The sequence below is a fragment of the Rhipicephalus sanguineus genome, chromosome 5, assembly GCF_013339695.2.
Source record: "Rhipicephalus sanguineus isolate Rsan-2018 chromosome 5, BIME_Rsan_1.4, whole genome shotgun sequence".
NCBI classification, from domain to species: Eukaryota; Metazoa; Arthropoda; class Arachnida; order Ixodida; family Ixodidae; genus Rhipicephalus; species Rhipicephalus sanguineus.
In genome coordinates, this window is record NC_051180.1 from 148,084,816 (window position 1) to 148,349,143 (window position 264,328).

General features: G+C 47.2%; 1 protein-coding gene across 1 annotated transcript; it reads right to left on the bottom strand.

Annotated features, from left to right (window-relative positions):
* Positions 1-4,935: 4,935 nt before the first annotated feature.
* Positions 4,936-171,938, bottom strand: LOC119394339 (E3 ubiquitin-protein ligase TTC3). The gene is made up of 43 exons (XM_049416060.1): positions 171,749-171,938; positions 158,046-158,146; positions 155,667-155,694; positions 155,440-155,572; positions 150,698-150,788; positions 149,752-149,894; positions 145,999-146,069; positions 133,530-133,603; positions 130,587-130,687; positions 127,825-127,942; positions 120,625-120,775; positions 114,584-114,620; positions 113,617-113,656; positions 113,292-113,405; positions 107,584-107,700; positions 104,617-104,694; positions 104,428-104,537; positions 99,655-99,784; positions 98,877-99,089; positions 89,321-89,413; positions 89,055-89,107; positions 83,178-83,449; positions 82,625-82,665; positions 82,312-82,403; positions 68,747-68,845; positions 67,455-67,592; positions 64,828-65,083; positions 51,053-51,571; positions 49,444-49,629; positions 42,787-42,899; positions 40,071-40,130; positions 39,886-39,970; positions 35,799-35,899; positions 31,372-31,468; positions 31,204-31,299; positions 30,386-30,477; positions 27,494-27,714; positions 21,608-21,717; positions 17,370-17,452; positions 11,763-11,898; positions 11,280-11,333; positions 9,229-9,453; positions 4,936-5,150 (listed from the first exon to the last, which is right to left on the bottom strand). The coding sequence occupies exons 2-43, from the start codon at positions 158,127-158,129 to the stop codon at positions 5,061-5,063; spliced, it is 5,145 nt and encodes a 1,714-aa protein (XP_049272017.1). The 5' UTR covers positions 158,130-158,146; positions 171,749-171,938; the 3' UTR covers positions 4,936-5,060.
* Between the last annotated feature and the right edge of the window lie 92,390 nt (positions 171,939-264,328).

A 264,328-nucleotide genomic window follows, 5' to 3' on the forward strand; every position in this document is an offset into this window, starting at 1 on the left:
TCTCTGTTGACGCTGCGATTGGTTCTTCTGGTGCCACAGAGGCGAGCTCTCGCGCCTTGGACCGAGTCAGCGCTTGAACAGTTCCTTCTCCAAGTTTCTGACCCCGCTCGCGCAGTATCCTGTCTGACCGATTTGAAAATATATACGGGTACTGCAACGACAGAGATGTCGAGACCGCTGCCTCAGTCACAATTTCTCCAAACGGCCCAGTGATCGTTACTTTAGCCATAGGAAGGCAGACGCTGTTTTCCTCTACAACCTGTTTGATCCACGCCACTTCTCCCGTAAAGTCATCTACAGTAATGTACGATGGGTGGACAATGTCCATGGTGGCGCCGCTGTCCCTGAGCACTTTGCAAGGTTTGCCGTTAACCTCCAGGTCATGGAGATACGGGCGTAACAGCTCTATGTTCTCGTCACTTTCGTCCGCGTAGGAAAAAACCACCTTAGGACTTCTGCAGTTTGCCGCGATATGTCCGGTCTTCTGACAGTTATAACAGCGAATGGGTCTGAAAGCCTCGAACTCTTTTCTTTGGGAATGTCCACCACTCGCGCTTTCACCCTTGTTCTCTGGCGTACTTGTTTCTCCCCTCGGATTGTCTAGCTTTTTCGCCTGTGAGCCCTTTCTGAACGAAAACTCTTTCCGCGATCCCTTTCGCCCGTCCGGTCCTCCACCCTCGATGCTCAGTTTTCTACGCATTGCGTAATCTTCGGCTAACTCGGCCGCCCTTTCCACAGTGTTTACGTTATCTCTGTCTTGCACCCATAGCCTCACGTTCTGTGGAATGCTCCTGTAAAATTGCTCTAGACAGATGGTCTCGATGACCCTGTCTCTACTCTCGTAGGATTCCGCACTTTTCAACCACTCTATTAGGTTTCTCTTCATGCCGTAGGCAAAGTCCGGATATCCCTCACTATCCTTCTTTTCTGTGTTTCGAAACCTTTGACGAAATGCCTCGGCTGAAAGGCGGTACTTCTTTAATAAGGCAGCCTTAACCTTCGCGTAATCATCTGCCTCTTGCGCGCTGAGTCTGGTAATTACTTCAGCCGCTTCATACGGTAACAGCGAAAGCAACCGCTGCGACCATGTACTTGGAGCAAAGTTCATCCTCTCGCAAGTCCGTTCAAAACTCCCGAGGAATATTCCTATATCTTTCCCGACTTGAAAAGGGTTTAGATATTTGTCCATGCGGTATGAATCTATCTCGCTCACTCTCTCAGGAGCCCCTCCACTCGTTTGAGCCAAACGTCTGCTTTCATTCTCAAGTTCGATTCTCCGCAACTCTCTTTCCTTCTCCCGTTCCTCTCTTTCCTTCTCTTGTTTCTCTCTTTCTCTTTCCTCTCTTTTTCTTTCTTGCTCCTCAAACCTTTTGAAAGCGTTTAACGCGGTTTCAATCTCCTCCTTACTGGCACTTTCCATGATCAGCTTCACAATTTGAGACCTGCCCATTCCTTCCTCAACCTCAATGCTTAGATCCTCACATACAAACAAAAGTTCGTCTTTTAGCATTGTCTTTAACTCCATGACTGCTGTTTTGCTTTGGTCCTGCTCGCTAATAGTTAGGTGATCCCTATAACTCACTCAATACTCATAAAGAGGTGATCTACCTAACCCACACAAAAAACAATCTAGCTTCTACACTACTTAAGTGTACACACAAAATGAAGCCTGGAAAGTCATAGCAAAGACCAAGCACTCACCACAACGCAGCACCACGTCGCAAGGTCCATCTCACCGCTGCCAACCAGTTGTAAGGAGTGGGGTTCGGCGGGTCTCGTTACGGTAGCTGGCTCCCAGGGAAGAGACGCTTCTTTCAAGAAGGAACGTGTTTATTTACATGATGAAGTCAGGAGGTGAAAAGAAGAGAAATAACAGCAAAAGTCTTCGGCTTTTATAGCCCCGAGACTGTCACTGCATAAGCACTGGCAAACCGGTGTCAACGTCTCCCGCCAATCCGGTGACCTGTCGTCCTGGCGTCCGGCCTCCCGAAAGGAGGCAAAGAGTCACACAATACACTCGCCACGCCCCGAAGACTCGTAGGTGAGAAGGTCGGCGAGGAGTTTCAGTCCAAAGGGGAAAGGGCCGATGACCTCCGTTTCCACTGCCAGTAATACTTGGAAGAAGTGTTGAATGATGGCTGCCTCGGGTGAAGGCCCCACCTGGGTTGATGGGAGCGTCTTCAACGGCGCAGTCCCACGCTGACCAAAACGCACGACAAAGCGGGTGTGTCGAATTCCGGAAAACACGCAGACCGCTCCCTCTGGCGCAGGTTAATTTTCCCTGCTGCGGTAGCGTAGAAGGCAGATGTGGCTGGGTGAGAAACTCTCCTGCGGTGCTTTCTCACGCAGAGAACAACAAGCCAAAAGGGGGTCTCCGAATTCCGACGTCCTTTTTCTGGGAAATCCGACGACAGCGACATGTCCGCCCGCCCGGCAAAAGCTCCTACAGGAAGAATCGGCATTCCTGCCTCCGTCTAAGCGCCGATACGGGGGGAGAAGACAGCATTCCGGTAGACAGCTGTACGCTCAATGGCGTCGGCCTCGATGAATTTTTAGGCCAAACGTAACAGCACATAAACTTCAGGGAGCATGCAGTGGACGGGACTTCAGGATATTTTCCCTGGATCTTTGCATGCATGACGGAGAGAAGGTGGCGATGGCACTCAAGTCTTCTTCAAAGCTTGGCCTGAAGCTTATGTCTGTTGTGGGATACATAGAGAGTGCGAATAATTGGACCGCCGGACTCAGCACCCCAGCATCTGGAAACTTGGAGCAGCAGCAAATGACAAGCAACTTATCCTTTATGACAATAGTGACTTCTTCAGCATTTTTGCTGTTGCTAATTTCAGCTGCTTAAGGACTTACTTGGAGAAAGCACCTCTCTGATGTCCTTTCATCACGTCTGCCAACAGAATGTTCAGAGACCAATGAGCTGAAGCATGTGTGAATATGTCACCAGTTTTCTCGGAAATCCGAGCACAGTTTATAAAACAAGCACAAATTTGTAAATTTTATGGAAACTTCAGGAGGATTGACAGCTATGGCAAGAGCAAGACTCAATCTTGTAGCAACATCATGGGCAACTTGCTACCTGAAGCCAAGAAGGAAGTGCCATGCAACTTCAGCAAGTGCAGTTTCGAGAATCGGGAACGTGGGTTTAGGAGATGGTGAAAATCTACTACTATTATGTTTGCATGGCAGTATGGTCACTTCACTGCCACTTCCACTGCACCACTACTACGAGACGGAGCCAATGTTGAAAGGAATGTGCCGCTCTGCAAGTGATATATAAGTGATATTTGAACCCGAGCAGTTCGGGTGCAAATGCTCTCCACAATTCTGCTTTGAACAGCGAAGCTGTTAAGACTAGCCGCAATTTGCGTGGCCTACTCAAAAACTACCATCATAAACGGGCATGTGCCACAGAAATTGGGCAAATCCCACTACTCGCCACTGGTCCACTAAAAATGAAGAAAATGATCGTCATCAAACGGGTATGCGGAAAGAAGCCAAGCCAAAGAGAACTATAAGCTGCCGGTCCACTCTACTGACAACCTAGCTACAACCACGTTCCGCCTAGCTACAACTAGAATAAGCAGAGGTGCGAACGCTGGGTTCTAGTGCAAGGTTCTGTCTCTGGAGTTTGGACATCCGGGTCATGTCTGCGACTGTCTGTGGTTTAATTTGAACCCCTATGCGCCGAGGATCAACATAGAAACCAACCTAGTATCATTTAGCTAAAGCCTACCAACGACTGATAAGGAACCCAGAGACAGCCTGCATCACCTATCTAAGGCCTAGAAACAACCTAGAAGAAACCAGGTTAGTCTTCAGATTTCGTCCAGTTTTGCTGTTTCAAGCCTTGCGCGAGCGGCTTAGTGCAAGCTTCGCCAATTCTTTTTCCATTGTGTAGTTTACACATGTACAGATTAAAGGGTCCCTTTAATCTTAGTTCAGAATGAATGAAAAATCTAGTGTCTCTAATGTCACCACTACGTATAGGTTAAGAAACGGGGAAAATCATGTCAAAAGTATCACATTTAAATTTCCCACTGAAATCTCTGATGGTGGCGTCATGGATTTCGAAGTGTTTTTTTTTTCGTACTTTGGCCCACAGTGGCCCAACAAAATTTCCTAAAACTTGGTATGTTAGGTCTCTGGCTCCCTCAGAAGACAATGTAAGCATACATCGCTTACAATGCAAGTCGCTGGAGTCGCAAATATCCGCACTATAAGCAGTGCTGCACTGTAACCAAAACATTTATGAAAGGCTGCACATGTGCACATGACCAACAGGCAGCTGTGCGATTTTGACTATTGAGGCATGCAGTTTGGTGGTAAATTTGCAAATGTTGAAAGGTTAACGTCCACGGACCTGTGCTACTGACATAATGAATGCAGAAACAAAAACAATAGTGCAGTAGCGGAAAGCCGCTGAATAACCTTCCAGACCTTCTCGTTTATGCGGACTTTGTTGTGGTACCACACTGCGCAGAAACTATACGTCTAATGGCTATTAAAATTTCACACGCTTTCAATTTTCCAAACGCATGCACGATGTTGAAAACAGTGGCCACCAAGAACCACCACTCTAGTGTTCCACATGCACAACCTCGTTTTTGTTGAAGACTTGAGTAACCCCTTCTAATGCAACAACTGCAAAACGTTTCGTTGACTCAGCACCAACCCGCAACTTTGATCGTCCGAAGCCGCAGCAGCTGATGCGAGAACTTCCAAGGTGGCGTGTCACCACCCGCATTTTCCTTTTGCGACGCTTTGGAAGTGTCTTCTCGCAGCAAGCATGGTATTTTCGTTCGGCATCACGAAAAGTAATTTACTAACATGAGGAAAATTGTTCTTCTCTTTAGTGTCCCTTTAATAACAAAAGCCAGGGTGCAAGAGTTTATGGCGAAACAAAAAATGAGTTGCTTGTAATAAAAAAAAAAAGCCATTTATTGCAACTTGCAAAGGCCACAAATGTAATATTTATCGCCACTTATGTGCGATAAATGTACAAAAAAAAGTTCTGTAAAAAAAATAGTCTCCATTTGGGATGGTCATTATCCCAATGTGGGGAAGTCCTTGTCCGAGAGGGTATGAGCACGGCAGTTGGGGCAAGTGTGGTCCGTCTTGAACCATTCTTGCAGGCACTGCGAACAAGAACATTGAAGAAGAAGATGCAAGTCATTGCGTTCAGTAATTATTTGTAGTAGGCACTTTTCCTCTAGTAGTAAACACAATTGTTACGGCCAGCATTGCAAAAAAAAAAAAAAAAAGAAAAAAAAACACGTAGATGGTAGACACAGTGGAGTATGTAGCCACAATGCTACGGCAGCTATGCGACGGGCAATTGAAATTCAGACGGCCCCTTACGCATTCGCCTAAGACACTTGAAAGTCGAAAGCCTCCTTTTTCTTTTCAGTCAATTGTAGTTATCCATATCGAGAACTGGCTGTCACCCCAGAAATACAAACGTCTCATCTGCGGAAAGGGGAAAAAAATGTGGGGCTCCAACACAGAGCTATTGTTGTGCGCATTTTTGTCTATCTTTTCGTGCTTTGAGGCCAACTCTGGGGATTTTTTGACCGGGTCTAGCTAGTGGCAATTCTATGATCCTGAGGATGCTCCTCATAGTAGAAATCCTAGCAGATTTGAAAATAAGCTTAAATAAGCAAAAAAGGTGCAAAACTGTAACCAAAACCCAAATGAGCAGTACAGTCGATCCCGGGCATATCGAACTCGGATATATCGAATTATTGGCTATATCGAACAGTTGAGAAATCCCCTTGAATTTCCCATGCAAAAGTATAGGGCTGGTGCGCACGTATATCGAACTCCCGCACAGCTAAACATCCGCTATATTGAACGCTGCCCCACGCCGAAGCCCAGAAAGTGCATTTTTCCTAACAAATATTGATCATTTTTTGGCAGCGTTCTTATAAGTTCCAATCTCTCGTCACGCGCAGGTGACGAAATTGCGTTGCTCTAGTTCGTTGCACAGCGCTTGTCAGTTCATCGGTATATTTGACGCGCGATCCGCAGGTTTTAACGCATGGGCTAATTGCCGAGGGCATCAAAATGAGAATTCGAAGTGACTTGGCAGCCTTGTAAAGTTTGCATTCCCGTCCTCGCCTGTTCGCGCACGATGGCATGCGGGCCCGCAAAGCATGGCCTTCGAGATCCGCAACCTCGTGACGTATTTTTAATGTTTTCGGTTTTAAAATGGTGATCTCGGAGGCTACGCTTTTTTTCGCATTCCTCGCCAAAGTAGCGGCTGCCTTCTGCAAAGCCACAAGAGCCATCGGTATCACCAACATGTCGACAGTGGAGAAATTTCTTCGTGCAGCGTTGTCTCTTGCGGCATGTGGACTTGTGTACTTCTCGCTTCGTTCTTGATAAATCGTCAATCGGGAGTCGAACTAAACATTGTTCCGCTCGTAGCGATAAAAATGATGACCGGTGCTTGGAACGGCGTCAAATAAAGCACTGTCGTGCACTGTTTCCTTACGGGCCTTGGTGCCAGGTGACGACTTCGGGGGCGCGTCATGACCGCCGACTACGGCGTACGGTGCGTCAGTGAATTTTGCGACTTAGTGTTTCTGGGCGTCGTATCGGATGGGAGCACAGCGAGTGACTTCATTGGTGCAGATAACGACGTAGCTGTTTCTGATTGCATCGATACTGAGATCATAGCTGACGTTGCCGGTACTGCGGAAATGGACCCATGCGGTTTGAAGATGCCAGCCGCCGCTGCCACCGCTAAACCCTTTACCGCGCTACAGAGTTCGCATCAGCGTTCAGCGTCAATCACCGCTGTTGTGGCGGAAGGTGCTGAATTTACTTAATTGGAAAGCTTTGATGATAGTGACGATGACTTGATGAATTCACGGCGCGCAAGAAGCAAGGCAAGTTTACGTACTATTTGCATGCAAAATAAAGTGCGCTAACTTGCAAAAGAAGTTCTCGCATTGCTCTTTAGGATATGTGAGCGAATCGTCATGTTCGTGCATTTTACGATTTCAGAAAACTGTATCGACGCCTGCAGTGCTTTAAAATTACAGCCTTAAATACGCATATCTCGTATTTCGAATTATCGATATATTGAACTATTTCGCGGTCCCCTTCGAGTTCGATATATCCGGGATCGACTGTATATTATCCTTGCGTGACGTATTAAGGGGGCACTAGCCAGAAGTCGCGCAAGGCATGTCGGCCTGGCAAGCATAAAGGCGGAGGATGAAAGCTGCGAAAAGCAGACGCTCAGTGAAAACGTGACCACGGTGTACAGTTTGTGCCATGTCTGTGGTTGAAAAGGGTCTTTTAGCAGCGCAGATTTACCGTACGCGAACTCTCTCCCTAACATATCCCAGGTCTATCCTTTTACAGCAAGCTACGCATAGGGTGAAAGGTGGCTTGTACTTTGCTTGCATTAAACTTCAACCCACCACTGTGGTCTAGTGGTTGTGGTGCTCGAATGCTGACTCGAAGGTTGCGGGATCAAATCCTGGCCGCGGTGGTTGCATTTCAATCGAGGCAAAATGCTTGAGGCCCGTGTACTTAGATTTAAGTTTACATTAAAGAACACCAGATGGTCAAAATTTCTGAAGCCTTCCACTACGGCATCCCTCAATCATATCCTGGCTTTGGGATGTAAAACCCCAACAATTATTTGCATAATACTTCCATTATATCGCCCCAACATTAAATGCAGCTGTACCCAAACTTATGCATTCTTTTCATTACAATGTTAGAGTTTTAGCTAGTCCACAACTTCTTAGCGTTTAGCTTGATTACCGTAGCAACAAACTTGAGCGGCCATCTGACGGTAGAAAAATCGAACAGGGAAGCACATGACGCAAGCAAATATATTCTGCTTCATAGCTAGTGTAATTTTTTGGCAGTGGCATAACTCTGAATAAAACTTTTTAATGTCAAGGACACCAGCGAGGCACTCGCTAAAAAAACACAATAGTTAACTTCTTGACGCTGCATGCCCAAACACCTGTATCGGCACTTCCGTTGCTGTGCCCCGGCTGATGTCACACACTATGTGGCCAGTAATTGTGGGAAGCCAAGTGAGCGGTTTGAGGTAATCAATAAACTTCATTTGTAAGCAATCTGCGCCTCTCTCGAGCCTGCAATTTTGCGTAAATGATCGAAGTGTGCAAAGGAAGGAACGTACCCAGTGAATTTCACAGAGATTGACAGACATCGAAAAATCGCCGAAGGGCCCTGCAACAACTTTTGAACATGGTCAGAAAATGCTGCCGATCGGTCGTCAATGCTCCAGTGAGCATGTGAGCCAAACATAGTGCAGCATGTGGCAAGGAATTTACAATAAAATGTTCAAAGTCAGCTAGAAAGCACTCACTCTTCTCTCCACAAATGATGCCATATACCCAAATCAACTGCGTCACATACCAAAAAAGACACAGCCATTGGCTGATTTGAACATAGCGAGCTGTGTAGTTACTGTGGCTGCCGCTGTGTGCCGTGGCGTGTCGCGGTGTGGGTTAAGTGAGCTGCGCACAACATTTATACGTTGGCTGCACGCGTGTTTGAAGGAAAAAAAAAGTGATCCCTCTCACCCTCCCCTCTCCTCTGTGTAGCTTTCAGCTCGCTTGCTGGGACGAAAGGAGAGAGAAAGCTCTCAAGGGATATGACGAATCTCAAACTCCACTCGTACTAGATGGATTCTAAAAATTTTTGTGGCAGTCAATTCATGAGGCAATAAACTCTGATAGCGAGGTCATTTCATGATTACTTGGAAAAGTGCTGCAGGGCCCCTTTAAGAGCCCACCTTGCTTGGCTTCTCATGTTGATCTCCTGTCCTCACGATGTACTTTAGTGAAACCTTAAATGTAAACATTTCGACAGGAATTTGTCCGGCTGGGAGGAGGATTTAGGAGGTTGAAATGGCTCCAGCCAAGTTTATAGAGAGCCCGACGTTTCGGGACCGATTCGGTCCCTTCCTCAGGAGGCGATTAGGTTGGTCATGGAAGCATCTCCCCGTCTTGTTTCACCACGGCTCCGGATTTCCCTTTCCCTCAGTTTCAAAGACCGTGAACGTATGCTGAGGTCATTGTTCCTAGGGGCCGGTTCACATTTGCAGGTATGTTCTGAATGTGCCAAGACTCAAGCAAGAGCCTCCTTCCCAGATTCCTTTCTGTTTCTAGCCTCACATGTGCACACCCTATGCTCACTATGCACACCCTCCTATAAACACACCTTTTCGTGGAAGCAGTGGCCACAGGATGTGCGCATTTCCCGGGTGTGACCGTTGAGGTCCTCCAGGCAAATGCTACACTGAGTTGTGCGACCATTCCATGATTGCCGTGGCTCGTGGTGGCTGGTCCATGTCTTCTGCTGCGGTGGCGCAGGGGGTGGCGGCTGTGGCTGCGACATGGCCGATTGGCTTGGCCGCATCGCCTTGAGCACCAGCCGTGGTTTGGGCTGAAATGGAGGGTTAGGGGCTCGGGCACACAAACTAAAATCTTGTCTCTGCAGTTTAACCCTCAAGGGGACACTAAAGTGAAACAGTAAATTAGTTTAGACTGTTAAACTATACTCTGAAAACCCTACCATCGTTAATTTCACGACCATAGGATTATTAAAATGTGAGAAAATCAATGTTGCAAGTTTCACTTTCTAAATTTCTCACCGAAATCTCCAATGGTGATGTCACAGATTTTTAATGAAATTTCCTGAAACATGATATGTTAAGTATCTGGCTCCCTCAGAAGACAATGTACTTCATTTTTACCGATTAAGACCTACGTAGGCGCCAGTGTTAGCCGTCAAAATCTGACATCATGGCAACTGCTCCGGCAACTGCAAGGTGGTGTTGCCACCCGCATTTTCTTTCTGCGCGTTCTCACTTAAACACCCTCTCACAGCTAGCACGGCGATTTTGGTATTGTGAAAGAGTAATTTACTGATATCAGAAAAATCTTTTATCTCTGCAGTGTCCCTTTAAAGTTCATACACAATCTTTATGCATGTGAATCAGAAGAAGTAAACATATAATAATATAAGAAGTGAAGGCCATATGTAGGAAACCAATAAGATCCATCTAATTCAGTATCAGCTGGGCACTGGCCTTTCTCAAGAGCGACAAAGGCTGGTTCCCGGTTGAAATGTCAAATAAAATGTTTCTTTTGGTCTGCGCGCCTGCTCTTGTTATTGCTCATTAATCACCAGACAGTTAAAGCTCAACATAACAAAGGTGGTAAAATCACAATTTACTTCGTTATGTCAAAACTTCGTTAAACCGAAATTTGACCTTTTATGTTAAGTATAGTAACAAAGTTCTTTTTTTTTTTAGTCAAAGAGCTGCAAAATGGATCAAATAATATGGCACAATGTAAAAACTAATTCAACCAATGCAAAAAGATTTTGTTGGTGCTGAGATCTGGTGACCACGATGTGATGCCACACTGGTGAAGTCCTCTTCACAGTGGCGGTAGATCATGCATAATGCCGAAGCAAAACGCATGTATGACACACTATGGTAACATGGGAAAAGCAAAGCTATTGCATCTATTCTGTCACTGTAGCTTGTCATCAAAAGCTTTGGTGTTGCCTAGAGTGGCAAGATGCCAATGCTATCCAAATCAAACCATTTGCTCTATGCTCAATCTGATGAACACGCAACATTGAAAACCGTCGTACGCCACTAAAATAAAGAGGGGCGGTCTTTAATCACATGAAAGCAAGGCGCCAACCTGAGTTTCAGCACCTTCATATATAGTGGTGGCGGTTGTTTTGTAACAACACACGCCGAATTTTAACAGTCGAGCAAGACCTGTTATGGTTTTGCGAAGCGAAGCTATGCACTGGTTCAACAAAAGTCTTGCAAGTCTGCTTTAACAGGACATCCAAATAATTTTATAGAGTTAATAGAGGTGTGGCTGGTAAGTGCAAGCGGCTTCAAAAAATAATGGCCGGCCGCTTAAAACCTGTTGCAACTGCACCCTTACCGAAAAAGAAAAAGCCTTAATTTGCAGTAAAAGAGTCTGACCGCGTTCATTATGTGCTGTTTTTAACTCAAATTAATACATATTTACTTCATTATGTACCATAATTAGTTACAACAATCCTTTACATGCAAAAGTTTGACGGTATAAAACTTGGAACCTTTCTCCTCCCTTACACTGCCACCTTCACTATCTGCCCATTCCTGTACAGCAGCACTGGACCATGATGATTCGGCGATTACAGCGATAAGGTGTTTTCATTAGTTTTTTTCTTGTTGCCACTGTACATTTCACCACACTCACCTGTGGAACAGCAAACTGTGGCGCCCTGGCTGGCACCTTGTGCTCCTCTTCAGCCTAAAACGAGAATGCCCATCAGCAACCTGTACTCTCGATGTTTAACTAGCATGCATCATGAACATTGTCCATCGTGCTGCCCAACCTTCGTGGCACCACAGTGACCTCCATGTTAACGAAGGCCCATTGCCGTTAACTGGGACATCGTTATCAAGATCATTAAACTTCAAATCTGGTTTTACCTGCCAAAACAACATAATAATGAGGCCCGCCATGGTGATGAACTCTGAATTAAGTTTCACCGCCTGGGGTTTTACCACAGGTGTTTTTGCATGTCACTTAACTCAAAATGTGGCCACCATGGGCTAGAACTGAACCTGGGTCTGTGTTCAGCAAGCACCCTACCGCAGACACCAAGTCGCCACAGTGGATCCCATTAACGCTACTTGAACAACCATTTTCAAGTAGTAACAGTTTATGAATGCATACCTGGGTGTTTGCTGCCCGGGCATGAGGGAATGTCTTATCTAAAACATCTGATGTGTCCTTGATGATGTCGGCAATGGTCAAACCTTTGAAGCCCTTTGCCTCGTAAACACGCTTGAGCGCCGCCTTGATTTCCTCACTGCAAAGTGCGCGGAGAGGGAAAACTACGAGTTAACCGAGCCACAGAGTTCATAGCAACTGTCAAGAAAAAAAATATGTCAAGAGTATTCAGGGACTTTCAAGGCCCCAACGAAGATGTTTCAAGGACTTGAAACACTGTTCGAGATTGTAAAAAAAGACAAAAAGACAAAAAAGACAATCTTTTACAGCTTGGAAGCACATCTTTTTCTGCACACAAGCAAAAGCAGGTGCATCTTCCCCAATCAACAACTGAATAAAGAAGTTTTTACAGCACCTTTCCCAGCTCTTTTTTTTTTTTGTTTACTGCATTGTTCTGTTCTCTGCAGGTCATAACCTCCCTTTTGTCAGTTTACTTAAACTAATACAGCTCACAATCTAGACATAGAGCGCGTGGGTGCACACACACATAAAAAGGCCCATTTTCAAAAAGTGCTAATTCCCAAAGCTTTTCCTTCAACTCAGAATCCATTTCTTCAAGCTCCAGAGTCTTAACTTTACACTTTTGTCATTAGCAATTATGAAGGTGATGTCACTTGTGGCTTCTGCCCACTCAGCATAGCTGTCGGCACAGGCTGTCAGAGGGGATCCTCAACCACCCCTGGCGCTTGTTGAAAAAATGTATCGCAAAATGCAGACGCTACTGCAAACAGCTCCGCCAAATAATTGCAGCTGTGCCCGTCCAGGGAAGTTCACAAGCGAAGCACAAGGTTGCCACTTTCTTAAGTGCCCTCGTTTCATACAGAGGCCCATCCTCACTCCTTTTGGCTGCCAGTACCAGCTGTATGTCGTCATATGGCAGACTGCTGCTATCTGACATTGAATCAGGAGTAGCATTTGAACCAGATGCGCTTCTTGCCACGGAATGCCGCCAAATGCTGGTGCCATGCTTTATAGTGTGCTAAAACTACACAGTAGCAACACTACTGTGCTCCAGTATCACACCGGGAGTGAGCGAATGTGTTTCTAGACGCACGCTGATGTAGATTCTTTCCCCCATAGAGTTTCCTAAAATTAACTAGAGGGGACTCTGGCGCTGCGATCGTTCAGCTACCATGGGAATGATGGGTAGTACACAAATTTGCCTAGTCTTCGTGCTTGCGGCTTCAAACGTACTTGTGGCTTTGTTTATTGCTATGTTTTGGTTTTCTTACGGATAAAAGAATGGATCGTTGTGAACTTCGTGACCAGGTTTGAATCGCTGAGCCTAAAGAAGTTAAAGTGGCGAAGTGAAACTGCTGACTTTTGCTGAACTTCGTTTTGCGACAAAGCGGATGCAGCCGACGCGGAGCCAAACGGAGCCGAAAGTACGAAGTTTAGACAAATTTGTGTACTACCCATCATTCCCATGCTGGCTGAAGCGTCATGCGTTGCAGCCCCCATAGACACTAGCGCCAGAGTTCCCTCTAGTAAGTATTGTAGGAAACTCTATGCTTTCCCCTTTGTCATCCCTCCCTGTGTAGCTTCCACCGCACTCTTCGGGAGCAAAAAGAAAGAAAGCGTTTAATTTTGCAATTAAAAAAAATCCACATTTTTGGAGTGCATTTCACAAAAAAGTTCGATCCTCAAAGGGTTAAATTAGAGCTGTGCGAATAGCAAAATTTTGGGTGCGAAGCAAATTCGAGTATTGAGGTGTGAGTGCGAATCGAATCGAATATTTTTCGAATATTTCTAGAATATTTTTCGAATACTTTGAAGTGAAATTGCAGTTAGAGAGGATTCCTAATAGGGGTGTGCGAATATTCGAAATTTCAAATATTTTTCGAATAGTGTTTGCTATTCGATTCGATTCGCACTGAAATTTTACTATTCGAACTTCCCAAAGACAAATACAGTCAACGTCTGATTGAAAGTGACCCCTTCAGATTTTCAATATGCTTCACCTCAGTACACTCTCGCATTGCGGCAAAGCTGCCTTTCAAGCTCCATTATGGTTGAACACTGCCAAGACACAGTCAACGTCCGATTGGAAGTGGTCCCTAGATTTTCGATATGCTTCACCTCATCACACCCCGTTATCGCGGCAAAGCTGCCTTTCATGCTCTGCTACGGTCGCAAATGTATTAACTCAAGAAAACGCTGGTTCCAACATGGAGATGAAAGACGTGGCAGAGGTGGGCGCTCAATTACTGCAGTTTTGGACCTGAAACTTGGGCAGGAAGTCCGAAAAATCGGAAGCCGAAGGTTTTTAGCATCCAAAATTTCTTATGTTCTTATATATCGACGTCTACGAGGCAGGTTTGGAAATCCGGACTTGAAGGGAGCACACCCTTGTCCGCCACATCAGCTGGCCTTCCACAGAAGTTGAAAGAGAAGGAGAGGCTGAGGAAATGGCATCACTGCCTATCACGTGTAAAGTGTTGTCGACAACAATTTGGATGCACCATAAATACAATTCGGCCTCTACATTGCCTCATTCTTGATAAGACAACTATGAAACACCACCCCGCCAGTGCTTCATCAACCTAGCGAAAAGAAACACTCATGTTGCTATCTCATAAGAATATGCTTAGGAATCCTCTCTAACTGCAATTTCACTTCGAAGTATTCGAAAAATATTCTAGAAATAGAGAAATATTCGAAAAATAATCGATTCGCACTCACACTTCAATATTCGAATTCACTTCGCACCCAAAATTTTGCTATTCGCACAGCTCTAATTTCTAAGCATATTCTTATGAGATAGCAACATGAAAGTGTTTCTTTTCGCTAGGTTGATGAAGCACTGGAGGGGTGGTGTTTCATAGTTTTCTTATCAAGAATGAGGCAATGTAGAGGCCGAATTCTATTTATGTACATGATTTGGCACAACCAAAGTGTTGCCGACAACATTTTACACATGATAGGCAAAGATGCCATTTCCTCAGCCTCTCCTCCTCTCTCAACTTCTGTGGAAGCCCAACTGATGTGGCGGAGAAGGGTGTGCTCCCTTCAGTCCGGAGTTCCAAATCTGCCTCGTAGACGTCGATATATAAGAACATCTGAAATTTTGGATGCTAAAAAGCTTCGGCGTCCGATTTTTCGGACTTCCTGCCCAAATTTCAGGTCCAAAACAGCATTAACCGAGCCCCCAACTCTGCCACATCTTTCATCTCCATATTGGAACCAGCGTTTTCTTGAGTTAATACATTTGCGACCGTAGCGGAGCTTGAAAGGCAGCTTTGCCGCAATACGGGGGTGGGATGAGGTGAAGCATATTGAAAATCTAGGGACCACTTTCAATCAGACGACTGTTCTTGGCAAAGTTCGACCGTAAGGGAGCTAGAAAGGCAGCTTTGCTGCAATACGAGAGTGTAATGAGGTGAAGCATATTGAAAATCTGAAGGGGTCACTTTCAATCGGACATTGACTGCATTTGTTTTTGGGAAGTTCGACTGCATTTGTTTTTGGGAAGTTCGAATAGTTCGAATAGTAAAATTCCAGTGCGAATCGAATCGAATAGCAAGCACTATTCGAAAAATATTCGAAATTTCGAATATTTGCACACCCCTAAAAATCGGTAGCTGTCACTTCCAGCCTCGCCCTCTTCATTTTAATACAGTGCATCTCTTCTTTGACGCCTTTGTCCACTCGATCACTTGTTTTGTTTATCCTCCAAGGAGTTCTCCACAACGAATGCAGACTTAAGTTTTCATCAATGCTGCTGCTGTAACCATGCTACTGCATTGTGGCTTCAGAAACGAATTGGAGGCCTTGTTGGCTTGAGTACGCAGCTGCCAGTCATTCAAGTGCATAGGTGTAGCCAGAGAGGGGGGGTTGACTCAACCCCCTTAGTTATCTCGGGATTGTCATGGCCTGCCGTTACGTAGCAGTTTACAGGCTTGCTCTGTTCCTATCATGGCTGTGGCTGCTAAGCATGAGCGTATGCACAATAAATGAACGCAGGTCTCTTCTTTCTCCACCCCTCCCCGGTCCTTTCTTTTATCTAGGGGTGTGCGAATATTCGAAATTTCGAATATTTTTCGAATAGTGTTTGCTATTCGAACTTCCCAAATACAAATGCAGTCAACGTCCAGTTGAAAGTGACCCCTTCAGATTTTCAGTATGCTTCACCTCATTACACTCTCGTATTGCGGCAAAGCTGCCTTTCAAGCTCCGTTACGGTCGAACTTACCCAAGAGACAAAGTCCGGTTGGAAGTAATCCCTAGATTTTCAATATGCTTCACCTCATCACACCCCCGTGTTGCGGCAAAGCTGCCTTTCAGGCTCCGTTACGGTCGAACTGAGGCAAGAGACAGTCAACGTCTGATTGGAAGTGGTCCCTAGATTTTTAATATGCTTCACCTCCTCACACCCCCGTAATGCGGCAAAGCTGCCTTTCAAGGTCCGTTACGGTTGAACTTAGCCAAGAGAGAAAACGTCCGTTTGGAAGTGGTCCCTAGATTTTCAATATGCTTCACCTCATCCCACCCCCGTATTGCGGCAAAGCTGCCTTTCAAGCTCCGCTACGGTTGAACTTAGCCAAGAGAGAAAACGTCCGTTTGGAAGTGGTCCCTAGATTTTCAATATGCTTCACCTCATCCCACCCCCGTATTGCGGCAAAGCTGCCTTTCAAGCTCCGCTACGGTCGCAAATGTATTAACCCAAGAAAACGCTGGTTCTAACATGGAGACGAAAGATGTGGCAGAGGTGGGGGCCCAATTAATGCTGTTTTGGACCTGAAATTTGGGCAGGAAGTCCGAAACATCGGAAGCCGAAGATTTTTAGCATCCAAAGTTTCAGATGTTCTTATATATCGACGTCTACGAGGCAGATTTGGAACTCCGGACTTGAAGGGAGCACACCCCTGTCTGCCACATCAGTTGGCCTTCCACAGAAGTTGAAAGAGAAGGAGAGGCTGAGGAAATGGCATCACTGCCTATCACGTGTAAAGTGTTGTTGGCAGCACTTTGGTTGCACCAAATCATGTACATAAATACAATTCGGCCTCTACATTGCCTCATTCTTGATAAGACAACTAACTATGAAACACCACCTCGCCAGCACTTCATCAACCTAGTGAAAAGAAACACTTCCATGTTGCTATCTCATAAGAATATGCTTTGGAATCCTCTCTTTTTTTTCTGAAATTTCGCTTCGAAGTATTCGAAAAATGTTTGAGAAATATTCGAAAATTATTCGAAATTATTCGATTCGATTCGCACTCAATCTTCATTATTCGAATTCGCTTCGCACCCAAAATTTTGCTATTCGCACAGCTCTACTTTTATCTTTCTACGAGCAGGCGCATCCAACCCAGCCTTACTGCTACATGACACCAGCAAATTTTGCTCCTTGTCATTATGTGACGATCATCTCTACTACGCTGAATTGCAACAAGACAAAGTAATACTTGGTCCATACTTGAACACTGTGACCTTTCTGCGTGCAAATAGCGCTTGGCGAAACTTCTACGGCTTTGAAATTGTGTTGGTACTCTCGTAATGTAAATTATGCAAGTAATGAAAAAGACCAGCAAAAGCTGCACTCACCGTGAGCAACCGGGGTACCTTTCCATGAGTTTCTGCATCAGCTTCTCGCTTCGATGTGACTGGCCCGATGGCTCTTGCACCGCCTGAAAGCATGTTTATATGTGGTGCTTGTTACAGAAACTTTGGAACATAAAACTAGACGTGGCTATTTTGTCTATCCTGGGCTAACAGAACCAAAGTCACGAAATGCCTTTTAAAGTGTGCACTTAATTTAGCTTGGTAAGCAGGTGTGTGTACACACAGCAGACGCTTCATGTAATGCGAACAAAAATTTATTTTGCCAGTTGTTTTCAGTTAAAAATGAAACTTCTTCCGCTTGCTTTAAGGGGGGACGCGGCTTTCGTATCGTGAAAAATGGCAAAAAAATCGATTTTTTGAAAATCACATTTTCAGTTTCTATAGCCCTTTTTATATCCGATTCCAAAATATCTTCACCGAAAACCGCGTAGAAGTGCTATAAAAAAATTGTTGCGCCTGCCGAGGTAGCGAAAATTATTGGGGAAATCGCAAAAAAACACCGACTCAAAAAATCATAGCTCCGCAACGACGCCACCGGGCGCCGATATCTTGGGCTCATCGGAAAGCGCATTTCTCCGTCTTCAAATTCCCCGCCGCAGCTGGCTCCTCCCTTCGAAAACAAGCGCACAAAAAGCAAATGTTCGAAGGTCGTTTCGAGCCCTCCGATTGGCCGCGTCCGCCATGTTGCCCCAGCGCGCCTCGCCATTGGTCCGATGCTCGCTCCGGGAGATCGTCGTCTGCAGCTCGAGCCTCGTGCGTCTCGAGCTCACGGCTGTCGAAAGTCGCGCTACTTCGTTGCGTGTTCGCAATCGCTCTGTGTTCACGGCTCGACGATAACTTTGAACAAGAACTACGTTTTAGTTTGGAGCTACTAGCGGAAGCTCGGTGGGATTACGATGGCGCGCCGCACTCGTAGCGAACATCGCAAACGCGCTGTGATGATGTGGATTGTGTGGCCCGTGACGGGGCGAAGAGGAACGACAGTTCTGCTCTGCGTTACGCCTTGGAAGAGGAGACGAGGAAAAGGAAGCGCGAGCGGGGCGTGCGGTTCGAGCAGTTGGAGCGCGACACGGTTGGAACGGCAGCCGCTGGTCGGCGGTTCGGGTCGCGACATCGCGCAACCAGGCGTCCAGCAGCATTGCGGACCTGGTGAGCCTGGCTTCTTGCTTCGGGCTGCGTCACTCAACCAGGCGTCCGGCAGCCGTGTGGACCTGGTGAGCCTGATTCCCGCTCTGTGCCCGGTGCTGACACGGAGGCCGGCAGCCTAGCCTGTTCCTGGCCTGAGGTCTTGGGGCCCGAGTGGTGTCACGAGGTGGCCGCGGCTCATGTTGGCGACGGGCAGTTAACCTGCACTGCAGTGGCCTGGTGATCTACCGGCCTGCAGTGCCACCATCACCACCACCACCACCTCGCCACGGTCAAGGCAGCGTACCGGTGACGACCGACCTCGCCGCAGCGGCAACAGGCATAACGGCGAGTAGGACAGTTTGTGTGCCGAGGCGCGTAGGACGTTTAGAATGTACATAAGGAATGCTGTAGTGTGTTGTGTGTAAATCGTCAGTTATCGGTTGTGTTAAAGTCTGTGTTGTGTGTACAGAATCACCTGACTGCCGGTTGAATTATTTCGGATCCTGGGCCCACATTACACCATCACACGCGCGTCTCGGACCGACTATCTAGCGTTGACTCGTCGGATCCGTGGTTGGAGGTTCTGCTTATGCGCACTTCGGACGTCTTGACGAAGATGATCGCAGGACGACTCTTTATACTCGCGACCACGCATTACGTACTTTGAAACATCGGGCACCGCGGCCGGCGCGTCTACTGCTCGGAGTCGTCACTAGGCCTAACTCCGCTCACGGCGTCGGCACGCGAGACGAACCTCGAACTTTGCGGGCAAGAGCAACGCGTTAGCGGACTTGCGGCAGTGTGCTTCTTCGCAAGGAACGAAGCGCTTCCCCCGCCGGCTTCTCGGTACAGCGGATGGTCATGTTACGCATCGGCAGCGGACCCCGCGGCCAAGCTCGTCGCGCAGCGGGCGCGCGTCGGCGTCCCGCAATGCGAGGCCAAACACATTGCGCGCCTATTTTTCGTCGCCGCACCTAGGCATATTGCGCATCGTCACCGAATGCCGCCACCCAGCACATCGCGTGCCGACTTCCGGAGTGTGCGGCTGAGCACTTAGAGGTGAAATAAAGCACTGGTGATGCAATTTAGGTGCGCTTGGGGCCGTGCTTGGTATCGCCGTAAGCGCTCATGAATCATCTGAAAAAATAAAAGCCTCGCAGAAAACCGTGTCCGCGACCGGGTGAATGATGAAGCGCATCGCAGGCGAGGTTTACAAATTAGCTTGAGTGAAACAGGGAGATGAATTCATATCTGCCCAGTTCGCGTGTTGAATAAACTGCTAAGGAATTCCTATTCCACCAATGTCTTGGCCATAACTGCCTGTTATTTAGGAGGAAGGGATAGGTTGCCATGATGAGAGCCGCTCTTAGTATCCTATAAAAATGATTCAATGATCAATTGCAATCAAGACTGTTAATTATGTTAATGAGAGCATGAATACAAGAAAGCTGGCAAATCATCATAGTACATGACCTACTTGCATTACAATATCTTGTTTTTTGTCATGTCTATTTCACCACTTCATAACTTCGTTTAAAATTCATGCTACATGTTCTTTGTATAAAAAGATTTTAAGAAAAAAGAAAGAAAACAAAGGCACAACCGATGAAAGGCCACATGTGCAGGAGGTCCAACCTTATAAAACACCTTAAAGATCACAATCTTCTTGTGTTTTAGAGAAGCAAGGCACCTCAAACTAAAGACAGGGCACTCAAGAAAGTGCACATTACGAAGGACTCAAAAGATTACGACCCCAGTGCCTTTTGATGAAGTAATATCGTTGGTACAACTTTAAAAGCCGTTTTCTCAAAACGACTTTTCTTGCTTCCTGCTTCGCTTGTTCCGCTGATTTCTCACTGACCGCTGGGTCTATTTCAGTTCCGTTTTTTGTTCTATATTCCTTGAAGCACACTTCAGGGCGTGACATTCTTGCTTTTTCAGTATGGCGTTTTGATAATTAGCTATTTGACGAGTTGCACAAAGCCTCGATGCCTGTTGCACAGTCACCTCATGAAAAATGAAAACTAAAAAAAATTTTGTTGCAAATAAAAAAATCTAAGAATGTCATGCCCGCAATCAGACATCTTAGAATGCATAGCACTTTGAACGAGTTTCCTATCGCATTTTTTAAGCGAGTCAGACTCGGAACAAGAGCAGAAGGTGAAATATATTGTAAATCAAAAAGTTGTAAAGATATATTCATGAAATTTCTACAGTAGCATTAAAAAAACATTTCAAATAAGTGTGCCAATTTTCATCAAAATCCATGAAAAAATAAGAAAGTTGGTACAGAAAGCCACGTCCCCCCTTAAGTTCCAGGGCTATCGTGTGCTAAAAGCACAATCTTAATTTAAGGCAAGTCGTACTGGGGGAAATTCCACATTACTGTCAGCCAACAACATCAGCACATGGGCACTATATTTTCTTCGTTTCGTGAAGTTTTGTCACGCATCGCAACGTAAATATGAGGCAAGCTGTAATGAGTGATTTCCCACTCTGCCCCTGTTGAAATGTAGCTGCTATGGCCGGAATTTAATGCGCACCCTTCTTACAGCCCAACACCCGTACCACGAAGTCACTCCGCAAAGTTTTGCAATCTGTTGCCATCGAAGTACTACTGACAAAAAAATTTTTCATTAAATAAGTGAACATCAGTGAGCATGGCATGATGTAAGTCAACTTTGTACTCAGTAGTGCATTGCCACAGCCACTGAGGCCAATGTGTCTACTAGGCTAGGAAAGAGAGAAAAAGTCTTCTCAAACTGGCTCAACGCACAAGACACCTATTTACATTTTCAAATAGAAAGATGTATCATGCCTCGTTGCAGATGTTCACAACTTCAGAAGTACGTGAAGAAGGTTATTAGAAGATTCATCAATAGCTGCAGAGAGAAGCTTGAAAATCTGTGGGGCTGGTGTTTTGCTGAATAATTGCAGGTCAATGCTGTCTTTCTATCCTGCTTTCTAATTTTGTGAGAAAAACTTTAAGCTTGCTAGGGTCTGTGAACAGCAGAATGGTCTACAGTCCGAAATACACATTAGACGGGCAGGTAGATGGATGGGAAGATAAAATAGTAAACAGCTTTTGACACCTTTTCTGCAGGTCGACTGGCAGCACCAGGATACCCTGGAGGTGTGACTGCCGGTATGCCGACCCCCAGTGCAGTTTCGCCGTTAGCAGTGGGCATCGGAGCTGCAGATGCTGCACACACAATCACACAACATTAAGCTTATTTATAACCTGTTTAGTATAAAAGAACAGAATAGTGGCATGGTGTAACAGAAATTCCAATGTTCACCGAAACACCCATTGAAAAAATGAGGGGAGGGAGGGCACAGAATTTCTGTTTCCTACCATTTCCTTTTTTTCCCCATTTACTTTACTGGCCTCAAAAGTTGAATCTCACCACAGGTTGATTAGCTTCTTTTAATTCAATCTTGATGGGACTGGTAAAATCGATTGATCTGGAGAGCTGGATAAAAAGAAATAAGAATTTTATATGGACACATCACTGCTTCTTTAGCAGTACTTGCATAACGCAGTAAAGCTTCGATAATTTGAGCTGTTAAATGCTTAATTCAAAGAACTTATGCAGTCCTGTATTCCCCACTGAAAACCCAACTGGATAACTCGAAGTGGCAGCCCGCACCAGCCCAGTAAATTTGAAGCTATCAGGAAATTCCTGATGAAAGTTTAGCCACAAAACCGGGAAAATGATGACCCTTTGCAGCCACAAGGCAATATCACATGGCAATGTTGATTAATGATAGGTGGAGCAGCCCAGCCTGATTTGTCGCTGCCAGCACAGAAATGGTACATGGTACAGCTCTGAATGATTGCAGTAATGCTTTTAAACGTCCGCGATAGTACTGGTGTTTGTAATAACAGTGCACGCGTGTAATTATTACACATGCACGCAGGGCAAAATGAGCTATAACCCACGAAATCCAGTGGCCCCATCCCACACTTAACACATTTCACCGCATAACGTGGGACGGCGAAGCTAACTGGTGTGTGCTGCAGTGTGATGTAATTGCGAGCTCCCCGTCATGATAAAGATAACACACCGAATCGCAAATAACCGGGGCAACACACAAACACGGTGGCCTCCCCTTCGTCAGTGGGTAGAGGGGACAGTCTCACGGCAAGCTCTTAAGAGTTCCTCAAGGCAAGAAAACATTTAGAACAGCTGCCCCTTGTTATTTTCATTCCTGGTGGGTTAGGGCCGTTTATGGGAGACTTATAGCCGCATCTGTACAATCGGGAAGACTGGTCAGAAATTGTGAGTCTCGTGGGCAATCGGTAGAGCTGGCAGGTATGCAGTTGTTGCTTTGAGCTGTCACCAGCCCTCTTCCAAAAGAATGAAGCCAGAAGACAGGGCTACATATGGTCATCAGTATACAGATGTGCTAACCCAGCCCATTGGCTTGTTCAGCTAATGGCTATGCGGAAGCAGGCTGAATGCAAGTGTCGATTAAATTCATCATCACAGTTATCACTCTTTCACAGCTCCAAATGAGTGGTTCTATGATATGGAGTGGGGAGCAGCCAGAAATTGACAGCGCCTGTTAGCTCTGCCTCAGTCAATTTCATCCTCTGCGCTAGCTGGACCTTCTCAGCCTGAGAATCCAAACGTAACACATCGAATGTGTATCACTAGGTTGGGTTTCAGCTTCATTTTTTTGCATTTTATTGCTTATTCAAAACCATTTCCGAATTCACCAAGCAATTCTACTTTAAGATGCATGACAGAAGCATCTTGGGGACACAGAACTGCCACTGCCTTGACAGTAAGAAAAATGATCAAATTTGGGATACTGAACAAAAATGGGAAAAAAACATTGAAATTCCACTGGGAATACGCAACTGTTGTGACAAACAGAGTTTATTTCATATATTTTTGAACAGTTTGCTGTATTTTTTGGAGGATCGTAAGCGTGCCACAAGCTCTCCTGTCCTGCTACAGTAAAACCTCGTTAATTCGGATCTCAAGGGAGTGAAAAAAAATGTCCGAATTGTCTGAATGTCGAATTAACAAATGCATAACAAAAACACACCTTTTCAATTCCTTTATCGCATACCTTTATTTTGAGAAGTAGTCCGTGATGCTTGTTTGTTTTTTTTGTGGACAGCTAGGAGGCAAGGACTAGTTTGCGGGCATGTGACAAACCCTCTAGCGCAAGAGTATTGCCTGGGACATCGTAACAAAACTTCTCTAGAACGACGAGAGCGTCCGCGGTTTCTTTTGCGGTACGACGCACCGGGCGTAGTTCATCGCACGGGTCTTCGTCGGACGCCTCATCCGTCTCACCGATGCCTTGAAGGACTCTTAATTCGTAGAGCGTACCTCTCTGCTTGCGGGCATATAAGTGGTCCACTCAACGACAGCTTCGACTCGCGTGCAGTAACGATCCACTGCAACAGCGCTTTCTCCAGTTGTGGGTGGGCTGCGGTGCGCAATCGCTTTCGTCTCGCGTGAAATTTCTCGCCCTCAAATGCTTCCATTATTTGAGCCTCGTTTTTCAGGTACGTCGATAGTGTGCTTCTTTTTAAGTTGAACTGACGCATCACCTCTTCTCTGGAAGCGCCGTCTTTCAGCGCTTTTAGTATCTTCACTTTAGTTCCCGTGTCCTTCACCGCGTACTTTGCGCGTTTCGCCGGTTCCGACATCGCGGCAAGGTGATATATCACACCACCACTATGGCCCGATCACCACCTCGTGCACCAACACTTCCGATACGCCGAACAATGCACCGAAGAGGGGGAAAAAAAGCACGACTGACGTCTGCAAGTCTGCACGCTATCCGTCGGAGGCCTTGTTTCTTTGTTATCTGTTCTTCGCCGATGACATGCATGCTCCAAAATGCCACCTTGCGTCCCCTTTCATAAGTTTTCGAAAAAAAAAAAGCGGTTTTCCTTGGCCTCCGCAATCGGCATCAACAGCGCACTGTTGCTGCCGGAGCCCATCTCGGAGACCATATGTTTGCACATGTGTGTCAAAGAAAATGCAATGAGATAAATATTATGGCCTCCGAGACGCAGTTTCAGTTTCAGTTTCGCCGTCTTTGGCTTGCCTCCAGTCCGAATTAACCAGTGTGCTTCAATTTTACGTCGAGTTAGCGAATGTTTGTTGCCATAGGGCTATGGACATTTTTGAAGGGAGGGTGTGGGAATGACGAATTACCCGAATTAACGAGATTCTACTGTACTTGCCTTTCTCCACCTCTCCTTTACATCCCACGTGCCCCACACCACTTAGGGGCTTTACCCTATCCAGGGGCATTGTTCGCTGTTTGTGCAGTTCTTATTGGTTCTACGAACCGTAGCGGGAGCAGGACAGGTTGAAGGACGTGAGTGAGAGCTGGCATAGTTGGCATGCTCGTCTGGTTACGTTAAACGTCGCCTCCTCTAGTTCACGGCACGGCCACTAGACGCGGCAGTTTGTAAAAGAACCATTATTATCTTACACTAATTTCTGCCTGAAATGACGGTTGTCTCTACTAATTACAGCACCCAATCTTTCAACTTGGCTGAAAATCTCAACAGCAAAAACTGTTTCCAGTACAGTAAAAGCTCGTTAATTCGAATTCCACGGGAACGCTGAGCAATTTCGAATTAAACAAAATTTGAAATAATGAAAGTGAGCAAAAATGGGTGGATTTCGGGGGTGGGGGCACGAAAAATATTTATTGGCCAAAAAAAGTCGGTGATGACCATCTGCTTCTTTTCTCTGAATGCCACAGCTGCGGCTCTCTGTTCCAGCGCGCGGACGCGGCGCAGGGAATCCTCTTCACCCTCTTCAAAGCTGAAGAAGAGATGCGCCACATTAAGTGCCTCCATCACCGCAGAAGCTGACGGGCGCACAGGCGCTTCGTCATCTTCGTCTTCCTCACCTTCTGGCTCTTCAGCAACAGGCTGCGCACCGGCTACTTGAGCGATAATGTCCTCATCAGTCAGGGCACCACACACCGATGCACCGGTGTCAACTTCAACATAATCGGCAAAACGTACGCCTTGAAGAGTGTCGCGCAATGCCACTGGCATGAGCTCCTCAGCCCCGTCCACGTCGACGTCACAACTATCCTGCACACTTCCAGCTGCAAATCCACTGTGGCGGAAACAGTTTGCGATTGTGGTCGCGGTCATCTGTTCCCATGCGCGCACCAACATGTGCATGGCAGTGAGCAGCGTGATGCCGAAGTCCTTCCTGTCGCCCGCGCACAAAATCATTCTCTCCAGCATGTGACGCCTATAAAAGCACTTGATGTTCCTTATCACACCCTGGTCCATTGGCTGTAGGGCCGCAGTCGTATTTGCTGGAAGGAACACTAACTTTGTTGCTCTCAGCTCAACGTTGACTTTGTGCGCCGAACAGTTGTCGACGACAAGAAGAACGCGTCTGCCGCCCAGTTCCATTCGCCTGTCGAATTTCAGTAGCCACTTCCTGAATAGGTCACCTGTCATCCAGGCTTTTTTGTTTGCGGCGTACTCCGTCGGCAGTGACCGAATGTTTTTGAAGCACCGTGGCTTGAGTGCTTTGCCAATCACAAAAAGGGGGACCTTTTCCGTACCAGTCATATTTGCGGCGACCAGAACAGTGACACGCTCTTTGCTGCGCTTGCCGCCGGCACAGCTGTCTCCCTTGTAGGTGATCGTCTTGTCTGGCTGCAACTTGAAAAATAACGCTGTCTCGTCAGCGTTAAACACATCCCGTGGTGAGTAGCTCTCCAAGTACTGCTGCAGGGTGTCGCTTCTCCAAGTAGCGCATGTTTCGGCGTCCACTTCCTTTGCCTCGCCGGATACCGTGCGGAATACGAGATTGTGCCGCTCCCTGAAACGATGAAACCATCCCTCGGAGGCGACAAAGTCTTCAATGTCCAAGCGCAGGGCGAAATCGGCTGCCTTGGCCATGATGATAGGGCTGCTCAATGCGATACTCTGGGCTCTCATTTCTTTAACCCAGATAATCAAAGCCAACTCCAGTTCCGGGAACTTCGCTGTCCTTAGCCTTTTTCGACTGGCGCCAAAATCCTCGGCTTCATAGGTGTTTTCAATGGCCGTCCTGTTGCGTATGTAGGTTGACAACGTGCTCGGAGGTTTGCCGTGCTTCCTCGCAATTTCGTATTTGCTCGAGTTCCCTTGGTCAACCTCTCGCAAAATTTCCACCTTCTCCTTGACAGTCTTCGCGCAGTAGTTTCCCCGCGGCATCTTGCAACTTCGATGCGGAATAAGACGGCTTGACGGCGTGAACGAACAACGTGCTCGAGGAACAAAGTGACGCTGCCGGGTGCGGCCTAGGACTGCTAGGACTACTCCGCCGACTCCTCAGCGTCCCGCGGGTCCCGCGTATACAAGTGGCGCCAGGCGCTGAGATAGCGGGAGGGCTACGGGAAAAAAAAAAAAAATTGCTCCCTGGATTTCGGAGGCCATACTTTGCTCGCCCTTTGCTCGGAGGCCACTTGAAGCTCGAAAAAACCAGTCGTGCCACCTATCGTTCGGCCGTAAAAGCTTCCACTAGTGTTTGACGATGATGACGCTCGGTGGCGCGCGCTTCGAATTATCCGTAGAGGCGGCAATTTCTGTTAGAATTAACCAATCGTTTTACACATGGTCTCCTATGCACAGCGGACCGGACTGCGGCGACCATTTCGAATTATCCAAAATTTCGAATTAATGAGGTGTGAATTAACGAGCTTTCACTGTATACCTGCTATCGTGGTGAAAAGGCCTAATGAAGCAACGTAAAGTATATGGGACATTATTTGTAGTTTTTTAACTGTTAAGTAATTATGACACAAACTGAAAGGAATTTCTTGGAAGTTGTTTTTTTTTGTCCACTTTAATGTTGGCTTAGATAGTTTCCAACAACGAAAACGAGCCCCTCGATGCATTCCCCTTAATTCATCGTGACAGGATAAGCACGAGAACTTTCATTTAGTAAAATGGGCAAAATGTGATGGCAGAGTGAGCCGAGTACCGTGATAGTGTTGGCCAAGGCCGGGAGGAGGAGTTCCAGTGACACCAACGTGGACTGGCCTGGCTGTTGCAGCGCTGGACACAGCCCTGGGTCCTGTCGGAATCTCGACCATGGGAGGCACAGCCTTGGGCACTGGAGCAGCAGCAGCAGCAGGAGGCAGCATAATACCCGGGGGGTGAGAAAACAGGGGCGCTTGCGCTTGGAAGCTCGGCACCTTAGGTCTGTGGTAAGGAAGAATCAACGTGCACTTAGCTGTCAATTGCCGAACTGTCAAGTTAGCAATATCCCACTCTCCCGCAACCAATCAGAAGGGGAGCCAACACACACGCAAATGAGACATCTGCTGATCGCTCTTAAGATATGAGATACAGAGTGCGCTACTATGGGCTACCATGCCAGCTCCCCACCTACCAGGAGTGGGGGCTCCTATCTCGCACACAGAAATGACGCTCAGGGTGATGTTATCGATTTGAACTTTATACGGATCATCACAGCGGCAAAAATGCACCTGGAGCGCCCACATAATCACTACTGCAATATGAATGTTGCAACGCAGAGGTGCAATGCAGCAAGCATTAGGGGTGTGTGAATAGTGAAATTTCACCTCGAATCGAATTCAAATCGAATAGTGCTGAATAGTGGCCAAAAATATCGCATAGTATATACGAAATGTGTACCGGCAATTGCAGCAAGGCAAAGGAAAAATCAGGAACGCAACGGCGTGACGACAGTTTGATTACGCACTTGTTCGAGGGTGGCTTTTGTCTCAGTTTTTATGGGCGCGCAAGCATGTTGATAGAAGAGCCGCCATTCCAGTCGGGAGCTCCCCTCCAAACCTTAACGACCAACAGAGAGGGGTACGGTAGCTAGTTTTTCCCCCATGGTCGCGCAATACGGCTCATTTGACAACGCTAATGTTATGTGCTCCGGGCCCACATATCTTCGGGCGCCCGTTCACAGAAGTGTTTTAACTGCGTGCCGAAACGATGGAAGTTTCTGAACGAGTGGTTCGGTGCGACAGTGACGACTGCCCAGTGTGAACAAATTTTTGCAAGGAAAGCCAATGACCGAGGGTTTCGCAGGCCAAAGTCAGGACGTTTCACGGCGCTTGCGGCATACGCGACCGAACTACGCAAGAAGTCCGTGCCTTCGTTTCGGCAACGAAGTTGTGAAGGGCTTGACAGTTTGCTCATTTGTTTTTCTACAAGCCGAAATGACAACCTCCTTTAAGATCAGCATGCGCTCCCTTTTGAACCAGGATGTCAGTGAAAGTTTTAGCGAAAGGCCTACTGTAACGACGTTAGCAATAGTTTTTGCCACCCCACCCTAACCAAGTTTCACCATTGGCCTTTGTCGCGTTGTAGATATTCGTCCTGTCGAATTATTCGAAACTTCGAATACCAGCTATTCAAAAATCGAATCGAATTATTCGATTAGGTACTATTCGATTCGAATTCGAAACTCGAATATTCGCACACCCCTAGCAAGCATACTTACACGAGATCACACACACAAAAAAAAGCGTATCAATTTGCAATTTGACTGGAAAATTCAAGATGAATGAATGTTATTGTGAATGCTTGACATAAAATGTAGCGACATTCGTAGGTTTCAGGAATGTGCGATATCATTAGCACAACTGAAATACTAAAACTACAATGACATGTGGTGATGTTTTTCCGTACATAAAAACGCGATTGAGCTGTTTCTGCCTTCAGTACTGCAGAAGTATTGTCGTGAGGCGCATGGGAGAGTGCATAGGGCGAGTGCACTCAACCAAGCAGCCGAGGATGGAAGGATGCGAAATAAACTAGAGTATCGTTCATTGGATGCCATGTATTACTGCACAGACTGCTCTAGCTGCATGCGCATCCTTTGAAAAAGTTGATTATACATTTGAACCCCTCAATAACGAAAGCCCTCAAGAACGAAATTCCCATGGCAACGAAATCAGGCGTACCCGTGGAATTTCCATAGATGTTAATGCATTTGCCCCCTCTCGACAGTGATGAGATTTTAAAAGCACTCCCACATTAATTAAAGTTTCAGGTAGTGATCAGCAACATTTTTTTCAACCCATGAGCTAGTTAGGAACCCAGAAGTTCAAAAATTGCAGCACTGCTCATTTGACAAGTCGGGCACATACGTTTCCGCCAACAAGCATCGGTGCAATCATTGCCGTTTACATTCGGTCGGATGATGATGATGATGATAGCAACAAGACTTCTTTCTTTTCGCTGAGAACACTAATGGCTTTGTTGGCAACTACATTGGCACATGAAGTATCAAATGACACCTACGAAACTGACATCATGCAGACCAGCATTCTACAGACTGGCTTACTGCTGCACGCTATCGACGCTATCATCGAAAGTGTGCACCGAGAATATGAGTGACAAGGAGAGTGAGGAAAGCAATTAAACGCAGGAAAGGCAAGTAATTCTGAGCGAAGTTCTTGGTGCTTTTGACATCATTCGCACTTTCCTCGAGCCCATGACGACAAAGATTTGCAAGGTTTTTTCAAGCTATGAGGCTCAAGCCCTCAAGCTCTTTCAAAGCAACGTGAAACAGAGCAAGATCAGCGACTTCTTTAAATAAATTTTGGTTACACAAAGTAATTGGTGTGCGTATTTTTTTACAAAATTTTCACGAGAACGAACAAAAATCGCTTCCCGGGCGGATTTCTTATTGAGGGGTTCGGCTGTATTTCAAAACATTTTACATCCATATTTATTACCTTGAGATTTGACTGCATTTGCAGAGTGCTTGACCCCCATGCTTGCCACATGTCACTTTTTTATGCGCAAGGGAGCATGTGGTATAACATTCTGACAACTTCAAAAATGATAACTCTGTCTTGATTAGCATCCGTATCTTGCCAGGAACCCTTACCTGGCTGCCATGGCGACGTCCGGCACTGGTGCGAACGCTGGCCTTGGGGCCTGTGGTCTTGGAAGAGGGAGAAGCGATGGCTTCGGCAGTGCCTACGTGTTTGAAAAAGTTTATTGTGACATCGCCGGATACCTCCACGTTTTTCCTCTGGCTCCAAAAATGCAAACACTAACAAGGAATGGGGCTAGTTGGTACAGCATTCTGTTTACTGTGCTATACTGTTACATAAAAACAATTGTGCCCTAGTGAAATTACTGGCATTTAAAACTTGCAAGTAGACCTATGCCACTGCTAAAAGTGACTGTGGGCGTACTCTCGTAAAAGAAATAAAGGGAAAACAAAAATATGCACTATAGGGTAATACATGCTTTGGGTGTTGGTTGACAGAAACCACTGCATGGTTATGCAAGTGAATTTTTAGTGCATTTTTTTGCTTTGCAGCAAAGTGGTTACATGAATGTAGAAACATACAAATAAAAGATTAGTTTGGGGATTGACGTGTGCAGTTGCCATTGGTTCCATGTCGGACCAATTTTTGTTGATGACGATTATAGTAGTCATCGGTCATTTTGTTTCGAAATCTCATGACTATATCCATCAGGGAGCGAAGGGGTTAAGAGAATGCAAAAGTACAACATATACTGCATAAGAGAGCTGCAGAATGAAGTTTGGTGAAAAACAAGCCCCTCCTGTCGAATAAGAACATTCCATTCATATTCGAAATCTCATATTTGCACAACTCTAGTTAATATACAGCAAAGAAAAAGATCGGTTAGGACACAGCAAGCCAGAAAACGCAAAAAATTTCCCCAACTTACAATTTCAAAATCCGGCTTGGCAGGAAGGTCTATCACCTCGAGGTCAGCCAGGGCTTGGCCTCTCTCAACTTTTCCGATGTGGTCTTGGACTTTTCGCTGTTAAAGAAGTCGCAAAAGCTCGTGTTGTACAACGAGCAGAAATCCTGGGACATAAAGCGCCAAGCATACCTCAAACTGCTCGTATTCCTTGGTCCACTCTATGATGTACAGGTCAGCCAGCCTCTCTTTTCGCGCCAACTCGGCTAGGCTGTTGGGATCCAGAGAGCTGAACAAAAAACAGGCAATGAATGGGCTGTGCGGACATTGATCTTTTTATCCAGTATTTCCCAGTTAACTACAGTGGAACTTCAGTGATACAATCACGGCTCGTACAAATTTCAAGGTGTTACCAATTTTTCTGTGGTCCCAGCCAAGGCCCATCGCCTGCAATGTAACAGAGTATGGTTGTTGCAAACGGGTCTTAACACCGCGACGTACGAGCAGGTGCTGCCTGTGCTGTCGCGGAAGACATGGCAATCACATGCGCGGCGTGCTGCCAGTCTGCCAGAAGAGGCCATCAACAGCGCGTTCTATTCTCCAAAATTGTGCGTGCGAATCTGGGAGGCCCTAATGCGCTTTTGTGTGCCTTCGCATTTAGATTACAGATGGCGTTCACATCATGCCTTTTTTTTTTTTCAACACATCAATGCGTGCTGCTGTGCTCGAGGCAGTGTCATAGTACTGTGTTTACACGTGCCTGCCACGTCGATGCAAGCCATGTCCTCCTATAGGCGCCGTGCAGTGGAGTTTCCCGACGCGACTGCAGTGCCAGAGTGCACAGCCTAACGGACAGAAAAAGCACAAGTGAGCCATGGCCGGAGAAGATGCGAACGCGACATGCGTGTCACTCCCACTCAATAACTACCCCCCCCCCCCTCTCCCCTTACCATAAGTAGCCACACCATGGCCGAAACATAAGGGAGACACTGGCGCGCGTTTCACATTCTTCGCGCCCCTAGCGGCTAATGTCAGCGACACTGGGATGCCCAATGAGAGCTATGTAGTGCCCCCTGGTCAGTAGACGAGGACCAAAGAGGAAGCGGATGGTCTTGGCGCGAAGGAGCTAAGCCTCACAATGTGAACATGCACGATTGTTGGGGACGCACACACCTGGCAACTCTCCAATTTGCTTGGGGGACTCCGAATTTTGAACAAACCTCCCAATTGTGCGGGCACCGCCATAAATCTTCCAAAAAACATCCCCAACACCACCGCGATATGGAAATAACAAAAGACAGCGGTTCTATAATTTTCTGGCCTTCATCTATCTCGTGCAAAACACTAAAGTCACTTTCGCCACAGTACTCTGTTGTCATGCGGAAAAGCATACTAAGATTAGGAAGGGGCTACTAGCTGTCACAGGTCACAACACACCTGGTTCCTCGATTACACACGCATGCACGCACCATATATTTACAAGTACAGGTGTGATCACTGACATGTGACTACTTTAATGGCAATTATTCACAGCTGTTCACGACACTGCTGCGGCCCTGAGAAACAATAAATAAAAACGTACGCCAGCTTTCTTTTGTCACATGCTAATTTTCCATGTTTTCTGGTGATAAGATTTCGGATACGAATGTTTCTAATGACCCCGCGAGATTCGTATCACCGAGATTTTACTCTACAACAACAACAACAAAAAAACTACAGTGTTATCCCATGTTCCCTAATGTGGTGTAGCCATGGATAATAACATAACGATCGCCATTGTGAAGTCTTGGAAAGTAATTGCGTTAATGCAGCCCTCTATATCGCTAATGTATTTCACTAAAACATTGCAGAAGGTTCAGTGAGACTGCACACATATGTTAGTAAAGAAACCCCCGAAAATGAAATAAGAATTTGCGCTGGACTGTCTCTTGGCGTGATGGTTATGCTCAATGCACACTATGAAAACATGAAAGACAAAAACAACAATAATACATTAAACATGCAAACTTGTCTTCAGGAAGCAAAGCAGCACTTATTTGATGACAGCGAAGGAGAGAGTCCCTGGCATGTATCTTTATTATAAAGAAAAGCAGTAGTGTTTCACAGTCCCTAGGTGTGCAGCAATAATACTTTTTTACCTTAAATAGGGCAGTAATTCTATCCCAGGTGACGTGACACAACACAGTTGCAATTGTGAACGATCTCCCCTTCACCCTGGTATCTGAGCTCACCTATTTCAATAATGCTATGCCCAAAGATGCTTCATTCAGAACAGCTATGGTGCAGTTTTGACAGAAAACAATGTGCTTACCTGCCAAGTTTGGAGAAACGGAATCCGGGAGATGTACTAAACGGGGGGGGGGGGGGGGGGGGGGGGGTGCTGCGATAGCATTATATGGATACTGTCAGCGGGATTTTGCGGTCGCCGCTGATCTGTACAGAGTCCAAACCGATAACATCGCTTACGCATCGTCTGTTTCACGCGCGTGTAAATGCGCGCTAGCACTAGGGATGAACGCGGTTGTAGCAGAGATGAAACGACCCAGGTGTCACCGTCGCGCGAAGGGCACATGCGATAACATCGCTCCGCGTGTGAGGCCTGTCGTCGCACTTGCTTAGCAGTTATTTCGTCGGGCAAGGGACCATAAGGCGCGCCGCTGAGACAGGGACGGTCGCAAGCGCTGGCGAACACGCTATCTCGGCAGACATCGGTAACGGCTACCCTTTTAAGTGCTAGGCTCTCCACTTAAAGCAGTAGTGACACAAATTTTTGAAGGCGAGATAACTTGTGGGATAGATTTGTGTGTACACAAACGCATCATCTACGAAATATTAACGGCTGATATAACCTATAACACATTTAGGATCGATTTTTAAATTGTACGCGAAACGTCCCACCTCGCGTCACCGTGACGCACGGGGCGCGCAATGCACTGGACGTGCGGGGCTAAACTGGATTTCCAGGAGATTTTCCTGTGATCCATACAACCGGGAGAAACATTCAAAATCCGGGAGTCTCCCGGGTAATCCGGGAGACTTGGCAGGTATGAATGTGCTTAGACGCTGCAGCACTGCAGTTTTCAATCTTGCCTACAGGCAACCAGGCCTCTATTCCTCAGCTGTCCAGGTATCGTATTCCACAGCTGTATCAAAGTAGCCATCGCTTGGCATAGCGCAGCATGACGTAGCATAGCACCTCCTACACACAGCTGTCTTGCACGCTATGGCCCAGAGTTAAACTACATCTGGGGCAACCAGGACGTCTTTTATCCCTTAGCAATAACAGCTGTCACTGATGAAGAACACTTAGATATCACTCATCCGTACATGCGTACAGTACAGAAATAATCAAACTATGGCGTTTAATGTCTTTAAGTGATGCGTCATAGATGACAAATGAGCTTTTTGGATTATAGTTGGCTTCCTGAGGCTGAGGATAGAACCGGCCATCTTGTGCTCAGTGTTACGGCACCATAGCAGCTGATCCATCACGACAATCGCATGCTTACCCACACATCGTCCACATTCATATTATGGCTCTGAATATCAAGCGAGAACTATGGTATAAAGCTATGAAATGCATGTTTTGTTCATTTTTTAGATAGCTACTGGAAGACATACCAACAAGGACAAGAACCATCAGCCACACCAAACAGGAATTGTGCTACTGCACAGCTACAAGTAATACAGTAGAACCCCGCTGTTACGTTCCTCACTGCTGCGTTTTCCCGGCTGTTATGTCGTTTTCCGCCGGTCCCGGCATAGCTCCCATAGGATACAATGTATTGGGAACCCCGCTGTTACGTCGTAACTGTCGGACCGTTCCCGTATGATACGTCGCGAAGTGCGCTCGGAGCCGACCGAGTGACTACCAAAGAGAGCGGCCATGGTGCATTTTCACGCAGTTTGGCCTCGTTTGACCGTAATATTAGCCGCATGAGAGGCGCAAGCAACAGAATCTTTCAATTGATGCAAACAAAAGCATGGCCTTCGAGATTCAAATTGCAAAGATGGCGTCTATGACGTAACTGCTCGCGAAAGCAAGGCCTTCGAGATTGGCATTTACTATTGACAAAAGCATAGCCTCTGAGATTTGTATTGCACAAACATGGCGTGTATGACGTAATTGCTTGCGAAAGCAAGGCCTTCGAGATTGGCATTCACTTCTGCCATCGCGTTGGCGTAGACTCATCATCATCGTTATTTGTCGGAGAACGGGAGGAGTTCGAGCTGGTTGGAGCTCGCGTGGTCGTGCGTGCGGTTCGCGGTCGGACTCGCCGCGCCGATCGCGATTGCGTGTGCTTAGTTCTTTCATGCCTACAGCTGTTGGTGTTTAAAAAATCACATACGTTGATTACATTTCTGTGGATGAGGCCGTCCTAAGCTCCGCGTTTCTATCCATCGACTAGATCGCGGCTGAGCGCGCCAATTTTCGTGCTGCTTGTAAGAATTGAAATAAAATTCTGTACCACTAAATATTTTGCCGTTTTTCCTGTTTTTCGGCTCTTACGTTTCCCGTCTCTTACGTTTATTTCCTACGGTCCCTTCAAAAACGTATCAGCGGGGTTCTACTGTACAAGACTCATAGAAGCGAGCGAAGTTGCCACCAATCATCTTACGTTTTCAAGCCTTCCATCTCTTTCAAGACCTTTTGCACGTGCTTCTTGGATCGGTCAAACCTTTCCAGGCCCCACTTGTGAGCAGTCTCCAATATGCGTACCTGAATTACAACAGAGTTAGACAAAGTATTAAGTATTCAAAGCAACATTTTCAGTATTGATGTAGATGCAAGTCGTATTGAAGTAGTTGCATGTACATACTGACCCCTCAAATTTTTTTTCCTAGAACACCTTCACATCATGTGAATGTATTGCCTGCACTGTCGTCCACCACTTATACACATGCCACAGGAACGACTGCTAATAGCACTTATGTCACCAATAATCTCCAGGATGGATACACTAACAATTTCTTTCTTAAACACACATTTCCATTTTTTTTTAACAACACACCATTTGCAGCAGTGGATGCTGGTATTTATATACTAACCGTAAGGTGACATGTTTCGTAGAGTTCATTAATTTTTATGCGAAAGCATTAGATCTGCTGCAACAGCAACATCACAGCCAGTTAAAGAGCACCTAATAACCTACCGTAAAATGCTGAGCAAGTGCCCCCCCCCCCCCCTCCCCAACCCTCCTCCCCTGCGGCCACTTTTTTTTTCAAGACAAGCATCGCTTGTGTAAAAAGAACCACAAGAATGAGAGTACACTGAATGCGTGTCTAATGTGGTTTATGAAATTCCGTTGTCATGTGGCCGGTCGTATATTGGTCATCGTTCACTGGGTGTGGCATATCTAATGCACCAGGTGGTTCGGAGGATGGTGCGCTGCATGCCAGGCTCTCCGGTGTCTGCTATGTACCACTGCAGGTCTATGCAGGTCGAGTACGTGGACTTAACTTTTGCGTCCAACTCTTGAGGAGTCGTTTGACGAGTTTGATAGTGACGGGGGGGAATAAACACAATAAATAAATAAAGCATTTCATCAGAAACATGGATGGGCATTTTTTATTTTTAGCGGCTCTCCCGCTGCCACCTTGAATTTTGGTCCGGGACCGAGCAAGCGCTCCTCTCCCAAATCTGGTCACATTATCCTTCACCGTCGGGGGGGCGCTTACTTGGCATCTTACGGTATCCTTTGATTTACTTTGATGGCAAACTCAGCAGAACAATACAAACAAACCTCAATATAATGAAGTTGACAACACCTCCAATTCATTAAATCGAAACTTTGCCGTATTGAAATCTGACCTTGTATGCATACTGATTTCTTTTGACGTAGATAGGGCTGTACAAAAGATTGAACCAGAGAACCAGTGACCACGACCTGATGCCACGGCAGCAAATCCTTTTCAAAGTGTCTATACATCATGTGTAAAACCGAAAGAGGCAAAGAGGCACAGGCCCAATGTCTTGTGGAAGCGAAGCTAGAGTGACCACTCTGTCACTGTGGCTTGCCATCAAAAGATGTGCAAGCTAGAGTGGTGAGATGCTGACAGTATGCTCACTGAACCAAACCAATTACTCTTCTCAGCCTAATGAACACCACACCGAAAAGTGCCGCACGGAAAAAATCAAAAGAGCTTTGGTCTAAAATCATCTGAAAGGAAAGTGACAATCTCAATCATGGCACCTTAGTTCATAGTACAGTCAAATCCCGCTACAACGAAATTGACGGGACGCGCGAAAAAGTTCGTTGTCGCGGAATTTCGTTGCAGCGAAATTTCATCTATAAACCACAAAAGTTAGGAAGATCTGATGATCATGACTCGTCATTTGGTCCCAGCAAGCGCATGCATTGTCCTTTGCATTTAACTGTCGCTAACTCGGACGCACTTGGCTGCACACCGTGTGAATGTATTTTCTCGCGTATAATACGCACAAAATATACAGAAAAGTTGGCGCTAAACTTGGGGTGCGGGTTATACGCGAACTTCGTTGCGCAAGTTGGCTTCACGGCAACGCAATGAAGGCGGCTTTGCGTCAATAGGCGAGTTATACACGTGGGTTATACAAAGCGTGCCGAGTGCGTAGCGCCGCGAAGGAGCGTGCCAAAGTTCGGTAGAGGCCAAGTGAAAACGAAGTGCCGAAGCTCTGCACTACCACAGTCATAAGCGAGAGAAAGGAAAGTCGAAACGCTTCGTGCCGTTTTACGACTTTGTTGCCTTTAATCTTTCTTCCGGTGTGTTGGCTGCGTACTTCAGCATATTCGCTATCGATAATCGCGACGATAGCGACCGCGGTCTCTGCCGCGGTTTTCTGCGCAGCGCTTCCGGCAAACGGTAGCGACGATATTAGTTCCGTTTTCAATCTGTGCGCGCTGGCCGTGCGTGTGCCTTCAGAACTGCGTTGTTGCTATCTGTGATCGCGTCTACCGTGGTTTTGGCCACAGCATTGCATTGAGTCGGTGCGCGTACGTTCGATGGATGCGCGCGTACTTTCGTGGTCGCCCGTGATCACGTCGACACGACCGCATTTGTATTCACAGCGGTTGCGGCAAAATGCAGTTACACTTGGACTAGGTGCGCGCTGGCGGCGCGTGCGCTTTCAAAACGCCATGAATGTCATTCACGATCGCAGGGCTTGTGACGACGAGCAGCAGTTTTGTATTGAGTGCTACGTCAAAACAATGGCGGGAGTCATCAACGATTCTTCCGCGGCCCGCACACGCATCAAACCCGCCGGCAGCATCATGGCGGATGGACGATCTGTCGCCGAGCATCTCAATGGCAAAAAATTTACCGGGATGTGCGTGAGGTGGCAGAAAGCATGTCTCCGATGAAGACACGGGTCTTGCGATGCGGCCGCACGGCTCTGGCAACGAAAAATGGTCGAGTTTCTAGCGGAATTTCGCGGCAGTCCTAGGCAAGCTCCTTTTCCTTATGTGGTGGCACTTGCGAAAACTTCGTTCAAGCGGAAATATCCAGAAAAAGTATTCGTTGTGACGAGACATTTTTCGCATTGTTTTCTATGGGCGGCTGACGGGGAATCGAAAATTATTCGTTGTGGCGGAAATTTCGTTGTAGCGGTATTCGTTATAGTGGGATTCGACTGTAGCTGTGTTTACTGCATTGTGGCGAAGCGCACACATACCCAAAGAATCGAGCTAGACCAAGTATGGCATCATCAATTTGTTTGCTGCTATGCAGTGGTTCAACAGATGTCTTCAGTGTTTTAGCATGAAACACCCACATAATTTTATGGAGTTAGTAGAGGTGTGGCAGGTAATCGTGAGCAGCTCCAAAACAATTGGTGCTGCAATGCACTCATTAAAGAAAAAAAAAAGCTTTCATTTGCAGTCAAAGCACTTGTTCTGATCGTTTTACGCGAGAATTTGTCCTATTCATCAAAACAACCACAATACCTAAATTCGTCAAAGGGATTACGGACAGCAGGCTCTGATATTCTGAAACATGCGGCAATCTCCTTTTTCTTGCCAATCGAGATCACTTGCATAATAGCGAGAGGGCACTGAGTTTGGTGCTACAGCCTTGTACTAACCACTGCCGAAGAAGATGCCGCTCCACTTTGGTGGATGCTTTTATCCCAGCACTATTTTAAAAATGCATTTGCAAAAACAGCGTACGACTCAACCATATGACCACTGTCACGAAGAGAAGTTTCGATGCATTGCCTTAGTCATCCTCTGCGGCAACTACAAAACTTTCACAAGGGTTCTTAAGGTGGGCTAGTTGGTTCAGAGCATTGTGGCATAACAGCACAGAAAACGTGAACAGGACAGCGTTGTGTATTGCCTGTTCACTGTCCCCTTTTTTGTGCTGTTCTGCCACAATACAACGTTTTGTTATATTGAAATAGTTGATAAGCATGTTTCATTATATTGAGGTATAGAATTCATGGTGTTCCGTGAACATGATGTAAAACCTTAAATACTTGATTACATCGAGGTGTAAATATACCAAGAAGAAAATATACTATCATAAAAAGCAGACAACAATTAATGTTGGCTGCATGAAGGCTAAGGTGCATGTGATGGTACAAGAGGTTACCTTTCTAAGGTAAGGACGAAGTGCTGAAGCTGAAGCAGTCTCCCCTAATCAATGTCAGCCGGAAGTAGCGCAATTTTTTTTGTACTGGTTTACAAGAGAGAGAACTGAATTTTAGCAGTTACTACACAAACTTACCTCTGCACGCTTTGCCCTTTCCAAAGCATTGTCAGATGCCTCTTCAAGGACCCGGCACGTTTCTTCCAGGTCATCACTTCTAGACCTGAAAAGACAGTGACGGTCGGCAACAGTACGGAAAAGCACTTTCGCAAGTCTTCAAAGGACATTCAATTCAATGCAAGGAAGGTGCAGCTGCAACTTACTTCAACTTCGCAAACTCCGTGATAGTCTTGTCCAGTGTTTCTTTCATGTTGTCCTCATTCCTAAGGACAAGAAGTAATAAACTATTAGGATAATGTTACTAACCCACACACCATTAACTCAGATCTGTGCAGCGAAAATTTGTGCCACAAACTGCCAGTACTGCACCACACAATGCATTTTTCTCTAACTGAAATTTTCAATTTTCGTAATGTGCTTGAACTTCAGAACATTTTCGAACCATCTAATGAAGCACTGTATGATCAAAAATGTCTAATCCTGAGAGTGTTACACTACCAGGGGCACAAAATGATGCAAGATACAGTCGAACACGGATATATCGAACTCGAAGGGGATCGCGAATTAGTTCGATATATGAAAAATTCGATATAAAAAAATACAGGCAACAAGACCTGACCAGTGGTGGACGATCACCTACAATCGGCGCATTCGAGAATGACAATTCCACACACACGATTCAACAGAATGTTTTATTTGCGCGCAAAAAAAAAAAAAAAAATTGCTTATCTTGGCCTGCTTCTTAGTCTTCGAAATTAAGTTGAAGACGCTGGCCTTGATCTTATCGAGGCTGTCCAGGTGCGACAGCCCGGTTCACTCCATGTAGCCGCAAAAACGGCGAATCGAGCCGAACGCTGCCGCCACTTTAGCGGCGGAGTACGTGCGTGTAGCTGCCACTTCGTCCAGACGAACTTCGTCGCCACTTGAGCTGTCGGCCTGGGCATCCTGGGTCCCTGCGACAGCAGCTACAATGTACTCGTCAGCGAGGCTCGCAACAGCCTGAACATTGCAGTTCGCTTCCTCAAAATCGTCCGCAGACACTTCGGGTGGAACGGCAGCTGGGAAGGCGGACGACAACTCGTGAAATGCGTCCTCTATGCACTTGTCGTCGCCGTCTTCACTGGTTTCCGCAAGTTCCGCCGTCACGAAGCCTGCCTTCAGGAAGCAGTTGGCCACTGTGTCCGTCTTCACGTCTCGCCAGGCCCAGTCACCATTTGAATGGCACTAAGCAGGTCAACCTTCAGCCCACCTTGAAGGACTTGATGCCCTGGTCGAGCAGTTGCAGCTTCGCTGTTGTGTTGGCCAGCAGAAACTTCAGCTCAATGTTTTTGAGCTCGCAGGGGAGCACGCACGCAAAAGAGGAATGCGGTGGTATGCGACAACTCACGGAAGTGAACTCCGCCAACAAAGCGCTCGCGATCAGTCGCGATGGCGGCGATGGCTACACGGGCGCCCGGGCTACCTGCGAGGGCAGCAGTGTCACGAGGCTGTTAAATTAACAAGCTCTCGCGTAGGTTCGTATAAGCAAACCTGGATGACACAACCATCATCGAGGGAAGGAGAAACGAGACCATTTGCGCCCAGAAGAAAAAAACAACATTCAGTATATTTGAACAAACAGAAAAAGAGCGAAATTGATAGAAAAGGGAACAAAACATGCAAGAGATAGACAAGGTTAACAGTACTATGAAACGCTTAATGGTAATAGTGCCTAAATGTTTTAAGTTCGGAAGGAAAAGACTGTTCACCGTTCCATACACGTAGCCCCACAGAAGAGACGCAGTAGTGTAGTCGGCGATGCTGGAAGGTGCGGCTGGGACGCTCTCAGGCTGGGCTTTGATGAAGGCACCGCTCAGAGGGACAGTGGCGTCGGGCGAATCGCGGTCAGCAACTTTTCGGCGTTCATCCACCGACGCTTGGAGAGGGAGCAGGAGACGTAGGGGTGCCTGGCCAACGCCAGACGTTGAAGAACCTTGGGTTTGTGTCCAGGTGGGAGCCCGCAGCGGCCTCGACGCAGGAACCTGCCGGCCGCCACTCCCGCGCCCTGGCCACGTTCTTCTCATGGCCACGTCTCAGCCCCGTCTGCTCGCTCTTCCGTTTACACCCGTGGCTCTCTTCTTCTCACTAGCGTGGAAGATCCTCATTGGACAAATTGGTCTTGCGTAACTTCACGCGCCCTGTTTGCACGTCGTCGTCTTTGATTTGCCGCCCCGAGAACTCGCGTCCGCACATTCAGTCGTCGTCTGTTTTTTTTTTTTTTGCGCCGGTGCACTCGCGCACTTTTCAAGACGCGCACTTCACTCATAACAAGCAGCGATGTACGAAAGGCGCGAGGTGTGGTTGGCTGAGCAAATACGGAAGGGGTGAGCTGCGGTTGGCTGATCAAAACTCACAAACAGCAACAAAAAAAAGAGAAAGAAAATGCGAAACGAGCAGGCCGCCGCCTCCTTCGTTCCTGCTCTCCGAGCCGACGGTAACACTGAGAGCGTAGGAGAAAGAGTGATTTAAAAAAAAAAAAAAAAAAAAACGCCGTTCCACAAGTTGGAGAACGCGCCGAATAGGAGTACAGTCCGAGCCCTCTCACTCTCACGTTTCTCAAGCGTTTCGGGTGTCGGCTGAGGTGCGGTGCCGTGAAGGTCGCGGGGGCTCAGCGAGTGCCGAAATGCGCCTTCCAGCTCGCGTGTCGTTCGATATATCTGATGGCGGGTAAAAATACCGTTCGATATAGACGTGCGAATTTCTATACTTTTACAAAGGATTTTCAAGGGAATAATTTACGAGCTTGATATAGCCGAAAATTCGATATATGTGGGTTCGATATATCCGTGTTCGACTGTAGTAACTACCTGCTTGTGTACCACCTGATGAGCGCCCAGTATGAGGCAAAGAAAGCTTTCGAATCCCAGTGTAACGACATACCTGCTGGTCTTGAGAAGCTTGTTCTCCTCCTTGAGCTTCACTCGTTCCTGTTGCAACCTCTTGATCTCAGCGTCAGAATCCAGTTTACTCTTCTTCGCGTTCTGTCTCGAGGTCTAAAGTGAAACGGGCCAAAATAAAGTCAAGCTGAGTGCCATCATTCGTGCAGTTCCTTAAATGTGCCAATGGGAATGGCAAATTTGGTCAAAACGTTCAATTTTTCAATTTATTTTTTTGCAATCCTCAGACCATCTTTCGCACCATGGTGAAATATTAGAACAAAATAAGCAGTAGAAGTTGAGAAAAAAGCACTTTACTAGCGTGTTTTCATCAAAACCTATCAGAAAACTGGGCTTTAGAAAATGCAAATATCGCAGCTTTCCATTGGCACCGTACCACCATCTTAGCACCATCGTCAAGATTGAAGCGCAAAGAAGCCACAATGCTGCATTTCTCCAACGAAAGATAAAACCAGTTCCCTTCGAAGTTATATTTTCTTAGCTTTGAGCTCTATTTTCTTTGCACTCCGTTTTCTCACCTTTCATTTTTTGTGCGGTTACTGTCAGTCATCCCTGTGGCATTTCACAACCAAAAAAAGTAGGCTTGTGCGAATAGTACATTTTTAGGCTCGAAGCGAATTCAATAGTATATACCGTATTTACTCGATTCTACCGCGCCCTCGATTGTAACGCGCACCCGTTTTCCGCGACCAAAAAAAAAAGTAATACATAGATAGTAACGCGCACCCATTTTTCGTGAGAGAAAAGAACATAAGTCCGTAGGAGTCAAGCTTCGCACATTTAGAAGAACAAGTATTTGGGTTTTAAAGAACCGAAGTTTCAAAAAAGTAAAACACAAAGTCAAAAAGCGGGCCCTGCTGCTAAAACTGTCACCACTACGGCGGCGATACGAGTCGCGTAATGGATCAGTCCTCGTCGCTGTCGGACAGCTCCTTGTCGCTGTCAACACTCTTCGATTTCGGGAAACCGGCCCTGCTTTGGTCCACTGAAACCTTTTCATGAAGCTTTGCTGTAAAAAATCTTCTGCTTCTGTTTGCGCCAGTCTCGCACGCACGTTTCGGGAACTCCGAACTATATCCGAACGACCGGGATGCGGCCCGATTTCCGTCCGTCTCTCTGCACATGTAATAACTGTTCTTTTAAATGTGGCATCGTGGTACACTCGTCGAGTATTTGGAGTCGGCACTTCCATGCCGTCGATGCGAACGCAGAACGGGATGACAATCTCCTCGGCACACGTACGAACTGAAAAAATGGCAGAAATGGCCAAGGCGCGTAGGAGGCGGCCATTTTGAAATGTCGATGGCAATACGATAACAGAGTTTCTTTTTTTCTTTTCGGTACTCGATTCTAACGCTCATGCGATTTTTGGACTCGTTTTTTCGGAAAAAAGGTGTGCGTTAGATTCGAGTAAATACGGTATCACATATTATCAAGAAAAATGAGCATATTTGTCATGACCCAACTAACCTGCACAAAATTTTGTTTAAAGTGAAACAAGGCTAGTTAACTCGGTTTTTATTGCACAAAAGCAGCTGAGGCTATGCTGCACCTGTGACAAGGTGTTGAGTAATGAACAGTGAAATGACGCAAACAAGGCATGTGCAAATGTCATTCGTTTTGGTTCAAAGGAAGTGGAAGCGACTTTGAATAGTAGCATGATTTGGCTTTCGGTAGAATGCAAGTGATCGTGCATCAGTCCTTAAGTAGGGACTGATGCACGTTCTTCCACAAAGGAAGACCGAAGGAGACTTCGTACTCGGCGGGTAGGGGTTCCCTACATTCATCTGTTTACGCATCGCTTGAAGAAAGTGGGCAAGAAATGCGGTGCCGATGTGCACTGCACTGCACCGGGTAAGCTGATGCGGCTGTGCCCTGCTGTGAATGAGAATAGAAGGCAAGGATGCGCAAAAAACCACACTGCCAGGTTCGTTTCCTGTGTTGAAGGCGTCATCTACAGTATCCCTTTGTGTTGCAAAAAATGTTACATGGGACAGACTGGGTGCTGTTTGAATGACCGGCTAAGAGAGCATTAAACAGCGGTTTCATCGCATGCCGCAGGGGGGCCACTTCGCTGATCACTGTAAGCGGTGTGGGTGCGCCCCAGCATTTGGTGCAACTCGGGTGTTGGGAAGGGGTCATGACCACATACGACGCGAGATCTGTGAGCCCATGTATATACACAGGGAGGCAGATAGGTGTGTAAGTGTGCCCTCAATTGCCCCAACGAAAAAGGAGATTGGCCTCTTGGAAGGGAGCGTGTGCAACGCGTAGCTCGGCAAGTGCAGCTTGCTTTGACGGCCGAATGGTGATGTTACTATAGGTTTAGATGTTTTTTCACTTTATGTGTCACGTGCCCAAAGTAAAATTTTCAGTTTAAGTCCAGCGGTCGTCCTGTGTGCTTTCTCTGTCCTTGTTTTGTTCCGCTCTATTATGTATTTAAGTCAAGACCAACTAGCCCAAATTTCAGCTTTGACTGTTACACGGATTTGTCTAAACTTCATTCTTTCAGCTCAGTTTGGCTCCGCGTCGCCTGCATCTGCTTTGTCACAAAACGAAGCTCAGCAAAAGTCGGCAGTTCCACTCCACCACTTTAGCCTCTTCAGTAATGCTACCGAGGACTTCTGATTTGGAGCAATTTTTGGAGCAGCAAAATTTCCGTTTTGGAGCACTTTGGAGCAGCAAAATTTTCATCTTGGAGCACTTTGGAGCAGATAATTTTGCATGTGGGAGCACTTTGGAGCAGCGAATTTTACATCCTGCAGTGCAATACAGAAGCATACTGCATTAACATTCAAGCACCTGAGTATTACTATGGGGCTCTTATGAAGGCTAGAAATATTTAGAGTCATTGCAAATTTCATGGAAAAAATCATCTCAGGAGAACAGGCGTGCGCACAGGGAGGGGGGGGGGGGGGGCAGGGGGGGCGGCCGCACCCCCCCTAATCACCTAAGAGGGGGGGGGGCGCAAAATCTGCCCCGTACATTGACCCTTGCGATAGCAATTATATGGACACTCTCGGCGGATTTTTGCCCCGTCGCCGTTGCCATAATTTTCCGTATAAAGTCCAAATTAATAACATCACCACCCTTATTCTAGCCGCGGGTAAAAGCTCGCGAGCGCTGGCGATGAACGCGGCTGAAGCGGAGATTAAACTAGCCGGCCGTCTGTCTCCGCCGCACGGACAGCGCATGAGATAACATCTTCCCACGTGTAACATGGCGTAGCCGCTTCACTGTGGGCCGTTAGCGACGGGCCGGCTACTGACAGCTGCGCATTTGCGGCTGCTCCGACCAGGAGATATGATTTTACTAATGAGATGACATTTTAAAAAAAGCAAGCAAAAAATTCGAATTGGAACCCTAGCGCCTGAGCTCGAAAGGGCAGGACCTTTTAAGGGGGTATTTACCGCAGAGTGATTACAAACTCGGACGTGCTGGCGGAAGGAATTACGAAAAAGCTGTTCTGGATGAAGATCCATGGATAAAGTATATCTGAGGAAAAGTGTCAACGCGTTTCCACCGTTCGCGTGCTCTTCCATAAACGCGAAGCAAGGAAAATTCGATATTGTCCCATATATCTACTGCGAGCGATCACAGATTTCATTCCGCGATGTCCAGAAACAGAAGTGACAGACATTTTAGCGGCACTCATGTATTTATTACTGAACATTGCTTTCCTTACGTGCCGTGCGACGCTTGAAACGAGCTATCAGCAGCGTTTCTGTAACAGACGACGTCCGCCGATGAATCGCCGTCGCACTTTCTCGCTACCGTAGGCCTAGACGTCACGAGCCTCTGCGGAGAGCGCGTTTTGCTGTCGAGCCTACTTGCAGAACAGAAGCTGCGTCGGCACCGTGCATGGCATCGTGGCTTACTCGGAACGCACGCGCTAGCGCTAATTATTCAGCGGAATAATTCTTGGTCCATGATTGCGACTTTATTGGCAGCCCCAAGATCGAGCTGCACATGTTCTGACGCGCCGGCGGTGCGATTGCTGGTGATAGACGCCCCCAAACCCGAGACTTTGGCGCAGTTTGGCGCAAATTTCGTCGATATTATCAGGATGGCGCAGGAGTGGAATCACTGCCTCTTTAGGCTCACCAATTCAAATCTGGTCACGAAGTTCACAACGGTCTATTCTTTTATCCGAAACAAACGCCACCAAAACACAGCAATAAACAAAGCCACAAGTGTGTTCGAAGCCGTAAGCACAAAGATTAGTAGAGCTGTGCGAATAGCAAAATTTTGAGTGCGAAGCGAATTCGAATAATAAAATGTGAGTGCGAATCGAATCGAATATTTCTAGGATATTTCTCGAATACTTCGAAGCAAAACTGAAGAAAAACAGTTGGAGAAGATTCCTAAGCATATTCTTATGAGATAGCAACATGAAATTGCTTCTTTTTGCTAGGGGATGCGCTGGCAAGGTGGTGTTTCAAAGTTGTCTTATCAAGAATGAGGCGGTGCAGAGGCTGAATTGTATTTATTGACATGATTTGGTGCAACCAAAATGTTGCCGACAACACTTTACACGTGATAGGCAAAGATGTCATTTCCTCAGCCTCTCCTCCTCTCTCAACTTCTGTGGAAGCCCAACTGATGTGGCGGACAAGGCTCTGCCCCCTTCAAGTCCGGAGTTACAAATTTGCCTCATCGATATATAAGAACATCTGAAATTTTGGATGCTAGAAAGCTTCGGCTTCCGATTTTTCGGACTTCCTGCCCAAATTTCAGGTCCAAAAAGAGCATTAACTGAGCCCCCACCTCTGCTGCATCTTTCATGTTGGAACCAGCATTTTCTTGAGTAATACATTTGTGACCATAGCTGAGCTAGAAAGGCAGCTTTGCCGCAATACGGGGGTGTGATGAGGTGAAGCATACTGAAAATCTAGGGACCACTTCCAATTAGACGTTGACTATGTCTTTGCCAAGTTCGACCGCAACGGAGCTTGAAAGGCAGCTTTGCCGCAATACGAGTGTAATGAAGTGAAGCATATTGAAAATCTTAAGGGGTTACTTTCAATCGGAGGTTGACTGTATTTGTTTTTGGGAAGTTCGAATAGTAAAATTCCAGTGCAAATCGAATCGAATAGCAAAAACACTATTCGAAAAATATTCGAAATTTCGAATATTGGCACACCCCTAAAGATTAGGCAAATCCGTGTACTACCCCTCATTCCCATGGTGGCTGAACAATCACAGCACCAGAGTTCCCGCTAGGTAATTGTAGGAAACTATGCACGTGACATCCCAATATGTGACGCCATGATGACATCACTAGTTATGACGATCTATGACGTGATGATGACGCTATCACATGATTATTTTTTGCATCAGTCGATTGACGCCGCTGACGGTCAATTCTCAAATTGATGAAGCATCTAAGGCTTTCGCATTAATATTGCGTATTGAACGTTAACAACCTGGCCTTAGTTACCAAACTGTCCTCCACCATGTCACCTCTGTGCCGTGCGCAAAACGGCTTCGCTTATCATCCACTTCCCAGAGTGGAAGGGTCCTCAAATTTAAAAAGAATTGTTTATTGTGATAGCAATTATACGGACACTCTCGACGGGTTTTGCAGTCGCCATAATTTTCCATATAAAGTCCGAATTGGGAACGTCATCACGCGCATTCTAGCCGTAGGTAAAAGGTTGCACAGTTTGGAGCAAATGTCGTTGATATTATCAGGATGGCGCAGTAAATACAATTTGGTGCATTTTGGCGCAGTCGTGGAATCACCACAAGTATAACACACAAAATATCCAGAAAATCTGGGGCTAAACTCGAAGTGTGGGTCAACCGCGATTTGGGTGCGCAAGTTGGCTTCACGGCATGCCTTCATGGTAATGCAAGGAAGGCGGCTTTGCGTCAGTACGCGGGTATCTTTTTTCTTTCGCCAGCGGTTTGTAGTGGGGGATGCCAGTCATATGCAGAAAATATGATATTCAGACTACCTTTGGTGCAGACAGTGCTGCGAACGAGCGTGCCTAAGTTTTGCCAGAGGCCAACTGAAAACCAAGTGCCGAAGCACCGCACTACCATAGTCGCAAGCGAACAACAGGAAAGCCAAAATACTTAGTGCCGTTTTACGACCTTATTCCGCTGCATTAGCTGCATACCTTTGGAGCTTCTTCGCTATCAATCGCAGGCAAACAGTAGTTCCGTTCTCAGTCTGCGCGCTGGCCGTGCGCGTGCCTTCAGAACTATGTTGTTCCTATCAGTGATCGCATCTATTGCAGTTTTGTCTGCAGCATTTGTGCTGTGACCATCTGGCTGGACGGTCGCATCATGTTTCCCGTTCTGGTGACTTTAGCCGCGCTCCGCGGATTGTCCGAATTAACCAGGTTGCGGCCAAATGTGACTGCACTGGAGTTCGATGCCATTAAACAATGCATACGCTGGCCGGGACCAACTAGGGAGCACGTCCGAATTCGTTGTTTTCTTGACACTTTTGATAATTTGGCATTTGGTTGATTTGGATATTTTTTCTGGTCCCCTGAAATCTGAAATAACAAGCTTTTACTGTGCCAAGCAAATACTTCTATAACAAACTGCTACTGACACACACTATTGTTAGCATTCGAAAGGCTGATCCTTTGAAGAAAGGAAAACTGGAAATGTTTTTCAGACTTGCCTGCAGTTCCTTGTTCAGGTCCTCTATTTTTTCCTTGTACTTGCTGGTTTCGAGGGTGTGCTTGCTGGCCATCTGCACGTTGTAATCCAGAGCACTCTCCAGCTGCTCCTTGATCCGAGCATTCTCGCATGCGAGCTGCTCGCATTTTTCGAGCAGGGAATCCCGTTCCTCCAAGTACTCTATGGACTGCAATGTGAAAACACAGAGATGCCACGCAAAGCACACATATGCAGATGCCGGCAATGTTACAATTATAGCGATGTTGATGGTAGAACTGTATACCTTTGTCACACAGAAAATGAAATCTCGTTTTCCCCGCGAGATGTCATTCGAAAATGATAACTGTGACCCTACTCTTCTGTGACAAGACTTCGAAGGGGAAAAACACTAACAAAGCCAGCATTGGGGCAGCACTGCCCTTAAATTTTTCTTCTAAAATTGATAGATTTTAATGAAATTTGCTGGGCTTACGAATATTTGCGTGCCAATTTCAAACATGCAATTATTTTTCTGGTACAAGATGTACTTTTTTTTAAACATTGCACATTTTTATGTGCTCTTTGGGAGTGAGATTTTTCCTAGCCTGAGGAAGTTACAAAGTAAAAACCAGCATATCACGGTAATGTGAAATGAGAACTGTATGCAATAAAAAAAAAAGAACGAATGTTCCAAACCAATTTGAACTAAAAGTTATGGTATCCTGAACACTCCCACACAAGCTAAGAGATGTCAAGCTGGGTTTTCGCTCTCGTGCATGAGACACCATGCTTGTTATTACAGTAAAATCCTGAGCAAGCGCCCCCTTCCCCTATTCGGGAAACTTGAAATATGTGCCAATTACCAAGCAAGCCCCCCGGTCCCCCTAATCCTGGCATTTTTTTTTTTGAGCCAGTTCTCTCAACAGATTCCTGCAGCAGCGGTTCCCAGGAACTACAGTTCTGAGAGTCTATAGATATGTGCATAATTTCTTAGTACTTCTACAGTGTTGTGCCTCTGGGCTGCATTCTGAGTTGTCAGAAACTGTCAGGTATTTAAAGAATGTCTTTCCTCCCTTGTCACAACACAAACTTTCACGCGAGGATTCACCCTGCTTCAGTAAAAACAGTAAATGGATGCTTAGAATAACAGAGAGCTGAGCTAGTTGGTAAGTATTCATTCTAAAAAGACAGGGCGTGCCAACACGGACACAAGAAAGAAGTCGGGACACCACTTGTGGTGTCCCGACTTCTTTCCTGTGTCTGTGTTAGCACGCCCTGTCTTTTTAGAATAAATGGATGCGTATTCAATAAAGCATTTCATTGGAAGCACTTCTTAGTGATTCTTCCGTCCCCATCTTGAATTTTGGTCTGTGACTGAGCAAGGGCCCCCCCTCAGATTGCCTTTCACCGTGGGAAGGTGGGGGGGTGGGGGGGGTGGCTTGCTTGGGATTTTACGGCAAATTTATTAGCCAACACATGCTTATCGCAACATTAAGGGCCAATCAATACAAGAAGCTTACTGTTTGTACTTATCTCATGCAAATACCATCACTATCAACGCTTCGCATTTCATGTGAAACAGACTTTTTTTTTTGCTGTTGAAGAGAAAAACAAACAGCTAATCCACACACCTGTTGGACTTGGACGCCAATGTCCTGCACTCCAGTCTTGTTGCACAGCTTGCAATGCTCCAGGCTGCAGTTTATCATAGCCAATGTCCTTGGGGACAGTGGACCGTGGAAGGAATTCACAGCCAGAACGAGAGACTCGGCCCGCTGCTTTGGCGGCAGCGCAACCAGAAGTTTCTGGACCACCACCTCGCGGCCTGTGTCGGTGCGCGTTGCTGGTGCGGATGCCACTTTTTTTTCAACCATAGAACTCGGCGGTTGCGCATCGCCACTCTGTGAACCTGTGGCCAGGGCATCAAGGGGCAGTTCGAAGGCTTTGGCATTGGGATTGAGGTTGCACGTGGCAATGGCTTTCATTAACAATGCACTGGGGTTGGGTGTAGTGTCGCCGCTAGCAACGCTCGCTGAAGGGGTAGAAGCGGCTTGGCCCATTGTTTCAATGTACCTAGACGAGTCATATTCGTTGGAGTCTTCCTCATCGCATTCATCCTCCTCATCGCTCTCCTCACACTCGTCTTCTTCCTGAAAAATACCAGTCGTGTTAAGAGGCTGAACACCACGTGCTGCACCTATTCACAGGCTTCTGTAAACCAAATGTAATGAACGGTAATTTCTAGACAGTGAGTTAGACGGTGATATAAAGATTTTTTTTCTCTTTGTATACATAAAACATGTCTCATTAATACGAACTTTGAGAAATTTTCTAGAAGCTTGCATGCCAATAGTGTCAGACAAATGTTTTACATAAAATTATCACAGAACCTAGAGGACACAAGCTTCGCCTGTAAGAGTGCAATATTGCCACGGCAAACCACCATCGCTCAGCACAACGCAGGCGTTGCAAACCAAGCGAAACGCTCAAGGCATCGTTACGACAGATGAAGCCAGCCGCAGTCCGCCGGCCGGTCCTGCATACGCACGAGCTCCGAGCGAGTGGCCAACGCGCGTGTGGAAAAGAAAGACGACGATCGAAGAGGTGGCTCGCGAGAACTATGGACTCTCGGTTCTTTTTACTGAACTGCTGTGATTCTTTTTGCTTTGGGCACAAGTTCGCCCTTAATAAATAGTGTAAATAGCAAGGCCTTGTATTGAGCTTTGTTACATTTCTGGTGGAGGTGCTGGGTAGATGATTCCGAGCCCCACACTAGCAAGAGAGCGCAGCCCAAGCCCTGACCAACCAGAAGCCGTGGAGCTTACACTGGTGCACCAACGGGCCAGCCGCCGTGTTCGACGTGATTCCCCAGAATTCGGACCTCTTACCTTTGCGTCAAGGGTACCGGCAACGGCAACAAGCAAAACTGCCACCATGACCAGCCAGGTTACACCGGCACAGCTCATCGTAAGCCAACCTGTCGTACCAAAGGTATTCCACGGCGACTCGTTCGAGGACGCCGAAGCCTGGTTGGACCATTTCGAGAGAGTGGCTAATATAAACCAATGGAACGAAGAACGCAAGCTGCGCAACGTCTACATTGCTTTAGAAGACTCTGCGCGAGTGTGGTACGCAAACCACGAGGCATCCCTAACGTCCTGGGAAGAGTTTCGGCGGCAGCTGTTGTGTACGTTCGGTAACAGCGATCGCCGGGAAAAGGCAGAAGCAGCTCTTCGTACACGGAATCAACGCACAAACGAGAGTGTTGCGATGTACATAGAAGACATGTGCCGCCTGTTCAAGCGAGCTGATCCCAGCATGACGGAAGACAAGAAGGTGCGCCATCTCATGCATGGGGTAAAGCAAGAACTGTTCGCGGGACTCGTCCGCAATCCGCCGCGCACTGTTGCAGAGTTTCGGTCGGAAGCAACAACCATCGAAACGACACTGCAGCAAAGAGCCCGGCAGTACAATCGCGACGTAGCCTGTACATCGGCAGGTGTCTACTTGGCAGGCGTTGCGGATAATCTAGATACCCTGCGGGAGCTCGTCCGGTCTGTAGTCAGGGAGGAACTACGGAAGCTGCAGTCACCCGATGTCTCACCGGAGCTGTCTATTGCTGATGTAGTCCAAGAAGAAATTAGGCAGGTGATGCGCGAGCCGCAGAGTGATGCACCACCGACACGACGCGCGGTAACGTACTCTGAAGTGCTCAGGCGACCTGCTGTCCACTGTGCGCCGATCGAGACGCCAAGTACCTACGTCCAGACAACACACAGTTTGCCCCATATGGTAGAAGCCCCACGCAGTGCACCCCGTGTGGCGGTGACAAGGCCTCGGAAAAGCGACGTATGGCAAGATGCGGAACGTAGGCCCCTGTGCTTCCACTGTGGAGAGGCTGGTCACCTGTACCGATTTTGCCGATACCGTCAAGCTGGTCTCAGGGGATTCGCCATCAACGCACCGTGTCCGCGAAACGGCGAAAGACCGCCCGACATCGAAGAGTATCTATGCTCGCGTCAGCACTTTGATCTGCCCCGTCATCAACCTCGCTCACCATCTCCTATGCGCCACCGCTCGCCCAGCCCACGTCCCTTCCCAAGCGCGCCTGGGCATCGTTCGCCTAGCCCAAACCCGGGAAACTGAAGAGAGCGACCTGTGGAGGCGAGGCCGCTGGCGATCAGAGATGTCAAGATCCTCCATTGCGACACCAGCATGACGACGACGACTGTTTCCAGGTAAAAGAGTGCTGTAGCGAGAAAATAACTTCCGACTTGCCGTTGGTTATTGACGGACTAGAGCTCAATGCTCTAATCGATACAGGTGCGGATTACCGTATTTACTCGATTCTACCGCGCCCTCGATTGTAACGCGCACCCGTTTTCCGCGACCAAAAAAAAAAAAAGTAATACATCGATTGTAACGCGCACCCATTTTTGTGAGAGAAAAGAACAAAAAAAGTCCGTAGGAGTCAAACTTCGCACATTCGGAAGAACAAGGATTTGGGTTTTAAAGAACTAAAGTTTCAAAAAAGTAAAACACAGTCAAAAAGCGGGCCTTGCCGCTAAAACTGTCACCACTACGGCGGCGATACGAGTCGCGTAATGGATCAGTCCTCGTCGCTGTCGGACAACTCCTTGTCGCTGTCAACGCTCCTCGATTTCGGGAAACCGGCCCTGCTTTGGTCCACTGAAACCTTTTCGTGAAGCTTTGCTGTAAAAAATCTGCTTCTGTTTGCGCCAGTCTCGCACGCACGTTTCGGGAACTCCCCGAACTATATCCGAAAGACCGCGATGCGGCCCGATTTCCGTTCGTCTCTCTGCACATGTAATAGCTATTCTTTTAAATGCGGCATCGTGGTACACTCGTCGAGCATTTGGAGTCGGCACTTCCATGCCGTCGATGCGAATGCAGAACGGGATGACAATCTCCTCAGCACAGTGCACACGTACGAACTGAAAAAAATGGCAGAAATCATAGGAGGCGGCCATTTTGAAATGTCGATGGCAATACGATAACCGAATTTTTTTTTTCGGTACTCGATTCTAACGCGCATGCGATTTTTGGACTAGTTTTTCCGGAAAAAAGGTGCGCGTTAGATTCGAGTAAATACGGTACTCTGTGATAAGTTACGACTTAGCGAAGAAACTAAGGAAGGTTTTGACCGAATGGATTGGGCCCCAAGTACGTACGGCAGGCGGTCACCTTATAACACCTCTCAGCAGATGTACCGCAAGAGTTGGGATACGGGGTTTCACTTACGTCGGGGACTTCGTCGTCCTACCCGTGTGTTCGAGGGAGGTTATACTGGGCATGGATTTCCTACAAGCTAATGGTGCCATTATCAACTTACAGAGGTCAAGCGTGTCATTTTCGACGGAACAGGCTATAAAGGTAGCAGAAGCAGTAGAGCGATACGCCACTCCATTGCGCGTCGTTGATGAGGATGTGACTGTACCGCCACGGAGCAGTGTAATGGTCCTCGTGAGGAATGATGCATTTAACGACTACGAAGGTGTGGCTGACAACAACGCGGATGTTTTCCTGAAAAGAGGAGTTTGTGTGGCACGAGCAATCGTTCAGCTGCGAAACGGGTACGCAGATATCCTCCTGACAAATTTCGGCAATGAAATTCAGCATATCGCGAAGGGAACAACCATAGCCTTCCTCAATGAGTTCTGTGCAGAGACAGAAATATGCAGTCTCGAAATAACGTCAATGGACGTGAAACCAACACCCGACGTCTGCGACGTAATATCTGTCAATCCCAACCTTTCAGAGATTCAACGGCGACAGTTGTACGACCTCGTACGGGAATTCGCCAACTGCTTTTCCAATAGCTCAAAGGTACGGCGCACGAGCACTGCAAAACACAGGATCATAACGGACGAGACAACCAGGCCAGTATGCCAGCATCCATATCGTGTTTCGCCAAAGGAAAGGGAGGTAATCAAGAATCAGGTACGGGAGATGCTTGAAGATGACATTATCCAGCATTCTAACAGTCCGTGGGCATCTCCCGTGGTGCTCGTCAAGAAAAAGGACAACACGCTGCGGTTTTGTGTCGACTACCGGAAACTGAATGCTGTGACTAAACGGGATGTATACCCCCTTCCGCACATTGACGACACGTTAGATCGGCTTCGGTGTGCAAAGTTTTTCTCCTCACTAGATCTGAAAAGCGGATACTGGCAAATTGAAATTGATGAACGCGATCGCGAGAAGACTGCTTTTGTTACCCCGGACGGACTCTATGAATTTAAGGCTCTCCCATTTGGTCTCTGTTGTGCGCCGGCAACGTTCCAGCGCATGACGGACACTGCACTTTCCGGATTGAAGTGGCAGTGTTGTTTAGTGTACCTAGACGACGTGGTCATCTTCGCCGCTACATTCGAGGAGCACATGAAGCGTCTGCGGTCAGTGTTAGAGGCAATCTGTTCGGCAGATTTGACAATCAAGCCAGAGAAGTGCCAATTCGGTTTCGAAGAACTTCGATTCCTCGGGCACGTCGTCAGCGCACAGGGTGTTCGCCCTGATCCCGATAAGACAGCCGCCGTCGCAAGGTTTCCGGTGCCAACAGACAAAAAGTCAGTACGGAGATTTCTTGGTCTATGTGCCTATTATAGACGATTTGTCAGAAATTTCTCGAAGATCGCAGAACCCTTAACGAAACTTACGAGAGACGATGTGCCCTTCCAGTGGGAAAAAGAGCAAGAAAGCGCCTTCCACGAATTGAAAAAACGACTGGAAAAGCCCCCAATCCTTGCCCATTTTGACGAGACAGCTGACACAGAAATACACACAGACGCCAGCAACATCGGCCTTGGATCGATTCTAATACAGTGGCAGAATGGCGAAGAAAAGGTGATAGCTTACGCCAGCCGGACTCTATCGAAAGCGGAGACCAACTATTCAGCCACAGAAAAAGAATGCCTTGCCGTCATCTGGGCCATCAGTAAATTTCGGCCGTACCTATACGGCAGACCTTTCAAGGCCGTCAGCGATCATCATGCCCTGTGCTGGCTGGCGAACCTCAAAGACCCATCTGGACGACTAGCAAGGTGGAGCCTCAAACTGCAAGAATATGACATAACCGTGGTATACCGATCCGGGAGGAAGCACACCGATGCCGACTCTTTGTCACGGGCGCCTGCTGACACAGCACTATCAGAGGAAGAGGACTTTCCGTTCGTAGGCATTGTCGAGACTGCTCAAATAGCCGAATGTCAACGCGCAGACGAAGAATTGCTCCCGCTCATTAAGCACCTGGAAGGAGTCAACGTACGAATACCCCGCATATTTTGTCGAAGCCTCACATCGTTCTGCCTCCGAGGAAATGTTCTCTACAAGAGAAACTTTAAGCCGACTCGTGAAAAGTTCTTGCCTGTCGTTCCTACAACTATGCGGCAAGAAATACTACGAGCGTGCTACGACGAGCCCACATCTGGACATTTGGGCGTGACTCGAACGCTTGCTAGAAGCAGTCTGCATTATTATTGGCCCAAACTGTTAGCGTCATTACAGCACTACGTCAAGACATGCCGCGACTGCCAAAGACGAAAAACACCAAGTACTAAACCAGCGGGCCTTCTGAAACCTATAGATCCACCGACAGCGCCGTTCCAACAAGTAGGAATGGATCTCCTTGGACCCTTCCCAACCTCTTCGGTAGGCAAGAAATGGATCATTGTGGCAACAGATTACTTAACCAGATACGCTGAAACAGACTCCCTGCACCGAGGCACGGCGGCTGAAGTTGCCAAGTTCTTTGTACACAGCATAGTTCTCAGACATGGCGCTCCAACTGTTGTAATCACTGATCGTGGAACGGCCTTCACGGCGGAACTTATGCAGTGCCTATTGACTATGACTCATACTGTCCACAGAAAAACCACCGCCTACCATCCTCAAAGCAATGGCCTCACCGAACGGCTGAACAGAACTCTAGCCAACATGATGTCTATGTATGTCGATGTTGAGCATAGGAAGTGGGACGAAATTTTACCATACGTCACATTCGCATATAACACCGCCGTACAAGAGACTACCAAGGCTACCCCGTTTCAACTAGTTTACGGTCGTACAGTTACCACAACACTGGACGCCATGTTACCGATAGACGGAGATGACTACCCCCCTGATCTTGACGATTTTCTACAAAGAGCGGAAGAAGCCCGGCAGTTAGCAAGGTACCGAATATGTCGCCAACAACGGATCGACGCCGACCGCTACAACCGGCAAAGACGTGAAACGCGGTATGACGTTGGGGACACAGTCTGGATATGGACCCCAGTGCGACGACGCGGCCTATCTGAAAAGCTCATTTGCCGATATTTTGGCCCCTATGAATTAGTACAGCAACTGAGTGACCTGGTTTATGAAGTCAAGTCTGCTGGACAAGTGCATTCACGACGACGCAATCCCACGGAGCGCGTACACATTGTACGCATGAAGCCATACTACAACAGATACGAGGACTAGCCACCCAAATCGCCCGCTATACTACCACCTCGTTCCTCCAAGCCCGTCCGCAAAACGAAGTCCACATGCGGCCTCTTCGTACGCATCGGGGCGATGCGCCTTGAGAGGAGGGATAATGCCACGGCAAACCACCATCGCTCAGCACAACGCAGGCGTTGCAAACCAAGCGAAACGCTCAAGGCATCGTTACGACAGATGAAGCCAGCCGCAGTCCGCCGGCCGGTCCTGCATACGCACGAGCTCCAAGCGAGTGGCCAACGCGCGTGTGGAAAAGAAAGACGACGATCGAAGAGGTGGCTCGCGAGAACTACAGACTCTCGGTTCTTTTTACTGAACTGCTGTGATTCTTTTTGCTTTGGGCACAAGTTCGCCCTTAAGGGGGGACACGGGTCTTGGCGACGAAAAAACGCCAAAAAAATCGATTTTTCAGTTTGGTGATTTTCGTTTTCTTCATATCATCCCGCACCTGCCAGCAAAAAATGAACTCGAAATGACGCGTCGTTGAGCCAAAAAATGTCGTGTTTATTCATCCCAGCACTTGGTTTCGCTTACGAAAACGCCGAAAACAGCCCCCTTTTGCGTTGCTCGGATCGCGCTAACCACTCATTGGACCGCGGCCATCTTAGTCTCGTTTGAAAGAGCTTCTGTTGAGCTCGCTTTCCCGCCAGGAACGAACCTTCAATGCTGCAGCCAGTCTGCGCTACCAGGCAAAAACAAGCGACAAAACCGTGCCGTATCATTGGTCCATAGCAGTCACGTGAGTGAACAGCGGCTTGTGATTGGAGCGCGGGGACTGACAACACTGGTAGATCACGCGCGCGGCCGCAAACACGCGCGTTGTCACCGCCATTTCGGAAGTTTTGTAGTTTTGCAATCGAAATCGAGATGCCGAACCGTGCTCGAAAGTTCCGCACACTGCACAAATTCGGCAAGCGACGGAAAAAATGTGCTGTGCATCCCAAGGAGTCATCGCAGCCAGCGGCGGCTGCGTCGGCAGAGCCGAGCGGGACAGGAGACCGGCAGACGCCGCGATGCAGCAGCCCGACACAAAGGCAGCCTTCGATCGCTACAACTTCTACCAGTGGCGACACGCGCTCAGAGTGCCATAAATCATAGCGACTGCCGACGAAGATATCTGCAGATCTCGGCGGAAGAGCGCAACCGATTCCGCGACGAAGCGGCGCTGCAACACAAGCGATCGCGACGGCGACCACGGTGCCGTCGGAATCAGCTGATTGCGGTGATATTTCAACAAGGCGCCAGGAAACAACGCCGCTGCTTGTGATTACGACAGCAGAGAATGCTGCTGCAGCAGATCTCGCAGCCGGAGAAAGCATGGCGGCGACTGCGACCGCTGCCTGCAGTACTTCAAGTATGCGCGATCGAGCTGCGAGGATAGACGCGACATTTTTGACATCGGCTGACCGGGAACTCATCGAGCGTCGCGCACAGCAAAAAGCAGCGGAACTTTCCTCGGTCTCGGCAACCGATCGCAAAATGAGTGTTCTCGCGAGTCAGCGCGGCACCGAAAGTTCGTCGGCCCCGACGTATACCATGGTTGACCTCGACATGGTGAACAGTTTACTAAACGAACGTTCTGCTTGCCGAGTGTGCCGTGGTCAGTTGACCATCGAACGCGACGCGCATGAGTACGGCGTAGCCGTTAAGCTGAAGCTTCACTGCAGCAACTGCGGAGAAGTTGGTTCGAAATGGAGCTCGCGACGGGTTGGTGGCAGTAGTAACTGCAACCCGTTTGAAATCAACGTTCGCACGGCGCGTGCGGTTCAGAGCACTGGGAATGGTCAGGCAGCTCTGAATGACATCTTTGCCGCTATCGGTGTTTCACATCGGGGCCTTCACACGAAAACGTACCAAGAGTACTTGAAAATGAAGCTTCAGCCAGCAGCAACGAGAGCTTGTGCCGAACATTTGACTAAGTGTGCCACAGTGGTAAAGAGCCTCTACAAGGACCTCAATTTCGGCAACCCCGGAAATATTGCCGTCTCTTTTGATGGAAGCTGGCACACAAGAGGACACACCTCTCACATTGGAATAGCCACTGTGATAGAAGTTTTTTCAGGTTATGTGCTAGACTATGTTGTGCTTTCCAATTTTTGCCTCGGCTGTGAATGTGGTCCAAAACCCGAGAGCCCAGAATACTCTGAATGGAAAGCCAAACATTCATGCCAGAAAAATACCTCATGCAAGGCTGGCCAAATGGAAGTAGAGGCAGCAATGATTTATTTCAGCGCTCCCTTTCGCTTCATGGCCTCAGGTACACCACCATGCTTTGTGATGGTGACAGCCGGTCGTACAGTGCTGTCAAAGAAGCTAAGGTGTACGGCTTCATAAATGTTGAAAAAGAAGACTGCTCGAACCATGTGCAGAAGCGCATGGGGACTGCGCTTCGGAACCTCGTGCAGAAGCACAAAGGGGACAGCAGCGAGCGCATCAGTGGCAAGGGCCGCCTCACGGGTGACCTCATCACAAAATTGACGAGTTATTACGGCTGGGCTCTCAAATCCCATTCTGGGAATGTGGATGAGATGCACAAGGCTGTGTGGGCTACGTATTATCATGTGACATCCACTGACGAGAAATCTAACCACAGCTTCTGTCCACACGGCCCCGAGTCTTGGTGCAAGCATAATGCAGCCATGGCAAGGAATGAGCCCATCCCAAAAAGCAAGTACAATTTGCCAGAGGCTGTGAGCAATGCACTGCGTCCTGTTTATGAACGCTTGTCCGACAAGGAGCTCCTGCAGAGATGCACCAGAGGGAAGACGCAGAATGCGAATGAGGCCTTGCATTCGGTCATTTGGAGCCTCTCACCGAAGGACAAGAACGCGTCATTGTTTGCCGTTGAGACTGCCGTGGCAGATGCTGTTATGCGTTTCAACTTAGGGAACAAGGAATCTAGTTCGCTTATTTTGCGTGAACTGCAGCTAGATCAAACATGCACAGGTAACCAGCGGGCGGTTGAGAAAGACTATCGCCGTGCCGTCGGCTCAGAGAGGAAACGTGCATCTTCAGCGGCGTTCCAGGCAGCCGCAAAGAAGAAGCACAAGCAAAAGCCTGCTTCAGACTACTCCACAGGGGCTTTCTGAGTGATTGTGAACACAAGTGCTGTGGCTTTCATGCATGAAATTTTCATTTTCACAACTTTCTCAGTTTTTTGCGTTTTTCTCAAATACAGATTTTTGCATGTTTTGAATTTTGGGATGAGCACTGTGTCGCTAATACTGATTCGATTTTCTTGATTTTTTTTTTGTTTGAATGCTAGGGAATTGGAGTGTGCAAGAAAACCTTGATAGAATGTTTAAGGACATTGTAAAATTTTGAAATTTTCCAGAAATCACCAGTGAAAATTCAGAGCTAAGAGACTGCGACATAAAAACTTCATAACTTTGGGTAAAATTTAGATACTAGCATTAAATTGCATATTTGCACTATTTGAATATTCAGCAACATAAAGGTTCAATTTTAGCTCTTTTGATGCATTACTTTTTATGCAAGTCACATCCCAAATTCATAAAATAAGAATAGTTGTAACTTTTTTTTGGATTGATGTAAAGAAAATGTAATTACATATTTTTAATCAGTGTACAAAGCTGAATATTACCTGAAAAAATCATGTCTCTAGGCCTAATACTAATATATTTCACTATCGGGTCCCATGTCCCCCCTTAATAAATAGTGTAAATAGCAAGGCCTTGTATTGAGCTTTGTTACAATATGATAGAGTTACCAGGTGCCTTTGCCTTCTCATTCACTTGCAATGCTTCGTTTCTAGGATGCTGATGAAGTTGACATTGCAAAACTTTGCAAGAACTAGGGCACTGTTAAGGGGAGATGCTACTCGAAGACACTTTTTCTTTAATATTCACCCTAGAGCAATGAAACTTGAGCTGCTTATAGAACTTTTTATGCTGATTTCAAATATATAATTAGTTTTCTTGCAAGTTGCATACTTTTAGTTCTGCAACATGACAAAGTGAAAAACTTAAGGGGGGAAGAGGGTTTTTAAAAATCATCAAGATTCCCTTTACCAAATTTAATGAAACTGCACAGTCTTGTTTAGTTTTCTTTGCTGATTCCAAATATGCAATTATTCTTCAAATATGTCCATTAGTTCCAAAGTTAATTAAAATTAATTAGCATTGTTTGCAGGAACAATGGAGCAAGAACTACTCATCGAAATCTTGCTTTAGGCACATAGCCAGATACTAGGAAACATAAGCTTCAAAAGGGTAGGAATACTTTTTTGATGTGCAAACTATTAAAAATTATACAGCATATCAAAGCTTTCTGTTCAACTAGGGTGGCGATGCGGGCTTGTTGGTTCATCATACTTGAGAAAGAGGTAGCGCCCTTAATTCTTAATAGTTTGCACATCAAAAAAGTATTCCTACCCTTTTGAAGCTTATGTTTCCTAGTATCTGGCTATGTGCCTAAAGCAAGATTTCGATGAGTAGTTCTTGCTCCATTGTTCCTGCAAACAATGCTAATTAATTTTAATTAACTTTGGAACTAATGGACATATTTGAAGAATAATTGCATATTTGGAATCAGCAAAGAAAACTAAACAAGACTGTGCAGTTTCATTAAATTTGGTAAAGGGAATCTTGATGATTTTTAAAAACCCTCTTCCCCCCTTAAGCCTTTTGCCCCCCCTCTTTTCAGACCTAAACTTCAATAACTTTTTACAATTGATAGTTCATAATGTTTCAAATAAAGTGTGGAATGCAAATAACTAATTAGGAAGTCCATACAAAATATGTACTAGACGTGAAAAATTTTAACGTGGGAAGTTCATATTTCTCCTACCCTAGTAAAAGTTTACATAATCTTTTTTTTATTATATAATAAGAATATTGAAACTTAAACAAGATAATTGCATTTCTCGTACATTGGAAAAAATCTGGGAAAAATTTCATGCAGATCTGAGCACCAGAAGTACCCGAAAAAGGAGGGGCACATTGACAAAAATGGCAAAATTTGTGTTTTGAGAAAAACGAGTTTTAAAGTCAAAATTGCATGTTTATTTATCAAAGATGTCATTGAATGCGACAAAATTTGTACACAAGAAAGAACAATCCTCCTTGTAGTGGCCACTGCCATTAAAATGCGCCGGCACCATAGGTTTGGCCCTCACGGCTCTTTCGAGATGACTCCTCGACAAGAGATTTTTTCTTCAGCGCACACCGACGAGCCCTTGCTTCTCCTGTTAGTTTTTGAGACATTTTTTTCTGGCGTGTGCTGTCCCGTGATGTGCCAAGAGCAACCAGATCATGAGACGGGAGCACGCCAAGCTCTTCCAGAACACGTTCAAAACTGGAGTGCCCTTGAATAAACCTACATGTTCAGTGCTGTCATATCAGCAATCAATGAAGACTCGTCGCTCTGATTTTTCTTCGTCTTCGAAGAGTCCGATCTTTTTCTGGGAGGCACTCACATATTCGAATGCTGCGGCAAACTCGTCGGACGCATCGGCGTCACTGCCACTACGCCTTGCGGCAGCAGACGATCTTTTCGTGGTTTGAGTGTTCGGCTTTGATTTGCGCCGGCGTCCTCGAAATTTGTGTGCCGCGTGAAACTTCACAGGCCGGTGACCGCGCTTCCTACGGCTTTCTTCATCCATAACGGATAAGCACTCGAGAAAAGCGTTGTTCAGCTGCGCTGCTCAACGAGACATGGATCCTGCAAGTAGGCTTCACAGCACACACAGGCGCGCAGCGGCCAATGGCGGCTCCCAATCCGTACCACGTGATTTAAAGCCAGTCGCGGCGCTCGAAAAAGGCGGCAAAAGCGTGCTTCTCTTTATTATTTCTTGTGCTGCAGCAGCGCGGGAAACCGTCGTTATTTGAAGAGTGAGGCTCGGCTCTTCGCCTCATGCGGTCAACAATGGCGAGCGGCGGCGCATTATCAGCGGCAAGGTGCTCGAAGATGACACACTTTCGGCCTTTTGACAGCCACCTTGTGCTCTTTAGACGCAATTTTAAAGCATTTCCAGTTGAGTCTCGACATTGATTTTTTTTTTCAGAACAGTAGAGGTACTAATCTTAACAAAACAGGTGAAAACAAAAAATCGATAATTTTTTAGAAAACTCGCGTTTTTCGACCCGCATCTCCCCTTAATGAGTTACAGAGCAAGAACAATGAGGAGGAATCAGAACATGATGAAACTTCAGAAACTTTGGAGTCGGTGCCTTTGAGGAACACAGAGGAACTCGGGTAGCTCGTCTATGCCAAGGGCCTCGGCGAAGCGCACACTAGTGCTTCAACTAAACTGCAGACCACCCTCATCAAATCTGCACTGCACAAACAGACAAGCATCACGGACTTTTTCGCAGAAAAATAAATTTTGTATTTTCACTAGCAACTCTTTTTGCTATGGTCCATTTACTATGAACTTCGGGATATAACGAACGAATGCTGCGCGACGCTCAAGCCCATTACAAACAGGCTCGACTGTACACCGACTCATAGACAGGCAATCCAATGCAAGTAGGAGCATTTTAATGTTGTCCAATGAAGGATTTTATCAGTTTAAGCTTGAGTACAATGTGTTAATCAGGGATTTCTTACTTGGAAATTCTTAATTAAATATACCTATTACATGAGGGTTTCCAGTCAAACACACTAAGATAGACACAGGAAGAAAGGATGACACACTGCTGATGAAACACCCATACTCCTCCAAGAATGCCAGCGTTCAACAGACTTTGATGCCAAGGCTAAATGCTAGCAAACACACAAACACGCCTATGTGGTTGCCACTGAACACATACATTAAACCAAATTTAGAGTCGAACATTAATGCTTTGGTGCAGGTTAGCACAGACTGAAAATTTGTGCACAAGACGGCACAACTGGTGCAGCACTTCCGTTCCTGCATTTTGCAAGTAAATTCTCAAGCTCGCACCTCGTAATCGGAGCCATCGTCGAGCATCGATATCTCGTCCGGCTTGTACAAGCTGGGACCCCGGGGTCTCATGCGTGCGGTGTAGACCATGTCTCCGTCGAAAGTGAAGCGCAGCGACCGAAGCAGGAAGCTCTGCAGGCCACCCGCCCGCGCAACTGTCTGCTGGGCAGGCTCGGGGAAGTTCATCACCTCGCTCGCCAGCAGTTTGTCGTGAATCGAAATTGGGCCCTTGCTCTCAATCAAGTCCTCGAACAGCCTGCGTTTCAGAGAAACATTCAAGAGCCCTTCGCACAAGCAGGCTGCGGTCTTCAATGTTTCTTTGGTATTCCCCCTTTTTTTTGTGTCACACCTGTTACACCATTTCTGGGCAAAAAATGGGAGACGCCGCGTGTCAGAAAAGTGAAACAGACAAACAAAATGGCAAAGGCAGTGTTTGTACTGCAAACCCAAAGTTTGTTTCATGTGCACTGCCCTAGCTTCAGTGCGCGAGTGCTATCCCTCCGACAACTGGATCTCCATGGTGTCTAGAGCAAGCTTCCTGACAGCTTGTCAACCCACAGGCTAGGCCTAACGAGCACTTGCTGCCTTGTCCGCAATGACTGTGGGCAGTCAAAGCTGAGGTTCGGTACCGAGTCAACAAACTCTTTGCAGTGGCTGAATTTGGGAAAAGTGATAACCACATCGTCAAAAAAACCGAGGGGGTGGATGGCATGTGAAACACTTGAACAGCGGTTCACAGTGGCATATGTTCAACATTATGTGCCCACCCAAGGTATCAAATTTCGGTCAGTGCTGGACATACTTGCAGTGCAGCGTGGTTCCATGGTGAAATCGGCATAATCGAGGAGGTCTCAAAAATCAATGAGCGACTTTCCATGATACCACTCTTGTCGGCTTTCTTTTCCTACTGCGGTCATTTTGTCAGCAATACAGGTCCTAGAACTTGAACCTTTCGCCATTAAGAAATTTGAATGGATGCAAACACCCTGCTCGCATGCCTTAAAGGAGTCCTGACACAAAAACTTTGGCCCCGCGTTTTTTTGCTGCAATATGTTTCTGGGGGCCTGTTAATCATAACACGGCACATCGTTTGCTGCAGCGCGCGACAGATAATTAATTACAAGCTCCTCATTACCGACACAGCCTCAGTTTCGGTTTGACAGAGCTCCAAAAACGACAAGCCGCCGGGTGCAACTATCACCACCTAGCGAGTGAAACGCTCGGTCACGTGAGCACACACAACAGTGACGCATTTCCGCGCGGTCTGTCGTCGCCGGGCTCATCGTCGTCTGATGGCGACGATTTTCTTGCGGCGGGGATCGAAGGAATTTTCGACGTGGCGAATCACTTCAGGTTTGACCCGCTGGCGAGGAGCGATTCGTCGGGAAGCGCGTCAAAACAGAAATGGCGGCTATGACGTCATCGTAACTTGTACCGGCTGCAACGGTTACGTAGGGGAAGTAGGGGGGTCACCTCGGGTCACCTCCGAGGGTGTCAATGCACTAGGTGCGGCCTATAATGCTGGATCGCGCTCGCGAACTTGAAAATTCATATAAAATACCTTCAAAGCTTTATTCGCTGTCGATATTTTGCAGGTGGTACACGCACGTACACGGGAATCGATCCAGCAGGCTATCTCGGCCGCGAAATTTTGTGTCTGTACCCCTTTAATTCTCAAAAAACATGCTTTGCACGTGTGCAGCCTTTGAAAAAGGTTGTTTTGGTTACACAGTCAAACCCACTTTTAACTATACCGGTTTTAACAATTTATTGGTTACAACAATGAGAAGCTGCTGCACCATTAACTTTTGTATGTTTTCTATGGTGAAGTAACCCGCTTACAGCAATGGCCGCATGCCTCATTATCGGTTATAACAATGAATTCTGGCTGTTGGGTGTCCGTGATGAAAGGTAATGGAACACAAAATCATTGAAAAGAAAAAAGAAAACAAGAAATTCAAGCCGCTGAACCCCACAACCCCAGCGCCCCTTCGGATTCACGGTGTGCACCGCATAGCACTAAGGCATTGCGGCAAAGCCAACTTTTGAAATGCGCTACGGTGCGGGAGCGGCGGTGGCTTCTTTTAATGCACTTCGAAGAGTTTCAGCGTCTGAAACTTCAGACGTTGTTATACATAGGCTCCATGGGGCTTGTGGCGATCCTGTGAAAGCATCCGAATTTTTAAGCACGTCCGAAAAATCGGCAGCTTTGTCATTCCTATCATTGATGTCTGTTGGCATATCCCATCCGATATTATAGTTTTCTCACCACAGCCTGCTGTCCCCCTACTTTCATTTTTTTGTGCAACCCATTTATAGAAATTATCGCTTATAACAATGAAATTTCATGGCACTTGAGTATTCTTATAAGTGGGTTTGACTGTAGTGTGGACATTTGCAACTTCGGCGACTCACGGTATGAGCTGTCTATATTGTAAGGAGACTTAAGATGCTATCTTTTGCCACACAATGAACTGGCATTCTCTTGCATTAGCAACACTGTTGTGGCCGAGCCTCTCCCATAGCGCAGCGTGCTTACAAGATTGCACACATTGATAGGCTTAACTTCTGCTACAATCCATTCTTGAAAACCCCAAGAAAGATGCAGTGAAGAGATGTGTGCTTACTGGTAAATGGTCTCATTGACGTCACTACTCTCCTCGGTGTAACTGCTGCCGTGTTGAAGGACTGCCTCCAGGGCGGCCTCGTTGTGCCGAAGTCCTTCAGGAATGTAGAACGGATTCTCGGGATCAAGCTCTGGAATCCTGCGTACAAAAGTGTCGAGGCACACCTTGTTCATCTGTATGCAATGCCTGCACATGTTTTTGTTCGGACAAAACACCAGCTACACTGATGTTCAAAATAGTACGGCTAGCATAATTTCCCTAAAGGGCCCTCTCGGTGAATTGCAATTCAACACACACACACACACACACACACACACACACACACACACACACACACACACACACACACAAAGCACTAATTGACTGGTGTCTATTATCATTGCCCATCTGAACAGCATAATGGAAACTGTACGACACTCCGTCGGCATTGTGAAAAAAAGCCAAGCATCTAATAATTAGTGGGGTTTTACATGTCAAAACCACGATATGGTCATGAGGCAGGCTATAGTGGAGGGCTCCAGAAATTTCGACCACCTGGGGTTCTTTAATGAGCACATAAATCTAAGTACATAGGCCTCTAGCAATTCGGCTCCATCGAAATGCAGCCACTGTGGCTGTGATCAAGCCTGCATCAGCTGCCAAGCACAGTAAACACTGTGCCAGCACAGCAGCACCTATGAGCATCTGAACACACGCTTGCTTGCACGTGGGGCATTCTTAGTTCAAATATTGCAGCCGGAACAGCTTTAACATTTGCGCTGTTAAGTCCCTCATTGTGCAATAGCACAAAAAACTGCATTGTTCACTTATCCAGAACCAGTAGTGCTAGATAAAGAAATGCTGTTTGCATTTAATAAAGCTGCGTTACCACAAGAAGCACACTGGCAAGTAGGAAAAGGCTTGGGAATGAAAAGCCAAGTTTTCGGACAAGCTTACCTCGAAGTCACCAGTTTCAATGGCATTTGCTCTGGCCTAGTTACTTTTTTTTGTTTTCATTCATTGTCTTCAAAGGAGCCAAAGATGTAAGTCATTAAATCGTAAACATATCTGCTGCTTCAACACAAGACAAAACACTAAAATATGGCAGCGCACTGACATCTTGGTGCCTAATTTAAAGAACTGGAGTTAATCAATTTCATCTCCCAGTCAACCACACGTTACCGTGAAAGTGACAGAAATAGAGGTTTAAAAAATACTTTGTCGATCTAAATTGGTCTAGCGTTCCTCGTTAGCATCTCCAACAATCAATGCATGCGGCAGTGGTCAACAAACATCAATATCGCAGAGCTCACATTTCTTTCTGCCTCTGGCAGAAGGTCCTCCAGTAACCGTGCTCTTCAACGAGGTTCTTGTACTCGGCCAGCCTCCGGATTCTTTCCTGATATTCTGAACTGAGAGTAAGAAAAGAAAGATAGAAAATTTAAGCAGACATCTTTCCATTCCTAAATGGTCATACCAGTAAGCCACAAAGCAAAATAATAACTTCTTTTGTGTGGCACTACATCCAAGAAACAACGCTGCTTTCAGATTATGCACCACTGTGAACAATACCCCAAAATATGCAGGCAGTGAAAAGAGGTGCGCTATCTGTCCTGGTTTTGTCTCAAGGCTGTAGCTTTAGGCCTCACCATAAGAGCTCTCCGGATGTCAAAAGAATGCCATGCATGAGAAGATGCTTACACACACTGTGGAATGTGTCAGCGTTAGCTTTGTACAAATATGGACCTATGAGGAAGGTCTCTCCGGCAACTCTGAAAAAAAGTCTACAGAAAGGGTTTCTAAAATTTCAGGCCTTCAGGGACCCCGCTAGCTTCTACTGTAGTGCTGCAAATATTACCACTAACATGTGAGCAGGAATTTAGTTGGTTGCCTCTCCCATGTTCCACACGGCCACTACTGGTCCACAGGTCACACAGCAATCTTTTGTGCACCCCTGCTGGGTGGCTAAAGAAATCACATTGTTAATTTAAAATGCAAAGCATTTTTTTGCTTTCTACATTAGTAAAATTGTGGAAATGAGTGGGCAGATAGGAAGGTGTCCTATTTGTTCTGACCACTCGCACAAACGTGTCATTTGCAGAACCCCTACGTTCTGCAGAACTTGTTTGAAAAACCCAGTTCTGCACATGCGTTCTCGTGAGACATCAAGGCTCTAGCACCATCAGATCAGTGCGCGAGATCGTATGCGTGGCTGCCATGACGATGCGAGTGAGCCTTGTGGGAAATAAGGGAAGTCGGCCATTTCTCCCCTGTGAAGCGCGTCAGTGGCGGGAGGGATCAATGATTGGCAGCACCTGAAATCAGACGCACATGGCTCATAGAGGAGCGAAGAGATTGGGACAGCAGTGAAAATGGAACAGAAGCTATAAGCAGCGACTGCGAGTCCAAGGTAAAATACTCTAGCTCCGACTGCTGCTTATGCATATCTTGCTCCCTGCTCCATCTGCCGAAGAGGCACCAAGACCTACCTTCCCAGGGTGAACGTCAATGTTTCAGGAAAGTTGAATAAACGTTGCTTGTTTTGCTATTACTGTGTATCTGTGCACTGGGAAGCTAGTCAGTGTCATTATCTAAATAGGAGCAAGGCTGGGTAGTACCCATTTACAGCCTTAATTAACAGGTGGATAACCAGTTTTTTGCTGCAACACCACTTGATTGCCTCTGGTGTTCATGGTAAAACTTGAGTAGCAATACCATGATTTGATGATGCTGTAGTGGGGCATTCTGGATTTTGACAATCCAGACTTTTATCTAACGAGCACCTAACCTTAAGTGCATAATCATTTTTTTCATTAGGCCCTGGTCATTATGACTGAAAGCGAACCTGTAACATTTGTGTTCAGTGGTGTAAATTAATGTTGTGACCAGCGGGCTTTTGCGGCGAGCGAAAGAACACCTAATCACAGACACGGCACTATCACTTCCTGGTTTTCCATTCCCTGTTTCAGCAGAACTCACCTTTGTGAATTACTAGCTCAATCAAACTGGTACATTACATAAGGAAAGACCAAACCACAGCAAACAATGATGAGACACAGTGCATGCTATTTTTACAAAGATATGCGTTGCATGACGGATGATTGGGATAGCAAACGTAGCCACAAGCATGGATGCAATGAAATGTGCACGCAGTGTGCAACTACACCCGGCAGCAGAAGTTTGAGGGATGTGGGCTACATTTCAAATGAGTATATCTGCTCTGTTACTGCGTGACGCTTCTAATTTAACGGGTAAATGTATAGGCCGCAAGAACTACTATACTGGCTGGAACATTTCGTTGGAGTTTATGTTCTTCAACAAAGCTGGTATATATAGCTTTCTCAAAAATATTGTGTCGTGCAAATGTTTGCTGGAGGATGCACATGACAATTACGATGTTGCACATCATGGGGTCTTTTATCCGCAGTTGCAAACAAGCTTTTGTAGCAAGCACATGCACAGCATATCTGTCAACAAGGACCCATCACATGCTTCAGAGAGGCACAGCCAGCCATGCGTCTGTCTGCATACAGTTAGACACCTGTACAGCAAAACATACTACACTGCGAAAATGCTTTGTTGTCTGTGTTCATTTAATCTGTCATTACACATGCTACCTGTCATAACGTATACTAAATCAAAACGAATCATTATGCATGGGTAACTTGATACCATTAGGTAGTGGAGTAGTCTTCCATTACTCGGCTTTTCAGTTACATCTTGGGCCTACAGCTCCGGTCGATAACCATACATACCTAGTGACCAAGACTCGTCAGCTCGGTTAAGAAATTGGCCCTCACAAAATAATCTGAACACGACTAGACAGTACGTATTTGGCTGACTCCAATGACATCAATGTTAGTCTCGGTGCTAAAAGCGGACAGCTAATGCGACGAAAGACGTGTCGCCTTCTCTCAGAAGTGTCCTTTTTTCAGGAAACTTCACACAAAAATGCCAGCCCAAAGTGACAAACAATTCCTATACCCAGGAAGACTGGTTTGAAAAATGGCTATGCATTACAGTTTGCCACAAAACCAAAACTGTGTTAGCAGCATTGGCAACAGTGTACCGTCAGAGCCAGTACCATTGCCACTGAGATCACAATTTATCAATTTTGTGGTGACGAAAACATGCCACTTTCATGCCTTATTTACAAAAGCTCGTTCAAGAATCAAAAGAAGTTTACTTCATGTAACGAGCTAGCAGCATGGAGCTGCTTGACGCTTTTGGTGTACTTGATGCTTTTGATTCCCCTCTTGCATAGATTCACAATTGGAACCTTCTCAAAGGTTCTAGGACCAATCAGCTTAACTTCCACTAACAGAACTTCGAGAGTTCGAAATCTGTAAATTTTAAGACTTAAAAACCGCCCAATGGCTTTTCGAACGAAATTTCCTGCATCTATGGTGTGCACATGGCGAACAGCCATTTCAGCCTACCTAGCTTTCGTACCCGCTGCAGATTACCTACAAGATAAGGAGCGATGGCCCCATGCATGTCATCCGCTACTACCGTCACTGCACGGGACATGCAAGCAGGGCTGAGCCGACTCCCCTCTCCCACTCCACTACAGCACACCTAGACACACAAATATCCCTTCTCTCCTAATTTTTTAACCTCCCGTTCCTTTCCTAGCTTTGAGCTCTGGGGCCGTATTCTCAAACTATCGCAAAAGTATCGCCTTTGGTGCGCGCTGATCGGCCATTGAGCAAAACCGGAAAAGTGAGGGCGACAGCTAGTATTTCCGTCGATGTGACGGCGCTTCTGACATGCCCGGAATTGCCAGTTATTGACATGCCAGTTATTGAATGCATCAGATTCTACGTCACCAAACGCGATACTATTGCCTTTCGCGATCGTTTGAGAATACAGGCCCTGCTGTTTTGTAGTCCTCAGAATATGGCTATTCCAGTGATGTGATTGACTGAAGCTGTTTTGGAGCAGGTTTTTGGAGCAGCAAAAAGTGCGTTTTGGAGCAGGTAAAAGGGCTTTTGGAGCAGCCAAAAACGCGTTTGGGAGCAGGGAAAACAGCTTTTGGATCAGCTAAAAGCTCACTGCCAAGGGGAAAAATGAACCGTGTCAAGCGAAACAGTCAAATAAGGAGGAACTGTTTTGAAATAAAAAGTTCTGTCCAATAATGGCTCTTTCCATAACACCATTGGATCACCTAACAGCCCCGTAAGCGTAAACATTGGACAAGGGTGTCAATGCAGGCTGCCATTGGCGTCGCGGTCTTATAATGGCTTAGAGTGGCCAAACTAAAAATGCAGGTAGGGTTTCCCAACTAAGTAGAATCTCGGTGATACGAATCTGGAGGGGGAAGGACAATATTCGTATCGCCCAAAATTTGGTATCATCAAAATACTAGCAATACCTGTTTTCAAACCACGATATACGCACAAAACATTCATTTCTGTCAAAAGAACTCGCGTATGCCTTTCTGGGACACACGTGAATGGACAAATAAGGGACTGCGTAGCTGGCTGCCGCAAAAGCGCGCGTCAAAGCTTCGCATGAGGCCAACTGAAAACTAAGTGAAGTCCGCTCCACCATAGTGACAAGCGAAGATCGACACTGAAGCCGAAAGGCTTCGTGCTAGGAGCGTAGGCAGAATTTTATTTTTTTATTTTTTTTTTTGGGGGGGGGGGGGGGGGGGAGGTCGGCACCTCCTTGATTTGAAGTGGGGGCCGGGCAGGCAGATGTGGTCAAGTGTCATTTTGGGCTCTGTATGCCATAGCAAAAAAAAAAAAAAAAAAAAAAAAAAATTCGGGGAGGGGGGGGGGGGCTCCGCTCCTGGCTACACCACTGTTTCGTGCCTTTTTCTACGACTATATAGCCTTAATTTACCGCTGCGTTAGCCGCGTACCTTCGGAGCTCGTAGTCGCTATCGATGATCGCGTTGATAGCGACCGTGGTTTCGTGCGCGGCGGTTGCGGCAAACGGTAGTTCCGTTTTCAATCCGCCTGCGCTGGCTGCGCACGTGCCTTCAAAACTACGTTCTGCGTCGCCTGTATTGCTATCTATAATCGCATCTGCCGCTGTTTTGTCCGTGGCATTTGCGGGAAGCAGCGCTACTTGGACTGGGTGGGCGTTGGACGCACGTGCACTTTCGGAGTCCCGTCAGTTTCGTCGTCGCCATACATGATAGTGTCAAGAGCGACTGCGGTTTCGCCCACAGCGGTTATGGCAAACGATAACCACAGTTCTGACAGTGTGCGCGCTGGCCGCGCGCGTACTTCCGAAGCTAACAGCATTCTGCTCCCGGCCGTCGCTCGACGGATTCAGCACCAAAGTTCGTATCACCCGCCGCGACGCGGAAAAGTGTTCGGAACATCCAATTTTCGGCCCATTCGACACAGTGGAATTCGGCTGGGAAATTTCACGAATTCGTATCAGCCGGTTACGTTTTCATCAACGCCTCCTAAATTGGTTTACTTGGGTTCGCAAAGAGCCTGGATCGGATTGGGTTGCAATTTTTGTCATGTCCAATGCCATATGTCATATGCAGGTTTTTGGAGATTTCAGTACACCTGCTGAATTCCGATGCGTCTTCGTGGCCTCAATGTGCCTCTTGTGTAGCATGTCGCTTTATCGCTGCAAAACCATGTTGTTATTTCTGCTGTGTAGCTACCCCTAACCGTGGTCAGCTTAACCACGGTTAAGGTTGTCCGTGTGACAGGGGTATAAAACTCGTTCTAGTAGCGGAACTTAAAAAAGGGTGCAAAAATAAGACAGGCGTGGACATCGCTGTACTAACAACTGAAATTTTACTTCTATGTTGCTGCGGCGGTGCGGTCCTTCCAAGGTGCATTTTTTGGGGGGTCACGCCAATTTGCAGCAGTCTGGAGAGGGTTATGTCGGTTATGGTTATGTCCCCAGAAAGCGCCGAGCAGCGTGCCGAGAAAAATGATGCACGAACATTCCTCTCGCGGCACGAAAATTTTGCCACGCGGCAGCTTTGGAGTGTCGCGTATTGCCGCCGGCGGCGCGCTGCGCACGTTTTTCCTAGTTTTTCCGTTAGTGTGCTTATAGTTTGGCGCAGTTTTGGCGCAAAACAGCGGAGATGTAGCAGGATGTAGCAGCTTTGACGTCTTGGCGCAGCTTGGCGCAAGTGGCGCAGCTATCACATCACTGCTATTCACTCCCCTTACGGCCTGCAAAACGGAGGGCATGCGCACACACTCCCCCCTTCAATGCGTGCACTCACCCTGACTCAACAACACCCCTCCCCCCTCCCTTTCTCAAGAAATGCATGTGCGTGTTATTCGTCCCCTTTCTGCATGTGCGGGCAGTACCAGTCCAAGAGCATGGCTGATGTGACTGGGTTGGTTACCGGTACCCTTAGAACTTGAATTACCCATGTTCCACTGTATTTCGCACAACTTGATGCAACACAATAAAATGATGTGTCATAATTCATAGACAACTGAAAACTGCACAGCTCGCAGCCATGGGCCATAGCGGTTGCAGCAGAGCAGCTCAAGAAATATAGACAGCACTGTACGGAGGGTGAAATGTTTTGCCTCAAAGACAGTGACAAAGGGCCGTCTGAAATGGATGACAATGAGCATGAGGCGCACATAAATGTCCATGCTACGAAGGTAGACTGAAAATTTTCTCCCAATTTTCTACAAAAATAGTGCGTACTAAATTTGAGTGTGTGCTACTTTCTACAGAGAAATAGGAAAACCAGAGATGTGCACAAGGATTCGGTGAAGGTCGTCAAATGAGGCAGTGGCATGTTTTCAGCCTGGTCTCGTTAATTGCCAAATCACACTATCTATTCAGACAGTGCCAGGAAGGCCGAATTAACAAAAACAGACTGCACCACGTCTTCATACAGATGAACGTGAAAGCTGCAAACCTGTTCACTGCCAGTGGAGCTAGAGCATGTGCAAGGCGATAGCAATGGTCCTGCTTGATAAGCATACCCACAGCATATCTCCACACCACCGAAGCCCACTCCCGACTGCAGACAAGACAAACCAGCGCAATGTTTTGCATGTGCAACTTAAAACAGAAAATTTACGCAGATCCAATGCACATGTTCAAATCTGCTTGAAAGCTTAGGCTTTCACGAAGCAGCTCAACTAGTGAGTACGAGAAGCATCACGTGCCATGCAGTAATTGTGTTTGCGCGTAACACCAATCACAAGCAATGGCAAAACACAAACATGCAAAGGTGCACTTCGTGGGACATCACTGGACATCACTGCAGTGCCGTCATGAACACGTGGTAAGCATGGTATGTGGTTATACATGACATGAGAAGTACTGTTAAAAACTTGATATAATGAAGTCGGCACAGCCATCATTTACTTCATTATTTCAAAGCCTCTGTTATATAGATATTTGGCCCTTTGTGCAAATATACCGTATTTACCCGCATAATTTGCGCCCTCGCATAATTTGCGCACCCCTAATATTTAGCCAGCTTTGCTAAAAAAAATATTTACTCGCATATTTTGCGCTCCCCGTCCCGCTCGAGCCAGCTCGCCGGCGCGCGCGCACGGGGCGAACTTTGGACGGCCGCGCCGCCGCGCCCCGCGGCCTGCACCGAGCAGGCGAGCGCAGTCATACACAAGACAGGCTGCGAGTGCGAAGTCCCTTCTTCCGATTACTTCGTCCTATTCTCTGGAAACCGCCGAGACCGTACCAACAACTGTTCGAGCGTTCTCCCGCCGTGAGAATGCATGCACGCGGCACGGCACGGACTACTTTCTGCATCGGAGGCATGCGAGGGCCAGTCGCGCCAACGTTTCCCCTCGCTGACTCTCCTCCTCTGCGTCCGCGCTGCGACGCAGCCTTCGTTGATTTCGGAAGTTTAGGTTTCGCGATCAGCCAGTTGCGTTTTCACTGTTCTCTTGCGCTGAGCTACAATAACTATTCGGCAAAATTCAAGCTCACTGTTATAGAATTTGCCTAAGGAAACGGGAACCGTGCCGCAGAAGAGTTCGCTTTTTAATACAAGACCGGGAAGGAGACCGTTCCGAGGACCGAAGCATGGAAAGTTTCCTGCCGTTGAAGAATACCTTTTCAAATATGTGCGAGAGCTTAGGCGCACCGGTATCGCCGTGCCGTGGCACCTCGTTACTCCCAGCATTGTCGCGAAGAGCTTCAAGAAGACGCCTCAACGCACTCGACGGAACGAAGGACGACGAGCTTTGGGAAAGCGGTGACAGCGGCCGCGGCGATGATTCTCAGTCGGACTTCTCAACCAGTGATTCTGACTAGACCGCGCATGACCGAATCTGGCTGGTTAAAGTACGTGCTAATTCTGTTAAAAACCCTTCGTTTGCGCTATAATTTATTTTCTTCTTTAATGTATTATATCGCGCGTGTTAGGACTATATATTGTGCGTTATTTCAGATGTGCTCGCGAAATCTCCGCGTAATTTGCGCACCCCCTTTTCGGAGCTCCAAATTCGCGAAAAAAAGTGCGCAAATTATGCGAGTAAATACGGTAGTTAACGTAATATGGCCGCAAGAAAAATAGGCTTTGTTGAAGCTGAGAGCCGATGGTCAAATTTACACTTTGATGCCATTTCGACAAAATCCTCATTGAAAGAATGTGTAGTGCACAGAAAGCCGAAGTGAATCCAGATTCAATGCAAGGGCAATCAGTCCAAGCAAAGCTATCTCACACATTCCACTGTTGCGGCTTGCCATTAAAGCCTTAGGTACTGCCCAGAACAGTATGACATTGCTCTTCAGTCAGTCTGATGAACACACTGTGTCAAAACCTGTTGCACACCCACCACAACAGCAGAAGAGCTTCAGTTCAAAAGTGCACGGAAGCAAGGTGACAAACTGAATTATGTTGTCATGTTTGCTCATGGTGGCTGCTGTTGTCTATTGGTTCAACAGAAGTCGTTCAAGTTGGATTTACTGCAGAACAGCCACAAAATTTTATGGAGTTTGTAGCGGTGCAGCAGATAATTGAGAAAGAAAAAAAAAACTAACAATGATTACAATCCTCCTCAACGCTAAGTTCAAGTGCAGTTGTTCACGTGCTTTCTTTTCGTAGGTCCCTTGGCAGCGGCAGCGATGAGCTTCTCTTTACGGCAGTGTGATTGTGTCAGTCATTATTCAGAAAGAACTGGTGTAAATCTTACCTATGGGTGAGGTGCGCTGGCTTTAGTAATTGCGTGGCTTCTGGAAAATACCACAGAATTTACTACACACAGACAGATTACAAATTCTATGGCACCATTTGAGTGGCAGCAGCAGCGATGAGCTTCTCTTTCTGTGGTGCTAACTGCAAGGCCTCCCTCAGCACTCTCCTGTGCTCCTCTTTCGCCATCCCCACCATGCTCTGTGCTCTTAGTCACGTGCACTCCTCCCCCTTTCGTCACCCACACTGCGCTTCCCGTTCACTATCTTTCGCAATGCTCATTCTATTGGTTACAAGCTACAAGGTATGCCGACGCTCAACACAGGAACGAGAATCTAACAGCTGCAGTCTAAGAGAAAAGGCGCTAGCTACTTAACATGGTGCAACAGTGTACTCACTGAGAAAGCTTTTATCTGCAGTAAAGGCACCTGTTAGTTCCCATAGGTCAAGCTGGCATCTACAGTGCAGACCACTTATTACGTAACCGCATATAGTGCAGGACCGGTTATAATGCGGTCTTTTTCGACTCCCGTTTACCCTCCCATAGAACCGCATGTATACGCATACCGCTTATTGTGCAGTCCCCCAAGATGAAATACCGCTTATAATGCGGTAGCGAGTGCGGTTCTCAAAGGAGGTACGCCGCTGGGGAGGGAGCGACGAGGTCGTTACGAAGGGCGAGGGCACGCACAGTAAACGAACGAGGGGCGGAGGGAGGAAAAAGACCGCGGCAGCGCTGTGCGGGCTCGCCGAGTGGGGAAGGATGGTGGTTGCCTAGGCGACGGAGTAGCCTTTGCACCGGCGGCGGCAAGGCTCCGCGGCCGCTTGCCGGCAGTGCGTTCCGCGTGGAACGCACGATCGCGTCCTCATCAAGTGCGCTTTAAAGTAAGTTTCCTGTCGGGAAAAGCGCCGTCGTTATCACACTTGCTACAGATATCGCGTTTGCTACCTCGTCCGCAAATTGAAAAGTTTTGCGGCTTCATGACGCGAGCTTTCGCCTTTTCTGCCAGTGCGCGGACTTAAACGAGCTTGGCGGGCTTTTGTCGCCGTTGATCTCCCGGCCGCGAACACGAAACTTCGTATCGCGCGCTGTTCTTGGGTTAGTACTTGAGTGCGAGCTTTTCGACGTCCGATCTTCATGTTGTCTTGGACAAACTTCCCGCGACAATATGCTGAACCGCCGGCTAGGCCTAATCAGCGTTGGTTGCTTTTCGGTAGCGGTCGCGGGCGATAAAAGTTGCGGTTTGGTGCGGAATCAACGAAACTTTTTGCGATGGCTGCACTTGAAGGGCAGGGAATCATATCGTTAATGAAAACGAGGGCATGGTCGGCACATGCAACTCTCGAATGGTGGTTCCGGATTCGATTGCAATGTCTTGGACATCGCGTGCGCGCCCGTGAAATCGAACGATCGGTACCGCTCAGCACGTGAAATTTCGGTCGCGATTCGACATGGTTTCTGTGTAATGCGCATACCTCGAGGTGGCCTGAAACGTAGTCGGCGAATTTCCGCGATGGCACTTTGTTTTGTTTGCTTTTTTCCCCCGTGTTCATTTCGTTGGCAATGCGGGTCTTTGGCGGTTAATTTTTGAATATTCGGAGATTTAAGTGGTTGTAAGCGCCCCAAATCGCATATGTCGATTATCGGACACGCGAGGCGACATGCTCAACACGTTTTGCGCAAGTGCAGCCTTTGGAGAAGGTTGTTTTGGTTATAGATTTAAGTGGTTGTAAGCGCCCCAAATCGCATATGTCGATTATCGGACACGCGAGGCGACATGCTCAACACGTTTTGCGCAAGTGCAGCCTTTGGAGAAGGTTGTTTTGGTTATAGTGCGGTACCGCTTATAGTGCGGATATTCGCGACTCCGGCGACTTACGTTATAAGCGGTCTATACTGTATCCGTTTCAGCCAGTCCAGGATAGCTTCTTCGACTTTGACATCATGGAGAGCAAGCGCCATGATAACTGTTACACATGGCGACACCTTTCTGTAGCGTTAGCTACACTTGCCTAGCCGGAGCCGATTTCGTGTGGATCGTCATGAGCCGTGCTGCGCATGCACGAGGATCAGTGATGTCACACAGCTGGCTCACCGGAGCCGGCATCTCACGTGCTCTCCGCCACTACAGCGCGCGGCTCGCCGCTGCTTGTCTGCGCGTTCGGGAGGAGTGGCGTCGTAGCCTTGGCAGAGGTGTTGGCGCCAGCGCGCGCGCAGCTATTCGCCTTCGCTGTGCAGTCGCCGTCTGACACTGTGCTGGAGCCACTGGATAGCGCCTTTGACTGGCGTTTGCAGGTGGGTAACTACATGGTTAAACTGAATGACATTTGACTTGATGATGTCGATCGCAGCATCTTCTGTAGTGAGCAATTGTTGAGTAGTAATAAAAAAATAAACATGCGTTTACAAGCTTCCTATACCTCCGAGAATAATTAAATGTAGAAATAAGCATATTACGCTGCCGTAAGCTTTGGTTCATTGCTTTGTTTCGTGACGTTGCAGCTGACCGTAGCAACATAAGCCAACGCTAGTCAGATCCACAGTGTAAAAAGAAAATGGCAACTGTCGCAACCAAAATACAGCGTTTGAAGTGCTTGTTTAAGTGATTAGTGTAAATAAAAGACGTGAAAACTTTACTTTCAGCCAAATAGGATGTCGTTTTATATAATTTAGGTATATCGCACTTCGGCAGCTGTGCCGTCGAGAGTATACATTTCTCAGTTGAATGAGTTCTGGCGATGGCAGTAGGTGACGAATGGGATTTGGGCGAATGCCATTTCGTTCGTCCGTGTGGCACCGCGCGAGTGGCATTAAATCTGAAGGCATTAGGAGGCAAATGCCATTTTCTGTGCCCATGTGGCACGGGTATTACTCATGTTTGTCACTTAGCCCACGGCGACAACAAAAACACCTACAGCAGGCGCTGACACAAGCTAGTCGCGCCCAATATGAGTTGCAACATGTTGACCATGCTCAAAGTGGAGCCAACACTGCAACGCGGCGCCAACACAGCAAAAATTACAGAAGTAGCCAGTGTTTCAGTTGCTGGTATTCTCTAAACCATTTTAACTAGGGGTGTGCGAATATTCGAAATTTCGAATATTTTTCGAATAGTGTTTGCTATTCGATTCGATTCGCACTGGAATTTTACTATTCGAACTTCCCAAAAACAAATACAGTCAACGTCCGATTGAAAGTGACCCCTTCAAATTTTCAATATGCTTCACCTCATTACACTCTCGTATTGCGGCAAAGCTGCCTTTCAAGCTCCGTTACGGTTGAACTTTGCCAAGAGACAGTCAACGTCCAATCGGAAGTATTCCCTAGATTTTCCATAAGCTTCACCTCATCACACCCCGGTATTGCGGCAAAGCTGCCTTTCAAGCTCCCTTACGGTCTAACTTTGCCAAGACACAATGTCCGATTGGAAGTGGTTCCTAGATTTTCAATATGCTTCACCTCATCACATCCCGTAGCTGCCTTTCAAGCTCTGCTACGGTCGCAAATGTACTAACTCAAGAAAACGCTGGTCCCAACATGGAGATGAAAGATGTGGCAGAGGTGGGGGCTCAATTATCCTTTTTGGACTTGAAATTTGGGCAGGAAGTCCGAAAAATCGGAAGCCGAAGCTTTTTAGCATCCAAAATTTCAGATGTTCTTATATATCGACGTCTATGAGGCAGAGTTGGAACTCCAGACTTGAAGGGAGCACACCCTTGTCCGCCACATCAGTTGAGCTTCCACAGAAGTTGAAAGAGGAGGAGAGGCTGAGGAAATGGCATCTTTGCCTATCACCTGTAAAGTGTTGCCGGCAACACTTTCGTTGCACCAAATCATGTACATAAATGGAATTCGGCCTCTACATTGCCTCATTCTTGATAAGACAACTATGAAACACCACCCCACCCCGCCAGTGCTTCATCAACCTAGCAAAAAGAAACACTTTCATGTTGCTATCTCATAAGAATATTCTTAGGAATCCGCTCTTTTTCTTCTGCAATTTCGCTTCGAAATATTCGAAAAATATTCGAGAAATATTCGAAAAATATTCGATTCGATTCGTACTCACACTTCATTATTCGAATTCGCTTCACAGCCAAAATTTTGCTATTCGCACAGCTCTAATTTTAATGTTTGTCAGGGTAACCGTTCAGGCAAAGGGTTCCTTCAACCACGGCCACCGTTTGCAACTTATATTGAGCGTGAATGTACATATGAAGCCGAGTACAGAACTATGCCCTTGCGTAGATCACAGGATACCAGTGATATGCTGCACACTAGGGTGCTCTCTTTCTCTGCTGCAGCCTCCCTCCCCCCACCACTGCCACAAAAAATGCTGCTCTGCTTAGGTGGCCGTGCTGTCTAGCGCACAGTTTGAATGCATTTGCGAAAACAATGTGTAACTGAAATATTTTGATCATTGGTATGTAAGCACGAGTTTCAATTTATTGCCTTGGTCCTACGTTTACAGCAGAAACAAAACTTCACTGCATAGAAAATTGCACAATAAACAGTGGATAAGAGTTTTACTATATTGAGATTTAACCGTGGAATGCAAAATACCACAGGAAGGCCAACTACTATATGCCAGCTTCACTTATAGACTCAACCCAAATTGAACTAGCTTGCGCACATGGTACATGTCATGACAAACACAATTCAACGAGGAAGGAGCTGTCGAAACTACCACAGTCTGAAAGCATCTGTGAAGCAACCTTTGATTACTTTAAAAAAAAATAAAGATTGAGAAAGTTCAGGCTTACTAAAGGTAGTCACTAGGTTCCAGCTCCAAGACTCGCACGGGTTTGTTCCTTTTCCTCTTCCACTTCTTGGCTCTCCCATCCACCTGCATGTCCTAAGAGTCGATGAAAGCACGCGAAGGCATGAGACAATTCAATTCGCATCTTTAAAAAAAAATCTTTCAAACATATCAAAACTAATGTCCAATGTCCCAATTCAGTTAAGCCTTGATTATGAGCAGAGTGACTGTTCCACTGTGCACAGTCAAGGTGCCAAGCAAGAAAGAAGAGAGAGACAGGAAAACAAAAAAGGAACTAGACAGAGGGAGATACACACCTCATCGATGCCTTCATCTTTTTTCAGTACATACTGGGCATCTGTAAAATATTGAAATTGAACTGGGTTCAGTGAGTGCAAAAGATTGCAAATCAGCTCTGCGGAAACCCGCAAGGTGGTGGAAGGGATAAGAAAGGGAAGTAAAAACCACCCGATTATAGCACAAAGCTACAAAAAGAAAGCTTCTTAGTTGCCAAAAAATTCGTCCTAGTCTGGGGATTGAACCCAGGAGCAACGGCTTTCCGGAGCGGTTGCTCTACCAAGTGAGCTAACTAGGAAGCTAGCAATTGGCAGCGCAAAGGCGAATTTATAGACAACTAGACGCACATGGACACGTATAACTGCAAATCAGTTCTGCGGAAACCTGCAAGGTGGTGGGAGGGATAAAGGAAACTAACAACCACCCGACTGTAGCACCCCTTGAGGCTTCGTGCTATAATGGGGTGGTTGTCAATTTCACTTTCGCAGTGCAAATGATATGCGATAACATGTCTATTCTGGGTTTGTGCCTCGTAAAAAAAATAGTGTGATGAAAACCAGGCTGGTCACATACCGCGGTGCAGCGGAGGAGCAACTTCTGCTCTCTCAGAAGTGGGAGGCACGGCTGGTTCAGAGGGCGCCTTCGGTTGTGCCTTGGGTGGCTTGGCCCGTTCGACCGAAGGTTCTTTTGGCACATCTTCAACGGCACTACCGGTTGATTCACAGACACTGCTCTGCATCAAAGCTGCGTCCTCGTCTTTGTCATTCGTTGGCTGCTTGGCACCGGGCTCACCGGCACGGCGCTGCTGTTTCTTCTGTTCTCGTTGTTCCAGTTTCTTCTCCTTCCTGAAACGACATTTAAAAGCCTGAAGCTTTGAATACGAGCACTCGGAAAAACATTGATGCACTCCTTGATGGAAAGCGTACCAATCGATCGATCAATTTACAAGGTTCGCTCACAACGGTAGCAAGTAACACAGTCATAACCAATCATTATAGAAGCCACAATCGAGACAAAAATACCTTCACTGTATCCAATATTCATTATACACTGATGGTGGCTTCAATTAATGCCACTTTCCACCTGTAACTGTGATGCAACGGCCAAAAATTCGATGGCTAAATGTTCCAGTGTCCACAATTTCGGACGTTTTTAGACATCCCTAGCAAAAATGCCAATAGGATTTCCTATTGGTCCAATAGGAAATCACTATTGGTTCTATAGGACATCTATTGGAGCTGTATTGGTTGTATAAGACTTCTATGGGTACCAATAGACACCAACAGCCACCACCTATTGGTGTCTTATTAGACCAATAGAAGTTGTATTGGTCAAATAGGGGCTGCCTTTTGGTGTCTTATTGGACCAATAGGAGTTGTATTGGTCAAATCGGTGCTGCCTATCGGTGACTTATTGGGCCAATAGGAGTTGTATTGGTCAAATAAGTACTCCTATTGGTTTCTTAATGTACTAACAGAAGATGTATAAGGCCAACAGGAGTTTTATTGTTCAAACAGCTACCGCCTATTGGTAGCTGTTTATAACATCTTATGACTGATTGAGCGCGTCGGACCCGATCCCGATCAAATTTCTTGATCATGATTGGCTATACGCAAGCTGCAGACGGGATCAATTCACTTTTGATAAGTCTGATCCCGATTGAGCTTAATCGTACACCGTGAGACACCGTGTGCAGTTAGCAACTCACGCGACTATAAGAAAAGGCTGCGTGTCGACCACGGCGGTACGGTGTCTCCGTACATGCCGTGCGGTAAACGGGCACTATAGTAAAACACGCTAAAGAAGAACTTGCGAAGGAATCGACAACACAGACACCACAGAATAATAATAAGAAACCGCCATGAGATCACAGCCGGCATAGAACCAGCCAGTTGACGAACAAAAAAAAAAAAAGTGAGACGGTGCGCGGCGTGGCGACGCTGCATGTGTGAACATTTTTTTTACACGTTCCTTGGTTAAGCAGGCTAAGCAATGTGCTAAGCTTTAAGATAAGCTTTGGATAATATGTAATGTTTATAACTATTTATGCTAAGCAATATAAGTAGTGCTGTAAAGATACAGGAGAAAGAATTGTGGATCTGCAAACGCGACCGACCGTGCGTTTGGCGCGCCATCCGCGCTCGGCCGATACGAAGACAAGCCCAGCCTGCGGCCAAGCTAAGCCAAAACGTTGTGTCTGTCGCCATAGCGCGCGCTTTGTGTGATCTCGATGCTTCACGTAAGCCTGCTTACACGATGTTTGCTTTAGTGTGCTTCCGCGACGATAACGTGAAGGCTGTGTTCAGCGTGCACCAGATGGAGACGTTCTGAGCCATAAATGTCTTGGATTTCGACCGATTTCGACCGATTTCGACTCAACAAGTGGCACCAAGAATAATGGCAAGACGAGCAACAAGGCCCATGTGCTCCGATTGTTTGGTGAGTTGAGTGGGCATGGTAGTTACTCCTATTTGGTATTTATTTGATATCACCTTTTTTTGTATTCAAACTTGGGACGAAGCTGAAAGGTCGGGGAAAGAAGTCCCTCGTCCTTTGTCTCCGGTATTTGATGACAGCGAGACCAGCAACGCCTCGATTGCAAGTCCACACGCTCTCAGAAGTTGAATGATTGAGCGCATATATTATTGCAGTTTGTTTTTGTGTTTGTCAGTATGCACGAAAAAACGTAGCATAGATTAGAGGTAAAGGACAGGCGCCCTGCTCGTGAGTGTAGTTGGAGTCTCGCAAGCCCTTTGTAAGTATTTACAACGTGCGTGTTAAGCCGAAAACGCGTTTATCGCCTCATAGTAAAACGCTCTAGTCGATGCTGTTTGTCTGTTGTAGTGCGCGCCAATCGGCTTATCATACTTGTTCGACATAATGTCACAAGAACCACAGAAGGCCACATGATAATTCATTATACAAATGTGCATAGCATATGTACTGCACTGGTGCGATTTTTTATTTCATATTTTTTTATTTTTTACATACTGCAGCCCAATTAAGGCTATCGCAGGAGTGGGTTTATTAATGTTGTTGGCTTAATTGCATAAGCACGTAACATGCAGCACGTGTGTTATATCAGCTCATTGCAGCCTGACTGCTGTGTTGGGCTTGCAACGATATGGAATCTAGGCTGCCTTTACTACTGTCTTACATATTACCGTTGCCTCATCGTGAATCTACCCTAGCTTAATTTATTTCATGCCATCTTTAAGTTGAGATTTAGTGGCATGCTCTAGTATGATAGTCGCACCACCATCGTGAAAAAGAGCACGTCACAGATAGTAAGTGATTATTGAGTTTGCTGTAATTAAGGACGAGTTTGCAGTTCATTCTTGGGTACAGCTCAAAAAACACAGGACGCAAGCGTGTAAACGGGATAAGGTGCTGCTTAATTTTAAAAAAAATTTTGCCCCTTTCTTTTCCTTCCTTTTTTGCCGCAAAATTTTGCCGATATACTGTTTTCTTTCCACGCAATAAGCCACAGTTGGGTGTGTAATATTTCACTCAGTTTTTTGCTATAGTTCAGCTCCCAACATTGTGAACATGTGCAGTGAATTAAGGTCTAGATAATTTCTCACTGTGCCGTCTACTTTCTATACATTGCTTTGAAGGTAAACTTTAATAAACATGTGTTACTGTTTTCTGATTTCATGGCTCTGTTTATTTACAGAATCTTTCAGGCACTTCCTCGAGTGCGGATGAGGCCCGCAAGATCGCCAACATCATCAAGGGCCAGAAGAAGCACTTGTAGTTTTGATTATGAGAATATATTTGAACATATGTCTCATTCATCCACTGTGATTATCATTGCAGGGGCGCTGCCACAGTGTGGGCCTTCTGCATGACGACAAGACACCCATAAAACACTTGCGCAAGACTAATTCTAATGGGGCTGAGAAGTGGGCAAATACAAAGCTAATACAATGCCAGCAGGCAAATACAGAACCAATAGGCCAATATAATTCCAATTGGCTAATAGAGAACCAATACACCAATATAGGTCCAGTAGGCTGATATAGAACCAATAGACCAATAGCCAAATACAGTTCCAATAGACCTATAGAACCAATAGACCAATAGGTGTCAATAACCCAATAGGCTATTGGTTTTTTATTGGGAATTTTTGCTAGGGATTGGCTCTATGGAATACATGACAATGCCACAATGGCTTTCAAATGATTAAGCACGTCTTGAAAATCTGTTGCTGACTGCATCTTGCTATAACACAGCGTTGCCTCTACAGTAAACTCTGGGCTGTAGAGGCAAAGCGGTGTGCGTGATTGCGGAATACTTATGTGTTGGGCTTCGTTTTACATGTTGCAGTTGCTCAATTAGGTTCTTGCATTTCTTTTAGACTTTTAAGGGGGGACACGGCTTTCATATTGCGGAAAATCACAAAAAATAATTTTTTTTTTTAAATCACATTTTCAGTTTCTGTAGCCCATTTTCTATCTGATCCCAAAATATTTTCACGAGAAACAGCATAGAAGTCCCTAGGCCTAACTCTGCTCACGGTGCCGACATGCGAGATGAGCCTCGAACTTTGCGGCAAATAACAACGCGCTAGCGGACCCTCAGCAATGTGCTCCTTTGCAAGCAGCAAAGCACATCACCCGCCGGCCCCCCGGAACCGTGGATAATCATTTTACGCTCGTCGCGCTGCGGCCGTGCATCGGCGTCCTGAAATGCGAGACCAAATGCACTGCGCGCCGATTTTTTGTCGCCGCGCCTAGGCATACTGCGCATCGTCACCGAATGCCGCCACCCAGCACATCGCATGCCGACTTCCCGGATTCCGTGGCCGAGCACTTCGAGGTGAAATAAAGTACTGATGATGCAATTTAGGCGCACTTGGAGTCGTGCTTAGTATCGCCACAAGCTCTCATGAATCATCTGAAATAATAAAAGCCTTGCAGATAGCCGTGTCCGCGAGCGGGTGAATGATGAAGCGCATCAAAGGCGAGGTTTACAAATTAGCTTCAGTGAATCAGGGAGATGAACATATATCTGCCCAATTCGAGTCTTGAATGAACTACTAAGGAGTTCCTATTCCACCAATGCCTTGCCCATAACTGCCTGTTATTTAAGAGGTTGGGATAGGCTATGGTGAGAGCCACTTTTGGTATCTATAAAAATGATTCAATGATCCATTGCAATCAAGACTTAATTATGTTAGTGATAGCATCGCGGTATATGGCCTAATCACATCACAATATCTTGTTTTCTGTAATTTTTATCACACCACTTCATACAGACAACTTCGTTTAAAATCCATGCAACATATTGTTTGTAGATCAGAAAAGGATTTTGAGAAAAAATAAAGGGAACAACTTTGAAAGCCACTTTCTGAAAACGATTTTTCTTGCTTCCTGCTTCGCTTGTCCTGTTGATTTCTTAGCAACCGCTGGGTCTATTTCAGTTCCGCCTTTTGTTCTATATTCCTTGAAGTACAGTACAGGGCATGACAATCTTGTTTTTTCAGTCTGGTCTTTTGATAATTAGTTATTTGACGAGTTGCACAAAGCCTCGGTGCCTGTTGCGCGGTCACGTCATAAAAACTGAGCACTAAAAAAAATTTTGTCGCAAAATAAAAAATTCTATGAATGTCATGCCCTCAATCAGACATCTTAGAATGCATAGCACTTTGAACAAGTTTCCTATCATATTTTTTTAAGTGAGTCAGACTCGGGACAAGACCAGAAGGAGAAATATATTGTACATCAAAACGTTGTAAAGATATATTCATGAAATTTTTACAGTAGCATTTAACGGTCTAGCGGTTACGGTGCTCGGCTGCTGACCCAAGGGCCGTGGGTTCGATCTCGGCCGCGGCGGTCGCATTTCGAGTGAGGCGAAATGCTAAAGGCTCGTGTAATGTGCGACGTTAAAAACCAGGTGGTCAAAATTTCCGGAGCCTTCCACTACAGCATTCCTCATAATCATATCGTGGTTTTGGAATGTAAAACACCAGATATTATTATGCTCTGCTAGCATGCCTGGATAGCCAAGCGGTTAGGACACTTGCTTTCGGACTGAGTACGCGGGTTCAAATCCCGCCTCGTGAAGAATTTTTTTTGGCAAGAATTTCGTTTTCTTTTTTCTTTTATATCTTTCTTTACATCTTGCTGTTTCTCTCTTTCTTTCTCTCTCTCTACTCGTTCTCAGGTAGCCACACAGTGGCACATCCCTGTTAAGATGATAGTTTTCTGCAATCGACTCACAAAAAACGATTTGCTAAACGGCTTCGCTGTCTAAAACGTTATCCCTCTTTGTTTTAACGTTTCGTTCCTTTGAGGTTTTTGCATCGCTACTTATTATTCAAAAAGTATTAAAAAAATTACTTGGTGTTTCTAACATGCACTATTCAATTTGTAATTCGAAATTTTCAAATAATCATTACACAAATATTAGGAAAAGAAAGCGCGAGGGAGATGTTAGACTCACTTTGTTTTCTTCTGCTTCGGCGCAGTCTCAACAAGCAGTTGAGTGTGGACAAACTAAATGGAGAGAGAAAAAGTTTTCAGTTAAAAGCATGTTAAAATAATGAGCGGAGCATATGTAGAAACAGCATTTTCTTTTAACACACACACATACACCAGGCAATAAAGTACAGTAGACGTAGACAGCCTCTGTTCCCGACTAGCTAATGTGGTTTGAACTTTGTAGCAATACCCCTATACTTCGGTTAAGATTTTTAATAAGGTACTTGCCTGCTTGCCAACAGTGCCGTCTTTCTCGATGGCTTCGACTTTTACGACGACACCGCAGCAATCTGGAGTTGGGCATGCCTCACCTAGGAAGCCCTAAAGAAACATCCACAACACATTACTTTGCTGTACATGTCACTGAAGCATTGAACAGACACAGAAGATGCAAAATCCAATGAATCATTGCCTCTGCTGCTCAGTGACTCCCACGCTTCTGTCTCTGCCTGCGCCATTTCAAGTTTTCCAATCCCATATTCCGCGTGTCCCCACTCAACGCTAGAGGTGTCTGCTCAGTGCATCATGTCGGTTGCTATGTTACCGCTCCAATTGCAATGAAGAATCAAAATAAGAATTCGGGGTACGGAGGTGTTATTCAAGTGACAAAGAAGTTAAATAACCGTCGTTTATGCTGAAGAGCTTGGCACTGTGAAGTTCGATGTAATAAAATATTGTTACGTTGAAGTTGTGAGCAGTCAGTACACAAAAAGAAAGCTAATGCGGCATTCGTAGAATGCAGTTTCACACTATGAGACAATTATAAAGACTTTAGTAATGCTGGGCTCTCCCCCCAGTCAAAGTCACAGCCTTCAGCAATGATGCTGCTCGAACGACCAGGAAACGGTTCTGTCTGAAGATTTCTCTTCCACCAGTATTCCTCATCTATGCCACTATCTTCAAAGCACTGCTGCTAGCCTAAACACAAGGGGAAGGCATGAAACGCCATTTTTTCGAGACTTCTACCACACTCCAGTGTTAAAAATTGAAGCCAAGGCCAATAGGGAAAATTCAAAATGTACAGCGCCATCTTTCAACAATACCATAGGCTCAATCCGCCATGTTTTGTTGGGCGCAAAAATGAAACCAGTCGAATATTGCAGCCTTTGAGGTGCTACCTACTGGTTTTTCATCTTCGTTGTGCGATGACTTTCGAATGTTTCATGTACTGTTCAGGCAACGAGGGAGCCCTGACGATGCCGGGAACAAGGTAACAATATTTTTAATCAAATTTATCAGTTACCTGAACGAAGAAAAAGAATGTACTGACGCGAACTTGTTTCGTCAACAAGATCGGCACTGTGCTATGGTTCGGAAATGATTGACGTGCGCAAAAGCGCTCTTGAACCTCAGTTCTTATTTCTCCGTGCCATTTAGTTGCTCGCCTGCAACATAAGCTGGACTCGCAGAACAATATATTACGATATATGCGTTTTAAAAGAGACAGCCGACATCACACACACACGCGAGAGAGAATGATTGATCAACAGTAGCTTGTCTGTGTTGCAGATCGACAAAAGCAATGATTTACGTATATAATCGCGTGTAGGCAGTGCCGCAGATGCTGCTGCGCGCATCCGTGGTAAATCAGTGCCACCACACGAGACTCGATTAGCACAAAGATTCCAACAGGCATCTATGTGCAAGCTTCGCAAGGCAGTGTGCGCCAAAGCACATAGTAGTCCGCATGCCACGTCTGCCCTTCGCTTTACACCCATTTTTTCCCTCGCCTTTAATTTTTCTTTTGCTTTATTCAGTCAGCATGCGCTGCGAACACGTAGCAAAGAGTTACAGGGCCGTACAGTAGATGTAGCAGTTTGTTCGGTAGAACATATCGCACTCATCTTTCCGCTGATTGCGGGCCCTCACATGCTGTTTGCAATGATGCGTGGTTACGCACGCCCCTGTGCCATGCAAAAGCAAAGGGTGTAATATTTTAAAGATATATGTCAATGAATGCACCCGTACAGAGTTCAAGAAAACCAGAACAACAACAGTAAATCCACGGGATAGATTGTGACCACAAAATATGATAAACAACCAGTGTGCAGTAAAAGAGCATTACTCGGGTTGCTCTCTTTATCCAGTAAAAGCTCGTTAATTCGGATTTCTAGGGACCGGAAAAAAAGTCCGAATTAACCAAATGTCCGAATTATCAAATGGTCGAAATAAACACAATAAATGCAAGTTTTTTTCAACATACCTTTACTTTACAAAGTAATCGCAGATGCGTGTTTGTTTCGAGCAGAAATTCGCGCAGACACAATTTTTCTGAGCCCTTCAAGGTGCTCAGCAGCTCGCATGCTGTCTCCAGTGCCAAAACAAACTTCTTCAAGGACGTGAGGGCCTCCGCGGCTTCCTTCACAGTACGAGGGGGCCTGTGTGGCTGCTCCTCTTCAGGCTCTTCGTTCTCGGATTCGTCACCATGCATCACTTCCTTGACGATTTGTTCATCAGTCAGAGAGCCGGCAGTGCCAACACCATTAATGCCGATATAATCGTAGAGTATCACTGCATCAGGCATAACTTCCAAAATCCTGCCCGTCATCCAGCGACACTTCGGCCACTGCGGCATCACTGGAGTCGGGTACAACAATGCCACTGTGTCTGAAACAGTTGGCAATGGCGTGCACAGGCGTGTTCTGCCACACATAGGCAAGAATGCTAACTTTGCTCAGGAGACTCAAGTCATATTGTATTGGTTGCCGACATCATGGCACAGGAGCAACTTCTTTTTGGGAAAGCCCATTTTTCAGAGCATGCAAAATTTCTACTTTGGTGGTCAAGTCCTTGGCCTCGTACTTGGGCTGCTTCGCCGGCATTGCCAACGGCGAAGAGTGCGTTCACACGAGAAGTCAGCACAAAAACACCAGCAACGATCAAGCTAAAAGAGCCATACTGAATCATTCCTCAATAAAATGGCGTTCAACGATGCAGCACACCAACGGGAACAAAGCAAAAAAATGGCACCGCCAAACCCACACGTGAAGAAAAGGCGTTCAACCAGTCTCAAGTCAAGCCAAGTCGATAACTGATGTTTATGGCGATGCTGCGTTTGAGCTTCACTTTTGTTCCGGATTGTTCTTTTTTCGTTTTCGAGCCACGCCAGCAGCCCGAAAGTCGTCGAATTATCTGATTTGCGGTCAAATCTGTCCGAAATAACGAGCGCCCGGTCTCAAAGTGATGCGTATATTTACAGGGACCAGATGACGTGTCCGAATTAACCGATTTTCCGAATTAACGAGAGTCGAATTAACGAGATTTTAATGTATATACAGTTGAAACGTGCGATCAGTATTTTTGTTTAGTTTCTGGCGCACCGCTCATGCACATGTCTTGTTTATTTCGAAAAGCTACGACAAACGCTATTGCAAAGGGTGTAGAGATACCTGTGGCTAAAGAAATGAGACAAGGAAAGCAGCACAGCATTGCACAGGTCGTGCAGAAACAACATGGTGTCGATACCCGACGTGTGTTTATGACGCATGCATAAAACCGCAGTGGGAAATACGATGATGTATTTCAGTGCAAGGTCATCTTAGAAGTTTGACAGTCACACCTCCTCTGCAGCGAACACTTTTCTTGAACACCTACCCAGATCGGAAGCACACTCCACTAGAGAACAACACTGGAGGGAACACAGCGCAAAGGAAGATGGGTACAAGGAAGCACACACAGCCCGATCCGTATTCCCTCTAATGTTTCACCAACAAGCCCAAGCTTCGACGCTAAGAGAACAACAGCTTGGCTTTGCAAAGCGATGCGCCTCTTGGAGCTGCCTTCTGGATGAGCTTTAAAGCGTGCAAAGCTCCAATTTTGAGTTCTCGTCGATTTCTGGCAGCACAGTGAGTGTCACGTGTTATCTCGGGGGTGCTTGCAAAAACGGATCGGGAGAGAGTGAGATGGGCACAGGAGACCGTGGTAGGATGGGCAAAAACAACAAAGTTTATAATGAGCAAAAAGGTGAATGAAAAAGAATTACAGGACACTGAATAATCCAAACAAAGGCCTATTTACATTTTCCAATAATCTCAGTTCGTATCTAGAACTGCAACTTCCTAAACCATGCGTTCTAGCTAGGCTTAGCTAAAGTTCCAACTCAGTCTGGTCACTATGGGCCTTGCGACAATCGAATGTTCTTACAGCTCGTCGCGACGACTCGAAGTTCCCGTTGCGTCAATCTCTCGACGAGACCGTCGTCGACATCCTCAGTAGGCCTCCGAGTTCATCGTCGGTTGCCTTCGTCCAGCCCGCTGCTTGCTCTCGTCGCGAGCGTCCCCAGTAGTCTTCTCCGTCCTCGGTCCGTCGAGGTTAGGCCTAACTGGGCCTTGGTCCCTTGCTTCGGGACTCCACAGGTGACGGGCGTCTCGTTGACTGCACTGTGGTCTGCAGCCGTCCTGCCGAGAAGAGAAGGGCTGCTGGCGATCCCGGAACTGCTGTGTTGAGGGGCGACGTGTCCGGGCAGCCTCGCTTGGAGCCTTCCAAGGTCGACGGCCACTCCCCGGGCCTTGCGTTCCACCACCTCCAGAACCGAGTACCAGCCGCTTTCGCCGCGGGTGCGACGCTTGTTCCTTCCTCGATCTTCTCCGTCCGGCGCCCCACAGCACAGTGCCACGATCATCCTTCGTCGTTCACCATCACGGCTCGGGTCGCATGCCACGAGCCCCTAACTGGCCAATCCTCTGCGTCGACGTTGCTGGTGCGCGTGCCATCGGGTGACTTTGCTTCTTGCGCACCGCCGCCGCGCTTCCACGTTCGGCACGCGCCTCGTGCCCCTCCTTTACTTATCACATTGGGCCCCTTTTAAAAGTTTTTTTCCCAAAAAACTGCTTCTGTCCCCCTCGGGGTTAAGGCCCTCTGCTCTTCAGATGTTGTCTTAATGACGTGCATCCTCTTCTCTTCTGTTGACATCTACCTTCACTGCACGCTTGTCCTCACCACGCACTTTCACGAACACGTCACAACACTACACTGCACTGAACCCATTACAATGTCCAGCAGTTCATAGTGCGAAAAACTATATAGCTACACACACAGTGATAACTACCTACAATACACCACACTCACTCATCGAAAATATTCACAAATTCAATTACAATACATCTGTACTCAAAATAGTCCTCAGTCTGTTTAAGGCTGATTCCACTGCTCAAAAATCTATTTTCTCCTAGAGCAGTCACTAATCCAATGCCACTTGCTTAATCTGCGTTTCTTCACCCTATAAATCGGTACTTCCTCCTCATTCGCCTCAGCAATTGCCATGCACACAGTAGCACTCTTTGTTTTCTGCTTTTTCATCCTCCTTCCTATCCTGCTTTTTAACCACTGTTCTTTGGCATATGCCGCATGATTTGACATATCTTCTCACATCGCTCCACACTCCAATCCAAAAAAATTCTTCAGTGATCTTGTCGAAAGTGTTTTTCACTCCCTGGCGACTGACTCTTATACTATCATGCCCCAGTTTTAGCACCGTATCCTTTAATTCCTCTGGCACCATCAGCTGCATGACTTCTCTACCCGAGCTAAATAAACACTTGCGATACATCAGCCCATTCTGCTTCACAAATTGTGCTACCGCTTTACTCTTCTTCCTTTTTATAATCTCTCCTAATTTCGCCTCGCACGCTCGAATGGATGTATCCTTCTCCTGCAATTCCTTGAACTTGTCCACTGATACATCCAACCGGTTAATGGCTGTGACATGCAGGGGTTTCAGAGTCTTATCTCTCTCATTGGCTGCCCTGGTTTCTACCACTGCTGCTCTTTCGGCACCTTCTTGCGCCCCTTCTGCTAGCACAGAGTCCTTTCTCTCACCTAGGCCTTTCCCAGCCTTTCTCCACAATGGATCAGGGTTGTCCGCCCTTCTCACACCAGGTACATTTCCCACTACCAAGTCGTATAGCGGATCCTCAACACACTTCGCTGTCACTAGCCCTGTATAAAAAGGTGTAGATATTCGTATCCTTGCTTCAGGCATATATTTAATCGTCCTATCTACAAACATCACCGGCTTCACCTGTCCTGTCATGTTCTCGGGTGCCACTAAACTACTTCTTACTAATATCGTATTAGCGCCCGTATCCCTCAACACCGTGACCCTACGCCCTTGTACCTCTCCTTCAACTACCGGCATGTCTTCTTCGATCAGTCCTTCTCTGGCACTCATTACACAGGCAATCTTTTCAGCTGAATTCATCTTACAATCTTCTGCTCTGTGTCCTCCTTTTTTGACATTTGGAGCACTTCACTGTCTTTTGATTGTGGCTAATCTCTGCACGACAATTGATGGCAATATGTCCCGACCGATTGCACAAGAAACATCGCTGTTATGCTCTGAAGTTGCTCATTGGGACCTGTTCTCTAGCCTCTTCCTCCGCTACCATAGTACCTTCACCGACCCCCTTTCCAAGGTTTCTGATACCTTGCGCCTCCATGAACTGGTCGGCCTGCCTTGCCATTTCCTCTACCGTGCCCACCTTTCTTTCTTTCAAGAATACGGCCAACTTGCCACTGCACCGGTTGAGGAATTGCTCTCCAACTACCTAGTCGCGGACGCCTTCGTAAGTCTTTGCTGTCTCTGACAATTCCATCCATCGATCAAAGTAGTTCGACAGTCGACAGACAAACTGCTTGCCAGTCTCGGAATTCTCCGGCTTGCACGACCGGAATTTTTCACGAAACCCTTCGGCGGTCAGCCGGAATCTTTCCAATAAAGTTTTCTTCACCAAATCGTAGTCTAATGACTCTGTTGCTGGCATGCGGCCATACACGCTCAGTGCTTCTCCCGCAAGACAAAGGCTCAGGGCATTGGCCCACTCACCCCTCTCCCAGCCCTGCCCTATCGCGATCCTCTCAAAGCGATGCAAATAAGCATCCAAGTTGTCCCTTCGCTCATCAAAGGGTGCCATTAGTTTACGAGGGCAGACAGGCTTTCGTCCGGGAGCTGGCGAATTGGCCGACGCTGTTGATGGGCCACTACCTACACTTGCATTGTCTCGCGATGCTTCATTCGCTAGTGCCAAACGCACCTTAAGTTCCAGAATTTCTTTTTCTATCTTTTGCTCCGCGAGCGTACGTTCATGTTGCTCGCGCGCTCGTTCACGGTCCTTGCGCGCTCTCTCCTGCTCAACTCGCTCCGCGTTCTCAAAGAACTTCCGCGTCTCCTCCTTGCTCATGCCCATGTCCTTGGCCACGGCCGCCAATTTCTCCCAATCCATCTTCGCATCACTCGAGAATCAGTGACTGGGAAGGATTGAATCCTGGCAGGCTCGCCAATTATTTGTCACGTGTTATCTGGGGGGTGCTTGCAAAAACGGATCGGGAGAGAGTGAGATGGGCACAGGAGACCGTGGTAGGATGGGCAAAAACAACAAAGTTTATAATGAGCAAAAAGGTGAATGAAAAAGCATTACAGGACACTGAATAATCCAAACAAAAGCCTATTTACATTTTCCAATAATCTCAGTTCATATCTAGAACTGCAACTTCCTAAACCATGCGTTCTAGCTAGGCTTAGCTAAAGTTCCAACTCAGTCTGGCCACTATGGGCCTTGCGACAATCGAACGTTCTTACAGCTCGTCGCGATGACTCGAAGTTCCCGTTGCGTCAATCTCTCGTCGAGACCGTCGTCGACGTCCTCAGTAGGCCTCCGAGTTCATCGTCGGTTGCCTTCGTCCAGCCCGCTGCTTGCTCTCGTTGCGAGCGTCCCCAGTAGTCTTCTCCGTCCTTGGTCCGTCGAGGTTAGGCCTAACTGGGCCTTGGTCCCTTGCTTCGGGACTCCACAGGTGACGGGCGTCTCGTTGACTGCACTGTGGTCTGCAGCCGTCCTGCCGAGAAGAGAAGGGCTGCTGGTGATCCCGGAACTGCTGTGTTGAGGGGCGACGTGTCCGGGCAGCCTCGCTTGGAGCCTTCCAAGGTCGACGGCCACTCCCCGGGCCTTGCGTTCCACCACCTCCAGAACCGAGTACCAGCCGCTTTCGCCACGGGTGCGACGCTTGTTCCTTCCTCGATCTTCTCCGTCCGGCGCCCCACAGCACAGTGCCACGATCATCCTTCGTCGTTCACCATCACGGCTCGGGTCGCATGCCACGAGCCCCTAACTGGCCAATCCTCTGCGTCGACGTTGCTGGTGCACGTGCCATCGGGTGACTTTGCTTCTCGCGCACCGCCGCCGCGCTTCCACGTTCGGCACGCGCCTCGTGCCCCTCCTTTACTCATCACAGTGAGGTCCGCCGACCATTCAACGCTGGATGACGAAAGAAACAGCCGCGTTTTCTTGGTCCGAAAGCTTCGCCAATGACTGCGGCCGTGCCTCTCCTTATGGTGATGCTAGCAGACGATTCCGCGACAGCGCCCAATAAAAAATGGCGGACGCGCAAAGTGTTGTCGGAGCACTGATCATTATGAATATCCCCTATTACCAATTGTGACTCGTCTTTTGTACCAAGACAAGCACAAATAGGGCTGAACAAATGAGACTTGTCCCTGGTGATGCAGTAGACCCGCTATGCTATATTTTCAACATATTTAAAGTCACTTTAATTAAGATCACTCCCTTGCATAAATTCATTTATTTCATACTTTTTGCTTCGTGCTGGAGAATATCTGCTGCCTTTGTTGCTTTTAGCAAAACATTTGAGTTTTTCTGTCATAAAAGCCCCAAATAAAGCCCATTTTCTGCCTACAAAGCACCTAAACTAGCCAAAACCGCACACCCCAACAATCGCGTGTAGGTTGAGGAAGAAAGGGGGGAAAAATGCACAAATAAAAGAAATGAGATGGTCTGGCCTTGGTCTATCACATGTGGAATGCGCAAGTCACTTTCGCTGTTGTACAGTGGTGTCATGCAGAGACATTAAGATTTGGAAGGGGCTTCTAGCTGTCTGTCACGAAGCATGGCACATTTTGTTCCTGAATACACACACACATGTACCATATAATTACGAGTACCAGTATGACCACTGATATCTAAAAACTTTACTGGCACTCATTCATAGCTGTCTATGAAACAAACTAAACTGAATGACGCTGATGAGGCCCCAAATTACAAGGTCCCCAGGATGGCAGGTATGGATATGTGAATGCTGCATTAGAATAGAACTTGGTACATTGCCCCAAGTCATATCTATGAGAACTTCTGATAATTCAAACAAAATCCTGACGTTCCCTTGAGTTTGAATTATCGAAAGCCTACTGCATTGGTACACCCTGCAATGGCAAGTACAGCTCAGGCCTGGAGGCTAAAGAGTTATCACACCATAGTGTAGGGTACAACACAGTTTTCGTTATCACCCAAACATGCCTTTCAACCACGGTGTAAGAATATGCTTAGGTGCTGACACTCTTCCCCCAACGCATGGAAAACCGCAATCCACGTGCGGCCAGATAATGTTCGGGTTCTTATCAGTTGACTTGCAGTTTCATCGGCGCCTTCTTTGAGGGCGCTACGAAAAGCGGGGCAATCGTCTCCATAGCAACACGCATGCTGCTGATAACGTGCATTTTTCTGTGTCTTTTGCGGGATAATGTGCGTCCGCCAAGCAGCGTCAAGGGGCGAAATCGAGAGAGAAACAGGAGAGGGCACGGCGAGCGCGGCGGCGATGACGCAGCACCACCGCGGATCGGCTACTCGCAGGCGCACTCCGCCTCGAGCCATTAGATGGCGCTAGGCTGAACGGACCTATGACCGAACATTATCTGGCTGCTTAGACGCACGCAGTGTCACGACCTGTATAATCTTACACCGTGCTTTCAACTGAGCACAGGTCACAGGGAACCCACCTTCTCGGTTAGATTACGGGACTCCCGATACTCCCTCCAGCAGGCAGGGTGGTACTGGACAAGGCACTTGGATGCACAGTGCACCTGCTGGAAGCCCTTGAAGTCGGGATCACTGTAGTAGATTGTTTTCTGCAGCGGGCACGCCTCGTAGCAACACATGGCGTCCCACTTTGGCGGTGCCCGACACAGTGCCTGCATCTCCTCCATCGCTTTCTGCGGGTCAAAACGCGGGCAGACGATATTGCAGCAAAATGCACAATTCTACCGAGCTGCACCCTAGCTATGAATTCTCTACGTTTCAGGATTCCTTAAATTCAAACATCTAGGCAGTCGTTGCCGAGATTTAATTACTGGTTGGCACTTGTATATAGACAGATGGCACAGTGACATGGACAAGGCTGCACTTGTGATGCTTAGCGAATTTTCCATGCCTGCCAATCACCGTGTAGTAGCTGCACAATTGGTCATGTATAGCTATTCAGGTGCTGATCTGTGGCTTTACCTGAATGTGGTCTGTCAAGTGGTCGTTGAGACCAAAGTCCGGCATTCTTCATTTATGACTATGCAGCCAAGTGGAGTTATCTCTTTTTTATCTTAGCGTTTTCTGTCATGCCAATGTACAAACTAGCCCAGTTTCACACAGCTGATTGCACATGGCACAGAATGATCTTGCATTTACTCTTTTGCCCCGTGTCTCTACACGTGCCGACTAATATACTAAACGGAGGGGAGACAGCAGCAAGATTTGATTTCACAGGAACCAAAACTCTGAACAAACCTGAAGTTGTGGCCTCTTCGCATTGTCGACCTTAGTTTTCGTCTCGGGCCACAGTAGGGTCTCGCTGAACTGTATGCCTTTTTGAAGGATACTCAAACATTTTTCAATGTGTGGCAGGGCGTCCGAGAACCTGGATTCAGAGAGTAGCAGAGGCGACCATTACCAGCGTGATAAACGCTTCACACTTGTAGTGCTTGGTCATTCCGAATACCATCACTTGCGTATCTGCATAGCTTAATAATGTAGCTGACTGGGCTAGTTGGTTATTCATACTGAAGATCAATAGCGCAAAAAACACGGCCAACAAAAAGCAAACACACAGGACAAGCTCTCCTGTGTGTTTGCTTTTCACTGGCCATGCTTTTTCACGCTGCTGATCTTCACTGCATAGCTTTTACAACTTATTTCCTCACATGGCCCTAAATTAAGGAAACATATCAAGAAGCACAAAGGCAAATGTGAAGCCAACGACAGTAACAAAAATGGCCGCCATCCCGCCCTGCAAACATGTATGTCCAGCGAGGCTTATCAAAAGCCACACATGCTAATGTGAAGGGGGGGGGGGGTATGTTATTACTTTAGAGCAGAGCTGGCAGAGATACTCGGAAAAGTATTCCGGAATACAGATATCGAAATACATGGACTGGAAGCCTAAAATACAGGTACTGAGATACATTTGCCTTTAGTGTAACGAGATATTTCGGAGATACTTTCGCAATTGGACGAAAAAAGTATTCCGGAATACAGATACAGCAATACAGATACTGGAATACTTTTTTTTTATTTCAAGGATGCTCATACTCCGCAAAGACATTTGTAAGAGCACCATAATGTTGTAATTAAAGTTGCAGGCATTGATACATTGATACTTTTAGTTCATTTATTTATTTATTACAGCACCCTCAGCGCCATTAAGACATTACAGACGGAGCGGGGGGTTACAAAGTACATAATTAGTAATAATTACATAATTGCACGTATCAATTGCAATAAAAAAGTCAGCTATTTCACAGCAAGAGTAACAAGCATTGAACACCGAAATCGACATACTTGGTGACAACAAAATGAGCTATGCTTGAAATAGCACAGTTTAAGCAAATCACTCGAATCACTAATGAACACCAGTGAACTGAGAAAAAGTATACATTTATTTTGCACATAAATTCTGCTTTGCTGAGAAGGTTGCCGTGAGCATCTCAAATAGGCTGTCTTCTAGACAGCGTCGGTTTGGCCTCAGCACAAGACTCGCGACAGAAGAAAAGTCTCTCTACCGCTGCAGACGATCACAAGTTCGCGTTATAGTGAATAAATACCGCCCTCATAGCCGGATAGCCCTGCAGCGTGGCGATATCTCTTCTCGGGTCATCTAGATAGCGAAACACTTCCGCCCTCACGTGAGTTGTCCTGACTGTTCAGTAGCCGAAGTCGGTCCTTATCTTCGGAATCCTCAGCCGTCTGGCCCGGTCGGCACCGGGTCAGACGGCTGAGGATTCTACTGCCCACATAGGCCGGCCATAATTACCTATGTGCAATGGAACCGAACGCGTCAAAACTGCAGAATTCATACATTGACTTCCTAAAATCACGTTGTTTGGGGGTGAGATGCTTTAACCCTTTGCGGTCCAAAACCTTTACCCACTTTCCGGCTCTAGCGGTCCGAAACTATTTCGCCAGTTTCTGGCGCCGCGAATAAAAACACAAGCTGTGGAAGAGAAACGCACAGGATATTTATTTTTGCTCCTGCATTCTGCAGGCAACTCTTTTAGTGATATTTGGGCAACGTATGATACCGCTCAAAGCATTCCCCTGTGTGCAGGCCAGGGTTATTACTGCAGGTTTCCACCGCCGCCGTCGTCGTCTTCGTCACTCACTTCTGTCGAATCACTGTCATCACTGTCTGGTGGAGGCACGTAATTCTCTTCCTCACTAAAGTCATCCTCGCTTTCGCTAAAAGCACCGCCGTAAAACGCACGCGGTGAAAACGTGGCCATGCTTCTCAGCGAACCGCGCGCGCGAGTGGGTACGCTCTAGGCCCCGTGCTGATCATAGTGCTGCACCCTAGTGTCAAAAAAGTAAAACCTCAACAAACAAAGCTCACTTATTCCTCAAGAGATGGCCCTTCATGTATACAAAAAATGCGCGCGACTCGCGGTGAGAAAACAGCAAAATTTAAACCACGAACACCCTTGTCGGGCGGGGCCCGACAGCGGACCGCTACGGCCGTGTTGCGTTGTCGGGCAGCGCCCGACAACGGACCGCAAAGGGTTAAGCCCTCCCAAGTCGCTCCTGCCAGCTCTCTAAACAGACGTGGAAACAGGGACAGCTGCTCAGAGCGCCCCATCAGAAACTCGGCAAGCACTCGTCGCCTAGGCCGAAAGGGTCACTCTTCAATAAAGCTATCACCACCACCGATGCTACCAGCACCCATTTCAGCAAGCTGCAACAGGCGAAGTCTGCTCCGACGGTGGGGGAGCCTGGTACCACAAATGACCGTTTCACGTTTGTGATCAATTAGGAACGCACCCCGACACGCTGGAGCGGTGGCTGAAAGCGCGACAAAGATAGCCATCTTCTAATCACTTCGTTTCAGAACTGAACGCATGCGAAGCATTGCAAATGCTCTGTTCCAAGGCGGTATCCACGCGGGGGGGTCACGAAGTAATGGCTTGCCACCCGAAAAAAAGTAGGCGTGCTGCACTGGCCTTGACAGACCGCGACTTTCGTCGGCAGAGGCCGACAGCCTGCCGTGTGTGGCGTCGCTCGCTTTACCACATGGGCCATTCTGCGCATGAGGGGAAACCATCGCCGCCCTTTCTGTCGGCGACCGGCGGCACGCCTTTGCTTATCTTGGCACAAAAAAAAAAAAAAAAAACGTCATTCCTCCCTTAGAAACACGCCTCAACTCATTCCCGACAAAAAAATGTAACGGGATACTCGTGCATATTATCGCGATACAAACAATACATCGTAAAAGTATTTCACTACTGAGATACAAATACATTTTCCAAATGTATCCCGATACAGAAATACAGATACTCAAAAGTATCTCTGAAATACTATCGCGATACTCTTGTATCGCGATACTGCCCAGCCCTGCTTTAGAGTAATGGTAGTGATAATCGCTTTGCGATTGCTGTGGTAGACCGTGATTGGTTCCGCGACCATTTCCAGCAAGATGAATTTGTTCCTTTCGTCGAGCATTGTATTCACGCTGTTCTTCTGGTGTCTTTAATTTCCGTAGTCTACCCATGGCAGTCTTAGAATGAACTGCATGAGTTGCTAGATGGGTCTCCCTTTTATATCTGAAAGCAGGAAACACACACGGGGAGAAGGAGGGGCCGTTTGACGTCATTCGAAGCCCTCGTGGGAAGTGCAAAGCATCTTTACCGGGAACGCGTGGAAGGCTGTTCCCATTGTTCACAGGTGCCCATCCAGCGTGCAGTTTTGATGTTTGTTTCGTGGTTTTCTTTGCTGAAACAAATACTGAGCTCTATGCTGCATGCCTGATTGCAAATAAAGATGTGCCGTTTGCCTGCAATTGTTAAAGGGCCCCAAACCACCCAGAGGTCGAAATTTAGTTGTGGCGTTGCAGCTGTGCCCGAGTCTACAGCGAATGCGCCTCGGCTTGTCTGTCCACCTATCCGAATGCCCTTCCTCAGCGTCAGAGGTTAAAATACAAGGAACGTGAGCATCTGCTAGCAAAGGAGCACGCAAGTGCAAGGTTCTGTTGGTGGTTTAGGGGCCTGCTATGTCCGTTTCTAGCCCTCGGAGACGAAACCGTTCCGGGGTAGAGGTATACATCTTTGCTTTAAAATGCCACTACAGAAACCTTGTGGTACTTGTTTCGTGTGAAGGAAAAAGTTGCACAGAAAGTCGCAACTCAAGGGCCTGCATTCTTTTCAGGTAATTCAAATGCATACACAGTGCTCAGCAATCCGCCTCTTTTACGATGCCCCGACACATGCGCCCTTCCCTTAACAGAAAAGTTACGAAACGCCCCTTCATCTCGGAGGCTTTGCTTCTGCCAACCTAACCAAAACGTCAGAGGGCAGCTCAGGAAAATGAAAAAGGCGGACAAACACTATAGCCGGCCTGCACGACTGCTAGTGCCTTTCTGAGCCATCCGTGAATGCTGTGTTTCCACCCTGGACTTAAATGCTGTCAAAATGCAAGGCTCCTTGCGCTGTGTTCCAGCCTCCGCAGCGCCGAGACACTCCCATGGCACTTCGTAGCAGTACTTTCTTACACTGCTCCTTACACCACCCATGTCAAGAATGAGGACAAACGTGGGACAGAGTGCATGCAACTCATCCAGATGAAGAAACCCGCTTGTGTTCTTGAAGGTGGTCAGCGCAAATGTTGAGGAGTCGCAGGTTTGATTCCCAGTCGGTAGACTCAACCAGCCTTTTCTCTTTTCCCAAATTTCTTTTGTGACCAACCCGCATGTAACATCAGTTATAGCGAGTCAATTATTGGTGGACCCCAGTACAAAACACTCAATGTGTTAAAAACTTTCTCAATACGCACCCGGTTACGATATGAATAACTACTGTCCTGATGACACACAAGCATAGAGGTTTACGATACGAAATTCATAAAATAAAAGCTGAAGGTTTCATCTTTTACGCTTTTATTGCACAGCACCCACATTTAAATGCTACCGATGCAGTCGTCAATCAAACCCGTGACATGGTGCTTCGAGCCACTACCTAAGGTGCTACACTACAATGAGAGACAAAGACTAGCTTGCTCATGCCGACAGGAAACACTCACCTGTTCATTTTGATCAGGGCCTTTGAGACGCCATAGTATGCCAGAGGAAAGACAACATCCTTGTGGTTGCTGACAATGCCGAGAAAATATTCGACAGAGTTTTTCAAATCCTAGAGGGCAACGGCACCAATCAGTGTGAGGGCTGCAGCGGCCTGCTGGACAAAAACCGCAGCTATGTCCAGTACCCACCTCTAGGGATCCCATTCCAAGCAATGCACAGCCAGCAGCGTATTCCACGAGCACCACATCCAGCTCGGTTAGATTTGGCTGAAGAAGCGAGGCAGAAACCAAGTACGGATTAAAAAGCTGCTGAGTTTTAAAACGTCAGTTGCTAGCACTACGCTCATGGAAAACTTATAAAAGAAACAGGAGAGAAATTTGAGTGAGAAATTTTCATACTTTCATTCTTGGCAAAAACAGCAAAAAGGACAAAGGAAGGTAGGTTCAGTCCCCATTGCCAACTCAACATGAGTTCAATTGTGGGGGAAAAAAAAAAACATTGTTGATCCCTCAGTCATAGGAATCTGTATAACACGAAAGTGAAACGTGTCCTCGCAGAAGTAGTTGAATGTTTATTATACATCGATATACGAGAGCTTGCACAATGTCTAGTGGTGATTCACCCAGCTATAGGAACGCTCGCTATGGAAACACCCGGCTGATGCCTGGTGGTACATCTCCATCCAGAGGACTAATGTCCATGACCATGATTAAACCTTTGTGGTAGCTGTAGTAGTTAACATACAGCTGGGCACAGCATATGTTGAATCCCGCACAAAGATGGCTTGAACATGCACATAAACACTAACTTGACATACTCTTTTAAAGCGTCGTCATTTGAGAGAAACGGGAAGGTGTACGCTCCCTAGTAAACGGTGCCAGTGCACTCGAAGCAATAGGCAGCGGAGAAACATTGTTAGTCCATTTGGAAGCGTCCCAACACTGGCGAGGAGGCGTCACACGCTGATGCGAAAGGCGCATCGCGTAACTGTGTCGTTACCGAATCGAATCACTGTGGACGCCGCATTTAACCGACCACAGAGTTTTCTACAATACTACAGCGAAAGCATTCGCCGCGCTGAGACTACCGAAATGCTCGCAGTCAGTGCTCATTAGTGTCATGGCGCATTCATTACTCGTAGCCTCAAAGATTGGCTCCCGCAACGCACCATTGCTCAGGCAGTTCCAACCGCACGGGGAGAGCGTAATCAAGAAAGCGGTGTGACAGCCAGAAGAGCGTCGGTTATTGGACGCTGAGCTTCTTTACTGAGCTTTGACTAATACCACTGTAACACAGGACATTCTGACGTCATTCGAATGGAATGACATTCGCATCTAATGACATTATGTGGCTGCTTCACAGCAATATTTAACGTCATTAGAATTGAATGACTTAAGCAAGTTGAACGAGATCGAAAAACACATTCGCTGTCACTGTCGAACTGAATGCATACTCTCTACCCCAGAGACTACTTAAAATGCTGCATTCAGCATTCTCAATTTGACACGAGTTCATACAAACATGCTATTAATGTTACTTTTTTAAGGCATTTGCTATTTTAACGAGAGCAGGTGTACGGAATGCTGTGTCAAAATGTTTTTACTCTCCACCTCAGTGGCATCTGGACGCCGGCGCTGTCGGCCATAATGTAAACAGACACCTGTGTGCACGTGCATCTGACGCGGTGGCATCAGCTCCACGAGCGCACTGCACCCAGGCAGAGATGTCTGCTCTCATAAGGCTTTGGGACAACAATTGTGCGCAGTTCTGTTGCAAGCTGTTTTCCCGCATGGAAGCGTGCCAGACCGAGTTTTGAAAGCGAACAAACGCGGAATGCACTGGATTTTTGTGTGTGTTGTCGCAACACAGACTGCCTTGTGTGCACCTGTCACTTCGCGTTCTAGAAAACTTCAATAGACGTGGCACTTTCTTTTTTTTTCGGCACGCCACGCATGTCTTAAGCGAACGCACACCGCCTTGTTTTACATGCAGACTCAACAGGCTGTGTCTTGATTCTTCTTCTGTCTCACGATCAAGTCTCTTCTTCTGGCTTATGCGCATTCCTCGCAACGCCAAGTACAAAGGAACTAAGCGCTTTACTTGCTGCAGCGTTGTTCAGCCACACTGCCATGTCGGCCATGTTGCTTGTGTTCATTCTATCGACTGTGGCTACTGGCTTAAGCGCCGTCTTGGCTTGTGGTGGCCAGATAGTCTGTGACAAAATTTTTATGCGTGTGTATTGAGCGAAGCGACTTCCCACGTGTCTTTTAAAATAAATAACTTCACTTTTCAACCACTCTAAATTCCTCAACATTATTGGTAATTTTTTTCTGAATTATCGACATTGATAACATGAATGAATGACATTAGTTTTTCTGATGTAGCACCAGCACGCATCGAATGGAATTTGTTGCACCGAATGACATTAACACCTCCAGTGTGACAGGGGTGTAAGGTCGCCATTTCGCTGAATGTTAAAGAGTTAACAGAAAGATCCCACCAGGGCCAGGCTCAAAACGCGATGGGCAATGCAACGACGCGCGTTGCGTCACCTCTAGTCTGACAGTGATTTTCTCACGATTCGAGCGGGGCAACGCAGTGTGACAGCCAGGCGAGTGTTGCAGAGCTATTTTTAATATGAATGGATGCTATGACGGAGGCTTGGCCCAAAGCAGCCACCTCACAGTGCAAGGTGCTGACAAAATTACGCTGAATGGGATGGCTGTAGCAACGGCGTGTTGCTGGAGCTAATCGTGATCATGCATTACTTCACTCTACCACTCCCAGATGGCGACACCACCCCGCTAACCAAGAGCACCTTGAGAGGAAAGTTTAAGAGATAAAAGGCGCGTTCGTGAAGCTTGCGGCATGTATGACCATGGTATTTCCATGGTATGACCATGGAGCATGGCAGGTGTGACCATGCTGACGTATTTCCGACGAATATACGCTATGAAAGTCTTGGTGGACACCGGCATAAAAAACTTTCGTTGTTAAAAAGAACAATTAATCGTTGATATAACAATTTCCTTCACTTTTTATAACTTCATGTCCACAGAACACCATGTGTTCTTAATTTTGGTAACAAAATGTGCTTACCCCAAATTCCAAAATAAAATATTAGAAAGGTGCGGCAACAGCCAAGCTTAACTCACCTTCTGGGCCAACACTTTCTTGAAACCTTGTAGCGCTACCTTATACAGGCCAACAACTAGGTCCTCACACGATTTTTTTAAGATGTCCTTCATTTCCTTGTCGGTATCGGATGACGCCTGCAAATTGCAAAATAGAAATGTGCACGCCAACACAAATTATCAGCACTGTTCAGATGAACTAACACGCAATTGTGATTCAGGCTGCCATTGAACCCTTGAGGTTCGAATTTTTTCGTGAAATGCAGTCCAAAAATGTGTAATATTTTTATTGCTGAAATAAATTCTTCGGACAATTCTATTTACAGTGATGCTACCGAGGACTTCTGTTTTGGAGCAATTTTTGGAGCAGCAAGATTTCTGTTTTGGAGCACTTTGGAGCAGCAAAATTTTCATCTTGAAGCACTTTGGAGCAGATAATTTTGCATCTGGGAGCACTTTGGAGCAGCGAATTTTACATCCTGGAGTGCAATACAGAAGCATGTTGCATTAACATTCAAGTACCTCAGTATTATTATAGGGCTCTTATGGAGGCTAGAAATATTTCGATTCATTGCAAATCTCATGAAAAAATCATCCCAGGAGCATAGGCGTGCACACAGGGGGGGGCGGCCGCTTCCCCCCTAATCACCTAAGAGGGGGGGGGGGCGAAATCTGCCCCGTACATTGACCCTTGCGATAGCAATTATATGGACACTCTCGGCGGATTTTTGCCGTAAGTGTTGCGGTAATTTTCCGTATAAAGTCCAAATTAATAACATCACCACGCGCATTCTAGCCGCGGGTAAAAGCTCGCGAGCGCTGGCGACGAACGCGGCTGAAGCGGAGATTAAACTAGCCGGCCGTCTGTCTCCGCCGCACGGACAGCGCAGCCCCGCCACGGTGGTCTAGTGGTTATGGCGCTCGACTGCTGACCCGAAGGTCGCGGGATCGAATCCCGGCCGCGGCGGCTGCATTTTCGATGGAGGCGGAAATGTTTGAGGCCCGTGTATTTAGATTTAGGTGCACGTTAAAGAACCCCAGGTGGTCGAAATTTCCGGAGCCCTCCACTACGGCGTCTCTCAATCATATCGTGGTTTTGGGACGTTAAACCCCAGATATTATTATTACGGACAGCGCATGCGATAACATCTTCCCGCGTGCGGGCCTGCCGTCGAGTGCTCATCAAACAGAGAGGAAACGCCCCGCCCGTCTTTCGTAAGGAGCATGAAGGCACGCCAGGGGAGCGGAAGGGAGGGGGGGGCCGTATCGTTCGAAGGGCGCAGTCGCTTGCGCGCGCGCTATCTCGAGGCATCAGGAGACGGCTCGTAAACTTGCTGTGCTCTCAACGCTTACTTCGCGTTTAGAGCTCAGAGCAAGGAAACACTTTGGTTCCTGGAGGGGCCATATTCCCTTAAACCAGCGTTTTGTTGAGTTACGAGAGATCGGATCCAAAAGAGTTAGCTGCTAGTCTTACTTCGTTTCACAATACAATTTTTTGGTATCGCATTCATTGCTTCACTCTTAAGCGAAACTGAGTTTTTTTAACCGTTAGCTATTGACCCCCGAAAGCGAGGGGCGGACGTGTAACATGGCGTAGCCGCTTCACTGGGCAGTCAGCGAGGGGCCCGCTACTGACAGCTGCACATTTGCAGCTGCTCCGACCAGGAGATATGATTTTACTAATGAGATGACATTTTTAAAAAAGCAAGCAAAAAAATCGAATTGGAACCCTAGCACGTGAGCTCAAAACGGCAGGGCCTTTTAGGGGGTATTTACCACAGAGTGATTACAAACTCGGACGTGCTGGCGGAAGGAATTACGAAAAAGCTGTTCTGGATGAAGATCCATCGATAAAGTATATATGAGGAAAAGTGTGAACGCGTTTCCACCGTTCGCGTGCTCTTCCATAAACGCGAAGCAAGGAAAATTCGATATTGTCCCATATATCTACTGCGAGCGATCCCAGATTTCATTCCGCGATGTCCGGAAACAGAAGTGACAGACATTTTAGCGGCACTCATGTAGTCATTACTGAACATTGCTTTCCTTACGTGCCATGCGACGCTTGAAACGAGCTATCAGCAGCGTTTCTGGAACAGACGACGTCCGCCGATGAATCACCGTCACACTGCACTTTCTCGCTACCGATAGGCCTAGACGTCACGAGCCTCTGCGGAGAGCGCGTTTTGCTGTCGAGTCGACTTGCAGAACAGAAGCTACGTCGGCACTGTGCATAGCATCGTGGCTTACTCGGAACGCACGCGCGAGCGCTATTTCTTCAGCGGAATAATTCTTGGCCCATGATTGCGACTTTATTGGCAGCAAGATCGAGCTGCACATGTTCTGACGAGCCGGCGGTGCGATTGCCGGTGATAGACGCCCCCAAACACAAGACTTTGGCGCAGTTTGGCGCAAATTTCGTCGATATTATCAGGATGGCGCAGTAAATACAATTTGGCGCAGTTGGCGCAGGAGTGGAATCACTGTATTTACGAAAAAAATTGTCTAACATTTTTTTCGTCACCGTTAAACGACAAAAAAATCATTTTACTTGTTACACACGCATGGTTTATTAACATCAAGCAAAATCCTAAAAAACAACAACACTTATGTGATTTTTTATAAATAAAAATAATGCGTTGTTTTAAACATAGCTCACAGACATACAAAAATACACTTGGGGAATAGTCCACATCGGAATAATTGCTGCTCGACTTCCTAGCAGCAGAGCGACCGGCGATCACTTCCATAGCGTAAGCGAACTGCGTGAGTGAGTGCACGGAAGAAAACTGTATGGTTGTGTAGCCGTCCAGAAAGCAAAACGAGTGAAAAAGCTATACTAATCCTTCGTCCTATCGCCAACGAGACGGAGTTTTCCGAGTTCCCAAAAAAGGAAACGCAACCACGACGGCGGGTGTTTGTGTAATTAAGTGCCGCACGGATACAGATGCATCGCACCTCGAGGAGCAATAAACGAGAGAGTCACAAGCGGTCACCCTTTGAGAGATTAGAAACCAGACGGCCATCAGCTTTACAGGAGCGAGAAGCGATAACCATCTGAAGGACGAAACCGAAACCAGACGCACCCCGTGCATGCCTTCTGATGCGCAAGCGATAGCCAGCGTGGTGCTTTGTGAAGCAAAAAACAATGGAGAGACATCGGCACATGAAAAGAGTTCCACATTTTTTTTCCTGAAGTGTGGCAGCACATGCCAAGCAAGAGACATGATTGAAAATAGCGCGCGTTTCAAACACACAGGCTATGCCGTATATGTACGGCGAAAACCTTAAAAGGGTTAAGGAAGCCAGAATACTGCACAGACAATAAGAGAAATATTCCATACAGAAGACACTACAGTAAGCTTGAAGTAAGCATACCTGCCAAGTTCAAGGAATATGAATCCGGGAGATTTCCGAAACGGGATGGGGCGATAGTCCTGAACGTAAGCATAAAGATCGGCGCTTCGGTCTTATAATGGCTTAGAGTGCCAAACAAGCAACGCAGCAACAAGCAACGCTCAACTACAGTAGAATCTCGAGGGGGAGCGAAAATATTTGTATCGCCCGAAATTTCGTATTATAAAAAAACTAGCAAAATCGGTTTTCAAACTACGATATACGTGCAAAACATTAATTTCCACCGAAAGAACTCGTCTATGTCTTTCTGGGGCACACGTGAATGGACCAATAAGTGATGGCGCCGCTCGCTGCCTCGTAAGTGCACGTCAACACTTCGCTTGAGGCGAACTGAACACCAAGTGCTTAAGTCCACTCCACCACAGTCATAAACAAAGATCGACAGGAACATCGAAACGATTAAAGACTTTGTTGCCCTTAATCTACCGCTGCATTATCTTCGGAGCTCGAAGTCTCTATACATCGCGTTGCGACCGTGGTTTCGTGCATGCGTTTGCGGCAAATGGTAGTTTCATTATCAATATGCTTGCGCTGGCCGAGCACATCTTCAAAACTACATCGTTTGTTGCCATCTATGATTGCTCCACAGTGTTCGCGAAAAGCAGCGTCGCTTTGACTGGGTGAGCGCTGGACGTGTGTGCGCTTACGGAGTTCAGTCTGTTTGGTCGTTGCCATACATGATCATGTCAAGAGCGGCCGTGGTTTCATCTACAGTGGTCATGGCAAATGATAGCCACTGTTCTGACAGTGGCGCTGGCCGCGCACGTACCGTATTTACTCGAATCTAACGCGCACCTTTTTTCCGGAAAAATGAGTCCAAAAATCGCATGCGCGTTAGAATCGAGTACCGAAAAAAAAAAAAAAAAAACTCGGTTATCATATTGCCATCGACATTTCAAAATGGCCGCCTCCTACGATTTCTGCCATTTTTTCAGTTCGTACGTGTGCTGAGGAGATTGTCATCCCGTTCTGCGTTCGCATCCACGGCATGGAAGTGCCAACTACAAATACTCGACGAGTGTACCACGATGCCGCATTTCAAAGAATAGTTATTACATGTGCAGAGAGACGGACGGAAATCGGGCCGCATCGCGGTCGTTCGGATATAGTTCGGAGTTCCCGAAACGTGCGTGCGAGACTGGCGCAAACAGAAGCAGATTTTTTACAGCAAAGCTTCACGAAAAGGTTTCAGTGGACCAAAGCAGGGCCGGTTTCCCGAAATCGAAGAGCGTTGACAGCGACAAGGAGTTGTCCGACAGCGACGAGGACTGATCCATTACGCGACTCGTATCACCGCCGTAGCGGTGACAGTTTTAGCGGCAAGGCCCGCTTTTTGTGTGTTTTACTTTTTTGAAACTTTAGTTCTTTAAAACCCAAATGCTTGTTCTTCTGAATGTGCGAAGTGTGACTCCTACGGACTTTTTTTGTTCTTTTCTCTCACTAAAAATGGGTGCGCGTTACAATCGATGTATTACTTTTTTTTTTTTTTGGTCGCGGAAAACGGGTGCGCGTTACAATTGAGGGCGTGGTAGAATCGAGTAAATACGGTACTTCCGAAGCTTCATGAACATTGCTCTTGGCTGTCGCTTGGCAGTTTCAATACCAAAGTTCTTATCACCCGCCACTACTTGGAAAAATGTTTGGAACATCCAAATTTTGGCCCATCGGGCACAGTGGATTTTCGGCTGGGGAATTTTACAAATTCTTATCAGCCGGTTTCGCATCACCAAGATACTGTACGTACATTTACATCAACCGAGATTCTACTGAATGTTTACATCAACGCCTCCTGAATTGGTTTACATAATGCTATATGTGATGGGTTTGCAAAAAGCCTGGATAGCATTGGGTTGGATTTTTATCAATATGGCCAGATCACGCACTGAAATTTCGATTTCTGGGAGATTTCTTGCCAACCGTACAAGCGTAAGAAATGGTCAAATTCCAGGAGTCTCCTGGAAAGTTCGGGAGGCTTGGCAGGTATGAGTAAGTGCTTGGCCCTGGCTCTAACCAACCCTCAATTTGTGTTAATTAGACCCTGCAAGAACAGTTGAGAAATTGGTTGATTGAAGGGGCAAAAAAAAGAGTGTCATAATAGACCACTGAATCGTTTAGAAGTATCTGTGCAGATACTTCTGCACACATGTGAAACTTGCAACAAGAGGAAACTAACGTCTATTATCGAATTATAAAAACCTTCCATGTCTGACGTGGACTGCCTGAGCACCGCACACTGAAGTTTGCTTGAACTTATTTTGTGACAAAAACATAGCATGCCGCACTCTCGAGCATCATTTATGTATTGCATGCACTATAAAAATACACATAAAAAAATCTGAGAAACTTGCCTGTTGAGTAGAGGGTTTGGATTGTTTCGGAGGTGGAGTCGCTTCATCAGAATCCGAGTCGGAAACCAAATCCGGAACCTTCAAAGCATCAGAAGAAAAAGAACAGCTGTCAAAATCCACTTCACGACGCAAATCGAACGTTCGAGACCTGTATTCCGGTATGTGCGATTGCTTTTCCGTGTATCAGGTTACAAGATCGTGCCACATAGCAAAATTTAGTTTTGTAGCCAAGCAAACTCTCCAAATATATATTTCTCATTCATCAAGCAAACAGAACAAATTAACTTACAGCAGGTTTTGCCTTTGGCTTGTTAGTTGCTGATTGATTGCTAGGATAAAAGAGAAAAAAACAAAAGGCATTACACTCAAGTTGGACATGGTTGGTCATTCTACCTGGAAATAAAACAGTCACAGTTGCAATCATGAGAATTATGACCGAGTGGCATGTTGCCTCCTCTACATCAGCCATGACTAAATTATGGCTGTCAACATGGCTCAGCGCATAAACGGTCCATGTGCAATGTCCGGCAGGTAATCTGTGGTGTGTACGAAAACTAAGCAGAAAAGGCTGGCAGCTTCACGTTTATCATCTTCCCATGTACTGAGTAACTAAAAGTTGTGCAATTTTAAATTTTGGAGCAGCACTGAAGCGTGGAGCTGCACAGTGATGATGACGTCAGCTACCAAGACGTACACTATGGCCGCTTCTGCGTCACTAATGGAGTGGAGCAGCAGTGGGAATGGTATGCCTTGCATGAGCATGTGACAAGAAGCCGACACCGTGTCGGGACTTCAGGTTACAGTAGGAACCGATACTAGCTTTTAAATACATTACAATTAATTTTTCAGGGTGCACTGATGCTTGCCAGTATATTTTCTAGTGTGGTGAGGGCTTAACCTTTCAATTCATGAAAAAAAAAATTACGTCGATTTCAAGGAGTTTTGAACCACTTTTCCAAATAATCATCAAATGACCACAGTCTCACGAATCAATTGCTGCAAAAATGTCTCAAATCGATCAAGAACGAGCGAAGTTAAGAGATATGTCGCACGCTTCAGGCGATTTCTCTCCTCTCCTGCCAATGAGAGCTGGAAGCTCCATAGGGAAGGATGGCACGGGGGAAAGAAGTTACATCAGCGCGTGTCATGACCTTGAGTGCGTGATGAAATGCGATCGCTCTCTCCCGCTATTTTTGTGCACAAGTGTGGGTCGCAGCAATGCATGGCCGCACATAAAGTAGGAAGGACGCACTTACTTCTTGGTATCTGCTTTTCCATTTTTGGCCTTTTCTCCTGAAGATGCAAAAAGAAAGAAAAAGGGGGAAACAGGCACTTGATTCACATACCCAACACATATAGCTGAAGCTGGACAAACTCCACTCACCACAAGAACACCAAAACAGATGACACAGAGAGGAGGAGAATGTCATTTCTTTAACCTGCTGTTTGTTACTATGATGTCGCCACACACCACACAGAAAGCAAAACTGGCTGATCTGAACCAACAAGGCCAGTTATGACAACGTAGCTTATTGAAGAATGAGCAACTTCTGTGCCCATTTCATCTAGCTGTGCTTGAACACACCTGAACAATTTGTGTATTCTTAGTACAGTCTACGCTCGTTATAACGGACCCGCATACAACGGACCATTATTCAGCCTAAGTTTGGTTTGTGTATTAAATTAATGGAGCGAAGTTCGGTTTTAACGGACCACGATACAACGGACTATCGGCTACAGTGGACGAAATTAGCGGCACTTTTTGTCGAAATTGGGCGCATAAAGCGGACTTTTGCCGTGTTGACGCGGGCTGATAACAGACTTCACCACGCCGTTCTCTGCGAGCTAAAGCCACGGTAATTTTAAATAACAGCTGGCAACATTGGTGGCTTCCGGCCAAGCCAAGCCTCCAGCCAAGCCAGTCTGTCTGAAAGCACGTTGACGACGTTTGGTCTAGTTGACGCCATTGTGTCATGTTCCCGTGCTTGACTGTTCTGTCTGTTCACAAATTTCGAGGCAATGGTCTCCAGAAAGCGGAAGCAAATTTCGATGAGCGACAAGCTCAAGATAGTGAACGCGGTCGTTCACGGTGAGAAGCAGGCGGACATCGCAAAAGCAATGGGGCTGTCCAAGCAGACCGTGAGTTCAATTGTGAACAACAAAAGTATCACTGGCAAGCAAGTTGCGGGGGAAATAAATCCCAAGCGCTTCAGACTCCGCGAGGCGACGTATCCGGACGTTGAGTCCGCACTTTTAATGTGGCTGCGTGATGCCCCATCTCGTAATATTCCGGTCAACGGACTATTGCTGAGGAAGCGGGCCGAGCAGCTAGCTGTGGTCCTCGGACACGACGACGGCGTCACTTTCAGCGACGGATGGCTGGAGCGTTTCAAGGCAAGGCACGATGTCACATTCATGCAAGTTTGCGGTGAACGCAACAGCGCGAGTGTCGACGCGGTCACCGAATGGCAGACCAATGAGCTACCAGCGCTTCTTGCAAGGTACGACGAGAAGGACGTATTTAATGCCGACGAAAGTGGCTTATTTTATAAGGCCAAGCCGAATAGGACGTACACGGTTTCCGGCAGCCAGTGTCATGGTGCTCCAAGGAGCGTTTGTCCGTGTTATTTTGTTGCAACATGAGCGGCACCGAGAAACAAAAACTGTTGGTGATTGGGAAAGCCAAACAGCCTCGCGCCTTGCGGCACGTAAAGAACATGCCAGTCGAATGGACTGTGAATACAAAGGCATGGATGACGAAGGAAATCTTCAATGCCTGGTTATTGCAGTTCGACCGGGAGATGATAAAGCAGAAGAGGAAGGTGCTACTCTTCCTGGATAACTGCTCCAGCCACATGAAGCCTCCCCAGCTCGCAGCAATTGAGCTGGCATACTTTCCGCCAAATGCGACCTCGGTACTGCAGCCGATTGACAAAGGAGTCGTGCATTCCGTGAAGGCTGCCTACCGTACTCGCCTTGTCGAACGCCTGCTCTTCGACATGCAAAATAATCGGGCGTCAAATATAGACGTCAGATTTCCTGTCGAAGTGTTGGCGAGCGTTTGGCAGCAAGTGAAAGGGGAAGTAATTAAAAATTGCTTCAGGAAAGCTGGTTTTCAGCAAAATGATGGCAGTTCCGACGAAGAGTCGTCCGTCCCAGATGACGAAACATCAGACCCGTCTGTGTGGCCTCAAGTCAGGGAGGCTTTCGGGGCAGACAGCTTCTCCGACTTTGTCACATTTGACAACGCAGTGATGTGATTGACTGAAACTGTTTTGGAGCAGGTTTTTGGAGCAGCAAAAAATGCGTTTTGGAGCAGGAAAAGGGGCTTTTGGAGCAGCTAAAAACACGTTTTTGAGCAGGGAAAACAACTTTTGGAGCAGCTAAATGCTCAATGCCAAGTGGAAAAATTGACCGTTTGAAGCAAAAAACAGTCAAATAGGGAACTCTGTTGAAATAAAAAGTTCTGTCCAATAATGGGTGTTGCATAACACTACTGAATCACCGAGCAGCCCCGTAAGCGCGAACGTTGGCGTTGCGGTCTTATAATGGCATAGAGTGGCCAAACAAACAACACAGGTAGGGTGTTTCCCAGCTACAGTAGAACCTCGGTGATACGAATCTGAAGGGGGAGCGACAATATTCGCATCGCCCGAAATTTCGTAAAATAAAAAAACTAGCAAAATCTGTTTTCAAACCACGATATACGCACAAAACATTTATTTCTGTCAAAAATACTCGCGTATGCCTTTCTGCGCGTATGCCGTTCAGGTGTGTCCCACGTGGACGGGCCAATAACGGGCGAGACAGACGGTACAATTTTCCATGCGATGCGACGTCCGACACGGCGGTGGGGAACCGGAATGGTGACCTTTCATAGCATCGGACAGCCACCATTCCCTCTCCCCCACCGCCGTGTCGGCCGGCACATCGCATGGAAAATCGTACCGTCTGTCTCGCGCTTAAGGGACGGCGCAGCTGGCCGCCGCGAAAGCGCGCGTCAAAGCTTCGCTTGAAGCCAACTGAAAACTATGTGCCAAAGTCCCCTCCACCATAGTGACAAGCGAAGATCGACACGAACGCCGAAAAGCTTCGTGCCTTTTTTTACGACTATATTGCTTTTAATCTACCACTGTGTTTACCGCGTACCTTCAGAGCTCGTAATCGCTATCAATTATCCTGTTGATAGCGACTGTGGTTTCGTGCGCGGCGGTTGCGGCAAACAGTAGTTCCGTTTTCAATCAGCGTGCGCTGGCAGCGCACGTGCCTTCAAAACTACGTTGTTTGTCGCTATCTATAATCGCATCTGCCACGGTTTTGTCCGCAGCGCTTGCGGATAGCAGCGTCACTTTGACTGGGTGGGCATAGGACGCGCGTGCACTTTCCGAGTTCCGTCAGTTTCGTCGTCGCCATACATGCTCGTGTCAAGAGCGTCAAGAACGACTGCGGTTTCTTCCACAGCGGTTGTGGCAAACAATAACCACAGTTCTGACCAACGTCTAGTTCTGACAGTTGTGACCAACCTAGTCCTGTAACGCGCTGTCCGCGCGCGTACTTCGGAAGCTTCCAGCATTCTGCTCTCGGCCGCTGCTCAACGGATTCGGTACCAAAGTTCGTATCACCCGGCGTGACGCGGAAAAGTGTTCGGAACATTCGAATTTCGGCCCATTCGACACAGTAGAATTCGGCTGGGGAATTTCACGAATTCGTATCAGCCGGTTAAGTTTACATCAACGCCTCCTAAATTGGTTTACTTAAATGATATATGTGATGGGCTCGCAAAAAGCCTGGATCAGATTGGGTTGGATTTTTGCCAATGTGGCTAGATCACGCACAGAAATTTTGATTTCCGCGAGATTTTCCTGACAACCGTACAAACGTAAGAAATGGTCAAAATCCGGCGCCCAAAAGCCCAAGCAAGCCAAATCAGCCCTGAACGAGCCTCGCCATCAGCATCCGATCAGGTAAAGGTCCCTAGGTTTTTCCCAAGAAGAGGGAAAAATCTAGTGACAGGTCAGGTCGAAGCGCCAGGAGGCGTGCCGCGAAAGATGATACACGAACCCATTCCTCTCGATCGTGGCATGAAAGTCCTGCCGCGCGGCAGCTTTGAAGTGTCGCGTTTTGTCGGCGGCGGCGCGCTGCGCACGTTTTCCCGCTAGTGTGCTTATAGTCTGGCGCACTTTTGGCGCAGAACAGCGGAGATGTAGCAGGATGTAGCAGGTTTCACGTCTTGGCGCAGTTTGGCGCAATTGGCGCAGCTATCACATCACTGACAACGGCGTCGTCGATAATGAGGAGCTGACTGACGAAGAGGTGAGAGCTACGATCGAAGGCCGTTCTGAGCTGTCATGAGACAACGACAGCGAGCACGAAGACGAGTTCCCTGTAGTCAGGCTGACTTCGTAACAGGTGATTGACCGCATTGATGAAGTCAAGCAATACTTCCAGCTGCAGCAAGACGACTGCAGTGTTGAAGTGTTGCAGCTGAGTGAAATGCGGCGCAAAGTGATAACAGCATCGTTCAAGGGTGCTCACCAATCGCTGATCACTAATTTCTTTTCAAAGTAACTGTAAATAAAAAGTTTGTGTTTTGTATTAGATGTTCATCACTCATTGCAGTAACGTTGTTAGACATCGCGACCCAAGTTTTGAAAGCAAGACGTTCCGGTGCTCCGAGCAGGTGAGTTCTGCTGTCAAATTATAATATTAATGCGAGAGGTGCCTTGGTGCTGCTCAGTTCAGAACTCTCTGACGAACTTGGGGCCGTCCGGCGATCCTTGGAGTAGGGGGGGGGGGCTGCGCTTCCGGCAATAGGCGGCCCCACTTCCGCAGATATGCCTTCCCGTCCTCACAAATAAGAATTTATTCGAAGCCAATAACAAGAGCGTATGAAAAAGCCCACTAGAAACGTTTTATTATCGGGCTAAGCTTTGTTGCTGTGCAGGAGCCACATGGTGTCCCTGCATCTACTGTAACAGCACTGCACTGCAATTTTGTTAATAACCGCTGCTAGTGATTAAGTCTTTTGTGAACATGCTGGCGAATGCATTCAGCGATCACCAGCAGAACTAGCCTGCCCCACACTGCTGAGCGAAATTGGAACGATCGTCACACGGCAACGCAATCGACCCCCCCCCCCCCCGCGAAGTCTGGATATTACGGACTTCGGATAAAACTGACTCATTTTGCCGGATTATGATGGTCCGTTGTAACGAGAGTAGACTGTATTACGCAGGTAAGTAGTATGAGCAGGGTTAATGCTACAACTCAAATTTTGTAAATGCGACATTGCAATCATGCAACGTTTCCTTGTTGAGAAACTATAGCAACACCTTGCTGTGGCGAAAAAATCTTTCTGGTTTCAATTTTTCACAGCAAAAGCTGTTATGAAATCACAACAACAGCCAATTTTCGCGCCGTGGTTGTCCACTGCCGTCAGTGTCTGTAACTGCTATTGCGCAAAATAAGAAAAAATGAGATGAGAAAAAAATTTCTAGGATCAAATGGGACTTGAACCTGGGCCCTCTGCATGGCAGAGTATTCTATCAGAGCCACACCGGTGCTTGCAACTCCTTCGCAAAGCTATCCTATACCGGCGTCATGTCACGCAAGGAATCACATTGACATATGTAACGTGGTAGAAGAGTAAAATAACCAGGGGTCAAACAACATAAATTGCGCAGCGAGTGGGTCACTGAATGCTTCCAGCCCATTACAAATGGTTCAGCCCTAATTCTTCATCATCATCAGCTACAGCACAAACAAAGTGTGCATAATGCCTTACAGATGTGTAGCGAGTACCAGGCTTCTCCACAGAATGACAAATAATGGCAGAGTGGAGGCTTCCCTACTTCATAAAGACTACGATGATTTATAGCGTAGTGGGTACCTTGCATCTGTACTGCAGTAGTTGCCCTAAGGAGGCTACAACGGGCTCTACAAAAGCCACTCTTCCAGCTTTCACTGTGACTGTGCTGCGTGTTCTGCGCAGGCCTGGCAATGATTAGTAAGGTTAAAATGAATTTGAATATTGCAGTTTGGCACCGTAAAATCCTTTCCTTCCATTTCTTTCTAAAAGCATTGTTGGTACTTAACTTGCAGCACTCATTTCGCTCTCTGTATACAAAGCAAATGCTTACTTTTTTTCTCCACAATGGCAGGCAGACGCATCAATGCACTAGCATTAAGATTCCCACTATTCTGTACGACGCTGACACACCCAGTGCATCTGAAGACGGGCGCTGTACGTATGCCACATTCTTGATTGTCCAACGAAACATCTGCTGTCAACACTCGCCTGCTTCTGTCAGCCTCTTGTGAAGATCCTGGATCTCGCGACTGAAGTCTAGTGACATGAAGCTGCATCGCTTGGTGTAGTACTCTAAAACTTTCTTCGCGCGACTAATCTGCTTCAGACTTTCGTAGACTTGCGCCATCTTGAAGTAACCCTGCATAAAAAGGAGACAGTGGCATATTTCAAGATCCTGTTCCATGTGAGCCATCAACAGAAACCTGACCGTCTGCATCTTTACGGTAAAATTAATGTGCAGTGAGTAGTTTTGGACCACTAGAGCTCCCACTGAATTGCAAGTTAAGATAGGATACAGAAAAGCTTGTCTGCAATACAGCAAGCTTCATCAAGGCACAGGTATCGTCCTATGCAATCAGTGAAATCACACAAGCACAGTCTAACCTGCCATACTCGACAATAGAAAAATTAATAGTTACTGCCAAGAACGGAAAACACATTTCATTACTCAAGATGTTGACAGTTCATTTTTAAAATTTAAGATTTTGTTTCGTAGGAACAATACGAGCAGGCTTTATGCTCTATCACAATGTCAATAACGATCTACACTGCGTAACATACACGCTCAAAAATGCCTGTTTACGAAGCATTTAATCGTGTACGTTTGTTTATATGAATTTTTTTTTGTGGTAGCAAGTTGCTAGACGAGTCGAAGTTCATAAGCCTGTTCACTCCTCACAGATTGACACATGACATCAATTTTTTTTAGTATAATGACTGCTACGAGCGATTGCTCGACATAACTGCATCGTGTTGCTATGAATCTGGCTAGCCACTCAAGGTAATATTGGCCCTGGCATAAGTGTACCAGTCGAAATTATTGACATGAACTGAAGATGGTGGAAACGAAAGTATATGCATTGCTTAGCCCTAAATTTTCGCGCTTCAATCCGTTGAGTACTGTACCTGCCTGCTGGCAGGAAGAGCATAGCGTTGCCGTCTTACAGGATAAATATTACGTTGCACAACTCACTATACCTTGACAAAGCACAAACAACAGTTTGTGGTCACGTGATATGGTCACGCATCACACATGTATGCAATGGAAAAAGCAAGCAGTAGTGACTCAATACACAATGACAGTAGTGACTACCAATAGTGAGGATGAAATTAACAAAGCCCATGTTACTATTTACTTGCCTGTAAGCAACCTCTAAATCTGGCCTGAATGCAAACCCTCAGCGGTTTCGCTCTTAGTATTTCTTAGTATTTTGGAGCAGCTTGTTGTGTCGTGCGACCCCTGGTGCCATGCTGAGACACCAGTGCTGTTGTGCTTTCTATTCATGCTACTGGGGGGAGCTGGGTCTCTGCCATGCCTCTGTGCTACCACCAATCCGGCGTGGCCATGCCGGTCATGTGACCCGTGCCTCGCGGACCAATAGCCTTTCTTCTCGCTCCTTAAAACCGCCTGCAATAAACGCGGGAGAGCAGTCTCTCGTCAGTCTCGCCAAAGCTTGGTCTCTGCGTCGTCACTACGCACGCCCTCCCGTCGTTCGGCCTCTCCGTCGGCCCGCCGCGGGTTACGCCGCGCTCCTGCCCTACACAACACATGGCGACGAGTTACTGAACCCGGTTCAACAGGCGACGCCAGGAAGAGCACGACGTAAGTGACACTTACCTCGAGTCGCATTTCTCCTGCACGTCGGTGCTTTGTCCTTCCTGCTTGCTACATTGGCGTCGACCTGACTTTTCTTTGTTCCCGCTCCGGCCCCCTCTACGACGCCAATTTCCTGCTTGAGCCTTCTGCCTACCTCCTGCACACATGGCGGCCCTTTTTGCCAACCTTCCTCCATTCCTCGACATGCCCGGCACGCCTCCTATTCCGTGGCATAAATGGAAAAAAATTTTCCAGGTACACCTGAAGGCGGCCGGCGGAAGCGGCTGGGAGGACGAAAGACGCGCGTCAGCACTTCTCAGCGCGCTCGGTGTCGAGGGCCAGCGGAAATACTTCGCCGCGCAGGAGCAGCTCGAAGCTCAAGGCGTCCAAAATGCTCCACACACAGCCAGCACGCCGGCGGCGTTGGGCACAGGTGCGGTGTCGACGACGGAAGCGGCGGCGGCGACGGAGTACGACACGTTGCTACAATTCCTAGACGGGCTCTTTGCCGAGACGACTAACGTGCTAGCCGAGCGGCACCTATTCACGAGCCGCGAACAACTGCCCGGCGAAACCTTCCTCGAATTCGTCGCAGCTCTCAAGGAGAAAGCCCTCTCGTGCAAGTTTGGCGCCACTTACGACGACAGAGTGCGGGACCTAAGTAATTCACGGAGTCGCCAACGCACATGTACGGGCCAAGCTACTGTCGTACGGGGAAGCCCTTACGCTGCAGAAAGCCGAAGAAGTTGGACGCGACTTGGAAGCGCTCAACAAAGCCAACGCGGCATTCGGAGAGAATGAACGGCTACTCGGCTCGCTCGCCGGGGACGGCGGTAGCGTCCAGCGCGTCGCACGTGGACTACGCAGCAGCATCACAAAATGGCGGGTCGGCTTCCTCGGCGGCCCCGCATGTGACTCAACATGGCGGCGGCTTCCCCCCCAACTCGGGTGGCCGCGTCCAAGATGGCTACGCGGGCTCGTCAGCGCGCCTCCAGGACGGCGTTCGCGGCCAAGACGGTCAGCCTGCTTCCAAGCCTCTAGTTGGCCCTTGTTTTCGCTGCGGCAAGTCAGGGCATTTGGCCAATTCCAGAAATTGTCCGGCAAAAAACAAAACTTGCCAATTTTGCCGCATCAAGGGGCATTTCGCGGCAGTCTGCCGTAGACGGCAAGCGTCGGTGCAAGAAGTTGCCCCCGTCCAAGACGCTGACTCCGGCACTGCCACAGTCCTGTCCGTGCAAGCTGCGCCGACTAGCCCAAGAGACTTGCGCATCCCTGTTATCGTCGGCGGACATAGCCACATGTCATTGCTGGTGGACACCGGAGCCACTGCATCATTAATGACCAAGAAGGACTTCGACATGCTTTTCGCTTCGAAGCACCGACTGCTCCAAACGTCCATCCAACTGCAGAATTTTTCGAAGCACCGCATACCGGTCCTAGGGTATTTCCGCACAGACTTGCAGCACCATGGCAAGCGGGCCTTTGTCACCTTCTACGTGACCGCACACGGCACTTCACTGCTGGGGCTCGACGCCATCCAGCAGTTGGGACTCCTGATCGACGGCGCAACGCTAACGTGTCCGTCTGGCTTCACCCGTTTCCTCGCAGCTTCCTGCAGGTGTGCCTCCGGGGTTCGAGCACCTGTTCGACGGGGAGCTGGGACTTGTCAGGGACTACGTCCACCGGGTCAAGAGGCGGCCGGACATCGTACCAGTGTCCGCCAAGCTACGTCGCCTGCCTCTGGCGCTCCGGCAACAAGTCGCCAGCGAGCTGCGTCGACTCGAGGACAACGACGTCATCGAGCGGGTGTCGGCATCCGAATGGGTGTCGCCACTCGTGGTCGTCCGTAAGAAGGACGGGGACATCCGCCTATGCGTCGATCTGAGAGAACCGAACAAGGCCATCGTCGTCGACGGGTTCCCACTGCCCCATGTGGATGAACTGCTTCAAATGTTGAATGGTGCGTCATACTTTTCAAAATTGGACTTAGCATCAGCATACCACCAACTGCTCCTAGAGGAATCTAGTAGAGATTTAACTACGTTCATTACACATGAAGGATTGTTTCGTTTTAAAAGAGTATGCTTTGGTCTAGCCTCCGCACCTGCGGTATTTCAAAGAATGATGTCTAGTATCTTGCAAGGCTGTAACAATGTTGCGTGTTACTTGGACGACATACTAGTATGGGGAAGCTCAAAGTCTGAGCATGATGCGAATTTGAAGAAAGTGTTAACCTGCATTGCGCAGAGTGGCATGAAACTGAACCAGAAATGCATTTTTGCGGTGAAGGAGTTAACGTTCCTGGGGCATAAAATTTCTGCAGAGGGTATATCGCCCATGGAAAGCAAAGTTCGGGCAATCCTTAATGCTCCTCCTCCTACGTGCCTGAAAACCCTTCAGTCCTTCCTTGGCCTTACAGGGTATTACGCAAAATTCCTTCACCACTACGCAGACCTCGTTGAGCCACTCCGCAACATGCTCAGACAGGGCCAACAATTTTCTTGGTCAGAAGATGCGCAACGCAGCTTTGAACAAGTGAAAGCTCGCCTTGCATGTGCTCCTGTCGTAAAAATGTTTGATCCTTCATTACCGGTGGTTGTTACGACAGATGCTTCTGATGTTGGTCTGGGTGCAGTGTTACAGCAACTTGTCGGTTCTCAGTTACACACCATCGCCTTTGCATCTAGGACCTTAACTCCTGCAGAACGAAAGTACTCTGTGGGCGAGAGAGAAGCATTAGCATGTCTATTTGCATGTGAGAGGTGGCACATCTATCTGTGGGGAAGGCGTTTCACGCTCAGGACGGATCACCAGGCAGTAGTTGCCCTGCTAGCGGCAGGTAACTCGGGCAGACGTCCTCTCCGTATCTCCAGGTGGTCGGCCAGGCTAATGTATTACAACTTCCACATAGAGTACTGCAAAGGGTCTGAGAACCGTGTGGCTGATGCATTGTCGAGGCTTCCATTACAAAATGATAGTTCTACTGTTCAGGACGAGGAGATTGTCTCCCTTGTAACCACTGTAGTCGACAAGCAGACTGTTCAGGCAGCTACTGCGTCTGATGAAGCATTGCAACGGGTCATTCACTACGTAACTCGAGGATGGCCCCAAAAAAAAACTCTAGACACAGCACTGATGTCCTACTTCCACGTACAGGAAGAGCTTTCTTTCGTTGACGGACTCCTGATGCGGGGCGAACGTGTAGTTATTCCAAATGTCCTAATACAGACTTTCTTGCAGTTAGCCCATGAGTCGCATCAGGGTATTGTTCGCACTAAGCAGCTGCTACGTGAGCGCTATTGGTGGCCTCACATGGATAGGTGTGTGGAAGAGTTTGTAAGGCAATGTCACATCTGCCAGCTCGCTGATAAGTCAGCTAAAACTACAGTACCTCCATTTCAGCCAGTACAGTGGCCTGAGCAGCCATGGCAGCAGTTAGGTATGGACATCATAGGTCCTCTGCGTACAGCTCCTAACCCTACATATGCTATCACCTTAATGGATTATTATTCTAAGTGGCCTGAAGTCCTTTTTACCAATTCAATCACGACGCAAGACGTCATTAAGCTGCTCAATGCTGCTTTCAGCCGTGAAGGTCTCCCTGAAACCTTAGTTACAGATAATGGACCCCAGTTTACGTCCAGAGAATTTCACGATTTCTTAAAGGAAAGAGGCATTGTCCATCACTTCTCATCCAACTATTACCCGCAGGCAAACGGGCTAATAGAGAGATTTAACCGTGTTCTCAAGGAACACATTCAGGTAGCTAAACTGCAACAGAAAGATGTCATTCAGAGCACTACAGAGTTCTTAGGGTCTTACAGGATCACTCCTCATTCTACTACTGGTTGTTCACCAGCTGTTCTGCTTCACGGTCGCCAACCGCGATCAACCTTAGACATCAGTAAACATAAGCTTCCGGGTTTGCCACAAACCTCTCCTGCAGCACTTCGTGAAAAGGTTCAGCAAAAGCAGCAGAATACTAAGTCCTATGTAGATGTGCGCAAGGGCGCCAAACAAACTCTGATTAAAGTAGGCGACAAGGTAAAGGTTAAGCTACATACGAAAGGTCCATTCAGGTTCAGCAAACCCCTTACAGTCCTACAACAAGTCAATCCGTCCACATTCCTCCTCAGCGATGGCAGGAAGTGGAATGCTTCAAAGTTAACGCTCGTTCCACATGTAGCTACAGCATCCCTTCCGTTAATGCCTCATTCTGAGCCCATCACTGATGCAGATCTCCTGTCTTGTTACGATGACTTGGGTAATCTTCCCTCTACTTCCAATACAGAGCTGTTGCCTCGGCAATCCATTCCTAGTGCCCCGGCTGTCCAGTGCGACGGCGCACCAGCTGAAGTGCACACTCCGATGCCTGCGACCCAGGATCAACCATTGGGACTTCAGGAGGAAAGTCCTGGGTGTTCCTCCTCACCTACAGTAAATGCACCAAATTCCAACACGGGGGAGGGAAGAGATGGGAATGGGTCTTCAAAGTCGGCTCAAGACAGCCGCAGCCCACAAAGTTTTTTGCCTGGGAGTGATGGGAATGGGTCTTCAGAGTTGGCTCATGGCAGCCACAATCCGCCAAGTTCTTCTGGGAGAGATGGGGACGGGTCTTCAAAGTCGGCTCCCGACAGCCGCAACTCTCAAAGTCTTCCTGCAGGGCCTGGGTCACGTCGCCCACAGCGGACGCGCAAGCCCCCAGCCCACTTGAAGGACTACATCACAGACTAAAGTAGTCCGCATCTTCTGGGGCTATACTGCCTTAGAGGCCCGCAGTATAGCCGCAGAGGTCTAGTGTGTTTGTCTGAACTTTTCGTGCATAGTGCAAGCTGGCACTTGTGTTGGCGTGGTGAAGTGACTTTTTTTTGTGTGTGTGTAACATAGGTTGTAATATGTACATCTAGGACTGAACTTCTGCGTATTGCAGGTGCCATCTTTAGGGGAACTTGAATGTGATTTTTTTTTAGTGGTTCCTGCTGTACCACAGTTACAATTGTATAAGGATGCAATTCTTCCCAGGGCGGGACGATGTTGTGTCGTGCGACCCCTGGTGCCATGCTGAGACACCAGTGCTGTTGTGCTTTCTATTCATGCTACTGGGGGGAGCTGGGTCTCTGCCATGCCTCTGTGCTACCACCAATCCGGCGTGGCCATGCCGGTCATGTGACCCGTGCCTCGCGGACCAATAGCCTTTCTTCTCGCTCCTTAAAACCGCCTGCAATAAACGCGGGAGAGCAGTCTCTCGTCAGTCTCGCCAAAGCTTGGTCTCTGCGTCGTCACTACGCGCGCCCTCCCGTCGTTCGGCCTCTCCGTCGGCCCGCCGCGGGTTACGCCGCGCTCCTGCCCTACACAACACAGCTCAACTGCTACATGAGGCGTTTCGACGACTTCTGGTGCACCAAGATGCGAATGTGGCAGTTTGGCACAGCCGTAACATCTCTGCAACGACTGTGTTCCTACATTCATGCGTAACTTTAATGTTCTTGTTCACGGGACAAACAAAGAACTACCGCACGAGTGGCAATACACGAAATTATTATGCTGACGAAAAAAAAACAAAGAACAGCAGACATTGAAACTGTGTTTACCTTCTCGAAATTTGGGTGAAGGATTACAACACGGCGAGCGTCCAGTTCCACCTCCTTGTACTTCTGTAGTTGAAGGGCACTCAGTGCCCGATTGCTGTACAAGAAGTGGTTGTAGCGCCTGTCCACGGAAAAAGGCATGTCATGCAAATGGCAAAAGGACAAGCTTCTTTTGCATACCATATTTTCTCGCGTATAACCTGCAGCTGCATATAAACAACACCGTGAACAACCCGAGCGTAAAAAAATTGACCGACGATTACAATTCTGTCTTGAGTGCAGCTTCATGTTGGGGCAAGGTCAACTGTATTTGAAGTTTTGGCTTTCCGCAAGGTATCGACTACGCCATAAATCATAATTTTTGTGAAGTAGGACAGCACCCGCTACACATCTAAGGTATTATGTGCACTTTGTTGATGCTGCATGTGGCTGACGACGATGAAGAACTATGGCTGAGCACTTTGCAGTGGTAGGGAAGCATCAAACCCTGCACATGTTGCGCAATTAGCATCGTGTGATGACTGGTTGCTATTTTAATCTTAATTCGCGGGGTTTAACATCCCAAAACCACACTATGATTATGAGAGACGCTGTAGTGGAGGGCTCCAGAAATTCCAACCACATGGGGTTAGGATCGAATGCGATTTGAACCCATGGCAGTTGAGTATTCTACCAAAGCCACGCTGGTGCTTGAAACTCATTTGCAAAAAGACCCTATACAGGCGTGATGTCGGGCAAGGAATCACATTAACCTATGTAATATAGCCTGACAGAAGGTTATTTTAATCTTCTGCCGGGCTACCGTATTTACTCGAATGTAACACGACTTTTTTCCAGATGTTTGCTACTAAAGTCGACCCTCACGTTACAATCGTGGTCGCATTACGATCGAGTAAATACGGCATATTACATAGGTTAACTCAATTCCTTGCACAACGCGACACCTGTATAGGGTCTTTTTGCAAACAAGTTTCAAGCACCAGCGTGGCTCTGTGGTAGAATACTCGAATGCCATGCAAAGGGCCCGGGTTCAAATCCCATTCAATCCTGGGGATTTTTTCTCATTTTATCGTTTAGTTTTGCATGTCTACTGGTTAAACCACCAACGCGACGCCGCTCAACACAGAAACGGGCAACCAAAAGCTGCGCTCAAAAAAAAAAAAAGAAACTTGCTTGTACTCTTGTACTGCTTCGAAGCCACCTTCCACACCGAATATCATGTGTAACCTGCACCCCGACTTTAGCTCTAAAATTTCTGTACATTTTGTGCGGGTTATGTGTGAAACATACAGGCAATGTTTCTGTTTAGGCTTGTGCGAATATACGAGCACTTCGAATATTAATTTTAGTATTCAAATTTGCTTCGATTCGAATTTAATTTATTAGAAATTTCGAAGTATTCGAAATGAACGAATAGCATGTAACCCCTCTGTAAAGGTGGTTTCTCTGCAGTGGAGGGGTGCTATGCCGTGAATACCCCTTTCCAAGGAAAATCCGCACTGCCGCGAAGCCCCACTTCAAGGTTAAATGAACAAACATCCATTCATCATTCTTGAAGTTTAAAAGCTTGTTATACCGGCTTATATGCTCGAAGTACCGTAAATTTTAAAGCGCAATGTATTTTAAAGGTTATCGTTAAAATTCTACCGAAAGCAAAATCCTGCTACTATTCAAAGTTGCTGAATGACGTTGGCACATGCCTTGTCTCAATTAAAAGAAATATTGTGCAGGTTAGTTGGGTCATGAAAAATATGTTCATTTTTCTCTCTAATATGTGATATAAACTATTCGAATTCGATGCAAAATTATTCAACCAAACCACTATTCGCTTCAAATTCGCTTCAAACCTAAAATTTACTATTCGCACAAGCCTATTTTTGTTGCTGCTGCTACTGTTGAAGTTCTGTTGTAGGCCTTAACCATTCCAAGCCCCACTACACTATCTGTACAGGTAGCCACGTTTGCTAGGTACTTACTGCCCAGTCGTTTATTGTTACATTGTAGGGCAGACAAAAAATTGAAAACAATGTTAGCATAAAAACATGGGCAGCTCCTGGCTCCAACAGGGTCAATCCCTGCCATGAGCTCAAGCACACTAGGTATCTTGAGGACCGAGATCACTATCAAGATTTGCTTATTACGGTGCAAAAAACACATCATAAACCCATTTTCAAGATATTAGTTCTGCTGTCATTATGGATCAAAACGAATGAACAATAGTCCGCCAATCGTCTGCTGCTATCGTACTGCACAACACAAATGCACGAGAGTGCAATTACAAATTTTAATTTAAGAAAAATGCATACATTAATATTTCAATATTACAGCATACGATTGCTTATAAAAAGCTTTTTTTAAGGTGGTTTCATTGAAACATTTGCTTTTTTTTAGTTTTATGCAGACATAAACATATTAATTTCGCAATCAAGAAGCCCTGTCATGATTGTCTTGACCAGGCCCGATCGCTGACCACGTCGCAGCACTTGATCAAAGTGCAATTCCGGTGGGGCCCAATCGTGCAAATAACATTCTGAAAACTTTAGTTAAAGCGATGACTATTTCAGCTTGCACTCGCAAGATACATGCAATGTTCACGAAGAAAAACAGACAATACAAACCCCGATGGACGCCTGAAAAATAAAAACAACACGAGAGAAAAGAAAAAGCAACCTGACAACTTATTCGCAACTTCACAAAGCACAGAACAACACACAAACTATGTTTGTTTGTTTGTTTTTCCAAATCTTTTTCTGTCAGCTGCTTACATTTCTGCAATTGCCTTCGTGTAGTATTCGCATGCCTCCTGATACGCCTTGTCCTTGAATTTTTGATTCCCGCATTTCTTGAGCTCGTCAGCACGACTCCCCTGAAAACCAGAAAAACACTTAGGAGGACATGTTCCTGGAATTGCTGGTGAATACTTGATGAAGCGATCATAATGCAAAATAAGACAAACACAAACAAGGAACATGGCACCAGGCACCACTGGTGCTACATTACTTGACTGCATCGTTCAGCACACAGGAGGCCTAAAGAAACAATCGCTATGAGAAGACCAGAGAACTTAAATGTTTACTTTTATTGCGATAGCAATTATATTGACACCAGGGGTGAGACGGCTGAAATCGATTTGGGAGCAGTTTTGGGAGCAGCAAAATTTCAATTTAGGAGCAGGAGAACCTTGTTTGGGAGCAGTTAGCGGCATTTATTATGTCATTTTTGGAGCTTGAAAAAACAAATTTGTAGTAACTTGGAGGAACAAGCACATATTTTAATCGGCTTAGAATACACATAACATTCAAAGAGCTTTTGGAGAAAGCTTTTTTTAACAGATTATTGCCAAGTATGAACTACACTACCTTTTTACAAACCACGCAATTTATATAACCCTGGTAACAACATATGAAATAGATTAAAAAAGTTTTTCCAGGTAGGTTCACTTTACATTTGAAAATAAGAAAAGAAAAAACATCACACTTCTCAAATAATAAAAAAAAGTCACAGTTTCACCGCAAGGGCGAAGCAATGAATGCGATAGCAACAAATTGTAGTGTTACACGAAGTAAGGCTGGCAGCTAACTGTTTTGTATCCGATCTCGCGTAACTATAAAACGATGGTGTAAGAAAATACGGCCGCTCCAGGGAGCCATGTTCTCCGCATAGTCACTTCGCTTTGAGAGCGCAGCACGTAGAAGCGTATACGAGCCGCCCGCCCCGCTGTGATGGCTTTCGAGATAGCGCGCGCGCGCGCGCCAGTGATCGCGACCGCGCAAAGTTCAAAGTTGCTCCTCGCGCGACACTCCCCCCCCCCCCCCCCCCTCGCGTCCTCGTGTCTTTTAAGGCTTGTTAAAAACGGGCGGGGTGATGTTATCGCATGCAGCCTCCGAGCGATGACAATGGGCCGGCTCGTTTGCTTCGGCCGCGTACGTCGCCTCTGCTCGCGTGCTTTTACCCGCTGTAGAACATACAATTCGCGGGGGATCTTATCAATTTGGACTTCATATCGGAAGGACATGACGGCGACGGCAAGAACCCGTCGAGACTGTCCATATAATTGCTATCGCAATAAAAACTGATTGCATAGCAGTACGTCTTTGAACGGTCAATGAATGATTCCGACTAGCACGCGATTGCGGCGACGCCTTCGCGCGTAATATCGGGAAAGAACAAAAGCGGTATGGCCACCGACGAACGCGCCAGTATGACCACCCCCATAGGCGTGCGCACGAAGGGGGGGGGGGGGGTGGTGGCAAAGTCGATACCGCCCATACTTTGACTTAATCGGAAGGAGGGGCGCTGCGATTAATATTTGCCCTCCCTGAAGGGCGAACCCTCAGGAAGCTTTCGAATAGCGTACGCAAAGCTTTGCGTTGGCTTTTCGCACAACTGCGCATACGTCGTACGCTAACCGCTTGCGGGCTCCCGTTAAGTGACGGAAATAGCGGGCCGCAAACGCTAACGCTAACTCAGCGTACGCTATTCGAAAACTGCCTAAAATAAAGCGCCTTCAGCTATCTGCTCGGCTGTGCGGGTGGCGTAACGTCAAGTGTACCGCATGCTTTTAATAGGTGATAACAAAAGCACGCTGCGCCACCGTTCGCTGCCACCTCGTGAGGGACCGCCTTCAAAAATTCGTCGCGAGCGCCGAGAAACCTTACCCCTCGGACACTACACATATTTACAACCGCTCAGAGGCGATTATCATAGCACTATGGAAGCCTCTATTACAAAGGCGCGTAGAAGGACACGCTTGGGCGCGTTAACGTGTTCTGCGAACATATCCCTGGCGCTGCTTCTAAAGTTACGTTTTCCCACGCTGAAAGTGACGCGGGCTTGAAAATTCTTGATTGTGGGGCCGTTTCGGCGCAGTTCGGCGCAATTTTTGCAATTTTTATGCTTTTGGAGCAGCTTGGCGCAGGAAAACGGAATCGTATCAAAAATGCGCAATATGCGCAGCTGTCTCACCCCTGTGACACTCTCGGCAGGTCTTAGCCGTCGCCGTCATTTTCTGTATAAAGACCAAATCGATAACATTCCGACTTGATCAAGGTGACTGCAAACATTATGTTGGTGCTGTTCAGCTACATGGCACTCGCATATTTTTATATTTGAACAAAACTTGCACGGGGTATGTGGTATAGAGTACTATTGAAGAAAAACATTAATTCTGGGGTTTTATGCGCCAGAACAAACCATGATGAGGCACATGGTAGTAGGGAGCTCTGGGTTAGGGGCACTTTAGTGTGCGCCTAAAATCCAAGCTTGCAGGTGTTTTCACTTTTTGTCCCCATTGAAATGCGGCCAGCAATAGAACCTGTGCTTTGAGCTTAGAAGTGTGATACCTTACCTGCTAAGCAAGAAATCTAGGCCCACTTGCACACCCAGTAAATGCCTAATTTTCTTACTACAGCCTCCAAACAGCAGATAAGCAGACAATACATGCACCAGGTGTTTAGAAAGCACAGCATGTGTTCCAGCATGCCACCTAAGACATTTTACCGCATGCTGCGCACACTATGTATGTTCAAAGTCTGGATGATTCAGAACGCTCAGAGTTGTGTCTCAGTGTAAGAAACCCATACTGGGATTCAAACTCGCAACCTCCTCACGAGCAGTAGGACCAGACAACACTGGCACTATGTCAGTAAATAGTATTAAAAATTAAACACCTCATTAGTTTATACTTATGAGCACACGAGAAGTATTACCTCTCCGTTCTGTTCGCAGTCCCGCCTAATGTACGTCAACATGGTGTCCAGGGCCCCGTTGCAATGAGCAAGTGCTGTCGTGGAAAAAAAAAAGACAAAAAGGTTTTGCTCTGAAGAATATTGAGCACAGGGGGTGCAAATGAAACCCGCACACCCACTCTATTATGAAGTTTACTCACGGCAAATACGCAAACGAAATAATGTACAAATGAAATCCGCACACCCACTCTATTATAAAGTTTACTCACGGCAAATACGGCACTAGCGTCTATGGAACCATGCACGTTCGCCAAGCCTTAGTTGGTTGCCTTCACGAGTGTATAACATGGGATTTCTTGGAAATTAAGATGAAGTACGAGTGACGTCACAAGGAAGTGATGACGCTGGCACACAAAGACTATATCATACCAGCCAACCTAGGGACTTCTAAAATTGGGAGACTCGCCACTGAGAAGAGGGGGCAGAAAAAAAATTTTCTGGTGACACCTGTGATCGGTCAACAAAATTGTCCAGCATACGGTCCCCGCGCTCATGAGTTTGAAACATTCAAAGCGGACCTGCAGTCTGAATAAAACACTTACTGCATACTGCCGATTATAAGTCGACCCCCCAACTTGCAAGCCCTTCTAGGGGAAAAAAAAGTTGACTCTGAATACAGCCTCATACTGCGGCCATAGCTCACTAATAAGTTTTTCAGAAGAGGGAGCAATGCAAAGAAACATTTATTTGCCCGTGAAACATTGCTTACGACTCGTCGTTGCTTGAGAAAAGGACGCAGTCACAGTCATTGCCATCGTGTGAGCCACTGTTGCTGCTCGCCGTCGAAACGGGTGCCGGTGGTCGTGAACCCAATTTCGAACTGCCTCCTCAACTGCAGGGTATCGTCCAGACTTTGGTTCGCAAAAGGAACGGAATGTAGCAGCGCACGCAAAGATCTTGGTCCTTTGTTTTCCCCATTCCCTCACGCACTTTTCCGACACATCAAACTTGCACCCTGCTTCAATGTTGCTTTCTGACTCTGCATAGAGGATCGCCTGCCTCTTGAAAGCAGCGCTGCACTTATACGCCTTGTGCACCGCCTATAGAGGCGCCACTGATAGCCACCTAGCGGGCGCCGCCGACAGTACGTGCGGGAAGCCGAGCAGACGACAGCGCTTTGCACAGCTTTGCTGTGAGGAGATAAATGAAGTTCGCGGCTACTATTTCCCCTTCGTGCGGGTGCCAGACAACTAATTCTGCACTGGCAGTTGCAGGAAAGGCGCGGGCCTCTACGAAAGTGGACTTGTGCACGATGTTTGTCACGAACAAGCGCTTAACTAAGCGCACGTCGCCGATTTCGAACGACGGCATGGAAGCCTGGCGCCGACGGTTCGTGCGCGACAGAGCGCGCGCATCGAAAAAACAAATATAAAAAGGCGCCGGGAGCGCGCCCGCGCGCCTCTTACCCTCTCCGCAGAAGACGCCACCGACACAGCCAACGAACGCGAAAGATCGGGATATTTGAGAAAGCAAAGCCGAGCCAGCGGCGCCGTCTGATTCCGCAGACGAGTCGGTGAGAGGATCTCGCCCTTTCCCTAGCTTTCGCTATGCTACGCACAGACGAATCATACGCACTTTACTGAACCCAGGCGCGAGCCGATACAGGCAATGCAAGCGCAGCAAGCGCGCGGGGGCTGAGTCAGTCAGCGAGGAGTTAGTCGGCGTAGAAGTTATGTCGTTCTAGTGATAGCATCGTTCGCTCGATCGCAGAAGACGTGTTGTTTGATGATCTAGTGATGTGAGTTAGTATCAAGAGATGACAGTGACAAGTTTTGAAGAGGGTCGCCGAGAAGACATGTGATGACCGACTGCGGAGGAGGACGAACGTCCGCGTGGAGTGAATCGTCATGCCGGTGAATATCAAAGGTGCGTCGCGCAGGCCAGCGTAACAAGATCCAGCTATGAGGTGCAGCTCGTGGTGAACATCCGCTTTGTTTTGTTTACAAAGGTGACGTCTCAATCACTTCTTGTTCTTTCTGAAGTCAACCATTGCTGCATTTCTGTGTCTGTAAATAATAAATATAGAACTTAGCTTGTAATAGTGCGGTACATGTACCGCGCTAGTGGAAGCTAAGTTCATGGATGACCAAATCGCCTGAACTACAACACTTCTGAAATACAGTAGAACCCCGCTGTTACGTTCCTCACTGCTGCGTTTTCCCGGCTGTTACGTCGTTTTCCGCCGGTCCCGGCATAGCTCCCATAGGATACAATGTATTGGGAACCCCGCTGTTACGTCGTAACTGTCGGACCGTTCCCGTATGATACGTCGCGAAGTGCGCCCAAAGCCGACCGAGTGACTACCAAAGAGAGCGGCCATGGTGCATTTTCACGCAGCTTGGCCTCGTTTGACCGTAATATTAGCCGCATGAGAGGCGCAAGCAACAGAATCTTTCAATTGATGCAAACAAAAGCATGGCCTTCGAGATTCAAATTGCAAAGATGGCGTCTATGACGTAACTGCTCGCGAAAGCAAGGCCTTCGAGATTGGCATTTACTATTGACAAAAGCATAGCCTCTGAGATTTGCATTGCACAAACATGGCGTGTATGACGTAATTGCTTGCGAAAGCAAGGCCTTCGAGATTGGCATTCACTTCTGCCATCGCGTTGGCGTAGACTCATCATCATCGTTATTTGTCGGAGAACGGGAGGAGTTCGAGCTGGTTGGAGCTCGCATGGTCGTGCGTGCGGTTCGCGGTCGGACTCGCCGCGCCGGTCGTGATTGCGTGTGCTTAGTTCTTTCATGCCTACAGCTGTTGGTGTTAAAAAAATCACATACGTTGATTACATTTCTGTGGATAAGGCCGTCCTAAGCTCCGCGTTTCTATCCATCGACTAGATCGCGGCTGAGCGCGCCAATTTTCGTGCTGCTCGTAAGAATTGAAATAAAATTCTGTACCACTAAATATTTTGCCGTTTTTCCTGTTTTTCGGCTCTTACGTTTCCCGTCTCTTACGTTTATTTCCTACGATCCCTTCAAAAACGTATCAGCGGGGTTCTACTGTATAGAACGTTTGAGCGAAGTTCTCTGCACGGTGGTCGAACCGAACCAACGCATGCTCAGGCTGATAACTTTGGTCGTCTACCAGTGTCAACATGATCGAGTGCATCCAGCGAGCACCGATATGGCAGAACGAAAGCATTAGAACAAGAAGCGACGTGTTAACCCGCACAATGACGAAGCGGCTCGTCTTCGCCAACGAACAGCGGCAATCCATTGCTTCCGTCGCTCTTGCTCAGGAGGGCTTGTGGTAAGTGAATAAAACCGTGTTCCGGGCGCGTTTTTGTAGGTGTTTGAGCAACTCCACTCCACAGCAATTGTTATTCGACATCCCTTGAAGTTTCGGCTACCACACATACGATGAACGTTGCTTATTTCACTACGGAAACGTGAACAACGCGAAAACACACGTACAACGACGTAGGAAACCACGGCGGCCGTGTGCTTGCTTTCCCGAGAGCAATGATTGAGTTCGCCACCTATGGCGCTTCCGTCGGAGCGCACTAGGCGTATAGTGAACTAGAATACACTCTAGTGGCACGACCGGCAGGACGGCGGTACGAAATGCCACGGACCGCAGCTAGGATTTCTCGTAGCACCACTGCGCCTTTTCCTAGGCCAGGCGGAGCGGCCGCGCGGAGCGTGTCACTCAGCGCAGTAGTTCACTACAGCGCGACTGCCCATATCTCGCAAATCACTTCGTCGGCGGCTACAATTTGATTACAGGTACCGGAGTGTTCTGTTGCACTTTCTTGCACGGACCATGGTGGAGCAGCTGTCTGTAGCTTGTCAGGTATCCCGCTCAAACAAAAACACCACCTCACGTTAAATATTCGAAACTGCGAATCGGTTTCGTTGGAATTTTATATAATCTAACTTTCTCAACATCGATAACAGAAATTTCATGTTTGGTTGCCTTTACCGATCACTTTCTTCCTCAGGTTCAGATTGTTATGTTTCTCGCGAATAAATAATGGCAACGTTATCCTCAGATAAATAAAAATATATAAGCATGGGTTATATACAAGAATTAATGGACTCATCTCTGTACAGTGTGAGTTATTCATCTTGTTTTCATGGTTTTAGTTACGAATGTCTTATCAATATCTGTCACAAACGAGCGCATTCTTAAAGCGCGAGCGGCCGCTTTTAAACGGCAGCGGAATAGAACAGCGAGAGCCGCTCGGCCAAGAAGCGCGAACGACGAAAAAACAAGTATCAAAAGACGCCGACGCGCCGCATCCTCCTCACCCACTCGAGCCAGACGCAGACAACCCGATCAAACGACTGGCAAAGCCTAGATGTTTCTAGAGAGAGGGGGTGACGCATTGCCGATGACGCCGCCACGATTCGAACATACGAGAAAGCTCTCGCCCTTTCCCCAGCCTTAGCCGTACTACGCGCCGGAGAACGCTCCCGACGCTTCTAGAAACCGGGAGAGAGGGGATAAAAGCGTGCCGCGACGACCAGACAGTCAGTGAAGGAAGGACAGGAGTGAGTCAGTCGGCCTGGTAATGGTGAAGTTATGCTAAGTGTGGCTCCGTTAGCCAAAGAAGACGTGTTTATGATGGTGTGCAGTCAGTCGATTGTTGACCTGGAAGAATTGGATTACAACGCCGTGTGAGCCGTGACAAGTTACGACGATGGTTGAGCTACGACTATCAACCCTGGAGCTGGCATGAGTGTTTCCTAGAAGAGAAGCATTCGATTACCGTCCAAGAATTGTGGACTGGATACGCCGTTGTACGTTCAGGACTTTAACTGTCCTTGAATAGTTGTAATGCATGCGATTGCATTTGTAGCGTGTGATCTGTTTGTTTAGCTCCCGTTGTGTAAACACCATCTGAGTTATATTGTGAAGTTGTAACTGGTACCAACCGAGTGTGCATGTGGTTGTGATATTTGTATTGCCTTAACAGAGAATATATTTCGTTTTTGCTTGTGTTATCGACTCTCGGCTCTGACTCTGTCTTTGGACCACAACCGGCGTTCGCTGGCGCACCAAAGGACCAACTCTAAATTGTCCAAGCTTTCGTGGTGCGTTTTCGGAGGGCCAAGACGCCAGCCCTTAGAATCCGCCCGGCGATTGCCATCCCCATTAACGGGATTAGTGACAATATCCCTGCTTGCTCAGTTCTTGGCGGCTCCAGCACTGTAAACGATTATGCACTGTCTAATCATTTGTTGTCAATCTCACGTAGGAGTCTTTACAAATTGACATTACTGACCACTTCCCCGTCATTGCGCGCACTACATATCTGCCCACTATTCTTATTCCAGCGCAGTGGTTTCTATAACAAATCATTGTTAGAAGCTGTATCTAATGCTGACTAGTTTGCTGTTCTCAGTGATGCTACCGAGGACTTCTGATTTGGAGCAATTTTTGGAGCAGCAAGATTTCCGTTTTGGAGCACTTTGGAGCAGCAAAATTTTCATCTTGGAGCACTTTGGAGCAGATAATTTTGCATCTGGGAGCACTTTGGAGCAGCGAATTTTACATCCTGGAGTGCAATACAGAAGCATATTGCATTAAAGGGGTCATGAACCACTTTTCCAAGTAATGATCTAATGACGTTAGTATAAGAGTTTACTGCCTCCCGAATCGATTGCCGCAAAAATTTCTCGAATCCGTCAAGAATCAGCGGAGTTACGGGGGTTTGGCGCACGCGCTCAGCGCTTTCTCTCTTTTCTCGTGCCGACGAGCGCACTGGAAGCTAGACAGGGAGGGATGGCACGGGGGTAAGAAGTCACGTCAGCGCGCGTCATGAAACGCGATCGCTCTCCCGCTGTGATTCGCATGCGCGAGTGCGGCTACCGTGTAAAAATAGCAGACTGAGAAGTAAGCGCGCGGGCAAGTGGCGGCACCCCGTGGCAAGAAGCGCATCTCATCCGGCTATCGGCCAATAAGCATGCTATGTCTCCGCGACGTACGCATGCAGACGCCCCGCCCACCGACGAGAGTGAGAACAGGCCTCTGTTTGAAAAGAGGGCGCCTGAGGAAACGGCAAATTCGCGCTCCGCTTGTGGGGTTTACGCGACGCGCACGACTGTAATATTTTGCAGAGCAGTTCATAGCCGTGTCAGCTTTCCGCAGGTTGTGTTTTTTCAACAAGCCCAAGAGGTGCTTCATGACCCCTTTAACATTCAAGCACCTGAGTATTATTATGGGGCTCTTATGAAGGCTAGAAATATTTCGATTCATTGCAAATCTCATAGAAAAAATGATCTCAGGAGCATAGGCGTGCGCACAGGGGGGGGGGGGGGAGCCCCCCCCCCCCCAAATCACCTAAGAGGGTGATTAGGGGGGGGGGGGGCTTAACCGCGCTCCCCTTAACCCTCCCCTTGTGATTTCTTTGCGCGAAATTTCCACATCCGTGGCCTCTGAAAGAACCTAAGAGGGGGGGGGCGCAAAATCTGCCCCGTACATTGACCCTTGCGACAGCAATTATATGGACACTCTCGGCGGATTTTTGCCGTCGCCGTTGCTGTAATTTTCCGTATAAAGTCTAAATTATTAACATCACCACGCGCATTCTAGCCGCGGGTAAAAGCTCGTGAGCGCTGGCGACGAACGCGGCTGAAGCGCAGATTAAACTAGCCGGCCGGCACGGACAACGCATGAGATAACATCTTCCCGCGTGCGGGCCTGCCGTCGATTGCTCATCAAACAAAGAGGAAACGCCCCACCCGTCTTTCGTAAGGAGCATGAAGGGACGCCAGCGGAGCGGAAGGGGGGGGGGGGGCATCGTTCAAAGGGCGCAGTCGCTTGCGCGCGTGCTATCTCGAGTCATCAGGAGACGGCTCGTAAACTTGCTGTGCCTTCAACGCTTACTTCGCGTTTAGAGAACTCAGAGTAAGAAAACGCTTCGGTTCCTGGAGGGGCCATATTCGCTTAAACCAGCGTTTTGTTGAGTTACGCGAGATCGGATCCAAAAGAGTTAGCTGCTAGTCTTACTTCGTTTCACAATACAATTTTTTGGTATCGCATTGATTGCTTCGCTCATAAGCGAAACTGGGTTTTTTTAACCGTTAGCTATTGACCCCCAAAAGCGAGGGGCGGACGTGTAACATGGCGTAGCCGCTTCACTGTGGGCCGTCAGCGACGGGCCCGCTACTGACAGCTGCGCATTTGCGGCTGCTCCGACCAGGAGATATGATTTTACTAATGAGATGACATTTTTAAAAAAGCAAGCAAAAAATTCGTATTGGAACCCTAGCACGTGAGCTCGAAAGGGCAGGGCCTTTTAGGGGGTATTTACCGCAGAGTGATTACAAACTCGGACGTGCTGGCGGAAGGAATTACGAAAAAGCTGTTCTGGATGAAGATCCATAGATAAAGTATATCTGAGGAAAAGTGTCAACGCGTTTCCACCGTTCACGTACTCTTCCATAAACGCGAAGCAAGGAAAATTCGATATTGTCCCATATATCTACTGCAAGCGATCCCAGATTTCATTCCGCGATGTCCGGAAACAGAAGTGACAGACATTTTAGCGGCACTCATGTAGTTATTACTGAACATTGCTTTCCTTACGTGCCATGCGACGCTTGAAACGAGCTATCAGCAGCATTTCTGGAACAGACGACGTCCGCCGATGAATCGCCGTCGCACTTTCTCGCTACCGATAGGCCTAGACGTCACGAGCCTCTGCGGAGAGCGCGTTTTGCTGTCGAGCCGACTTGCAGAACAGAAGCTGCGTCGGCACCGTGCATGGCATCGTGGCTTACTCGGAACGCACGCGCGAGCGCTATTTATTCAGCGGAATAATTCTTGGTCCATGATTGCGACTTTATTGGCAGCCCCAAGATCGAGCTGCACATGTTCTGACGCGCCGGCGGTGCAATTGCCGGTGATAGACGCCCCCAAACCCAAGACTTTGGCGCAGCTTGGCGCAAATTTCGTCGATATTATCAGGATGGCGCAGTAATTGCAATTTGGCGCACTTTGGCGCAGTTGGCGCAGGAGTGGAATCACTGTGTTCTTGACACCAATGATCTGAAGGTACCTTTTTCGCGAGTTCTAATAAAGTTGCTATCGTATTATTACTCCTGGTTGCATCCGCCCATTTCTCATCTCATTTCTCTTCAGCGCTCCCATTTCTCACTTGTCGCTTTCTGGAACACATTTCATGTAGACATCAAAACACTTATAATTCACAAATTCAAGAAACGCCTAAAAGCACAGACCTCGGAAGGGTTTCGTCCTGAGGGGTGCAAACCCGTGTTGCATCTGGGTGGGGGAGGGTGCAGGTGCCCCTTTTGCACCCCACTGCCGATGCCATTGGCTAAAATATTTTTATTTTGTCCAATACTAATGTGTAGCCCATATAGTCATCACTATATACTTGCAGTGTGCTATCATTTATTCTAGTCTGATTTAGCCTGTTTGTTTTGTAACACTTAATAATGTTGTTTACAATCCCTGTCATGGAAATGTCTTTTCCAGTATATGTATGCCACATTATTTATACTGTTACTTTGTGTCATGCATATGTATTGCCAAATTATCCTTTGTACTTCATGTCATTTGCACTGTTTATAAATCTTCATTATCGCGCAACGCTTCCTGTATCTATTATTTCCACATTTTATGCCTTAATTATATTCTTCATGCTAAAAACCAGCTATTGTTCTTTGTACTCTGCGTATGTAAACTGTAGCATAGTTTTCATGTATAGTTTGAAAATAATGGCCCATTTCAGTCTTTGACTCCGCGACCTCCTCCTGCATATATCCTAGCTGTAATCTTTTAGTCATCTTTAAATCATTACAATTAATAAATAGGTGTCCGTTTTTATTTTCTATCTGAGCACTGTGTCCTCTACCATGAACTCTTATAAAAATAAGCCTGCACCACAACTATAATGAAATAGGGCCGTATGCACATAATGAGCGATCGATGTGTAGCGAATGTTCTGAGCGCATGCGGTAAATATGAAAAAAAATGTGTACTTGGCCAAAATAAAGCCGTTGAGCCACACAGTGATCAAACTGGCTGTTTGATGTTTGCAAGAACCAGAAAGCAAACACACGCGTTAGAATTAACCGCAGCTGCAACTCTGAAGGGGCCCGCGACGGCCCGACAACGCAGCCAAAGCTGCTAGGAAATGTAGCAGTGGCGCCATCTCGCGGCATACATGTAAAAAGCGGACGCGGGAGCCCGGCCCATCGTGCCACTAGAGTGTATTCTATACTCACGGACAACTTTTCTTGGCAATGAAGGGAAAGCTATGGGGCGGAGCGTCTGCAAATATACTGCTACGCGAAGTAGTTCGGCTTGGCGCGCATCTTGTAACGCCGTGGAAAGTGATGGCTAGCGTTGCATTTCAACGCAAATGCTGCTTAGCGTCTAAGGTTTGGGTAAAAGGCGCGACTTTTTCACGCACGCAATAACGCAAAGTGACAACGTATAAAGTAAAAGAAATACATCTATCTCGCTTGTGAGCGCTGCGTTCCGTCTCAAAAACCTACATGTAGAAAATGAAGGAGTATTTTATATATCTCACGCAGAAAATACGGACGTAATTGTGGGACTACATTCATTAGCGGTAAGATACGTGCATTGTGGCTCTGTAGCCTTCGCTTCATTGCCAAGAAAAGTTGTTCGCGAGTATAGTTCACTACAGCTGTACTGTTGCCAGCGTAGCGGTGGCATCTTGGCATCCATTTGGCAGCGTCGCAAATTGCGCACACCACTGCTCGCAAGCGAAGCGAAATGCAGAAATGGCGAACAGGCGTGAGTGCAAAAAGATGCGAATACGCTTGTGGACGCATGTGACTGGTCATGTGGTTTAGTTCCCCGCGAAGTGTTGCCAGCCCACACGGACACCGATGGTTTGTCAACGAATCGTTTCTATTGTATGAAAACAAAACTGCAGGGCACATCGCAAGGTAAATTCCTCTTTATTCATAGAGCATCATTCACCCTCTATCAAAGGTTTGAAATGCTGCTTTCGAGATAGTGTTTCCCAAGCAGTTCGAACTAATGCCGCACAGCGGTGATTTTTAAACGAGCTCCGTAGTTTTGCCTCGCGTGGTTTCGCTATAGTTTCGCGATCGTCGTGGCAGATCGCAAAAATGTCCGGCTCCAGAAGCGGCGCGAGCGCATTGGGAGATAGCTGTTGCCGCAACTCCGCTGCCTCTGTGGCTGATGTTATCGATGCGTCGAATGGCAGGAAATCCGAGGACGACAACCTTTCGTCGGACCCCACAGATAAGTCGACTTTACGATTCCGCATATAGGTCGACTCCGATTATAGGTCAACCCCCGAACTTTGGAAGGTCATTTTATGAAAAAAAAAAACAACTTATAATCGGCAATATATGGTACTATAGAAGCATTTTAGCCTCTACTGTTACTGTGCCCTTTCCGAACTGGGCCATAAAACGGAGGATGTGCCCACAAGTGTCAGTGGCTGGGGTGTGTGTATGTTTGTGTGTTTCTGGTGAAAGGAGAAGAGTGCGACAGGAAACAGCAGTGGCCAGCGAACTTTTTGAGCTGCGCGGACGTTCCCTTTTCTTTGATGTGTTATATGAAGAAGTTGGTGTTGTTACAATCACCTGTTTTTGTTTTATTGTAGCTTCTTTTTTCATAATTGGGATGAGGAAGTTTATCGGGAGGTTTATGGCCGCGATACAATCGGGAAGATAGGTCTGAAATCGGGAGGGTTGGCAGGTATGCTAAACGAACCAACACACTACCCCTTCCCTTTCCACAGTTAGTGAACAAACAAAGTAACTTCTTTAGGAAACATTATGCAAGAGACAACAGTGACGAACCATGCCTTCTCAGGAAACACACAATTTCTTCAGCATATACAAACGCGTTGCAAGGTGAAAGGTTAATCAGCACTTCTAGTCAAGATCAGGTAATGTGCAGCTGAGAACTACCGTATTTACCCGCATAATTTGCGCCCTCGCATAATTTGCGCACCCCTAATATTTAGTCAGCTTTGCTAAAAAAAAATATTTACTCGCATATTTTGCGCTCCCCGCCCCGCTCGAGCCAGCTCGCCTGCGCTCGCGCACGGGGCGAACTTTGGACGGCCGCGCCGCCGCGCCCCGCGGCCCTCACCGAGCAGGCGAGCGCAGTCATACACAAGACAGGCTGCGAGTGCGAAGTCCCTTCTTCCGATTACTTCGTTCTATTCTCTGGAAACCGCCGAGACCGTACCAACCGTTAATCTGTTCACCGGTTGTCGCAACTGTTCGAGCTTTCTCCCGCCGTGAGAATGCATGCACGCGACACGGCACGGACTACTTTCTGCATCGGAGGCGTGCGAGGGCCAGTCGCGCCAACATTTTCCCGCGCTGACCCTCCTCCTCTGCGTCCGCGCTGCGACGCAGCCTTCGTTGATTTCGGAAGTTTAGGTTTCGCGATCAGCCAGTTGCGTTTTCACTGTTCTCTTGCGCTGAGCTACAATAACTATTCGGCAAAATTCAAGCTCACTGTTATAGAATTTGCCTAAGGAAACGGGAACCGTGCCGCAGAAGAGTTCGCTTTTTAATACAAGACCGGGAAGGAGACCGTTCCAAGGACCGAAGCATGGAAAGTATCTTGCCGTTGAAGAATACCTTTTCAAATATGTGCGAGAGCTTAGGCCCACCGGTATCGCCGTGCCGTGGCACCTCGTTACTCCCAGCATTGTCGCGAAGACCTTCAAGAAGACGCCTCAACGCACTCGACGGAACCAAGGACGACGCGCTTTGGGAAAGCGGTGACAGCGGCCGCGGCGATGATTCTCAGTCGGACTTCTCAACCAGTGATTCTGACTAGACCACGCATGACCGAATCTGGCTGGTTAAAGTACGTGCTAATTCTCTTAAAAACCCTTCGTTTGCGCTATAATTTATTTTCTTTAATGTATTATATCGCGCGTGTTAGGACTATATATTGTGCGTTATTTCAGATGTGCTCGCGAAATCTCCGCGTAATTTGCGCACCCCCTTTTCGGAGCTCCAAATTCGCGAAAAAAAGTGCGCAAATTATGCGAGTAAATACGGTATTTTTCTTACAACAAGGTCTACAATTATAGCGAACCTCTTTACCAGGCTCACTTGCATTGCAATATCCCTTCAGCTTGAGCACAGTAGGCAACACAAAGTGAACATTTGAAAGCTAGTTTGAAAACTTGACCGTTAGGTCTAAAGGATTCAACCAATTACACAGATATGCCAGCATTTTCAATGAGATAGAGAAAGGGAAGGGGGGGGGGGGTGACATCGCAACGGACAGATCAGTAACATTATGCTTGCGAAAATTTAAGGTTACCGAGAAACTTGTCAGATTTAGTCCTAGTGGGTACACACTATGGTCCATCCATTGCCAGAGCTCAAATCAAGAGAGCAGCCCTCCACAACATGCATCACATCCAGACATATTGTCATCGTCAAACGCAAGGCAACGTAGTAACAAATTATTACTTACACACTTTCAGGGCAATCATGAAACAGCCCAGAATCTGCTCTTCCCGGAGTGACGTAACGGTCAACTTCTTCCTATTAAAGGAAAAAAAGAAAAAAACATGGCTGATCCCTCTGTCATAGGAATCGGCATAACACGAAAGTGAAACGTGTCTTCACAGACGTAGTTGAGCATTTGTTGTGCATTCTTTCGCCCAAAGCGCAAACGAATGAATGCTACAGCATCAAATTGTAATGTTACGCGAAGAACGGCAAGCCGCTCGAAACTTACAATGCGCTGCTCAAGCCGGAAGGACGCGCTGAACGAACATACACAGGATGAGGGCGAACTGTCACAGTTGTAACTTGTTTCTGTGTGAGCAGCGAGCTCCTTTCGCAAAAGCGCCCGCTGCAGTGAGCGAGGTGACCTTCGTGCTCTCAACGGAAACTTGCAGGCAGAGCGCAAGACGTAAAACCACCGCGATCACGAGATAAGCACCCGCACGAGCGACCACGCCCTGTCGAGGCGCGCGCTTCTTCCGCGTGGGGGACGACTTTTAAAGCACGCTCTTCAAGCACTTCGCGCCATCTCGCTAGTGATAACAAAAACACGCTGTACCGCCGATCTCCGAGTACCGCCACCGGCGAATGGTGTACATAAATAGCTTGCCGTTAGCATAACAGAGAACATGCCGTCTGTGGCGGAGTCGTTTCGCGCTGCGCGCTGGCGATCGAGAGGTCGTAAGTTCGACTCCCGGTGACGGAACTTTTTCTTATAGTTTTTTTCTTTGCCATATGTTAGTCTTTATATTTTACAACGTCATATCCGTGACGGAAATGCGTCAGCGGAGCCGTGGTGGACCCCGGCATAAAACACTTTCGTGCTAAAAAAAGGGGGGGGGGTGTTGAGGGTGTTTACTCAATATGCAAGGAAAGCTTACAAGGTGTAACATCAAGCGGAGAATCGAAAAAGAGGCACAGTCATGTATAATAGTAACAGAATGCTATGCATTTACATGACAAGTCAGCCTCTTGTGTAAACGCACATATAATTTCTGCATTCAGAAAAATGACCACAAAAATGTCAGGTGCAGCCTTTGCTTTGAATAAAAAGATTACTGTCCGACTGTGTATGCAGACTATTTTTTCTTCCCTGCACTGTGAGTGCTTTGCATGTGCACTGTTCATGCAAGCCTGGCAAAGCTTTCTGCACAGTTTTGTGCTTTTAAAACAGGCGGAATTTTCCACCAGAGCAAGCGAAAAACACGAATCATATGGTGTGCACACGCATGCAGGTGGGTTAACCCGCACATGAACATTTCGAAAGCCACAGTGAAGGCACAAGAAAGCAAACTTTCAACAAAAGCCACAGGTGGTTGTGCGGCATTCCCAATCATTGGGAGAAATTATAAAATAACAAAAAAAAGTATAAGTGCCACCTAAGCACTGAAATAAAATTATGTACAGTTTACCACTACAGTCGAGCCCGACTATATCGAACCCGTTTATATCAAATTATCCCGTATATCGAACAATTTCTAAACACGGTACATTTACATTGAGAATATATAGCAAAAGTTACTGTTACATCGAACGAAAATAGCAACGACAACCGATATATCAAACTCCATGTGCCTCAAATGTGCCCCAGCAAGTTGGCTTTCCCTCGCGGTGGCGGGGAAAACTGCCGGCGCCACCCTAGAAAAAGTGGTTTAGACACGGTTGTGCACAGGCGAACACCCCCCTGCAAGAAATGATCCTGGCCCGCTCACAGCACTTACAGCCAATCAGAGGCCGTCGTGCCTTCTCCGAGGCACGGAGGTGGTAGAAGTGAGCGCCATTTTTTCTTTCTTTATGCTAGTGTGCCTGCTGCTGCCCGTTTTCCTCGAGTCCTCATTCAGCGTGGTCCGTGCTGGTGGTGTTGCCTGTTGGTGCTCTGTGAACTTTACTGGCACGCTGTCGTCATGGCTTGTGCAAAGAGGCAGAATTTGCCATTCGCCGCGAAACTCGAAATCATAAAGAGGGTCGAGCGCGGTGAAAAGAAGTCCAACGTCGCCGCCGCGTACAAAATTCCAAGGAGCACCTTGAGTACTACCCTGAAGAACAAGGCAGACATCAGGGCCAAGTCGGACAAAAGGCCAGGTGCCCGTGGCGCCCGACGTGTGCGCACTGCTGTGTACGAAGATGTTGAAGCAGCCGTTTACAAATGGTTTGTGGACGTTCGGTCGTGAAACATCCCGGTGTCCGGCCCTATGATCGAGCAGAAAGCCAAGGACCTTGCTTTCCTGCTTGGCAGGAACGATTTCCAAGGCGGTTCAGGCTGGCTCCAACAGTTCAAAGAACGGCACGACATCGTTGGCAAAGCTGTTACAGGTGAAAGCAGAGCGGCGGACCTGGACAGCGTAGACAAATGGCTCGAGGAAAACTGGCGAGATATCGCAGCAAGATATCAAGCCCAAGACATCTTCAATGCGGATGAAACCGCTCTATTTTGGCAAATGTTGCCAAACAAGACACTTGCGTGTCGTGGCGACAAGACTTGCGGCGGCAAGGCAAACAAAGCTCGTGTGTCCGTGCTATTGGCAGCTAATTTAGACGGATCGAAAAAGCTTCGACCTCTGGTTATCGGGAAAAGCACGGCACCGCGGTGTTTTCGAAATGCGCTGTCGCTTCCAGTTACCTACCGAGTAAACTAAAAGCGTGGATGACCGGGGAGCTTTTCGGCAGGTGGCTGTCGTCGTGGAATGATGATTTGGTAGGCGAAAATCGCAAGGTGTGCCTGCTCGTGGACAATTGTTCATCGCACCACTGCAGTACGACCTTCAGCAACATCGAGCTGCGTTTTTTGCCCCCAAACACTACGTCTGTACTGCAACCACTGGATCAAGGCGTTATATGCGCACTGAAAGCCGGCTATCGGAAGCGCCTGGTGGAAAGGCTGCTGCAGAACCTTCGTGTCGGCAGGGACCTTAAGATCGACTTGCTCGGAGCTCTTTCTATGTTGAGTAGATCGTGGGCAGATGTCACGAAGGAGACGATCCAGAACTGCTTTAGGCATGCCGGCTTCCGCATGCCTGGTGATGACACCCCAAATTCCGATGACAGCACTGAAGACACCACAGGTGTTTCCGCCGAAGTTTGGAGCGAGCTGGCAGAGTTCCCGGGAGCTATCGACGGATCGACATTCGACGAGTTCGTCAGTGCGGACGATGATGTCGCCATCATGGGTGAGCTACAAGATGAGGACTACGCTGCAGACGTCGTGCCGACCACGAGCCAAAGCGACAGCAATAAGGAAATTGACGATGGCCCATTGCCTACATCCTCCGAAGTGATTAGTGCACTTGCGTTGGTCCGGCGCTATTGCGTGAATGTGGTAGGTTGCGCCCTCAGCTGCTCCGACTCGTTGGACAACGTGGAGGCGTGCGTGCTGTCGCAGGCAGCGAAGTCGTTGACACAGAAGAAAATCCAGGACTATATTGTTCCAAAGGGGCACGCAAGTAAGCCACCATATTAATAAAGTACTTTTCTCATTGTTATGTGCCTTTGTGTCAAAATCCTATAGCGGGCCTATATCGAATTATGCCATATATCGATCTAATAAACGTTTTATGGCGAGTTCGATATACCCGGGTTCGACTGTACTTAAATTTTCTTTTCAAATTTTCCATGTTTCTCAACTCTATGATTTCCTGGCTCACACTCCCCACCCCTCCCCATAAAAATCTTATCAGAGGGGTTCAAGAAGGCAGGACAAATGGTGCCAAGTCTAGCTCACCGAAATAGCCGAAAGAAGTCCGACGATTCCACCATTGTCCGAACGCTGGAGTAAATTGTCTCCTTGTCAAAGTCCGTGAGAAATCCCCTGTGCTTTTCAGCCATGTGTATCGTCGTGGCAGGCCCATACTCATGCAGATTGCACTGGTGGAAACAAGCAGCAAAGCAAGCATTCAAGTAGCCAGCAATACACAATGTACATCGCCAAAGGATTCGCTCGCGTGCTAATTGCTACACTATCTTCGGTACCAGGCCAGCCAGCTTAGACAACACCCATCTATGTCTTTTGCGCATTTCGTGTCCCATTTTTCACACTGTAAACCTTGTACTGAAGATCATGTAAATCACAGCCACACATAATTTACCACACATATTTGTCTTTAACCACCAAGCATCATAGAGTACTCATGACAGTGTTATCCTGAGGAGCTGCTACATCTTTGGGCAATACAGTTTGAATCACACTTCTCCAGCGCAGTTGAGCACGCAACTGTGGACACTGGCTTAGCTACAAGCTTCAGTTCATGCTTTAATTAAAGCACGACTATGTCTAGTATCATTACAGCGTTGGCCTCTGCATAATTTTATGCGCATACGCACAGACAAAAAACAGAGGCTGTGGCCAACTGACCCCTTTAGACAAGTGTAATTCAGACTGTACTTGATAGTCCCATTGTAGCCACATTACCTTCATTTGTCGATTGGTAAAGCAATGCTGTCACTAATATACACGTTTTAGAGATGCTGAAGCATTGGTCTGCCACTGTAACCGAGATTGTCATTTGCCTTTCGTAGTAAGCACACACACGACTGCCCTTGATGTCACAGCATTGTAATTTTACTGGCTACAGACACAGACTGTTAAGAAATTTAACATTTTTCTCAGAACCCACAGCTCATGAGCTTGCTGCAATGACTGCCACATCCAAGACTCGAGAGTTACTTACGATGACAAGGACAAATGACACATGGTATGCCAACGTGTCGAGGACCAGGATTGCTTCACGAATTTCAGCACTGATGTTACTATCCACGAGCCTGAAAAAAACAAAAAAAAACATACACTTCAGAACCGGCTGAGCAGTGTTGAGGAGGAAACATGTAAAGACAAGCCTGCATCAGTGGTATTGATATAATATTCGGACAAAAACAGGGATGATGAAAATATAGAGAAAAGCGCAGTCTGTCAACTGAAGGTTTATTATTAACGGATAATATATATACTATATGATGAAAACATAGAGAAAGAGCGAAAAAATACAAACCAAGCAAGTTAGTGGCGATAAACAAAAAATCTTGAAGAAGCGCACAAGGCAATTGAGATTTCTCACTGATATCTCCCGTGCATGACATTTGTCAGAAAATGGAGCTCTTTGTCCAAAAGAGCAATGGACGGTTTAGTGACGCACGTGTCCGGTTCCCATGCTACTTTCTCTGCTTCGATAATTTGTCTGGTGCGATCATCGAGCCAGTAATCAGTCAAGCCAGTAAACTACTGATTGCTCTCCGAGACAAAGAGCTTAATTTCTTGGCAAACGGCACGCACGAGAGGCACCAGTGAGTACAGTGGAACCTCGATTATGCGACCCCCGGCTTCGCGACGAGCCGCATTTTACGACAAATCGGTTTCGTCCCGGCAAAACCCCTTATAAAAATGTATTAAGAACCTCGATAACGCATTGAAATTTTATGCCGACCCCGCATCGTACGACGACTCTCCAACACCACCCGAGAAAAAAAAAAAATCACCCTTTTTACTCTAATCCAACTCCCACCAAATATTTGCGAGCGCTAAAGAAAAACTTGGGTGCCCCTAGGCTGACGAATAAAAAAAGAAAGAGTGAGAAAGGTACAGTACACCTTCTCAGAATGGCACACTTATTCTCCTGGCAGTTCATTTCCTTCTGTGATCCAGTTTTCCTGGCTTCAAGATCATTTCTAAACACGCCTTGATCGCAGGCGTACACCAGGGCCGTTATCTAAACAAGCTCGAGTAGCTTCAGCTAGTCGACAACATCATCTCCGAGATCTGGATACAGTAAAACCTCGATAATTCGAAGGCCGCCGGACCGCGAAAATTCTTCGAATTAAGCGGATTTTCAAATTAACCGAAATGAAGGAAAAAAAGCAAACAAGCGCTACAAGATGAAATCACATTTATTTTCTTTGCGAGAAAAAGGTTATTGGAAATAATCGGTGATATTGGACTGCTTATTGCGGTAGTTCACCGCCCCAAGTGCCATGTTCTCAAACCTGCTCACAATACTCAGCATTTCACTGTCACCACCGCTGCACTCGACAAAGCTGCGGAAGGTGTTCACGGAATCGACAACTGAGGCCAAAGCGGGCGCGCGGGCGGGCTCGTTATCGTCACCATCATCGCCGTCTAGCCCAGTGTCGACAACGTCCTCGAGTACATCAGCGTACGGTGTTTGGACCCCCGCCTCAACACTGGAATACTCCACGAAGCCTAGTCCCTCGCCGTCGCCGGAGTCGGTGATCCGGGCGCACATCGAGTCTCCCTCGTCGTCTAGGCCGGACGAGCTGCAATCTTCATCAAGATCTTCGCCACCTTGTTTGCGGAACCCGGCATGTTCAAAACAGCGCCTGATCACCTTTGACTCCAACTCCTTCCAGGCAAAGGCAATTAAACAGATCGCACCAAGCAGATCGATGTGATATTGCTTTCCACTGTCGTAGCAAAGCAGAACCCGCTTCAACAGGTGGTGGCGGTAAAGCTTCCTCGTTTGCAGGATCACCCCTTGGTCCATCGGCTGCGATATGGCCGTAGTATTCGCAGGGAGGAAGACGATCTTGACGGCTTCCAGGTTTCTGATGTCCCCGTGGGCCGGGCAATTATCGATAACAAAAAGCACTTTCCGCCCTTTGGCGGCAAACTTCCGGTCAAGGAACCGCACGTATTCCTCGAATATCGCCGCCGTCATCCAGGCCTTCTTGTTGTGTCTGTACATGACGACATCTCTCGGAGGAAGGCGCGCGTTCTTAAAGCACCTAGGCTTACCCGCTCGGCCGATTACGAGCAGTGGAAGCTTGTCGTTCCCGGACATGTTCGCGCCGAACAAAATGGATATTCTCTCCTTGGGCTGCTTTCTCCCCGAGACAGTGGTGTCCTTGGCAGCAAATGTTTTCGTGGGAAGCATCTTGTAGAACAAGGCTGCCTCATCCAAGTTGTAGACGTCGTCCTCTCCAAACTCCTGAAGCAGCGGTGCCAGCGTACGCATCTGCCAGTCGTCAACGACAATCGTGTCGGCGCTACCGCTTTCCCCGCACACGCTCAAGTATGTAAGGTTATTTCGCTCTTTAAACCGGGCGAACCAACCATTACTGCACTTAAAGCCTTCGTGGCCAAGGCGCAGTGCCAGGTCATCGGCCTTCTCCCGAAGGATGGTGCCGTTCACGGGAAGATGAGCTGCGTTTGCGTGCTGCAGCCACTTCATCAAAGCGACCTCAACGTCCGGGTACGTTGGGAAGCGAATCCTTGATCGCTTTGACGAATGCGTTTTCCCATATGCCTCGAGCAACTTTTCTTTGTTCTTCAAGATGGTCGAGAGCGTCGACAAGGGCATCTTGTGCTTTTCGGCGAGTTGGGTCTTAGTGCACGTCGACTTCTCAGCCTCCTCGATTAAGGACACCTTCTCCCGCAGCGTCAGCGTCTTGTACTTCGGCATCGTGAGTCCAACAAGCGGTCAGGACTTCGCACGCGGCAAATGCAGGCGTAGGCGGCGAAGTAAACAAGACTAATGCAAGACGGCGAATGGTCCAAGCACGCGAGCTACGTGAGAAACGCGAAACGGAATGCGTGAAAAACGGGAAAACGCGAACGTGGAAAACACGAAACGGAAAACTCATTTTAACCCATTTCCGGTACTCCAACTACTATGACCTCCAAGATAAGCGTCGCCGGAAGGCTGTTTCACGTCCGTTGCTGCCGGCGGGAATTACGAATTATCCGGATGAAACCCCGCGGGCTGTTCAAATAATCCGGTAAAATTTGCATTGAAAAACACGGGACTGCGGAAGTTCTTCGAATTAACCGAAATTTCCAATTATCCGAGTTCGAATTAGCGAGGTTTTACTGTATTTTCACGTTTTTGGCCAGTGGAAGCTTTCCCTGGTCATCATGCAGCTGAAGATCTCCCTTTATTTGGCCACACTCGCAATCACAGGCCTCGAGCATGCAAAGGGACGCGACACAGCTATCTTCAGCATGCAAAATAACTTTTCTTGATATGAGCGTTCATAATAACAGTGGCACTTCACCAATCGCACTTCACAAGGGAACAAATGCGACGCGTACAGATTAGCTGCACACAAAAGCATCCTACTCGAACTTGCAACAAAATGTACTCGGTCACCATTACGTGATGGTGATACGACACTGTATCAGACTCTTCTGACGGGAGGCTGTAGCCAATGCAGTTACAGTTTTATTTTAAATGCAGGCGCGTGATACTCATTAAAGTTGAGAATAAAGATTTGCTCACACCTCCTGCAGTTAAATGCTTTGCTGTCATTTTTAAATACTGTAATCTACCTTTCTTAGAGAAGTGCAAGATTGTTCTGCAGGCTTATTCCAGCAGTCTGTACCCGTTATTTTGGGCAAGACAGAGCGCGTCACTGCCCATATTCACAGTTTTCCGATTATACGTCGCGCGGATTATACGACGGTTCTGTGTGGTCCCCTCAAAGTCGTATAATTGGGGTTGCACTGCAATCTTGATTGCCTCGTCAACTTGTGCAAGATTTTCTGTTTATCGCCAATAACTTGCTTGGTTTGCATTTTCTTCACTCTTTCCATTATCGCCATGTATATATATGATCTGCTCATAACAAACCTTCAGTTGATAGCCTGCGCTTGCCTCTGTCTTTTCACTGTCCCTGTTTTTGTCCACGCAGTATAACAAGATCATAAATCACCAACTTGCCCTACCATCAGTGGTTCTTATAGGTTCTCGCGGTTTCACTGATCTGTACACAGTCCCTCCACTACGCTTTTGCTAGAAGTGTGCACACAATAACAGCTGTGAAGCTAGTGACAAACATCCCACATGCCTAGCCAAGCTTAAGTGTGTACGAGCTCAAAGGGCCCCCATCCTCCAGGTTTGGCATAGAGTGCAAAGCGTGTATCGCTCTGTGCAATCATGCCTTTAACCTTTTGAGTTCGAATGATGTAAACATATGGAGCGGTGAAAGTCCCCAAAGGTCAATATTGTTCATTAGTGGTGCCACAGGGATGTTTAAAAAATGTGCCAATTTTCGAACTCTTCTTTTCTTCCCCAGCGAGTGCTCTTACCCTGCTGTGATGCAAGAAATGTTTCCTTGCACCATGGACCTTGTGTTTCTATTCCAAGGCCGGCACGTCAACATAGGCCAGAAATGAACCTTACGTAATTTACCATTTTTAATAATTCATGAATAAAAATATTTTTCTTGAAATAGGTCACCCTGCAGATTTTGAATTTGCAACAATAAAGTTAATTCTGCACATTTGACGGAAACATTTGAACCCTCCAAGGATAAACAAAATGGAATTGACCTTTGCTGACAGTGGCACAAACAGTGAAGCATACGCAATGATTCGCAATTAGGAATTACAAGGTTCAGGTTCCGCAAGCTGCACTCAAAGCCTCTCAGATACAGCAGAAGAGAGAAAAATGCAAACACTGACTTTGATGGGTGGTAGTATATTCCTGAACTCCTGGCCCATATTTCGCAATCCTTGCTGAAGAACGTCGAACCGAAAAGGTAGGGGCCAAGACAGGCTACCCGGACAAGGTGACTGTTTCCGTCATCGGGAGTTCCTGGATTGAGAATGGTGCCCCCCACATAACTCGGCATGGAAACGACTCGTTTGGAAGGGCAAAAAAAGGAGAAGGAAACGTGCTCGGCACTCACCTAATGTAAATAGCCGGCTTTTGGCATCCTGCGGACAAACAAAGCGGTCAGGCGCAAGTGGTTTATGAACGGTGCAGAACATTCACTCATCATTTCTCAGATAAATATGAACGAAAGAACAGGAGTTTAAAGGCTCGTTTTTATTTGTTAGACAACTCTAACAAAAACCAACGTTTTATTAAGATTGTCTAACAAACGGAAATGAGCCCTTAAACTCCCCTTCTTTCTGGAATAATTTCAGTGCGCACAGAACAGACAAAGACGAAAGGAAGTAGATAAGCAAGCGCTGTTTGTCTACTTCCTTTCATCTTTGTTCTGTGCGTGCTGTAATCATCACAATGAATTCCTACCAACTTGCCCAGTTTTCATTACTTCCCATTCTTTCGTTCATTCATAGCGAGAGTCCCGTTGCAACAGACTTGAATCCTTCAGGTGGTACGCGAGGGCTTAGTGGTCATTGTGGCAGAACAGGGCAGAAAACAGGACGAAGAACACACAGGACACAGCGCTGTATTCTTCGTCAAGTTTTCTGTGCTCTTCTGCCACAATGTTCATGAACCAACTAGCCCGCCTAAGAAACCTTGCATTTATTGTTCAGCTGCCAGCTCGTGAAAAGATCCCATGGTAAACAACGCAACAAAAAAAGTGTTCCAGACTCGCTGTAATTGTTACGACAGCGCTGACCAACACTCCAAGGTTTACATGCATAGAAATTTCCAATAAAGTGGACAAGAGGACGACTGCAGCTGTAGCTCAATTGGTCGAGCATCGGACACGCTATCCAAAGGTCGCAGGTTCAGTCTCTGTGCGCGGCAAGTTGTCTTTTTGTCCAATTTAATTTCTTTATACTTATATCGTAATTACTACAATACAGTTAAAACTACAAATAACATCCTTTGTACTTTCCTTTGTTTCATTGTCGAACGGTTTTCATTAAGGCTCTGGTATTACAGTATAAACGGAAATTTCCTAAACGGAATTGCTGCTTAAATGGAACAGCTGCCTCTAGTGTGATTGGTTTCATACTTGAATTCTGCATCCCTGTTCACCTCTCAGTTAACGGGAGTCCTGTTAAATGGAACATCTTTTCCTGGTCCCTTCAGGATCTGTTTAACGAGTCTACTGTATACAGTACGGTCCGCTGTTCGAGGAGTACTTGTGTAGAAAGTGCAGCCCTTGACATCAATACCTTATAATACATACTGGCAATACCCCAGGATGCCCTAAATAGCTTCCCATACAGTCCAACCTTGATGTGATAAAATGCACAAGGTAATGTACTATTTTCATTTTCCAATTTTAGCTCCACTGAAAACTACCATATTTACTCTAACGTAACGCGAGTTTTTTTCCCCAGATTTTTGTTACCGTAAGTCGACCCTCACGTCACAATCCAAAACCGAAATGATGCACCCAATTCTAGACTGAATTTTTGGCCATTTCACAATTTATGTTGGCACCATGCACCAGCCGAATGCCGTTTGGATCCACAACAAGCCATAACCGGTCTCTTTGTTTCTGTTCTGTGATGCCGTGCACTTTGCATTTGTTCTTGTGTCGTCATGTGTGACAATCTCGGCGACTTCGGTTGCCCTCAGGTGTTTCGACCACCCTTCGGCTCCCCTTGCAATGGGAACGTGTCGTGTTAAGTCAGAAGTTAATTGGTTATATTGGCTTCATTATTAGCAAAATGTCCTTTAAACGACAGACAAGAAAATCCCGTGCACGATTATTTGCTGTTATTATGTAGCTGCAGATTTCTTAATAAAAGTGCAATGTTTGCATTCCTTAATACAACACTTTGGTCATCTAGCTGAAAAGTGCATGCACTTGGCAAATGCAACTGAAGTTTGGTTACAGCAACAACATTGTGTGCTACATGAGCACACTTAGTTCAATATGTTATACCTTTGCAAGCAACACAAAAGCAAGAAAACAAGAACCTTGTTAGAATACACCGTTTTAAGGGCACAGTGACATTTTCAGGGACTCCAGAGCTGCCTGTTTCACGTGTACGTGAAACTTCTTTGAAGCAGCTGCTCCAGTGAAACACCGCAGCTTAGCTCGCTACAGAAGAGAGCAGCATTGTTAAATATGCCTTAGTTTTTCCTCAGTAATCTGCCCCCTCGCCTTTAAACATCTCATTCTCCACGACACTCATCATTGCAGCATTTGTGAAAGTGCAAAACAAGCACAAAGTCATAAACTTATGGAAAATTTGGGAGTTGCCAAACATGTCTCAAGAGATACAGCTTCATCATAGCAGAGCTCCACGTAACAGTACAGCTAGGGAAGAGAAGCTATACAATTGCACAAGAATTCCTCTGTTTCAACACGGCTGGAGCACCGACGACAAAGACCGAGAACGACTGAGCGCACCTCCAGTACGGGGCCATTTTGTGACGACGCGACCAGGAAGCGTAAGGACTCCTGTGGCAGCTGGCTCCAGTCCCCACACCACATGGCTGGGCTGTGGCCTCCTGAGAAGATACGCAAGGAGAAACATAAGCAATTTTACTGGCACAGAAACTATCCCACTTACTCCACATTTAATGGACATAGCAAGACGACATAAAACGAAGTCTTGATCAAGCGTTGCACGTTCAGTATCCTATCATCTGGTGCTGCTGCTGGCTTTGCTTACTCTTGAAATGCACTAATTGCAAGTGAAAGAGAAAGCTGCATTATGCTATGTCATTTACGCATGCCTGACATATCATGCACAATAAATCGCAATGCCCTCCGTTTGGGTAGTAAACAGTGGCAATGGCGTATGCAACCTCCCAACTTCTCGCTCAAGGACAGGTGATGTGTGTTAAATTAGAGGTAGGTAAGGTGGACCGTTCAAATGAGATTTTGGAGGCTTGAAGAGAAGTTCAAGGAACGTCACTGGGGCCAGCGTTTCGACAAGGGTACCTGTCTTTGTCAGGGCCATTTTCTGAACTTCCACAAAGCCAGCCCAGTAAGGTTTCTGAAATGGTATTTAACAGCCCACATCGACTTAATATTTGCTTTTAGTGTCCCTTTCATGTGTACTTGGAAATCTAAGCACGGCACGAGCGTTTTCGCACTTTGGCCCCGTAACCCGTAGAAGCACAGCCATCGCTGATGGAATCGAATCAACGACCTTCAGCTTAGCAAAAAGTCACCACAGCTTCTGGGCTAACACCCACGGAGCACATGGGAAAACTTGTTTTGAAGACTGGGAAAGTTCTTTTCTGTATACCTAGTCGAAAAGGCAAGTGCATTTTCATAACATGTAATAAACGAGCAAACAGACAGAATGTGTTCAGAAAATAGCGTTACACTGCCACCAACCAACCGCACCGACTGTGCTTGCCTGGTCTTTACCAGACAATGCCAGTTTCACTTTTCACCAGGTCTGTTACCAGCGTATGCCCTGCACGCACCATTTGCCAAGACTCTCAAAGAAGCACTCCCTAATACCATGAGAAAAAAAAACTTATCATCAGAAAAACTGCCATTAAGGTGACCCTGGGAAAGCAATGCAAGTGTGCAGAACATTGGAATGTGTACCTCCCGATTTTACCATCGCAGATATCTTGCAGACACAAGTCTAGAATTGGAAGCGGAGGGGAATAGAACACATTTTTTGGGCATATATACGTCCATTATCAATAACCTAGTTTCAGACATCACACACAAGCAGCACTTAACACAAACTGCACTTAACTGACCAGCAACGAGCTCTTATATTGCAAAAAATTTCTGGCCAATATTTTTGTTGCCAATCCCACGCAGTTCTACAACCCGTCTGAATCAACTTACTCTAAGGAGGTACACCTATAGCGTCCTTTCTCAATCGCAATAATTTAAAGGGTACGATCAAATTTTGACATGTATGACTAACTTTGCATTTAATACAACTACTAGCACTCAAAAAATTAATAGAACAAGCTCAGCGACTAACTTTACCGCATGTGATGGCGCGAGCGTAACGAGGTGCAGATTAAATAAAATGTGTGTGTGGAATGCAATAAAAGATCACTTCATGCTTACAAACTTTCGGTGGATTTCTTCGTATTTTTTTTTAGTTACGTTGCGGTTAAATGAACCTGCGGAAGGAAAGAAAGAGGCAAGAAGTTAAATGGCAGACAGTGATCTTAATGAGGACGAGCAACTTAATAAGCTATATGCTCCACAGACTGTGCTAGAGTACTAAAAAAAACAGTTGTGATAGGCACACTTAGAAAACTACTTTTCACAATGATGCAGGACAGGTCTGGGCACGAAAATCACCTCAAAATACAGCTGCACAACTTCAGCAGACTAAGAATAGCTTATCGGTTGTTTGTGAAGAGCCCCAAGTAAAATCTGCCCTAAGTAAAGTACTGACCTACGCCACAGTGTTAAACCGCTATGAAGAAGTGGATTATAAACGTGTTGCTATTGTCTTGTTCACAGCTCTAGTTATGCAGAGTTTTCATTTAAATATTGCATCAGGGTATAACTGGCAACTTGGCAGGCATTGGCACAGATAGGGCGAACTCGAACAGAGAAGGAAAAAGAAACTGAAACAGGCACCTGTCCCTTTATTTTCTTTTCACACTGTTTCTCATGATCCTCCTGTACAATAGACTGCCAATATTTTCATAGTGCAGTTTTCACAGCCTCCACATATATTCGTTAGTGAATTGCAAAACTTGACATTTTTGCAAACATTGTAGTGATCATGCGATTAGTATGCACTGCCCATTTTAACGCAAGGGTGAGCCAAACACTGGGACACCGAACACTGGGAAGAAAGAATGTTTAAGAGCCTGTTTCGCAGAAATTTTGGTGTTGGAGCCGTTGTCCAGGAGTGAAAAGAATGAAAATCGGGGGTTCAAGCTGGAACTGAACCCAAGCATTCTGCACTGAAATGTTCTACTACAGAGACACACCAGTTCCGGAAACTGCTGTGGGGAAAAAGCCCTATACAAGTGTCACATAGGGTAAGGAGTCACATTAACAGATACAACGTTGCATGGCAGAAGCGTAACAATACACCAGGTGTCACGCCATGTGAATTGTGTAATAAGTGGGTGGTTAAAAGGCCTAGCCATTATGAAGTGCTCAGCCATAATTAATCACCATCAACAGCCACAGTATTAACACTTTCGTGACCGCGCCTATTCCCATCGATAGTATGTTATCGATGACTTCAAGATCAAGTTTTGGCCCTCTCTGAGTGGTTCTGGACAGCTAACGCAATACAAAGCATAAAATAACATGTCTTTAATCACTTTTGTTTGCGAGTTTGTTTTTTCCACCAGGGGAAGATTTTTAAAGCTCGTTTGCAGTCGGGTAGGTGAGCGCTCGTTGTTTCGGACTTCGCGTCGACGCCGCTCGCGAGTGCTCCACAGAAACGGCGAATTTCGACGGATCCCGTTTAATATGAGCGGGAATCTCTGGATGATGGTAGCACCACAGACACAGAAGACGACTTCCATTCGCCAGGCTTCAGTATGGACGGCGAAAGTGCGTCAAACCTCCCCGGAACATCAGCAGCTATCCGCCGGTATGTTTCGTCTTCTCCTCGGGTCGTTTTATCGCTGCCGCGCGTCGATGTAAACGTATCCGGTGTGTTCTAAAAATAACAGCTCTTATCTTCGTTCGGGCGGGAGCATTTGGCGCTGGCTGCAGAAATAGCGCAGTTCTCTTCGCGAAGACGGCGCAGAGCGCACTTTGACCCAACGCTCCGGTGTGCTGCGCGGCGGCGTCTTCGTGTTGTTTTTTACCGCAGAAGTCATCAGAGAGATATGCAACCACACAGATAGGTATGCATGGATGCATACTTTCGAAAAGCCAACATACAGTGAGAGGGACGGATCCATGGAGGGAGGTTACTGAAGAGAAGATGAGCAAGTTCGTCTCACTCCATGTGTACATGGTAATCGTTGAAGTCCCGCGCTTGCATTGGTGTTGGTGTCGACGACACATATTTCCAGGCCTTCGTCCACCGTCAGTGATGCCACGGAAAAGATTCAAGGCTTCTTGAGTGTCTCTGATCTGAAGAAGACGACCATCGCATCCCACGAGAATCTTCACCCCGTGTCTTCTCTATAGCAACACATGAACGATTTTTCTACGCTATCTTTTAACCCCGTCTGAACCTTTCAGTGGATGAGAAAATGGTGAAATGTGAAGGTCGATATGGTATTCGGCAGTATATGAGCGAGAAAGAGGTCAAATGAGGGTACAGTTATGGATTTTTGCAGATTTGGAACAGGCTGCACTGTTCATTTCAACAAATACACAAGAAAATTGAAAAATACCAGAACTGCAAACTATGCTAGGAAAGTTGAACAGAAAAAATTTTTTTTTTCCCCGGAACATGCGCAGCCAGCCTTTGTTTCACCGCGTCGAGAACCTGCATCGCGCGGTGGCATGATGGGCACTAGTGCCTATATTCTTGTAATTATGTAAATAATCTTTGCACTTACAGAGCTTATATTCCCACTATTATTGTACGAGGGCTTTGCATTCAGAACGTATATTTCGATTTTTTTTAATGTTTAACCATTGCGGAGTAGCACTGATGTTTTTATGAATCTTTCCTTCTTTTTGATGCATTTTTCTTTGATCATTTTTTTACTGAATTCGAAATAAATCCGTTGTTTGGAATTATTACTGTTGGAAAGACCAATTCTTCCTCTATCATTTGATACTCTACACGTTAGCATCAGTTATATTCTGTGGCAGGAAAAAAATATTTCCTGGACTAGCCAAAAACAACAGATTTTTCCGCGGTCACGAAAGTGTTAAAGCGTGCAGCTGTGCAGGTGCACGTATTGCCTTATGGATGTGTAGTGGGTACTTCACAATTATACTTGCAGCAGGCGCCCTAGGAGTGATTACAATGGCCAGTGTCATGCGCACAGACATTCATTTCCTCACGGCACAGTTAAAGGGTCCACTGAGAAGTTGTCACAAATTAGCGCTTAATAAAGCACGCACGCGGCCGCTTTCAAATGGCTGCGCGACAGAACGGTGCGAGTTGCGCAACCAAGAAGCGCGGACGATGAAAAAACAAGCGTCAAAAGACGCCGGCGCGCCACATCCTCCTCACCCACTCGAGCCAGACGCAGACAACGCAATCAAACGCCCAGCAATGCCTGGAAACATCTGGAAGAGAAGGGTGACGCATCGCCGATGACGCCGCCGCGATTCGAACCTACGAGAAAGCTCTCGCCCTTTCCCCCAGGCTTAGCTGTACTACGCGCCGGAGAACACTCCCAACGCTTCTAGAAACCGGGGGAGAAGGGATAAAAGCGAGGTCAGTGAAGAAGTCAAAAAGTCAGTGAAGGAGTGGCCCGGTGATGGTGAAGTTATGCTAAGTGTGGCTCCGTTAGCCAAAGAAGACGTGTTTATGATGGTGTGCGGTCAGTCGATCATCGATCTGGAAGAATTTGATGACGACACCGTGTGAGCCGTGACAAGTCACGACGACGGTTGAGCTACGACGATCAACGCTGGAGCTGGCGTGAGTGTTTCCTTGAAGAGAAGCATTCGATTACCGTCCAAGTATTGTGGACTGGATACGCAATTGCATATTCTGGACTTTAACTGTCCTTGAATAGTTGTAATGCATGCGATTGCATTTGTAGCGTGTGATCTGTTTGTTTAGCTCCCGTTGTGTAAACACCATCTGTATTATACTGTGAAGCTGTAACTGGTACCAGCCGAGTGTGCATGTGTTTGTGTTATTTGTATTGCCTTAACTGAGAATATATTTCGTTTTCGTTTGTGTTATCGACTCTCGGCTCTGACTCGGTCTTTGGACCACAACCGGCGTTCGCTGGCGCACCAAAGGACCAACTCTAAATTGTCCACGCTTTCGTGGTGCATTTCGGGGGGCCGATACGTACACCCTTGGAATCCACCCGGCAATTGCCATCCCCATTAACGGGATCAGTGACAGAAGTGAAGCACGGCAAGCCAATGAGAAGGCGATGTGAATAGGACATCATGATGTTATCGCATAGCACTCTTAAAAGTGAAGTTCAAGTGTCGTACAAGCTTTTTCAACTTTCTCATGTGTTTCAAAAATGTCCGCTGTTAGAGTTACGTCATTAAGCCACCTTATAATTAGAACGTTACATATGACATGTTAAAAGAATTTTTAGAACCACAGAATTAGTATAACAATGAACAACAATGAACATGCAACACTGGCAAAGCAAAAACTTTTGCTCTTTGTACACCAGCAACTGCCAACGCCCTAACCCTGGCTACAATGGCTTTGAAGGCACAAAATCTGCCACCTGGTATGCTTCCATGAGTTGCAGGAGCCTTCCATATTTGTATTGTTGGAGACGGGAACTAGGGTGAAGAGGCTTTTCACGACCCTGCCCTAGACATTTTGTAAATAAGATGCAAACAACAGTTCAGCACAAGGTGTTTAACTAACACTAATTCACCAGCCAAAGGGTTATCAACAGTAACCCAGCTTACTGAAGTTGTACACGATCTTGCCCTTTGTATAAATAACCGTTCCCAAACAGATATAATACTGCTTGATTTATCGAAAGCGTTCGATCGTGTCTGTCATACCAAACTGATTTCAAAACTAGAAAACACAATAGGGGGTGGAGAGATTACGAATTGGGTAAAAGATTTCATTAGCGACCGCCAACAGTTTGTGGTTTACGAAGGCGCATTATCAGGGACGGCTCCTGTAAAGTCGGGTGTGCCCCAAGGCTCCGTCCTTGGGCCATTATTATTTCTTATCTATATAAATGACATTACAGCCGACATAGACTGCAAAATTAAGCTCTTCGCTGACGACTGCGTTATTTACAGGGAAATTAAAGACAGCGATGACCACAAGGCACTAAATAGTTCATTGGAAAAAATTGCTCACTGGTGTGAAGAATGGCAAATGTCGATAAACTTAACAAAAACGGTCTGTATGACGGTGACCAGAAAAAAGGCACCCTCTGAGTTTACTTACACAATAAACAACACACCTTTACAAAGAGTCACGCTGCAGAAATATCTCGGTGTTACATTAACTTCCGATCTGAGATGGGAGGCACACATAAATAACGTCACAGCTGCCGCTTTGCGCAAGCTGATTTTCTTAAGAAGGCGTCTCCCACTTGCACCGACACAAACTAGGCTCTTAACCTACACAACATTCGTTCGTCCAATTTTAGAGTACGCCAACACTGTTTGGTTCCCTCAATATGCCACTCATATCGCAAGGTTAGAACGGGTACAAAGGAAGGCCGTAAGGTTTATCTACAACAAGTATAAACGCACCGACTCGCCCACTAACCTCTTAGAAACTTGCGGTCTTCCTACGCTAGCGACAAGAGCAAAACTGGCACGATTAAAATTTCTACACAACCTGCTTCATAACCGCAGCCGCATCGATGCATCAAAATACATCTCCCTAGCAGAATCCAGAGAACTAAGACACAAACATGCGTTCACTATTACAGAATACACCTTGTACAACGATTGCTTCAAGCATTCATTCTTTCCCCTGTCAATAAGAGAATGGAATAGTCTAGATTCCTCGATTACCAGTATACAATCATTGTCAGAGTTCACCTCAAAAATCGAGGACATGTTCTGCAAATAATTTTCCAGTTATCTTTTTCTCTTTTGATGAGCCGTATTATCGTTTTTTCTAGCGGTTATTTTTGCGGAATAAATGTTCGCGTTCAATTGCGCGTAAACAATTTTGTTTTGCTGGGTGCAGTAACTGGTTCAAAGATACCTAAGTGTGTATTTTTCTGGTGTATTGTTTCCAGCGCTCTTGTGTTTGTGTACAACTAGTGTTGTATTGTCATTTTACTAGCAGTTTTTTTTTTTGTGGAATAAATGTTCGAGTCCAATTGCGCGTAAACGAATTTGTTTGCTGGATGCAGGAACTGGTTCAAAGTTACCTAAGTGTGTATTTTTCTGGTGTATTGTTCCCAGTGCTCTTGTGTTTGTGTACAACTAGAGTTGTATTGTCTACTAGATAAGAGCTGTCTTCTATGCCGTCTTTAAGTATGTACCGATTGCTCAGTGTTTGTATACAATTAACGCCATTTTTTCAGAATGTACTTATTGAATTTTGCCTCGAGACCCCTACAGGCATTTCTGCCTCCAACCATTCTTACACGTTCTGACAAATATGCCGCTGTATAAACGTGAAACTGAAAACTGTATTGTGTATCCAAGAACTGATGCCCTTCTGCTTTGGTCTCGTATGAGACTGGCAGTATCGAAAATAAATAAATAAATAAATAAATAAATATGTCACTAGCATCAAATGGTGGATGCTAACGCTTTGACAAGGGTATGCTGGTCCACTTCAAGGCTCTTGTTTACATACTTTTGATCAGAGATGAGAGCATTTTACACGTTACCCAATTACATTAGACACAGATGGATGAGACCACATGGCAGTAACCTGACAGATGCAAAAGCCCTCGGTGTCTGTGACACACCCTAGAAGGTTTTTTTTTTTCAATTAACCCTTTACCTCTTCTACATGACCTCAGCGCATCCCTACATTTCACATGCCCATAACCGGGAAATAGCAGTGTTTGTCCACAGTGAAATGTCCTGGTTTATCACACCACAGATAATCTTGAGCAAGTCCATACATCCGAGTTTTCATGCCCAAGTGGTGCTACAACGGTACACCATAGCATGGCTTGCCACTAGATCACAAGCCATGATGCAGTAAAGCCAACTTTTGCCTATGACACCTATTTTTCTGTTTTTCAATAAAGAAATACTGTTTTTGACTGCATTTCTTCTGTAATTAAAATGCCAATACCTTAGGGCAAAGACAAAAACTGTAGGTCGGGAATGTTTCTTAAAAAAACTCTTAAAAAATAATTTCGGAGGTAAAGGGTTAAACTTTGAGGCTTGATTTATGAAAAACCTGCCATTTGATTATGAAGCAGCCTGTAGTAGGGGATTGCCGATGACATTTGAGCACACGGTGCACCTAAATTGGAACGGATGCCGAGGTCGGAATCTTATCTGTGTTGTAGAGCTCGGCAGTGTTACGAATGCAACAGCCACCGTGATAACCACACAGCTATGCTTCAATCCAGATAGCAAAGTTCAATCTTGTCGACAAAGTAGGCACACAAACAGCTGCACACTTCACTTAGCATCTTTTTTAATGCGTTGGCAAAGTAAATGAATCTGGTTGTTTTTTAAAAATATTTTCGAGTGTAAATTTCTTTAGCTTATGAGATTTAATTGTTCGTTTCGTGAGTTGAATGAGTCCGTATAGTCCCTTCGATTGTCAAGAGCAAAAGAAAGCGAGAAGCGGGTACTCGTATGCACTGCTTGTGAAACGCTAACGCAGTCCAGTAGGCACAACACACCCATCTGAACAAAAGGTGAAAAGATAACATGGGTATGAAAATATATATACATATAAAAAAAGAGATATGAAATGAGAACTTAAGAATTTAAAAAAACAACCCAAACAACTTCTGAGAACATACTGTGGTGGGCTTAAGACGCAATAAGTTATACTTCAAGCTGCAGAATTGTGTTCGTGCATCCGTATGCACATGCACAAAGTTGCGAGAAGGCATGAAAACTACTTCCACGCTAACACCATCTCCCCAATGACAGCTCACTACAGTAAACGCCTTCGTAAATTACGAATTGTGAGAGTAAACACCTGCAAGATACACTAACCCTCCCACACTTCCCCTTGCACTAATTACCAAATAGGAAACTGACACCCCTCAAACCCACTGACGCACATTCGCTTGCACAACGTCCTAACTGAACTGAAGCTAAATTGCAAGACTATGTGCCAAAACACAAATATGATTATGAGGCAGGCTGTCTCTGAGCATATTTTGACTACGCAAGTTTATCTGGAATGCACCTCAATCATGGATGTTTTTGCATTTTGCCCAATCGAAGCGTGGCCGAGAATGAAAACACGTGTCCTTGAGCTAGCAGTGTCAACACTAATTGCTACGCTACTAACAGTGGGTGTCCGCACTGAATTTGAAATCAAACGGAGTGCCCAGGTAAAACTCTCATATCATTTAGAAGCAGTGTTTCAAGAATACGTGCACAGGATTTTGCAAACAAAATTTTCTAAAGATCTGGCGAGCATGACAGCGTGTAGGATCCCTTTACGGCCCAGCCCGCATAAACGTGTGGGTAAGCAAAAGCAGTCACTGAACGGTACCTACTTCAAGTTTCGGTTTCAGAGACCTCTGTCAGCAGTGTCAATGTCCCGGAGAATATCTCATTTTCAATGGTTCATAAATTTGACCACCAGAGGGTGAGGAATTTCTCGAAGGAATATGGCGGCTCAGCATGTAGGTCCACGCCGGCCGCCTCCGAAACGTAAGTCAGCATTTCTTCCTGATATTCGTATTTTTTCCAAAAAACTTTCATGGAATAGCAATTTTGAGACGTCGGGAAACACGTAGCACTAAAATATTTCCCCGTTTTCATCGCGGGCGTTTTGTGGTCACGCGTGAAAAAGCCACACGCACGTTTGTGCGGGCTGGGCGTTTGTTGTAAAATGCGTTGTGGTACAGTGCAAGTTGGCGCACTCGTGCGCTGTTGTGACAGCGCGGTATATCTTTTCATTCCGAAAAATTTTTTGCGAGTCGTATTGGTGGCTTCCCTGTAGGTGTTTTATGATGTTTATTTATGCGTCAAGTTAGCGACACAATGTGGCGTTTCGTGAAATATGACTACCATTAGTGGACAAATGATTGATACCATGATTGCATGAAAGAACAGCTGTATCTGAAACCGTGAGGATAACATTTTATTCGTTTATTACTTTTCATGAATCACAGTGAGGATCAAAATCGTTTGGTCAGGTTTTTAGTGCAATATTTCAACGCCATAGCTGTCAGTAAACTTCGGCAACGAGCTTTTTGTTGTGGTGATGGATAAAGGTTGCACTGTTTTCACCTGCAGGAATTTTCGATCCAGAGGACGGAAATGATATGGAAGAAATTTTGAAGCTCCTGGATTCCTCTGACATAGAATTCAGTAGCGAAGATGACGACAAGCTGGCAGATACCTGTGATCAACTAGTTGAATATTACAGAGTAGCAGTGAAAACTAAAAAGTGGACCTTGAAGGTCAGTTTGCACATGGTGGATCTTGCAATTGCCAACTGCTGGTTAGAATACAGGGACGCCTGTCGAAAAGATGCGGTGCTCAGACGGAACACAATCAGCCTCTTGGACTTTCGTCTTGCTGTCCCTGAGGCACATTGTGCGTCACTCAAACGCAAGAGACTCGAAAGCAACAACGAAAACGTGCAACCGGATCATTCTACCGAGAGATCCCCTGGAGCTGCGAAGATGCCTGGCGTGGACAAACGTTTGGATTCATATGACCACAGGCTATCAGTGGACAGCTTGTCGTCTGCACGTTGCTACAGGCTTCCTGGCTGCACTTCTCGCACTCGAACGCGTTGTGAGAAATGCAGTGTCTACTTGTGCCTTTCAAGTGACAAGAACTGTTTTAAAGTGTTCCACACACAGCGCTAACAACGTACTTTCTGCTGTAAGTAAAGCAGTTTTATGTGCATTTCTTGCTGCACGGTTCACATGAATAAAAGCCCAGCCCACACATATGTGCGGGTATGCGTTCTATGTCAAATATGCCGATTGTTGTCTTCTCAATTTTCAAAACGCTATTAGTATGCAGCACTTAGTAATATTAATCGATAAAATTACCGATTAGTCGTTTATATTTTTGTCGGGCTGGAAAGGGTTAGATCTAACACACACAAGCAGCAGCGAGCTAACAAGTTACTGACAAACAACAGTGGTTCAGCGCTCGTCTTCGTTGCTGTCTGTCTCGTGTCTTACTCTGTGCTGTGATCACAATTAGAAATGGATTACCAACTAGCTCGTACCCAGACCTTGGTTCACTTGGCACCCTGAGCTGCTACAGGAGGGTGGCCTCGGTATATCACAACTTCGTGCACACATTCTTTTAACTTTGCATCCTCAATCACATCCTCTGAGAACTTTATAAACAAAATTCATTTTTTATAAAACACGATGCAACATTTGCAAAATTGTAGGGGCCCAAATTCACAAACATGAAAATTTTGGAAGAGCTGCCAAGTAAGGAAATGTTGGCAGCCAGCTGCGCCATTTCAGCGAGGTGCCAAGCACCAAGTGCACACATAGCAACAGGAAGCACAATTACACATACAGGCAACAAGTTTAACGAAACCGGCATTAGGGGAAAGTAGGACTAGCTTCACCTCAAGGAACACTGCATAAGTACAAAGAAAAACAGGTCAGAAGCGATAATATAACAATATGAATGCAATAAGTTTAACCTGTCAGGTTAACCTGTCAATAAGAACCTGTAAAATGGACGACACAATGCACTTGTGTCGCCCGTTTCTTCCTTTGTCTATGTTTTTCGCTCAGTTTTCCACATAATGCATTACCAACACACCCAACAGTCTGTTCTTCTGTCAAGTTTATGCCCTTTGCACATCACAATAAGTCAGATCATGTGAATGAGGAGTGACTGCCAGATCACTGCACCCAAAATTTTAACACATGAAACACTAAATATCAGATAACAGTCGATGTTATGGAAATTTAGTAAGGATAAAAATAAATCAGCAAAATTCCACGAAGTTTTCTGCACCATAGTTTGCAGCTATGTTGTGCAGCATTACAGTGTTCCGGACAAAGCTGTAAATGCCTGTTTCGATTTGAAGGGTTCCAGTAGTTGTTCCAAACTAGAGAATGTGTGAATCATTAGCATGTTGCGCACTCGCCACTACATGCGTGTAGAAACTTTTCTTTTCTCAAAAAAATGTTTTTTAACATCGTAGCCTTACTCCAAATTTAAAGGTGGTAGTCAAATCGGCAACCGGCTGACCACTTTTGTCATGCTCAGGAAAATTGAGCATTACGGCAAAGTTTCGTCATCGCAACGGCAGCGATCGGAATAGCACACAATTGCGCGTGAAAAATGTCAGGCCACCATTACAGGTGATACCAAAAAAAATTTTGAGTTAAACGCCGGACATTGACGCTCTGGCGCGTCCCGTTCGGGCCAGCATTAAACTTATCAAGTCTAAAATGGCATAAAACGCACAGTAGAAATCGTGGACGTACGAGAAAGTAGCCAAATTGCGCAAGGACAAGTCGTTAAAGCTTACCGAAAGGCGTTCTTAAAAACAGGGTTGCGTCCTGCGAGAACGATTGTTGACAACAGTCGGATGGCTCCTTAAATCGGAAAGCTTTGTGCAAGCACGGCAAGCATACCGAACAGAATCGCACCCGAAAGCTCACTGTTACTTCACACGAGCGCGTTGCATCAACTGATAACGGCCAACTGACACAAAGTGACCACGTTGGCGACTAGATGCTACCAGTCACGAGAGCTGCCAAATATGTTCACGCTTTTAAAGTAGAAGGTAATTAATCACTCGAAAAAGTAACGGCAACGTCTCTTTCTTTGACGTTACGCAGCGACACTCCCAACAGGTTGCTACGCGGTCGGCAGAATAGGTGGAGACGCGAAGGCTTCGAAAACGCGGGAAACGGATTTTCACTCCAAACGGCCCGCAACCTTTATCACTAAACTCACGAGTGCGTTTGAAACAGACACAAATTCGCGTTTCACAAGCCAGACTATGAAAGATGCCTACGCTCGATTAAGCAGCGGTGCGCAGTTTCACGAACGCCGCAAGTTCTACGGGTACGGGAAACGCAGCCTCCTCACGTTGGGCCCGCGTTCGAGCGGTCCCCAAAACCGTGCAATTTTTGAACACATACGTCTTATTCAGAAGTTCCGAAGTCGGCAAGGGACATATATGCACGGATACACATATGCCACGGTGTAAAGGTTACTGTCAGCCGACTCACCTTCGCGGTTCGTACGTAGACAGAAAATGCAAATAAAAACGAAACCACGCAATTGCTTCTCGACACGCAACAACAAATGCGACACCTCTGGCTCCTCGAATAGGTGTCAAAGCTAGACAGCATTAGCAATGCCACGAAAACCGCATAATTCTACACGAACAATTCCAAAACGCCCGCTAACGAACAATACCATGCCACTTCAGCATTACCTTTTGTACTCACCCCCGCTTATCAACGCTCTTCAGTAGACTGCCTTGTTGCGGAGCTCTGATTTAAACAACTAAAACTTAATTAGGCGATGAACAAGCGAATTGCTATCTTAACTGTCACTGACACTACACACGCGCCTTAATGTGCAGTTTGGAACGTTTCCCGGCGAAAAAACAAAAAAACACAGAAACACAACATCAGCAAGGAACAATAGAACAATAAACGTCAAGAAACTGGAATTGTTTGGTGTCGATGACTATTGTATCCCGCCCTGCAAAACCGCCCCCTAGCGCACTTACGAATATCTGCTTCATACTTAGCTACACATCTGCCAAATTATTAGCTCGACTGAAGGATCTACTAAACTAAATAAGTATGACTGTGTAAGTCAGGGTCAGGAGAGTTTAAGAAAAACTTTTTGAGAGGAAAGAGGAATAGAACAAGCGCTTCTGCGGTGACACAGGATGGCGCCATCTTAACAAAGACTAACAGAGAACGTCCAAAACGTACAGCTAGCGCCGTACAGTTAGCGCCAAAAGTTTAGAGACCTCTAGGTCTTCGAAAGCTTTGAATATCCCAGCAATCTGCGTCTGCATTCGGTCGAACTGCACAGTACACGCTAGCCCGTTTTAGAACGGGCCGGAAATCTACATTGGAGGCTGCTTGCCGAAGCAGCAGGTGTTTTGAGTGAGTTGAGCCTCGTGATCCCTAAACTTTTGACGCTGTCACGGTGACTGTACATGGTCTCGTTCCGTTGTCATACAGAACAATTCCGATTACAATCGAGATTGATCTGTATCGGATTTCACGATGGTTACCAGCCCCTTTCCGCAGCTTTCGTGAATTAGCCATTCGCGAGCGGGAAATTCGATCGCATTGTCCGTGTGTCACCCGAAGGAGGTTAAATCCTTGGACACCCATACTATTTATTTTTTTTTAAATACCTTGCAGACCGGCATCCGCGCGCGAAGCATTGCATGCCTAAAAGGAGTTCTTTAACCTGCACCAAAATCTCTAAATATATCCAATCGAAATGCGACCGTCGTGTCCAGGAACCGAACACGCGTCCACAAACTTGGCGACGCGACGCTGTGCCAGCTCGCCACGGTGGATTATATCGCGTGCATTGCATGTATGCATGGAGACCGATACAAACATAACATGACATACAGATTACAGAATTAGACAACCTGCAATCTGCGTACCTAAATCTGTTTTTCAAGTCCTATCAGGAAAGGAAATCCCTAATCTAATCGCTCGTATCAATGGCGATAAATCAATCATTGCATATAGATACGAGTAAAACTTAAGTCATTACCAAGCTGTCGTGATTTGCAACATAGACATTCAAAATTTCATTAATGTACTGATGGAGCAAGGACATGCGGGAGTGCAAAGTCACAAGAGCGAAAAGCGAAAGGTCAAGTTTTATCCGATTTATTCTTGACTGGAGGCTCTAATAGCGTAAAGTGAATCCAGTAGCTCGATTTTGAGTGGCTTCCAAGATAAGACCACATATCGGGGCTGCGAATTCAGCTTCAGGGGACGCTAATTATCTTCGAATGTTAGACCACGATCTATAGTGTATACCCTATACGATAGGTGTCTCAAGAAATGTGTTCGAAAATCCTCAAAAATAAGGAAAATGGAATATTTCCTCGCTGCCTTCATAATTAGTTTTTCTGTGGCGGCATCCACTTTAGCATGACTAGACTGTCGTAATTGAAGAAATGAAATCGATGAACTTTCTATTTAATGGAGAGAGGTGGTCTTATATGCAGGTCGTCCCAAATATCCCGCCACTAGATAAAAAAAAAAAAAAAGAGGAACGCCGTTACGCGAAGCACACCTAGTACATATTGTTAATGAAGTTTGGTTAATTAGACATGTAATTATGTTTAAAACTCGACAAATACTCACCCAATCATTAAAATGTCAATGAGGCGTATATATGCATGTTCAAATGACATCTAACTGCGATATTCTCAGCAACGTACTAATTACGTGCTCATTTTTTCCGGCTGATAAAGAAAGCACGCGAAATATGAAAAGTAACACGTGACTACGCTCCCACCCGCAAAAGGTGTGAGCGCAGTCTGCTACCTCACAGGGATCCTGTTTGAGGTCGCCGCTTCCTGATGCGCGCTAGGGAGCCTACATGATCGGCCGGTCATGTAGGCTCCCTAATGCGCGCTGCAGTCTAGTCGCGTGTCATTTTTAATATTTCGCGGGCTGTCTTTATTAGCAAAAAAAAAAAAAATCGAGCACGAAATTAGTACGTTGCTGAAAATAGCGCAGTTAGATGTCAACTGAATATGCCTACATATGCTTCATTGATATTTTAATGATTAGGTGAGTATTTGTTGAGTTATAAACACAATTAGGAATAATTAACTAAACCTCATTAACTGAAAAAATAGTCGTGGATACTACAGTATATAGTGGGAACAATATGCACTATACAGGAGTGCTTCGCGTAGCGACGTTCCTTTTTTTAAATCGTGCTGCGTGATATTTGCGACACCCTGTATATGTATATACATACACGACCGCCTGTCTACACTAATTAGAAAGTTTATTTAACCCTTTCAGGGTCGAATTTTTTCGCGAAATCCGGTCCAAAAATGTGTAATTTTTTTATTGCTGAAATAAATTCTTCAGACGATTCTATTTCAGAAAAAGATTGTCTAAAATTTTTTTTCGTGACCGTAAAGTGACAAAAAAATCATTTTTGTTGTTACATACACATTGTTTATTCGTAGTAAAATCAAGCAAAATCCTAAAAAAAAACTTTAACAGTTTTTTATATATAAAAATTATGCATTGGATTAAACATAGCTCATAGACATAAAAAATAAGCGCACCAGAGTACTTTTCCGGTTAAAAATGTTCGTGCTCTAACACTAAAAACTTTTCAGCGTGTGATAATCTTTGAAGCATGCATGGCTCGCCGCGCACGCTTTTCAGATATCGCTCCTTGATCGTCGTCGGAGTCTGAACTCGTCATAAAATCCTCGTCTGACAAACTGAAATCCAATGAATCGGATTCTGATTCGGCACTTTGGGAATAGTCCGCATCGGAAGAATCACTGCTCGACTCACCGGCAGCAGAGCAACCGGCGCGCGCTTCCATAGCGTAAGCGAACTGCGTCAGTGAGCGCACGGAAGAAAACTCTTATGGTTGTGCGCCCATCCGGAAAGCAAAACGAGTGACAAAGCTACAGTAATCCTTCGTCTTATCGCCCACAAGACGTAGTTTGTTTTTCCGAGGCCCTAAAACAGGAAACGCAACCACGGCGGCGTCGTTCGTGTAATTTAGCGCCGCACGGAAACAGATGTAATCGCGGCCCGGGGAGCAATAAACGAGAGAGTAACAAGCGGTCACCCTTTGAGACATTAGAAACCAAACAGCCATCAGCTTTGCGGGGCGAAAATCACCCGAAGGACGAAACCGGAACCAGCCGGACCGCGTGCGCGCGTTCTGATACGCAATTGAAAGCCGCCGCGCCCCTTTGAAAGCAAAAAAGAAAAAAAAAAAAGACGGAGAGACATCGGCGCACGGAGGTGCATCGGCGTATTAAAATATTCCATGTATTCCCGAAGCGTAGCAGCACATTCCAAGCAAGAGAAATGTAGTCGGCGCGCCGTTTTGGGAAGCAAAAAAAAAAAAACAACAACGGAGAGACATCGGCGCATGAAAGAAATTCCACATATTCCCGAAGTGTGGCAGCACAGGCCAAGCAAGAGAAATGATCGAAAAAGGCGCGCGTTTTTAATATAAATTCTATGCCGTACATGTACGACGAAAACCCTTTGGTACCAGGAAGCTTCTGCCGTACATGTACGGCGAAAACCCTCAAAGGGTTAATTTGTGTGTGTTTGTGACTTTTTGGAGGACAGGGTCCACGCCTGCGGCAGCTGGAAATCGCAGAAAAAAACGCCAGGCCTGCACTGAAACCGCAGCACAGTCACAGCGAAAGCTGGAAGAGCGGCGTTTCTAGAGCCCGTTAGGCTCTCTTGGGGCTACAATACAAGTACACTAGAACGGTACCCACTACGCATTAAATCACAATTTTTGTGAAGTTGGGAAGCACCTACTAAGCCATTATTCGTCATTCTCCGGAGAAGCGAGGCACCAGCTACACGTCTGTAAGGCATTATGTGCACTTTGTTGACGCGACGACTGATGACGATGAAGAATTATGGCTCAGCCCTTTTTAATGGGTTGGAAGCTTTAAACGGCCCACCAGTTATGTAATTTGCATTGGGTGACGCCCGGCCGGTATTTCCCTCTCCCATCATGTTGTGTAACATACGTTGACGTGGGAGAGAGACGGGGGGGGGGCGAAGAACTTTACTGAGACCCCAAGTAAATGGATCATGCGCTTATGGGCTTCTTTGGCAACCAATACAAGTGCACTTGCGAGGAACCTACTACGCTATAAATCATTGTAATTTTACTGAGACCCCGAGGAAATGGATCATACGCTTGTGGGCTTCCTTGGCAACCAATACAAGTGCACTTGCGAGGAACCCACTGCGCTATAAATCATTGTAATTTTTGAGAATTAGGGCAGCAGACACTGTGCCATTTTTCGTCATTCTACGGAGAGCCGTGGTACCTGCTAAACGCATGTAAGGCATTATGCGCACTTTGTTGATGCTGTGCCTGATGACGATGAAGAATTATGGCAGAGCCTTTTGTAATGGGTTGGAAGCATTCAACAACCTACTCGTTGCGCAATTAGCATTCTGTGACGCCTGGTTACAGAATTCGCGTTGTGCGACGCTTGGTGCTTATTTTACTTTTCTACCACGTTATATTGCATATGCTAATGTGGTTCCTTCCCGACATGAAGCCTGTATAGGACCTTTTTGCAAGAGGTTCAGAGGTTGAATACTGGGCTCCCACGCAGAGGGCCCAGGTTCGAACCTAGTTCCATCATGGAATTTTTTTCTTATTTCGTTTTTTTCTTATTTCGAGCGACACTGGTTACGGACACCGGCGGCGGCGGCGGCGGACAACTACGGCGCCAAAAACGGCCGGTGAAATGATCTCATAACAGCTTTCGCTGTAAAATCGCAGCACGTAAAACCAAACCCGCCCATTGGGGTCTAGGTTATGGTGCTCGACTGCTGACCCGAAGGTCGCGGGATCGAATCCCGGTCGCGGCAGCCGCATTTTCGATGGAGGCGAAAATGCTTCAGACCCTGGTACTTGGTTTTAGGTGCACGTTAAAGAACCCTGTGGTCGAAATTTCCAGAGCCCTTCACTGCAGCGTCTCTCATAATCATATCGTGGTTTTGGGACGTTAAACCCCAGCAATTATTATTATTTTACGCCCAGATCTATCGCGACGACACGGATAATACGAACGTTCACAAGAAAGCAGCCTTACAACAGAAGGAGCCATCAGCCCATCACGTCAACGAATGCTAGTAGCCAAAAGTCTCAGCTGGTTTGATGAAACGTGGTTAAATCGACGCTTATTATAACGACGGGACAAGGAAAGAGTACGCACACGACGTTCGTTATAAGCGCCGTCAAGCCAATAACCAAACAGCCCATCTTAGAATCGCATCCAGTTAGACGCCAATCGTGGGGGACGTTCGTTCCCGCCTTAGTATGTGACCTCCCAAGAACGACACTGTTAACAGCATCAGTAGAGTAAGAAAGATACCATTACCTGTTCAGACAATGTCCAGCTGTTGAAGAATGCGCCCAGAGTGGTTGCGATCGCCCCGATTGGAATGTCTCGCGCCACGCGCTCTTCTCAGTCCAGAAGCCACAGAGGGGCGCTTCACAAAACACTAACCTTTTTCAATCAAAAGTGTACACCCAAGATTATACCGTGATGGATTACCACAAAGTAAATTATAAATAGATGCCAATAAATGTTTACCTACTACTAATTCACGCCTTAGTGGAAAGATACGTGGAAGAAACGTTCCTAAATAGTTCTCGGTGACGAAGACTTCACAGTGGGGATCGGTCAAGAAAAGCGCGGATATGTAGTCGTGAAAATGAGAAATCTGTAGTGTAAATAGCTGAACGCGAATCAGAATGAGTAGGTTTTCTGTTTTGACTAATAAACAACCATTTTCGTAGGACAGTTAAGACGAAAAAAAAATTTTAAGCAGCTTCACTGACTTAACGTCGCGAAGACTGGTTAAACAGCGGATCTGGTGGCATCTATTTGATTGCTTGAGTTTGCTCGATAGTGGCATCATCTGCACTGTTTAACCAGTCTTTGCGACGTTAAGTCATCGAAGCTGCGTCAGATTTCAAATTCATAACGTGTAGTGGGCCTGAGGTGAATAGTGGGGCTTGCCCAATTCCTGTGGCACGTCCCGCTAGGAGATGCTTGGCACATGCCCGCCAGGCTTGATGATGATGATGATTGCCTTTATGAATGGCTCACACCCACCCTGGGGGATTGGCCAAGAAACGAGTAATTTACATATGAAAGTGGTCACACGTGAATTCTATGACTAATGAACTATAGAATAGTTAGAATAAAATATTAATGCTAATTTAAAAATTCTAAATCAGAACCGCCCTGATTCAATTAAGAATTTTTGCATGGCGGAACAGACATCCCGGCGACAATGGCCTAATGAGGAGGCTCCCAAGGATAGAATACTAGAAGTAATGAAATCCAATCTAACTTCATTAAACGTCGCTTTGAGAATGTTTTTCCTCAGTGAATTGAATCGGTTACACGACAAAAAATAATGTTCAACTGTTTCGTCCTTGTTGCAAAACTAGCAAAGAGGGGAAGGAGCCAGACCAGATATGCATATAACAGTTTAGTTCTGGAACGCGACATCGTAATTTTGTAAAAATAAATTTTCTTATATGCAGCTTTTTCATTTTTAGTGGACCGGAGGTGGTAAAGGGGCTTGCACAATTTCTGTGGCGCATATACCAGCTAGGAGATGCGTTACGTTCCGCAGGGATTAACCTCGACCTTAAGCAGCGAAATTGTGAAAGACGATGAGCGAGCAATTACGTGAGCGATGAATTTAACAACTAAATCAGTTTGAGTCGCAAATAAATTCCTCTGCAGCGATGTGTGAGAGGCTATATCGCTGTGTGAAAGACTCAGCACGGAAGCCCAGAAAGGAAGCAGTACAAGAGAGTTGAGTGGCAAGTTGCGAGCTTTCGCGCTGTCATCATCATCATTGTCATCATCATCCCATCTTATGACCACTGCAGGACGAAGGTATAACGAAGGCCTCTCCCAATAATGACCAACCCACCCTGTCCTGCGCAAGCTGATTGCATTTTATGCCTGTAATTTTATTGATTTCATCGCGCTATCAGCCCACGGCTACTGGACTGATGTTGTCGCCCACCTCCGGGCGTGAGTACCCTGGTCAAGGAAATAAACTTTAATTATCTCTCTCTTTCCACCTAACCCTTTGACGTCCTTGGCCACGCTGAAATATTTGGCATGAATATCCCCAATCAGAGCATCCATTCTTTCTTATTTTTTTTCTCCAGCTCACTGTCACAGCGACACCTGCTTAGACATGGAGAGATGTTCAACTGTTTCAGGGCAACTTTGTAAATAAGACCAGCGCGAAGTGCAGTTAAACCTCGATATAACGATCTTCAATATAACGAAATTCTAGATATAACGAAATATTTCCCTTTTTCCAAATTCATGTCCATAGAGTCACATGTATTTGGAACCTCAATATAACGAAGCATGTTTATCCGCGATTTCAATATCACGAAGTTTCAGAAAAACCGCAGAGCAAGACCGACGCTATAAATTGAAAGTTCTGCTGGGGCCAGTTGATTTGCACGCGGTTTTTGCGTACGCATTTTCAAATTGCTCGCAGCGCGACGGAGAGTGGTCTCCAAAGCGGAGAAGCCGGGTGCGAAAAGGTGCAGCTGAATGCTCTCCTCGCCTTCGGAGTGCGGAGAGGGGGAGCATGCGGCTGATTCGCGGTGTGTGGGAACCTTGCAGTACAGTGTACTAGAAGTACAGTATTCTAGTACACTGTACTTGCAGCGCGCTCTATTCTACCGTCTCTACGCAGCGTAGCTCCGTATTGAGTGCGGAGCAATTTAGGGGCCCGGGCTGTCGTATGCTATCATCTCATGTCGCTTGGCGTCACGCAGGCAAAACCGAGTATAGCGTAGTCATGTATAGTAGAGCTGTGCACGCGCTCCGGGTAACCTGAAAGCTCGAGCCCGGCCCGGCCCGCGAGCCGGGCTCGGGCTACCTTGTTTTTTATCGGCCGGGCCGGGCCAGGTGCAAAGCCCGAATCAAGCCCAAAAATATGGACGCTGTGCCGGAATTGTTTTCCAGCACGTAGCGATGAGCACACAGGATGAGCTTTGTGATTATCTGTCCACGGAATCATCCTCCTCTCCTGCATATGAGGCACTAAACGTCTGGAAGAAAAGCAGTCTAAATATTCCAAGCTAGCTATATGCTTGCGAAAAGATATTGGCAATTCCGGCTACCAGTGCGACCAGCGAAGGGAACTTCAGTTCGGCTGAATATGTGATGCAGGAGATCCGCACTTCCCTGAAGCCCGAATCACTGGACAGATAGTTACTTTTACACGGCAATTTGTAATCTGTGTGTATAGTGACTGCCATGTGTCGGTTGCTTATGTTTCACTTTGATAGGTTGAATAACACGCCGCATTATCGGAAAGCGATATCTTAATTGTCTCCGCAGCGAACCTTCATAATGTCGGGTTGGACAGGGCCGGGCCCGGACTCTTCTTTTTGTACGTCGGGACGGGCCGAGCGGGCTCGCAGCCCTCTGGCGTCGGGCCCGCGGGCGGGCCTTCGACGCAGTCAACGGGCCTGGGCTCAGAAATGCGGCCCGTGCACGGCTCTAATGGTACGGTCCCTACTAGGGACCGTACTAATGTATAGCAGTCATGTACAGTATCGCATAGAAAGGGGGCGGGAATGGGAAGCGAGTGTGAGGTAGAGCATAGCAACGTATGGTGTCGCGCATGCAAACACAGCTATGTATGGCATAACCATGTAGAGTGAGCCAAAGGAAAGAACCCGCCAGCGTGATACAGAGATTTAATAATTCAGGGCTGGGCAAAGATACTTTGAAATTGTATCGCGATACGATACAAGATACTCAGGCAAGAAGTATTGGAGATACAGATACAAGATACTGCCGCAAAAATTGTATCCGATACGATACTTGGCAATTGTATCTTAAGATACTTCGATACATCCTCAAATTTCTTATTATAGATCCATGTAATGTAGCAGCAAACGCCTATGCATGAAAATTTCTGCTTGAAAATTTTTTAACTGTGACCTATTTTGTTTCACTTGAATGAAATGTCCGTTAGTATCTCAAAAGATTTGCCCTTCTTGCTCAAAGTACATTAGTTTCCTTCCAAAATAACTTATTGGGGTTTGCTTTAGCTTCTTCACAAGACAACGCTTTGTACACTTCGCTGACAGCGGTTCTTGCTTGTCATTTGTGCTTTTGATGGGAGTCGCTGCTGAGCTTGCCGACCATCTAGCGGGTTGCCATATAATCACAATAACTTCAATAAGAAGCCTTCGCACGACGGCGCAAATACCGGTGTGGACTTATACCTTGTCCGTAAAAGACCGTTTGCACAATAGCGTATATCGGGACAGGTGTACAGCAGCAACAACACTCGTAGCGACATTTTTTTTTTTTTTTTTTTTTTGGGGGGGGGGGGAGGGGCGCATGGTGTATACTAGGGTTTTGAGACCTTTCGCTAGCGGCCCGGCCCGCACACATGACCGTCTTCGTACCATTTGCTTTTATTTTCTAAATAAGTATGTTCGTGAGCTGCACAGGCATGACTGGTCTCAAGCATTCCTTTCGTGAGGAGCATGTGGTCACCATGAGCTGAAACATAACCGTGGAACAAAAACTCTATATTTCAGAATCCGCGTCCAGATACCAGTCGTTCTGCACATCGGTATCGATGTTTCTGAAATCCTGACTCAAATAGCCTTCAGAAATGACCTATATATGAGTTATGGGAAATGCTTCCTTTCAAGCGTCATTTTGTTCAAACTCTCTCCCACCATCTTCACTGACCCGGCCTTTGCAACTAAATTGCGCGACTGCGGCCCGCTGGCTATAAGCTCAGGTTGAGACCCCTGGTGTATGCGTAGATGACGTAAAACTGCAATGAATTTTCATATTCTACTTATCTGCTGGCGTAAAGGAATCTTTGTTGATATACTCACTAACGTGCAATCTTTTTAGCAATTTTTCTTCAACGAGAGAACATGTGCAACACAGAAACGTCTCAGACGTATTGTATAGTTCCACAAAGCGTCGCAGGACACCACCGCTATTTGCGCTATTTGCGTTGCCAAGGCGATTTTGAAAACACAAATATATAGTTATGTGGGCGTACCTTGAGTAAATAGTACAAAACATCCTGCTTACCGCTTAGAAAAGTAGCGAAATTGAGTTTGCATTATAATAATAGAAATAATTAGGAGCCATCTTAAAGATGTTAGGAAAGGGATTCGAGAAACTTTGTTTTACAGAATGCTCCGTTTTACTAATGAGCGTCCCAACGAGCCGTTTCAGGCAATTTCCATAGGCACTGAATTTTCTATTGTCTTAACAGGTAATTTGACGATACTTCATGCTCATAGCTATTAAGGGCGCCGTCTGTATTATGTTTCTGTACTCATTCAATGTGAATGTTTGATACAGAACCACCTCTCTATTTTACCTATATTTGTTTTCCTGTTTTAGGCTTTCTTAAATATTTTTCGCATTACTAATCGCCACGTAATGGGAGCTCTCCCATTACGTGGCGTAAGATGTAAGATCCACGCGACGCAAAGGACCCCATTCTTGCACGCATCACATTTTGTTACGGAGCAAGACGCAAGAGAATCTTCAATAACTACACTGTAGCAACATCAGAATTTGCGCGATAGACGCGGCGCAGGACAGTGGCTAAGTGTCACGGTATTGGCAAAAGAAATCGAGCGAACAAAAGGTGCGTGGGCTGGGCGTAGACGTCCGCGCGCTTGTCTTCCTCATCTTGTGCCCTCAATGGAGCACTCTGGCGGAAAAAATAAAATTGCGTCACTGCCCTATGACTTAATCAGAGAGCTTAGTGGCACCAGTACCAGCTTGAGAAGCGGAGCTTGGCCAGCGATTATTGTTTCGCACGGTTGTGTTGCGATAGAGGTATCTTGTATCTTAAGATACACGATACATTATCGAATGTATCGGAAATACAGATACAGATACTCCTATTTCGAGAAGTATCGCGATACAGATACAAGATACCCATAGAGTATCTAAGATAGTATCTGAGACACATGTATCTTCGATACTGCCCAGCCCTGATCGGAGAAATGAGTGTCATGTTCAACATAAGAACAAATATGTGTCATGCAAGGTAGGCATAGTGTATCAGGTCCCGTTAACGCGCGAGAAATCTTATATCGGCGCAAGCGACCAATGCATGCATATGAGGCTAAGGAAACACGAACGATCGGTTTCCGATACCCTGGGCTTACATTTGCCCGCGCATTGCCGAGAGTGTGGTTGCGAACCCGTCTTTAATGATTCGACAGTTGTATCGATGCAAAGGAGATACGTAGGCCGCAAGACTTTCACATCAGGAGAAAGGGAGGTGGGTGTATTAGCCGTCTCTATCAGTCTGTCTGACAAGGAATTCGCGTATCTGCGTTCCATGTGCTACAGGTAACTACGCTGCATTGATTGTTTGATTGAAATCCTTGACTGACGTTGGTTTCTTTTTTGCGTTGTTTTTCGTTGAGTGACATAACGTCCTTGCTGCGGCTTTATAAAGGTGATACGTTTTTTTATATAATCAGTTGTGAATCTGCGCTTGTTTGTCCCCTCTTTCTTTCTTCGTGTCCCGTCCTGCTGCGCAGTTTTTCAGAAGATGGTCCCGTACCAACTTGCCCAACTTTCAACGTTAGTTATGTAGAGTAAGCATAGTAAGGGAGCGGGAAAGGGAGGTGAGGGTGAGGAGGGTGCAAATGAGGATGGGAGAAGGTAAAGCATAGCATAGCCGGCATAGTGCAGCAGTGGGTGGGAAAGGCAAGTGAGGAGGAGGAGGAGAAAGAAAAAAAAGTCAGTTTCGCCGCAACGGCGAAGCAATGAATGCGATAGCAATAAATTGTAATGGAACGCGAAGAACGGAAAGCAGCTCGAAATTGCCAGCGCGTCGCTCGAGCCCAAAGGACGCACGAAAAGAACGCGCACAGGACGAGCGCGAACTAATGCGTCACAGCTCAACACTTGAAGCGCACTGCTCAAACATAAAGCAGGACGCACGAAACGAACGAACAGATACACACCAGTTTACATCGACGAGCGCCCTTCCTTGAACTTGAGAGGGCGAATCTGGCTCCCTCCCCGCTCTGCCCATTCTGCAGAAATGATGAGCCAATATACTCTTTCCTTTTATCCCGTCACCGGTTCGCACATACGAGAAACATTTTGAAACTAAAGATTACACGCATTAAAAAAAATATTAAACGAATTGGAGTGAATTCTTTAATTTCTGCTCGTAGGTTACGTTTTAAGGAGTTGCGGTGTCTTTCTTTTTTTTTTTTTTGCCTAGTTATACCTGAGGATGCAAATTTCTTACTTTAGTTTTGTTGATGTAACTATTTTGAATTTAGTGAAGGAACAAGCAAGGACAGCCGACTTTTTTAAGCACAAGAAAAAATAGTAAGGTTATGAGTAAGAGATGAAGAACAGATAGAACATTCAGTATAACAAGTACAACAGCGATGTAATAAATGATGTAGGAAACTTAGCACGTAAAACTACGAAACTCTTTTTTCAATATTCACCTGCGAGAGTACGTGAATATTTCAAAATGACTGTTGCTCTCCCACAAAACCCCTCACGAAAGTAATTCCTGGCTTAGGCCTTTTAAGAGAGGTCCGAATCCAGATGGACGTGTGTGAGTGCGTGTGCGTGTGAGTGTCACACATGAGCAGAAAACTTTAATGGCAATACATTTATAGATCTGTAAATTGTGCGCTTCAATCTGCAAACACCGATTCTATATATCTGCGCAATTCCAAGCACGACAATGACGTTAGCCGCGTCACACAAAAGAGATAATCAAATATACAAAACATATTACAAATGCAAGATAATAAAATCCGTCGTGTCACTTTTTCCATGTACTGTTCAATGTCTAGTGGCATGCGTGAGGTTATCATTGGCTAATTATTAATATGGATAAATGTCGCATACTTGCGGTGAGTTCTTGTTACGAGGCTGCAAAGGCATTCGATATAACTTGAAGCAGAGAACCACGAAGACAATTGACTAAAAGGAAGAGTTACTTGGTAAACGAAGAATAAAAACAGTATAAAGACGTTTATTAGCGGGCACTCGGCGACGATAAACGACTGCGACAGTCAAGGCGGGGTGCCGACTCTGAGCGCGAGGAGCGTGCTGTCCGAGAAGAGCGGAAGAGGACGACCCACTAGTAAGCGCTCGAGAGGGCGACCCACTACAGGCTTCCAACGCTTCGCTACAATTACCCCGGGTACGAAAAGGGAGCCGCCTGGCGACCTAACTGCTTGTCACTATGAGCGGGTCATGGTAGGGTTTCAGGCGCTCCACGTTGACAATGTCGCGCCCTCGACGGCGCATGTCCGAAGATGGTTCAAGGGGTTCGATCACGTAGTTGACCGGGGACGTGCGTTCGACGACACGGTAGGGGCCGTCGTATTTCGGCAGTAGTTTTGAAGAGAGGCCAGGTGCAGTGGTAGGGACCGAGAGCCATACGAGTGCTCCAGGGAGGAACGTGGGCGCAGAAGTGGTGGTGTCACCGCGAATGCTCTTCTGCCGCTCTTGGTCATTCGTAGTAAATGTCTTGGCAAGCTCCCGACACTCCTCAGCAAGTCTTGCTGTGGCAGAAATAGGCGCACACTCAGACGGGTCCGGCTTGTATGGAAGGATTGTGTCGATTGTGTGCGACGGGTGCCTGCCGTACAATAAGAAAAAGGGCGAGAAACCAGTAGTGCTCTGCGGGGCGGTATTATAGGCGTATGTGACAAAAGGCAGAATGGCGTCCCAATTTGTGTGATCGGCGGCGACGTACATCGAGAGCATGTCGCCGAGCGTGCGGTTAAAGCGTTCGGTGAGGCCATTCGTATGCGGGTGGTAAGCAGTAGTTTTCCGGTGAACAACGTTGCACTCTTTGAGAATGGCTTCGACGACTTCGGACAAGAAGACACGACCTCGATCGCTGAGCAGCTCCTGGGGTGGACCGTGGCGCAGCATGAATCGGTGCAGCAGGAAGGAGGCAACATCGCGCGATGTAGCCGCTGGGAGGGCGGCAGTTTCGGCGTATCGCGTAAGGTGGTCAACAGCGACGATGGCCCAGCGGTTACCAGCCAACGTTAGAGGAAGTGGTCCATACAAATCGATGCCAACGCGCCCAAACGGCCGGTCAGGGCAAGGTAGAGGTTGCAGACCTGCCGGCGACAGGTGCGTTGAAGTTTTGCGGCGCTGACAATCGATGCAGGAGCGAACGAACTTCTGCACGTAGCGGTACATCCCTCGCCAAAAGTACCGTTGGCGAATGCGGTCGTAGGTTTTCGATACCCCAGAGTGTGCACACTGCGGGTCAGAGTGGAACGACTCGCATATGTCAGAACGCAGACTGCGGGGTATTACGAGTAGCCACTGGCGGCCGTCGCCGTAATTGCGTCGGTGGAGGAGGTCGTCGCGAACGGTGAAATGGTGCGCTTGACGACGCAATGCGCGAGTGGATGGTGTCGCCGATGGATCACTCAGCAAGGCTATCAGTGAGGCAATCCAGTGATCCTTGCGCTGTTCAGTGGCGATGGTTTGAATGTCGATAGACGAAACGGCATTGTGAGACACTGAGCTGGAAGTATTAGTGGGTAATAGCTAAGCGGCTCGGCGGGCCAGCGGGCCCAACGAAGGAGCGGAGAGGGCAGCGGAGCGCGAGACGAAATGAAGAGTAATAGCTAAGCGGCTTAGCGTCGCCCCGCTCGTTGAACGTAGAACGCACCTCGCGTTCCGCTGTGGAGTCAGTTGAGCGTAGCGTGAAGGTGCGTCCACTTGGTTTCGCCTTCGTTTTGCAGCCAAGCTGACCGCGTCTCGACAAGACGCGCTTGAGAAAAACGCGAAATGTATGCAGTTATCTGCACGTCTGTGAACACGCGATCAAATGTAATCTGTACGGAAAAGATGTCAAAGTAGCACGTCCTTTCTTAAGTTTCTTGTGTCTTCTTGTCTCCTGTTTCGAATCAAAAGATCAACACGAGATTTCGATTATTTGAATCCACTTTAGGTCATCTCCAAACGGCCTCGCCTTCAGAGGTCTTCTTATGTTGAAAAGCAGCGCCGGGACATTTCGCCTGGAGCAGAGCGAGCGCTGTGTTGGCGGGTCTCGCCGACAACATGCCGCTGCCGCTTGTGTTGGAGGTCGCCCTCTTGTCTCGCGAAACCGCTGGTCCGCTGGCCACGCTCCGCTGAGCAGAGGATACCAGCGGCCGAGCGGTCCGCTCCGTAAAAATGCTGACTGTCCCAGCGTGCCGCACATGCGCAGTTGGCGTCTCCGCTCGTGCGCCGGGCCTGCTGGCCCGCTGAGACGCTTAGCTATTACTCTCTATTGTCGTCACGCAAGGGGGAGCGCGAGAGTGCGTCGGCGTCAGCATGCTGGCGTCCGTTGCGGTACAGCACGCGGATATCGTAGTCCTGTAGGCGAAGTGCCCAGCGGGCGAGGCGGCCTGAGGGATCCTTCAATGACGACAACCAGCATAGTGCATGATGGTCGGTGATCACATCAAATGGGCGACCGTACAAATAAGGTCGGAATTTCGTAAGGGCCCAGATGATCGCCAGGCATTCCTTTTCGGTGACGGTGTAATTGGTCTCGGCTTTAGTAAGCGTACGACTTGCATATGCCACGACATATTCAGGGAACCCTGGTTTGCGATGCGCAAGGACAGCGCCAAGGCCAACACCGCTAGCGTCTGTGTGTACCTCTGTAGGGGCCGCAGGGTCGTAGTGGCGTAGTATGGGAGGCGACGTCAACAAACGACGGAGCTTTGCGAAAGCGTCGTCGCACTCCGACGACCACGAATGGAGGGGCCCGTTACTTCCGAGAAGCTTCGTCAGTGGCGATATGATAGTCGCGAAATTTCGAATGAAGCGCCGAAAGTAGGAACACAGTCCTACGAAACTGCGCAGTTCTTTGACGGACGTAGGTTTGGGGAACTCGGTCACGGCCCGAAGCTTGGCGGGATCAGGAAGAATTCCGTCCTTGGACACGACGTAGCCGAGGATTGTCAGCTGCCGTGCTGCAAATCGGCACTTCTTTAGATTCAGTTGCAGACCGGCGTTGCTCAAACGCGTCAAAACATGCCGTAGGCGTTGAAGATGCGTGGAGAAGTCCGGAGCAAACACGACGACGTCGTCGAGGTAGCACAAGCACGTGTGCCATTTCAGGTTGCGCAGAACGGTATCCATCATGCGCTCAAAGGTGGCGGGTGCATTACACAGCCCAAACAGCATGACGTTAAATTCGTACAGGCCGTCGGGCGTGACAAAGGCGGTCTTCGGTCGAGCGTCATCAGCCATAGGTACTTGCCAGTACCCTGAGCGCAAATCGAGAGATGAAAAGAATTCGGCGCCTTGCAGGCTGTCAATCGCGTCGTCTATTCGCGGCAGTGGATACACGTCCTTACGAGTGATCTTGTTGAGTCGTCTGTAGTCCACACAGAACCGCACAGAACCGTCCTTCTTCGCAACAAGAACGACAGGAGACGCCCAGGGGCTGTTAGAGGGTCGAATGACATCACGTCGAAGCATGTCGTCGACTTGCTCGGTGATTACACGGCGTTCAGCGGGAGATACGTGATATGGACGTTGCCGCAGCGGCAGGTGGTCGCCAGTGTCGATGCCATGCGTAACGGCCGACGTGCGGCCGAGAGAAGTTTGAGCGACATCGAAAGAAGGGCGAAATTCTGCCAACAGGTCCAAAAGCTGGGAACGCTGGACCTGCGTAAGGTTGTCAGCTATGGAGGAACCAAATGCGTCAGTGTGTGATGAACCAGACGTCGAAACAGCACTGAGCGTACTCGAACTTCGGCCGTGCGAATCATCGGGCTCGTCCAAACTTGTGCGTCTTCGAGGGGTTCTACGCTGCCCAGACATTCCCCTCGCACCAACGTAACACTGTACGGGGAGGGGTTGATTACAAAAATAGAGGTGCTGCCCTGGGTGACTTGAACGGTCGCGAAAGGCACCAGCAAGCCTTTCCTCGTGCAAACACGGTCATATGGCGAGAGGAGTGCAACGATGTCAGATAGGCTGGCGCAGTAGACTGACACCGCCGTTGACGAGTTTGCAGGCACTTTTATGTCGTGTATGACGAGTACCTTGCTCGCAGCCGATGGACTGTCTGCCGGCGTCAAATTAGAGAATGGTGAGAGCTCTATTTCGGCGGGTGAGCAATGAATTACGGCGTCGTGGCGGGAGAGAAAATCCCATCCGAGGATGACGTCGTGAGAGCATGCAGGAATTATGATCAATTCGACGGCGAACATAGCGTCCTTAATCATGACGCGGGCTGTGCATACCGCTGTAGGGTGAATGCTTTGGGCGCTGGCTGTACGGAAGGAGAGCCCGGAAAGTGGCGTCGTCACTTTTCGCAGTATTCGGCTAAGCTTTGCGTCCATAACGGATACGGCGGCTCCAGTGTCGATAAGGGCAGATGCACGAACACCGTCCACAAACACGTCTATCACGTTCGATGGGCTTCGCTGAGGGCTTTCGCAGTTCGACATCATCGCAGCCCTTGCCTCGTGGACTGCGACGACTAGTTTTCCTGGTCTCGTGGGACCAGACGTGGCCGCATCGGTGACAGCGAGCGGCGTCGTGGTGACGGTGAACGGCGGGTAGATGGAGCGGGGCGAGACGTCGGCGACAGAGGCGTAGGTGGGTCGTAATATGGGCGGTTCACCGGGCTGGTGGCGGGCGACGCGACTCTAGGCGGCTGCACGCGATTGCAATAGCGCGCCACGTGGCCGGCGTAACCGCACGCGAAGCATATGGGGCGGTTGTCAGGTGTGCGCCATCGGTTCGCTGGGGCAGGGCCCGCCCATGGTGCAGGGCGGGATTGACGGGGCGGCAACTGATAGGATTGGACGGTGGGCTGCAGTCGTGGCCTGTGCGTGACGTCGGCGCAGGTTACCGGTACATCCGCTTCGAAAGAATGAGGTCGAGCGGAGGCTTCGGCGTAAATGTGTGGGGCAGCCGTAGGGATTGCTGGGGGCGTTCTTGCGACCACTTGGGCGTAACTCAAGGGTGCAGGAGCCGTATGGTGCTGGTGGTACTCGGGCATGACCTCTGCGATTTCTTGCTCAATTGCTCGACGGAGCGGAGGCAGAAGGGTGGTCGACGGCTGTTGAACGTACTGCGGGCGAGCAAAGTCCAGAAGAGAGAATTGGCGCGGGATTTCCTCGCGCACGAATGTCTTTGTCGTATAAGGCGTCACTGCCGACTACGGCGCCAGGAGATGGCACGTGCTCGGCGGCCGCCTCAGCGAGGACGACGAAGAAGAAATAAAGAATGAGGAACGAATGTTTCCTTTGATGTGTCTTAATTGATATGCACGACACAACATATTTTGGCGACGAAGATTTACGAGCCCATGTGCTACCGGTCTGACCTTCATCTTCGTGAGTGTTGTACGTTCGCCTGTCGTCCTCTACGATGAGTGTTTCTGGACTACAACCGCCACCCCCGTTCCTGCCGTCACCTGGACACCCGGTCATCCCTTGGGAGCAATGGATACAAGCCTTCAAGAATTACATGGTTGCTTCGGGCGCCTCCGACCTACCTGCTCTTCGGCGGAAGGCGATTCTGCTCAACTGCTTGGGCTTGGAAGGACAGCGCATCTTCCAGACTCTGACGGCAACGGACGACCCGGGCCTTGCGGCTTCGAGCCCCACGGAAGGGACGTTGGCGTCTCCTAGCCCGGATGACTTCGACTGTGCCATCGCGACGCTGGAAGGTCATTTCAGGAGCAAGGTGAACGTCACTACTGCGCGTCACCGGTTTCGTCGACGTACACAAGCCCCAGGTGAGACTGCGGCGGATTACATCACCGCTCTGAGAAGTTTAGTAGGAGCGTGCGATTTCGGTGACTTGGCGGACGACATGATACGCGACCAGCTGATAGAGAAAACGACCAGCGAGTATTTACGTGAACGCCTTCTGCTGGAAGAGTCCCTAACGCTTTCAAGGGCCCTTACTATTGCAAAACAGCATGATCAGGCGACAAGTGAAGCCAGAGAACTGTCCCGAAAGGAATCAAGTTCATCGTGTTAAAGATAATTCAAAGGAAAGAGAAAAGCATTGTAGCACGTGCACATGCTATAAGACGCAAAGTCAAAGTCAACGATCCTTCAAAGAGCAGGAATGCTATCGTTGTGGTTCGGCGGAGCACCTTGCAAATAGCCCTCAGTGCAAGGCCAAGACACATAAGTGTCGAAAATGTGAGAAAATTGGCCATTTGGAAAAGGTGTGCAAGTCGCAACGAAAGTTCGCGAAAAATGTTCAGCATGTCGCGGAGGATAGCGATACAGCTGACCCAGACGATCACTTAAGTGTGTGTCAAATCTGGAGCCGTAAGAAAGGAATTTACGCAGTATTAGAAATTGAGGGAATTTCTGTGTCATTCTTGATAGACACTGGATCATCGGTTTCCATTCTGGCTGAGGACCTTTACAAGCGTCACTTTTCTAAAGTGTATCCTCTGACATCTACGTCCGTTCAGCTTCTCGATTATTCCAAGTCCGCCATTACAATTCAAGGATGTTTCATTGCTGCGGCCTCATTCCATGGTCGATGCACTTCTATCTTATTGTACGTTGTGCCTGGAGGAACAACTATTCTTGGATTAGATGGCATCGCGGCTCTGGACATGAAGATTCAGGGGTCACCGCTTAAGTGTCTTCTGATGACGCAAGAAACACCTGTTTTGCCTGAAGAGTTACGTTTCGAATTCGAGCACCTATTTTCAAAAGAGCTCGGAACTGTTAAAGGCTTCTGTCACAAGGTCAAAGTTCGCGCGTCTGTTCAACCAGTGGCCAGCAAGCTGAGACGGCTGCCACTTGTCATTCGCGAGCAAGTCTCGGCAGAAATACAAAAATTAGAAGCCCAGGGCATCATTGAGCGCGTCGACTCGTCAGAGTGGGTGTCACCCATTGTGGTAGCTAGGAAAAAGGATGGCTCGATTCGCATGTGCGTTGACCTACGGGAGCCAAACAAAGCTGTGGTAGTGGACAGTTTTCCTTTGCCACAAACTGAAGAACTACTGAACAGCTTGGCTGGGGCGCAGCGATTCTCAAAGCTCGACTTAGCTTCTGCGTACCACCAGTTACCACTCAGTCCAGAGAGCCGTGACCTTACTACCTTCATAACTCATGACGGACTCTTTCGCTTCAAAAGGGTTGCTTCGGACTAGCATCGGCGCCCTCAGCATTTCAAAAGATGATGCATTTGATCCTAAAAGGGTGCAAATGCGTCTTATTTTACATTGACGACATCATCGTGTATGGACGCTCCCGCGAGGATCATCTAGGCAATTTGCGCGCTGTTTTGAAACGGCTCTCTGATGCGGGCCTCAGGTTGAACCACAAGTGTGTTTTTGACGTCGCAGAGCTGACTTTTCTTGGTCATGTTGTCAGCGCTAGAGGGTTGTTCCCACTTATGTCATCCATTGAGGCGATAACCAAGGCACCGTCACCTAAAAACATCAACGAACTTCGTTCGATGCTGGGACTTGCAGGTTCTACTCCAAGTTCATCCCCCATTTTTCTGACGTTGTGGAGCCAATGCGTGCCTTGCTTCGAGGAAATGCACCTTTCGTTTGGACTGCGGCAGCACAAGGCAGTTTGGAGCGACTGAAAGCTCTTCTAACATCTTGCGAGGTTCTTCATCTTTTCGATCCTCACTTACCGGTGTACGTCACGACTGATGCCTCAGGATATGGATTAGGTGCGGTACTTCAGCAAGATAACGGAACCTCACTGCAAACTGTCGCGTTCGCCTCGCGTACCCTGCAGCCACATGAACGGCAGTACTCAGTTGGCGAACGTGAGGCCCTTGCCTGCGTCTGGGCTTGCGAACATTGGCACGTTTACCTGTGGGGAGACCTTTCATCTTACGGACTGACCATGCGGCATTGGTTACGCTCCTTTCAACGAAAGGTACCGGTCACCGTCCATTAAGGATTGCGCGCTGGTCCTCACGGTTGCTGTGCTACAACTACACCGTGGAATACAGAAAGGGTAGTGAAAACGTCGTGGCTGGCGCTCTTTCCCGGCTGCCCGTACAGAGTTTACTCCGCGATGCACCCGAAGAAGAATTCATATGCTTCCTGTCTCCAGTCGTTACCATGCAAGAGCTTCAAGAAGCCAGTGCCAACGACCCCGCTCTCTCTCAAGCCAAACACTTCACGATTACTTCTTGGCCTGACAAAAATCTTTGTCGAAAGAGCTGCTGGCTTACTTTCATGTGCGAGCTGAACTCTCAGTTGTAAATGATATCTTGTGCCGGGGTGAAAGGATTGTCGTGCCAGCGTCTATGACACGCCGTTTTATGGATCTGGCCCATGAGTCACATCCAGCCATTAGTCGCACCAAAGCTCGCCTGAGAGAGTCTTATTGGTGGCCGTGCATGGACAGTCATATTGAAGAGCTTGTGCGCACATGTGTGATTTGCCAGTCCTGTGACAAGTCTGCACGTACCTCTGCAGCGCCAATGCAACCCGTTCCTCTTCCTGACAAAGCTTGGGAAAAAGTTGCAATCGACATCGTAGGACCTTTCACGCAAGCTTCAGCTGACTGCCGTTTTGCCATTACAATCATTGACTATTACAGCAAGTGGCCTGAAGTGGCTTTCGTAAGAGACGCGACCACACCTACAGTGAAGAAATTCTTACTTGAACTTTTTGCACGCGAAGGATACCCACGTGGTCTCGTATCCGATCATGGGCCACAGTTTTCATCAGCAAATTTTGAAGAATTTCTCGCAGAACGTGGAATCAAGCATTACAACTCTTCAGTGTACTACCCGCAAGCTAACGGCTTGGTGGAACGATTCAACAGGGTATTGAAGTCATACATACAACTGGCTCTGTTTGAACGCCGTGATATAAAAATAGCCATGCTTGATTACCTGCAAATATATCGATGTACACCTCACGCGACAACTGGTGCTGCGCCCGCTGTACTTCTTCATGGACGCCAACCTCGAACAAGGCTCGACATAGTGGGCATGCCCGACAAATGCTTCAGCTCGGACCCGTCAAGGGCGATTGAGCAGTTGCGAGAGCGCGTGAAAAACAAGCAAACCAGGTCGAAGAGCTATACAGATGAAAAACGCGGAGCCAAGGAACCAAACTTCGCCGTTGGTGATTACGTGCGGGTTAAATTATCTGCCATTCCTGGGAAGCTATCTTCACAGTTCTCCGCGCCCAAGAAGATCGTTGAAAAGCGTGGACCAGCCTCGTACTTGTTGGAAGATGGACGAGTGTGGAACGCGTCCAAGTTAGCCGCTGTTCACCCTGCAGCTGTCAGCAAAATGAGATCAGGCACATCTGCTGTTATGAACTGGTCACCGGCATCCACTCAATCGTCTGGTACAGTTATGGGTGATCTATCGCATCCTGGCACATCAAGAGTGGATAATCATGAAAATGCGGACTCTCCTGAACCACTCGCAGCAGACAGTGCGCAAGTTTCACCCAATAAGTCGGGATCTCAAGCGTGTATTAGAAGGAGCACTCGTAAGAAGAAGACACCGCAGAAGTTCAAGGACTATATTAGGTAGCAACTATTTTTTTTTTCGCAAAAGGGGATATGTCGTATAAGGCGTCACTGCCGACTACGGCGCCAGGAGATGGCACGTGCTCGGCGGCCGCCTCAGCGAGGACGACGAAGAAGAAATAAAGAATGAGGAACGAATGTTTCCTTTGATGTGTCTTAATTGATATGCACGACACAACAGTCTTCATCTCTGCGAGCAACGCGGAGTGGTCGGATATGGTCGACAAGCCAGCAAGCTCGGCGTCGCGTGATGGAGAGCGACGGGTCATCGATCGCTGCCGGCGCAGCTCCTCATAGCTTTGGCAGAGCGTTATGACCTCAGCCACTGTGCTGGGGTTCTTGGCGAGCAGCATGGTGAAGGCGTCGTCGTCGATGCCTTTCATGATGTGCCGGATCTTGTCAGATTCGGACATGGTGGCGTCGGCTTTCTTACAGAAATCGAGGACGTCTTCAATGTAACTGGTGAATGATTCACCGGCCTGCTGAGCGCGTTCACGTAAGCGCTGTTCGGCCTGCAGCTTACGAACGGCAGGGCGGCCAAACACATTGATAATGGCGGTCTTGAAGTCGGACCACGTTGTAAAATCTGATGCGCGGTTGTTGTACCACAAGCCCGCCACACCCGCGACGTAGAAAACCAGGTTAGTCAGTTTTCCTGCCTCGTCCCATTTATTGGGGACACTCACGCGCTCGTAAATCGCGAGCCAGTCCTCCACGTCGGTGCCATCTGCGCCAGTGAAGACCGGAGGGTCGCGGATACGAGGCACACCTGGGCATGAGGTCGGTGTAGGCGGGGCCGTTTGCTGGGAGGCGTCTTGAGGCATCGTAGGCGGCAGGGTATGGGATCGAAGAGCCAGGGGCATCGAATGAGGGCCGAAGTTGTTGTGAAAGCCCAGCACCCTCCACCAAATTATAAAGACGTTTATTAGCGGGCACTCGGCGACGATAAACGACTGCGACAGTCAAGGCGGGGTGCCGACTCTGAGCGCGAGGAGCGTGCTGTCCGAGAAGAGCGGAAGAGGACGACCCACTAGTAAGCGCTCGAGAGGGCGACCCATTACAGGCTTCCAACGCTTCGCTACAACAGCGCTAAACACGGGACGAGAAGAGGACACATACACGGCGCTGAACTGACAACCAAAGTTTATTGCAAAAACAAGTGCAATATATAGGACACAGGTATCTGCGCAGAAACACAAACATAAGCCAAAGTGCACATACATGTGATAAAGGCCAAACGGCAAACTTTATCAAGAACCTGTCAAATCAGTGGACTCCAGATATCTATGTGTATGTGTCTATGTGTATATCTATGTGTATGTGTCCTCTTCTCGTCCCGTGTTTAGCGCTGTTTTTATTCTTCGTTTATCATGTAGCACCAACCAGCCCAATCAAGCACACTGTTAAAGGGTTACCTGACCCTCCACAGAGGCGTTAGTTCTCAGTTTTTGATGGAAAACTGAGTCTCGTAGACGATGTATAGTCCTGGTCTTTCTGTGGGAGGACATATTTTGTGAACATGTAGGGATTTTTATCTTCCCTGTGAAGGCAACATGCCGACAATCCGCTCGAGTATATGTATGTTTCAAGCGCGACATTGCTCTCAGGTCTGAGGAGAGTATGTAGGTCCACGTACAGTAACTCCATATAAGGGTTGTAGGACTCGAACCTGGGCCCTCTGCGTGGCTGTCGAGTATTCTACTACAGAGCCACGCTGGTGCTTGAAACTCATTCCACGCCAAACGTCCCAGCCATTTCGGCGACCACCTCATGTGTATTCGAAAAAAATTGTACCCATTTAGTGCATTGAAAACAGTGAATTGCTAGAATATTTCGGAGAGAGCGAGTGAGTGAAAAAAACTTTATTCGGTCCACAATAGACGCGAGTAAACTCAACGTCACCTGGCTAGGCTTGGGAGAGAAAAAAAACCGGCAGATCCCACGCAATGTGGGAATCAATGTAATGCGAAGCAGGCAGTAAAGAGCTGCATACATCGTCTTGTTTGTCATTGAGGCAAATGAAGTCATTCATGTCGTGACATCTAGTTCGCTATATATCACAAGTTTGTCATGCATGCATGCATGTACAATCTGGTATATGCCATGTTAATGAAACGTATATTCTGGTATCTACATACGATGTGTGCTCTGCTATTTATGTTCGTCACGCACTCCTGTCACGCCATACCAATTTTGCTATATATCCAGTTAACAAAACGGCCGAGAGCGCACCATGAGCATGGCGTCTAAGTCATGCCCTACATGACATGCATGTCATGATTTGCATGTTACCACCTGCTATTTATGTTATTCACACAGTCACGTCACGCAATACCAATTTTAGTTTATATCAAGCTAGCCAAACGTCCGCCAGGACACCATGAGCGTGGCACATAAGTCATGCTGTACATGGCATGCGTGTCATGATTTTCATATTAACTCCTGTCATTTATGTACATCACACAGTCACCCCGTGCAATACCAATTTTGGTGCATATCAAGGTAGTCAAACGTCCGCCAGAGCACCATGAGCGTGGCACATAGGGCATGCTTTACATGAAATACGTACCATGATTTTCATATTAACTCCTGTTATTTATGTTCGCCATACACTGTTGTCAAACCATGCCAATTTCGGTATATATCAAGTTAACGAAACGGCGGCAAGAGCACCAAGACTGTGGCACGTAAATAATGTCGTTCATGACATGCATGTCATGATTTTCATGTTATGACCTGTCATTTATGTTCGTCATACAGTCATGTTACGCCATACTAATTTCGGTGTACGTCCTAATAACGAAACGGCCAGGAGAGCACAAAGTCGTAGGCGGCTAGATAGATAGATAGATACGCTCAAAGTCGCAGAAGTTCGCTAAGAAATGCTTCGCATTTTTTTGGGTCACGTGGGAGCCTTCCGAATTTTGCAGAATGTCGTCTGAGTGTGGTCGGTCGGTAACAACTTTATTGATGGTCCTGCAGGGCTTTCGCCGACCGGTCTTTAGGTCTCCCACGTGGGAACGTCGAGGCCTTGCCTGTCCGCCGCCTCGCGGGCCTGCTGGACAGCCCAAAGTTGGTCGCCGAGGCCGGGGCTGCGCAAGGCAGTGGCCCACCGCGGCGGGAGGGTTTGTCAGAAAATTATTCTGAGAGTATCGTTTCTTGTTTCAATCAAAAATTTGGTGCAGGTATTAAGCAAAAGCGTTTTTGTAAAGTGTTCGAAGCTCCGTAATATTACTGCAACTTCTCTGCCGTATTGGCTTCCAGAAATTTCTCCGAAATGGTATATATTGTAAGCGCATTTAACGTACTTCATCTTTCTCACTTGTACATAGCCATCATCATCGCTATTCTTCTTCTTGGTGTTGTGTGCCGAGGCAGACACTGCGGATTAAACGGTTCTGCTGGCGTCATCTGGTCCGGTCGTCCTGCGTCTTTCACAGTGGTGGAGGTTCGTCAAGATCCCGACGTCCTCCTACGTTCGTGTCCTACCTGGAGCTACGATCCGGTCGCCGCTTGCGCCCGGCTACCCCCACAGATATGCAGCCATCGGACCTAACTGTTAGCCCTAACGCTACCACACCGATGCCACCGGCTACTCCCCCATGATCCACTGTCACAAGCGCTCAACGCGAACCACCCGTGTTCGCGGGTCTTCGTGGTGACGACGTCGACGACTGGCTCGACATCTACAACCGCGTGAGTTGAGTCAATCGGTGGACTGAAGCCGAGAAATTGACTTATGTCCCCTTCTGCCTCACCGGTGTTGCGAAAACGTGGTACTTCAATCACGAAACTGACTTCGTCGATTGGTCCACTTTTGCCATCAAACTGCGACAAATATTCGCATCATCATTGGGCCGTTCCGAGACCGCGAAACAGAAGCTCGCTGCACGTGTTCAACTCGCACACGAGCCATACATTTCGTACATCGAGGATGTCTTGGCCCTCTGCCGTCGCGCGAACAGCGAAATGACGGAAGCCGAACGCGTTCGCCACATTCTCAAAGGCATAGGCACGATTGCATTCAACGCTTTGGCTGTTCACAATCCCACTACCGTTGAAGACATTACTTCGACATGCCAGCGCCTGGACGAGCTGCAGTCCCTTCGTCTTCAACAAGACAGCGATCCTCGCCTCACGTCTCACTCTGATTTACGAGCCCTCATCCGCAACATCATCCGCGAAGAACTTCAAGAGCAGGAACAGAGACGATCGACTGCTGCTTCCTCTCCATGCCCACCTTTCGACCTACGCAACCTTGTGAAGCAGGAGTTGGCAGCCATGTCATCGCCGACAGTACCTGTCGCTCCACCAGCACGCCCGATACCCACATACGCTGCTATGGCAGCCATGACGACACCGGCACCATCGACTGCTCAAACAGCGCGTCTGATGCCCACATACGCCGACATTGCTGCAATGCCGCCTGCTGCCGTCACATCTGGACCTACTGACCTTGCCTGTAGCCAGTTGGCTTCTGTGGGCGGCCGAGCACCTGCTGCACCTTCGTACCCCGAATGGCGTTCATCCCGACCCGTCTGTTTTTACTGCGGTATACGTGGCCACATATCTCGCTACTGCCGTCGCCGCCAGCAGGATGAACGCCGCGGCTATGCTGAGTTCGAGCGAGACCGAATCCGAAGACCTGATCCTTATAACCCAGACTTCTACCCTTTCACGCAGCACCGCGGTCTCCGTCTCCTCCAGCGTCCCCGCGTCAACGTCAGGACTCCCGTTCTTCTAGACGACGCTCTCCTTCGCCCTACCGCCGCTCTGCCTCGCCGCTTCGCCCTATCTCCCGCCTCGTTGACCAAAATTAGGAAAACTAAGGATTGCAGTTTTTGGAGGGAAAACTGCGTCCTGTCGATCATCTCAAATACCTCCTGTTCGTCCGGCCAATATGTTGTCAGTGACTCTTGAAGGTGTGCCTGTGCAAGCTCTTGTCGATACCGGTGCCGCCACTTCTGTTTTGCGTAGTGACTTGTGCTCGCGGCTCCGTAAAGTCAGGACACCTTATGTAGGCCCTGTGTTGCGCGGCGCAAATAACGTAGTGATTCAACCCGACGGACAGTGTACGGCTCGTGTTTTCATCGACGGCATACGTCACCACATCGAAATGATTGTGTTACCCACGTGCGTCCATGAACTTATCCTCGGTTGGGACTTCCTACATTCTGCCTCCGCCGTTATATCATGTAAGGAGAACGTCGTTCACATCACGGACACATCGGATGCATCTATTTCGGCCCCGTCACCCTCGATCTTCAACTTGGCTGTCGCTGAAGACTGCGTCCTTAGCCCTGGTCACGAACACGTGGTAGCTGTCACATCTAACCAAATCGCCGACGGTGACGCACTAGTTGCCCCTTCTTCTCGCTGCACATCGCGTGGGATTCTCGTCGCCTCTTGTCTCCTCCGGTTGGCCTGTGGCCGCGCTCTCCTGCCGGTTTGCAACACAACTGCAGAATCCATGCTGTTGCCCAAGGGGATGACTGTGGCGACGATAGATGCCTCTCCACTGACCTCCATCGCAGCACTTTGCCCGTCGTCATCGCCAGTACCAGCTTCAGGTTCGAGTGCTTCCTCTTTCCGAGCAGTCATCGGCCCTGACCTAACATCTGCGCAGTCCGAAGCGCTAATGGCGCTTTTAGCTAAGCACAAAGCCTGCTTCGATAGCTGTGCCACAACACTGAGCCAGACCTCCGTTGCTGTACACCGCATCGAAACAGACGGTTCTGGTGTTATACGCCGTCGGCCATATCGTGTTTCGCAGTCGGAAAGAAAAGTCATTGAGGAACAAGTTGACGACATGCTATCACGAAATATAATACGGCCATCTTCCAGTTCCTGGGCTTCTCCGGTCGTTTTAGTGAAGAAAAAAGATGGCTCCGTTCGTTTCTGTGTTGATTACCGAGCGCTAAATAAGATCACACGCAAGGACATATATCCCATGCCTCGAATTGATGACGCTTTGGACACTCTCAAGGGGCTAAATATTTTCCAGCCTTGACCTGCGATCAGGCTATTGGCAAATCCCTATGGACGAGGCAGACAAAGAAAAAACAGCCTTTGCTACGCCGGACGGGCTTTATGAATTCAATGTAATGCCCTTTGGCCTGTGCAACGCTCCAGCCACATTTGAGCGCATGATTGATACTGTTCTTCGTGGCCTAAAATGGAAGACCTGCCTATGTTACTTAGATGATATCGTTGTTTTTTTCATCTACCTTTGCCCAACATCTTCAACTATTAGACGAGGTACTTCAGTGCCTTTCCAGTGCTGGCCTTCAGATAAACACAAAAAAGTGCACATTCGCCAGCAAAAGTATCAAAGTCCTCGGTCACGTCGTTTCCAAAGACGGCATCCAGCCAGACCCTGACAAGATCGCAGCTGTACTGCAGTTCCCTCGACCCTCCAACCAAAAGACGTTGCGCAGTTTTCTTGGCCTGGCGTCCTACTTTCGTCGCTTTATACGCAACTTTGCTACCATAGCGGCTCCCCTAAATAAGCTCTGAGTCGCTGGTGCTTCATTCGCATGGTCGAACGACTGCGAGTATGCATTTGAAACCCTCAAAGGACGCCTGACTTCCGGACCAGTGCTTCGCCACTTTGACGAGAGAGCGCCCACTTTTCTCCACACTGGTGCAAGCGCACAAGGTATCGGTGCAGTGCTTCTGCAGCGTGATGCCGCCTCTAAAGAGCAGGTTGTGGCATACGCTAGCCGGACCCTGTCAACAGCAGAGAGGAACTACACGATCACGGAGCAGGAGTGCCTGGCTATCGTCTGGTGGATACAGAAATTTCGCCCGTACCTCTACGGCCGGCACTTCACCATCGTCACCGACCATCACGCACTGTGTTGGCTGTCATCAATGAAGAATGTCAGGACGTCTAGGGCGCTGGATATTACGCTTGCAAGAGTACAATTTTACTATCACGTACAAGTCTGGCAAATGTCTTCATGATGCCGACGCGCTGTCCCGATGCCCACTTTCGTTCTCTCTTGACAAGGCGTCCTCCGCATCTCCCTCGACTGGCTCCGACGTCCCGCCTGCCTCACACCATCTCTCGATCACCTCGCTGGATCAGATGAAACTTTCTTCGCGCTCCGATTTCCGTTCGCTTCAGCGGGCAGACTCCTACTGTCGAACTTTCATTGATCACCTTCGCGGCATCACTAAGCCACCCAACAGCCGCTTGCGACGCCAGCTGCGACAATTCCGCCTGCAAGATGGGGTGCTTCATCGCCATATTTATCATTCCACGGGTAACAAGTGGGTGCCAGTCCTGCCCCGCTGCCTTCGTCTTCAAGTTTTGGAAGCATTTCACGATGACATTGCTGCCGGCCACCTAGGATTCCACAAGACCTACGACCGCATCAACACCCGCTGTTTCTGGCCTGGCTTATCCACAACGGTAGCCAAATACGTGGGCTCGTGCGCGTCGTGTCAGCACCGTAAGCGGTCCACATCCCCTACCGCCGGTTTCCTTCAGCCTCTTTCCTGTCCGACCACACCTTTCGAATTTGTCGGAATTGACTTGTATGGTCCCTTGCCGTTGACGCCGTCCGGTCACCGTTGGATCGTCACTGCAATCGACCACTTAACAAGATACGCCGAGACTGCGCCTCTTCGTTCTGGTACCGCTACAAAAATCGCTGACTTTTTCTTGCAGTCCATCGTATTGCGTCACGGAGCTCCTCGCGTTCTTTTGAGTGACCGTGGCAAAGCCTTCATTTCCGAGGTTCTCAACGAAATCCTACAGGCGAGTAATACGAAGCATAAAACCACGTCTACATACCATGTGCACCCGCAGACGAACGGCCTTACTGAGCGCTTCCACCGAACGCTCTCTGACATGATATCTATGTACTTACGTCCTGACCACAAAAACTGGGACATTTTGCTATTCGTCACCTTGGCCTACAATACTGCGACACAACGATCTACTGGCTACAGTCCTTTCTTCCTCGTGTACGAGTCCGTGTACGAGTCCTCGTGTACAGTCCTTTCTTCCTCCATCTTCGACACAGCATTCTTTTTTGCCCCTGCTCCGTGCAATGCGTCCCTACCAGAAGAGTTTGCAGCTCGAGTCGCGCATTGCCGTGAAATTGCTCGTCGAAACACGGAAGCTACTCAGGAGGAACGAAAACATCGCTGCGATAGTAAACGACGCGACGTGGCCTTCCATCCCGGAGATGAGGTCTTGCTATGGACCCCGGTTCGGACGTCTGGGCTTTGCGAGAAATTTCTGCACCGGTACATTGGCCCCTACACTGTTCTACGACAAGCTTGACAATCGCCAATCGCGGACAACTAGTCTCAGAGACAGACTTTAGGTAGTATCGTTTATCGCATTACTGTTCTTTTTTTTCTCTCTCTCTTCTTTCTTTTAACATTTTTTTCTCCATAATCTTTTATTCTCCTTTCCCCAGCACAGGGTAGCCAGCCGGTCTGTGAACTGGCTAACCTCCCTGTCCTTCCGTTTTTCTTTTCCTCCTCCTCCGCCGTCGTATGATGGAGACGGAAAACTGACTGCCGCAGCTCCGGAAGCACGAGCTGCGTCGTCGTCACATTGCACAAGTCTTCGCCTGTCCCCTGCCAATGTTATGGAAGTGCTTGCCGAAGGTTTACGAACTCTCGCGCTTGTCGACACCATATCTGTGATAAGCCGAAAACTTTGCCACTCTATACGAAAAGTAACGAAGCCGCCTTCCGAGTTTTGGCTTATACTACAGCGAGCGCGCAACGTATTCGACCGGTTGGAGCATGTATGGCCAGAGTCGTCATTCAGGACGTTTTGTATGACATAGAGTTTCTCGTGTTGGCCAGGTGTTCTCACGACGTGATACTCGGATGGGATTTCTTGTCGCGCCACCACGCCGTCATTGACTGCGCTCGCGCTCAGGTGGAACTTTCGGTGTTTTCCGATGACCCGTCCACTGACACCGAACGACCTCGCGTTGGCAAGCTCCTTGTTGCCACCGACACTGGCGTTCCTCCTCTCAGTGCCGTAATTGTCCCTGTCTATCGCACCGAATTTTCGGGCTCCACCGTTTTGTTCACGCCATGTACGTTTTCAGTCGCCGCCACGGTACGTCTCTGCCATATGCCGTTCTGCCCTCCTCACCAAGATGCGACTGGAATTGTCGTTTGCAACCCCAGCTTATGCCCTCTCACCTTACGTAACTCACGAGACGCTTGTCTACGTTCACCCAGTAGACGACAATGCTATAGTGCCCATTGAATCCCACGAAACTGGCCAAAAACCTCAACTGAACGCTGTCACACCTCGGTTTACGCCGGATGACATCTCCTGGATATATTCAAGCGCTCCATCGACAGCATGCTTCCTCCGGATCAACGGGAACTGCTTATCACCGTTCTGCATGAATTTCGAGATTCGTTCGACCTTCGTGAAAGCCAGTGGTAGCGCGCCCCGATTTCTCAGAAATGTGGCATATAAATAAAGTTTTGTCTCTATTTTCCAATGACTCCCATGTTTTGCGAACATCCAAATCATTAGTGCTCCTTCGTATAAAATTGATTCGATAACTCTGAGTGCCGAGACATAAGCGCATATTTCGGCACTATATGACAGGTTCGCTGGCGAAGGCGCCTTTGAATAATCCGGGTATTAGAATTTTGCCGGCATCAACATTCATTATAGGGGCTTGATATACAAGACCAGTGATGCTACGCGATTTCTTTTTTTTTCTCCGCATCTACAAAAAATACCTCACAATTTCAGCACTTGACGCACCACCATGGAGCAGTCAAATATGTGAAAACCTCACACTTGGAGCCGAAGTAATTAATCTACGTTGACGAATTCCGCATTTAAATAGTTGTTTACCCGCATATTGTGTGGAACTGATACTTCGACCAAACTGTGCCTTTTGAGAAGTCCAAGAGACAATAGAGCGTCTTCGAATTTCTTCTGAAATATTTTCAGATTTGTAAAAAAACAACTTTGAAAACAGTACTGCACCGGCTTCGGTTAGACGTAAATGTTGCAAACTTGACGGCAGGCTGGTTTGCGATGCCATACAGGAGCTTCATATAGGAACAAAGAGCTCGAAGCTATGAAATAAGACTTCACTGTTTATCCTTATTTGTACCGACTTTATATCTATTTGTTTTCATTTATTCGTTGTCATTAGTTTATTTGCATAATCTACCTCGCCATCTCACCTTCCTATTTACAAACTTCGTTTGATTTCTACTGATTAGATTCAATTTTGGTATTAATATCTGAAATTCATTTTTCCATGTAAATACATTTTTTTCTCAGTTCCCCAAGGTTGCTGTGTGTCACTAGATTAGACTTTACATCTACAAACCAGTCCTACCTTATACGGGAATCCTCTGGCATAGGTTGGATTAGAAGCACGGAAGCTTGGGCGAGTTTGTAAGACATCATGGCACAACTTCAAAGCGCTAAAAAACAGGGACAAACGAAAAAGAGTGGACACGACGAGCGCTAACTTGAAACTGAAATTTATTACAAGAAAGATTGGAAAAAGGTAAACCCTATTAGATGGCGCACATGCGTGCACACTTGCGCAGACTGCTCAGAAAAGCCCAAGAAAACACCACTAAATCACTTTGGTATGACGCCAGATTTCTGCAGTAGATTAAATTCGCATTCCAACAGACTCAGTGAAGGCTGGCTGACACACCCGTCGCCTTTCTCTTTAATCAGATAGGCTTCGACTATCTCCCTTGTTAGTTTATTATCGTGTCTGAAAATTACTGAAGTGTCAGATAAACCAGGTTCACATCCGCAATCACGGCAATGCATCGCCAGGTGCGAATAGGCCGTTCCTTTGAGGGAGCTGTGGTGCTCTCTAAGCCTAACATTCAGGCATCGGCCCGACTGTCCAACATAGCACCGTCCACACGGGAAAGGAATGTGGTACACAGCCCCCCGTTTACAGGGCACAAACTGCAAGCCATGTTTCACCTTGCATCGATTACTTTTGGCACGCTCCTTAGTGCCAAGGCGTTTCTGCAAAGCAGGACATATAGCACTTAGCTTGTTCTTTGCAGAAAAAACGACATCAACGTCGTGCCGGGCGGCCACTTTCTTCAAGCGGTGCGAAAATCCGTGAAAATACGGAATGATCACAGAGGGCCGTTGATTGAGCGGCTCATTCGCCTTCTTACCTTTGCCTTCCGACTTGGCTAACCTGAGAGCCTTCTGGGCAGCGGAGGCAATCACTGAATTAGGATACCCCGCGCTTCGCAACTTGTGAACCTGGTTCTGAACACTCTGTTGCATGAGGTGCTCGCAGGATCTGTTAACGGCGGATCGTACACAAGACAGAGCGATGCCATTTTTGACGAGTTTAGAATGCGAGGAATTAAAATTCCCGTGTGGACGGTGCTATGTTGGACAGTCGGGCCGATGCCTGAATGTTAGGCTTAGAGAGCACCACAGCTCCCTCAAAGGAACGGCCTATTCGCACCTGGCGATGCATTGCCGTGATTGCGGATGTGAACCTGGTTTATCTGACACTTCAGTAGTTTTCAGACACGATAATAAACTAACAAGGGAGATAGTCGAAGCCTATCTGATTAAAGAGAAAGGCGACGGGTGTGTCAGCCAGCCTTCACTGAGTCTGTTGGAATGCGAATTTAATCTACTGCAGAAATCTGGCGTCATACCAAAGTGATTTAGTGGTGTTTTCTTGGGCTTTTCTGAGCAGTCTGCGCAAGTGTGCACGCATGTGCGCCATCTAATAGGGTTTACCTTTTTCCAATCTTTCTTGTAATAAATTTCAGTTTCAAGTTAGCGCTCGTCGTGTCCACTCTTTTTCGTTTATCCCTGTTTTTTAGCGCTTTGAAGTTGTGCCATGAGGTTGGATTAGGCGCCGGGTAATTAGAAGCTTCTATATCGTGCAATGAACTGGTTCATTTCGCGACTGTATTCACTTTCGGGTCGGGCGCCGGAACAAAAGGGCCTCCTGGACTACAGAAAGTGCAGCTCCCGCACCACATATAGAGCTCGTATCCGTGTCAAATGAAAGACAAAACATGAATGTAATGGTCCGTTATTAGTTCTTTGTTACAATAAATGTATTTACAACCGAACTCAGCTATTTCGAGCTTGTGACCACTGGTTTTAGAGATAATGACGCCGTGTCTTCCTATCTAAATTAGTTCAAGACACGTCACCTTGTGCAAAAACAATGAGTACGCGCGAACAAAGACTCGTTTAGCGATAGGAAGGCTTAGCAGGACAGAGAAATGTAAAAATGAAAAAGAATGAATTTTGGTAGTTTAATACACAAGTAAAGGGCTCTGAATTGAAGGATGAAATGGGAAATAATGATTCCTTCCCAGCATATGGCTGTGTAGGAACGTTTGATTATACGAAAAGATCTATGCACAACATATCCTTTTAATTAAGTAGAGGGGGGTGTTTGGTGCGTTAGCGAATCATTTAATGTAATTTTCGGGTTTTGCTTGCCGAAACCTCGATATGATTATGACGCACGCCGTAGTGTCAGCACTCGGGATTAATTTTGGCCACCTGCGTTTTTTCAACGTGCACCTGAACTTCAAGTACGCGGGTGTTCTGCATTTTGCCCCGATCGAAACACACCGACAAATCTTTCCGCTTTGATGTCTTTAAAATCTGTGTGCTTACATCGATATGCACTAATGCACAACAGTTCGTTAGTTCATATTTTCGAAACGCAAAAAACTGAGCTTTTTTTTGTTGCTTTCGGTTTTTTGTAGAACTATAGCTACGCATATGCAATACTCCCCTTATGCGCAGATGGAAGCGCCAGAGGGACAAGGAACATTTTGAACTCACGGAGTGTCGCCGTTTGAAGACCACGCTTAGCAGGAACTGCGTTGCAGCCTATACTCACATTCAACTGTAGCAATCGTTCCAAAGCTAGCTGCTGTTTTCGAAACTTCCGAATGACATCAAAACCCCGAGCGTCCTTTCGGCGTCGAAGATATGTACACAATGCAGGGCACAGTCGTGCCAAGGCGATTTTAAGCGTATCAAGTGATGTGCATTCGATGAGTCAGATGACGAACTCGAAAATTTCGATGCACGACCTGTAAATGTCAACGTGCCTCTATGCCTGTTCATTAATTTCCCGGTGAGCGCTATCGCTAAATTATCCTTTCCCGGTGAGCGCTATCGGTAAATACAGCCTTATCACTCTGGTGAGATAAGATACGCGACTGCTGTAATGAAACTATGGTGAACGTTGTCGCTTACTCAGTATATACGTATAGCCACGATCCCGAATCTACGAGCGTACAACCAACCGAGCACACAACTATGACGTTGCGCTGATAATCACAAGAATGCACAAGACCATGGCGAGAGCATTTTGATCGGCGCGAAATGCGAGAACACCCGTGCATTTAAATTTAGATGCACGTGAAAGAACCGCAGATGGTCGAAAATATTATGGCGTACCGCACTTGGCAGCCTGCGTAGTAACCAGATTGTAGTTTTGGTATGTAAAACCTTACGTTTCAATATTTACAATCATCTGGTCTGTAATGCATACAGTTTTGAGCAATGTGTTTTTTACTGTTGTATTACTAACCCTCCTGCGAAATTCCCTGCGGGAGCTCTAGGCATTCTGTGTAAAAAAAAAGAAAAAAGATGTACCTAACACAGACACCTCACAGCTTCGGGTGGAGTGCACGGTTATTATGCGAAAAGAAAAAGGTCATGCGATGTACCTACCGCAGGACATAGGAAAGTCCAGTGAGTGCTCTAAGAGCCACAGAGTATACAATAAAAAAGGAAATAGAAAAAAATTCAACCAGCTCCTCTTCGCGAACACTGATGAAACAGCGAAGCCGGTGGCCTTCCCTTATTTGGTCAGGCTATCGCATTTCTATGTTTCGCAAGTATTTCAGATATGTTGTATCATTGCTCTTTATTAAACACTCTTCGTTAAGTTTTGAGGTGGTATTATAGATTTATTGCATTTCATTTACTTGTTTATTTATTTATTTGAATCACCCTCATGGCATTAAAGAGGGTCATGGTCTTCTTCATCGCCATAGTCGTCTTCTGTTGCTTCTTCATCGATGTACCCCATCGCGTTGTCTTCATCATACACTGCTTGTATATGGTCTTCATCACGTACTGATTGTGTGCGGTCTTCATCGCTGTACCCCGTTGCTTGATATTCATTATCATACGCTGCTTGCATATGATGGTACTGCGTTGGTTTCATGTCGATCGATTCGCTCAACTCCACATGCGTTTTCCAGTTCACAATCACAGCCTTGTGGTCTCTGGCATACACTACCAGAGGCATTCCTATTTAGTTAAGATAATCAAATCCAATGTTTGCAAATAGTAAGTCAATGGACGTGCTTCTTGTATAGTTGCGGGTAGCTTACCCCACGACTTGGAGAAGCACTTCAACCCAAACTTTGAAAGCCGGTATTTTCCCAGCCAGCAACAAGTCCTTGCAGGTTTTCCAAGTGTTGAAGTCTTCAACGGATGTGCTTGATGTGACGAGAAACTCTATCTCCAGCAATCCAATGGCTCGCAATCGTTGCGAACACTTTATCTGAGTTAAGTTATTGTCAAACCAGATTCTATCACATACCTTGCAACTATGGCCAAACTCCCTATCCAAGAATTCCCTCTTGAACCGTCCATCGGCACCACAGGTAGAAATCACACTTTGTTGGCGTCCGTTAAAGGCTCAAATCACTCGAAGCCCATGATCTGCATTCGTATACATTGTCGCATGGCTGCAGCTTCCCTCCCTCGATGTTCTGGATGGGTTTGCCTCCATTGGCGCTTAGCGTCGGCGTTTCTTGCTCTAAGCTCTGGGTCAGATTTCCCCGTCTGCGCCAAGCTTTGGCTTCCCTTGCTGGAAGCTGCGGGTCTAATTTCTTCCGCCTGCGCATAGCTTCGGTATCTCTTGCCCGAACATCGGGATCGGCCCGGCGACGTCTTGCCATTTCCCGCGTCACTTCTCGCTGACGCTCACGTTGGGCAGCTCCTTCATCCGGAGAACGAGGAAGCTTGCCCATTCTGAAAGCGCAAACTCCTGAACACTGACACTGACACGCTCTTTTATAAAATATGTGGCAAACAGAACAGCCGACGCGGACTTAGAAGATCACACTGACGTTTATTAGTGTCCGCGCGATCGTCAAAGATGGCTGATTGGTTCTTGGTCGAACGAGCTCACTATCTCGCTCGCATGCAGTTTTCTTCTTCTTCTTCTTCTTCTTCTGGGACAAGTGCCACGTGATCAGCGCGCGCAATCTTCTTCTTCCTCTTGTTGTCTCCTATGAGTTTCAAGAGCTTCCGGCCCGCAACAATAGCTTTAAAAGCGAAGCTGCTCTTGGTCCAGCCTTTCATGTCCGGGATCCGTGGTAACTCTTGTGGGCATCATCAACGGGTAGGCGCCACAGACATTGGGTAAATACCACTATACTCACCACTGCGGCCCTAAAAATGAAGGCAACAGTTAGCCCAAGAAACTGGCATGTGCCACATAAATCTGTGCGGCCTATCAGGTAAACTATAATAATCATAAACGCGTATGTGCCACAGAAATTGGGCAAATCCCACTACACACAACTTCCACTAAAAAGGAAGAAGGCAACAGTTAGCCCCACAAATGGCGTGCGCGTTACCACAGTCACACCACTGTGACTTGATACTTTGTGGTGATAAAAGGTGGTGGCTATACTACCACCTCAAAGCCTAACAAAGATTGTTTAATAAAGAGCAGCGATACAACATATCGGAGCATCCTAAGCGAAGGCTTCTTTGTAAACCTGTGTGTAAAAGTGGTATGGTCAAGGTGCAATGAAACTATACGACCACCTGAGAGCTTGACAAAGGAGTGTTTAATAAAGAGAAGCGATACAACATATCTGAATGACTTGCAAAACATAGAAATGCGTTAGCCTGACGAAGGGAACGCCACAGGCTTGGCTGTTTCATCGGTGTTCATTGTTAGTGGACCAGTGGTGAGTAGTGGGATTCACCCAATTTCTGTGGCACATACCCGTAAAATGGACCACGTGATCAGCGTTACCACGGCCCCGGACATGAAAGCCTCGACTAAGAACAGTTTCGCTGTCAAAAGAGTAGATATATAAATCGAAACCACCGTGCGGAAATGATTTCTGTGTCTCTGCGATCTCCATCGACCAACCGACGATGAGCTGCGTTCAGCGCAAGCACAGCTGCAGTGTACTCGCAAAGCCGCGGATGCTCGTTGCAAAACCCTTGGCCGTTTTTAAAGTGATCAACAATTACCTGCGGCTGTCGGCAACGTCGCTAAAAATACAGGGACCTTAGCTGTCGCTAGAGTTACTGTATATGCTCCCTTTAGGTAGCAGAACTGCGCATATGTCTTCCAAACGCCGCTAGCAACCATGCATTGCGAAGAAGCTGACGCCCGGGCCAATTTATGCATTTTTCGACGCCGCCGCTGCAGCGAACTGGATTAACACTAGTTATCGAGAGCCCATGTTTATCGCCGGTCTTCGGACACGCCAGACATGTTAATCGGCGACACGGTAGGCATGTCGCCTGCAAAAACGGAGTGCGACTTCACCGCATAGCTCTGGTTGCCAGCCAGACCTATGCGCAACTCTGCTACCAAACGGTAGCATATACAGTAATTCAAGCAGTCGCAGCCTGGCAGCGCCATCCATGATCGCTGGATGCAATGTCCTGAAAATGCCATCGCGTCTTACCGCTGCGCCGGTGTTATCCTGGTTAGCTGGTTGCATACTGCGGGTATACAATAAAATACACGTCATTCTTCGTTCCCTTTGACAGCGGTAGCATCGGCAAGCGCAGTCGATGAATCAGAGAGTTCGCTGAAGTCCTACCGGTTGGTGGCATCTTTTCGCTTGTCTTTAGCGTTTACTTAGTATATTGCGTGCTAGCGTGTGCGCAGCTGCTGTTACTGCTAGAACGTTGTTTCGACGTGCCAGGCAGCGCTCGATGAAGCGATCGAGACGCGTCACACCAGTGACATGGTCAATTCACGCGGGTGCGAAGCTTTGGACGAAAAGAGAGTCAGCACAAATTTTGAGCAATATCAGTGAGGGTGCTTATGGGAGTTGCGATCGAAGCGCGACTACACAATATTTAATAAGAAACGTCACTATCTTTTTGAAAATGTCGTAACAAGCCGTATTTTACTGAAACAGGACGTTATGCAATTGTGTTTACTCGCGTAATGATCACCCCTTTTTCTCGCAATGTTGACCGAGACTAAGGGGTTGCGATTATCACTCGAGGTAAAATTTTCGGGAGCAGAATCAAGCTGCAGGTGAGAATTTTGACGATGGCTACCGTGAGCATAACTAAAGAATCATTGAATAAGGCCTGTTTAAGTGACATGTTCACTTCGCCGTGCAAGAACTGTTCCTTGGAAAGCACGGCACGTACGCGGAGGATCCCGGACAATGCAAAAAAAAAAAAGAAGGAAAGAAAATGGGGGGTGGCGGGGGTGCGGATGTGCCACGCGTGCGGCTGACAGCCTTTCCCGGCATCTTCAATGCCTTTATGCACGCCCCATGAAAGATATTTAGCTGGAACGCCACTGAGCACGAAAAAGTAACTTAATCAGCGCGGACGATGAGAAGGGAACTGTAACTGCTAAAAAACCGAACTTGTCAAACGCATCTCTCTTCTTTTAAGGCCTAACTCCCGCCGCCGAGCGCCGCGTCTTGGCATGTTTGTAAAGTTCAAAGTTAGGCCTTTCCGTTCCGCTTACTCCTCGCATTGAATGGCTACACTGGAGAGCGGGGAAACTGATAATGACAAATATCAATTCACGATATCTGCTCCTATTGTTTGTTGTTACGCCAACTTGCGTATCAGCGCAGTCCGCGGAGTGCTCGCCTGCAGGCTTGTGGAAAAAAAATTCACCGACGATTACGATACCGCCTAATGCGTATTCTGAGCGCAGCTTCGTGTTGGGGCAATGCCGGCCAACTGTGTTTGAAGTTTTGGCTTTCCACAAGGTATCGACAACTCCATAAATCATAATTTTTGTGAAAGTAGGACAGCACCCACTACGCCGTTATTCGTCTTTCTGTGAATAAGCGAGGTAACCATTACATATCTGTAAGGTATTATGTGCACTTTGTCGATGCTGCATGTGGCTGATGACGATGAAGAATTACGGCTGAGCACTTTGCAGTGGGTGGGAAGCATTAAACCACACACTCGTTGCGCAACTAGCATTTTGTGATGGCTGGTTGTTATGTTACTCTTCTGCCATGCTATATTAATAGGTTACCGCGATTCCTTGCCCGACATGTCGCCTGTATGGGGTCTTTTTGCAAGTTAGTTTCAAGCGCTAGCGTGGCTATGTGGTAGAATGTTCGACTGCCACACAGAGGGCCGAGTATCAAATCCCATTCAATCTTGTTTTTTTTTTATTTTTATTTTTTCATGTCTATCGGTTACGCCACAGACGGCAACGACGACGGCGACGCCGCTCAACGCAGGCACGTGCGCCAAGGAGCTCTAAAATTATCTGACTCGCCGTTTCTTTCTTGGATACCTATACTACGTTTCACACTCAGGTGCAACACTGTGGAAGCTATGCAAGAAGTTCGGTCAGCAAAATGTGTACGTGCGGGCGTCTCGCGTTTTTCTTTTGTCGTTGTAAACGCCAGTGGCGTAAGCAGAAATTTGTTTCGGGGGGGGGGGGGGGGAGGGTTACGCTTTTGATCCGACATGGGGTCCGGGCAGGTAAGTGTGGTCGACTGCCATTTTGTGCTCTGTATCCCATGGGATAAAAAATTACAGCATATACACTGGTGAATGATGAAGAGCTTGGGCGAAGCTCCTGAAGCAATCATGTGTACACCGTGAAATGTTCAGTGGTTTCGCCCAGCAGTAATCAAAGCAATACGCCGCTTTGATTATTTTTCCTTTTACAGCGAAAGCTGTTATGAGATCATTTCACCGGCCGTTTTTGGCGCCGTAGTTGTCCGCCGCCGCCGCCGCCGCCGGTGTCCGTAACCAGTATCGCTCGAAATAAGAAAAAAAAAAACGAAATAGGAAAAAAAAATTCCACGATGGAACGAGGTTCGAACCTGGGCCCTCTGCGTGGGAGCCCAGTATTCAACCTCTGAGCCATGCCCATGCTTGAAACTGATTTGCAAAAAGGTCCTATACAGGCTTCATGTCGAGAAGGAACCACATTAGCATATGCAATATAGCGTGGTAGAAGAGTAGAATAAGCACCAAGCGTCGCACAACGCGAATTCTGTAACCAAGCGTCACACAATGCGAATTGCGCAACGAGTAGGTTGTTGAATGCTTCCAACCCATTACAAAGGGCTCTGCCATAATTCTTCATCGTCATCAGGGACAGCATCAACAAAGTGCGCATAATGCCTGCATGCGTTTAGCAGGTACCAACGCTCTCCGTAGAATGACGAAAAATGGCACAGTGCCTGCTGCCCTACTTCTCAAAAATTACAATGCTTTATAGCGTAGTGTGTTCCTCGCAAGTGCACTTGTTTTGGTTGCCAAGGAAGCCCATAAGCGCATGATCCACTTCCTCGGGGTCTCAGTAAGATTACAATGATTTATAGCGTAGTGGGTTCCTCGCAAGTGCACTTGTATTGGTTGCCAAGGAAGCCCATAAGGGCATGATCCATTACCTCGGGGTCTCAATAAAGTTCATCGCCCCCCCCACCCCGTCTCTCTTCCACGTCAACGTATACAGCATAACGGGAGAGGGAAATAGCGACCGGGCGTCACCCAATGCAAATTACGTAACTGGTGGGCCGTTTAAAGATTCCAACCCATTACAAAGGACTGAGCCATAATTCTTCATTGTCATCAGTCGTCGCGTCAACAAAGTGCACATAACGCCTTACAGACGTGTAGCTGGTGCCTCGCTTCTCCGCAGAATGACGAATAATTGCTTAGTAGGTGCTTCCCAAATTCACAAAATTGTGATTTATGGCGTAGTGGGTACCTTTCTAGTGTACTTGTATTGTCGCCCCAAGAGAGCCTAACGGGCTCTAGAAACGCCGCTCTTCCAGCTTTCGCTGTGACTGTGCTGCGGTTTCAGCGCAGGCCTGGCGTTTTTTTTTCGTTTTCCCTTCTTTTTTATTTTTCTATTTTCCTATCTTTTTATTTTTTATTCGTTTTTATTTTTTATTTTTTTATTATTATTTTTTTCTATCCCTTTGGGACAGCGCCATCTAGTATATCGTCACCCAACTGCAGTTTGCGTGTATCTCTATGGGACAGCGCCATCTATTATACTGTTCGGGAGATACTGCCGCGGTTACGCCTGACATGGGACAAGGTTTGACTAAGAGGAGCTACGCCCCTAAAAAAATTCGGGAGGGCACGGGCCCGTTGTGTCACCCCCTGGTTACGCCCCTATAGTAAACGCTCGCGCGAGCCAAGCAACAGCGTGTGCGTGAGGCGTCGCGACGGGCTGCAAATCAAACACCAACAAATGAAAAAAAAAGAGACGCTAAGCGATCTAGAACAGCGTATTGATAACCGTATAACTAGCTTTGTTTGTTTCTAACGCACAAGGCTTGTTCCTTTGTCACTCAGCCTAATAACAATACCAATCACGTTACGGTTGGCGAAATCATTGAACTATTCCTTGGTGCGAACGCATCGTACGCAAGAGGTCTCGTTAGCCCCCACCCAAGCATTGCACCTGTACGAAACGGAGTGTACATGACCGCAAAGAGCGACGAACCGACGCTCGATTTTGAAGATTTCGAAACGGGGAATAGCGCAAGTTTTCTGGTCATATGCGTACGATGACAGAGCGGATGCACTTATCGCAAGGCTCAGGCGAGTGGGCGATCGCGCAGGAAGGAAACAAAGCAACACGAGTTGTGCAGTCACGTACTACGTATCACGTCGGCAAAATCAAAGCCCAGTGTCGGGTTGTTCATGCGCTACGTGTACGACGCAAAGGTTGCCTGGGTCGGAGCAAGTAGCGTGTAGCCAGAATTTTTTTTTTCTGGGGAAAGGTGTTCAACCATGTTCGTGCGTGCGTTTTAATGTTTGCGTGTGTATCAGGCCCGTAGCCGGGGGGGGGGGGGGGGGCTAGGGGCCCCCCCAAATTTTGGTGCACTACGTGTTTTTACCAAAAATAAATGCTGAACATAGGTGGTGTTTTTCTCAAATAGTCAAGGTTTTCAGCAAGTGCCCCCCCCCCCCCCCCCCCCCGCCCGAAAAATATTCCTGGCTACGGGCCTGGTGTGTATAGGCACATTAAAAGCTGAAAATTTTTTTGAGGGTGGGGAAAGATTGAACACCCCCCCCCTAAAAAAATGCGATTGCCTTTTTTTATTTACTATTGTTCAAACCTGTTTCCTTTAGCGCCTCTTGCAACGACGCTTTTCCGAAATGCTACCGTGCTTTGCTCCTGCGCGTATTTTCTGAACGCCGGTGGCCCGAGCTATGCACACGCCGACTACGGTGAATCTTAGGGCTGCTACATTTGAGTGAATCTCCGTATTGAAAAATTAATTGAAAAAAAAAGAAAACACCAGATAAGTGTAGGCTTCCGCGTACTTCGTACGAGTGCGGTGGCCGACGCGCTCTTCGTCCTTCGATGCTGTAAGTCCGGCCCAGAACAGGGAGCACTTTCCTGCATATTCTAGGCAACAATGCTGCAAAAAGCCTCGGGGGAGGGGGGGGACTTAATGTAGTGAGGATGTGCGAAGTGATTAGAAGTGATAATTAGTGCTTAACGTGAAATAAATGGAATTGAGATGAATTGAGATGAAAGGCCAATTAAAGCTGAATGAAATGTGAATTAAATATAATTAAAGCAGTGAGGGCAAGTAAGTGAATACAATGTCAAAGGGAATTAAAGTGCCTTGCATATGTCTTAACAGTGAATCAAACGTTACCAGGTGGTCGAAATTTCCAGAGCCCTCCACTACGGCGTCTCTCATATTCATATCGTGGTTTTGGGACGTGACACCCCCGCAATTATTATTATTAACCAAACATATGTTAAGTAGAAAAGGAATGAACGCCGACCACAATAAAAACAATTTAAAACACAGAAGACAAGATTAAAGCGTACCTGATTTGTTGTGAACAAGGCTTGTTTGTTTTAAAGTGTTTTTATTGTGGTCGGCGTTTATTCCTTTTCCACAATGCCTCCTATCGACCAGGCGGGATTCCGTCATACCCTGGATTTCAAACATGAAATGTAAATGAACGCCTCGGCGACTAAGTTTTAGCACGTGGGACCAGTGTTGATGGCTAAGCGACCGAAAGAGAAGTAATAGGGAGTAACAATGGATCAGACTGAGTGGGTAAAATTTAATGTGTGTTTCGCGGGAGCATCAGTTTTCGCCTGTACTCTTCTTTGTGTTAGCTAAATGTACTCTAAATTCTCGTTTTCTTAAATAGCTGTATTTAAGGAGAATTTGGTGTCTACGTGTGGCTCCGGCTACTCCCCTCCGCTTCCCTAATGTACGTCAACTCATTTTCGCTACTCGGTCTCTGTACTACAATATAAATTTGCACACAGCTCACACAATGTAGATACTTACGCAACGTGAATGCTCACATGAGCGAAATGTCCACACTTAATAAAAGGGTTCACCGAGACCTATACAGAGCGAATGTTGGTCCCTTGCAAGGGACTAAGTTGTGTTTTTTAGGGTTGGGATAAAGTTTTATCAGCTGTTCCTCCCGCCTAGGCATAAGATTGTTTGGGAGAAACGAAAAAATAACTCAAGCACACCATCGCATACAAGTACACAACATAAGACAAACGGATGTAAAGTGATATATTACCAGCAATGAAAAAAAAAATATCTTATTTGAGCAACCTTAAAGCGCACATCTGCATGCTAAAGAAGTGCGGAATAGATATGGTGTAAGTAATCCTGACGTTGCTGCGGCCCTGAAAAACAATAAATGAAAATGTACGCCAGCTTTCGTTTGTCGCATGTTAATTTTCCATGCTTTCTAGTGATACGAATTTCGGATGATACGAATATTTTTGGTAGTCCCGTGAGATTCGTATCCCTGAAGTTTCACTGTAGTTATTTTGGGTGATCTGAACATTGATTTGCTCGATGATGCTTGCACTGAGTACGCAAATTGTTATCAAGGTTTCGGGTACGAAACATTAATCCCTCTTCCTGCTAGATGTACTTCTAGTTCGCAGTAGCACACTCATTAATCGTGGTCTTTCTAATTTCCTTTCACCTGAAAACTGCGGTGTCCTTAAGGTGAACATTACTGATCATTAACCCGCTTTCCTTTCATATGAATGTTCCATGCACAATTGTGATTTAAGATTTACAAAAACAATTCTAAACAAAGGGAAGTTTGTCAACCACATAAGCAGTGTTGACTGGTCTTTCATTGAAACGTGCACGGACGCTAACATAGCTTTTGATTATCTTTCTTCTCGCATTTGTAAGCGTTTTCATGATGGTATAACAATGGTCAGAATGCAAGAGAATCTATTCAGATCCTCATAACCCATGGATGACAAACAGTCTACTGAGATGCATGTGCGAAAAAGAAAAGCTTTATAACAATGCAAAACGCCGTCCTTACAATTTTAAATTAAAATCTCGTTACACACTGTACTCTAATACTCTTAATAGGCTGTTAAATAGCGGAAAAATTATTACGAAGACAAAATAACGCGTGCTGGCAACAACTCTAAAGAACAATGGTAAATTATTAATTGCTTCTTAAACAAGAACACGTATGAATTAAATATTACTGCGCTTCAAACTGCAGACCGGGTCTTAGATCAGCCAGTCGATATTACTAATGAATTCAATTCATTTTTTTTTTGCAATCAAGGTTCTAGTCCACCTCTAACTCTTGATCTATCTGGGGTGCACTCTTCACAATCATTTTACCTTTTTCCAACAAATCCTAACGAAATAATCGGCGTTATTAGTAAACTCAGAGTCACTACTGCCGGAGTTGACGAAATTTACTCGCCCGACGTTAAGTTAATTGCTAACCATATTGCCGTCCCTCTGTCCCGCGTTGTCAATCTAATTTTCAAGACCCGGTAATTTCCACTGCAATTAAAAAAAGGCCAAAATCATTCCAGTGTTCATGAAGGTGACAGAACATGCATCTCAAATTATCGCCCTATAGCTATGTTATCAGCTTTTCGTAAAATAATAGAGAAGTCTGTTGACGAACGCATCACTAATTATTTATCTAAATGTTCTATATTTAACTTCTGATCAGTTCGGCTTCCAACCAGCTTTTTCTACCAGTCTTGCTTTAGTAAACTTAAGTAATAAGATAAAAGATTCAGCAGATCCCACGTACCGTGGGAATCGTTATTATGCGAAGCATGCACGGGATGGTGACTGTGGCGTAATTTTTCACATTGAGCGAAACGTTACGGAATGACGCTAGAAAAATGCGGAAGTGGTATACGCACACTCATATGTTGAAGAGTCGCATATGTATTATATAACCAGTTGTTTACAGTTGCGTAACGATGCCAGCAACAACATGAGTGTTACCGACACCGGACGCGGTAAGCTGATATGTAGTGATTATGTTCTTCAATACTCGATAGCGCGAATCCGAACAGGACAAAGAAGGAACGCAGATGCACAGGACAGGCGTTACTAGCAACTAAGCTTCGTTCAGGAAAGTTTCCCTGGTCATATGGTACGCAGCCGAGTGGCACGCGCAGGCGCATTGCACGTACGTTACAGTCACAGTTGCAGTTGTTACAGTTGTTATGCTTATACTTGTCCGCTATGACGGAGAACGCACGCACGTTTCACGAACATGTGTGTATGTGTAGGAGGGGTTCTTGACAGTTCTTGAACAAGGTCATCATCACCGTGATCAGTGAGCACCAGCAGCTGGACCGGACATGTTTTCGGATCCGTTCGTGATCGCGGCTACGAGGGGTCTAAGTGTAGTGAAGTGCGAGGTATAGTGCAGCTGGTGGAAATCCTGGATGCCTCTTACGATGAAATGATCCATGATGCCTCCTGTCCTGGACGTGGCAGCAAGGTCTTTTGATGCCCTGTCCACATCCAAGCCGTCTTTCACGAAGTATAAGGACCAGACGTTGTGGGGTCTTGATAAATCAATGTTGAAGTCACCGGTAATGATTAGAGGCCTGGTTCTTTCGGCAGATTTATTGTAGAAAAGCATTCACCCCGGTTTCTTTGTAATCGACGTAGTCCACGTTGCGGACAACGTGGACCAGTGCATGGTAGTTGAGCGTCTTCCAGGGGTGTGCTGTCTTCAGCTCCCTCACTTTCCTTGCGTCGACCGCGGTGGTGTAGCAGTTACGGTTCTCGGCTGCGGACCCGAAGATCGCGGATTCGTTTCCGGCCGTGGCGGTCGCATTTCGATGGAGGCAAAATGCTAGACTCCTGTGTACTGTGCGATCTCGGTGCACGTTAAAGAATACTAGATGGTCAAAATTTCAGGAGCCCTTCGCTATGACGTCTCTCATAATCATGTCGTGGTTTTGGGACATAAAACCCCAACAATTATTATTATCACTTTCCTTGCGTGTCAACGTGTGTGTTCTGAAGAAGACAGACAGACAGACAGACAAAGAACTTTATTTGGTCCTGAGAAGACGAATGCCCCGTCAGGGGGTAACGTCCGCGGGCCGCACCCACGATGGAGCCGGGAGGTTGAGACTCTCGGCGACTTCGCGGGCTCTCTGGACAGCCCTGAGCTGCTCTTCCTTGGCGGAGCTAGTGAGAAGTCGGAGCCAGTCTTCCTCCGTGGAGGGAGACCCTGAGCCACCGCGCAAGTCGTGGCACTGCCACAGCATGTGCTGAAGAGTGCACCTGGGATGTCTGCAACGCGGACAGCCCGGGCTGATGCCTTCTATGAATTTAGATTGTATAAACGGAGACGGATACGTCGCCGTCTGTAGCATTCGCAAGGTGATTGTCTGTGGTCTGTTTAGGTCTCGGTGTGGAAGCGGAAACTTCCGACGACCTAGTTGGTAGTGCTTACACACCTCGTTAAATGTGAGGAGAGGGTCCCGTTGCCACTGCCCTCTCTCGGCCTCCGAGTGCCCACTTCCGGCGCGGCGGGTGAGACCTCCAAAGTACATATCTGCAGAAGATGTTCTGCGTGTGTGTTCTGTGTTCGCCGTTAATGTGTTGGTTGAGACTCTGTATCACCTGTGGCACATACCCGCATAACATGAACTCTGATATGCGGGTATGTGCCACACGTGACCGAGAGAAAGGATTTCATGATGTACGCGCTCCCCTGCTACGCCAATTTTGGTATGTTACAAGTTATGGAGACGACCAGGAGAGCGCCCAGACGTAGGTGACTACAGGTTTTCCCGCTCAATTTAATCCAAGCGCCAGCCAAATTAATCTAGGCGCCAGTCAATTTAATCCAGCCGCCACTCAAATTAATCCAGGTGCCATTCATTTTAATCCAAGTGCCACTGAAATTAATCCAACCGCCAGCCGATTTAATCCAGACGCCAGCGAATTTAATCCTGACGACATCGTGACTTCAAAGCGACCCAGAATTTTCGGGAACGCGTGGACTGAATAGCTTCGGAGTGAATTTAAGAGGAAATATTATCAAGATGCGTAGAATAAACAATGAATGAGTCACTTAGATAGATAGATAGATAGATAGATAGATAGATAGATAGATAGATAGATAGATAGATAGATAGATAGATAGATAGATAGATAGATAGATAGATAGATAGATAGATAGATAGATAGATAGATAGATAGATAGATAGATAGATAGATAGTGTCCCTTTAATATAATATTGCAATACCTTTTGATCGCGCCAGTAGAGGCGGAAGGCTGGCTGGATATTCAAAACACTGCTGTTAAGTTGAAATATTCGATAGTGTATGAGTAACAGTGATGATGAACACCCAGAAAATGCTAAACATTTTTGTTTAGCAGTTACAAAGATGCAAACTGGCTAGAAACAGTAATATGCAATGCATTTCAATTTTTTTTTGCTCGCAGGACGTCGTCATCATCCACATCACGGAAGGAGAGACAGCCAAGACAAACGCTGTGGTTATAGATCCTACGTCTTCGTACACCGGCTGTTCCGAATGACGTTCTACGCTCATTAAGATCCAACGAGCAAAGAATTCGTCGGCAGAAGTCGTTCTCCGTCGTCGGCTGAAATTCCAGACCGACGATGGCGAATGACAAGTTCGACATGCTCCGGCTACTAAAACACCTGTGCTTCTACTACTGCTGCTGGGGTACATGCGCCTTCCTCGACGTCATGTCTGCCCATTTGACACATTTTATGTCGAACGGCAGCGACGACAGAATAAAAAGCGGTGTAAGCGCAGAAGTCGCCGCACTGGTCAGCCCGTCGGTAGAAAAGCCTCCCGCTCATAAAGAATGCGAAGAAAACAATGAGATGGAAGAGCAGTACGATGAAACGTGTGAAAATCAGCAACAGAAAATACGCTACCCGCAAGACGAAGACCAGAGTATGAAACATTGCTCTTCAAAACTTCCTCAACCACCGCCGTTATGTGTGCAACGGACTCTTACATCAATGTGGCAAGCTCAACAACAGAGGCATGTAAATGAAGATTGGGTGAAGACGTCTGAGAAAGCGAATAAATTGCCAACGAATCCGGTATTAGCTAGAAAACGGAGCAACGAGAACGCAAACAGCTCAAACCACTCGCGAACATCAAGAAAGAAGAGAGCCCGCCTATTGAAAAATTATACTGTCCATAGATATTTTAAAAGCGAAAACAACCCTCTATTGAAAGATCATACAATATTACCAAGGAAATTCAAACGATCTGCAGCTTCGAGGAAGAAAAATACCGCCCTTTCAAGCAACAACCTCACGATCCTGAATTACTTTAAAAAAATGCCGCGCAATCAGTGTCCTAGGAAGGAGGTTGCCAGTGTACCAATCAGGGCTTGCTTTCGTATAGGCTGTAAGAACTGCACGCGTATGAAAAAAGATAGAAACATAAGAAGCACTGCAAGCGAGTACGTACACGAAATTATTTACAGGTATACTTGCGCTAACTCTGACGTTGTTTATATGCTTGAGTGTTCACACTGCCGGAAACAATACATTGGTGAAACAGGAATGCAGATTAGTGAAAGAATGAGCAAGCATCGTTATGACATTGCTAGAAAGCGTAACACATCAGTCGCTAAACATTTTAACGAGCTAAACCATAACTTCCATGAAGCGAAAATTTATATTCTTCAATCAGGCCTTCGTTTCCCCGAAGAACGAAAACACCGAGAGTCATATTTCATTCTCAAGTTTAATACCGAGCAACCGGCAGGCATTAATGCCCCTAAGAGAACCGCAAAAGTTATCTGTGCGAAGAAAAAAAAAAACAAGATTTAATAAGTGAGAACAACACTTCTCATTACTCCGCTTTCAAAGATAGGCTTAAACTTCAATGCAGAAATTGTACTAAGCTTCGGTGCCTCGGGTTTGGGATATCGTAACAGGAAGGCTTTTAATGCGCTGTGTAATTTCATCCAAGCTACTAAACGTACATCATTTTAATCTTATCTTCAGCAAATATTCGTAAAGTAATTAAAAATGCGTTTTAATCTAAAAACCTATTCAAGATTTTTCTGATCAGGATAAATCGCACAATAATTGAAGTATTTATTTTACATATTACCTAATATTTCCTTTTTTATCTTTGAAATCTTCAAATTATCTTCTGAATTTTAAACTACGTTTTATTGGCGAATTCCCCAGAATGGGTATGTGCCGTAGTGTTGAAGGAACAAACAAAAACAAAAGTAGTCAGGGGCCATGCTACAACTTTAATATGCTCTAAAGATCGTTTTGAGAAGTGCAGTGTTTTCCTGCCAGGATTGAGAAGGTATGGGTACAAACGTACGTGTTATTTTTCTTTTACACTTTCCTTATTAACGACCCAAAAAGTCCAAAGTAGGTATAACTCAAGAACGAGAAATAAAAATAAAGAATAGAAGATCACAATAGGTTTTTTTTTCTGATTCCTGATGCTGCCGCTAATCTTTTCCATAATTTAAGCGACGTTTATTCTTGTGAAGCTGTAGCCGCCATACGAGCTCCGTGGGATTCGTCAAGAATTTAATAGGCCGTAATAAAGAGTATTTTACATGGATTCAGTTTTTGCCTCTTGCTTCCTAGGTTTGACATACTTTGCCTGTGTGCAGAATAATGTTTTCCTATCAGCAAATCTTGCTGTTATATGACGCGTACAATTAATTCAAAAGTGTGACATGCCTGGAGAACACTGACTGCTGCTGTTCATGATGAATCTGAAATTTTTTATATTGGTTGTAGGCACTCTGCAATGAAGTTTGGCTGTACGCGCCATGCTGGCTGGTGTTAAACTTTTACTGGGCCCAGCAAAACGCGATAAAACTCGGCAGGCTAGGCCTTTCGGTCCCGCCGCGGGATTAGCTGTGCGCGTGGCTGCTGGCGGTGAGGGTGACGGTGACGGCGAGAGCCTTAGTGACGCATGGTGACCACATGGGGTAGAAAGCTATTCAGCCTGTGCTTCTTGGTGGCGCCGCCGAAGCGCTGCTTGCCGTGACTTCGAAACACTGCACTCTCGTGCCGCGTCGCGCGAATCAGTTCGCGCGACACTGCACGCGAACTGATTCTAGCGAACGTGTGTTACGAAGGATTGCAGCGCTTCACCGCCGCCACCGAGGAACACAGACTGCACGACGGCTCACCCGATGCAGCAACCATTCGTCACGAACGCTCTCGCCCTCACCTACAACCTCGCCGCCAGCAGCCAGGCGTTCCGAGTATTGCTTTTCAATAGCCGGTGGCGGTGGTGGTGGTGGTTGTGATGTAGAAACAGGCTGGGTTAGCCTGGCCTGCATGGCCAGCAAATGTTCCGCCTGAGCATCTCCTGTATTGTAGGTGTCCTTCACCACGTGTTGAACAGCCCAGTGTCTCTCGGGAAGGCCATCAAAATTCGTTGCACGCTCCTCCTTGTTGCCGCGGGTCCTTCAGGAAAAATGACATCTTCAAATGCCCGGTGCCTATGACAACCGCTTTGCAAGCTGCCCACCATCACTGCTCTTTCCCTATCAAACTGCGAGCAAAGCCAGATAAAATGTTCAATGTCGAGGACGTCACCGGAAAAGGCACAAAGCGGGGAACCCTATCGCCCAGTCTTGAATGACCATATGCGGAGTCGGTTCTTATGCGGTAGGACAGCGTCGCTTGTTCTCGAGAAGGTCTGTGCGTTACACATGCTTGATGTAGAAACAGGGCCGGATTAACAGTGCTGAGGGCCCGGTTCAAGAAAAAAAGGGAGGCCCCTCCCGCCTTACCCCCTCGTCATTATCAAAGACTTGACACTTTCTAGAATTCGCTACAAAGAACACATGTATTTATTCGAAGAACCTCAGGAGTGTTTATGAACATCGCCTGGCCGTCTGCTTTTTCGCAGAGCGCGGGGAGAGATTGTAATCGGAATTTAACTATACCAGGAGACGAAGAGACATAGAAAGCGTTAAGATTTGACGGGCTAGTTCATTTATACTGAAAAAAGGGTTAACACGTAAGAAACAAATACACACGACACGCGGAAGTGCAGTACCACGTGTCTTTCTTCGATTCATCTTAACGTTTAGCGCAGTTTATCCTTGTTTCAATAGACAGCATCTTCCCTAAAAACCAGGAATCGTGAAAAATGACTTCCTGTATCTGCTTCACTAATTCGGCCACACGCGCTTTGGCTGCCTGCGTGTGAGCATTGCCGAAACAGACAGACAGACAGACAGACAGACAGACAGACAGACAGACAGACAGACAGACAGACAGACAGACAGACAGACAGACAGACAGACAGACAGACAGACAGACAGACAGACAGACAGACAGACAGACAGACAGACAGACAATGAACTTTATTTGATCCTCAGGAGCTTTCGCGGGAAACCCTATCGGAGACCCGCTGAAGCCGCTGGCCGCGTCCAAGTCGGGGCTGGGACACCGTGATGTTCCGCCCTTTCTTGGGCCCCCTGGATTGCCTGGATTTGTGCCTGGAGCGATGGGCTCCGGAGTGCCTCTTCCCAGTCGGCTTTGCTGGATAGAGGGCCGTTGGGTAACGCGGGGCATTGCCAAAGCATGTGCGCTAACGAACAATAACTCTCATTAAAGTCCGGACTGCTTGAGTCAACGTCTGTGGAGATACGACTGAGAAAGCCGCGCGAGGGGAACGAGCCCGTCTGGAGCATTCTAAGTGTAATTGACTGAGCCCTATCTAACTTCGGGTGAGGAAGAGGATAGACCCTTCTACAAAGCCGATAGTGAGAGGTGATTTCATGAAACGTAAGGAGCAGATCGTTATGCTGGATTTCATCCTGACCCCATAAAGCATCCATGCCGCCGCGGCGCGTTAGATCTCGCGCACGGTCATGGGCAAGCTCGTTGAGGTTAGGTACGTGCTGATGAACGTCCGCACCCATATGGGCGGGAAACGAAGGGATGAAGTGAGTGCCAGGGTCTGTTCTTTTTTCTAGAATGGAGGCAGCCTCTCGCGATAGGTTACCCGACTCAAAAGCTTTGATGGCCGCTCGTGAGTCTGTGAACACGTTGGTGCGCGAGTGGTCGGTCATGGCCAGGACTATGGCGACCTGTTCTGCAACTGCGCTCGTAGCTAACCTGACCGAGGCTGAGGAGCGTAATTACCCGTTGCCGTCAATGACTGCCAGCGCGAATGTGCTAGACTTGCCGTACTGAGCCGCATCGACAAAGACAGTCGATTCTCGATTCTCGGCGGCGTTCTGTAATATCGCCCGTGCTCTGGCTTTTCGCCTCCCTACATTGTATTGCGGGTGCATATTCCGAGGGAACGGGCTGACCACAAAGGTTTGCCGGACCTCCCTGGATAAGGTGATTTCCCGTTCAGCAAGCATTCTGGGAGCCATGCCAGCCTCGTCTAGGATGTGTTTCCCTGCCCTGGCTGACGACAGCCTGACCATCTAGGCGGTGACCTGCGCTTCGATCACTTCGTCAATGTCATTGTGCATGCCGAGTTGTCTTAATTTGTCAGAGCATGTGGTTACTGGTAACCCCAGTACCTTTTTGATGCTCTTACGGATGAGTGTGTTTAGCTTATTTTTTCCATTCTAGTCCAGTTAAGGGCCGTTGCTACATAGTTAATGTGGCTCATTAGGAAGGCATGATGGATCCGAAGTGGATTGGCTTCACCTAGTCCCTTTCTGCGTCCTGATACTCTAGCAACAAGTCTCACCATGCTTTCGGTTTTGGCCTTGATGTGCGTCAGGGTTTTGGCGTTACATCCTCTCGCGTCAATCAGTAGTCCTAGGATTCTAATTGAATCTACTCGTGGAATGCGCTGTCCATTTCTTGCAAAAAGGGCAATGGGAATTTGATCCAGGTGTGGAAGTCTCCTAACGCCTTGCCTGGCCGGCTTGTACAGTAACACTTCTGATTTCTTCGGAGAGAGTTGGAGGCCTGTGCCTTCTAGGTAGGACTAGGTTTCGTCTAGGGCTGATTGCAGCGCGTTTTCTACTTCTGCGAGTGATCCTCCCGGGCACCAGATCGTGATATCGTCCGCGTAAAGCGAGTGACCTATATTGGGCAGGGATCGGAGCCTCTCCGATAAGCCCTTCATGACTATATTGAATAACAAGGGGGAGATGACCGCTCCTTGGGGAGTGCCTGTGGCTCCTAAGGCGAATTCATCTGACCTGCGTTGAGCGATCCTTATGGTAGCCGTTCTATTCATCAGGAATGATCTAACAAAGGCCTGAAACCGCTCCCAGACCTAGGTTGTCCGTGACCTGCAAGACAAAGCGATGAGATACGGCGTCAAAGGCCTTGGTGAGGTCAAGGGCTAATATCCCCCTAACATCCCGAGTGCTGTTATTGAAAATGTGCTTCTTAAGAAGTAGCATTACATCTTGTGTGGAAAGGCCGGGCCTGAAGCCGATCATGTTGTGCGGAAATAGTTCTCTGCGTTCTATGTAGTTCGAGATCCTATTGAGGATCGCATTCTCCGCTACCTTGCCTACACAAGAGGTTAGCGATATGGGCCTTAGGTTGTCAAGATTTAAAGGCTTACCCGGTTTTGGAATAAGCACAATCGAGGCCGCTTTCCACTCTACCGGGACGCTTCCACTCTCCGAAGTCTTGTTGACCTCTTTCGTTAGCATCTCAATTGATCTATCATCCAGGTTCCTTAACAGTCTGTTTGAGATGCCGTCCGGTCCTGAGGCTGATCTGCTCTTCAAGTTGTGAAGGACGGCCCTAATTTCAGACTCCGTGAAGGGGTCATCGAGCTCTTTTTCCGTATCACATTCTATTTCAGGATACTCTTCTGAGCGTCCTGCGCCGAGCGGGAGATATCTATTGGCTACCTCGTCTAAAAGCATTTCTTCCGTTCCACCCTCTTGGCTGTGCTTGTGAATCAGGCGGCACATTGCCTGTCTTTGATTGCCTTTGGTCTGCGTGTCATCTAGCATGTGTTTAAGGAGATTCTATTTTTCCCCTGTACGCATGGGTCCATCGACTGCTGAACATATCTCATCCCATTGTAGCCGAGCTAACTCGGTGCAGTACTGTTCGATCTCCCTATTAAGTTGCCCCGCCACGGTGGTTTAGTGGTTATGGCGCTCGACTGCTGACCCGAAGGTCGCGGGATCGAATCCCGGCCGCGGCGGCTGCATTTTCGATGGAGGCGAAAATGTTTGAGGCCCGTGTACCTAGATTTAGGTGCACGCTAAAGAACCCCAGGTGGTCGAAATTTCCGGAGCCCTCCACTACGGCGTCTCTCATAATCATATCGCGGTTTTGGGACGTTAAACCCCAGATATATTATTATTATTATCCCTATTAAGTTCCGCAACTCTCTTTCTTAACCTCCGGTTAAGCCTCTGTTTTTTCCATCGCCTCAAAATGGAGGCTTTGGCTTCCAAGAGATGTGCGAGGTGCGGATCCACCCTGAGAACCTCGAGCTCGGTTTGAATAGCTTTTGTGGCCTTTTCAACATCTGCTTTGAGTGTCTGAATGAGTTCTCTGAAGCTGTCGCTACCAATCGTCTGGCTATTTTGTGATTTCATCCAGAAACACAGATTTAAGTGTTCCTAAGGCAGCGTTGTCGTACCAACAGTGATAAAAAATAATAAATATATTGTATATGTCGACTGAGCACAACGAATAATTTAAATAGTTTATTATTCAAACGCTTTTATCATACGAGGAGCTCAATCTTTTAGAAAAGGTGGCACCTATCGAAAATGAGATTGATACCGAACTTCTACATGAGTGGTTTTAACAATGCTCTCGAATAAACAATCATACATATTTTTCATTTATGCACAGATCGTTCACTTGTAAAGGTAATACATTTACATTTTTGCGGGCAATATCCCCTTTTCTAAAAGAAGGAAACATATTTTGTTTTATTTCTTTACTTACGATACCCTCAGGGCTTTGTAGAGGGGAGGGGCGAAAATAAAATAAAAAGAAAAGAGAACAGAAGACGACGTATTGCACACGCACTTTCTGCTATTAAACTGGGGAATAAAGTTACATTTTTACAAAAATTTTCAACTTCAACACAATGTAGAAAATACAGCTTTAACTTGATTTAACGAAGCACATCAAGACACCCTATTCACGACACTAGTTTTATTTCGACGAGTCGTAGTCCCAGTCGGTAGCACACTTACATATCAAATGGCGCTGGGTGATAGTGGTTTGTTGTCCCTGCAAATACTCCGACGGGAACACAGTCGTTGCTTTCATTATTTAATGGTTTATGCGACAGATGGCACTGATCGTCTCCTTGGAACTTTCTTGCTCTTTCTTGGAACTTTCTTGGAACTTTCTTGCTCGCAGATTAACTGCTTTCGTTCTCCCTGGCTTTGAACATCGGCAGGTTGTTGTAGCTTCTCGTGACCGTCTACTTCGACTGTATCGCCCGGAGACGGGAGGAATTCATGCTCGGGCTGCTCTTGCGGAGGTTTTAGACGCGCAGGCGTGTATGAGTGGCAATTAAAATGCCGCGTAGCCTTCGGGTGACGCTACGCTACAGTTTTAGATTTTGGAGGGCCGCAAAATACGTTCCTCAATTTTACGCCATAATTCGAGTGCCCTCATCACTTCGTTAAATCGAGTTTCTACTGTAGGTTATGCGTTTCGCAAAAATTCAACCTCGAAAGGAGGCGTGTATACGTATTAACATGTTTTCTCTTTACATTCATCTTTCAAGAAAAGAAGGAAAGGTACGTACGTCCCTAGAAGCGTGTTCGTGCCTTTTGCTGGGACAGGTTGTCGTTCAGATCTTCTACATTGACTCTTATAATCTCTGTCTCCACTTTCAGCTAGGACGAATCGCTGAGGCGGCTGTCAGTCATCGTTGATCAAAGCCTCTTCTTGATCAAAGTCAGCTTGCCGAATGATCATTCGCCAGTGCAATTTGTGACCATCAAGCAACTATATTCTAACAGTGACATGAACATTTGGGAATGAGCCTTCAAGCTTTTCATGAATGAGCATTCAGCATGTCTGCCACAGAAGAACAGCCTTCGGCAGATGCTCGCAAATGAAATAAATGTTCAAGCCAGTGGCGTAGCCAGAAATTTTTTTTTTTGGGGGGAGGGGAGGTGTTCAAACCATACTTTATATATGTTCGTACATGCGTTTGTATGTGTGCCTGTGTATATACAGATACAAAACTGAACATTTTTGGGGAGCGGGGTTGAACCCCCCATCGGCGACGCCAGTGGTACAAGCTCATTGGGAAATGATGTGCCAGCAGGATCAGAAGGATACCCTTTCAAAAGAGGTCCATTGCTTCAGGGCTTGGGCACGTTTCATCTGGCGTTGTTCACACTATCATGAAAAAAACTATAGAAACCTTTGAGTCAGCTTATTTCCGGCTATTTCTTTTTTTTTCAGCGTATTAAGCGATACTTCAAACAGAAACTACTCTCTACGCGCCTTCGCATTGCGCGTTCCGAAACCGTTGGACCGGAGCTGCTCAAATCCCAGCCTGGCTGCTCTCTACGTCCATCATCTGAATCAGCTTCGTCGGTCTACGCTATGCATGGTTTTGGGCGAATGCAGCGTTTCTACCCGAGACTGATGAACTATGGGCTGACTTCAGAATTATGCACATTATGCAACGAACAGCCTTTTCGAAGCATTCGTTATTGAAACAGATAATCTATGTTTCAATCAGGGGAATTAGCAGGAGGATTAAACTATTTCCCTCCAAACCACGAAGCATGCCTTTTTTTTCAACCCTTGGGGGGCCCCCCAAACCCGGAGAGCCCGGTTCATTTGAACCCTCTGAACCCTGGATAATCCGCCCCTGGCCCTGAAGTGATCGCGTATTACGTCTTTGCTTCTCTGCTAAGTTTTAGGAGCTCTTACTTTTGAAACACATGTTCGTGCTTAGCGTGCAAGGGCATCAGCCTTTTCATTCTCAATTCCAACGTGGGATTGGATCCACTGAAACTTTACATTGAAGCTCTTGTCAATCAGGTGTTAAATAAGCGCCAGAGATTGCCTGGTGAACGTTTCTTGAGGTAGGCCGCGATGAAGTTGTTGTAACGCTGACTTTGAGTCCGTCAACACTACTACATCTCGTGCAGAAAAGAATCGCAATTTTCGCAGAGCGGCGGTGATTTCGGCGCTTTCCAGCGTTGTGGACGAAACGACACGATCCAGGTGGCCCGACCACGACACGCCAAGGCAGGGTATGCAGAAACCGCTGCGCAGCTATCCCTTTGTGTGCACACCGATCCATCGGTGTACGCTTGTTGGCTGCGATACATGGTGCTGAAATGGTCCAGCACAAGAAACTTTGCGGCATTTCAGGTACACCGAAGTTACAGGCAATGTGTACAAAACTCCATGGCGGGTCGAAAGGGCCCCGTCTAGGCAATATCAAGCCTAAATATCGAAATGTGTTCTGCGCCGCGTAGAAAGGTGAGCCAGTTCTTGCTCTTGCCGTGCACTGTATATGAACACTGTTCCTTATGAAATCGTCTATTTTTTCTGTTGTTTTATAGGCACCGTGCAATAAAGTTCGCTTGTACTTGCATGCCCTGCCACCTGTCGCTGTTTTTGATGAAACTGTCAATCTTTTCGATTGTTTCATAGGCACCCTGCAATGAAGTTTGACTGTACATGCTATGCCATCTGCTGCTGTTCCTGATGAGAAATAACTTTTTTATTGTTTCATAGGTACGCTGCAACGTAGTTTGGCTGCACATACCGTGCCACCTGACGCTGTTTCAGATAAAACTGTTAGCATTTTTTTATTGTTTTATAGGCACCCGGCAATGAAGTTTGGCAAGGAAGTTTGACATGATGAAACTGTCAAGTTTTTCGATTGTGGGTTATAGTGCGTGGATTGACCACCAGATGGTGTCACTGATCCCGTTAATGGGGATGGCAATCGCCGGGCGGATTCCAAGGGCTGGCGTCTCGGCCCCCAAAAAACGCACCACGAAAGCGCGGACAATTTAGAGTTGGTCCTTTTAGTGCGCCAGCGAACGCCGGTTGGGGTCCAAAGACCGAGTCAGAGCCGAGAGTCGATAACGCAAACGAAATATATTCTCAGTTAAGGCAGTACAACATCACAAACACATGCACACTCGGCTGGTACCAGTTACAACTTCACAATCTAACACAGATGGTGTTAACACAACGGGAACTAAACGAGCACATCACGCGCTAGAAATGCAATCTCATGCATTACAACTATTCAAGAACAGTTAAAGTCATGAATATTCATGAATATTCAGTCATGAATATTGCAGATATGTTGCAAAGCAAGCGAGCGGCAACTTCGTTGCTGAAACTGCCCAATCATTTCCCTGCTCCTGACTTGAAGTTAAAGAACCTCTGCGCAGCACGTAGACGAGCGGAGCGGAAACTCATGAGAAAAAAAGGAAATCCGTCTGCGAAAACTGAATATAACAGGATAAACGCTGCGATCCGTCGCCACACAAAAAATTAAGACGAATTCAATGGGCCGCTTTGTGTGAGAGTTTATCTACGTTTACACCATTTACGAGGATATGGGCAGTAATAAATAGTCTTTCTGGGAAGATTCGCTCACACAGGCCATTCGAAGCACTCGCTTTGAAACAAGGAAAGGATTTGCAAACCCTTGCAGAGGATTTCGCAGACGCATACACATCTGGCAGATCAGCAGGAGCGGCGATTCCTCTGTCACCTCATGGATTACACACGATGGATACGCCATTCACCTTTCGAGAGCTGGATATGGCACTTAGCAAATTAAGAAGACGCTGTGCAGTGGGTCCCGATTTTATCAGCAACCAGATGCTGACAAATCTGCCACATGAGCGAAAAAGGGTCCTTTTGGACATATTTAATCATGTCTGGAGCACTGGAGAGATCCCAATTGGTTGGAAGACAGCATGGGTGGTGCCAGTCCTTAAGTCGGGAAAGGATCCTGCGAGCCTCGCATCATATCGACCGGTATCACTGACATGCGTATCTAAGTTGATGGAAAGATTAATATGTACGAGATTAACTTGGTACCTTGGCGCCATTTCAATCACTGAACGCCACTTGTCGACACTTGGCTTGTCTTTATCAGCGGAAAAATCGGCCTTCATGCTCTTCCCGGGAGTGAGACGGAAGTCAACACGTCTGTCGCTGAATATTTGAGGCCACCCAATTCGTTGCGCAACAAGTGTCCGTTTCCTGGGCGTTACCATCGACAACAAGCTACTATGGCGACGTGCGGTTGATGGTATAGTCACTGCATCAGGGCAAAGGATCAACGCTCTTCGTCGCATGGCAGGGGTACGTTGGGGCAACAATCCTATGTCCATGCTTAAATTGAATGCTGCGCTCATAACAAGCCGCATTCTTTATCAGCTGCCGCTGATATCACCATCACCGAGCCAGTTCGAACGCTTAGAGGCGGTGCACAGAAAGGGTCTCCGCTTGGCGATGGGAGTTCCTCAGGCGGCTTCAAACGAGAAGGTCACCAATGAAGCCGAGTCTTCCGCTCCGCCTTTTGGCGTCTCAGGCCTTATTGACGCAGCTGTCAAGACTGGGAGAATCCTTCGCAGGCACGGCGCTTCTCCGGCGGCTAAGAGCAAGAACTGGCTCACATTTTCACGCGGCGCTGAACACATTTCGATATTTAGGCTTGAAATTGCCGAAACGGCGCCCTATGGACCCGCCATGGTCTTTTGTGGATGTTGCCTGTAACTTCAGCGTACCCAAGCTACCAGCGAAATGCACCATTCCAGCCGCGGAAGCAAAGTTTCTTGTGCTGGACCACTTGAGTACCATGTACCAGGGCCACCTACAAGTGTACACCGACGGAACCGTGTGCACACAAACGGATAGCTGCGCAGCGGCTTTCTGCATACCTTGCCTTGGCGTGTCATGGTCGGGCTGCCTGGATCGTGTGGTTTCGTCCACAACGGTAGAAAGCGCTGCAATCAGCGCGGCTTTGCGGCAGTTCTCATCTCCCAAAGAAACCGTCTAAGCAAAACACGGTCTGGCAGAGAGATCCTGACACGGCTAGGTATACCACCATACCCCCAACACTTAGACGAGGAACTGATAGGCGTGCCAGAAGTCATCCGTCGCATGATCTCGGTCGCGCCTTTACCGAAAAATATGACGAGAGAGGAAAACACAAGAAGGAGGGAAGAACGAGTCAAGTGGCTTAAGAAACAATTAACAGCACAGACAAACGTCATATACGTTGACGCGGCCAGATACAACTGGGCGAAATGCGTAGCCACAGCAGTTGACTGGGATTTTAAGACGGTCACGAGTGCCTCTCTATGCACTTCCTCAATTGCCAAGGCGGAGTCCTTTGCCGTAGCCTTGGCCATTAGAGAGCAAGAACATAGAGAGGAAGAACAATCAATCATCATCTCAGACTCCCAAGAGGCGTGCCGACTTTATATGAACGGACGCTTACCCGCAAACATAATTAAACTGATTGGACCTAACTTAACCAAGAGACACCGGCTAATCTGGTGCCCCGCACACGCTGGCCTAGAAGGGAATGAGAGAGCGGACGCTTTAGCTCGAGATTTGACTCGCTTGAAGGGGAAGACGCTACGGATCTCCGCAAGGTGCAGACAGGAGTCTTTTCAAATTTATCGCGGCTCAGTAAAATACATCCCACGTTGTACCGTAACACTTGTCCGTGGTGCGGCGGTTAGCCAACTTTATACCATATCTCGTGGGAGTGTGACCGAAAGCCAGCGAATTTAAACTCATTTTTAGGCAGCAACGTTGTAGGACGTTCGGAGCAGTGGGAGGCACAACTTGCCAGCTCGGACCCAGAGGTGCAATTAGCGCTTCTGAGTCAAGTTAGGCGAGCGGCGCAAGCCAGTGGGGCCCTGGACTTGGGGCCCCAACCAACAGGCTCCTGAGTACCCCCTTTTCTACCCATTCCCTCAAAATAAAGTTTTGTTCTTCTTCTTTGCGAAGATTGCGATCCTTTTCTGCACGAGATGTTGTAGTGCTGACGGACTCCAAGTCGGTGCTACAAAGACTGCATCGTGGCCTACCTCAAGAAAAGTTCACCAGGCAATCCCTGGCGCTAATTAAACACCTTATTGGCAAGAATTTCAATATAAAGTTTCAATGCATCCCATCCCACGTTGGCATTGAAGGCAATGAAAAGGCTGATGCCCTTGCATGCGAAGCGCGGACATCTGTTCCAAAAGTAAAGACTCCTAAAAATTACCAGAACAACAAAAATGCGATACGCAATCATTTCAAAGCGATATACAAGTTTCCACACCAAGCATGTGTAATCCATGGACTTTCTCGTGAACAAGCAACGCTGTTGTACCGCATAAGAACCGGCTCCGCATACACCCCGGCTTGGTCATTCAAGACAGGGCGATACGCTTCCCCGTTTTGTGCCTTCTGCGGTGACATCGGGGACATTGAACATTTTATTTGGCTTTGCCCACAGTTTGATGTGGAAAGAGCAGCGATGGTCCGCACCTTGCAAAAATGTTGTCATAGGCACCGGACATTTGAAAACGTCATTTTTCCTGAAGGGCCAGCGGCAACGAGGAGAAGCGTGCAACGAATTTTGTTGGTCTACCTGCGGGACACTGGGCTGTTCAACACTTGGTGACATACCCCTACAATTCAGGAGATGCTCAGGCGGAACAATTGCCGGCCATGCAGGCCAGGCTAACCCCGCCTGCTGCAACATCACCACCACCACCACCACCATCATGAATATTCAACGGCGAATCCAGTCCACAATTCTTGCACGGTACTTGAATGCTTCTCTTCTAGGAAACACTCACGCCAACTCTAGCGCTGCCTGTCGTTGCGTTCCTGCCGTCGTCGTAACTTGTCACGGCTCACACGGAGCGATGCGAAGCCATGAGCGATGCGAAGCCGGAACACTTGCACGATCGCGTTCCGCTGCCGTTCGTTGGGCATGCGACAGACCTCGGGCATGCTACCAATCTCGCGTCATGGAACGCGAAGAGGAACACTACGCGCGTCGTTTCTTCCCTCTAGCCTGGACGTTAATTCTCACAGGGCGAGCGAGGAACGCGGTCGACAGGCGTGTGAGATGGGGCGGGGGGAGCGTAGGAGAGGAGAGAGAGGGGGAGGGGACGCGCATGCGCTGGCGCTCATCGCGGCGTTGCCCAGGAGAGAATTTCGAACGCGGTCGACAGGCGCTTGAGATTGAGGCAGCGTAAGAGAGGAGAGAGAGAGGGAGGGGACGCGCATGCGCTGGCGCTTATCGCGGCGCTGCGCAGGAGAGAATTTCGGCATGTTGAGCCGAGCCCGCGTTTCAGATGAGTCAACGAAGCAAGCGCTGGACTGAACGCGCGCAGCACTCTACCACTTGAAGGAGAGGCAACTAGAGGAGGAGAGTAGCGCATGCGCCACGAGAGCAGAAGTGAGAACGCAGGAGAGCGCAAGCAGGTGCTGGTAGAGAAGTGAAGAGAGTAACGCGCAGCTGCTGGAGAGAGGGAAGGAGGAGAGTTGCGCATGCATAGTGTGAGTGCGGACTACCAGGCCGCGGGACATACCCCCAAACAAGAGATGCTTCGCATTTAAAAAAGCCACAGTTTCGCCGCAAGGACGAAGCAATGAATGCGATAGCAAGAAACTGAAATGTCACACGAAGAAACACAAGCAGCTCGATACTTGTAGTGCGCCGCTGAAGCACAAAGAAGGACGCCCTAAAGGAACGCACAGGCATGCACAGGGCAAGCGTGAACTAACAACTGTAACAATTGTTACGTACTATGTGCTTGCGCAACGCGCTGGAAGTGTGGACAATGGAGAATCAGACGCTCTTAGATATTTCTTTATCTTTTAAACTGCGGCGGGTGGAGTGACCCCGTGAGTTCCGCTCCAGACGAGGGCGTCTGATGCGAGGTGTGGTCGGTGTTTTTGTTTTTTTCTTCTTTCACATCATGAGTGGGTACAGAAAAGGGCCACTTTGTCGTGCGCGTCTCAAGGGCAGTTTTCAAACTGCAAGAATATTAGGAGCGTTGCGTAATAGAAAACACGCTCACGCTCCTCCGAGATTTGCTTACCACCATCGGTAGATGGTGTATATAAATAGCTCGCCGTTATGTCGCCGGCGCATGCATGGCGTGTGGTTGAGTTGTCTAACGCAGCGCGCTGGGCAGCGAGGGGTTGCTGGTTCGAATCCGCGGTCGGGCGCTTCAGAATCTTTTTATTTATTTTTCTTTGTGCCTTTTTAAAATATATACATGCATATACATATCCGGGGCATGACGGCGGCGGCGACAGCGACGGCAAAAATCAGCCGAGAGTCTCCATATAATTGCTATTGTAATAAAAGCTGAGTACAGTGAAACCTCGGTGATACGAATCTGACGGGACCATCAAAAATATTCGTATCATCCAAAATTCGTATCACCAGAAAGCATGGAAATTTAGCATGCGACAAAAGAAAGCTGCCGTACATTTTAATTTATTGTTTTTCAGGACCTGCAGCAACGTCAGGAAGAACCCTGAATGATTGTCAGTTAAGTTTTTAGATGTCGGCAATCATAGCAACACTCGTAGATATACGGCCTGTACTCGCGTATTTAATTAATGAACCAGGTGCGTTGTGACCCGCGACAGCAGTCCCTTCCAAATTTTAGCATGCTTTTTTTGCATGACACCAGAGTACTGCAGCGAAAGTGACGAAAGATGCACTTTGACGCGATGGATCACGGCCACAAAATTACAGCCAACATGCTCCTGAGTACCCCCTTTTCTACTCCTTCCCTCAAATAAAGTTTTGTTGTTCTTCTACAGAAACACGGTCCTGTGTTATGATTTTGTCATTGCGGAGGTGTTGGGGATGTTTTTTGGGAGATTTACGGCCGGGCCCGCACAAGTGCGATCTCAACGGTCGCGCATGTTGACGTTGTGAGGCCTGACTCCTTCGCCAAGACCGCCCTCGCCTTCTTTCGGTCCTCATCCACCTTTCATAGAATGTCTGATGCACGAGGCAGGCACGCGTAAACACAGTACAACGACAGCAGCCCACGTTGACACGTTAGAAAAAAAAAAAGCATGGTGCTAATGTCATCTGTAAGCTAAACGCGAAGGCACAGGGAGGCACATAAGAGCCTCAAAGATTCGCGCACACAATCTCGGAGGCCGTGACGCGTCTCTGAAGGTTTATTCTGACCGTAAGAAAAGTGTTTTTCTTACGGTCAGATTCTGACGATTTGGCGGTGCGGCGCGCATGCCCGCGCTTGCGTTCCCGCGCTCGCACGTGCTTGGCGCGTCTTCCGCGACAGCGCGGACAGCACCTCTTCGTACCTGGGCGGTAGCGTACGTTCGTATCAAACGTTGCTGGGTGAAAATCGGTTCGCAACAACCGTACTCCATTACATTGCAGGCCAATGGGCCTTGGCCGGGACTAACGAAACATTCGTATCACCCCGAAATTCGTATGAGCTGTGATCGTATCACCGAGGTTTCACTGTATTTGGGAAGTACTGCTACCACGGAACAATATTCGTCCCTTGACTTGCTCGCGTTTCGTTTCATGAAAACTTGGCTCTCGCCGCTTGCCTATGAAGAATGCCTTGTAGCTATGATCGCGCGCACGTCGTTCGGGAGCGGCAAGGGCCGAGACCGCGGTGATCAGGTAGAGGAAGGGCGCGAGGTAGATGACGATTGTAGTTGTGTGGCAGAAATACTCCTTAAATATTCGATTTCTATTGCGATATCCATTATTGGAAACCTCTCAGCGGGCTTTTGCTGTCGCAGTCAAGTTTCGTATAAAGTTCAATTTCATAACATCGGCCCGCACATTTTATGTTCTACGCGCGAGCAAAAACGGCAAGCACAGGGGACGAACGCGGCTGAAGCAGAGGTGAAACGAGCCGGCCATATTGGTCTAAGGTAGAGTGCGTGCAATAACACCGTCGCGCTTGTGTTCCTGAGGCGGAGAGGAAACGCCCCGGCCGTCTTTCGTTGGGCAAAGGAGCATCACGAGCCGCCGGGGGAGGGGGAGGAGGGTGGGCTGCGTCGCTCAAGCAGCAACTGAGAACTTTGCTCATAAGGGCGTATCGCGAGCGCCCGCACGCACGCTATCTCGGCAGACATCAGGACACGGCTCGTAAACGTGCTGTACTCTCAGCACTTATTTCTCGTTGAGTGAACGAACAGCACGAAAACGACTTCGTTCCCTGGAGTGGCTGTTATCCTTTAAACAAGTGTTAGGTGCGGAGCACTTTATGGGCCCGGGCTGTCGTATGCTGTCGTCTAATGTCGTCGCTTGGGGTCACGCAGGCAAAACCACGTATAGCATAGCCACGTAGTCATGTTCGGGGGCACATTTCTACGGTATAGGTCGACGGTGGCTGCTCAGTAACCGGCGCCCGACGGAAAGAGGACAGCTTTATGAAAAGTGGCGGCTTAAATGGGCCATTAAGCCGTTCGTCGCTGCCCGCGGCGGTGTCACCGAAAGCCGCGACCTTTTGTCTACTGCTCGCTTCGCGGTGAATAGCCCGTGCGGTGGAAGCAGTCTCACAGACAAGCAGACTGACATTGCAAAGAGGTTGTCGCTGCCGTGAATCCCCTCCTGACAGAATAAGCAGCGACGGGCTTCTACGGTAATTCCAAACAGGTGGCGGCACCTTGTCTCAGACAAGACTCTAGACAAGCGACCGGCCCTGTAGAATAGGCATGTTGGTCCTGTTGCGGTATATTTCAGTTGTACCTTGGTAGAACGACTTATTTGCTCTAACCAATTTCCTGCATGGTAAGCGCAGCGAAGTGTGGGAACGTCGAGTCGGAGACACGTCAACGAGAGAGAGAAAGTACTTTGTTTGTGGAGCATCGATGTGAGTTGATCCGATAAGGTGGTCTGAGATGACACAGCAGATATTTGAAGTAGGTGCAACGGGGTTTATTGGCGACAAGTAGCGCTTGAGAAGGAGGCTTACGGACGCTGAAGGCGGGCAGCGAAAACCAACACAAGAGGCACAGTCCAAGCGCCAACAGCTCGTGCTAGGCTCTCTCCGCTAAGGTAGTGGCCCACTGCGGCATATGATCTTCTTCCTCCTTACAATACCCCGGGGACAAAGACGAGCCATCCTGGCGAGTCAAGGTGACGAGAGGAGGAGCGGGTCGTGATATGGCTTGCGGCGACTCACGTGGACAGTCTCGCGACCAAGGCGGCGCCTGTCGGTAGATGGGTTGACCGGCTCGATCACGTACGTTACATGAGATCGACGTTCCACGACGCGATAAGGACCGTTATATTTGGAGGCAAACTTGGATGACAGGCCAGGAGAGTGAAAGGGCAGTCGGAGCCAGACGAGCGAGCCTACGGCGAAAGTCTCAACTTGCTGGTCGTGGTCATGGCGTTCTTTTTCGAGGGCTTGTTTGTCCGAGGTGAATGAGCGGGCCAACTGACGACACTCTTCAGCGTGCTGTACAATTTCAGAAACAGGGCTGAATTCGGAGGCGTCCGGGCGATACGGCAAAATGGTGTCAAGGGTGGCGCATGGTTCTCGGCCATATAAAAGAAAGAAAGGCGAGAAGCCCGTGGTTGATTGCGTCGCGGTATTGTATGCATAAGTCACAAATGGCAGAACGACGTCCCAGTTCGATTGGTCAGAATTGACGTACATCGCGAGCATGTCTCCCAGTGTTCGGTTGAAGTGCTCAGTTAGACCATTGGTCTGCGGGTGGTAGGCTGTAGAGGTGCGGTGAACCGTGCGGCAAGCGCGAAGGAGTTCTTGAAGAACTTCGGATAAAAACACACGCCCTCTATCGCTGAGTAGTTCGCGTGGTGCACCGTGATGCAGGACGAAGCGACGTAAGACGAAATTGGCTACGTCACGAGCACTAGCAGAAGGTAGCGGAGCTGTTTCAGCGTACCTAGTGAGGTGGTCGACGGCGACAATTACCCATCGATTGCCAGCCGCAGTGTACGGAAGGGGCCCATACAGGTCAATGCCAACACGGTCGAAAGGGCGTGCAGGACACGGTAGAGGCTGAAGTAATCCGGGCGAATGGGCGAATGTCTTCCATTGTTGGCATAATGGACAGGATCGAATGTACTTTTGGACGAAGGTGTACATGCCGCGCCAGTAGTAACGCTGGCGGAGCCGGTGATACGTTTTCAACACGCCAGCGTGAGCATGTTGCGGATCGGCATGAAAATACGCACATACGTGGGATCGCATGTGGCTTGGTATAACCAAGAGCCATTTACGACCATCCGGTTGGTAGTTTCTGCGGTATAATAGCCCGTCCCGTATCTCAAAATGTGTGGCTTGGCGGCGAAGGGCACGTGGGTATGCAGACGCTGAAGTGTCAGAAAGGATGATAAGCAGAGAGGCAATCCATGGGTCTTTTCGCTGCTCAGATGACATGTTCGTGACAGAAATGGCAGCGATTGAAAAGTCAGCGTCTGAGTGCGGGTCTGCGTTGGATCTCACTGGTGATCGTGAGAGCGCGTCCGCGTCAGAATGTTTTCTTCCTGAGCGGTAGATGACACGAATGTCAAATTCTTGTAGGTGAAGAGCCCAACGTCCAAGGCGGCCTGAAGGATCCTTTAGCGAAGCCAACCAACAGAGTGCGTGATGGTCTGTTACGACGTCGAAACTCTGTCCGTACAAGTATGGACGAAACTTGTTTAATGCCCATACTATTGCGAGGCACTCTTTCTCGGTGACTGAGTAGTTAACCTCCGCTTTTGTGAGTGCGCGGCTAGCATATGCGACGACGTACTCTGGAATGCCGGGCTTACGTTGCGCGAGTACAGCGCCAAGACCAACGCCACTAGCATCCGTGTGCACTTCAGTCGGAGCAGTGGGGTCATAATGGCGCAGAATGGGTGGTGACGTAAGCAGGCGGCGCAGTGTATGGAAGGCTTCGTCACATGCTGGGGTCCAATTAGAAAGTTTAGCGGGGTCAGCCAGTTGTTGCGTAAGTGGTGCTAATATAGATGCAAAGTTACGGACGAAACGACGAAAATATGAGCACAAGCCGATGAAACTCCGAAGTTCTTTGAGTGAAGTCGGCTTCGGAAACTCGGCTAAGTAACATTATGCAGACTTAGAATAGGACACACACACAGCACACACGCGTACCTTTTATCCGGTGGTGAGCCACCAAGCTGTGATAAATGTGGCCAGCCACTCTCAGTCCTTCACGTCTTGTTGGAATGCCGAGAACTTGAAGTGCTTAGGAGAAAAAATTTTCCAGTGCCAGTCCGACAGCAAATCCCACTACACCCAGCAATGTTGGTAGGCAAGGATCCGTTTTTCAAATATGAATATCTTTTAAGATACTTCAAAGAACTTCGTAGTTTTCACATCATATACACAGGTGATCCGTAGCACGGCCTCTCCCAAGAGGTCGATGTTGCGGTAGTCTCTTAAGAGAAAGCACCTACCTCAGGCCCTTGGTCTCAAGGGCGTACGTGAGGTTTTCGTGCTACCTCCATGCTCTATTTTAGTAATGCAAGCACTACTGACTTATCCTCACCACACAATTCACGCCACTGACATGATTTTAGCAATCATACTTTTTACGCACCGTCACTGCGAACAATTTTAGGCCCTTATACAGCCATCTAACATCCTTATTGATCACATCCCATACCATGACCTGGCACTCTTTGGCCACCACTGGCCCTTGTGCCATAAAATACCATATAACAACAAACTCGGCTACTGCACGAAGTTTGTCCGGGTCCGGAAGAATTCCATCCTTTGACACAACATGGCCAAGTATCCTGAGTTGGCGAGCCCCGAAGTGGCACTTCTTCAGATTAAGCTGAAGGTTTGCCTTATAAAGGCACTGAAGAATGGTGCGCAAACGGTCAACGTGTGTAGAAAAATCTGGCGAAAAGACGACAACATCATCAAGGTAGCATAAGCATATTTGCCATTTTAGGCCACGTAAAATGGTGTCCATCATCCGTTCAAACGTCGCAGGCGCATTGCACAGACCGAATGGCATTACCGTGAATTCATATAGGCCGTCTGGTGTGACGAACGCGGTCTTGGGTCGGTCACACTCTGCCATCGGGACTTGCCAGTAACCCGATCGTAAGTCAAGTGCAGAAAAGAATTCGGCACCTTGTAGGCAATCGATGGCATCGTCGATGCGGGGAAGAGGGTAGACATCTTTCCGCGTAATTTTGTTCAGTCGTCGGTAGTCCACACAAAATCTAATCGAACCGTCCTTTTTTCTAACTAGTACGACAGGGGAAGACCAGGGGCTAGCAGAAGGCGTGATGACACCGCGCTGAAGCATGTCATCGACTTGCTCCGCAATTATACTACGTTCCTTCGGCGATACCCGGTAGGGGCGTTGACGCAAAGGAGGGTGAGTTCCAGTGTGGATGGTGTGAGCAACTGCGTTCGTTTGACTCAGCGCCTTCTGCGGAAGGTCGAACGAATCTCGAAATTCATGCAGAAGGGCGATAAGCTGTGCCCGTTGATCCGGAGGAAGCTGGCTGTCGATGGAGCGGTTGAATATATCCAGGAGATGTCATCCGGCGTAAACCGGCACTATAGGCACTATAGCATTTTCGTCTGCAGGGTGAACGTGGCCAAGCGTCTCTTGAATATGTAAGGTGATAGGGCACAAGCTGGGGTTGCAAACGACACTTCCAGTCGCATCGTGGTGAGGCGGCAGAACGGCATATGGCAGAGACGTACCATGGCGGCGACTGAAAACGTCAGATGGCGTGAACACGACGGTGGAGCCAGAAAATTCGGTGCGATAAACAGGGAAAATGACGGCACTAAGAGGAGGAACGTCGGTGTCGGTGGCAACAAGGAGCTTGCCAACGCGAGGTCGTTCGGTGTCAGTGGACGGAGCATCGGAAAACACAGAAAGTTCCACTTGAGCGCGAGCGCAGTCTATGACGGCGTGGTGGCGCGACAAGAAATCCCATCCGAGGATCACGTCGTGGGAACACGCGGCCAACACGAGGAACTCTATGTCATACAAAACATCCTGAATGATGACTCTCGCCGTACATGCGCCAACCGGTCGAAATTGTTGCGCGCTCGCTGTACTCAGCGAAAACTCCGAAGGCGACGTCGTTACTTTTCGTAAAGAGTGCCAAAGTTTTCGGCTCATCACAGATATGGCAGCACCGGTGTCAACAAGCGCGAGAGTTCGTAAACCTTCGACAAACACTTCCATAACATTGGCGGGGGATAGGCGAGGACTTGTACAATGTGACGGCGACGCAGCTCGTGCCTCCGGAGCTGCGGCAGTCAGTTTTCCGTCTCCAAGGGGCTCGGTCGGCGACGCAGGGGTGACAGAGAACAGCGCCGTGGTGAGGGTGAGCGATGAGGAGCGAATGATCGGTACTCGGGAGTAGGTTGGCGGTCTCGTTCGGCTGGTAGCGGGTCACGTTGAGGGGGCAGTTCTCGTTGCGCGTCGTACGACGCCCGGAAAGAGTAGTCGGAGTATCTCGATGCAGCCGGGGTCGCTGCGAAGCGCCGACGGCAGAAGCGCGCGACATGTCCTGGGTACCCGCATGCATAGCAGATTGGACGATTGTCAAGTGTGCGCCAGGGGTTGCCGTTGTAGCATTGCTGTGTACCAGGAAGTGGCGTCGTCGGTGCTCGCACAGGTCGGGGAGTCGACAGAGGTAGAGGCCGCGGTGGAGTAGCAGCAACAGCCGCATAACTCAGTGGGGCAGCCACAGGTGTTGGTTGAGAGGCCGACGGCAGTGCCTCGGAGACTTGCTCCTGTATCGCCTGTCTGATGGCGGGCGCGAGTTGCTGAGTAGCGGGTTCTGCTGTCGGTAAATACGACAGGCATGAGAGTTGTGCGACTTCTTCACGAACATACCGTTTGATCTCCGACAGCAGCGCGTTGTGCTCGCCACCGAGGGTCAACGCCGCGAGCGATTCGTCTGTTGCAGCTGCTCGCCGCGCCAAGACCCGTTGTTTCCGCAGTTCGTCGAAACTCTGGCACAGAGTGGCGACTTCAGACACGGTCCGCGGGTCCTTGGCCAGCAACATCTGAAAGGCGTCGTCGTCTATCCCCTTCAAGATGTGTTTAATCTTGTCTCCTTCACTGATCGAAGGGTTAAGGCGCTTGCACAAGTCCAGTACGTCTTCAATGTAACTCGTGAAGCCTTCTCCCTGCAGCTGTGCACGGCTCCGTAGGTGCTGTTCAGCACGGAGCTTTCGTACCTAGGGGCGACCGAACACGTCGGCAATACGTTGCTTAAAAGCACCCCGAGTGGTGAATTCCGACTGGTGGTTGTGAAACCAGAGGCTTGCGACCTCTTTCATGTAGAAAGACACATATTGAAGCTTCGATGGATCGTCCCACTTGTTGCTAGCGCCCACCTTTTCAAATGTCGACAGCCAATCTTCGACGTCTTGTTCATCGGTGCCGTCGAAGAAAGGTGGATCGCGCAGGCGTAGCGCCGTGGGCACGATGACCATTGGGAGTTGGGCCGCGCCTTGCTGGGTGGTTTCGTCGGCCATTTCCGGGGGAGCGGGCAGTCTCCTGTTTCGTAGTTCCAGGTTGAGTACCCCGCACCTCCACCACTCTGCAACGGGGTTTATTGGCGACAAGTAGCGCCTGAGAAGGAGGCTTACGGACGCTGAAGGCGGGCAGCGAAAACCAACACAAGAGGCACAGTCCAAGCGCCAACAGCTCGTGCTCGGCTCTCTCCGCTAAGGTAGTGGCCCACTGCGGCATATGATCTTCTTTCCCCTTACATAGGAAATAAGAGAGGAGGGTGGCTTGGAGCTCAATGTAGAGATGCGGAAAACTGGACAGAACTCGCGCTTGGTACCTACCGACTCTGATCCAGGGATAAGAAAGACATAGAGAATATACTGCTGATTTGTATAGAGTGAGAACTTTCAAGAGCTTGGAGTGAAATGTCTGGTGCGGATCTAGCCCAGCTGTTGTTGCGAGGCCTGTTTAGTGACCATCCCAGCCCTTGTTTGTAAGCAAATGTCATTGCGTATATAAACTGAAGTGTGCCAGGTACTGAGCAATCGGGCCTGCCCAGTCATTCAATGTGTTACCGTTATCATCCGAACTATCGGGATTACCATCACCAAATTTTAGCTGGCGCAGTCGACAAGAAGACGCGGCGGCTTCCTGGTGGACAATGAGACATGCTGCATTCCTTTGGACACACACACACCAAGTTGGGCGCGAATAACCGACAAGAAGACTTCGGAATGATGATGTGACAATACAGGAAAGACGAACAAGAGACTACGCCGAGCGCGACAATCAACTGAGCCGGAAGCAAGATTGGTGGCGTCAGCTCCACGGACATTGGCAGCTCACCAGGAGCGGCTGCCGGCCGCTGCAGCTACAGGTGTTGCAAGAGGCATTGCGCGACCGGCTGCCTTCCCAACCAAGAAGGCAGAGCCTGAACAGCGCGGATACATCCAAGTACATCGGGAAGTGGTTGCCCTGACCCGCTGACTGAAGCTTCGACGAGGAGGCAGCGTGTCCACGCATCTACGCACAGTGAATCACAGGTGGGTCCCTGTTCTGTTTTCTCTGGGGGCACCATGGCGACTAGGGTGACCAGAAGTCAGAGGGCAGAGGGGATAACCGAGAACCCTGAGTTCAACCATGATGACGCATCAGCGGATACTGATAGCAAAATGTAGATGCTGTATAAGGCGCCGATACAGCTGTACAAGTTCGGGCAAGTGAGCTAGAAATAGGAGCTTTAAAGCTTCCAATTGAGCTGTAACAATGGAAGCTTCAATCTAAGACTGGTAATGAAGTGGGGCGGAGTTCCAGGTTCGGTTTGGCGATGTCTGGTGATCAGCTGCGCGCTGTTCTGCCGCCACTGCCGGTTTCCGATGACCTGGCGCCTGCGTGGTTCCACAGTGCTGAAAACCGGCTTAGGAGCTGTGCAATCCCCGTAGATGTGCAGACGCAGTCATTGTGCAGTTTTTGAATCACAATAGCCTCGCATTGGGGGCAAATCGAGATGTTGACTTTCGCACGAGGAGGTTCGCGACCTTATAGTACTTGAACTGAAGCTCATCTTTGAGAAGTACAAGCGCCGCCTCTATGCCTGCCGGAAAGGAGTAGAGACGTGACAGCCATTCGCCACCAGGCTCGAGGTTCTAGCGGATTATTATCCACGCAGTGGAGAAGTCTGCCTTTTGACACCGTAGTACAATGCGGGGACAGCGCTGAGGCAAGGAATCACGTGCTGCAGTACGAACTAAAGAGAGACGCCTTGTCGCCCTCTAGTTGGTCTTCTACCGGAACCTTTACCATTTCGTCACTTTTATTAGTTCTTGAAAATGGAAAGCAAGCTCGCTGCATGCAGAACGCATGAAGCGATAGCTGCTATTTCTGTTTGCGACATTTAGGCCTTTTTTCTTAATGAAGGCAAAATAAAACAGGCATTAGAACATATTTCAAGTCAGTCACAAAACGAGGCACAATGCCACATAATGATGCGCAATTTATTCTGTTTACAAAGTGATGTGGGTAGTTCTAGCCGCTGAGTTGGCAACTTCAAATCTGCATCATCTCTCCTCGTGGCTTAGGCTCTGAGGTATGGCTTCACCTGCTGGAGACGGTAGAACAAACCCTTTCTTCAAGTGTCATCCAGGTCGTCGCGTTCCATGTCCAAAAACACAAAGCCATGTTTCTTGGGCGCGATAGCCTGTAGCCATTTTTTTATCTGTAAGGAAAATGAAAAGGGAGCCTAAAAATGAAAGCACTTTCCATGCAGACAAGTGTACACATATATTTACTATGTTTGCCTCCAAAAACAAACTATTACTGGTTGTGGACATAAGCACTGCTAATTTACATAACTGTCTTGCTTGGAAACGGTTCCGCTCCCATTTCTTAAAGTTCTAAACATAACTACCAAGTACAGCCCAAACAAACTTCGTAAAGTTCGTGTTGCCGCACATGTGCGGCGTTTTCCATATCCAAAGGAAGCTGCCCGAGCGATATTGTAATGTGCCTGACACAAGTGAACCAGACGTTGCAGCCTTCATCTTTAGCACAGTGTTCATCAAACGAAAACTACTCAAACCAATGATAAAGGGAGATTTCTTTTCTTTTTTAGTGCTCTGCCAGTGAACTCGCAAAAGATAAAGCACACTGAATTTGCAGAACACGCACTACTAAAGTGCTACGCACTACATTACACCATTCCATACGGCGTTACCAAATGGGCATTATATCGTGCTAGCATGTTGTAAACAGATTCAGCATCAGTACCCGCCGTGGTAGCTTTGCACGTATGGTGTCGCGCTGCTCAGCTAGAGGGCACGGGTTCAATTTCCTACCATGGCTGCCGCGTTTCAACTAGAGCGAAAGGTAAAAAAAACCGTGTGTTTAGATTCAGGTGACGTTAAAAAAACCAGGTAGTCGAAATTAATCTGCAGCCACGGCGTGCTTTCGATGGAGGCGGAAATGTTTGAGGCCCGTGTACTTAGGTTTAGGTGCACGTTAAAGAACCCCAGGTGGTCGAAATTTCCGGAGCCCTCCACTACGGCGTCTCTCATAATCATATCGTGGTTTTGGGACGTTAAACCCCAGATATTATTATTAATATTATAGCCACGGCGTGCTCCATAATCATATCGTAGCTTGGCACGTAAAACTGCAGCAATTGTTATTACGCAGCAAGAGTCAGAGCAAACTCGCCTGCTCGCGAATATAGCAAAGCGTTATTTTCTAAGAGGAGCTGAAGGTGGGAGTGAAAGGAGCCGGCAGGTGAAGCTGCACCTTCAACATGGCTGCGTGCAGCTCCGACTAAGAACGCGAAACATCTTTTGCAAAACTTTTGAACATAGGTGCTAATGACTGGGTCATTTTATATGTACAAATACACTTCGCTTCTTGGCAATGTTTACCACTAATAAGACCTATCCTATACGTCCTCGTGAAGCTATGCACAAGAAAGCTGATGTTGGAATTGCCGTACCAGTATCACGAACAAAGTTATGCGCCAGAATCTCCATTGCAGGAGAAACGTGTCATCACTTGAAACGAGAGTTATTGTTGCACCTTTCTTTAATATTTGCTTCTTCATCCGATATAAGAAAAAATAAATCAGTTACGACGCCACTATCGCCTTTTCATAGAAGTGCCCTTTAGCATCTGTTTATTTCAGAAAACGCCCCAATTTTCCGGTCGAATTTTATTTATGGCACTAACACGTTCCTCTAAAAAAGGAAGGCGCACAAATATCCGTGTTTGCCGTCGTTTTTCCCGCTTATGGTAATTAGATAAAATTAGGCATATTCGCGCTCTATTTTATTTAAACATGCTATTTCAACGAAGATACGTAATCTAACTTGTCCAAAGCCTGCTCATTTCGCAGTTACCATGTACTTCCGCGTTCGCTTGAACTTAATGCCAGTAACCATTTTTAATCGAAGCTGTTAAAGCTATCAAGTTATCGCTCGAAATGCAGCCCCCTTTTACCGCGAAGCACACTACGCAAACAAAGAAGCTACCATAAAATTGTGACATTGTGCACTGACTACACTCACCTAGTTCGCTTAAATGAACTTCCCTAAACAGCTCACAGCTTCGATCGTGCAATGTGCTCCTTATTTCAAGCGAATCAAATGACTTGAAAAAGTAAGGAATTAATTATATATGGAATGAATGAATGAATGAATGAATGAATGAATGAATGAATGATAAGCATGGGATCTCTATATTTTTCTCACACAGTCAGTGGTTATCATGCCCGTAGCCAGGAATTTCTTTTTGGCGGAGAGGGGGGGGGGGGGCACTTCCTGAAGTCCTTGACTATTTGGGAAAAACACCTATTTTCATTATTCTCTCATTCATTATTTCATTATTCTTTCATTATCCTCTCATCAAAATTTTAACGGGGAGGGCCCGGGCACTCCCCTCACCCCGGCTACGGGTCTGGTGCTTATATTGCAAATGATCAGTGATGTTTGATCATGTCACCCACTTTCAGTTTTCGGTTCTATGTTCAGTACCGCTACATTTTTTACTTCGAACGAACCTATTTTATACGTCGACAACTGTTACGTCAATGTGTATATAGTTTATTATGAATCGCAACTTCCATCACGTATGACAGGACGAAGACCTAATAAGGAGAATAATTTTTATTTTAGTCTTGATTCTTGGCTCTTGGCCAGTGATTGCCTTATACAGTAAACTCCAAGTTGAACTTTATTTGTTTGCAAAGGCAACTGTGCAGTTAGACTGCGCGCAGCGAGGCGAATAGTGCTGTCAAGTCTCGAACTTTTACTAACACCAGCCATTCTTTAGCAGCGGAGCTGTTTAAGCGAGCCATACTTTGTCTGTCGGAAGCAGAAATTACCATCATCATAAAGCGGCACGCGATCTCTTCGTGTTCTTTTTCGTCGCCGTCATCTGCTTCATCTTGTGCTTCACTCCCAGAACGCGTGCGACGATTTCTCCTGAGCAGGATACGAAAACCTGATGGGCGAGAGAATGAGTACAGAGAGAAAGAAAGAAAGATAGAAAGAAAAAGAAACACAAAATTCTCGGCGAGATGGGATTTGAATCCACGTTCCCATGATCTGAAGGCGAGTATCGTAATCACTCGGCTATCCAGGCACGCTAGCAGAGCCTAGCATAGCCATGTATTGCCACGCCTGCTGGATGGAAAAGCGCACGGTACGTCTCCATCCAACGGCCGTCGCATTGTATAGCAAGGGAGAAGGAAAGGCAAGTAAGGGTGAGGAGGAGGGATGCGAGGGTGAAGTGGAGGGAAAGCAGGGGAGAGAGGAAAGCGTAAAATGGAAAGAATGACAACGAGAGAAATAGAGAGAAAGTCAGAAAACGAAATAAAGAGAGAATGTGAAAGAATCAAAGAAAGAGAGAATAGAGGGAAAAAGAAAGAAGGAGGAAGCATGCGAGAAAGCGATAGAAAGAAACGAAGAAAAAGAAGTAAGATAGAAAGAGCGTAGAAGAAAGAGAGAGAAAGTGAGGGGGACAAACAAAGAAAAGACTGAGAAAGGGAAGTGAGGTGAGGAGGAGAGATGTGAGGGCGAGGAGGAGGAAAAGGAGGACGGGAGAAAGAAAAGCATATCATAGATAGACTGAGCAAGACAGAAATAGAGACAAACAATTGTAGAAAGAGAAAGAAAGAGTGAAAGAGAGAGAATCAAAGAAGAACAGAGAGAAAAAATATACAGAAAGAGCAAGCAAGCGAGAAATATATAACAATAGAGAAAGAAAGTGTCATATGGTGCGCCAACAGACGATGGTGAAGTGAAGAAAACAACGAAGTCACCACAACGCTCTTGAGACACCGGAAAATAAAAAGCGCGGGAAAGAAAAAGCTAAAGAGTGAGGCGGAGAAGTCTCGTGGCGCGAGGAAGTGGAAACGAGAAGAAGCGCAGGAGCAGCGCGACGAGCAAGGAACGGCGAAAGAAGCATCCACGCGGACGAGAAATCCTGGTTCTTGCCGATGCCTGATGGCCCTGAGTCTATGGCTCTAAATTGTTGGCGCAAGTCCGTGGACAGTTCAACACTGCTTCTACTCCAGTCCTCCTGCGGTGCACCGATGGCACCCGTTCGTGACACGCCGCCAGACTCCCAGTAAACCTTCGATCACCGAGTCAACGACTTCGAAACATCGCTTCTGGGACGCTCCTGATTTCTGCCGCCTGTGCTAACGGCGATGTGTGGTGCCTGAATCCTTACTTTGCGTATATCCTCCTGAGACCTGAGCAAATTTGTGGCCACACAGGCCAAATCAAAACACATTTTTGGAATGCACAGACATGCTGTATTAAACCAGAGAAAAATTGCGTCTGTACGGCAAAGAGTTTTTGCACAGCAGTGTGTGCATTATAATGCACACTGGGTCTCAATGCACGGAAAACGAATGACACTCGCCTACAATGAAATTTTACATTTGCTCGCGATAAGCACGCTTATGTGTTGTGAAACTGCCTGCAGAAGTTTCACGCGGATGTGATGCAAAGAACAATGTTGCACGTGATGCACCGGAACTTTGTGTGCTGAGCATAGGCGTGCGCAGGGTTCCTCATCAGGGGGGGGTGAAGGTTCATCGCAGCGTCCCCCCCTACTAAGTCAATGTACGAGGCAGATTTTGCGCCCCCCCCCCTCTTAGGTGACTAGGGGGGTCAACGTATGGGGCAGATTTTGTGCCCCCCCCTTTTAGGTGACTAGGGGGAGCGGCCGACCCTCCCCGCTGTGCGCACGCTTATTGCGCTGAGAATATCCTGGGTTTTGGCACCTCGAGGAGGATCCCTAGTTCCCAAGCTCTGACATGTGGCTTGCTTGCGCAGTTCTTGGCTCAGCAGGCATGGGCCCAACCTTGGCTTTCAGCAGCTTCTGTGGTGACTCATTAGGGAGCTTTCAAGTAGCGTATGCAAAGCTTTGCGTTGGCTTTTCGCGCAACTGCGCATGCGTCGTACGCTTCCGCTTGCGGGCTCCCGTTAAGTGATGGAAATAGCGGGCCGGAAACGCTAACGCTAACTTAGCGTACACTATTCGAAAACTGCCTATTGTCAAATTCTGCACCACACCTGTCTTCCGGCAACAGGTAATGGGGAAGGGACAGCCTCATCGTATGAGAATTCTAGGTCCAAGGTGTCGTTGATGGTCATTGACTCAAGAACACGTTTCTTTATCACTGATTCCTAGGTAAAACAAACGTCAAAGCTTAATGCCAAAGAGTAACGAACCGCATCAGATTGGCAAACATACGCAGGAAAAAGCAGCCATTGAGACCGAGTGTGCATTATAATGCACATTTGAAGAAAACAGCTTGTGATCACAAATATACTCGCCCTTAGGGTTACATGACGTGTGGAAATTATCCCTAAACCCTTCCTAAGTAGATTTAAACAACAATTGAGAAATGTGACACGATGATTATTCAGCAATTTGTGAATTACTTGGACGCCGTGAGCAGAACGCCGAAGACGAGAATGACGCCATGTTTCAAAGCGGGAAAACGGGGCTTCCACTTTAGTATGCTTCTTGTATTGCTGACCAGATGGCACCACATGATAGAGCATGCGATTGCACCAAGAATGTTGGCTCTAATAGTGGCGCGAATTTCGAAAACCGGGAAAAAACAAATGTGCATTTTAATGCACGCGGGGTCTGAAGAGGATATGCAAACTGTGGACTGTATATAGCAATCTCTTGGTTTTATCGACTGTGTATGACGCGAGTTGTTTGGGCATTTATAAAATGTGTGTGTGTGTGTGTGTGTGTGCTACAGAGAACGCCCGGTTCGTACTTCTTTCGAAGTGTAACCTGCTACGGTGAATACGGTACGGGAAGAAATATAGAAAGAATAAGAAAGAGAAAAAATAGACGTATAGAGAAAAATAAATAAATAGAAATAAAGAGAGAAATGAAAAGACAGAAAAGAAACAGAAAGAGAGAAAGAGAAAGAAAGAGAAATCTGATGAGAAACAAAGAAGGCTGCCCAGCTCCGCACTTCCCTCAGGCTAGATACCACTAGTGCGAAGCTTCCTTAATTTTTTCTTTTTTTTTAGGATTCAGACTTTCTCACCGATAAGTAAAGCGACCGTTATCTTTTAAATTAGATACTTGCCCTTCCGCCATGGTGTAACTGCGTTCAGTGAAGAGTTTTCTAACCAATTCTTAGCCATCTTTCCACTTGGCTTTGTATACACAATGTTATACACAGCGCTGCTTCTGTTGTTCGATGAGCGTCACAAGTAACGCAAACGATGTTCGATAGATTTATATGGGCAGGCATATATGCTTACCTTGCTTACAATTGTTTCAAGCGTCTCCGCGCCTAAGCTGAGCTGAGCGCAGGGGCGAGTGATGAGATGCAGACGTCTGCGTCCGCGTTCAGCTCGTCGTGCGGCATATTTAAGAGGCACATCTGCAAGGACATACATGATACAACAACAGAATGCGCAGGCTTAATAGCACGCAACGAAATATAAGGTGGATAATAACGGACATCAAAATACCACGCATAGAGCTCTAACTTGTAAATCCTTAGAACCAATCAAAAGCAACACAGATAATTACAAATGGTAATAACACGTGTTTACCAAACACCGCTGCAGGCTCGATCCACTCTTGCTGGCAATCCGAGAAAATTGGACCTTATCTGACAGTACTTATCAAACGTGAACTCAACGTGTTGATCTCGGCACTACAAGCAGGCTTTCGCCACAATTATCTCTGTTGTTTTCATGGCAGGAGTTATGACACATAATATCACATTTTTTCTAATAGTGCGCGCAACCAAACGTTTCGCAATGCATAGCCAGATAAGTAACTGATGAAGTGTTGTTCACTACCTTATGTGCGTTATTACACCCAAGCCCCCAGCTCACCCAGTCTGCTGTGCTTGTGTACTCGAACACATGTGTGCGAAAGAAAAGGACGCGCCGTCCTAATTCACAGTACCACGATGTGTGCTCTTGCATCTAATACCTAAAGGCACAAGTGAATACTATGACTGTTACTTCACCCGCTCAAAATGATCTTCCTAATGCGCTTGCCAGTTTTAACTGTCTGTTGTGCGCCGAATACACGACAATTTATACAACGCAGAAATCGCGTTCCGCCTCTCAATGTCCATTCATGGAGCAGAGATTTTCAACTCAAGTCAATCCGTTAAAAACCACGTTATAAATATTTAAAGCCCACAAACTGTCATTGCTTCTTTCATAACGGCCTCCTTGAATGTTTACGTCAAAGCGACATCTGGTACTGCTAAACTCCTTGGTGTTACCTCAGGCAAATACCTTATGTACAATAGCCATGCCAACTAGATAATGAAAAAAAGGTTTCATTTGGCATTCGCGCTATTAGTAAAGCACCTGCATTTTAACCTCACGTTATTTGCTCACTGCATCGTGCTTATATTCATAGTCACTCATGATACCGTTCATCTCCATGCGCCATTCATCTAAACCACTTGAACGTCTTCATAACCGGGCAATAAAATGATTACATTTTGCTCAACGCGTTGCCATTACTTATCTATTTATCAACATCTTCGCGTCTTACCCATTCAACAGCACTTTTATCCTAAGTTATCATTCATTACATTTTCCCTGTCTCATTGTGAATGCCTGCGCATTTGCTGCGATGCGGCCTGCCTTTCGATAACATCGTAAACCAAAATATTACTGAGTTTTAAGAAGGCATTAACGTTCTCCTACCGAAAATCTGATGTAGCTATCAAAAACACTCAGTTACGTTTAATGACATTGCCCTTTGGAATCGCATATCTCTTAATATTAAGTTATCTCATGTATTGCAGTCTTTTTAAACCGACATAAAAAATACTGTCAGGAGAACCATTACCTTATTTCTCAAATAGATGCTCCTGTTTATTACAATATTTATTCTATTATTTTTATACATTACCTCTGTAAGTGTATTGTTAGGTTTAATATTTCTGTACGTACGAATGTACTTTTCTACATGTCATATACGTACAAAAGTTTTTTTTTTGTTTCATTAGTAGACGTACCTGTTTCTGAATATTCATTGTGGCATTATTGTTCTAATGCATGTCTACTTGATTTCTATTCATTGTAGCTTATGCTCTGCCTATTGTATTTCTTACGCTTCTTTTGTTGTTCGCACTGTGATCTCTTTTCTAGTCGTTGCTGCTGTAGTATTCTAATGTATCCATCACTGATAAGAGGTCCCCCTGACAGTCTCTTACTTCGGGATTTCCTGATTTTGTACATAATATGCAAGCACATTGTTTGAACACACAATAACAGCCAATAAACTTAAACATTGTCATAATTGTTCACTGACTAAGCATCTCAAGATGTCGCTGTGGGTGTCCGATAACACGGTATTCTGCTAACAGCCTTTCGTCTACCGTAATACCGGATACTGTAAGACTAGCAAACCTATCGCCAAGAGTTAAGGTATGTCGATGTCACATGAACTATTTGAAAAAAAAAGTGCTGTTTGGTTAGTGCGCCACAATAGGCTTTTCTAAAACACCTCAACCTCAGCCTTTCAATGCTTGAGTACAAAGTGGAGGCTGGATCAGATTACCACACTGAGCTGGTTAATTAAACTTGAAGGCATCATCAGCAGTAATCTCAGCTTCCTTTCTTAATTGTGAAGCGCCCTATATTGGTAAAGGCGCGTTTTTTTATTGTATTTCAAAAATAATTGCCGATTCCCTTTAACTATTTTCCGGCGTATATTTAAGCTATAAGCAGGAGGTGTGACTGGGACACGCAACTGGAGAATTGATTCAAGCCAGAAAACAAAAGAAAATGTTTTTTTTTTTTTGCGACTCGAAAAGTTGGGTCAGAATCATTTACTATTGGTTGAGCCAGAGCATTAAAACAACACCTTGGACGTCGCTTGAGCTTCGCTTTCAAAGTAGAACGCTATAGCGGAATTGGACCACATTCATGTAGCCCTCTCATTCAATAGCCAGGCTTCGCTTCTCGCTGAACACCTCAACCGGTGTGCGAGAAAAAGAACGTCTGTGCGCGCGACATCGTCCTTTTTAATGTCGCCTAGTATCAATGCCTACTACAAGTACAGTTGCGAAGTGCTCAGTATGCCATAATTGATCACTTAGCGAATGAGCAAACCACCCACTATGCGTCCGTAAAGCACCTACGCAGCTGCTCACTTTGTTGATGCTGGTACTAATAAAGATAAGTTATGCCTGAGCGCTTTGTCCTGCGTGGGCGTTTAATTAGACCACCCGCTCGTTTCCCGATATCTGAAGACGTTCTTTTGTTCTGTACTGCGTTTACACTCAACGACACGGACGGTAGCCGTCACGTCCAGTACGTCGGAGTAAAGAGAACCACTTACCAAAGTCAACTGCTTGGTCCCATTGTTCAGGTACGCCTATGAAGTCATGCGCAGGGGCTGTCTTTCATGTGTGTGCAGGGCCACTATAATGGCCTGAGGGGTGCTGCAAAATAAAGGCCGAACCTTAAGTGCGTGAAGGTCCGGTCGAAAACAGGCATGGCTATATTTGCCCCGAAGTATTTGACATAACGTACATTTTTTCTGATTGCCCTTCCTTCGCAACGTGTGACAAACAGCGGCTTCTTTCAACAGCGAGGTTGTCCGCCTCGAGCCCTTGCAGGAAGAAAAAAAAATAGCGTAGCTTGCACTGAAGGCGCAATGCTAAAGAAACCGGAGCTGATGGACACCTATGTAGCGCGGGTTTCTGCTGTTTTGCTTGAATTTTCTGAACTTTCTCGTTCTTTCTTCCTGTATTTGTTTCCCTCTTTTCTCTGTTTTTGCTATGTCTTTTTTTCTGTTTCTCTAGTTCTTTTATCTTTCTTGCCTTTTCTTTCTCTCTACGTCTCTCTTTCTCATTCTTTCTATGATATGTTTTACTCTCCTCCTCACCACCACATCTCTCCTTTTCATGCTCACTTCCCTTTCCCACCTTCTTGCTACACTATACTATACAAGACTATGCCATGCTCTGCTAGCGTGCCTGGATAGCCGAGTGGTCAGGACGCTCCCCTTCGGATCGAGGGTACGCGGGTTCGAATCGCGCCTCTTGGAGAATCTTTTTCGCGAAGAATTTCTCTCGTTATTTTTCTTTATAGCTCTTCCTTTCTTCCTCTCTTTCTCTTTGTACTTGTTCTCTCCTCTCACCCACCAGGGTTATCACAGGCCAGGACGGAGAAGTCGGCGCACGCGTTCTGTTAGCGAAGAAGAGGAGGACTAAGTAAGATGAAGATGATTCAGAGAGCGCGTTCCAATTCATGATGATAATCACTTCTTTTTCCGACAGCCAAATTATAGCGACCTTCAACAGCTTCGCCGGTAAAAAGCTAACAAAGCGGAAAGGCATCGGCCGCAGCAACGCCAATACAGAAAAGAAAAACGGGACCGTTGAAAAGTGCATTGCACGCGTAATGCTAAGGTCCAACGTCTTGTCCGTATACCTGGGGCAAAGATATCTTTCGTCCACTTTTATTTCCCTCTATTTAACGATTTCTACACTTCGAATAAATTTTACAAATAACGCCCCGTACTCTTTCCCTGACTTTACTTCATTAGGCTGCACACGGTTGTGTCCGCAGAAGCGACTGAAATTCGGCATATGCCATCTCTTCTCGATGTTTTTTTTGTTTTTTTTTGCACCGTCATATACCACAGGCCAAAACGAAAACCAACCTGACATTCTTTCGAATTCCTTGCCGCCTTCTCTACCGCTTTCTGCAAGCCACAGGGAAGAGATTAGAAAAAGCAGTGTGGTGCCTTCTTTCTTCCTGTAACATTCTATGAAACTACAGCGACTGCCCATAGGAGTACACGTCCTTGTAGACACGTCCGCGCCCGGCAGTAAATGACGTACTCCGGCAATCGTACCACAACGGTGCCAGTCCATCCTGCTTTAGGCAGCGCCCCGTTCTTTTGTTGCCAGTTTAACACTTTCACTTTTGGGTTTTTTGTGAATCTGTTTTTCTTCACTGTCTGTCCCAAGTTACAGGTGCCCTTTACCCGCCTCTCGGTGGATCTGTCCTTCCTCGTCGATAAAAGCCCGACTACTCAAAATCTTCGAGCTGTCAAACCGTATTTATTTTCTCGAAATAAGCTCTCGACAGAGTGATGAGCCATATATTTCGGTTAAAGGGCGTTGTTATAGCGCCTCAGTGTTTATAAATCAATTTGCACCCATACGGTCAAACACACGGGAGTTGGGTCCGTTTCCCAGAACATCCTAGAAGACGACACTTGTGCTAGGATGTTAACCGTGTCTGCGCAAGTATCTCTCATATTATGCCGCTCTTCTCCGTGAGAGAGTGCTTATCATCTCGAGTGTCCACCTTCGTCGGTTTAAGGTACAAAAAGTGGATAGCCCTACAAGCTCATCTCCCCTTTCAGTAAACAATCGAGCATTATAATTTTTCGCCAGTACATGTTCGCGAACTACCATTATGTGGTATTTGGTTTATGATTTATTGATTTATGCTATTCATACTATTTCATACTATATCATACTATTCTACTATTTCATACTATTCATACGGCGATTGGTTTATGATATTCATACTACTTCAATCTGATAAGAGGGGCTTATATACGTCAACAGATAGATAGATAGATAGATAGATAGATAGATAGATAGATAGATAGATAGATAGATAGATAGATAGATAGATAGATAGATAGATAGATAGATAGATAGATCCAAACTGGGCCAGATCCATTCAAGCAGCGCTGCGTCAACAATCACGACCAAAACAACCAACATGGCCGCATCCAATCTGTTTCGTTTGTGTCGCAGTTGCTTTCCTATCGTGCTTTCGTTCCACAATTAGTTTTTCTTGGGCGAGTTGGTACTAACTGAAGGACATGACGTTGTAGGGCAAGACTCGAATATAACGAGTAAGAGGCCGACTTTCCTACTTCTTTCCGCCTTTTAGTGTTTCTTTTCGAGTTTTGCGCTACAGTACAATGTCCTTCGTTCACTGCGAGGTGGTATATTTGAAATAGAATCCAAACTGAATGAAGGTATTGGGCACCGATTCGTTCCTGGGAGAGGTGATTCAGAAAGCTCTACTTTATTAAATATCCTTACAGTAAATAAAAATTTGTTGAAATCTACGTCTCAACTGAAATCAATTCCAATTTGTTCGGGCCATAGCAATATGGCTGTCTGGTCTAGCTCAAAATTGCACAATTTCAATACGAAAGTGTTTTATGCCGGGGTCCACCAAGACATCAGTGACGTATTTCCGTCACGGAAATGACGCCGAAAAAATTTACACGATCAGATGACAAAGAAAAAAATTTCTGTCAACGGGCATCGAACCCACTACCGCTCGGTCCGCAACAACAGATGCCGGGCACGCTATCCACTGCGCCGCGGTCACAGACTCTAGAGGCTTTACAAAGGCGCCTTTTATATCTACCACTCTCACGGTTGGCGGGGTGGTGTTGCCTTTTGGGAGCGGTAAAGTAAAGTAATTCGTCATTACTGTTGCCTCCGCGACACCTGCAACGCATTACACGTCCGTCCCATTGGGAACGTTTTCGATAGAAGTTCAATTTTGCCAATGCCCTAACACACCGCTAGGTGGCGATCGTAGCCCAAGCGTCGCAAAAGCGTCGGCCTCGCTCATAGCATCACCTTAATCCAAACCAAAAATAGCTCTGCGACGTGCGCCTGCCTCACCTATAGCGGTTACACTGCGTTCCCCGCTCACGCGCTCGCCCCGAGAAAAATCGCGGCCGGGGGCGGCACGACGCGCTTTGCGTTTCCCTCTAGTCCGGCCGTGGTGTTCAATCACATTTTAACATGCCGCGGGATGGCGACCAAGTTCTGCGTCCAATATGCGACGCTCTTCTGGCTATCACACCTCGTTCTCTGATTACGCTTTCACCGTTAACTACTACAGCTACCACAAGGTTTTGTGTAATGATTAACCATGGACGTTAGTCGTCGGGATGGAGATGTGCCGCCAATCATCGAAGTGGGTGCATCCGCGTTAAACGGTGCTATAGCTGCCAGACATCAATATACAATGTGCAAACTATCTTATATCAATGTAAAGTAAACATTCAGTTACTTCTGTAAGGGCACGCTCTACTTTCGTGTTATTCCGATTCCTATGACGGAGGGATTTTTAATACATTAGATGTCATTTCCTTTTATATCTTTTTATATGTTATTTCCCATTTTTTTCTTTAATTCAGTTCTTTTTTATAATTATTATTATTAATACGCATTCTTGAAGGTATTAGTGAGAAGTTACGACACGCAGTCTTGGCCAATCCCCCAGAGTGGGTAAGTGCCATATTTTTGAGAAAACAAACAAACAAACAGACAAACAAACAAACGGCGTAGCATAAAACGGGTTAACAAGAAGAAGAGCTGAATCATTTTTTGAAGGCCTTCAATAAATGCCAAGACCGCGAAAAAGCTGCCAACAGTCCAGAATGGTGCGCCTTTTGCCTTGAAGGACCACTCGCTCTACAAATCTAGTCATCGTCATTACGACCATACAACAAAGGACTGCACAGACGGAAGCACAAGCATGGTGTTAATATTGTCGCAAAATATCGCTATACCGTTCATTCGCTGTGATTTCGCCTTTTTTTACGAGCTAATTCAAGCCCCAATGAAATGTTACAATCTATAAGAGCCAAATCCAAATTTTCTCCTGTAACCGACTATAGTGGGCTATATAGATATTAGCCGCAATATAGGTTTGAGGTACTCTGGTGACATGAGCGAACTGGCAAAACATTGTTGCAGCAGGCCGGACAAAATTGTCAGTAGCAAGAACGCCAGGCCTGCGCTGAAACCGCAGCACAGTCACAGCGAAAGCTGGAAGAGCGGCGTTTCTACAGCCCGTTGTAAGCTCTCTTGGGGCTACAGTACAAGTACACTAGAAAGGTACCCACTACGCCATAAATCACACTTTTTGTGAAGTTTGGAAGCACCTACTAAGCCATTATCGTCATTCAGCGGAGAAGCGAGGCACCAGCTACACGTCTGTAAGGCATTATGTGCACTTTGTTGACGCGACGACTGATGACGCTGAAGAATTATGACTCAGCCCTTTGTAATGGGTTGGAAGCTTTAAACGGCCCACCAGTTATGTAATTTGCATTGGGTGACGCCCGGTCGCTATTTCCCTCTCCCGTCATGCTGTATAACATACGTTGACGTGGGAGAGAGACGGGGGTGGGGGGCGAAGAACTTTACTGAGACCCCGAGGAAATGCATCATGCGCTTATGGACTTCCTTGGCCACCAATACAAGTGCACTTGCGAGGAACCCACTACGCTATAAATCATTGCAATTTTACTGAGACCCCGGGGAAACGGATCATGCGCTTATGGGCTTCCTTGGTAACCAATACAAGTGCACTTGCGAGGAAATAACTATGCTATAAATCATTGTAATTTTACTGAGACCCCGATGAAATGGATCATGCGCTTATGGGCTTCCTTGGCAACCAATACAAGTGCACTTGCGAGGAACTAACTATGCTATAAATCATTGTAATTTTACTGAGACCCCGATGAAATGGATCATGCGCTTATGGGCTTCCTTGACAACCAATACAAGTGTACTTGCGAGGAACCCACTACGCTATAAATCATTGCAATTTTACTGAGACCCCGGGGAAACGGATCATGCGCTTATGGGCTTCCTTGGTAACCAATACAAGTGCACTTGCGAGGAAATAACTATGCTATAAATCATTGTAATTTTACTGAGACCCCGATGAAATGGATCATGCGCTTATGGGCTTCCTTGGCAACCAATACAAGTGTACTTGCGAGGAACTAACTATGCTATAAATCATTGTAATTTTATTGAGACCCCGATGAAATGGATCATGCGCTTATGGGCTTCCTTGGCAACCAATACAAGTGCACTTGCGAGGAACCCACTACGCTATAAATCATTGCAATTTTACTGAGACCCCGGGGAAACGGATCATGCGCTTATGGGCTTCCTTGGTAACCAATACAAGTGCACTTGCGAGGAAATAACTATGCTATAAATCATTGCAATTTTACTGAGACCCCGATGAAATGGATCATGCGCTTATGGGCTTCCTTGGCAACCAATACAAGTGCACTTGCGAGGAACTAACTATGCTATAAATCATTGTAATTTTACTGAGACCCCGATGAAATGGATCATGCGCTTATGGGCTTCCTTGGCAACCAATACAAGTGCACTTGCGAGGAACTAACTATGCTATAAATCATTGTAATTTTACTGAGACCCCGATGAAATGGATCATGCGCTTATGGGCTTCCTTGGCAACCAATACAAGTGCACTTGCGAGGAACTAACTTTGCTATAAATCATTGTAATTTTACTGAGACCCCGATGAAATGGATCATGCGCTTATGGGCTTCCTTGGCAACCAATACAAGTGCACTTGCGAGGAAATCACTACGCTATAAATCATTCTAATTTTTGAAGAGTAGGGCAGCAGGCACTGTGCCATTTTTCGTCATTCTACGGAGAGCCGTGGTACCTGCTAAACGCATGTAAGGCATTATGCGCACTTTGTTGATGCTGTGACTGATGACGATGAAGAAATATGCCAGAGCCCTTTGTAATGGGTTGGAAGCATTCAACAACCTACTCGTTGCGCAATTCGCATTGTTTGAAGCCTGGTTACAGAATTCGCGTTGTGCGACGCTTGGTGCTTATGTTACTCTTCTACCACGCTATATTGCATATGCTAATGTGGTTCCTTCCCGACATGAACCCTGTATAGGACCTTTTTGCGAAGCAGTTTCAAGTACCGGCATGGCTCAGAGGTTGAATACTGGGCTCACACGCCGAGGGCCCAGGTTCGAACCTCGTTCCATCCTGGAATTTTTTTCTTATTTCGTTTTCTTTCTTATTTGGAGCGATACTGGTTACGGACACCGGCGGCGGACAACTACGGCGCCAAAAACGGCCGGTAAAATGATCTCATAACAGCTTTCGCAGTAAAAAAGTGGGGTTTCCTCAGTTTCAGTTAAAGTGGACATGGATCTTTTCGAAAAAAAAAAGAAAGAACGCCAGTACATACAGTGGATAACATGTAGAGCAAGGGCCAAAGTTGTATTCATAATATCCCCTTTTACAGCGAAAGCTGTTATGAGATCATTTCACCGGCCGTTTTTGGCGCCGTAGTTGTCCGCCGCCGCCGCCGTCGCAGCCGCCGCCGGTGTCCGTAACCAGTATCGCTCGAAATAAGAAAAAAAAAACGAAATAAGAAAAAAATTACAGGAAGGAACGAGGTTCGAACCTGGGCCCTCTGCGTGGGAGCCCAGTATTCAACCTCTGAGCCATGCCGGTGCTTGAAACTGCTTTGCAAAAAGGTCCTATACAGGCTTCGTGTCGGGAAGGAACCACATTAGCATATGCAATATAGCGTAGTAGAAGAGTAAAATAAGCACCAAGCGTCGCACAACGCGAATTCTGTAACCAGGCTTCAGACAATACGAATTGCGCAACGAGTAGGTTGTTGAATGCTTCCAACCCATTACAAAGGGCTCTGGCATAATTCTTCGTCGTCATCAGGCACAGCATCAACAAAGTGCGCATAATGCCTTACATGCGTTTAGCAGGTACTACGGCTCTCGGTAGAATGACGAAAAATGGAACAGTGCCTGCTGCCCTACTTCTCAAAAATTACAATGATTTATAGCGTAGTGGGTTCCTCGCAAGTGCACTTGTACTGGTTGCCAAGGAAGCCCATTAGCGCATGATCCAATTCCTCGGGGTCTCAGTAAAAT

What these genes read in the sequence shown, in the direction of transcription:
- LOC119394339 (XM_049416060.1), bottom strand. Translation starts at nt 158,129, where the DNA reads ATGTGGTGTGGGGACTGGAGCCAGCTGCCACAGGAGTCCTTACGCTTC. An exon ending in TTCACCCAAATTTCGAGAAG is followed by an intron (nt 120,776 to 127,824) that starts GTAAACACAGTT and finishes CTTTTTATGCAG; the next exon opens with GGTTACTTCAAGATGGCGCA. An exon ending in ACCTGAACAAGGAACTGCAG is followed by an intron (nt 42,900 to 49,443) that starts GCAAGTCTGAAA and finishes GTTTCACTTTAG; the next exon opens with ACCTCGAGACAGAACGCGAA.